The following is a 286,645-nucleotide window of genomic DNA, read 5'->3' as shown; positions in this document are numbered from 1 at the left end:
ATATGAGCTGCTGTCACAGAACCAGGCTGGGCTGCAGGGGATGCGGGCCCTCCCCCCCCCCCCCCCCCCCCCCCCGTAGCTTGGCCTGGCTCAGTGACAGCGGCGGCATGGGGAGCAGTTCCTTTGCTTCCCCCCTTCACAGACCCCTCAAACTTCCCAACTCCCTCTCCCCCCACCCCGAACCCCTCCCAACAGAGAGAATGCAAAGTCCAGTTTGTTATTGTGTTGGACAAATGAAATGCTGGCAAGCTCCACCTACTGGTTTAAGAGGCTCATGCCATCTCGTGTTAATCCAACCTCCTTGGTTCCCTCCAAGGCGGTTTTGTGTCACTATCTCTGGGATAATCTGGCCCTTTACCTGGGCTGAAGGCAGTGGGCGGAGCTTGCTGCCATACTGAGTGACCTCAAACATTCACAGATGCTATAGAAAACAATAGCCGATGTGTGAGGTTTATATTATTTTAGTAAACCTCCTTTTCTGTTAGGATGGGGTGGGAAGTTTTTGAGGGATCTGTGAAGGGGGGGAGGGTTAGATTCAAAATGTGTTTGTCAGTGGTCCAGAGCTTGCTTTGTTATTTGCAATGCTGTATATGCCTTTATTTTTGCTTATGATGACAATAAAGATATTTCTATATAAAAACAATAGCAAATGCTTATGACTGCCAATGTGTGGGGTTTTATCACTGAAACAGCATAAAAAATTATTGTCGACATTTCAGTTATAAACCGAGTGTCCAGGAGAGATGAGCTTCGAATCAGACGAGGTGCCACGCACCGAATTTGAGGTGAGAAGAAGCGGATAGAAAAGTGCTTAGGTGTCAGTAAATGAAGGCAGAGTTTTGTCTAAGAAGTTAAAGTTGTTTTCTCTTTTATGTACCTATTCTTCATGTTTGCGGAGTCAAGTAGTTGGATTTTTCTTCTTGGTAATTGTTAGCTGATAGTTTTGTTTAAAGTACACCAGTATGCTGGCAGCTCATAGAACATGGCTTCAGCATTTTAATGTCATGCTATCTCCTGTCATTAAACCTCTTTGGTTCCCTCTAAGCTGAGCAGGAGTCCTCCACCTACAGTTCTGCCAGTGGGAGGTGCTGTTTCACTATCACATTTTCAATAGTGAGGGACAGGAAAGCTCTGCAGGACTCCAGGGAACCCTAGCCATTGAAAACACAATATTGAAGCACCATCTCCCACTGGCAGCAATACAGTTGGAGGCTTCCCGCTCAACTTAGAACCCAGGCCTCAGGACATACCTAGCCAGTCAGGTTTTCAGGATATACAGAATGAATATGCTTGAGATAGATTTGCATACAATGGAGGTAACGCATGCAAATGTATCTCATGCATATTAATTCTGTATATCCTGAAAACCTGACTGTCTAAGTGTTTCTCAAGGACTGGTTTGGGAACCCCTGGCTTAGAGGGATTAGTGGTCCAGAACTTCCTCTGTTTCTTCACAGTCCATGCAGCTCTCATCCAACTCTTTTCTCTGCCTCCTAGCTGCTGTGTTCAGGATTGCAGCACCTAACATATGCCGGTCACTCTCTGTAAGAAAACCACAGCAGGATGGCTGAAATGTCAATTCCACTTATTCAGACAAGACCCAGACAATCGCAACAATCGGTTGAAGTGTTGTTCTTCTTTTCTAAACACCTGTCTTTTGCTGGTTGCTATAGGTACCACTTCCCAAATCACTGTAAACTGCATTTTTACTCTGTGACTAGCCAGAATGAGCTTGATAGAACTTCCAGTTTAGGCAGTTGGGGCAAGAAGAATAGTAACAGCAGTCATAGCCCAACATTTGAAAATGATCATGGAATGGCAAACACAATATAAATTATCCCTTCCTAGACACAGCAAAGGAGTTTGCTCAATATCGGGGGGTGCACAGCATCCACAAAGCTGGCTACAACTGACAGGAGGGCAGGGTCTGCTCCTTTCACTCATGCCAGCATACAACAATGACCAAAAGATGAACCAGGGTGAAGAATGTCTACTGCTGCCACCTCCAAAATTGTGATACTTCAGTTCAATTTGTTCTACCCTGCAATTTCACCAAATAGACTTCTATGCAGTTTAAAAGAAATAAACTGGGTATGCCCAGGAGGTACAACTTTAATTACATTTAGAATAATCAATTTGTATCTGATATGCATTTCGAGAATGAAAAAGCTTTAAGAAGTTTACAAAACACATCATAATTAAATAGTGTCCTAATTTTGCCTGATAATTGATTCTACCACTTAGCAGCTTGGTATTGGAAGGTAGTAGACAACACAGATCTATATACACCTTTCAGATTAGGATATGATAACTCTAAAAACATCTTGCTATTTTCAATTTATTCTAATGCAGTAATAAAATCAGATTCTCCATATAAACTGGCGTATCACCATATATTATAAGAAAAAACCCGCACAACTTAAAGATATACCTTGCTTCCACAGAAAGCCAGTACAGTTTTACAAATGGTGGCGCTACCCTCTCATATTTTGATTTTGAAAAAAAAAAAATCAACCTGGCTGCTGTATTCTGCAGCCTTTGGGGTTTACTTCAAGCAGTAATATTCCAGCCTATGTATATCACATTACAATAGCCTATGATAAAGTCAAATATATACTAAAATTCTAAAACTTTCTTGTTGAGAACAATTCCTCACCCATCTTAATTTCCTCAGTAGCCCAAATACCTTTCCAATAATATTCTTGCTATTATTTTTTATACTTTTTTTATTTAGAAAAATTATTTTCTACCACGGGAAACTGTGTGTGCCAACTTCAAAAGTTCCGCCGGGCGGCAGGATCGAATTGGCATGCCTACCCATGAGGGAGCCCTACCGCAGCTTTGTAAAAGGGCCCCATAGTCAGAAAACGGGCACAGGCTAGGCAAACAGGATCATAATCAAAAGGCAAGCCAAGATCAGCAACAGACAAATAGCCATGGAAGCAAGTCATCCAGGAACTCACACAAAAGACCTATCTAAGAGTAAGGTAGCAGGGGAGCTGCCAGGTTAAAATAGGTACAGGGGAATAATTCGAGAAATTGCATTCTCAGAGGACTAATTGGGCCACAGTACATAACTAGAGAGCCAATCAGAGCAAGCCACATTATCAAAACATGGGTAAGGACAGCATAAAAGGCAGGAAGCAACTGAAGCACAGCTCACTTTTTCCTATGTGAGAAGGGTGTTAGGTGGGGATAATAGTATGTGACAATCACCAACCAAAGGTGAAACACAAACACATAAATGAGAAGCAGAATGGCTATCAGGCACACAGGAAAACACAGAAAAAGCAAACATGAAAAATAAAGAACCGTCTGGAGTAATAATACAAAAGTGAGAATCCATTGCCACCACACATGGGAAAAACAGCAACAGAATTTGCAAAATAAGATAAAAATTCTTTAATGAATCAGATCGAACAAGGAAAAACAAGTGGTGAATACATTAATACAGTGAGAAATACCTGACACATGAATGCATTAATACAGTAGATCAAAACAGGAGTGGTTATGAAAAGGAGAACTTACAACTAAAGATGAAAGATTGATAGCTATAGCATAGGACAGTGGATTACAGATGAGATAGTTAACAGCCAGCATAGGGAGAAAACAATAGAAAAACATGTAGATTTTGTAGTACAGATCTTATTGCTGGCTGTAGCAATTTTCATCTACTGTAAACTATGTAAACATATTACAGCTGTACTGGAAATGTACAAAGATCATGACCCTCAAAGAATAGTGAAGAATGAACAAGGGCTTAGCTAGAAAACTTTCAAATCCAGCAATAACAATAAACAACTTTAAAAGGGAGAAAAGGTTAATAGCTGTATCAATTTAGGTCCTGATTTACTAAGCATTTTAACCATAGACACAAAATGAGGAACAGCCCTTCTAATACTGTAGGTACGAGTGTTGATCCAGGGACTGAAGTCACTGGGACAGGGTCAGTGTTTACCAAAAGGCCCATCTTTTCTGGTATCAGCTTAGGGCCAGGCCGGCCAGCTATACTACTGGGAGACCTCCGGCATAGCATCATTGAGGGTTCCCTCCAGATTGGGTGAGGGAAACTGAGGACAAAGATGCAACGATCTATAAATAAAGATGGGCCTCCTCCTTCATTCACGTCCACCTTTACAACAGATTCAGCTGGCTGTCATTTCTGCATTACAGTCCTCATGCTGCCAACCTGCAACCCCCTATATCTTTAAGAGGGTGGATCTGATGGACACCGCCGCTTAGAAAGCACTGCCAACAATGCCTCTTAGGGAATTCTCAGCATCTCTTATGTGATCTCAATGGGATGTGGAAAACTGCTTATTGGAAATGAGTGAAAGGACATTAGCAGGTTAAAATCTTGATGATATTATTGCTGCCAGGTTGCATATCTATGCCTAATTAAACTGCTCTACAGTCAATGTGCTAGAACAGAAGGCTTTAATGTGCCATCTGCTGGCATGCATGAAGATTCATCATTTAATGATTTGCAGCCTTCTTGTGCAATCAGAATGGGGTGATGGCTCTGTAAAAGACTCTGTAAAACATAAAACAGGCTTTTAGACTAGACATACAGGTTCTGTGCAGGAAAATCCAGGCTTTAAGAAGACTTTTAAAAGCTAGTCCTGGATCAGCTGAATTTCCTTGGGAATAAGAGTCCAGACAAATGGAGTGATATGCTGTAAGAGAAAGCTCACTCCCTCATTCTAAAAACCTTGTTTCCCTTTGGTGACAGAAGACACAGCAACACCTGTGTGGTAGTCATCATTACAGCATTGCAATTTCTCTTTCAAAAAAGCAGGAACTAACACTCCAAGTACTTTAAAACCTAATATAAATATGGGCATAGGACAGGGGTTGGCAAACTTTCTACAGTGGACCACTTTAGTAGCACCTTCCAGAACCAAAAGGATGAGGGGAGGTGATCCCTTCTCTGAAATCCGTTTGAGGAGCAGAGGGGAGGCGATAACTTGTCTAAGTTCTAGTTCATAATACCTTCCAGGGGAGGGCAATGTCCCCCCTCAAATAAAATGCAAAACTAAGTAGCTAGGAAAATGATACAAATAGCAAAAAATAAAAATAGCCTATAACAAAAGCCAAAAAATATATATAAAAAAGTGAACCTGAAAATTAAGATAAATAGCCAGAAAAAAAAGATGTCTGTAGAAGTCACACTGCTGACATTGGTAGTTTAGAGCCAACTTCTGCTACTTCTGCTGCCTCAGACCCCCTTTTACTAAGGCATGCTCACGTTTTTAGCATGCGCTAAAATAGGGGGCACGCTAAACGTTAGAGACGCGAATACTTTCCTATGGGCATCTCTGACATTTAGCATGCGCCCAATTTTAGCACGCGCTAAAAACATGAGCGCACCTTAGTAAAAGACCCTGTCAAAGCACAAACATCTGCCGACAGATATAGAAGGAAAAAAGACCCTGGAGTAAAAATTAACCAACCATACTGCTGTCACATTCACTGTACCAAATTCACTTCCAGAAAATGTCAACTCGTCCATCCCTGGTGCAATGCAGGTGCAGTCTAAGTAGCATGTAAAACTTTCATGACCTCTGTATCCATTCTTTCATCCAGGGCCAGTAGGATTTCAAATGAGCTTTGGAACAAGACTGCAGTCACAGAGCTCATCAGCAGAGGCATGCACCTGACCATGGGTTTTGGTAGATGATGTTTGCATGGATGGCCTTGTAGTTACAGTGTTGGCAGGCTGATGAATGTTCAATTTTTAAAAAGCACAAGTGGGCCAAATAATATATACCCCTGGCATTGGGTGGCTGCTAAAGTTGGTGGTGCACCAAATTATTTGCTGCCGTCATGGAGCTATGAATAATTAAGTCCTTGATAATTATTTAAAAAGGGGGGGGGGGGATAATTGTACCACTCTCAGAGAATATGTTTCATCCAGCATGAAAAAAAACCCATCAAACTAAACAAAAAATAACTTACCCATACACAAAAGTGTGTTAACCTTCTCATAATCACCAGTTAGTAAGAAGAGATATTTAAACTCCGTGGTTGGTGTTGCTTTAAAACATTGGCTTTGGCATTTCAAGTTAAACTGGGATATTCAGCACTAAATATCTGGGTATAGACTGACTGCCAAAGTCAGGTACTGACAATATTCAACACTGGCACTTGGATAACCATCTGGGTAAGATAAAACAGCTGTAACTTCAGCTCTGCCTTAGGTCATGATAACATAAGAGTAGCCATACTGGGTCACACCAATGGTCCATCTTGCCCAGTATCCTGTTTTCCAAACAGTGGCCAAGCCAGGTCACAAGTACCTGACAGAAACCCAATTGGCAGCAACATTCCATGCTATCAATCTTGGGGCAAGCAGTTGCTTTCCCACTGGAAGGATGAAGACATGACGCCACCTTAATCTCCCAGTGGTTATTGACCCCCTCCCACCCCCCCCCCCCAACCCCCCAAAAGTGAAAGTGACTGTGGATACCAGGCTCTATGACAGCTTCAGGTATTATGGCCATTCCTTACAGAGCAGCAAGCAAGTGTAAGGAGTAACCTAGTGGTCAGTGCAATGGACTTTGAACAACAAGGCCCAGGGGTAACTCCCACTTTAACTCTTATTTCTATACAAATATGTGAGCCCTCTTGGAACACAAAAATACCTACTGTACCTGAATTTATAAGACACCTGCAAGCACGATGGATATTGTAGCGGTGTATCTTTAGGTACAATAGGTTTCCAAAAATACTTGCTAAGTAAGAGTTGCAGACGCAGGCCGAATAGCTTTGAGGACAGCTTGGAGCCCCGTGGGATGCCACACTTCAAAATGTATAATGAGAAAATTGTATCTTCCAGTTGTACTGTTTGTTGATCTTGCCAGGGGCATAGCCAGACCTTTTGGTGGGAGGGGGCTAGAGCCCAAGGTTGGGGGCACATTTTGAGTGCTGCCCCCCATCACGCCTCGCCTCGTGCCTCCTCGCCCCCCCTCACAAACAAATACCTTTGCTGGCGGGGGTCCCCAACCCCCGTCAGCCGAAGCCTTCTTCACGGCCGGTCTCCAGCGCAGCCGCGTTCCTGCCCTGCTCTTCTTTCTTCTTGCTCCTCCTGTCCTGTGCATCTCAGTTTCACGTAAAGGAGCGTCAGCGTGCACAGAAGTAGCAAGAAGAAAGAAAAGCAGAGCAGGAACGTGGCTGCGCCAGAGACTGGCACTGAAGAAGGCTTCGGCTGGCGGGGGTTGGGGACTCCCACCAGCCAAACCAGGAGCCTGGATGAAATTTGCAGGGGCTCAGGCCCCCGTGGCCCCCCGTAGCTACACCCCTGGATCTTGCAAAAAAAGATTTAGACCACTGGAGAGCCATGTCCTCCATGTCAACAAAGTCTCTGACTAACATATAACACAGAATGACTCACTTTATCAAATGCCTCAGACATTGAGAAAAACCAGCAAGGAATTAGAGTCCCTATTATAATCACTTCTTACCTTGTCCACCAGTCCAATGAAAGCAGTTTCATTTTCATTTAGCTTCATTTATATGCTGCCTATCTAGGTTAAGGTTAAGTGGTTTAAAGATCAGATACTCATAGAGGGAGATACTGTATATGGCGCCTAAAAAATTGGCATGGAAATTAATGTTGACTAAGTGTATTCTACATGTGGTACTGAGATTTAGGTATGGTATATAGAAGAGGGGCATAGCCAGACTTCGGCGGGAGGGGGGTCCAGAGCCCAAGGTGGAGGGGCACATTTTAGCCCGCCTCCCCAGCCGCTGCCCCCCCCCCCCCCCCCGCTGCCGCCCCTCCCTCCGCCACCGCAAGGTACCTTTGCTGGCAGGGGTCCCCAACCTCCGCCAGCTGATCTTCTTCAGCGCCGATCTCCGGCGCGTTCGCTGATCTATGCTGCTGTCTTCTTGAGTCCTGAAGTCCTGCATGCTCAGTTCCACTTAAAGGAACGTGCAGGACGTGCTGGATGTCAGGACTCAAGAAGACAGCAGCACAGATCAGCGAACGTGCCGGAGACCGGCGCTGAAGAAGATTTTGGCTGGCGGGGGGTTGGGGACCCCCACCAGCAAAACCAGGGGGGCCAGGACTAAATCTGTGGGGTCCATGCCCCTGTGCCCTACCTAGCCACACCCCTGATATAGAATATGCTTAGTTGATAATCTCAGCATCTAAAATTATGCGCCTCCATTTACACCAACTAAAACTTAAATCTCGGTGCATAAATTTTGGAATGCCCACAAAACGCCCATTTCCCCGCCCATAAACATGCCCCTTTTTGCCTTTGTGTGTTAGAAGTTAGGCACAATGCGTTACAGAATATGCTTAGTGAGTTGTGCGTGTAAATTCTAATTATTGCTAATTAATGCTCATTATTGTTTAAGTGCTGTTATTAATGCTAATTAGCTTGTTAAACTAATTAAGTTATGCACATTGTTATAGACTCTGCTTAGATTTCAGCGCAGATCTCTAGGCGTTCTATATAGAATCCAGGGGATAGTGGTCAGTATTCAGCCCATGTCAGTCAGTGTTTTTTTGAACACTGACCACTGTAGGCAGCACCAGATATTCATTGCTGGGCCATGACCAGGCACAAATCCTGAATATCCGGGACTAATTTATATTGAACTGGCCACCGGAGCTTATGCGGATCCTGGACGATATTCAGCCATGTCCCACAAAAGACAATTACGCGAGTCCTGGCTGAATATCCACTGGGACCAGCATAACGAGAAAGAGGTGCCTCACCTCTCTCATCTCCTCTCCTTTCCCCCCCCCCCCCTCCCAGTGGCGTAGATACGGGTGGGCCTGGATGGGCACAGGCCGACCCATTCTTGGCTCTTGTATCAGTATCTCATGTCCTTCCAGTGAAATGATCTTCAGTTCACTGCATGTCTGGTCCAAAGACACAACTAGTGCCTCAGTCTTCCTAAAATTAATTGCCAGACCATTCTCAGCACTCCAATCAGTTAAGCAATGAAAACGAGTAAGAAGATTAAATGATTGAATGTAATCTAGTAGGATAAAAAGACAGATCAGTAAGATAATATCAGCATGCAACTGAAAATATTAAGTGCATAGAGAAAGCATCTATCTGCTAAAAAGAATGGCTGAAAGAGCCAACTCTTGTGGAACCTCCAATCTCAAGGAATATGATTCAGACAATGGATAGGAATCCAGCAGCTTAGCCCTATCCAAAATGTCTGTAGTTGCTGCAGCAAAGAACCCAAGGAAAGTGGGAAATAAAGGATGACTCTTTGCCAAAACACCGTGAAATGACAAATACAGTCTTTATTAATCATTGGGGGACTCTTTTACAAAGGCACGGTAGGCAATACACACATGCAGCGTGTGCCAAAATGAGAAATACTACCACCAGGCTAGCGCACCCCCTGGTGGTGATTTTGGATTTGACGCATGCCCATAACACCGGGCCAAATTAATTTTTTCTTTCCTACATTGTGCGGCATTTCTGGTGTTATCGGCAGCTGGCACACACTGACTGTTCACCGCGCATGTAGCATGTGAGCCTTTATCGCTAAGTCAATGGGTGGCGGTATGGTCTCAGGCCAAAAATGGACGCACGCTGGTTTCAATTTTAGCGCACATCCATTTTCAGGCCCCTTTTAAAGGCCCTTTTTTCTAGATGCGGTAAAAAAAATGGCCCAGTGTATGCCAAAAGACACGCTCGCACTACTGCAGGCCACCTTTACCATGGCTTAGTAAAAGGACCCCTCGATGCACTTATGTAGCTGTTTCAGCTACAGCTCTTCAATCACTTTCCTTAAAGAAGGTATATTAGCCATTGAGTGAAAATGATCCAGCTTAGTTAGGTCTGAAGTCTGTTAAGACAGTTTAAGGAAGCCTGGTAATGTCCTACTCCTCAACAATGCATTTATAAGAGAGACCACAAATTTGTTTCTCTTTGTTTTGTCAAATCTGATGAACATGTGTCATATGGATGGTATCAGCCAAATGAAGTTGAATTCTAAGAGCCTATTGTTTGAGTTAGACAATACAATGATAGCTCTTGGGGCCCCTTTTACCAAGCTGCTGCAAAAGGGAGCCTGCGCTGGCATTGGCGTGTGCTTTTCACGCATGCCGAGGCCCCCTTTTACCGCAGATGGTAAAAAGGGAAGTCTCTCTTTCCTGCAGGAAATAGCCATATGGCAAGTAAAGCACTTACACCGTGGCCATTTCGGAGGGAGCCTTTACTGCCACCCATTGAGGTGACAGTAAGGGCTCCCATGCTAACCTGGCGATAACTAGGCAGTATGTAACACTGCCCGATTACGGCTGGGTACACTCCTGTGCTACAAAAATAAACATTTTTTTGTAGCATCTGATATGACAGCGCACTAGGTGTGGGAAGTACCGCTGGGCTGCTGTGGTAGCCCGGTGGTACTTCCTGTTTAGCAAGCAGTAAGCCCGTGTTGGGCTTACCGCCACTTAGTAAAAAGGCCCCTTGTTTACATGAGATATGAAGGGCTTTTAAATCCCATATTGTATAGCTGTAGTCACACTGAAAATAGGGCTGTATTTTCATTTTATTGTGATTAATTGCACAATTAAAGGTATGTTATTACCCCCCCCCCCCCCCCCGCCATTGCAGCTCCTTGTGATTCTGGGCATGTCACTTCAGGCAATGGAGGGTTACGTGACTTCTCCAGAGTCACAAGGAGCTGTGTGTATGGGGGGGGGGGGGGGGGGGAAATAGCATACCTTTAATCTTGTGATTCATCGTAACTACAAATTTGAATCAAAATGCTGCCCAAAAAAGTTAAAGAATACAAAGCAATAAAAAGATAAGAAATACAAATACAAACTGAAAAATTAAAATTCAAGAATGTAAAATGGACTTACATTTTTCACAGCCTACTTCAGAAAAACAAGACTAAAAATAACTTTGCGGTCCTTGTACTAAGGTGCGCTAACAGATGTAGTGTGTGCTAACGATTACCATGTGCTAAATAAAATGATTCCCATACGAATATAATGGGTGTATATATAATCCATTAGCTCACCATAGTAAAAGGACCCCTCAATTATTAGGCTTCTATTATAGGCTCTCATGAGTGGCTGAGATTTTATTAATAAAAAATATGGCAACGGTCAGGAATTGAGAGGTCCATATCTTGAAACATTTCCACCTACTGCCTTGTTTAAACTCCTCAGGGTTAAGAGCTTCTCAGTCTGCTCAGTGCATTACTAGTTGTAACCTCGTTTTGGTTTGTTCCTGCAGCAGATACCATTTCTCATGATTTCTGCACCTTTCCAACCCTTGGAAGTGGTAGCATCATCTTGTTCCTCCCAGAGTCCCCACTCTCACGCTTGAGATTAGGCAAGACTCTAGCCTTAGGGAAGGAATTCAATTAAGGACCCTTTCACTAAGCTGCAGTAAAAGGGCCCTGGTGCATGGCAAAAATGGTCACCACGGCTAGCATGGGGCGACCATTTTTGCCATGCACCAGGGCCCTTTTTACCACAGTGGGAAAAAAATAGCCAAAAATAAAATGGATGTGTGGTAAGTTTGCACTTACCATGCAGCCATTTCGGGGGGGGGGGGGGGGGGGGGGGAGCAGTTACCACCACCCAATGAGATGGCGGTAAGTAGGGGGATAATCAAACGGGGGCACCCATCTCTAAGGGCGCCCTGTAAAGGGGCAGGGCAACCCGTATTATCGAAACAAGATGGACACGTCCATCTTTCATTTAGATAATACAGTTGGGGACACCCAAATCATGAAATTTAGGTCGACCTTAGAGATGGTCATTCCTGGTTTTTGATGATAATGGAAACTGAGGACATCCATCTCAGAAACGACCAAATCCAAGCCATTTGGTCGTGGGAGGAGCCAGCATTCGTAGTGCACTGGCCCCCCTTACATGCCAGGACACCAACCGGGCACCCTAGGGAGCACTGCAGTGGACTTCACAAATTGCTCCCAGGTGCATAGCTCCCTTACCTTGATTGCTAAGCCCCCCTACCCCCCCCCCCCAAGGTCCGCCTGCCTGATGTACACTGCACCTACTACAACTGCTCCAGGGACCTGTATACTGCTGCGATGGACCTGAGTATGGCATTTGAGGCTGGCAAAAAAGTATTGTTAAACTTGTTTTTTTATGGTGGGAGGGGGTTAGTGACCACTGGGGGAGTAAGGGGAGGTCATCTCTGATTCCCTATGGTGGTCATCTGGTCAGTTCGGGCACCTTTTTGAGGCTTGGTCGCAAGAAAAAAATGGACCAAGTAAAGTCAGCCAAGTGTTTGTCAGGGATGCCCTTCTTTTTTCCATTATCGGCCGAGGACGCCGATCTATTAACCACGCCCCTGTCCCACCTTCGGTACACTGCCGACACGCCCCCTTGAACTTTGGTCGTCCCCGCAACGGAAAGCAGTTGAGGACGCCCCAAAATCGGCTTTTCATTATGCTGATTTAGGCGACCTTAGGAGAAGGATGCTCATCTCCCGATTTGTGTTGGAAGATGGGCGCCCTTCTCCTTCGAAAATAAGCAGGAAGGGCTCCTGCGCTAACCTGGTGAGAATATTTGTCAATATTTCCACTAGCAATGGAAATGGTGTGCAAGGGGGGGGGGTGGAACTATCACCGGCACCCACGTTGGGCCAGCGGTGGTTCCGGGTTGCTGCGCGGCAGCAAGCCCGTTGATGCAGCAACTCTTTAATATAAAGGCCCCTTCCTGCCTAGTGGACATTTCAGTGTAAGGAAAGCTAGGATTGTGAGAGAAGGACTAGCTCACTGCCCATGCCGAAGAGAGATGGGGGAAGAAGTAATACGCGCACCTTTGATTAGGCTTTCCTGCCAGCTTGTCACTGCGGGTTATGACAGAGGTGAGCAGGCGGGATAGTCCATGTGGTCTTTATCTGTTGTCATTTTCTCAGCATAGGAGAAAAATGACCAGTTAAAAAAATAGTTTTGCTCTGACTGCTTAGGCATAAAATGTCAAGAGCCACTTTCACCTGGGAGCTACATGCTACATTTAAAAATAATGAAAAGTTAATATCAAAACCCATTAGCGTGCAGTCTCTAACCCACAACCTAATACAAGCACTGCTCTTGGCACTTTTCTGTATTCATAGAACATAAAATGGCTCTTAACTCACAGCTGCTGAAGCCCCCAGTCCCAAGAGTCACCTCAGGATAAACCCCACCACAGAACTAGCCAGCTCCTAAGCCAGGCTAGTATGAATGGATATAAAACAATAATTGTACTAGTATTTCTCTGAAACACTTAAAACCATTGTTTGGATGTATTTTGACGGTTGTTTGTTTTTGGTTTTAATCCTGCCGTGCTCTCCAACTGTAAAACTACAAACAAGGCATGGAAATGCACAGGGGCTATTTTAAACGTACAAATCATTTCCCCTCATAGAGACAAAATGAATAAAATGCCTCTTGTGCATCAGGCTTTTTAGGTAACCAGCCCGGAAACATCACCTCTACAGATTTTATGTAGCCTAATGGACGATAAATCACCTATCGTGAAAGCTTTAATGCAACAGAAAGGGATCTGCCACCCTTCCCCCCTCCCAAACCAATCTCATTTATCATATTCTCCTAAGAGATTGATTTACTATTTTTTTTCAGGCTGACTCTCCCCCATACCTGTAGTAGCGATCATCCCTGTAGGGTGTTAAGTCTTCCTTCAATTCCTTGTACGTTTCTTGCACCCTTCTGCAGAATTCTTTCAGCTCATTGCAAAGAGGGTTTTCAAAAGATGGATAATCCGTATCCATTTTGCCTGAAGACAGCACCTTCCCTTTCCTAGAGTGAGGTGGGGAGCGAATGTCAGACTGGAGCTGCTGGATTCCTCCTAATAATCCATAGGCCAGTTCGTTGATACTGTCTTCCTCCTCCTTTTTATGAAATGTGTTACTTGGGTCCTTGCTTTAGTCTTTCAAGGAGATGAGATCAGACTGCTTTCTCCTGGTGCTACAAAGATGGGGACCGGGATTATTTAGAATTCAAGGCATGAATCGAAAGGCTGGAAGAGGAGTCACGTGACAGCTTGCTGCTCAGCAGCTGTGTACAGTGACAGCTCCCAGGGCAAAGCAACCCATTTAACCCTTTCTTTCATTTAAAAACCTTTTGGCATCTACACAGCAGACATTAAAGAATTGTATAATGCAAAGGATTATTATCTGTACTTTTCTCCCATAGGTAGCACAGACCAACATATAACCAACCCAATGTTATAAAATGCATGATTGGTTGAATATTTTTAAATTCTTTCCAGCCAAATCCAAAGAAATAAAAATTTTAAAAATCCAATGGAATGTTGGCATGAAATTATATACAAGGGGTTGAATATGTCTGTCCATCTTGGACAGACCCCAAATGTAATGGGATGGGTCCATATTATAGCACGGGGGGGGGGGAGAGGGGGTCTGAGCAAGGAAAATATATACATTCAGTTTGAAAATGGGCCAGTGTTTCAGTCATAATGGATGGATGGTGGCTAAAAAGATCAAGTCTCTCAGCTACAGTGAAGCTGCGTTAGAATCGGAGCTTTCTAAGCAAAGCCACAGCGTTGATTCTATTAGGCATATACGGGTAATTAAAAAAACAAACCTAGCAGTTTCACACAGAACTAATGGAATCTATTTTCCAGAAAGCATGTGCACACTTGTGGATCCAGCAAAAATACCAATGTCACTCCTCTTGGACTTCCTGAAATCTTCTGAAAATTTGATGTGGATTGGATGCAAAACTCAAATGTTTTGGTGGCATAAGTCTCACTGTATATTCATGGAATATGTGGATTCCTCCCCCCCCCCCCCCCCCCAAAAAAAAAATACTCTTTCCACCAAAGTTGTGGACTTTGGTCCTGGGGAGCTGAGGAACTGAGTTCGATTCCCACTTCAGGCACAGGCAGCTCCTTGTGACTCTGGGCAAGTCACTTAACCCTCCATTGCCCCAGGTACAAATAAGTACCTGTATACAATATGTAAGCCGCATTGAGCCTGCCAGAGTGGGAAAGCGTGGGGTACAAATGTAACAAAATAATTAAAAAAAATTCATAGACCATTTGTTATGTCCTGAGAATGTTCTTTGGACCAGATGCAAAATGAAAAATTTATTTGGTAGTGTATTTGTGTGTGCATCTCTAATACATGGATACTTCTCTGCTGGCATCCCCCTCCCCCCCCCCCCAATTTGTGTTATCATGATACTCAGAAACCTCACTTATCTGTCGACAGGTTGGTGTGGACTGGTTGCAAATGTCAAAAGGCATTACATACATGATTGCACGCATATACTTGTGGAACATATGAATTCTAAGAATATACCCCTCTCATGAATTTGCATATATGATATGTTCAGAGAGCAATCATATATCACAAATCCTATTAAGGCCCTCAGGTGCCAATGTAGTAGTGGTGGATATATTTTTTTGCTGCATTAGCACCTGGGGGCCTTAATAGGATATGTTCTGAAAATTTGGCATGAATCAGATGCAAATTTTAAAAAGGAGAAATAAGTTCATGCATATATTTATGGTATTAAGCAAATTCACCCTCCCTTCAAAATTTATACCCATCAGAATATGCCTCCCCTATCCTGAGAATTTTTGTGTGGATATGGATCAGATGGAAAATCCTAATATTATTTGATGACATAATTGGAAAACAGTTTTTGGGTGGTATAATTGTATGTATAAATGGTCCCCCAAACAAAGCCCCTTCATGATCATCGTGGAGTCCCAGACATTTCCAGAAAATTTGATGTGGATCAGACAGAATACAAAAATTATTAGGTGGCATAATGGTACATGTGCATTTGTGGACTATATAGATCCAAAAAATACCCCTCTCAGTCTTCATGTCCTCCTTGACATATTTTGAAAATCTGTTGTGGATTAGACAGAAAATAAAACTATTTAGTGGTGTAATGTCCAAATGCTGTTAGGTGGCAAAACTGCACATGTGTGTGGAACTAGAGGATACCAAAAATACCCATCTTTGTGGAATAAGTTGATATAGAAAACATGGAGGGGCATAATCGAACGCGAACGCCCATCTCCATGGGTGTCTATGTCCGAGAATGGGTACGTGAAGGGGTGGGACAGACCGTATTTTTGAAAAAAATGGGTGTCCATCTTTCGTTTCAAAAATACAGTTTGTACGGACCAAAATGCCATGGATTTAGTCATTTGTGAGCTGGGCGTTTGTTTTTTTTTAGTGATAATGGAAAATAAAAATGCCCAGCTCAGAAATGTCCTAATCCAAGCCATTTGGTCGTGGGAGGGGCCAGGATTCGTAGTACGCTCGCCCCCTTGACATGCCAGGACACCAACTGGACACCCTAGAGGTCAGTGCGGTGGACTTCAGAAAACGCTCCCACATGCATAGCTCCCTTACCACGGGTGTTGAGCCCCCAACCCCCTCCCCCAAAACCCACTACCCACAAATGTACAACACTACCATAGCTCTTAGGGGTGAATGGGGCACCTACATGTGGGTAGAGTGGGTTTTGGAGGCCTCCCATTTACCAGCACAAGTGTTACAGGTAGGGGGGATGGGCCTGGGTCCGCCTGCCTGAAGTGCACTGCGGTACCCACTAAAAGTGCTCCAAGGACCTGCATACATGCAGGCCTCTAGGACTTGTTGCTGCTGTATAACCTTGGCACACCAGTTGACACCTGAAGACTAATCTCTTTGAAAAAGTCCTTTATTTGAATAAGCTCGTTTACTCAAAGTTAACTGCAGATCAGAGGTTGTGCCCCACTGGCAAAGAATCTTCCTGGTACTGAGATTAGCAGTAGGTCCGAGCTGGCAGAATGCTGTACAATGCCCTCTTTCAGCAACATTCAAGGGAAGAACTAAGTGCTGTAACGTGGCTAACACATGAAAGGGATCTAATCACCATGGGAGTAGAGCCCAGTACCCTACACCCACCACAATGCATTGCTGATGTGACTCTGCAGGGCACCTTACAGAAAAGGTGTCACATCGCAACCAGGGAAAGGCTGTCGGAGGATACAACACATTCTGCTGTCATGGAGGTGGGTACAGCATTTGAGGCTGGCATACAGGCTGGAAAAAATAGTTTTTAAAGTGGGTTTTTTTTGGTGGGAGGGGGGTTAGTGACCACTGGGGAAGTCAGGGGAGGTGATCCCCAATTCCCTTCGGTGGTCATCTGGTCAGTTGGGGCACTTTTTGGGGACTTGGACCTGAAAAAAGGGTCCAAATAAAGCGGACCAAATTCTCATCAAAAACACCCTTCTTGTTTCGATTATCAGCTAAAGACGCCCATCTCTCCTCGGCCAATAACCACGCTCCAGTCCCGCCTTCACCACGCCCTGTCAACTTTGTTCGTTCCTGCAACGGAATGCAGATTGAAGATGACCAAAATTGGCTTTTGATTATACCGATTTGGTCGCACACGGGAGAAAGATGCCCATCTCCCGATTTGGGTCGAAATATGGGCGTCTTTCTCTTTCAAAAAAAAAAGCTGGATAGTATCCTTGTTCAACTTCTCTTGGCCTCTCATTCCTTAACACACACTAACACACACACTAACACACTAACACACACACACACACTAACACACACACACACACTAACACACACACACACACACACACACACACACACACACACACACACCACACACACACACACACACACGCCTCCCTCTCCTATGGTAGTAAAGCAGACTAGAAATCAGGAATCGTATGCCAGGGAGTCCTGATCAGCACCTGAGACAGCTCCCTCAGTCCCATCCTTCAAAAGTTGCTGCCTTCCTTTGTGCTCCTGCTAATTAATACACAGTGAGTTTAATGGCAATTGCTTACAGATTTACAGCCAACTGAAATTAGTGTGATGTGCTGGAAAGGGATCCTGGAAGGCCCTTAGAGAGCTTGGATAATCTGCTTGAAGAAATATTGACAGCAGGACCATACCGGGCTACAGTTCCGTTCTGTGTGACTCACCCAGTGGTGTCCCCCTTGCTCAATCAATTTCAATCACCATCAAAGATATTGGACTGGAAACAAGTTTTGTGCTCTTCCATATTTGTATCCTGTGTGGTCCCTTCACTCACTCACACTGTCCTTTATATAGTGCTGATTGACAGCATAGCACTGGCTGGATTCATCTTCGATTAATACATGAAGCTTCCAACGTCTAGCAACAAAAGATGGACGATTTCCAGCTGCAAACGTTTGTCATTCACCCTTAGAAAAGCAAGTACCATGGACACATGCATGGAGCCAGAATTCCTTAACACCAGTTCTAATTGTAGAACCTGTAGAATATGCAACTTGATTTCATGGGGAGCAAACCCAAAGCACTATGGAAGTTGTAAGAGGAGGAAACGGTGTGTAAGGCCATTTTAAAATGCTTTTACCATCCAGATATGTAATAGCAATTATATTTTCTCTCCTTAAAATTTGCTCTAGGCTTAAGATCATTTAGAAACTGTAATCTTAGGAAACAACAAAAAAAACATTATAAAGTGTACTCCAAGAAATACACAACATTTCCAAAGGCATTCTTCACCACTAACACCAACCAAGGCTCAAAATTTCTTCTGCTTCTACTGTCACCTCCATTAACTCATTATGAAAGGTTCAAGTAGCTGTAATGCATCTTATATTTAAAAAAATATTTATATGCTGCTTACAAATTAATAAAAACAATTGAAACAGCATACAAACAACAACAAAAACCCCACCTCTCCCTGTATCAACCTTCCTCCTTCCCACTCCCAAGATAACATATACACTTGTGCTCCAAAAGTTAAAAATCCTAAAAACCGTTGAAAATTCTTCATCTTCTTATCTCCATTGACCCCCCCCCCCCCCCAACAGTGGAATCCAAGAGTTCATCTCTTCCCTGGTGAGTTCACCTTTTCCCTTCTCCACCCCAACCAGCCTTTTTCCTCCTCCCCATCCTAACCCTGATGCACTCTGTATTTCTCCTCCTATAGACTCACCCCAGTGCTGCTATCTCTTTCCTCACCTATTTGCTTTCAGTCCTCCAAATCACTTACCTGCTTATTCCCCTCTACCTACTTTTTTCACCATCTCTACTTCTCTTCCCCTTCCCCCCATCAGCCGTCTCATTCTGATCTTATACTTATCCCACCACTCAGGCTGCACTGTTCTCTTTCCTCTGGCCACAGTTGGGGTTGAAAACGCCAAATTTATTTCCATTTAATTTTATTAAATTCATAGATCTCTTTTCTAGTTCTCAAATGGGTCCTTTTACTAAGCTGCGGTAGAAGGGGGCCTGTGCTAGCATCAGCATGTGTTTTCGATGCACACTGAGGCCTCCTTGTACCACAGCAGGTAGAAGGCTGTCTCTTGTTTTTGAAAAGAAATGTCCATGTGGTAGGAGAACCACTTACCGTGCGACCATATCAGGGGGGAGCAATTACTGCCACCCACTGAAATGACAGTAATGACTCCTGCACTAACCTGGTGGTAACTGGGCAACACATAGCACTGCCCACCAGGTAAACACCGGCGCTACAAAAATAGAAAATATTTTTGTAGCATCAGAAATGGTGTGTGCTGGGGTTGGGAATTATCCACTGGACTGCTGAGGTAACCTGGCAGTCAGGGGTGTATCTGCGTGGGGCCACGGGGGCCTGGGCCCCCATAGATTTGGCCCTGGACCCCCTGCCAATGACCCTCTCCACCCCCCTTCCCGCCGCCATCCCGCCGTCGCCTACCTTTGCTGGCGGGGGACCCCAACCCCCGCCAGCCGAGGTCCTCTCTTCCGTTGCAGCAAAGCTTCCTGTTCTGAGTCTGACGTCCTGCATGTACAATGTGCAGGACGTCAGAATTTGAAACTGAAGGAAACTTTGCTGCAATGGAAGAGAGGACCTCGGCTGGCGGGGGTTGGGGTCCCCTGCCAGCAAAGGTAGGCGACGGTGGCGGGGGAGGGTTGGCGGCGGGAGGGGGGGTGGAGAGGGTTGTCGGCAGAGGGGGTCCAGCAGTGCCAGGGTGGGCTAAAATGTGCCCCCTCACTCTGGCTCTGGCCCCCCCCTCCCATCAAAGTCCAGATACGCCTCTGTTGGCAGTAGTTCCTCTTTGGTGCATGGTGGGCCTACCGCTGCTTAGTAAAAAGGCCCTGAAGTCAATAATATGTTTTAGGGCTGCTGTAGTACATGGTCCTCAAACTTCTTCTTGGCCTCCGGTCCTCCTTTGGAGTTGCTAGCTCCTCTAGCACAGCAGCCAGCAGCTGCCTGAGGCCTGTTAGCTCCTGCCACTCACCAGCAAACTCTTCCCTGAGCAGAACCTATTATTTTGGAATCTCTTGGTCAATGACTATCCTGCTTATAATCGAACGAGAATAACGCCCAAGTTCCGACCTAAATCGGGAGATGGGCGTTCTTCTCACAAAACCGAGTAAATCCATATAATCGAAAGCAATGTTTCAGTGCGTCCGTGTCGCTCGTACGTGGACGTAAAAACGCCCAAATAAGAGGCGTGTCGGGGGCGTGTTAGGGGCGGTGATACGACGTGGACGGGTACAACGTATAACGAATAGCGAAATGGCTCTGGTTGAGCGGGAAGATGGGCGTAATCTGATGGACCCGAAATAAAAGCGACCAGAGCAAGGGGGAAAGCGTCTTTAGACTCATTAGCGATTGTGTGTAGTTGGAGAGTGGCGATATTGTTGGTGGAAGAGCTGAAGTGGTGGTTGCAGAGAGAAAGCCGAGCGTGTTGAGTACCTGTGACGGTCGTCTGTGTGCCCTGCCTCTTTTTGTGTCTTACCCTTTCACCGTTCCTTACTCCTACTCCTTTGCTCCATCGCCCCCTTCCCCCTCCCCCTATCCTTCCCCATTCACTCTTCCCACGTGTGTACTCTATTCCCTGACCTCCGTTTGTCTCTGTGTGCCTGTACTGTTTGGCGAGTGAGTGGCCAGAGGGCGTGGTGGCTGGAAGTGACAGATCTGTGTGTGTTGCTGTTTGACTACTAATCCTAATACTTGCACTGGTGGTGGGGATATGGATGCACTTAATGCACTTGTGGCATTCATGCTACACGAAGAGGCCACCCACCGCAGGAGGTATTCACGGCCCCGAGTGTTTAGGCCCCGCACCACCTTCCTACAACTCACTGACCAGCAGTGTCTAACAAGGTTCAGGTTTGATAGGGCCACCATTCGTCAGCTGTGTGAGCAGCTGAAACCCCTCCTTCAGCCCCAGACACGTAGGAATAACCCCATCCCTGCCCACCTCAAAATCACTTCCGCTCTCTCTGTCCTGGCCACTGGCAGTTTTCAATCCGTATTAGCTGCTAACACAGGCCTCACCCAGGCTTCTATTTCACACTGTCTCACCCAGTTCCTGGATGCCTTCATAACTCACACCTCACACTACATCACTTTCCCCACCACCCCCCAGGCTCTGCACAACAACATGGCCGCCTTCTATGCTGTTGCTAGATTCCCCTCGGTCATCGGTGTGATAGACTGCACACACGTAGCCCTCAGACCCCCCCGGGCACACGAAGCCACCTACAGAAATAGGAAGGCATTTCATTCTATGAACATGCAAGTTGTATGTGATGCCCAGGGGGAGATATTAGACGTGTGTGCCAGGTACCCCGGCTCCAGCCACGATGCCTACATCCTACAGCACTCGGGCATCTTCCGCAGGTTCGAGCAAGGGGAGTTCACTGGTGGATGGCTACTAGGTAAGTGCAACATGCATGTACCACCCATACTAGACCTCCTCCACTGGGCAACCCTCCGCCCTGGCTTCCTCCACCACAACCCACTATCCAAATCCCCCCCCCCCCCCCCCCCCCCTGTACCTGCTCCAAGCGATACACACTCATCTATCTCATTCTGCTTTTCTGCAAAGGTGACCGAGGCTACCCGCAGAGGACATGGCTTATGACCCCCCTGATCCACCCACAACCAGGGCCAGAAGAAACCTACAACAGGAAACATCGCAGCACCCGGGGGATCATTGAGCGCACCTTTGGTTTATTGAAAAACCGCTTCCGCTGTCTGGACCGGTCTGGAGGAGAGCTGCTCTACAGTCCAGAAAAGGTGGCCAAGATCTTTGTGGCGTGCTGTATGTTACACAATTTGGCCCAGCGCAGAGGACAGCCTCTCCCAGAGGAGCCACAGCCACCACCAGAAGAGGCCCCAGATGAGCTGGAAGAGGAGCCCCCTCCACCCCCAGCCCACAGAGCAGAGCTCAATGCCTACCAGCTTGGTGTAAGAGCAAGACAAAGACTCATTGAAACAAGTTTTAGGTGAATGTAAGTGAGCATTTATTATTTACATACAGTGCATATGTGTTTGGTCAACCCCACCACCACCACCACCACCCCCCTCCCTCCCACACCCACCCCCCTCCCACCAACCCTCACCCTACAGCATGTCCCATCATTTTCCCCTTCCCTTCCCCCGTCCCCTCCTACCCCTCCCACGCCCTTCCTTTGCAGCTGGTGCTGCACGGGAAGTCTCTTCCCCCTCTTCGGAGCTGCTGCTCCCAGTGTCCTCCTCCCTATCCCCACGGCAGCCTGCGGCTTCGGCTGCACCGTGGAAATCGGGCCACCTTCTTGGTTGTAGTGGTCTGGCCACAGGACCCAGAATGGGAGCAGCAGGAGTGGGTGCAGAGGCTGAGGAGCGCAATGCCCACCTCTTAGCTGGTGGTGGTTGCTGGTGGTCAGTGGAGGAGGAGGTTGATGGCAGGGGCTGCTCCAGCAGCACGGGGGCTGGAGTAGGCGCGGTGCCCTGAGGGTGCAGGTGTTGGATGCTCTGCTCCAGCCGTCTCAGTTGCTGGAGCACCTCCTGGTGGCCTTCACGTTGCGCCTGGAGGAGTTCTTGGTGTGCTCGCTGCTGTGCCTCCAGTGCTTGGCGCTGCAGCTCCAGTTTCTGCTGCCGGTACTCCTCCAAGCGCACGTTGTGGCGGAGTAGTTCCGTGGCCAGCCGCAGGAGTTGCCTCCTTTGGGCGGATGGCCTCTGGCGGGGAGCTGGGCCCTCCTCCTCCTCACCAAAGTCCTCCGGTGCTGGAGGTGCGGCCTCTGCTGGTGCAGGTGGTGGTGGTGGTGGCAGAGCCTGGACAGCTGGTGCAGGTGGTGGTGGTGGTGGTGGTGGCAGAGGCTGGACAGCCGGTGCAGGTGGTGGTGGTGGTGCTGGCAGAGGCTGGACAGCCGGTGCAGGTGGTGGTGGTGGTGCTGGCAGAGGCTGGACAGCTGGTGGTGGTAGAGGCTGGACAGCTGGTGCAGGTGGTGGTGGACGCGGAGGATGCACAGCTGGTGCAGGTGGTGGCGGCTGGACTGCTGGTGCTGCAGGCTGTGGAGGTTGAGGCTGGACAGATGGTGTAGGGCGTTGGCCTTGCAGGCCACTAGGGCCAGCCTCCTCTGAGTCTTCACCTGTATAGCACAAGAGTGAGGAATAGTGTTGGTGCAAATAACCCACTTTTGTCTTTCAGCATTCATATACATTGGTATGTCCCCCAACCTGATGACCCAGCAAAGAGATGGTGAGGAGAAATGGAATTGACACGGGTACGAAAGAGAGAGGCCCGCAGGCAGCTGGGTAGAGGTGGTGGATGAGCAGCCAAGAGAAGGACACCACTCACAACGTTGTGCACAAGCTGTTAGTTGTATAATTGTTAAATTGAACAACATTGCAGCATGTGTTGTGTTACTACTGACTTGCTAAACTGCATAGAACTGCTTTATGACCCCCATTACAGGCTCCTTCAGTTGAATGCATGTGGCCCACACTCAGTAGAGCACAGAGGTCACAGGAGGAACTAGGCACAGTTTGGTAATGGGAAAATAGGAGGGAGTAGTAGGGAAGGACGGCCCCCAGAGTTCTGCCACAGTAGTAACCTACACACACCCATAGGAGCCAACTGGAAAGTAGTATTGGGGGTGCTAAGCCCAGTGACCAACACTCCTCCCTGCACAGCTACATGATCTTTCCTCAATATTGGGGGTGCTCTCACACACACACAGCACCCACCCTGTCTGCTTGCTCCTATAACACACATGACCACTACCACTACTCAAATAGAGCTTACAATTAATTCTATAAATATGGGCACACAGGACAAGTAAGAGGAAACCCAATGACAACGGTAGGGATAGGGAGTAAGGGTAGAGAGCTAGTGAGTAGGGGTTACCAGGTCACAACAGCATCATAAAGGTGGCCTGTTAATATACAGAAAGACAGCCAGAGATACTCCCCCCCCACCCCCACCCACACCCACACCCACCTCCCTCCTCCTGCCCCCCACTCCTCACCTCCCTCCCCCTGACCCCAACTTCTATAACACAAGTGTACTGCAGCACAACAGATACCCCAACTGCATAATGAAACACCTACCTGAGTCCTCAGCCTGGCCCGAGGTGTCCATGGAGCCAATCCCGTGGATGCCCTCCTGGGGTAGGAGGGAGTACACCATCAGCTCCATTGGTGTAAGGTTGGCAGTGTCATTGCCTGGGGGATTGGCCCCTGCCTTCCTCCGAACATCCCTCCTCAGCTTCCGCCACTTCCTCTTGCAGTCCTCCACGTCTCTCCCAGCATGGAAGACAGCATTCAGGCTGTCCCGTACTGCCTCCCATTCCCGCTGCTTTACTGTTGCTGCCAGCCTCTGCCCTGTGGGAGCAAACAGACTCCGGTGCCGCTGTACAATTTCTTGTACCAGGAGCTCCACCTCTGCCTCGAGAAAATTACCCTTCCGGGTCGGCGGCATGCGTGGTGGCATTGTACCAATGGTGTTTTCGAAAATACGGAGTGGGCGTTTATATAGGCGCCAAGAACGCCCATTGAGACGGGGGAATAGGCGTTTCTGATTTGGGCGCTACTTTTTCAATTATACACATAATTCCTAAGCGTGCCCAGCTCAGATAGCGATTAGGAACACATGGTTTTGATTATGAGTAGATAAGTATGGGCGTCTCCACCTGCCTTCCCTTTCTTCATTGCCATTTTACCTGCCATTTCCTGCACTGAGACCTTGCCGGTTGTTCGTAATAATCATTTACAGGGTTTTACCCTCACTTAGCATGCTTGGGTACACCTGTGTATTTAGGGGGTGGGGGGGAAATAATTGTTGGCCCTCAGCCACCACGCCTTCCGTTTCCTGTCTTCCACATCGCCTGATGCTCCCTTCCTTTCTCCCATTCTCTCTGCCTGGTTGTAGCAGGCAGTGTGTGGGGGCCACGAATTTGCTACACTCACCCCAAATCAAGCACCCCTCGGTAAGGGTCATTTCAATCAGGGAGATGTGCAGCTAATGTTCCAGAAGATAAAAGGCGCACTACACAGTCTTGAAACAGACGTTCATGGTAAGCTCTCGTTTGTCTGCCACCTCTTCTCTTTGTGCTCATAGTCAAGGAGTGTGCATTCACTGTATGTATGTAGTCTGGAGTCAGATGTTAGGTAGCTCTGTTTTCACCAGGTTCCTGTGCACTGTACTGTGGGGTTGGCAGGTCCTCAGTGGTGTGGGCCAGCTGTTGGAGGTGCTGTATTGGTTCCCGGTAGCTTCCATCTTCCTTGTTTATGTGGTGTACCCCAGTCCCCATTTATGAAGTGGCCACCCATTCTCAAGGTCCATAGGCGGGGGAGGGGAGAATGATTAATGCAATGGATGTGTATAGCACTTTATGCAACACCTTCCTAAATTGCTCCATAGGTAGTAGGGTAGGGAACATGCACATTACATTGTTTTTAATCGGTAGCCTGGACAAAATGATCGAGGTGGCTACAGGTAGTGCCACTGAAGCCTATGACGTGGTGGTGAGGGAAAGGGGTGTGTGTACAGGTACCAACCCAAAGTAACTGGTGGTGGATAAAGCCTGGTGGCTGCTGTGGCCTAGTGGTTAGAGCACCAGCCTTATAATCATAAGGTTGCTGGTTCAAATCCCACCTAAGGCAAGTCACTTCAGAGACAAAGTTGGACACAAACCCAGAATACTTGAATGTAACACACCTTGGTTCACTACTGGAGAAAGTGTGATCACACCTGCAAATAATGAGCACCATTGTTATTTGTGCCCTTCCCTAACACAAGTATTACATTGCAACTGTGATGAAGTAACCATCCATCTATTGGGTTTCCCATTGTTTCCCTTTTGCTCCTCAGCATTATATACCATAGCTGATGTATTCAATGTGAAAATATGAGCCAGCTGTTTGTAGGTCCTTCTTGGGCCCCCCCCCCACCCCACCAATGTGGCTTGTGGGTAAAGATATGTGTCCATCAGACAGCAAACACTGTGTATGTGGTACCTGGAGTTATGTGGAAGGGTGTACCTGGCAGATCACACGTGGTACAATATTCATCTCTTATTGATGGCACTCTGTATTGTGGGTCAGTATGGTGGAGGGGAGGGAGGAAGGGAGAGAGAGATGCTGGCTGGCCATTTTTATTCATGAACACAAATATCCAGCCAGCCTCCCCGGCCCAACCCCCCTGCACATATATAGCCATGCAGGTTGGAATGAACAGGTGGCGTTCTGTCTGGCCAACATTCTCAGACATACATCACCTTCTCATTCACACAGCACATTTAATGCTATGCATATTGCTGCCTCCTTCCTCTCAACTCAACAGCACCATTTGGTGATATGTAATGCACAAGGGAGACAAACACACACACACACACCCTGATAGTTATATTATAACAAACATTTATTTGCCCCCCACCCCCACCCCCACCCCTACAAAATAACCCCAACAATGCCCTCCTCCCCCCCACAACTCCCCACACACCCCAACAATTCCCTCCCCCACCCCCCACAGAACCCCCAACATTTCCCTCCCCCCACACACACAACCCCAACAATTCCCTCCCTCCCCCCACACACACAACCTCAACATTTCCCTCCCCCCACACACAACCCCAACATTTCCCTCCCTCCCTCCCCCCACACACACATCACCAACAGGCCCCCCTATTTAAATTAAGGGTGGCCACGCCCTCTTAGTAAGGCCCTCTGTAGCAGGGCAATGAGCAGCCCCAGCAGTACCCTTAGTGGGCCCTGGAGCTGCTCATTGCCCTGCCGTAGGGCTCTCACCTCCTGCAGCAGCTGGTGCTGGCCAACTATAATCTGCTGCTGGCCATCTACCAGCTGCTGCAGGAGGCGCACTACAGTCACCGGCCCAAAGGCTGGAGGTGGCCCAGGGGACACGGACGATGGCCCAGGGGATGGAGGTGGGCCAGGGGACATTGAAGATGATGGCCCAGGAGATGGAGGTGGGCCAGGCGATGGCGCTGGCTGAGGCGATGGAGGTGCCTCAGGGGATGGAGATGGCTGAGGGGAGGGAGATGCCTCATATGGAGGTGCAGGTGGGGAGGGGTCCTGATGTATGTCCTCATCCTCATCAATGATGAGGACCCCCTCCTCCGAGTCCTCCTCCTCCTCCTCCTCCTGGTGGCCCGCCTCCTGGCCTGGCTGCTCCTCCTCCTCCTCATCCAGGTGCCCCTCCTCTTGCTGTTCCTCCTCCTCCTGCTCCTGCTCCTCCTCCTCCTCCTCCTCCTGGAGGTGGTGGCCCTCCTCATCTTGGCGCTCGGCTTCCTGCTGGTGGAGCCCTGTGTATGTAAAAGGAGTGTGATTGAGATCAGTGCATACAACATGGCTTGCATAGTGCAGTAGCTGGGTGGCGTGAGGCAGGGGATGGGGCAGGGTGTGGTAAGGCGTAGCCTATGCCCATGGGGAATGAGCTGCATCAGATGACATGACACAGAACCCTGGACCCTCCTCTGATACACACCACGCAGGACATGTTGCCATACCAAATTCATTGCTGACCAGCATGTTTGCATTGTGAGATGCAACGAGGGGTTGATGGGCAGTTGTTGTAGGAGTTATTGGGGGGGGGGGCAGTGGGAAGGGTGTTGAGCACAATTCTTTTATGTGAGTTAGGCCATAACATGCAGTAAAAGTAGGGCCTCAGGCAACTGTACCAGGACACACTAATCAGCCACCACAGTAAGGGGAATAGTAAAGTGTGGCATATCATCTCATTCATCTCGGGGGGATGGTGGGACGTTGCAAGCACGCTCATGGGAGAACCCCTGCAACCTGCATCCTTGATCTGGGACAGATATGGTATTACTAGGTGGCTATTAGGCACATGGGAAGTGATATTGTACAACACATTTGCTTTATTCATGAAATGTATGTAGTAATCTGTACAGGTGTCCTGTTTTTGAATACTTACGGCGAGCCCTGAGGTGCCTTCGCACCGCCCGGATGAGGTCGGGCCTCTCCCGCCTCACCCTGCGGAACCGCCTCCGCAGGGACTCCAGGTCCCGGTGGACTCCAAAGCGTCTGTAAGATATAAGTTTGGAGAGCAGGGGTCAGGGGTGTTGGTCCTTTTTGTCCTCTGCACACATTCATTTGCTATTCACATACCAGAGAGAGAGGGTCTACAGTGTTGGGGGGGGGGCACCTCCATTGGTAGTGAATCATAGGAGCCACCTTTTTTCCATTTTGGGGGGTGGAACCCCCAGTGGAGATGACCCCTCCCTCCATACATATTTGATATTGGGGGTGGGGTGGTGAAGCACCCACAGCAGCCACCGAGTTGGTTCCTATGCAGATGATGCCAGAGAGGTGGCCATGAGGCCAGACAGTACCGTTTGTATACATTATAATGTATGCTTGTTAAACTACTTTATATGTGTTATCATGACCATGTTATAAAGTATGGTATAGGTTTCATTGGTCTCATGCTTCCACTATTCGGAGGCTCCAAAGAGGGGTTGGAAAATGTGGCCTTCACATAACTAACGAAATTGTCACATAACACTAATATAATAGTCACATACCTAACCTAACGAAATACATTCTTGTAGGGATGTGGGAATGGTGGTCGTTTCAATAACATACAAATTATTGGTGATTGTGCATGTTCCTATATTACTCATGATCCTTGCATGGACACTCCAGTTACTGCTGGTAACATTGATGACGGAGCTGTTATATGTGTAGGTACAGGAGGGGAGGGGGGTTGGGCCATAACCTTACCTCTCTAACCGTTCCCGGATGCGGGACCAGGCTCGCATGGCCTGCAGCCTGGGGGGCAGATGGTGGTGCTGGATAAATAGGCGATGTCGGTGCCTTAGGCACAGCCGGACGAGCATCAAGCTCTCCTCCTGGCCAAAATTGGGCTCTCGCCGTTGTGCCATTTTTCCACGTGTTGGAAAAGAAGTGCCTTATATAGACGACCTTGCGTGAGGGACGTCGTTTCATGCACAGCTCCATATATAGATGACCATTCCATATATGGCCCCTATCAGCACGTGGACGCCCTCGTAAGCATAGACGTCTTTGACGTGCACATGCCTGCAGGAGTGTGAAACGTGCCTTCTATAGATGTGTATGACGCACCCCACCCGACCCTTTTCACATATACACAATATACATTTACTGCATGTTCAGTAGGTGTACAGTGCATGCAGATCCGCACATTCAGATGGGCACATATGATGAATGTATGGGTGGAGCAGCATGATATGTCTGTAGTTGACACATATATGCGTTCGTCATATATTTCCGTACCTGGATGGCCTGAACAACATGTACTGTACTTGCGATACACCTATGTACATTATTTTACACACCACGTGATTTGGTCGTTTGCACCTGCAATAGTCGACCGTGTTAGGGCGCCCAATTTAGTCACGCTTATGCGCTCGTCATTTGATTGTTTTCTTACAGGGATAATCGATTGTCGAAAAACGCCCACACTATTTTTCCATTATACAGGTCTATTTTGGACGTTATCGTAAGAACGCCCTAATTCGTACTTGGACGATCTTTCCATTTTGCCCCTCTATATCTTCCTTCTCTCCTTGTTCCTGCTCAGGATGGCTGAACCTGTGCCCAGGAGCTGCTATTGGTAAGAGCATTTGGTTTTAGAATTATACTTGTTATTAAGGGGTCCTTTTACCAAGCTGCGGGAAAAAGGGCCCTGAGCTAGCGACGGGGGCTGTTTTTCCTATGTGCCAGGGCCCTTTTTACCACAGCGGGTAAAGAGACCCCAGACATACATGGCCATGTGGTAAGAGAATTCTTACCGCATGGCCATGCAGCAGGGAGCCCTTACCGCCACCCATTGAGGTGGCGATAAGGGCTCCTGTTTTAACCCAGCGGTAACCTGGCAGCATGCAGCGATGTCCAATTACCGCCGGGTTATCACCGCGCAAGTCATTTACTGGGGGTTTCTTTTTCCCCCAGAAATGGCGCTCGCTCGGAGTGAGACTATCACCGGTGGCCACATTGTGCCGGCAGTAGTACAGGAAGAGTGGTAAGCCCATGTTGGGCTTACTGCCACTCTGTAAAAGGGCACCTAAATGAGTCACATATTTTAAGTTTTATCTGGTTGCTGATTTTTAGGTTGTTTTTGAATTTAAATCTTAGGCTGTCTTAGAATCAGTTTTGCTAACCAAGGGAAAGCAGCTTTTAACCCCTTATTAGGTATGTGTCCCTTTTGGGTTCACTAATGATTGAATGGATCCTCAGAAGCTGAGATTAGGTAGCAGAGCCGGTGGTGGGAGGCGGGGCTGGTGGTTGGGAGGTGAGGATAGTGCTGGGCAGACTTATACAGTCTGTCCCAGAGCCGGTGGTTGGGAGGCAGGGATAGTGCTGGGCAGACTTATACGGTCTGTGCCCTGAAAATGTGCCTCTCTGTGTTAAGCCATCATTACCATGCCTCACCTTTGTCTAGCATTATTGAGTTTTACTTTTCATATAATCTAGACAAATGTTTGGATTTGATTGTTGTGATCAAGTGAAAGGTGTGGCTTGCACAAGAGAAAATATGTCTGAACCCTAAGCTACAAGAACAAGAAACTCCACAGGAAAGCTGTCCCGTTCAATAGTAGAGTCACAAGAAACAAAAAGGAGGAGAACTCCAAACTTCATGAAAATGTGAAAAGTCCACAACCAGTGTGAGGAAACCAAAGCAGATCCAAATGAACAGGGTTTTTTGCTTCTAAAAAATAGTAAGCCTTTCAACACTTGGCTTACTACTTTTTAGAAGCAATAAAGGCCTGTTCTTTTGGACCTGCTTTGGTTTCCTCACCCTGGTTGTTGACTGTTCAACAGGAGGACATGAACTCATTGGTGTCATTTATAAAATAGCACCTACTGTCGGTATCCGCATCCTCCTATTAGGCATGCTGATTTATACCAAGTTTCACCAGGCGTAAATTACAATGGCTAAGTTAGGCGTGGTTCTGGCAAATTCTATAATAATGCACACATTTTTGGCAACGCCCATGACCCCCCATTTCTCTGCCATGGGTGCACCCCTTTTTTTGATCCACACACTAGAATTTACGTACACCTCTTTATAAAATATGCCTAAATAGATATGCGTGTAAATGCTAAAATAGATATGCGTGTAAATGCTAATTATTACCAATTAGTGCCCAATTATCGATGCTAATTGGCATATTAAACAATTAAGTAGCGCACAAAAAATGGGCATTCACTCAAATCTGCATACACAACTTGAAGTGTCATGTATAGAATCTGGAGGAAAGTGTATAATTTTCAGAATGAGTTTCTAAAGCACCTAATAAGGACACACTGAATATATTACACATTTTTACTGACTGTATAATCAAGAACTACAATTAACATATAGTGTAAATGCATAATAAGCAAATAGAATGTAAAGGATTTCAAGACCAAGTATTTAACAATACAGACCCCAGATTTGGTTGTACTATTCTAGATCTCCCTTCAGATCATAAATTAGGTTCTTAACAGAAGCTGTATCAGCAAAATTATTTCTTCAAAATTCCAGTTGTGGTCCAGTCCTCCAAAGAAAGTAGCAGTCTTGCCATGGGGATAAGCTAAGTTATCACTTTGTTGGTGTTGGATGGGATGGTGGATAGGAGGTGAGGTACATACATACATAGATGTAGATTTTTTTTTTTAAGAAATCTGCAGTAGACTATCTCTGACTTCACTGGTATCAAAAATCCATTGAATAAACATACAAGACTATCAAACATGGAAGTGAATGGCCTGCTGACCTCATCCTCTCAACTGAAATGACTTACTTGCTGAATGAGTTTTGGGAAAGGAGGAAGACCTTGCCAGTTCCCCCCATGCTGACGCTGCAGTGGGCCTTTTACAGCTGTTTCATCGTAAACTGAGCCTGAGTTATTCATCTTAATCCCAGTTATCTCCTTTGTAATTTCCTGGAAGGTTGATAATAAACAGTAATTTCATACAGGGTGACAGGTGTGTCACTGCCAAGGCATACTCATTTGCGTGCAGCCTTCGTGGGCTGAATAGGGAGCTATTTCTGAGTAATATTTTTTCATTGTGTTTTGATTTTAGACAGACTCATTTTAAGCAACTGCTGATTGTAATGACTGTACTTGTACAAAGGATAATGTGTGCCTTTCATCTGGATTCTGCTTGGAAATGTTATCCCCAAACTGGCAGGACTTGGGTATTAGAACTCAAATTGCTTGCTGCATCCTGTGTGTATTTACTGATGAGTTAGTTACATGAACCATATTACCTTTATCCAAAGAAACCTACATTGACTTGCAATTGAATACAGGTGTCGACATCACTCTTTTTGACTGTTAAGACTAGCCAGGGACTAGCTCCAAAATATTTGCAAAACAAAATCTGTGTGTTCCATATCTTGACTGCTGAGGTCGTTTCAGCAGGACCTATTGCTCTAGTGTATTCACAAAAAAGTGATACTTGGCATCTGCATTTTTATTTACATGACTGCTTAAAAAATTGCCTGTATTAATGTATATTCTGTAAAGTGTAAATCATTGCTGATTACTACTACTACTACTTAACATTTCTAGAGCGCTACTAGGGTTACGCAGCGCTGTACAATTTAACAAAGAGAGACAGTCCCTGCTCAAAGAGCTTACACTGAATAGATTTCAGATTCAGCTTTTGACATGTTTTGTATTACTAAATTTGGCATGGTTGTTAATGAACTGTACCCTGAAGGATATTCCTTCTGAACACTGTTCTAGTTAGATAACAATGGAGTGGAGTTTTATGCTTGTTTGATTTTTTTATTATGTATTGTTTTTGTCAGCATCAGCAAATCCTAGTCAGGGATATATTGGGGGGGGGGGGGGGGGGTGATACTTTAAGAGTTGGGTGATTTGTCAATATATGATTCTCCAGGCACTGTAGGGATTGATCCCATGCTTCTTTTAGAACAGTTATTGGAAATATCAAACTGCAATTGGACTATTTTATTGCTAGGTGATTTTAACCTGCTGTCCTGAATAAATTAAATGATTTCTCTTTTTTTTTTTCAATTTTAAGTTTTTATTCAACACTTCAAGAATAATGCAATACATATAAGCGTAGCTTCAAGGCTACCAATTCTCATAAGCAATTCAAATTCAACTTCAACATATACCAAAATTGTGTTATTTTCCTCCCTACCCCCCCCCCCCCCCACCCACCTTCCCCGCTCCCACCCCCCCCCTCCCATCTCTGTCCTTTTCATGGCTGCCTCTCCTGTGTGCCATTAGCAGTGGTCCATATAAATGATTTCTCTTATATGATGTCTACTACAGGCTTTGAACAAATTCTAAAGACTCCCTGGCTATATTTTAGATGTAGTGTTCTGACACCCTAATTCTGCAGAAGATGGTCACGGGGCTGATGTACATATTTGGTCCCTTGGTCAAATCGTATTTGATCTCTCAATTTTCTTTTTAGATTGAGAACCACATTATCCTAATGTACTGCACTTTCTGTAATTATGTGAAAGATGAAAGGCGTTTTAAAGCATTTTGATACAAGTTGAAAAATATTTGATAAGAATAAAGTTCAAGATGGTTGGAATACAAAAGAAGTTTGGACCTGACTGATGTTATAAACAGATTTAATGATTGAACAGCTAGGTTGAAGATTACTTATATACGGAGTTACTTTTGCTGACTGCTAGACCAACTAAGGAGATCCTTCTGGCACTATGACATATAAACTCTTCCAGAAGCAAGCATTGTTTTTAGGAAGAAAAAGAAAGAGGGCTTGAAAACCCAGGGCAAAGGGTAGGGCGGGGACAGGACGGAGCCAACCACACTCTACTGCCAAGGACTTGCCCAATTCTGGAGTGGCTGATTGATCCAGTGAAGCAATCCTACTTTAGACTTAGCTAATTTGGGTACATGGTGATGTAGATTACCAAATCTGTGGATCAGAAGTAGAACCATTATATTCTATTGTAACGTGTGTTGCTTACATTAAGTTGAGGTATTAGGGAAAAGGAAAGGGGATTGGATTTGGTATACTGCCTTTTTGTGGTTACAATCAAAGCAGTTTACCTATTATATACAGGTAATTCTTCTGTAGCTGGGGAAATGTAGGCTTAAGTGACTTGCCCAGAGTTGCAAAGAGCTGCAGTGGGACCTGAACCCTCTTCCTTTGGTTCTCAACCCATTGCACTAACCATTAGAGCAGTGGCGTAGCTATCATGGGGCCACGGGGGCATGGGCCCCCGTAGATTTGGCCCTGGACCCCCCCTGCCGTGACACTCTCGACCCCCTTCCCGCCGCCAACCCTCCCCCGCCGCCGTTGCGTACCTTTGCTGGCGGGGGATTCCAACCCCCGCCAGCCAAAGTCCTCTTCTCGGCTGTGCGGCATTGCTTGCTGAATGATCTGATCACGTTTCTGTGTGTGCGTCTGACGTCCTGCACATTGTACATGCAGGATGTCAGATGCACGCACAGAAACAGATTCAAACTTGATCAGATCATTCGGAATGCTGCGCGGTTGAGAAGAGGACTTCGGCTGGTGGGGGTTGGGGTCCCCCGCCAGCAAAGGTATGCGGTGGGAGAGGGTTGGCGGCGGGTGGGGGGTGAAAGTTGGCAGCGATGGGGGACTAAAATGTGCCCATTCCCTTCGGGCTCTGGACCCCCCCTCCCGTCGAAGTCCGGCTACGCTCCTGCATTAGAGTGCTCCAACACTCATTATATAATAAGCATTATCCCCTGGATTCTATATAGCATGATTGAAATTGCTTGCAAATCCAGTCGTATTCGGGATTTGCATGTGCAATTTAATTACCTAACCAGCCAATCAGCGCCAATAATTGCCACGCACGCAATTATTGACACTAAATGGCATTAATTAGGATTTACATGCACACCTTGCTAGGCGTATTCTGTAAAGTGGTGTGTGTAAATTCTAATGCATGCTGCCAAAAAGGGGGCTTGGCCATGGGCATGGAATGGGTAGGCCATCGGCATTCCAAAAATCTATTGGCAGAGTTATAGACTACACTTGGTGTACATGGATGCACCTAGAGTTAGGTGCAGGCATGGCCGCTAGGCATATTCTATAAACCAGTTTATAGAATACGCCTAGGCGAAAATATTTTCGGCACCAATTTTTCAGGTGCTATATATAGAATCTAGTCCTATATGATTTCTTGCCGCCTTAATAAAAGAACTTGCTTATAAACAACGGCCTACAACACTGTAGCAGATGCATATAGGGGAAAACTGAGCTCAATCTAGGGTCTCCACTGTGTGTTCTACATTTACACATACTTTAGCTAGGTCATGAGACTTCTGTGGAGTTACTAACAAAGAGCTTATTTAATTATTCAGTTGACTTTCCTGCTTATTTTCGAAAGAGAAGGGCAGCCATCTTCCGACACAAATCGGGAGATGGCCGGCCTTCTCCTAAGCCTGGCTAAATCTGTATAATCGAAAGCCGATTTTGGCCGGCTTCAACTGCTTTCCGTCGCAGGGCCAGCCAAAGTTCAAGGGGGCATGTCGGCAGTGTACCGAAGGCGGGACAGGGGTGTGGTTAAGAGATGGCCGGCCTCGGCCGATAATGGAAAAAAGAAGGCCGGCTCTGACAGACATTTGGCCAACTTTACTTGGTCCTTTTTTGTTCATCACCAAGCCTTGAAAAGGTGCCCTAACTGACCAGATGACCACCGGAGGGAATCGGGGATCACCTCCCCTTACACCCCCAGTGGTCACCAACCCCCTCCCACCCCCCAAAAAAATTAAAAAACATTTTTTTGCCAGCCTCAAATGTCATACCCAGCTCCATGACAGCACTATGCAGGTCCCTGGAGCGATGATTAGTGAAAACATAAGAATATAAGAATTAGCAGATTGGGTCAATCCAGCCTACATGTACCTGGCAGAACCCCAAAGAGTAGCAAGATTCCATGTTACTGACTCCAGGGATAAATAATAGCTTTCCCAATGTCTACCTTAATATCAGTTTATGGACTTTTCCTCCAGGAACTTGTCTAAACCTTAATACTTGTGGTGGTAAATGTGAGCCCTCCAAAACCCACCCAAAACCCACTGTACCCACATCTAGGTGGCCCCCTTCATCCCTAAGGGCTATGGTAGTGGTGTATAGTTGTGGGGAGTGAGTGTTGTGGGGGGGTTGGGGGGCTCAGCACCCAAGGTAAGGGAGTTATGCACCTGGGATCAATTTGTGAAGTCCACTGCAGTGCCCCCTAGGGTGCCCGGTTGGTGTCCTGGCATGTGAGGGGGACCAGTGCACTACAAATGCTGGCTCCTCCCACGACCAAATGGCTTGGATTTGTCTGGGTTTGAGATGGCCGCCATTAGTTTCCATTATTGGCGAAAAACAATGGCGGCGATCTCTAACAGCAGCCCAAATGTTGAGATTTAGCCAGCCCCGACCGTATTATCGAAATGAAAGATGGCCGGCGATCTTGTTTCGATAATACGGTCAGGTATGCCGCTTTACGGGGCCGTCATTAGAGATGGCCGCCCTTATAGATGGGCGGCCCCGTTTGATTATGCCCCTCCATGTCACACCCTATCCTTTAAAGTCACTTAGAGATTTTTCAGTTGAAGAGCTTCTGCTACTGTTAATGCCTCACTGTCAGCGGATATATTCCCAGACTTGTTGAAAGGACTCTGATGTACTCTATTAAAAAAAAAAGTAATCTTTTGACCCTACCTAGTTGGCAAATTATTGGCCTGTATCAAATTTGCCTATATTTGGTGCAATTGCTGGAATTTTTCACAATGCTCTGGTTCTTGATCTTTTCCACAGTGGTTTTTGCCCAGACCATACTGGTCAGTGATTTAGATTAAGGCAGAGTATTCATTATGATATTCTTAGATATCTCTGCCATATTCGTCATGCTTAGTCATTCTATCATGAAGAGTCAGATGTGAGCTATGGCCATTGTGGGGATTGCTTTGGCCTTGTTTATGGGCTGATGCAATAAAGTGCACTCAGGCTGTGGGTGGCTCTAATAGACAATTTTGTGGGTAAACAATTCAGAAAGGGCTAATGCTGCACAAAGTCTTGGCTTATTCTGCATTGCTTGCCCACAAAATTGTCTATTAGAGCCACACAAAGCCTGAGTGAGAGCATTCCAGGTATCTACCACCCTCTCCATGAAAAAGTTCTTCCTGATGTTATTCCTGGATCGGCCCCCCTGCAATCTAAATTAATGTCCTCTAGTTCTACCACCTTCCCTTCTCGAGAAAAGGTTTGTTTGTATACTAATACAAAATATTTGAATATCTGTATCATATCACCCCTTTGTCCCCTTTCCTCCAGGGTGTACATCTTCAGGTCAACGGGCCCTACTGCAGATAACTCAAGCTAAGCTTTACTAAACCCCCCATGTGTGCTTTCTAGGGCCCTCCTGAATAACCTAGCACACAAAATACATACAGGAGAGGCATGTTGAGGATCTTGAGTAAGGAGATCACACACTCATATGACTGTTCGTGGCTAGTTGAATAGTGCTGAATATCGGGGGGTTGGTATTCATCATGGAAGAAACAAAAATGAGTCAGCAGACTTAACACATTTTTTGACTAGCTTTTGGAAGTTAAAACCCCTATCCTCAGATCAGGGCAGAATATAAGTCCTCTCAAAAATGGCCTACCTCCCCTGAGATTTGACTTGTACTAACTTTAAACATTTGTATAGAACTGAGATGATCCTGAACAATGACACTAGTGCAGTAAATCTCTTGCCTGCATATGAATCCTTTTACTGTAAAGCTTTTCAAACTCAAGCTTTGTAATACTTTCTACTATGCCATGCTCCATCAGATGATATCACCTGTGGGAGGTGGTAGAGATGAAAAGGGTAATGGAATTCAAACATACATGGGATAAACACAAAGGAATCCTGTTTAGAAAGAATGGATCCACGGAATCTTAGCGGAGATTGGGTAGCAACACCGGTAATTAGGAAGCAAAACCAGTGCTGGGCAGACTTCTACGGTCTGTGCCCTGATCGTGGCTAAATAGATATGGATGGGCTGGAGTGTAAATTTTAAGGGGCTTTGATGTTAGCTTCAGAACTTTTAGTATAAGAACAATGCTGGGTAGACTTCTATAGCCTGTGCCCTGAGAATGGCAAGGACAAATCAACCTCGGGTATACTTATAAAGTATCGCATACCATGTAAAATTAGTTTATCTTGTTGGGCAGACTGGATGGACCGTACAGGTCTTTATCTGCCATCATTTACTATGTTACTGTGCAAGCAAAAATAAAGACCATCTATTACTGTACCATAAGCAAATGACAAGAAACATAGAGTCCCTTTTACTAAGCCATGCAGGCGCCTATAGTGCACCCAATGCAGGTCAATTTTTGAGTTACCACCCGGCTCCTGCATGGCCCTTATGGTAATTTCATTCTTTACGTGCATCCCCTAAGCGTGCCGGAAAATATTTTTATTTTCTGGCACGCAGGCGGTAATCGGGTGGCAATTGGCATTTTACGCTCGTAGACCATTACCACCTGGTTACTGCGTGAGACCTTACCGCTAGGTCAATGACTGGCGGTAAGGTCTCAGACCCAAAATGGACGCGCAGCAATTTTCATTTTGCCACACGTCCATTTTTGGCAAAAATATTATTTTTTTTTTACAGGTGAACTGAAAAATGATTCTGCACGTGCCCAAAACACACATCTACACTACCGCGGGCCATTTTTCAGCGCGCTTTAGTTCAGCGCCCCATAGTTCAGACTAAAGACATTTGCCAGTAAACATGTTTCCCTTTTTCCAGTCAAATGCATGTCCATCATGCTAAACCAACACACAATGTTATCTACATTACACAATAAGATCCGGCACAAAAGGAATCGTAAAGGAAGTTTACAGAGAGAAGAGGAAGGGGGCGCAGAAGGTAAACCAAGAGTTTAACAAACCAAAATAGAGGTGAGTCATCGTCAGAGATCTAGATTAACACAGATTCATGTGACTGCAGGAGAGAACCATTTTCTTTATGAAAAAAACCCAGAAATAAAATTCTCTCCTAATATTGCATGGTAGATGACATCATTGAGCATATTCTGTGTGGTTTTATCAATGGAAGAAAGATACAGAAGCCCTACATATTCTAAACCTACCACAATGCTAAGAGAGTACCAACATTTCCTGTTTTTTTTTTTTAAGATGTTGTTTTAGAAGTTTGGTATGAATGTAAATAAAGTTTCCAAATTTTCAGGGACTCTGCTTACTGGAATGATGACTGACTACATAACATTTCACTGAAATTTGTATACTGAGTAGCTACTGAATTTTTAAAAAATGTTTGCTCATTATTAGTGATTAGATTTCTTCACATAAGATTCAAGAGTGGGCAATTTTCCACTGATGCTTCTTGCAGGAACAGGGAAATACTTACTATACCTGAATGTAACTCACCTTGAATTCACCTGGCGTGGGGGGGGGGGGGGGGGGTTCCTGTCGAAAAGCAGCCTTAGAAAGACAAGATGAAAAACACAGTGGACACATTTGGAATAATAGATTCTGTCAGTATTGTTTTATATCTTCCTCTCTTCAAAGCTATTTTGTTTTTAAATTTAGAAAAGAAATGGATTTTGAAAGTATTATATTTAAAGACTAGAAACGTAAAAACAAAAGTACTACAGAAAGACAGCTTTGTTCATGTTGGTGCTCTCCGTAATCTGGAGCCAGGATAGAACTCTAAAGACAGGTTTACCTATCATAACACTGTGCATGGGAGCCATTTCACTCTGTTGATTGGGTCACTTGTTGCTAACCTACTTTGTGAACACAGTTGGTTATCATTAATATAAATACAATGCAAACATTGTTCTAATGCTTACAAGATGTAACTGGAAGGGATCTGCTTAGTGATGGAGCAGTAGCCTAGTGGTTAGAACAGCGGCCTGGGAAACTGGGTTCAGTTCTCACTGGGCAACTTGCAGCATTTCACTTAACCCTCCATTGCCCCAGGTACACAATAAGTAGCATGTAAACCACTTTGATTGTAACCACAGAAAGGCAGTATATCAAGTTCCATCCCATCCAAAACAGGGCAGCGAAGAGCAAGCACACCTCTCAGCAGCCACCAGCTCCACACACAGTACTAACCAAAGCCCAAAGTGACAGTAACATAGTAAGTGACGGCAGATAAAGACCTGTACGGTCCATCCAGTCTGCCCAAGATAAACTCATTTTACATGGTATGCAATACTTTATAAGTATACCCGAGTTTGATTTGTCCTTGTCATTCTGTCAGGGCACAGACTATAGAAGTCTGCCATGCACTGTTCTTGTACTAAAATTTCTGAAGCTAATGTCAAAGCCCCTTAAAATTTACACTCCAGCCCATCCATATCTTTTCAGTCATGATCAGGGCACAGACCGTAGAAGTCTGCCCAGCACTGGTTTTGCTTCCCAATTATCGGTGTTGCCACCCAATCTCCGCTAAGATTCCGTGGATCCATTCTTTCTAAATAGGATTCCTTTGTGTTTATCCCATGCATGTTTGAATTCCATTACCGTTTTCATCTCCACCACCTCCTGTGGGAGGGCATTCCATGTATCCACCACTCTCTCCGTGAAAAAATACTTCCTGACTTTACTCCTGAGTCTGCCCCCCTTCAACCTCAATTCATGTCCTCTAGTTCTACCGCCTTCCCGTCTCCATATTAAAATACGAAAGAAACACCACAGGATTCAGAAAGTTATTAGAGAAAAAGATCATTCAAACATGATAAACAGCAGGCTGTTCTCAACTATAGTGACACTCTCCTGACAGTGCATTTTTAACCAAATTTCCAAAGAACAGTAAAAAGAAATTAAATTTAAGTGATTCTCTGAACTTTCTATAGGGTGTTTCAGATAAGAGAATGTAGCAGTGAAAAAAAAAGTACTAGACCTAGTAGTTTCCAGGCTAATAAGAGATGTCTCAGAAGGACCAACCAATGTACAGTAAGAGAATGAAGGATGTGAAAGGGAATATAAGGAATAATGAAAGCGGAAAAGTGATGTGGCACACCATTATGTAAGGCTTTAAATGCAAGGCCAAGACCTTGACATAAAGCCAATGCGGATGAAACAATAACCTCCAGATTCTATTTATGGTGACTAAAGTTGCACATAAAAATCAGCATGCATTGACGATTTGCGAGCACAACTTAATTGATTAATAAACCAACCAGTGCCAATAACTGGCTGCTAACAACCAATTATTGGAGTTACATGGCCTTAATTCAGATTTATTAATTAATTTACCGCCCCCTCCTTCCTTACCGACTTCGATGCATGGCTCTCCGTTTTTCTTGAACCCTCATCTCTGTCCCTCATTCTTGGGGATTTTAACATACACGCTGACGACCCATCAGACTCTTACGCTTCTCTGTTCCTCACTCTGACATCCTCCTTCAACCTCCAGTTGAGCTCCACCACCCCCACTCACCGAACTGGCTATTGTCTTGACCTCATCCTCTCCTCTACCTGCTCACCCTCCAATTTCTGTGCCTCAGATCTTCCTCTCTCAGATCATCACCTGATCACCGTCACACTTCATCACCCTCCCCCTCAGCCCCGCCCTACACTAACCATTACTATCAGGAATATCCAGGCCGTTGACCCTCCCACCTTATCCTCTAGTATCTCTAATCTCCTCCCCTCCATCATGTCCTCCGAGTCTGTCGATAAGGCTGTCTCTGCTTACAATGCCACTCTCTCATCTGCTCTGGATACACTTGCACCTTCCATCTCCCATCCCACAAGGCGAACCAATCCCCAGCCCTGGCTAACCCCCGGCATCCGATACCTTCGCTCCTGTGCCCGATCTGCTGAACGCCTCTGGAGGAAATCTCGCACCCATTCAGACTTCATTCATTACAAATTCATGCTATCCTCCTTCCAGTCCTCCCTATTCCTTGCCAAACAGGACTATTACACCCAACTAATTCCCTCAGCTCCAACCCTCGTCGTCTCTTCGCCACCCTTAACTCCCTCCTTAAAGTGCCCTCCGCTCCCACCCCCCCTCACTCTCTCCTCAATCACTGGCTGATTACTTCCGCGATAAGGTACAGAAGATCAACCTCGAATTTACTACCAAACCACCTCCTCCTTTAACCCATTCCCTCAACCAACCAACCCAGGCCTCCTTCTCCTCTTTTCCTAATATCACCAAAGAGGAAACCGCCCACCTTCTTTCCTCCTCGAAATGCACCACCTGTTCCTCGGACCCCATCCCCACCAACTTACTTAACACTATCTCTCCTACCGTCACCCCCTCCATCTGCCATATCCTCAACCTCTCTCTCTCCACTGCAACCGTCCCTGACACCTTCAAGCATGCTGTAGTCACACCACTCCTCAAAAAACCATCACTTGACCCTACCTGTCCCTCCAACTATTGCCCCATCTCCCTCCTACCCTTCCTCTCCAAGATACTTGAATGCGCCGCCTTTCATAGCCGCTGCCTCGATTTTCTCTCCTCTCTTGCCATCCTCGATCCACTTCAATCTGGTTTCCGCCCTCTATACTCGACAGAAATGGCACTCACTAAAGTCTGTAATGACCTGTTCCTTGCCAAATCCAAAGGTCACTACTCCATCCTCATCCTCCTCGACCTATCTGCTGCTTTTGACACTGTCACTCATAATTTACTTCTTGCCACACTGTCTTCATTTGGGTTCCAGGGCTCTGTCCTCTCCTGGTTCTCCTCCTATCTCTCCCACCGTACCTTCAGAGTACACTCTCATGGATCTTCCTCCACCCCCATCCCGCTCTCTGTTGGAGTTCCTCAGGGATCTGTCCTTGGATCCCTTCTTTTTTCAATCTACACCTCTTCCCTGGGCTCGCTGATTTCATCTCATGCTTTCCAATATCATCTCTATGCCGACGACACCCAGCTTTATCTCTCCACATCAGACATCACTGCGGAAACTCAGGCCAAAGTATCGGCCTGCTTATCTGACATTGCTGCCTGGATGTTCAACCGCCACCTGAAACTGAACGTGTCCAAGACAGAGCTTATTGTCTTTCCACCCAAACCCACCTCTCCTCTCCCTCTACTCTCTATCTCAGTCGATGACACCCTCATCCTCCCCGTCTCATCTGCCCACAACCTCGGAGTCATCTTCGACTCCTCCCTCTCCTTCTCTGCGCATATCCAGCAGATAGCCAAGACCTGTCTCTTCTTTCTCTATAACATCAGCAAAATTCGCCCTTTCCTCTCTGAGCACACCATTCGAACTCTCGTCCACTCTCTCATTACCTCTCGCCTTGACTATTGCAACCTACTTCTCACTGGCCTCCCACTTAGCCATCTATCCCCCCTTCAATCCATTCAGAACTCTTCTGCAGTCTTATCTTCTGCCTAGACCGATATGCTCATACCACCCCTCTCCTCAAGTCACTTCACTGGCTTCCGATCAGGTACCGCATACAGTTCAAGCTTCTCCTACTAACCTACAAATGCACTCAATCTACAGCCCCTCACTACCTCTCTACCCTTATCTCCCCGTATGCTCCTACCTGAAACCTCCGCTCACAGGACAAATCCCTCCCTCTCTGTTCCCTTTTCCACCATCGCCAACTCCAGGCTCCGCACTTTCTGCCTTGCCTCTCCCTAAGCTTGGAACAAACTTCCTGAGCCCACATGCCAAGCCCCCTCCCTGCCCATCTTTAAATCCTTGCTCAAAGCCCATCTCTTCAATGTCACCTTCGGCACCTAACCATTTCACCTCTATCCAGGAAATCTAGACTGCCCCAATTTGACTCTCTCATTACCTCTCGCCTTGACTATTGCAACCTACTTCTCACTGGCCTCCCACTTAGCCATCTATCCCCCCTTCAATCCATTCAGAACTCTTCTGCAGTCTTATCTTCTGCCTAGACCGATATGCTCATACCACCCCTCTCCTCAAGTCACTTCACTGGCTTCCGATCAGGTACCGCATACAGTTCAAGCTTCTCCTACTAACCTACAAATGCACTCAATCTACAGCCCCTCACTACCTCTCTACCCTTATCTCCCCGTATGCTCCTACCTGAAACCTTCGCTCACAGGACAAATCCCTCCCTCTCTGTTCCCTTTTCCACCATCGCCAACTCCAGGCTCCGCACTTTCTGCCTTGCCTCTCCCTAAGCTTGGAACAAACTTCCTGAGCCCATATGCCAAGCCCCCTCCCTGCCCATCTTTAAATCCTTGCTCAAAGCCCATCTCTTCAATGTCACCTTCGGCACCTAACCATTTCACCTCTATCCAGGAAATCTAGACTGCCCCAATTTGACTGTCTGCACATGTTGTCCATTAGATTGTAAGCTGACTGCACATGTTGTCCTTTAGATTGTAAGCTCCTTTGAGCAGGGACTGTCCTTCTTTGTTAAACTGTATAGCGCTGCATAACCCTAGTAGCACTTTAGAAATGTTAAGTAGTAGTAGTAGTATTTATGCGTGGATCGTATTCTATAACAATCTGTTTGCCCTAGGATGTGTATTTTTTGGGGGGTGTTTAGGGGGCATTCCTATGAATTACATGCATTCTTATAGAATATGCCCGATCCGCACATAATTTAGTTGCCAACATTTACACCTGCTTTCAGCAAGTATAAATGCAGGTGACGTAAGTTAGATGTGGATTAGGCAATATTCCAGGAGTTCCCAAATTTTTTCGGTTCACATACTCAAGGTGAAATCGCACCATGGAGTGATACGGAGGCATTATAATATTCTTGGTCTTATTTTGCATACCTTTTCCAATAATTCCTAGCATCCTGTTTGCTTTTTTGGCTGCCGCCGCATATGGGGCAGAATATTTCAGCATTTTGTCTACAATGACACCTAGATCTTTTTCTTGAGTGCTGACTCCTAAGGTGAATCCCAGCATCAGGTAACTATGATTCAGATTATCGTTCTCAATGTGCATCACTTTGCAATTGTCCACACTAAATTTCATCTGCCATTTGGATTGCCCAGTCTTCCAGTTTCCTAAGGTCTTCCTGCAATTTTTCATAATCTGCATGTGTTTTGACAACTTTGAATAGTTTTGTGTTATCTGCAAATTTAATCACCTGACTTGTCCTTCTGATTTCCAGATCATTTATAAATATGTTAAATAGCACTGGTCCCTGTACAGATCCTGCAGTGTGTCCTAACTCAGAAATAACCATTAAGTACTACTGGAATTTATTCCACGAAAAGCTTTACAACAGGAATGAAAGGAAAGCAAGGTTCTACAGTAGATCAATTCAACCCTCATCAATCATAGTTTTAAAATGTTTTTTTGTTGGGGGGGGGGGCATCCTTTTCAAACCAAAAGTATCTGACCATAAGATATTTTAGTATACATGTTTGATATAACAACTGGATAATGAGATGTAATTATCTTAAGGTCATTTTAAACTTTCTGAACAATGCAGATAACAGAGATATCCAATTTTGATCCCTCAAGGACAATAAACTGGTTTGCTTTTCAGGATACCCTGTAACTGTGTTTGAGATAGGATCTGTATGCGACCGAGTGTACATGCAAATCTCTCTCATCCATGTTCATAAAGAGTATTCTGAACATCTGACTGGTTTGCGGTCTTTGAGGACTGCAGCTGGACATCCCTGATACAGAGGTTCATTCAGCTTTCTCTGGTGATTAGACTATGAAAAGTGCTGCACATACTGCAGATCTGAAAATGTATTCCATTCACTTCCTTCCAATGAATTAACATTAACTATGAATACCACTGGACAAAATCTTCACTTGTGCATTTTCTGAAATCCTGCTCTAGTTCCTGAGAATTTCCTTAGGAATGAACCTCACTCTTAAGCCAGAGCATGCTGGGTGTGTGATCTGTCAAATGTAAAGCTACTGCTCTTCTTTATACTTGCATTTTACCAAAGAAAACCTCCTTCTAAAGTTTATAGAGGATTATATGTACAGGCAACATGGTAAGCCGTATAGTAGAAAATCTCCTGCATCATATCTATGTTAGTTGAATGTTCTAATGCATGCTTATTAGGTGTATCATTAGTATTATGCTAACATTGTATTATATCTCAGGTATTTGAATTCCAGTGCTATTAAGTGTGTATGTTTTTGTTACTGTTTCACGGCAGTTCTATTATTAGGTTTCAATTTACTATTTTAAACTTTTATCTCATTATCGTTGCAGATTAGGCAGTTAGTTAACTATTTGATTTCTAGGAAGGTAGTGAAAACTATTTTCTTCCACAAATATCTATTATCTGAATTGTAATGGTGAATGTAATTCCTGGGAACGCCTAGCATCTTAGGGGTCCTTTTACTAAGGTGCGTTGAAAAATGGCTTGCAGTAGTGTAGGCGCGGGTTTTGGGCACGCACCAATCCATTTTCAGCGTGCCTGTAAAAAAGGCCTTTTTAAATTTTTTGCCAAAAATGGACGTGCGGCAAAATCGAAATTACCGTGCATCCATTTTGGGTCTGAGACCTTACCGCCAGCCATCGACCTAGTGGTAAAGTCTTATGTGGTAACCGGGTGGTAATGACCTATAAGTGTCAAGTGCTATTTGGTGCGATGCCAAAAATAAAAAATTTTTGGCAAGATCAATTGACCACAAAAGCCAAGCGGTAACTGGGCGGTAACTCCATTTTGGTGCACATTGGGCACGCGTAGAAGCTTATGCAGCTTAATAAAAGGGCCCCTTAAATTGTAATCTAAATAGAACTTCCAAGGTAGATTTGCTTGTACTTATGGTAGCATCGGTGTACGTTATGGAATTTTCACCGAATATACAAGCTGTAGGTATATTTTTATTCCATTATTTGTTCACGTATATATTTAAAATAACAATAAAAAATTAATTTAAACTTACCAAAATGTAATGTAACATAATGCTGCTATGACTTTGACTCACCTTTTTCTGTTCACGAGCCATAGAGTTCACCGATATGAGGCCATATCATTGAACCTGAGTGGTTCAAATAGCTGAAGGATTTGCTGCATTAAAGGTTGAAGATGGGCATGTGAGGGGGGGGGGGGGGGGGAGAACAAGGGAGCACAGCATGAAAAAATGATTTTTGTTACCAGCCTGTAGGCATTGTAACTCCAAGGACATTCTTGCTTCTTGCCAGCAGCAGGTCAAGGTCACTAGAGAGGGAAGGATACAGGTCCTGCTCTGGCTGCAATGAAGCAGGACAATTTGGGGACTTTTTTGGTTGTAACACGAAAACCTCCAAATCAGAAGCCAAATCAGAACACTAGTTATAGTGTTTACACAGCTTGCAGTGGGTGAGCCATGCTACCTTACTGACATTATATATACAGTGACAAGACATGTAACTGTTTCCAATTCTGCTCTACAGAATCTGCATTATCTGGTTTTACCAGTTTTTTTTCTTATGCTGGCTGTGAACCATATCTGTAGTCCACTGTCCTATAATGCAATTATCAATCTTTCCATCTTTAGGTTTAAGTTCACCTCTCCTTAGCCATTCTGTGTTGAGTTTTGATCTATATAGATTGCTGCAATAGCTCTTTAAACTTCCTTTTATCTTTGTGTTTTTGCCAATTCTTTTCCTTGTTTGATTTTTAAACAGCTTTTTTCATCCTGTTTTGCAAATTGTTTTAGAAACAGCGATACTGCCATTTGGCATTTTTTGCATTCGACTCTTCTCTCAGACTCCTGAGGCAGGTGGTGTTTTCCGAAACATGGTGCTGTGTTGAGTCTTATCTACAATTAAAGAATATTTTGCCATCTCTTGTTTCCTTGGATTTTTTTTTGGGTGTCCTGTTGATCACGCTACTCCCTTGCCTTTACAAATTGTTTTGTCATGTACGCTAGTGGATTCTTACTCATTTTTTCTGTTTACTAGAATGCTACTTCAGTTTAAGGATGGAGACCAACTATGAGCCTACATTTCTGTGCACCATTTTTTTTTTTAGTATTTGGGTCTGTTGATGCTTAGAGGCCTATGATGGTAATTCTACATGTGTAACCTATTTCTACAAGAGTCATGCTACCTTTTGCTGTTGAGATGTACATTCTCAACATATACTGGTTCTAACAGATTAGCAGGTGGGAATCGAAGCGTTTCCTTGTTCTTACATTCAATCTATCAAAGATCTTTATGGGGCTACTTTGCACTATCAAAGCTGTTAAAATGCCAACAATCAAACAGTAACATAGAAGAATGTGGGGACTGCGAGCTAACAGATAGCTTCTATCTTATTTTGTACTGTTAAAGTATTTTTCAATATCAGTTTCAGGCTCCTGTAGTTCTCTTTGATGATTTCTCTCTGTGATTTATGTTGGATGTTCCACCTTCCATCTATTTTTTTTATTTAACAAATACCCTCCTGCTCAAGTTCTTTTATACTGCAGTCTTCAGTCAGACAGACGTTTTCAGTTTTGCTTAAATATCCTCTAAGGAGGGCCGTTTTAACATGGTTGTTCAGGTGAAATGCCATTCTGATATCATCGGAGACACCCTTCCCTACTCAGAGTTGTTAGCTTAAGTGACAATCATAGAAATTGTAGTTTCAAATCATCTACAAACAGTGGATCATTGGTTTCTCTTGAATTAAGGTTAAATCCAAAGCCCAGGGAGTTAATGAGAATACTCAGTGGATTAAGTGCCCTGGATCTTGATGTTAGGGATGACAATTTAACCATTTTCCATGTGGTATATTTGCCACGTTTCATGATGAAATGGATGAACTTGATCACACTAAACTTTATTTTGTACACTTGATCTATGGTTTCATATACTCCCTTCATAGAAGGTAATTGTATAGCTAACGTGTATTTTCAAGCACTTATTTTATAAAGTCAAATTCGCACCTACTTCATTTCACAAAATACTAGCGTAGATGCTAGCACTTGAGGGCTGTTGTATTAGCACATACTTTCCACAAGTAAATATGTAAATTAAGGAATTTTATAATCTACATGGTTGGAAGACTAATGGACATGCTGCTTAAGGAAAGGATGGTAAACTTCCTAGAATCCAATGGGCTTCAAGATCTGAGACAATATAGTTTTACCAAAGGAAAATTATACTAAATGAATCTGCTTTATTTCTTTGATGGGCTGAACAGAGAACTGGATACAGAACACATGCTAGATGTAGTCTACTTAAATTTCATCAAAACCTGTGATACGGTTCCTCACAGGAGGCTCATGAATAAGCTGAGTGGGCTGAGGATAGGACCCAAAGTGGTGAACTGGATTGCAAACTGGTTGACTGAAGAATGATACAGGGTAGTCATAAATGGAATCCCCTGGTAGGAAAAGGAGGGCGAGTATTGGAGTGCCTCCGAGATAAGTACTGTGGCCAATTCTATTTAATATATTTCTGAGCAACATTGCTGAAGGGTTATACAGTTGCCTTTTTGTGGACAACACGAAGATTTGCAACAGAGTAGACACCCCAGAGGAAGTGGAAAACATCAGAAGTCATCTACAAAAATTAGAAGAATGGTCAGAGGTCTGGCAGTTAAAAATGTCAGAATTCAAAAACGCGTGGGATAAACACAAAGGATTCCTATATGGAATGGAAGCAAAACAAACTCAGATGGTAACTCCAGCAATTGAGAAATAAGGTCAGTGCTGGGCAGACTTCTATGGTCTGTGCCCTATGGCTAGGCACATCTGGATGGGCTGGAGTGGGTTTCGATGGCAACTCCAGTAGTTAGAGAGTAGGTCCAGTGCCAGGCACACTTCTATGGTCAGTGTCCTGAAAATGGCAAGAACAGATGAAGATCAAGAATATATACGAATTATTGCTATGCACTCAAAGTCTAGAAATCCAATGAAGAAGGGGGGGAAGGATGACTGATAAGCACAATTCAGGAGAGAGACCTTGATGTAATAGTGTTTGAGGATCTCAAGGTGCCAGTGGCCATATCCAGAAGGATGCTAGGCTAGGCTGCATAGATAAAGGCACAACCAGCAGAAGAAAGGAGGTCTTAATACCCATATACAAGTTGTGGGTGAGGCTCCACTTGGATTACTGTGTTCTGTTTGAAGGCCGTATCTTGCTAAGGACATAAAAATACTTGAAGTGGTTCAGAGGAAGGCATCACAAATGGTATGGGGCTTCTGCTAAAAAGATGTAGGAGAACAGACTTCATGACCTGAATATATATACTAGAGGAAATAAGTGATAAGAGAGATATGATACACATTTAAATACTTGAAATGTATTAATATATAAACAGATCTTTTCCAGAGACTGGGAAGTAGTACCACTAGAGAACATAAGAATAACCATACTGGGTCAGACCAATGGTTGATCTAGCCCAGTATCCTGCATCCAACAGTGGCCAATCCAGGTCACAAGTACATGGTAGAAACCCAAATGGTAGCAACATTTCATGCTGCAAATTCCAGGTCAAGCAGTGGTTGCAGAGTAATTGACTTGGAGGTAATATCAGGAAGTACGGAAGTACTTTTTCATGGTGAGGTGGTGGATGTTTGGAATGCCCTACCAGTGGAGGGGGTGGAGACAAAAAGAGTGATGGAACTCAAATAGGTGGGAAAATGTGGGATACAAATGCAGCAAAAAATAAATAAATAAAAACATGTGCGATAAACAGAGGAAGGTGAAAAAGTGAGGAATATAAAAAAAGGAAGTCTAATCTGTTTAAAAAAAGGAGTCTTTAATGACATGGCTTTGTTTCGGGGATGATGCCAGCATCAGAAGTCTGGTTTGGCTGCCCATCACAGTTCTTCACCTTATTTTAGTGGCACAAACTAATCCTGACACAGGCATCATCACTGAAACACAGCTGTGTTGAATCCTTCTGTTTATTTACTAACTCCTTTTTTAACCAGATTGGACTTTCTTTGCTCCATTATATTCCTCACTTTTTCACCTTCTTGTTACCATCATGAGGACCATATCTTCCTTCTTTCTGCAGATACCTGGATAAACAGAAGATCCTTATATGGAAAGAAAAAAAAACTTAGCAGCTTAGATGCCTAGATGGTAACTCCATCTATACTTCTTCCCTTGGTACTCTAATCTCATCCCATGGTTTTTAGTATCACCTTTATGCTGATGACTCCCAGATCTACCTCTCCACACCAGGAATCTCAGCCAAAATCCAGGCCAAAGTATCAGCCTGCCTGTCTGACATTGCTGCCTGGATGTCACCGCCATCTGAAACTAAACATGACCAAGACTGAGCTTAAACCAACCCCCCATTCTCTATTTCTGTAGATAACTCTCTCATCCTCCCTGTCTCATCAGCTCATAACCTTGGGGTCATCTTCGACTCCTCTCTCTCCTCTGCACATATTCAGCAGACTGCTAAAACCTGTTGTTTCTTTCTCAATAATATGACCAAAATTTGCCCTTTCCTTTCTGAGCACACTACCAGAACCTTTATCCACACTCTTATCACCTCTCGCGTAGATTATTGCAACTTGCTTCTCACAGGTCTCCTACTTAGCCATCTCTCCCCTCTTCAATCTGTTCAAAATTCTGCTGCACTACTTATGGACAATCATTTTTATTGATAACATTGCTTCAGGGTACAACAACAAATGTAAAAGGTCAGTACAATGCCAGGAGAGCAATGTTATAACAGCTATAACAAAGTACAAACTTCCCTCCCCCTCCACCACCTCCCCCCATCCTCAACCTCCCAACTGCCCCTTAACGACCTTCTCCCCCCCCTCCCATCCATGAGCTATTCAAATATTCAAAATATAACTCCTCCCCTTTGGCGGCAAGGTCAGCCACAGGGGTTCCCATTGTGCACAGAATTGTTCTCCCAAGGCACTGTCCAAGGAGCGAATGGTAAATCTGTCTAGTTTCATTTGCTGGATCAGTTGTGCTCTCCAGAACATTAGGGGTGGGCTCAAATTTGACATCCAGAACTTCAAAATAGTTGAAATCCCATAAAGAATCGCTAACTGTGCAAACCTTTTAAATCTCCGAGGTGAAGAACCAGTACAAGTATATTTATAAAAAAGCAACAGAGGATCATAGACCAAGGTACAACCCCATATTTGTTTTATGGAGCAAAGGATATCCCCCCAGAACTGAATGACCAGAGGACACAGCCAGAACATATGACCTAGGGTAGCAGACTTGCCCCTGCCCTTTGGGCAAGTGCCATCACAAGATTCCACCATCCAGGTGACTCTCTTTGGGGGCATATAAGTTCTCAGGAGAAATCTATACAACCTTTCATGCTGCACTACTTATATTCCACCAGTGTTGCTATGCTCATATTAGCCCTCCCTCAAGTCACTTCTCTGGCTCCCTATCCATTTCCGCATACAGTTCAAACTCCTCTTATTGACTTACAAGTGCATGCACTCTGCAGCTCCTCAGTACCTCTCCACTCTTATCTCTCCCTACACTCCTCCCCGGGAACTCTGTTCACTGGGTAAATCTCTCTGCACCGCTAACTCCAGACTCCATTCCTTTTATCTTGCTGCACCATATGCCTGGAATAGACTCCCTGAGCCAGTACGTCAAGCTCCATCTCTGGCCGTCTTCAAATCTACGCTAAAGGACCACCTTTTTGATGCTGCTTTTAATTCCTAACCCTTACTCACTTGTTAAGTACCCGTATTTTATCATTCCCACCTTTGTTATTCCCTTATCTCTTATTTGTCGTGTTTGTGCTAATTAGATTGTAAGCTCTGTTGAGCAAGGACTGTCTCTTCATGTTCAAGTGTACAACGCTGCGTATGTCTTGTAGCGCTAAAGAAATGATAAGTAGTAGTAGTTGGGAAGTAAGACCAGTGCAGATTTTTATGGTCTGTGTCCTGAAGATGGTAGACAAATCAAGATCAAGTATGATAAAAGGGATGGAACGACTTCCTTATGAGGAAAGACTGAGAAGGTTAGGGCTCTTCAGCTTGGAGAAAAGGCGGCTGAGGGGTGATATGATAGAAGTCTACAAGATAATGAGCAGAGTAGAGCGGACATATGTGAAGCATTTGTTTACACTTTCAAACAACAATAGAACCAGGGGACACAAGATGAAGCTAGAATATGGCAGATTTAAAACAAACAGGAGAAAGTTTTTCTTTACTCAGCGTGTAGTTGGACTCTGGAACTCGTTGCCGGAAAATGTAGTGACAGCAGCTGGCCTTACGGAGTTTAAAGGGGGTTTGGACAGATTCCTGAGGGAAAAGTCCATTGAATGTTATTAAAAATTAAAAAAAAAATTAATGGGTTTTGCCAGGTTCTTGAAGCCTGGATTGGCCACTGTTGGAGACAGGATGCTGGGCTTGATGGACCCTTGGTCTTTTCCCAGTATGGCAGTGCTTATGTTCTTATGAGTAGTTTATATCACATTCATACCATATGCTATGAATGTGGGTGATGTGTATCTTTCAATGTGGGAGAGAAAGACATCATAAGGTCAAAATTAACAAGTAAAAATGTTGTTAGGAACATTGCTGGATTGTTGATTTAATCATGTATTTATAATAAACTAGGAAAAAATGCCCGTTTCTGAGCGGAATGAAATGGGCGCTAGCAAGGGGCCCCCTCCTTCCGTCCCTCAAAGCTACTTGCCGTGTTTGCTGTGGGCCGTTTCGGCCCTCGAGTGTGAATAGCTCCGCCCTCGACGTCATGACGTTTTGACGCATCATGACGTTTTGACGCGAGGGCGGTGCAGACACTCCAGGGCACACCGGATATCTCGGGCGCCTCAACTTCCGTGGAGGCTTCAGAACGTTGGGGTTGCCTTTTATATATATAGATAGATGTGACAATGGAGCGATGGGTGCGGTCTGAGGAGGTGCATTGAGCACCAGTTCCGTCCCCTCTGACATTAATTTTTTGCTGCAGGCAGGGGGCTGTCAGAGCCGACAGCAATGCAACTGCTTAGCACACCCCTCTATTGCTTGGAGGGAGGGATGCTGTGGCAGTGGCAGGTGGGTGACATGCCTGGAGGAGGCGCTCCGCCCCAGGTGGCAACCAAGCTAGGTATGCCACTGTGTGGTTGGCATTGTTGCAAATTGCCAACTGAACTGTTTGTGATGCTGGTGTGTAATCATTATGAAGTGTAACCTACATAGAGTGATGGACTCAGTTTTGACTCCCTTATTGGGCAGACTGGATGGATTATGCAGGTCTTTATCTGCTGTCATTTACTATGTTACAATGCCAAATGCAGATTCAACCCACATTCCTCAAGAACTCCACCCCTGTGCATGTCCCACAGTGAAAAAATGCACCATGAAATATATGCGTACTTTCATGCTAGTCAGTATTTTATGAGGCCACTCACGTAATGGCATTTACGTATGTTCTCAGTGCCTAAAGATAGGCAGTTCATAAAATTACCCTTACTGCCTTTGGATATACAGCCATGATATTGGAGTAAGTAATCACATATTCTACTTGCATCTATTGTAGTAAACAGCTTACACACTGTATATAAACATGATATGTTCAGTTGTTTTGGGGGCATTTCATAGGTCTCCCTATGAAAGGAAACATGTTCTTTCAAATAAAGTTATGATGGAATTAGTTTCAATAGATTTTTGCAGTTTGCAAGGTATTAGTGATGAGGTGGCAAATCTTTCTGCCAAAAATGAGGCACGCCTTCTAATCAGAACAATCCTGTAGGCTAATGCTGTTAAATTCAATTGTGGGCTTAGTAGTTCTCCTGCTCGTATGTTTATAGTAGCAGAGACGGTTGGGAGGCGGGGCTAGTGCTGGGCAGACTTATACGGTCTGTGCCAGGGCTGGTGGTTGGGAGGCGGGGATAGTGCTGGGTAGACTTATACAGTCTGTGCCAGAGCCGGTGGTGGGAGGCGGGGCTGGTGGTTGGGAGGCGGGGATAGTACTGGGCGGACTTATACGGTCTGTGCCCTGAAAAAGACAGGTACAAATCAAGGTAAGGTATACACAAAAAACTAGCACATATGAGTTTATCTTGTTGGGCAGACTGGATGGACCGTGCAGGTCTTTTTCTGCCGTCATCTACTATGTTACTATCCAGCTTATTTTCGAAAGAGAAAAACGCCCAAATTCCGACCTAAATCGGGAGATGGACGTCTTTCTCTTGTGGGTGCCCAAATCGGTATAATCGAAAGCCGATTTTGGGCGTTTCCAACTGCACTCCGTCGCGGGAACGCATAAAGTTGACGGGGGCGTGTTGGAGGCATGGTGAAGGCGGGACTGGGGCGTGGTTATCGACTGAGAAGAGATGGGCGCGCTCGGCTGATAATCGAAAAAATAAAGGCGTTTTTAGCCAGAATTTAGGACACTTTTTCTGGACACTGTTTTTTCACGAACAGGTCCCAAAAAAGTGCCCTAAATGACCAGATGACCAACGGAGGGAATCGGGGATGACCTCCCCTGACTCCCCCAGTGGTCACTAACCCCCTCCCACCAAAAAAACCTGAACTTTAAACACTTTTTTTCCAGCCTCTATGCCAGCCTCAAATATCATCCCTAGCTCCATGACAGCAGCATGCAGGTCCCCCGAGCAAATTTAGTTTAGTTGGTGCTGCCCGGACCCATGCAGAGAGCAAAAATCGGAAGTAAAAAAAAAACATGCAAGTGCAGTTGGGGACGTCCAAATTAAAAATTAGTAAAAAAGGAGATTTGAACCAGCCACCTTCTGATTCCCAGGCTAGTGCTCTAAGCACTGCACCACATGAATCAGTTGTTTAGAAGTCCTTCCCTTGCCATTAAGTCCCTCCAAGTTTCTGTCAGCCAATCACAGCTCCTTTAATTTGGACGTCCCCAACTGCACTTGCATGTTTTTTTTTTTCTTCCGATTTTTGCTCTCTGCATGGGTCCAGCCAGCACCAACTAAACTAAATTTGCTCGGGGGACCTGCATACTGCTGTCATGGAGCTTGGAATGATATTTGAGGCTGGCATAGAGGCATCTCAGGGGGACCAGTACACTACCAATGCTGGCCCCTCCCACGAACAAATGCCTTGGATTTGTTCGTTTTTGAGCTGGGGCGCTTTGGTTTCGATTATCTCTGAAAAATGAAAACGCCTAGCTCAAAAAATGCCCAAATCCTATGCATTTGCCCGGCACAAACCGTATTTTCGAAACTAAAGATAAACGTCTATCTTTTTCGAAAATACGATTCGGCCCGCCCCTTCACGGACCCGTTCTCGGAGATGGACGTTTTTACAAATGGGCTTTCGCGTTCGATTATGCCCCTCTATGTTACTATGTTTCTTATTTTGAATTTTTGCATTGTGTTTTGCCTCACTTAAATAGTGGACTAAATAAATGAAAGTATTTGCCTAGAGGAGGTTACACCTCCTAGATTTATATCTCTTTTTCAGTTTTTTGTAAAATTCAGTTACTGCTTTTGCAGTCATGTTATGTGATTGTAAAATTAGAAAATTATAAATAAAGAAAAATGAGGCACGCCATCAGAACCAGAGATCTGTTCAATCTGGTTTCCAATGCTCTTGTTAATACTTCTGAGCATTACATAATTTTGATGTTTGTCTTTTCCATTTCCTTCTGTATGCTGGGTAGCCAAGTCTGTTTCTCAAGTATACTCTAGGGAATTCTCATATAGATTTCTCCAGATCTTAACTATTTCAGTTTTGAAAGGTGGTATTTTAATCGCACTAATGTGTTCTCCTAATTGCTCACAGAACTTATTTGGGTTCTTTCAAAAATACTATATTTTGATCTCTCTCTTCATATCCCCACAGATTGTGTGGTTCTGTCATTATTTGTATTATTGCAGCATAGAAATGTAAAGTAAATGTAAAGTTTTCTGTTAGTGCAGCACATTCTCCCACTTGGATCCTTTAAAGTACTCCTCTACCAGTTAACACCGCCATGTGAAGTCATTTTATGCTGGCTCTATATGTTTTCATTTTCTCCTTTTCTTTTCAAGTCCTTGTTGGTAAGACTTAATGAGTTTTGCTGCATAATATTGTATGGCTTGATGGTACCTTTATGCAGGTAATGCCCTGCATACTGCTATTACACTTTGGGTGTCCAATTTAACATTTTGAGTAATCTTTATGTGAACGATACACAGCAAATGAAGCAAGCAGATCTATTTGAATGCCAGTGTTGGTGTTTAACATGTTAATATACATACTGTGCAGTTGCTGTCACCAGTGTTATTCATTTTGTTTAGGTCTGCAGTGCAGCTGGCCTAAACTCAATGAACAGCGGCTGAAAATTGATGCTATCTGGATAATTTTGACATTCCACCCTTCCTATGCCTCTTCACTAGATGGATAGTGCTGGGCCAATTAAGAAGGATTCTTGACTCAACACTTATCTATAAAATGTATGAAAATAAATGAACAGTGAACTTATTACAGTGGCGGTGTAGCGTACTGGTTAGTGCAGCAGGTTTTGATCCTGGCAACCTGGGTTCAGTTCCCACTGCAGCTCCTTGTGAGCTTGGGCAAGTCAAAACTTAGATTGTGAGCCCTCTAGGGACAGAAAAGTACCTGCATATAATGTGTACAGCACGGCGTACATCTACTAGCACTATAGAAATGATTATTATTAGTAGTATATATCAACTGGCCACTGGTGTAATGTGAATAACGGCCCATCCCTTTCCAGGATCCCAGCACACTTATCCATCTTCACACCGTCTAGAAGCTCAACTATCAGCTCTTCTGCCTCATGACCTCTTATTTACCTTTATCATCTACTTCTTTACCAGTCTTCTATTGGTCTCATCTTCCTGTGCTGTACCCTCATCATTCGCTGGCTCCTTACTTATTACCTCTTCCAGCAGCTGACTTCTGCAGCACCTCTGTTCTTATACTTCTCTCCTGATCTCCCCTTCCTCTTGCTAATTCACTGAACTGTTTTTAAGATGTCAATACTTCTTTTCTAACATCTCTACGATCGTAAACATACATTTGTAGTTTTTGGCAGACTTATTTGTATACCTTCCAGATTTGATTATAGGGCTCTCTCAGGCTCCCGCAGCTGGCGTCATGACTGTTACAGTTGACTGGGTATCGCCAAGTCTGAGTAAGTGGAATCGATGTTTCAGACATTGTGCTGTGGCTTTAGATCTGCACTATATATGAAACAGCAGTCTTCTGTCTTTTTATTTAACTGTAATTTGTCTTAATGTTTTTTTCAGCTTCTGTGCTGCAGTGGATCCATGATCATGTTCAACATGCTCTATACCTGCACTGGAGATCATGTGAAGATTCTGTATTACTGTCACTCTCATCATAGTACTAAAGGCAAGCTGAATACCTTTTAATCCTGGGCAATGTGCTGCCAGTATGAATTTTTCTTTTTCCTTCCTTTAACCTTACGTAGTAGCTGCCACCTTGCTCAGCTTTAGATATTAAACAACAAGGTCAACGTATGAAGGTAATGAAGTTACTCGGCAAGACTTGATGGTAGTAATATTATTCTGTAAATGGTTAAGTCAATGTTTTTCCAAATATGGCCACAATAGAAAGAGAGAGAAGTTTTATTTTTATTTGCAGCTACTCCTGTTTTGGGGGCCCTGTTGATGGCAGCTGTTTCTCTCATTTGCCCACCAACTCCCTACACAGTTTCTGGTGCCTTCTATCACTGAGCAGGACGCTCAGTAAGGCAGCTGAGCAGAAACCTACGGGGGGGGGGGGGGGGGGGGAAGATGCAGAATAAGAGTGAGAAAAGCTGTACTGGAGGTAGTGTTGACACAAGGAAAAGCAAAGCAAACATAGGCCCATGAGCAAGAAGTGAGGGCTGGAAGAATGTTTGTGAGAGTGCTGGGGAACAGCTGTAGGGATCTGTGTTGTGAGAGGACAGAGCAGTGAGAATGGAAAAGTGTGGTGAAGAACTAGTGAAGGAAGGCTTCTATTCTTCCGCAGCTATTTATTTGCTAAAATTCACAGAGTGTTTTAGAAAAAAATTGTCTAAGCGGTCATTAGTGAGTGCTGGTGGCTGAACAATGACACCACCAAAAATATGTTGCAAGAACCCCTGAGTAGAAGTATTTCATTGACTAAAGACAGAGGGAAGCAAATATAAAGGATAGAAAATGCATCATACTGGATGTTTGCTGTTACAATATTGGACACATCTGGGCAGTAGTTTTTTTCTGACAAGGTACACATCTGTTCCTACTAATTGAACTCTGCAGCACCTCCCTCAGCACCCAGTGACCTAGTGGTGGACTCCATGCAGACAAGTGTGTTAAATGTGTGTATCACAATCACACTCGGCATTCTTCTAGCTGTACAAAGACAGTTGGGCAAAGCCTAAACAAAACTCTTCTTCATGAAGACACTTTTCTCTCAACTTATGGGTTCACACACTTCATTTTAAGAATTTGGGTTTCAAATGAAAATGCATTGCAAGAATACAGATGTCAGATTCAAGTAAGATAAATGTGCAGAGACAAAGAACATGTGATAAAATAAATAGTTCTCCACCAACCCCCGACCTTTGTCTAAACAGTCCACACACCTTGATTCACGCGAATTGTGCCTCCTGTTGTACAGATGTTTCTCATTTCTTGTAGGACTAACCACCCAAAAGCATACTCTGTCCACCGAGGTGTGAAGAAATGCCCGAAGAGTCCAGCAGTAGGTCATTCTTGAAACTGTTCGCTCAAAAAAACCTTATGCAGCTGCAAGCTGGAGCTTATTCTCAGAAAATGCCCACCCTTGACCTTTTTCAGAAAAGAAAGCCCTGATACAGGACAGGGTTGCATGCATGGCTGGAGTCAGCTAGTCTCCTAGTGCAGAGTCCATCTTGCATCCTCGGGTGTCCCCATGTATCTCAGCATTGCATATTATTACACGCAAAAACCACAATATTGGTCTTCTCCCTTCCCCAGTCCAGCATCCTACAAAATATTTCCACCTAACATAAAAGCACAAAAAAGACAATACATTTACTTCTTTTATGCAACAAGTTTTGGGATCACTTACTTTTTTTCTCAAGACATCAGTACTTATAAAGTAAATGCTGGTCTTTTGAAAACTCCCACAGTACCTGCAGTGCTAGATATCCTCTAACAAGAGAAATGTAAAGCTTTTCATGAATTAGACCTCTCCCTTCCTACTGTTATTGAGTTTCCGGTAATACAAACTGTACCAAGAGAGGAAATGGCCTAGCGATTAGAGCAATGGGCTGAGAAAAAGGGAAGCCAGGGTTCAATTCCTGCCACTGAGACTTTGACTCACTTATCTCCTATTTTTCAGGTACCCAGTTAGACTGTAAGCTCTTTTAGGCAAGGACATATGGTACCTGAATATTTATTACCACTGTATAGTGCTGCATACATCTAGTAGTACTATAAAAATGATAAATGTAAGCATGAGAGAGGAGAGAAACAACACAGCAGGTACTGTTTCAGGTTTCAAAAGAACAACATGATGGATAAGGCAGTCTAATCTGAAAAGGACAGCCTTTTTTTCCCCCTCACTTAGCTACTGCTGCAAACACAGTTGAAATACTTCCAAAAATCCAAATATCAACCTGCCCAACCAACTCCCAATCATAATACTGAACAGCCCGTACCCTTTTTGCAACTCCTGCAGCGCTGCATGTTTAAAAAAAAAAAATCGAAACAAAACAAAGCTAAGAATATGTCTATGCCTTCCTTCCAGGCAACCATTAACATTTCCAGTTTTATTTCTCTCTCCGGTTCTGTTTTCCACAGGTCTGACTGGAGGTTTTCTTTCACCTCCTGCAAAGCAAGGGTCCTTTGTTTCAGTCACTACACTTTCACTTCAATCGCTGAGTCACATTGGCCAAAGCAACGGCAAATGCTTGGACTGCAGAGAATGGATACTGAAAGTCCAGAATGTAAGCATTGCCATCAATCCTTCCAAACTGCATTACCTGAAAGAGTCAGAGGGTGGCAGAAAAGAAAAAGAGAAGTTAAAACAACACAAAACCCATAACGAGGAAACATGAATTGAACGTCTCAAAAAATGCTACTGAAATAATTACCAATAAACAAGTAACAAACACATACTTCCTTTTTACAAAGACACTGCTGCAAGGCTGGGAAAAACCCATGTCCCTGGTTACTGAACTACACAAAAAATAAGCACATGAACCAACACGGTATTATTAAAAGTGACTGGACTCAAGTCTACATTATTGCAGACTGCTCTTACTGTTTTTTGTATACCATCTTGTGTATTTGGATTATTTCTATCCTTTTTAATAAAAAGATGTTTAGAATCTAAATAGTCTCTAATCGTAATCACATTAAGATGATTGTAAATACAAATACTTGGTTATTTTATTTAAAGTTAAATCCTGGATATTATTATACTACTGTTACAATGAGCAACTTAAGAATACATTGAAATGGGATATCAGTTGGTTTGCTCTATTGAAAACTGTCTTGTATTTTAAGATCTGAAGGACAGAATTAAGATATATCCACAGTTCTGCACTGTTATTTTGAAGATGTAGTTATCATCTATATCAGAAAACCAGAGATTAACATTTTGATACTATTGGTATGTAAAATTAATTTCCACAATTATAGAATGGTTTCAATTGATTTATAGTAACGTTATCCTCTTTTTCTTTTTGTTACATTTGTACCCCCCGCTTTCCCACTCATGGCAGGCTCAATGCGGCTTACATGGGGCAATGGAGGGTTAAGTGACTTGCCCAGAGTCACAAGGAGCTGCCTGTGCCTGAAGTGGGAATTGAACTCAGTTCCTCAGGACCAAAGTCCACCACCCTAACCACTAGGCCACACCTCCCACTTTTCCCTTTTCTGTCGCACATGCTGTGTCTGTATAGTTTTTAACCCTGGTGTATGCATGTGTGTGTATGTATCTCCCCCTCTCTATATATCAGGGATTCTTAACCAGTGGTCCCCACACTCCCAAAGAGTGTGGGAAGAGGTCAAAAGGGGAGCAGAGAAAGGTCTTGGAATCTGAGACAATTTACTGAAACTTTCTAGACAGTAGTAGTTATTGGTAGTATAGCTAGTACTACTGTAATTTTAGCGACATTAGTAGTTAGCACTGTTAGTGACTAACAGCATATGGATGGTCTTATGGACAAGTGGGCTAACCCTTAATTTTGCTGATTTGCATCTTTTTGGATCTAGTTCATCATGACATCAATATTTACCTGTGGACAAGTGTACCAAGCTACAAGTCAATAAATTTCCCCATTGGCCACATGGACAACTGGGCCAACCACCTCAGGCATGAGAAATGGGTTAGTCCATTTGTCCGTAAGACCATTCATATGTAGCTATTAGTAGTTACTAGTGGACATGTGGTTTAAGAAGGAGGTGCAATGGTTTTACTGATCAGTTAAAGGGGTACAAGAACAAAAGAAAAGTTAGGAACTCCTGCTTTCTCTCTCTCTCTAATTTAATTGCCAAGTCCAAAAGAAATAATAAAACTCAATAATGGAATAAAATTAAACTCAATATAGCCATGTTTTGGCAAATCCTGCATCAGGGGTAAAAAGCTCCTTTGGAAGATGGTCTTATAACATACAGTGATTTTACACTGATTTCAAAACTGCTTCATATTTTTATTATGTACATGTAGTGTTTTGGTTAAAGCTTCATGGGTTGTTCATTAGCTTTATTATTTTTTTTACTTATTCCAGTTTTGTTGAAAAATTTTAAACTTTACAAAAAACATATGGTTAAAGACAACATTCAAGAAAACTACTATCATTCAAAGAACTTCTTGATTGAGTTATATTGACGTTAACGACATAACAAGAATATCAAAATGTTTACAAATAGATTCTATTAATTGTAACTGTGACAAAACAGTGGGGTTTTAAGCCTATAAAACTGCCTTGATTCTTGAAGTGTATTTCCATTATTGGCCAGAAGGTGGTGCTTCCTTACTTTAAAGCTGCTACAGAGTAATGACTGTTCTTTCTTTAGTCTGGCACAGATAAAAGTAAGATGCAGTATACTTTTGAAAACTTGTTGTTCTGGGCTCTGATTGGCCCAGGAGCTCAATTTCATCTAGAATGTACTGGCCTTTGCTTAGTCTTAGCCAGGAAGAAGAGAGAGAAGGATCTCTTTGCTGAGGCCCTGTGAAATGTTAAACTTGTAACAAGCTATATGTCGTGATCCCCCCAGTTACTGTTTAGATAGTAAACAAATGTTTAGTTAGTGTTACAATTGATCCATATTTCACTTATCTGTTACTGTTTGCTGATTGCACCTTTTCTGTTCGTTGTTCTAATTTTTTTTCATGACAATGAACATTTTAGTTTATTACCTCTGCTTGTCTGGACTGACTAAGAATCCTGGCAGTTTGTGTGTTGGGTCTGTAAGTGCTTTCTGGGAACTGTGGGACCACTGGGAGTGTGGCCTCCAGTAACCTAGAAATCACTAGGGATAATTTGAGAGCAGGAGACTCGCCCAGAGGTGGTTGAGACCTAGTCAGTGGGAGGAGGGTGCTAGTGTAGAGCACAAGTGGCAGGTGCAGGCAGACCTGCATTGTGCTGGGGATAGACTCTCTAAGCAGTCACGGGGTAGCCCCGGGCAGGTGACTAAGCATTTTGTGACTAACAAACTAGTAAAATCAGACGAAATTCAAAGTTTAACTAAAGCCAACAAATATGTACAAAAACTAGCAAACAGATCTAACTAAATTGAACAAATTCTAAGTAAGCTTAACAAAGCCCTACCCTCCTCTTCCCCCCTAACCCTTCCCCTCCCATGGGCTATAGGCCAAGTCAAACACATCAGACAAACTGGAGAATGAAGAAGAAAAATTATCACTCAGCATACATCACTAAGTAATCATCAATACTCAAGATCAATCTCTCAGTCGCAATCCCTCACCTTCCTCAAAAGACTGACATTGAACAGCTGTCATCATCTCCAAGAAACAGACATTCATTTTTTCTGATAGCAGTATTTTTGTCCTTGCAAAGATGGAGTAATGTTTTCCATATGTTTGCATCTCTCCACACACTGATTTCCATTTAGTAACTGAGTGGTCTCCAGTATCTTTCCAAGCCCTGGCAATGGCCATCTTTGCTGTTAACACTACAGTGAAAATTAAATCTACTGTCCCCCCTGGGGAAAATCCCTGTGGGATATATCCCAATACACAGAGTTCTGGGGTCTTTTGTCAATCGCTCCGTGTCCATTGCTGAATATAACTCCAAACTTGACACTTTTCTTACACTCCAACCAAAGCTTCTCTAAGGACTTTGGCTTCTCACAACTTCAACTGTTCCCATTGCTAGTATGCCTGGGCTTCCTTCTGGGGTGTCCACTATGATCTAAAAACTAGCATATATTGCATCTGTTTGCAGTTAGTGACACTAGAGCAGTGGTGGATATACCAATGGACTTGATCCCAACATTGGTCATTTACCATACTGGGGAGCCATTTCTCCCACTCAGTTTGATAATTCCCTTTAACTGGATGTTTTACAACAACCAAGTCAGTATATATTCTAGTAAGAATATATATATATTTTTAAAGTTCAATAGTTCTATTGAAAATTTTAAATGTAACAGTAAAAAACAATAGGGGAGGAAAATTAGGAAGGGGGGTACAAATAATATATGAAACATTACTAAGTTGTTACTCATTATACATAAGTAAATTAATCAAAGAAAAGAAAAACATAATGAAATAATATAGAAAAACATTAGACATTATGGGGTCCTTATACAAAGGTGTGCCAAAAAGTGGCCTGCGGTAGTGTGGGCGTTTGTATTGGACACAAGCTGGACCATTTCTCCAGAATGTCTGGAAAAAAGGAGCATGTTTTGGTCTGGGAAATGGATGTGCTGCAAAATGAAAACCAGTGCGCATCTATTTACGGCCTGAGCCCTTAATGCTACCCATTGATTTAGCGGTAAGGGCTCACGTGTTACCTGACCAATAACTGTCCAGTGGATGCCAACTTCTGATTACCACTGGGAATGCCCTCGCGGTAGGAAACGGAAAATTATTTTCTACCGCGTGTTTTCAGCATGCCAAACTTGGAATTACCACTCGGCGAACGCGCTAGCCAGGTGGTAATGCCAATTTGACGCATGCTGCACACTAATAAGTTTAATTGTTTGCCAAATTTGAGACCAAATAGGATAGATTAGTGGGCAATCAAGTAACATATGTCTCAATGAGCATGGAGATATCCGGCAGTGTCAGCAAAGGTCATCTTACTTAAGCTTGGCTCTCCACGTTTTCCTAGTCCAGTAAGCATTATTCATGAAAAAATACAGAGATTGCATCATGCTATCAGATAACAAAGGTCAGTTAACTTTTGACCAAAAAAGAGGACAATTAGGCTAAAGAGAAAAGTCTTCAAGCTGAGAACACCAATTATTTAGCAAGTATTGGTTTGTCAAAGGATTTGTCTCAATATTTTATAGAAGGTGGAGACAGCTTTGCCTTCAGTAAGGATTAAATCACATCATGTGTGAATAAAAGCTGTATCTGATAAGGAACATAAAAAGTTAGTATCTGACATAATGACAATAGATATACATCATTGACTTTTATGAGAGGTTAGCACAGGATATTTAACAGTGAATTCTGGAAAGGTAAGCAGTCTACTATTATCACAAAGAAGATCTAAAGACCATATATTCTGCTTTTGCCAGAATTTCAAAAAATAAAAAATAAATCTTTTTTATGCATAATTTTGAGATTATTCCAAATGGACATGCGTTTTTCAGAAAATAAGGAAATATCAGAAATTTTTTCCAATAACTGTACTGCAGTTTTGGTGGCTGATAGTAAGCCAAATTGCTTGAGAGGAGGTAATCGCACAGTGCCAAATATATTCAATCGAAATGAGTACCATATCATTTCTTCAGTTTCCAACCGGAGTGGAATAGATGACCTAAAACTTGAGTATTGCAACTAGTGTGCTCCATATTTTGCTAATGAAGCTATATGACATTTGTAAAAATCTGGCATATTCATGCCACCAAAAGGTTTGGAAGCCTTCAGTTTTCTGAGGGCAATTTATGTTTTTTTATTCATTCAAATAAAGAGCGAATGATACATACCTATAGCAGGTGTTCTCCAAGGACAGCAGGCTGATTGTTCTCACGACTGGGTTGACGTCCACAGCAGCCCCCACCAACTGGAACAAAACTTCGCGGGCGGTCCCACACGCAGGGCACGCCCACTGCGCACGCGCGGCCGTCTTCCCGCCCGTGCGCGACCGTTCCCGCTCAGTTGAATGACAAGCAAAGGAATGAGGAAAACGCAACTCCAAAGGGGAGGAGGGAGGGTAGGTGAGAACAATCAGCCTGCTGTCCTCGGAGAACACCTGCTACAGGTATGTATCATTCGCTTTCTCCGAGGACAAGCAGGCTGCTTGTTCTCACGACTGGGGTATCCCTAGCTCTCAGGCTCACTCAAAACAAGAACCCAGGACAATTGAACCTCGCAACGGTGAGGGCATAACAGAAATTGACCTACGAAGAACAACTAACTGGGAGTGCAGCCTGAACAAAATAAAATCGGGTCCTGGAGGGTGGAGTTGGATTCAAACCCCAAACAGATTCTGCAGCACAGACTGCCCGAACCGACTGTCGCGTCGGGTATCCTGCTGCAGGCAGTAATGTGATGTGAATGTGTGGACAGATGACCACGTCGCAGCCTTGCAAATCTCTTCAATAGTGGCTGACTTCAAGTGGGCCACTGACGCTGCCATGGCTCTAACACTATGAGCCGTGACATGACCCTCAAGAGTCAGCCCAGCCTGGGCATAAGTGAAGGAAATGCAATCTGCTAGCCAATTGGAGATGGTGCGTTTCCCGACAGCGACCCCTTTCCTATTGGGGTTGAAAGAAATAAACAATTGGGCGGACTGTCTGTGGGGCTATGTCCGCTCCAGATAGAAGGCCAACGCTCGCTTGCAGTCCAACGTGTGCAACTGACGTTCAGCAGGGCGGGTATGTGGTCTGGGAAAGAATGTTGGCAAGACAATTGACTGGTTAAGATGGAACTCCGACACCACCTTTGGCAGGAACTTAGGGTGAGTGCGGAGGACTACTCTGTTATGATGAAATTTGGTATACGGAGCATGAGCTACCAGGGCCTGCAGCTCACTGACTCTGCGAGCTGAAGTAACTGCCACCAAGAAAATGACCTTCCAGGTCAAGTACTTCAGATGGCATGAATTCAGTGGCTCAAAAGGAGGTTTCATCAGCTGGGTGAGGACGACGTTGAGATCCCATGACACTGCAGGAGGCTTGACGGGGGGCCTTGACAAAAGCAAGCCTCTCATAAATTGAACGACTAAAGGCTCTCCAGAGATAGCTTTACCCTCTACACGATTATGGTAAGCACTAATCGCACTAAGGTGATTCCTTACTGAGTTAGTCTTGAGACCAGACTCTGATAAGTGCAGAAGGTATTCAAGCAGGTTCTGTGCAGGACAAGAACAAGGTTCTAGGGCCTTGCTCTCACACCACTCGACAAACCTCCTCCACTTGAAAAAGTAACTCTTTTTAGTGGAATCCTTTCTAGAGGCAAGCAAGACACGGGAGACACCCTCAGACAGACCCAACGAAGCAAAGTCTACGCCCTCAACATCCAGGCCGTGAGAGCCAGAGACTGAAGGTTGGGGTGCAGAAGCGCTCCGTCGTTCTGCGAAATGAGAGTCGGAAAACACTCCAATCTCCATGGTTCTTCGGAGGACAACTCCAGAAGTAGAGGGAACCAGATCTGACAGGACCAAAAAGACGCTATCAGAATCATGGTGCCGTGGTCCTGCTTGAGCTTCAGTAAGGTCTTCCCCACCAAAGGTATGGGAGGATAAGCATACAGGAGGCCGGTCCCCCAATGGAGGAGAAAGGCATCCGACGCCAGTCTGCCGTGTGCCTGTAGTCTGGAACAGAACAGAGGCAGCTTGTGGGTGGTCTGAGAGGCAAAAAGATCCACCGAGGGGGTGCCCCACTCTCGGAAGATCTTGCGTACCACTCTGGAATGGAGCGACCACTCGTGCGGTTGCATGACTCTGCTCAGTCTGTCGGCCAGACTGTTGTTTACGCCTGCCAGGTATGTGGCTTGGAGAAGAATGCCGAACTGGAAAGCTCAACGCCACATCCCGACGGCTTCCTGACACAGGGGGTGAGAACCGGTGCCCCTCTGCTTGTTGATATAATACATTGCAACCTGATTGTCTGTCCGAATTTGGATGATTTGGTAGCACAACCGATCTCTGACGGAATCTGAGATACTGTCTGTGAGCTGGCTGTATCGGGATGTGAGTGTAAGCGTCCTTTAAATCCAGGGAACATAGCCAATCGTCTTTCTGAATCATCGGTAGAAGGGTGCCCAAGGAAAGCATCCTGAACTTCTCTTTGACCAGATATCTGTTCAGGCCTCTCAGGTCTAGGATGGGGCGCATCCCCCCTGTTTTCTTTTCCACAAGGAAGTACCTGGAATAGAATCCCTGCCCTTCCTGCCCGGGTGGTAAGGGCTCGACCGCATTGGCGCTGAGAAGGGCGGAGAGTTCCTCTGCAAGTACCTGCTTGTGATGGGAGCTGAAGGATTGAGCTCCCGGTGGGCAATTTGGTGGAGGGGAGGCCAAATTCAGGGTGTATCTGCACCGCACTATTTGGAGAACCCACTGGTCGGAGGTTATCAGAGGCCACCTTTGGTGAAAAACTTTCAACCTCCCTCCGACCGACAGGTCGTCCGGTACGGACACTTTGATGGCGGCTATGTTCCCATGAATCCAGTCAAAAGCCCGTCCACGGCTTTTGCTGTGGAGGCGCAGGGGGCTGCTTAGGCGCACGCTGTTGACGGGAACGAGCGCGCTGGGACTGTCCCTGTGCCTGAGGAGGCCTTCGGGCTGCCTGAGTTTACCTACGCTTGTTGTAGGCGTAGGGTGCAGCCTGCCGGGCCCGGGAAGAACGTCCACCTGTAGAGGTGGGTGCTGAAGGCGTCCGGCGGGAGAGCTTGTCAAGAGCGGTTTCCTGCTGGTGTAGTTGGTCCACCAACTGCTCGACCTTCTCGCCGAAAATGTTATCCCCCTGGCAAGGGACATCCGCCAGATGTTGCTGGGTGCGGTTGTCCAGGTCAGAGGCACGCAGCCATGTGAGTCTGCGCATCACTATACCTTGGGCCGCAGCTCGAGATGCCACATCACAGGCGTCATATATACCCCTGGACAGGAACTTTCTGCACGCCTTCAGCTGCCTGACCACCTCCTGAAAAGGCCTGGAGTGCTCTGGAGGGAGCTTGTCGACCAGGTCTGCCAGTTGCCTCACATTGTTCCGCATGTGAATGCTCGTGTAGAGCTGGTATGACTGGATGCGGGTCACGAGCATAGAGGATTGGTAGGCCTTCCTCCCAAACGAGTCCAGAGTGCGAGACTCCCGCCCCGGGGGTGCCGAGGCCGTATCCCTCGAACTCCGTGCTCTCTTGAGAGCAGAGTCCACGACCGCCGAGTCATGAGGCAGTTGAGACCGCATCAACTCTGGGTCAGAGTGGATCCTGTATTGGGACTCCGCTTTCTTGGGAATGGTGGGGTTAGATAATGGCTTCAGCCAGTTCCGAAGCAGTGTCTCTTTGAGGACATTGTGCAACGGCACCGTGGAAGACTCTCTAGGTGGTGATGGATAGTCGAGGACCTTGAGCATCTCAGCCCTCGGCTCATCCACAGAGACCACGAGAAAGGGAATGCAAATAGACATATCCCTGACGAAGGAGGCAAAGGAGAGGCTCTCAGGGGGCGAGAGCTTCCTCTCCGGTGAAGGAGTAGGGTCGGAGGGAAGGTCCTCAGACTCCTCTGAGGAGAAATATCTGGGGTCCTCCTCCTCCCCCCCACGAGGCCTCTTCCTCGGTGTCGGACATGAGCTCCTGCAGCTCAGACCTCAACTGGGCCCGTCTAGACTGCGAGAAACCATGTCCTCGGTGATGGCGTCGAGCGGCGGACTCCCACGCCGGTGGGGATGAAGCTCCCTCCATCAACGTCGACTCCACCTGCGTGGCGGTCGACACCGGTGCCGCAAGCGGCAGCCGCAGCATCGGGCTAGAGCACACCGGCGCCTCCATCAACAGCGCCGGGGGCATGCCAGCAAAGCATGGCGCATCAAGCCCTTCCAGAATCCCCGAAAGGATGGCTCGGAGGCACTCGTCAAGGCCCACTGTCGGGAAAGGCAGGGGGGCTGGTGCAGGTGTCGGTGCCGGAAGCTGCTCGGGACCAGGAGACGGTACCGAAGTACCCGCGGACTGACGCAGTGACACCTCTTCAACCGAGGGGGAACGCTCCTCTCGGCACTGCCGCTTCCTCGGCGTCGAGTCATCTCTCGAGGTGCCGGAGCTGGCAGTCCCGTGCGCTGTGGGCGACCGATGACGGTGCTTTTTGGTTTTCTTTCGGTGTCCGTCATCAGCGCTCGGCGGCAAAGACGAAGAGGAGGTAGAACCCCCCCCCCGGCCTCGAGGAATCGGGTCTGACAGGGTTCGGTCCCGATGGCCCTGGGTAGAGGGAGTGGCCGGGGCCGATTTCCCGCGCGGGTGCTCATCCCCGCCGGCAGGCCGGCGGGCCAACGGTACCTGTACTCCTGGGGTCGGTGCCGATTTCGTCGACATCGGTACCGGTACCGAAGACCCGGCCGTCGACACCAATGCCGTCGACATCGAGGGGCCGGCGCAAGTTCCGAAAAGACGGTCCCGAAGAACTTGCCTCGCCACCTGTGTCCGCTTCCGTAAGCCGAGACACAAGGTGCACGTCTTGGTATTGTGCTCCGGCCCGAGGCACTGGAGGCACCAAGCGTGGGTATCGGTCTGCGAGATCTGTCGGCCGCACCGACCACACTTCTTGAATCCGCTCGGGACCTTCGAGGACATCGACGGAAAAATCGCGTCAGCGAAGTCAAAGTCATCGATGGTGGCGGTGAAAAGCACACCCGAAGAAACACGAAGTGCCCTTGCGCTAAAAACGAGGAGACTTTTTTTTTTTGTTAACAAAAGAGACGAAAGAAACGCGAACGCGTACGTAGAAGAAAAAACCCGCGGCTAGGCCGCGATCCGGTTTCCGGGGCTGACAGAGAGAGAGAGACGATAACACGTCTCTCTCCAGCGCGGAAAAGGAAAAAACTGAGCGGGAACGGTCGCGCACGGGCGGGAAGACGGCCGCACATGCGCGGTGGGCATGCCCTGCATGCGGGACCGCCCGCAAAGTTTTGTTCCGGTTGGTGGGGGCTGCCGTGGACGTCAACCCAGTCGTGAGAACAGGCAGCCTGCTTGTCCTCGGAGAAGTATTGTTAAGATCAAGCCATGCATAAAAGGATTGTGGACATAAGGATGGAAGTATAGAGAAGATATAAGTAATTTTTGGTGCCAAGGCCATTTTGATTGAGGATATTCTTCCTAACCAAGATAATTTAAGAGGCGACCAGGAAGAAATAGACTTTATGAATAAGAATGCCTAAGTATTTAGTAGCGTTGTGTACCCAAACAAATTGTGTATGGTGAAAATCTGAAGTGGAGGACAAATGATTCAATGGAATAATTTCAGATTTGTCACAGTTAACTTTATATCCTTAAAATTGGGAGTAAATAGAAACTAACTTAGGACCCTGTTTACTAAGCCGCGCTGCAGCTGTGCAAACTTTTTAGAGTGCGCTAAAAATTAGCATGCACTAATGCTAGAGACACCCGTAGGAATATAATGGGTATCTCTATATCATTAGCAAACACGCTAAAAAGTTAGCGTGCCTATAGCATAGCTTTGTAAACAGGGCCCTTAGTGAATTCTGGTAGAGATTTGTGAGGTTTGGTAAAGAAGAGTAAAACATCATCAGCATATGCAGCTAATTTAATTTGTCTTCCCTGGGTGAATTTAGCAGCAGGCAGCAGTATCCCTGACACCATCACATAGTCAGAGATGACAACAGGGAGCATATCCCAATGGACAAGGGTAACATCTCATGCCAATCTCAAAAGACATCAAGAAAAATGCCAAAGGTATCTCAAATTACAAGCCAATTGCATCCATACCACTAACGACCAAAATAATGGAAAGTATAGAGGCAAACCAGCTAACCGATTACATCAACAAATTCTCCATAATACACGAGTCCCAATCAGGATTTACTAGTTTTATGGAGATGAGCTTTCAGAGATATGACTCTATCACATATGACCGCCTTTAGGCTTTCCCACAATACCAAAGGCGAGAACTCAGGGGTATCGCTGAAATGCAAAAACTCTCAAATCTTTTTCAAGCTGTTGTAAATTAGTTGGGTCATCCAATAGTGAATCAGGAAATCTCCAAATACCACAGGACAATTTCTCCTGTGCCCTTGAAACACATACTTTACAGGGGCATGGTCAGACCATGTACATGAATGAATCTCTGCTTCACTAACCCGAGAAAAAATAGCAGCATCCCCCAGCCACAGATTGATGCGAGAATGTGTATCATGTGCAGTAGAATAATGAGTGTAATCGTGCTCTGATCCATGTAGGGCTTTCCAAATAACCACCAACCCTCATTGTGTGATAAATCTATGCAACTGTACTCTATCAGCTACTGCATAGATAATGGTAGTGGTAGTGTTATCAACCTCCAGGTCAAAAGTCAGGTTAAAATCTCCTCCTTTTATCATGCCCCCTTCAATATATTTAGTCAACAGAACGGTCATTCGGTCAAGAAATCTCCCTGCACTTGATTTGGTGCATAGAGATTTAACAATGTGAAAACATCCCCCCCTAATTCAACTATCAATAGGACATATAGACCCTCTCTATCCAAGACACTTCTACGAATTTTCCAGGGGTAGCCACCCTTCAAGAGGATGCCCACCCCTAGCCACTTTTGGCTGAATTCAGTTAGAGGCCAGGAAAATTTCAGAATATAACTGACTAGTGAGTAAATACTCATGCTTGGAAAGTAGATGAATTTTCTGCAGAAACAGGATATCAGCTTCCAACCTCTTTGCCTCTTTGACATGCAATTTGCACTTCATAGGTAAGACCTCTAACATGTAGAGACACGTATTGCAAAAAAGACACAAACATAGTCCTCACAGGACATACACAAGAAGGACTGGACCCCATTACCACCCCCACCCCACCCCTCCCAAGGAACAAATGAAGGCCAAATGGCATGCTATAGATGACCCATTAAAGGAGAGAGTGGCCGTCAAGGTACATGACCCACAACACTTATACAAGAAAAATGCAAACGTGAATTCCAGCAGTCAACAGCTATCAAGTCAGCAGAAAAAAATTTCAACACAGCTCCCAGCTATATGGCCAAAAAAGTGATAATAAAGGTGACCCATCTAGAATCCCAAAAGAACACCTGCCAAGCAAAAATATAAAAAGTCAAGTAAAATCCAAATCAGATAGTCGAGATCCTGAATGCTGTCTAGTAAGTCGGCCCGTGCCATGGGTGGCTCTCTGCCATCAAGCATGAGAGGACCGATTGAGCACGTCTTTAGCCCTGAAAGCCGCTCCCATGAAGGAGGCCAATGGTGGATCCACTTCAGGAAGAACTGAGTGTGCCTCCTCCAGCGTACGAACTTGTTGAAGTTTCCCCTCCAGATAAAAAGTCAGTGCAAAAGGATGTTGTCAATGATATGCCCCAATCTACATGCTAAACCTTGTGGACTTGCCTCCCAGAAATGCTGTAAGATCATCCCGCAAATATCTCAATCTGCACTTCCCCAGCTGTAAAGGACTAAAATACAAGCTGACACACGCCACCACCTTCTCCTACTTGAGCACGCAGCTGTGGAATGCTCTACCTACAGACCTGAAAGCTATTGACGAAATAATTAACTTCCCCAAATCCCTGAAGATTTATCTCTTCCAAAAGACCTACAAGGAAAATACATAGCCTACAAAACTACTTCAACAATCCACACAGTTGCCGCAGTTCACCTCTAACCTACCTAACACTTTCCATCTATCCTCCCTTACCTAATCTTTAAACGGTAATAACTGTATTTGTTATCATGAAATGACTATGCCTATCTTCTCTTACCAACATTCAAACTATAAGAATTGTACCTGTTATCACGAAATGATTATGTCATAACCACACGCTGTAAGCCACTTTGAGCCTGCAAATAGGTGGGAAAATGTGGGATACAAATGCAATAAATAAATAAAATATTTGACTCCCTTCTCCTGAAGATGCCTGGTAAAGATTGTTCAGAGCACCTTTTTAAAGTAGTTGATGCCAGATTCTGATACAATTCTATAGGATAGGAGTCCCATTGCAAGTGACAGTGTCTCTGTCTAAATCTCTTGTTAGGCCCCATTTAGAGTACTGTGTAGAATTCTGGAGACCACACCTTCAAAAAGCTATAAACAGGATGGAGTTGGTCCAGAAGGCGGCTACTGTTATGGTCAGTGGTCTTCATCATGAAGCATATACAGCAACTCACAGAACTCAATATGTATATTTTGGAAGAAAGACGAGAGAGAGGAGATATGTTTGAGATATTTAAATATCTCCACAGCATAAATGCACAGGAAGCAGGTCTCTTTCAACTGAAAGGAAGCTCTGGAATGAGAGAGCTTAAGATGAAGTTAAAAGGGTATAGACTTACAAGTAATCTAAAGAAATACTTCTTTACAGAAAGGGTGGTAGATGTGTGGAACGACCTTCCCAGTAAAGGTGGTAAAGATGAGGACTATATTGAATTAATTTATTGACGTGTGGGATAGGCATGTGGGATCTCTTATGGGGAGGCAGAGATAGTGGATGATATGGAAGGGCAGGATGAGTGGGCCATATCTTTTATCTGCCGTCAATATCTATATTTCTATGATTTTAATAAAGTGACTGGTCTGAAATTTTGCTAAGAATACATTGAGTTGCTATATATAAAGAAAATATAAACTGAATGGACTGACAATTAGGGGGTGATTACACTTTCTTGAAACATCAAATGGTGTGTGAAGTGCTTACCTTCTGATGGTCCATATTTCAATCTATGGTTGAGAAAGGTGTATAGGGATGGGAGGGTTTTTGTCCCTCCTACTGAAAGATTTCAAATTATATAATTTTTAGAAATTTTATAAAGGCAATGTGTCTATTTGCTTGATAAAATTGACTGTCATACCTATCTCCAATACCACCAAAATGCTCTGATGCAGATAAAAGTATGTATGAACATAGGAATTGAAACTCATGACATCCCCCAAATTTTTCTTCCCTGCCTCTCTCTCTCTGCAAGGTACATAAGTACATAAGTACATAAGTAGTGCCATACTGGGAAAGACCAAAGGTCCATCTAGCCCAGCATCCTGTCACCGACAGTGGCCAATCCAGGTCAAGGGCACCTGGCACGCTCCCCAAACGTAAAAACATTCCAGACAAGTTATACCTAAAAATGCGGAATTTTTCCAAGTCCATTTAATAGCGGTCTATGGACTTGTCCTTTAGGAATCTATCTAACCCCTTTTTAAACTCCGTCAAGCTAACCGCCCGTACCACGTTCTCCGGCAACGAATTCCAGAGTCTAATTACACGTTGGGTGAAGAAAAATTTTCTCCGATTCGTTTTAAATTTACCACACTGTAGCTTCAACTCATGCCCTCTAGTCCTAGTATTTTTGGATAGCGTGAACAGTCGCTTCACATCCACCCGATCCATTCCACTCATTATTTTATACACTTCTATCATATCTCCCCTCAGCCGTCTCTTCTCCAAGCTGAAAAGCCCTAGCCTTCTCAGCCTCTCTTCATAGGAAAGTCGTCCCATCCCCACTATCATTTTCGTCGCCCTTCGCTGTACCTTTTCCAATTCTACTATATCTTTTTTGAGATACGGAGACCAGTACTGAACACAATACTCCAGGTGCGGTCGCACCATGGAGCGATACAACGGCATTATAACATCCGCACACCTGGACTCCATACCCTTCCTAATAACACCCAACATTCTATTCGCTTTCCTAGCCGCAGCAGCACACTGAGCAGAAGGTTTCAGCGTATCATCGACGACGACACCCAGATCCCTTTCTTGATCCGTAACTCCTAACGCGGAACCTTGCAAGACGTAGCTATAATTCGGGTTCCTCTTACCCACATGCATCACTTTGCACTTGTCAACATTGAACTTCATCTGCCACTTGCACGCCCATTCTCCCAGTCTCGCGGGAGAAAATTCAAGATGGCTGCTACACCGGGTGGACATGAAAACGCTCCATGAAAGCTGTGCCGAACAACTTCTATTTTTCCTGCTTTACAATGCCCCATAAGCGCAAGGGTGTTTTGCGGGTAGTGCCTCCACCTACCTCAACTCCCGTATCGGGTCAAACTTCATTGGAGCGTTTTTTCCCCGGTACCTCCAGAACACGGGGAGAGGATCCCGTTGTGGGGAAATCCGGAGAAGCGGTAGCCCCACTGGGAGAGGAAATCTCCCTATCACCGCCATCGCCCTCACAGATCCCACCTAGTCCGATGTCGAAGGTGCCCCTGGCGGGAAACCCCGACGACTCGGAAGTCGGGCCGAAAGGAGTCTCCAGTGGGGACCCAGGAGCACAATTGTCGACTCGAGGAGCCATGGGGAATTCAAACCCTATGGCACAAACTTCAGAGGTGACTCTACAAACATTGAAGGTGATTTTGGACCAAATCACCACAACAACTCAGCAGACTGCAGGTGATGTAATAACTTTAAATACTAAGTTTGTGGAACTAAAACAGACTGTAGACTCTGTTAAAGAAGACATAACTATACAAGTAAAATCGTTACAGAAAGAGGTTGAAGTATTGAATGCCTTTAAAAATACAACGGTGAAAGATTCAACAAATATGAGGCAAAAAATTGAGCAATTTGAAAATTTTAATCGGCGCCTTAATCTCCGACTCTTAAATTTCCCACTGCTAGCGGGGATAACCCTACTTGATACCTTTAAGAAATACCTAATAGAAATTCTTCATTTCTCTCCCAGTCTCGCAAGGTCCTCCTGTAATCGTTCACATTCCTCCTGCGACTTGACGACCCTGAATAATTTTGTGTCATCGGCGAATTTAATTACCTCACTAGTTATTCCCATCTCTAGGTCATTTATAAATACATTAAAAAGCAACGGACCCAGCACAGACCCCTGCGGGACCCCACTAACTACCCTCCTCCACTGAGAATACTGGCCACGCAATCCTACTCTCTGCTTCCTATCTTTCAACCAGTTCTTAATCCATAATAATACCCTACCTCCGATTCCATGACTCTGCAATTTCTTCAGGAGTCTTTCGTGCGGCACTTTGTCAAACGCCTTCTGAAAATCCAGATATACAATATCAACCGGCTCCCCATTGTCCACATGTTTGCTTACCCCCTCAAAAAAATGCATTAGATTGGTGAGGCAAGACTTCCCTTCACTAAATCCGTGCTGACTTTGTCTCATCAGTCCATGTTTTTGTATATGCTCTGCAATTTTATTCTTAATAATAGCCTCCACCATCTTGCCCGGCACCGACGTCAGACTCACCGGTCTATAATTTCCCGGATCTCCTCTGGAACCCTTCTTAAAAATCGGAGTAACATTGGCTACCCTCCAGTCTTCCGGTACTACACTCGATTTTAGGGACAGATTGCATATTTCTAACAGTAGCTCCGCAAGTTCATTTTTTAGTTCTATTAATACTCTGGGATGAATACCATCAGGTCCCGGTGATTTACTACTCTTCAGCTTGCTGAACTGACCCATTACATCCTCCAAGGTTACAGAGAATTTGTTTAGTTTCTCCGACTCCCCCGCTTCAAATATTCTTTCCGGCACCGGTGTCCCCCCCACATCCTCCTCGGTGCAGACCGAAGCAAAGAATTCATTTAATTTCTCCGCTACGGCTTTGTCCTCCTTGATCGCCCCTTTAACACCATTTTCGTCCAGCGGCCCAACCGACTCTTTGGCCGGTTTCCTGCTTTTAATGTATCTAAAAAAATTTTTACTATGTATTTTTGCTTCCAACGCTAATTTCTTCTCAAAGTCCTTTTTTGCCCTCCTTATCTCCGCTTTGCATTTGGCTTGGCATTCCTTATGATCTATCCTGTTACTTTCAGTTGGTTCTCTTCTCCACTTTCTGAAGGATTGTTTTTTGGCTCTAATGATTTCCTTTATCTTACTGTTTAGCCACGCCGGCTGACGTTTAGTCTTTTTTCCCTTTTTTCTAATACGTGGAATATATTTGTCCTGAACCTCCAGGATGGTGTTTTTAAACAGCATCCACGCCTGATGCAAGTTTTTTAATCTGCGAGCTGCTCCTTTCAGTCTTTTTTTCACCATTTTTCTCATTTTGTCGTAATCACCTTTTCTATAGTTAAACGCTAGCGTACTTGATTTCCTAGTTTCACTTCCTTCAATGCCAATATCAAAACCGATCATATTATGATCACTGTTATCAAGCGGCCCTCGTATCGTTACCCCCTGCACTAGATCATGAGCACCACTAAGGACTAAGTCTAGTATTTTTCCTTCTCTTGTCGGCTCCTGAACTAGCTGTTCCATGAAGCTGTCCTTGATTTCATCAAGAAATCTTATGTCCCTTGCGTGTACAGATGTTACATTAACCCAGTCTATATGCGGGTAATTGAAATCCCCCATTATTATTGTGTTGCCCAGTTTGTTTGCGTCCCTGATTTCCTTTAACATTTCCGCATCCGTCTGTTCGTCCTGGCCAGGCGGACGGTAGTACACTCCTATCACTATCCTTTTCCCCTTTGCACATGGAATTTCAATCCACAGTGATTCCAAGGAGTGTTTTGTTTCCTGCAGAATTTTCAATCTATTTGATTCAAGGCTCTCGTTAATATACAATGCTACCCCTCCACCAATCCGATTCACCCTATCACTACGATATAATTTGTACCCCGGTATGACAGTGTCCCACTGGTTATCCTCCTTCCACCAGGTCTCAGAGATGCCTATTATATCTAATTTTTCATTTAGTGCAATATATTCCAACTCCCCCATCTTATTTCTTAGGCTCCTGGCATTCGCATATAGACATTTCAAACTATGTTTGTTGTTCCTAAGTACATCATGCTTAGTACTTGACAGTATTAATTGGCAATCTTTTGTCTGATTTTTATTGTTATTTAAAGATACCCGATCTACTACAATCTCTTTTGCAACCTCACTATCAGGATACTCTATCTTCCCTGTTATGGTGATATCTTTGAAAGATACCTTATCCCGAACCATGCTCTTTTGAGCGACTGTCGGCCTTCCCCCCATTTCTAGTTTAAAAGCTGCTCTATCTCCTTCTTAAACGCCGATGCCAGCAGCCTGGTCCCACTCTGGTTAAGATGGAGCCCATCCTTTCGGAATAGGCTCCCCCTTCCCCAGAATGTTGCCCAGTTCCTAACAAATCTAAAGCCCTCCTCCCTGCACCATCGTCTCATCCACGCATTGAGACTCTGGAGCTCTGCCTGTCTCTTGGGCCCTGCGCGTGGCACAGGTAGCATTTCAGAAAATGCTACCCTGGAGGATCTGGATTTCAGCTTTCTACCTAAGAGCCTAAATTTTGCTTCCAGAACCTCTCTCCCACATTTTCCTATGTCATTAGTACCCACATGTACCAAGACAGCCGTCTCCTCCCCAGCACTATATAAAATCCTATCTAGGTGACGCGTGAGGTCCGCCACCTTCGCACCAGGCAGGCAAGTCACCAGGCGATCCTCACGTCCACCAGCCACCCAGCTATCTATATGCCTAATGATCGAATCACCAAGTACAACAGCTGTCCTAACCTTTCCCTCCCGGGCAACATTTGGAGATATATCCTCGGTGCGAAAGGATAATACATCCCCTGGTGGGCAGGTCCTGGCTACAGGAGTACTTCCTACTTCACCAGGGTGTTTATTCCCTTACCTCATTCCCCCGGGGTGGCGATTCTATCAGCTGTAGAAGAGGAATCGCATGGCCAGCTGTGCAGATGGCTCAAAACAGGAAGTTTGGAGGAGGTGGGAGCTAGCAGACCTTGGGCGTGTGCCGATGCTCAAGGATCCACGCCGACCAGCCAGTGCCTCTTATGCAGCTGACAGTCGCCACTCCAGGAAAGTGAGGTAAGGGAATAAATGACTGGTGGTGGCGAGGGGGTTGTTGGTCACCATGAACGGGGGGGGGGGGGGGAGTAGGGAAGTAGAGAGAGGCTGGAGGAGGAAGGAAGGAGAGAGATGCTGACTGTTTGGGGGGGGGGGTTAGGGGAGGAGGTAGGGAAAGAAAGAAATGCTAGAGACCATGGGGGGGGGGGGGGGGTAGTTGGGAGGGCGGAAAGGAAAGAGATGGTGAATGCCATGGGGGTGTGTGGGATGGTAGGAAGGGTTGGGGCTGGAGCTTGGGCACCCCCAAACACAAAGGTGTTCTGTTGCCCTGTGTGTGAGCACTCTGTGCACACGTGTATTTTAAAAATTGTGTATGTATATTGCAATGCCATCTCTTGGAATGTCTACACACATATCTCAAAATGAAAGTGTTATGTTCCTGTGTGCCTTCTTTTTATGCACATCTACCCACTTACTTTTTATAATAATCATTTCCCGTATGTAAAATATTTTAAATGCATTATAAATATACTCCTATAATGTAGTATTGCACATGGTTACCATCAGTAGTACTGATGACAAGAAAGTCACAGGCTGGAAGCAAAGATATAAAGAAATCAGTGGATGGATGTGATAAGGTTGATTCTCTCTAGCACAAATTCAAGCTTTTAACCATTGCCACTGTGCAGGAACAATGCACCAAAAGTTGCTAAGTCACCTTCCTCCCTGCTCTGCTTTCAGTAACGGGGGAGTGACAGAAGACAGCACCACAACAGACTGCTGTCTCTCTGACAGCTTTTCATCTAAGTGGCACCTTGGACTTCATACTATTAGGCTATTTTAAAGCCTTTGTTGTTCAGAAATGATGGAACTTCTCTATATGCCACCTCCAAAAGGAACATCATGTGCTTTTCTTGCATATAGGAATTTATATATGAATTTAGTCAAAATACAAATCCTTATTTCATCTCAGAAAATATTACTGAATGAAACCCCACATACTGCATTATACAATGCGCAAGACTGTTGGTTAAGAAAATGTACATTCTTCTATTAAAAAAAAAAAACTAACAGCTGTTCTGTAAACTGAAGGGACATGCAAAAATAAGACTAATTTCTAGTCCTACCTGACGCCCTTCCAGTTCAATTTGGAAGTTTTTTGCTGACTCCTGGGTTACTCGACCTCCAAAGTCCAACTGATACACTTGTGTTGCCTCATTCCACAATGGCTGCTTATTAGCCATCACGTACACAAATCCTTGACTTCCCAGTCGCCCGTCTTCCTTTTCATTTGCTTTCCGGCACCGAAACTCATCCAACTCACTGGCTGTCCTCATATTTCTTTTAGTCTTCCATCCTTTCTTACCAATCTGGCTTTGATTCATCAGCTCATCCCCACTGATGAAAAGCTCTGGCTCACTCTCTGAACTATCTTGGAACTCATTTGTTTTGTTCAGCTTCTTGGCTTTCAGCTGGTCCTTCTGGTTCTTCACCTTCTTCTTCTCCCTTCCCAACCTCGGGCTTGAGATTAGAGAGTTGAAGTCACTTAGAGTTCTTGCCTCCTTTTTCACTTTACCTTCAGTGATGGCTTGAACATTACCTTCTTCTGCTCGACTATCCAATCGCTTCCTGTTTTTCTTCACAAACTTATCTGCCCGCTGAGGTATGGGACTTTCTGTCAATGACAGGACTTCCTGAAAATTGTCTGCTGTCTCCACCATCACCTCTGTGCCCACATGACCTTGTAACTCTGATGAAGGTGGAGAGATGAAAGGTTTTTCTACTGGTAAATGTGGCTTTGGGGGCACAGTGCCTTGAGTACCCTGCATAGGTGGACATGCGTTGTAGGCATTCCATGGGTGCAAGGCTATGGGTGGCAATTGTAAACTGGAGCAGGTGCTACTTCCTGGATACATGGGTGGCAATGGGCAACAAGAGAGGTTGGATGGATAGCTTGGTTGAAGCATGACTGTTGACTCCTGCTGTGTAAATTGTGTTGGAGCTAAAGCTTCTTTGGGGGAGCAAGGGGATTGCACTGTCTGGAGAGAAGGGATGCTGTAGCCACCTGGATAGGGAAGCCCAACTCCATAGTTCACCTGGAAAGTGGTGGTGGGACTGGCTGGTGATTTGGTGGAAACAAATGGCACACGAGACATGTCTAAATGCTGGGTCTGATTAAGCATAAGAGGTGGCGGCGGTGGTGGTGGCTTATGAGGGATGGGCATTGAATTTTGAGCTGTCTTTTCCTGAGGAACCCAGATCTCCTCATTCACCACAGGGTCCCACTGGTATGGAGGTGGACGTTTCACACCTATGCTGGCCTCAGTGAGTGATGTGTGTCTCATCACCTTCTCTATGTGAGAATGATGTGAAAGCGCTTCGTCCTCTGTGAAGGCAGAATTGATATAATCTGTCCGGTCTCGGCAGTTATCTGCAGGGCTCAGCAGATTGTATGAGGATTGGGAGGTCAAAGGGGATGTACTAGCAGAGTGTACAATGATACTGCTGTGCTGTGAACTGCTCCCTGCAGATGCTTCTGACCTATTATTAATACCAGGGGTAGTAGAAGTACTGACACTGTTGCTGTTGCTGCTACACTGGCTGCAGGTGTATAAAGCTGTGGGTACCCTTTGCTGGTACTGTGGTGCCGCCACCACATTGCTCTTGGGCTTTGGTGGATGTTGCAAAGTGGCCCTCTGATTGTCCATCAGCTGAGCCATTTTGAGTGCTGCCTCTCGACTGTTTCTCCGAAGAGTGGCATGAATGATGCTGTTGTCCAGCCGCTGTGCAGCACCTCGGGCCTGGGACAAATGGCTGGCAATCTCAGGATAGGGTGGTGGGTCCCCAGGTGGTATGGAGTATCGAGGAATAGTGAGCCTATTCAGTGTGGCACTGGTGCAGGGCTGCTGGACTTTCTTTTCTGTGGCAGAAACCCTCAGCGTGGCAGAGCTGCCAGGACCCTGCAAAGTATATTTTTTCTGGGGGCGTAGTGTCTGTGTTCGTGGCCTGCACACCTCTTCCACATTCCCACTGCTGTCAAATGTTGTTATCCTCTCATAGCCCAAAGGAGTCTGGTAAGGTCCCACCGAGAAAAAGGAGAAATCTCCCTTTTTCAAGCACAGATCCAGAGATGGCTGTGGGATTGGAGGGGGTGGAGGAGCAGAAGTAGGGGGAGCTGGTATGGTCCCAGGGTAAGGAGGGGGTGGGTTCAGTTTGCTCATCTGTATGTCCGGTGTGGCACTAAAGACCATGGCATCGCCTTCTGTGAACTGCTGAACCTGCCGTGCTGGTTTTGTCTTTGGCAGTTGCTCATGGTCTCTTTCACCATGATCCAACACTGGCATCTGGGCTGCACTTTGGGACTGGTGGGATAAAGGAGTGGGTGGCTGGATCACTCGCCCAATTTCTACTCCCCCAAATATGACTTGTCCTGGGTTTGAATACCGGTTGGGGGCTGGAAACTGCATGACACCATCTCCTGAATGGTTTGTGGGCCCTCCAGCCACAGACTGATTATTCAAAACATCTAGCTGCACGTTCTGAGTGGCCAACAAGGATTGCACGAGACCCATGCTCTGAGTGGGTGACATAGCTTGTGCTGAGCTGTGGATTGGAGCAATGGGAATGTTCACAGTACAAGGAGGGTTGCTCTCTGGAACTCCAGATGCTCCTGTTACTGCAACAGAAATAATAAGAAATTAGAAATTACTAGTTTGCTGGCCACACAAAAGACTTTTTTTGAATTTTTCAGTATTTTCTGTTTGTAATATATCAATAAGATCAAAATCTCGCACCAGTATAAAACGAGTGCTACAGATCAGAGATGAGCATTCATGCAGACATAGCAACAACTTCTCCAAAATATTCAAATGAAGCAATTTCATATACAAACTTATTTATAGATAACATACACCTAAGAGAAACAGGGGTAGACAGAAGATCCTAACCTGGTGGAAAGGCCACAGCAGCACACAGTGGTAAATGAAATCTTTTGGAAGATGTGTTCCAAGAATGGCTAATGTAAGTAAATCATATATATTATGGTAGTTGAGAAGCTCTATTCTTGTTTTGGATGTCTGAGAGCTAGCATTTACACCCATATTGCACAGAAGTCCAAATCCCAATTTTACAAAGGCAGGATAAGATTATCTAACACTGTAGTATGTCCATATGGCAAGGGAGTGTGGTCTGGGCATGTTTTGTGCAGGATAAGGGAGGGCCCAAAATATGGACGTCCAACTCTAGTCACAGTAGGGAAGGAGTAGCCTAATTTAGTGCAATGGACTGGGACCCAAGGGACGTAGGTTCAAATCTTACTTCAGTTTTTAAAAAAATTGTGAGCCATTCAGGGACAGAAAAATATCTACTGCACGCCTGAAGGCTGATGAAGTGATGTACATTCAGATACAGTAGGTATTTTTCAGTTCCTGGAGGGCTCACAATTTAAAAAAAAAGAAAAGAAAAGAAATCACAAACAGATGAAGTGGGTTTTGAAACTGTGTCCTCTGATTCTCAACCCACTGCTCTAACCATTAGGCTACCCCTCTGCTCTGCACGGATGTCAGTGTGGCCCTTTTATAAGAGGGACATTCTTATGCTGCCACACAGATGTCCATATCCCTTGTTTTCCTCATTATTAATTTGGATGTTCCAGTTTATAAAATGGATGCTCACACTAGACATTTCCAGTACATGGATATTCATCTCACATGGACATCAATTTGTGACGTTCTGACTTGGACATCTTTTCTAAAATGTTGCTCCATGCTTCCATTTATTTTTTTAGTTTCAACAATTTTTATTGATGATTCTTCAATATAAACAATCAACATGTTCAATATACAACCAAAAGAAAAATTGTTAACATATCCTTCTACATGCGAAAGAGATCATGATGGCATCATCAAAGTTTTTATCTTTTCTCCCCTCCCTCAACTCAGATGCTTCCATTTATTTTTAACATGCACTTCTATTTTCATTTGGATTTAGGGAAGACATCTACAAAAAATTGTGTCTCTCCTTTCTACTACATTCTTTGCATATGTATAGCCTCACTTTCTAGGCTCAACCCCCACTTTGTCCATGTGCAGCGTTGGTTGAGGAAGCAGCTTCTTGAAAAGGACACATTAAGCACTTTTAGTTGTTAGGACAGACAAGGGTCCTTTTATTAAGCTGTGGTAAAACGGGGCCTGCGCTAGCATCAGCGTGTGTTATTGACATGTAATGAGGCCCCCTTTTACTGCAGAGGATAAAAGGCTGGCCATTTTGGGGGGAAAGAAATGGCCATGTGGTAAGTGAACCACTTGCCGTGTGGCCATTTCAGGGGGGGAACACTTACCGCCACCTCAATAAGGGCTCCCACAGTAATACGGCGCTGCCCGATTACCATCAGGTAAGCACCGGTGCTACAAAAATAGAAACTTTTTTGTAGTGCCAGAAATGGCAGTAGTTCCGGATTGGCTGGTCACCCATTCTAACGATTACAGGATATTCAGACAATCATGATGGATGTCGTCTTCTCCCCTACTGTAACTACATCTATTTGGATTTGCTCATGATCATCTTGGGAAAATTTCAATTATTTCAAAATACGGCAGTATGGGCAGGTCAGTGGCGTAGCAAGGTGGGGCGCCTGGGGAGCGGCTGCTCCCCCAAACGGAGTTCTGCCGGCACCTATTTTTTTTTTGTCCTGTTGCACTGAAAATGTGTGCCGGCGGAAGTCTGCTCTCGCTCCCCCCACGCCGTCAACCTGCCTCATCCTGGCTCCGCTTCTGGCAGGTATATGCAAGTCAAGAAGGCATTATACTGGCTGCCAACTGAAAACTGAAGCCAGAATTACTGTACCTGGCTGCTGAGTGCTTCAAGATCAGTATTCAGTGTACCTAAAGGAAAAACCTTACAATTATAGGACTACCTAGATGCTTCATTCTAGCTAAACGCTTAATTTTTGCCTCCTGTCTATTAGGGTTTTCCACTTAGATAAATCTGGGGCTGCATCCTTTTTTGGGACTATGGAATTCTATAAAATTCATTGTAGATTATGCATTATTTTGTCAAAAGTTAAAGGCACATTTTTTTCTTAGCTCTATTAGGTTATTCAGGGTAGACTGAGAAGTTGGAGCCATGATTAACGGGATTCATTTGGTGCTAAATGGAAGCAAATGGATCAGTTTGGGTGGTTATGTTTTATTTTATATTTTGCATGTTGCATGGTCATGATTATTAAGACTGTATGATTTTATGTGTTGATTTTATTTTGTTATGTGCTGATTTTATTTTGTTATGTGTTGATTTTACTTCACTTTGTACAGAAACTAGCTTAAAAAGCATATTATAAAATCTTAAATTAAACTATCCTTTGGGAAAATAGAGGAGACAGATCACAGACAAAACAGGTGCTTTCCCACCAACAGGCCCAACCTTTTCATGTTTCACTGCACACTTACATTGCAACACTGTTATGATACTATACACTGGTATATCACCAAAGTACACTTATACCACCACCTCTTAAAGTGAGGAAAACTCAGCACCACCATATTATTTTGCACTGATCCATCTAAAAGGAAGGTAATTCACAGGATTATACCAAATTCCAGCAGGGGCCTCACCAGGTAAATCATCTTCATCTTCACTGAATACATTTGGGTTGAAGACCGGCAAATTAATGTAATCTATAGAGATCTTGCGCACTTCTGGGAGATAGATGGTCATTTGCCTGGGCTGTAGATGCAGCAAACTGGTTTTATAAATCACTGAAAAACAGAAGGTGATGACATGATGGAACCGAAGACAAAAGTTTTTATAAACATTCAAAAGATTTGTCCAGATACTCCCTGTCACTTAGACAGACATTTGTATTTTTAAATTCCACCTCTTCCATTGCGTAGATTTCCTCCACTCTTTTCATGGTGATGTTACAAATGTTTCAGGGGTTTGATTTATCTGAATAATACTCAATATTAGCACTGTCCAATAAAACTTAACCAAGTAAGCTAGACTACACAAATAGCTGACCTAAAGCTATCTGTAGAAGTTTGTTTGGATAACTTTAACTTTATTCAGGGGTGGGACTTATTTCTAAATATTTGGTTTAGGTCATCTAGATAACTTTACCTGGAAAAAATCCTACTGAATATCAGCCCCTTTTATTTTTTATTATTTTATTTAATTATATTGTGACAGCGTTTATAGAACACTGCCCCTCACCCTTAAGAAAAGTCTCTCTCTAACTAGCTTGGGCCACCTTAAGAGCACTGATCCCACCCCGGAAGAAAGTGAACCAGGAGGGGTGGAGTTAATACCTGAGAGTTTAAAAGACAGGGCTAGGCTGAGGGTAAGGAGGCCCATGGAAGAAAGAACTGAAGCCTCAGCATACACCTTTACTGAACACTTCTAGCTGCTGTGTTCTGGCTGAGGTAAGCCAATTCTTTATTTGAAGAATTGTGAGCCTTGTTCTGAGGTCTGGCTGGAGCCAGACCTGGAAATACAAAGAGAGAAACTACAAACTGTATTTGGGGCGTGGCTGTCACAGCCATAGACTGTTCTGGGCTCTGCTGGCCACAGGTCCATGCAAAACCTTTTTCCCTCTTTAGATAAGAGACTTTGGAGCTCATTTTCAAAAGAGAAAAACATCCAAAATGTGGCATAAATCTGCATTTGGACGTTTTTCTCACAAAAAAAATGTCCAAATTGGTATTTTCAAAACCAATTTTTTTAGACGTTTTTCTATGAAGTTCATCAGAAGTGCATTCAAATCACAAGGGGGTATATCTGGGGCGTGTTAAAGGCGGGATCTGGGCATTCCTAACACTTGGACTTTTTTCACCCAGAATGGAACAAAACAAAACTGTCCAGGACTAAAAGTAAGATGTTTTGAGCTAGACCTGTTTTTATAACGAACTAGTAAAAAAGGCCCGTTTCTGGAACGAATGAAACGGGCGCTAGCAAGGTTTTCCTGGGAGTGTGTATGTTTGAGAGAGAGAGCCAGAGCGAATGTGCAGGTGTGTGACAGAGTGAGACTGTCTGTGTGACAGTGTGTGTGTGTGAGAATGAGAGTGTGTGACAGGGCCCCCTCCCCTGTTCCTAATGCCCCTCACCCCGTTCCCTCCCCTCCTCCTTCCCACACTTTGGGTTCCTTAAGGCTTTCAAAAGTCTATGTACCCCCGTGGCCCTAACGCCCAGTATCCGGATACCCCACCGCTTTCCTCCTCACCCCTCCCGAAAGATGTAATACTTTCACGTACTTCATTTTTTAAAAAAAAGTGTCCTATCTACCCTGTGTACAAATGCCCGGCATTCAGATTGTGTTCCTCTCGTAAATTTTCATTTCTTTCATTCATTCAGAACCCCCCCCCCCCCCCCCCCGAACACATTTGGTTCCTTCAGTCTTTTAAAACTCTCCTATGTACCCTGTGTGCTAATGGGCAGCATTCAGATTGTTCCCAAATGTTCATGTCTTTCAGTGGTTCAGAACTCCCCCCCTCCCCCCATTTAACACTTTCGGTTCCTTCAGTTTTTTAAAACTCTCCTATCAACCCTGTGTCCTAATGGCCAGCACTCAGATTGTTTTGCTTTGCCAAATTGTCTGTCACTGATGTCACTGAGGTCAGAGCATGCCTGCCTAGCAGACCACTTCCGGCAGGCACGGTCCCAAGCACATCCTGTTGGAGGTGAGAATTATTATATAGGATAAGGCACAAAAGGGTGCACTAAATGACCAGATGACCACTGGAGGGAATCAGGGGTGACCCCCCAATACTCCTCCAGTGGTCACTGACTCCTACCATCCCCCACAAATGTGAATACAAATATGATTTAGCAACCTCTATGATAGCTTCAGATGTTAGAGCCAGGTCCATTAGAGCAGAATGCAGGTCCCTGGAGTAGTGTAATGGTCAGTGCAGTGCACCATGGTGTGGGGGACTCTGGTCCCTATCTCCCTCTACCTGTCACATTTGTGGTGGAAACTGTGAGCCCTCCAAAACTCACCAGAAACCCACTGTATCCACATATAGGTGCCCCCTTCACCCATAAGGGCTATTGTGTACAGCTGTGGGCAGTGGGTTTTGGGTGCATTTTGGGAGGCTCAGCAGACAAGATAAGGGAGCAATGGTGAGATGTGTACTTGGGAGCATGTTTTTAAAGTCCACTAGGGTGCCCTATTTATCTCCTGGGATGTCTGGGAGACCAGTCTACTAAAAATGCTGGCCCTCCTATATCCCAATGGCTTGATTTTCTACATTTTTCACTTGGACTTTTTTGTTTTGAAAATGGACCAAAAAAACAAAACGTCCAAAGCACAAAACCTTGTTAGAAGCAGTATTTTCTAAAACAAAAGACAGACGTTTTTCTTTTTTGGAAAATGAACTTCTTTCTTATTCAGATTTTGTACATTTTTTTGCAAAACGTCTAAAGTTGGACTTAGACGTCATATCGAAAATGCCCCTCTTTACCTTTGTTCTAGGCCTGTGAAGGACCATGCCTAAGATTTAAGTTAATAAAAGCACTTATTTCATGTTTACAATCTTGTCTGGCTGTGTTATTTTGACAGGACCGCTCCATAACCCTCATCCGGGATCTCACACATACTTATATCATGCTTGCCTGGTTCCATGAGACCACCAAAGGAATAGACTACCATTATTGGAAAAAAACAAACAAACAAACCATATTTGCCTGACTAGAGGGCTTTATATTTTTCCTTATTTTTGTTTTCTAAAAATGCATATTCATCTTATAATTGAGTTCCTCTGTGGTGACATTACTTTTCAAAGTCCTTTCCTCTCTCTTTCTTCCACAGTGCCACAGAAGGATGAGCATTTCAGCTCTGTCTCTCTATAGCTTAACAGACTCTTATGTTGATTTATTTATATATAGGGGGAGAGGGATAAATTTACAACAGGGTGTATATGTGGGAAGTCCATAAAAGTGCCTATTTTATTTAGGCCAACACTCCAGCCAAAAAAAGGGAGGAAATATCAAAACCAATATCCAAACAACCCCCCTCTCAAACTCGCTATACCAAACTATTTGGAAAAGTTTGTTAAGAACCATCATAATATGAAGATAAACCTTATTCTATCATTATTGCTTCTTCAGCCTAATCATCAGTCCAATTTTTCTATATGGTTTGGCATTAAAAATTCACTGTTTATCAAAAATACTTATAATTGCCCATATATGGGGTAATTCTCAAAAGGCTGCCAAAAGTTAGGCGCTGGAATATGTGTGCTAAGCGTAAATTCTATATTGGCAGTTACGTACATAATTGTCATTATAGAATACTAGCGTAAGCCTGCAGTTATGGGCCTAACTTTAGGCATAAGTGCTTATGCTAGCTCAAAGACTGGTCTAAATATTCGTGCCTAATTGCTATAACCTACAAGCATAAGTGCTAGGCACACCCCAAGCCACCCATGCCCACAACTCCCCTTACAGCTGAGCACTATGGATTTTGTGCGAACAATTTGTAGAATCCCAACTAAGGGCAATTATGTGCCTAGCTGCTAATTAGGGCCAATTAGCACCAATTAATACTAATTATAGCTAATTGGTGGTTACATTCAGAGTACCTGAATGTAACTCACCTTGAGCTACTACTGAAAAGGTGTGAACAAAATCTAAATAAATAAATACTAATTAGAAGTTAATTATTAAATTAAGTTATATGTGTAACTGACACTATTCTGTAACTTGCATGTGCAACTTTTAGCTTGTGAGCGCAAGTTTAGAGAATTCGGAGGATGATATCCATATATAGCATAATCATATAAAGTCAATAAGTCAAACACTTCTGTTGATGCAATCGTTAGTGGACTGCTTCTCCAGTCTCCAACATACAGCACCCAGACAACTTCCCATATCCTCACTTCACATTGCCCGAGCAGCTACCTGACACAACTGTTTTGAGTGGCAACTCTGCATCAGGGGAACAGATACTATAAATGCCAAACATATGAAAATGCATTAAAGGTCCAATTTTACTTCATACTGCATAACATGGCTGTAAGTTTTTCAAAAAATACTCTATATCTCACTAAAGGGAAATTCCAAAACCCAAAAACAAATATTTCTATCTACCCAACCAGGTTTGGAAGTACTAAATATGTATAGGAATGTAACCCACCTTAAGACTCTAAAATCCACAATCGGGATTTAAACTTATTACCAACCGAGAACCTCAAACCACCTCATGGGAACCTTAATGCTACTTGTGCCTGGTTCACCACTCTACCGAGGAGTAGGTTACTATCATTGGTTCAAGTGCGGGGGAGTAGAGAAAAACAACCAACCGAAAAAACTCAATCTAATTTGAGAAAACCGGATGGTTTAAAAACTCTTGACCCCCGACACTGACATACCAAAAAAGAGCCAAAAAGTAGGTAAACCACCCCTATTCAAAAATACCAACCCCCCATGGTGCACCTTCATAACACCCTGGTCCTATAAACCCCTTATTTTGGATCTTAAGTAAAGGGTAATTTCAGTTGCTTAATAATGAACCCGTTCTCAAAAAGTCCAACGTCACTTATCTGGTCGTTGTGAATCCAGGGCTCAATAGAAACGTCAAACCAGGCTGCAAATAGTCCACACTGGAGATGGTACTCAATTGTTCAGTTCCCAATGACACCTCGCGTGTCTAACTTCGTGCCTTTCTTTGTGCTTTTCTTCCGACAAGTGCGCCTTGTTTCGCCGCTATCTGGCTGCTTCAGGAAAAAGAACTTTTTAACATTCTCGGGTCCTCCCCGAGACCTCAGCATATAACCGAACGTATTCTCAAATGTTCACAGCATACACTGTCAAGATGGCGCAAACACAATCTTTAGCCAACCGGGAAAAAAACCGGTCGCGTTTTAACTACCAAATTGGAAAGCCCCACCCCTGCTGAAAGCTACTCCAATCAGTTCCTTTGTATAACTGATAAATTTAATAGTAGGCGTTCCATTCTATGTTACGGTTCAAACCCTTAGGTTCTACCGTCTCTACTCCTCGGTAGAGTGGTGAACCAGGCACAAGTAGCATTAAGGTTCCCATGAGGTGGTTTGAGGTTCTCGGTTGGTAATAAGTTTAAATCCCGATTGTGGATTTTAGAGTCTTAAGGTGGGTTACATTCCTATACATATTTAGTACTTCCAAACCTGGTTGGGTAGATGTAAGTTTTTCAAACAATCGAATTCAAGATGGTGCCTGGATTTAAAAAGCAAACTGAAACCAGTCAAACATTGAGTATACACAATCATCCACACAACCACAAAAGAGAAAGCCACTCAATTTCTTCATTAAGTCCTTTAGGAGTTATCATGGCTGTATCCAAAATTGTTCCTGATATGCCCAATTAAGAATTGTGATCTGATGTCAGGGGCGTAGCTACTATTGAGTGAGTCTGGAAAAATGCCCAGGGCTGCCTGATGTTGCGCTTTCCCCTCCTTCCTCCTCTCCCCCCCCCCCCCCCCCCCCGGTCTGGTATTGTTCCAGCTTCCCTTGCCACTGGTCCTTCACTCACAGCAAGGAGGGCGTTGAAACCTACCTGGCTGGATGGCGGGTCCTTTCCTGTGCGCATCCTGCCCATAGGAAGTTGCATCAGAGAGGCAGGATGTGCTCAGGAAAGTCAGGTTTCGATGCACAGGAAAGGCAGGTTTCAGTGCTCTCTCTCTGCTACATGTGGAGGACCAGAGTGGGGGGGGGGGGGGGGGGGGAGCTGGAGTGATGCCAGACCCACATGGCCACAGGTGGGAGGGGAGGGGGGCCGGAAAGGGAAATATCCCGGACCCAGGTATGGGGGGAGGGAGGAATGGAGAGATGCCAAACTGGGAGTGGGGGATGGCCAGAGGGAGAAATATCCTTGACTTGAGGGGGGGGGGATTAGAGGGAAAAGAGAGGGGGAAGGGAGGGGAGGGGAGGGATGGTAGCCTGGGGCAGCAGAAGGGAGAGTGAGAGAGAGGGAGAAGAAGACCTGGAACAAAGGACAGGGGAAAGAGAGGGTGCTGATACTGGACTGTAGGGTGTGGAGGGAGAGGGGAGGACAGATGCTGGACCAACAAAGGAAGACAGAGAGAGATGCCATGGAGAGTTGGGGGGAGTGCAGGATGAAGGGAAGAGAGAAGCTGAGCATGGGACGGGGCAGGGACACAGAGGGGCAACACTGGATACAAGGGGAGGGACAGGAACACAGAGGGTTATGATGGACAGGACACAGAGAAGAAATACTGAACATGGAAGGAATGATAGCGACTGGGACCCAGAGAGAAAACACTGGACAGGATGGATAGGGAAACACAGAAAAGATAAATGCTGGACATAAAGAGAAGAATTGTCAAAAGCACAGGAGACTGAAGAAAAACAGAAGAGAGACACTAGGACCAAAGCAATGCTCTGACAACAAAGGTAGAAGAAAAGTATAGTTTTCTGAATTTATTAATTGTGATATGTCAGCTTTGGGAAATGTGCATCCTCCCTCTCTCCTCAGTCCTCACTACCTTGGGAGCAATGGTGTTATAGGGAGCCCATCTCAATTTTTATGGCCAGGGCCCATTCAGTCCTAGCTACACCACTGTCTGATGCTGCTGATTTTGTCAGTGTGTCACAAATGGCACTGTGAGTGCCCCTGTTTTCAAATGACTCTCATGTTCATTAAGTCTCAGTTTTATACACTGCTTCATTCTTCCCATTGTTTGAGAACAGAAGCACTCACAGTGCCATTGGTGGCACACTGGCAAAATCAACAGCGATAGATCATGGATCTCAAGTGGTGAATAATAGATGTTGTGCTGGCTCCTAGACTTGGAAGCAATTGATACTGGCAGCTGGCATATCAGGAACAAATTTAGATACCAATAACTCCTAAAGGACTTAATGAAGAAATCGGATGACTTTCTTTTTTGTGATTGTGATACAGATGTTATAGGTGTTGGATAATTTTATTTCTTAAATAAAGGAAGTTATAATTTCAAAACTGTGTTCTATGTTTACTCTGGTTCCCTCTACTATTACATTCGTTTTAAAGATCAGAAACCATTCAATGTGACATATATGCAACAATAGGGGAAATCAGGAGGGAGAAAAACATTTTCACATCATTATAGCTCAACAACATTTGGATCTTCTAATCTGATTTTACTGGGAGATTTTAACATTCCTATAGGCAACTCCTAATCTAACCTTTCCCCCGCTTACAGCTGAGAGCATCCCCTACTGTTCATCTGATATACCCAACTTCAATCATAGTGGTCATTTACCTCAGGCAATGCTCCAACTAATAGTGCAAAGTGGGGATGAGCAACGCACCAGATTTTCCTAAAAAATCTGGGGATTTAAAAGATATGTACATATACGAGGAATCAAAAGAGTGTTACAGTATTCTCAAACAAAATCAGAAGATCAAGAATACAACAAATATGACAATGTGTTACAATTTGTGCAAAAAAATTTTTATTGCATTGTATGAAGTTTAAAAATAATTAAAATCACTGTGTTAATAAAAACAATTAAAATAGTCTTTCAAATTTTAAAATTAGATTAAAATGTTTAAACTTACAGAAGTTCAGTTAAAGTGCACCTTTAAATATGCTTACCTATGTCTGGATTCAGTTTACACTTAGGGCCTCTTTTAACAAGCTGTGCTAGCAGTCCCTGGTGCAGCAATGCCCATGAAGCCCATTCACACTTCACACCTGCTCCCTGCAGCCTACCCCAAAGCCTTTGCTCTGACACATCCCACCCAAGAAGAAACAGGTAGTTGCATCGGAACGGGCAGGACATGCCAGCCGCAAGAACTAAGTGTGGAGCACTGCTGCCGCCAGCAACATCTAGTGGTAAAGATAAGTATGAAGGTAAATGGTGGGGGGGGGGGGGGGGGGGGGTGTTTGAGAGAAAAAGGGACATGCTGGATTGTGGGCAGTGGTAGAGGGAGGGGATTCAAGAAGTGGTGCTGGATCATTGGGGGGGGGGGGGGGGGGGGGGAGCAGACTCTTCCTTAGGTCTCACAGCAGATGGCCCCTGTGGGCAGCCCTGGGCTATTTTGCTGGAATTGCTCAATGGTAACATAGTAGTAAATGACGGCAGATAAAGACCTGTATGGTCCATCCAGTCTGCCCAACAAGATAAACTCATTTTACATGGTATGTGATACTTTATACCCAAGTTTGATTTGTCCTTGCCATTCTCAGGGCACAGACTGTAGAAGTCTGCCCAGCACTGTTCTTGTACTAAGTTCTGAAGCTAACGTCAAAACCCCTTAAAATTTACACTCCAGTCTATCCATATCGATTCATGCCCCTTGTTAGGAAGCTGGACATCTAAATAACAAGATGCAGACAAGCAAACTGATGAAAATAGGGGGGAAAAATCCCAACTAAACGTACAAAATCCTGAGTTCTAAGTTAGACATCAACAACCAAACTAAATGGTTCTTGTGGAGACAAAACATCTGGCTGTCCCTCTTGGCTATTTACCTGAAGAGCTTTTCTAGGTAAATAGTAACAAGAGGAAATATTAATACTGCCAGAGTTTGATAGAACTAACACCACTTTGAGGTAGTTCCTAAAAAGTATCTCAGCTAAAAACAAACAACAAACAGAAAAACTCAATGAATGTAAACTACTACTCCTATGTTGGTTCTTCATAGGCTCTAATTACCTATGGAGAATTAAACTATCTTTTATTCCAGAAGTGCAGGAAGCATACAATGTCCCAAGTTTGGAGTCCACATAGATCATACCACATTCCAACTTAGCAACCCTAGCTTCAGTGTCCTCAAACTTAGAAACAACTTGTTGTGAAAAGTCACAAAGCTGAGACACTGGACCCTTCAGGAGATCTTGCAGTCCACAAACCAACTTCCAGACGTCCACAAAATCACTTCCTTAATGGGTGGAAAATTGTCATTAATTGCCCCATTTCCAAAGACACCAACTTAAGTATTGACGCTGACGTACTTTCCGGTGGTCCAGAAGGAGGTGTGGGTGTTGAAAAACTCCACAACACTAAGACCAGATAACCAGCTTTAGAAACCCCCAGATCCACTGGACTCAAAGAAGACAAATACGGGGGTGGGGACATCAGCCTTTCCCCCAAAACTAAGGGAGGCTCCAGATTCAGGACTTAAAGGAAAAGATTCTGGAACATTTGCTGACTTCCATACAACATAGTAACACAGTAGATGAGGGCAGAAAAGACCTGTACGGTTCATCCAGTCTGTCCAACAAGATAAAATCATAGCATAAGGTATGATGTGATACTTCATATGTATACCTGATCTGGATTTGTCCTAACATGTTTATCAAACAGGCCAGTTACCCCCCCCCCCCCCCCCCCCCACAGAATTATGAATAATATTTTTAACTTTGCCCTTTTGCTTGCCTAACTTGTAGCAAATACCTGAATTCCAACAATGATAATGTCCTGGATCTCTTGTGCTCCAAAGGGGGGTGGCATGCCCCTTTGGGCATGTACCTATGACTGTGCACCACAAGAAGGGAACGCTCTTAGGCAGCGAAGTCGGTCCCACTTAATGATGTAATAGGCTCCACCTTGTGGTCCGCCAATGTTTCAGGCAGCACCGAAGAGATCTCTCCCCGAGCTGGGTCACTCATTCAATCAGCCAAGTATTCATTATTCTCTTCTTCCACCAGCACATGGGAAGGGCATATTCTTATGCAGCAAAGTTGATCCTTCTTGATGACGAAATATGCTCCATCCTGTGGCCTGCAGATGTTCCGGTGTCCGCTACTCTCTTCTCCCTGAGACTAGGGTTACCATATGGCTCCAGAAAAAGGAGGACGGATTGAGCCTGCCTGGTTTTACTTCCATTGCTTTCAGCAATGGAAGTAAAACTCGGCTGGCTCAATTACTTCCATTGAAAGCAATGGAAGTAAAACTCGGTTGTCTCAATCCGTCCTCCTTTTTCTGGAGCCATATGGTAACCCTACCTGAGACCAGCCTGGTTTTAGCCACAGTGCATGCAGGGGGATGTATTCCTGCTTTTCTACATATCCCTATATACAATGGGATAAAAAAAGCAGGACTGGCTCAGTCTCTGTTCCTGAATATTGAGTTATTTACCATGCAAAAATAGAGTAGTGCAACATAGCCAAAAAAACACACACAAAAAAAACTTTGGACTACTGTAAAGCAGTGTTTCTATATAGCTGGATATAAGAAAAATCAAAAAACCAGAACAGGTGTGCAACAGAAGCAAAACAATAAGCCAAAGAGAGCAAAGGCTTGCATTTTCCCTTTGCCTGCTCCTCCATCCCCCTCTCCAAATACCAGAAGTACAACAGATGGCAGCAAAAATGGATTGGAAAAAAATGAGACTAAATATCTGTAGTAACTAACAAACCTGACATAGAAAGGAAGGCTAGAAAATTATCTGGCCAATATTCAGGCAGAGGTGGTCAACGTTTTTTTAAATGCTGACCACTGCCGGCTAAATTAGCCCCGGATATTCAGTGCTGGGACATATGTGGGCACCAGCACTGAATATTCAAGGCTAAGTTTTGCTGTCTTGGCCATGGAGCTTATGCGGGTCCCGGTCAATATTAAGCCAGGGCCTGCTTTAGACAGTAATGTGAGCCCTGGCTAAGTATCAGTCAAGACCTATATAACATTTAAAACTCTTTTTAAGGCCTCCCTAGACTCCTCGGGCCCATGGTTCTCCCCCCTCCCCCCAGCCTGTGACTTTAAGTACTTCCCACCCCCACAATGACTCCCTCCCACTCCCCTGTCTTGATAAGCGCCCACCCGGGCCTACCTTCAATTCCTGGTGGTCTAGCAAGGGTTATGGAGGCAGGAATGAACTCCTCTTGCTCCTGTCCCTAGTGCAGTTCCTCAATATGGCTGCCTCTCCTGCCTGCTTAAATCACTTTGAATATCGGGCCCTATATATAGTACATACTTTACTATAAATCAAAAAATGTTGGCTAAAAAATGTATTTAAAAACTCAGGTTCATCTTATCTATGAGGCCCAAAATATTAAGCACCCCCCAACCCTGTTGGCAGCACAATCTCTTCTGCACCAGTCTGTGTGTTCAGTGTTTCAAACCACCACTCCCCCTCGCTGTGTACCATCCAAAATATCTTCTTTAGAGCCGCAGCAGTGCAGCAATCCTCTCCAGAGCACTCTTGTCTGATCCATCTCGCCTCCTCTGATTCAACTTCCCGTTTGGCAGGACGAATCAGAGAGATTGCTCCGGGGCAGGAAGCAGGCAGTCTAGGAGGATTGCTGCACTGCCACAGATCTAAAGAAGATCCCTTAGAAGGTACTCAGGGAAGGGGGGGTGGAGGTTTGAAATGCCGATACTGACAGGGATGGAGCAATTTTGGACCCTGAAGCTGGAAGGGAGGGAAAGGGAGGTGATGGGCCAGGTGAAGGAGGGAGGGAGGACTGGAGAGGAGCCTTGACTTATACTAAGGTCAAAGCAATTTTGTTTGTTTTTAGCTGCAAAACTGCCCTTGACATCCATGGGCTTGACTTATAGTCACGTATATAGGATATATATAGGGGTCCCACAGGGGATGGCTCTTTCTGCCCTTTTACTTAAATATCTACATGGCCCCATTTTGTCCAGTTGAGTAGTTGGGGGTTGAGTATTGCTTATATGCTTATGATGTTCAGTTTTTTTCCCCCCGATAAGTTTCATGGGGGGGTCTGATCTGTCGAATCAGATATCAGTATATATGAAGGCTATAAGTGAGTGGATGGCTGTGAACAAGCTTGCCTTGAATTTAGAGAAAACTGAAATCATAATTGTGGGAAGAGTATTGGATGAGAGATGACCTCAGACAGTACAAGTGGGTGGATTAAAGGTGCCTGTTAGAAGTGAAATGAAGTTGTTGTGGGTGGTGTTAGATGCCCAGCTTACATGTGATACAAGTGTCATTCAATCAGTTGTGTTTGCTATATCAATTAAAGCTGATGCTGATCTTCTCTAACTTCCATAATGTTGTACAAAGTATGGTCCTATCGAAGGTGGACTACTGTAATTCTCTCTATTTGGGAGTGTCGAGTGTAAGGGTCAAAGCACTGCAGGTGGTACAGAATGCTGCCACGAGGACGGATGTAGATGTTTCAAAGTGGGATCATATTACTCCCACTTTGAAACATCTATACTGGTTGCCTGTGAGATTTAAAATCTAGTTCACAGTTCTGTATCTTCTCCATCAGACTGTTTATGGGAGGGTTCCGTGATATTTACATTCTGTTGTTAAGTTGTTTGTATCTGCTAGGGGTTTGAGATCTGATTTTGTGAAGAAGTTAGCAACTGTTTTGTTAGTGAGGGCTGCAGCATTCTCAGTTGCAGGTCCAGTATTGTGGAATGCTTTGTCTGGCCATTTGTGCCGTTGTGCTAATGTAGGACAATTTAGGAAGTTATTAAAAACTCAATTTTTTTGTCCAAGCCTTTCTTACTCTTTGATGTTGGCAACAGCTATTGCTTTTGAGAGATCTGTTGGGGGGATAACAGCACATTTGTCATTTGTATACTTGTGATTATAATTACTGTTATGTATATTGTTTGTTTTTGTTAGCTGCTTAGGTTTAAGCGGGGAACAAGTTTTTAACATAAATAAATATATATATTTTTTAAAAAAGGATCACATACACCTCTTGAGCTTGGAAATGTGCTCTTTGTGCTATGCTTGCATACAACGATGATATACAATATCAATTCTAGGAAATCTGAAAACTGAGTGCTGTTTAACATGTAACAGTTCCAAACTACTGATCATGTAAGCAATTCAAACCCACACTTCCAAAATCTTAAAAAAATTATTTTATTAAATCTGCATCTAACCATATTTGGATGGATGTTACAAATCATCTTGAGCGCACACTGAATTCAACTGGTCCCCCCCAGCTATGTTTGTTGCAAACGGCATCACATCCAAATGCATAGACCAATGCTATCTCATCATGTGCAAGTGAGATGGAATTGTTGGTAGAGGTCGCCTTCCCAGGGAACAGTGAAATAATTTAAAAAAAAATACATTAGTTACTTTATAAAACAAGGAGTATCAGTACTAGACACATGGGTGAAACTAGACAATGTTTGGTAAACCTTTCTTTTACTGAGGCAGGAAAGGACACCCAAGGCACTGGATCTTGCCTGTAAAATTATAGCCACCCCTCTGCCCCTGAAACAAAAAAGAAAATAAGAAAAGCACACCTATACGATTCAAAATTTTACTCCATCTGCATGTTCATCATATTGGAAGGGGTGTGGTGGAGAGGGTACATATTTGTATATGTGGAGAAAACGCTACCGATTTTACCAGACTGCTGTCTGCTGAATTGCTGACAGCTCTACTTTAGATTTGCTAGATCAGAAAGTAGTTGCAAATTGTTTAATAGCTACAAGATGTTCGATTGCGCAAGGCTGGAAAAACAACAGCCCACCTTCCATGGAAGCTTGGCATAAAATTTTAAGTTATATTCTTCTAATGGAGAGACTGACAACTATTAAAGCAGACAGGTTACAGTTCTTAGAGAAATATTGGGGTCTCTTACGTAACTATTTAAATGCAGCTTAGATTTGGTTAATGTGTGATTTTTAAACCATGTGGCTTAAGTTACTGGGGGGGGGGGGGGGGGGTCTTGGTGGTCTCATGAATCTAATATTTTTCATCTGTTAATGATTAGATGGCTAATGCCAAACATTGAATGTGATTTTAATTTTTGGCTTTGATCTGCTGTACTGTAAGTTTTCATTTTGTTTATTTTGCTGGTGTCATTTTCAAAAACTAATAAAAATTGAAGTTAAAAGAAAAAAAGAAAAGCATAATAATCTCCATCCTGTGCTACCTCAGCTGGCTGGTCAATACCTTTCAGCTATTTCACTCAGCAGGAAGAATCGGCAATAAATTGGGAAGGTCATTCACATGCACCTAAGATATGGGGACACAGAGCATGGGATTTCATCTTGAGTCAGCCTCTTCAATCAAGGGACAGACGTCTTAGAACCACTCCCAAAGTTGACATTTAGCAAGTACTGAGGATGTAAAGAAAAATGTTCTAATGGAACTGTGGCAGAATTCTCAGGGCATATATGATAGTAGCCTCCCATTTGCTGGTTTACCTGCTTAAGAACCTTCTAAAATATTTTGTGCATTTGCTGCTGCTATTTGAAACTTAGAGAGATAGACAAAATTGATTTTGATTTTTACCTGCACCAAGGTTAGCTGGAAGGAAAGCAGCCAATCCTACAATCTTAAATTTGGTTCCCCAGATATTGGAGGTGACCTGAGCAAGGTAGTTCTGCTGCAAAACAAAAGAGAGGTTTTACTCTGTGTTCCCTTTGGTTACTAAAGCTCCATGTGTGAAACATTTCTAAATAAACCATTACAATACTGAGCATATGCACCTCAGGGAATGAGATCTTGCATCTTCTATATTTTTCCTCCTTTCTGCTAACCTTACTGAACATATTTAGTCTAAAACTTTTGAGGAAGGAAACCCAAGGCATTAAATATGTTTCTGTTATCTGAGAACTTTACTAGGTTTATTCTTATCTTTACTTCAGCAAACGTGGAGACACTTTTTAGCAGGTCCAAGAATCAGAGAAGCTAGGCTTGCAGCTCCCAAGATCACCATGAACCAGCTGGCATGAACAAGCAGAGAGAAATGGAGCTTAGCACAGACACCAGAGTCCAATGACACACACACCTAGACAACCATTTAATGCCATTTCTGTCACTATGTCATACATTATGAAAGCAGTTCTATAAAGGATACCTGGTAGAAGCCTATTCTATAAAGGAAAGTAGGTACCTATTTTCCTTTATAGAATACTAGCCTAACTGGCTATTGTGTCAGAGACGGAGATCCCCCAGTTCAAGGATGGGAAGATGAGAGGTTTGCCTGCTACAAAATCCCCAGAGCACATAGGGAAGTCTGGCCAAAACAACAGGCCTAGGAAATATAATGCTCTAGAACGGTGAGGATGGGAAGCAGTACAACAGAATGAAGTTTTTTCACCCTGGGGAAGGGGTAGGAGGAGAAACGTCTTTCAGAACAGGTCAAAGGAAAGCATATGGAAAGTCCCATGGAACTCAGGGAGGGGCAATGCAAGGGGGACCCCATTCAGGTAGGCTAGGGTTTTCCCTAGATTGGAGGCGGAAAGGAATGAGCTTACAGAAGCCTGAGATGGTTTGGAAGGCTGGAAAAGAAGAGGAAGAACATATTGGTACCCATGAGTGGGACAACCAGGAAGAAATGGAGGTAGAGCCTTAAGAAGTATAAGGTAGTTCTTCTCTTTTGTTTGTTTGGTGAAAAGTTTGTAGGAAGGCCAGTTGGGGATGGAGGGAGTGGTGGCCTTCCTCCCTTTTCCTTGCTCATGCTCCCTGTGCAAGAAAAAGGCTTTGAAAAGGGAAGTTCTGACTCTGTTGTTTTTCCCCCCACTGGAAAGTTGCTATGAGAGGAGTGACTGAAGAAAACTGTGGATTTTTTCTTTATGTGTGTGTGGACTTTCAAAGGTAGCAACCTTTTTTGTGAACGAGAAGTTCCTCTCAATGAAGAAATTAATAACGTGGGAGTTAGCAGTTATGATAAGTGACTGGACAAATACTTTTCTGGGATTTTTTTGTTTGTTTTAATCTTAAGGAACTTGGATTAAGACTATTAGGAAAAATACATTATTGTATGCATATGCTGGGAGTGGTGCCTAATTTGCATGTACCTTTCTTTCTAATGAACTGTCCCGCTTACTGAAGTATCAATTATCTACAAAGAGACTATGAAATTTTGTAGGAGGGTTTTTTTTGTATGTGGATTCTAAAGAGAACTTTGATTGACTGATTTAAATTCTAATAGAACTTTCTCTATCCACCTATGACCTCGCCTTGAGTGTATTAGCATTGGGTGAGAGAGATCTCAAACCCAGTTGGGTCTTGCTGGATTGAATAATGTCATTTTGAGGGGTCATTGGAGATGGAGCTCTCCCTGAACCCGCTGTCAGGAGCAGACTAGAGAAATTCCCTTTGGGCTGAGAAAACCCTCAGACCTAGACCCTACACCTCCCTAGAGTGGCAGCGTGACAGTATATATGCACTTAACATTTAGGGGCAAGCTATTGAGCTGTGTGCATGTGTGACCTCTGTCCACGTGTGCGCCTCCTTGCAAATGAGTGCTATGTATGTTATCTGCAAAATAGCAGTTAGGCAAAATTTGGGCATTTACATGCATACATATACAGGTAAATGCCATTATCCTATATAATAATTTGCACCTCCGTCTGGATGCCTGGGTTCATAACACAGTTTCCATTGGTCCGCCCTGGGTTGACGTCACAGGGCGGACCAATGGGAAGTGAGAGGGGAGGGAAGCCAGCACAAGCCACCAGAGGTGAGTACAGAATCGGGCCCCGAGTTCCATGCCCCCTACCTCCCTCCCTCCTTCAACTGCCATCCGAGTTCCATGCCCCTCCTCTCCTCCGAGTTCCACCGCCCCACGACTCCCTCCCTCTCTCTCTGTGGCCTCCGAGTGCAAGCAGGACGTGTGCGGCAGCCCCTCCCCTTCGTAAGCGCTAAGTGCCGGCTGTTCTTTAAAACCTTTTACCTCCTGGTCCGCCGGCAACAGTGAAGTGGAGCAGGCACGGCACAGCGCTTCAGACTGCCTTCACTTTCACTTCTGTTTCAGCTGTGCCTGCCAGGTGTTCTTTAAAACTTAATAACAAGGCGGAAAGGAACCAAGTTCAAGTGATCAGTCCACACACCAGGATAAGATGCTCCAATTTTGTTCTGGTTGGATGCTACACATGCTTTTACCAAGATATTCATACGCTCCATTATCAATCGAGATACAGCTGAGCACTCATCGACTGACCCCTGAGGAAGGCTTTGGTAGCCAAAACACGGACCGTGTAGGGTCCAAATAAAATTTTGATTGGAGCATCTTATCCTGGTGTGTGGACTGATCACTTGAACTTGGTTCCTTTCCACCTTGTTATTGTTGCGTTCTGCCTTTGTGGAGAGTGTGAACCCCTCTTGTTTTTGGGTTCTTTAAAACTTTTCACCTCCTGGTCCGCCCGCAACAGTGAAGTGGAGCAGGCACGGCGCTTCAGACTACCTTCGCTTTCACTTCTATTTCACCTGTGCCTCTGGTCCCGCCCTTCCGCAAACAGGAAATGAGGGCAGGACCAGAGGCAGAGCTGAAACAGAAGTGAAAGCGAAGGCAGTCTGAAGCGCCGTGCCGTGCCTGCTCGACTTCACTGTTGCCAGCGGACCACGAGGTAAAACATTTTACAGAACAGCTGGCACTTACGACTGGGAGGGGCAGCCGTACATGTCCTGCTTCCACTGGGAGGCCACAGACAGAGAGGGAGGGAGGCACAGGTTTGTGGAACTTGGACGACAGTGGGTGCATGGAACTCGGAGGGCAGGGGACGAGAGAGGGGGGGAGGAGGATGAGAGAGGGGGGAGGGGGGCAAGAGGGGGGGAGAGGGACGAGGGAGGGGGTCCTAGAACTCGACCGGGAGGGGAGGGGAGCCCTGGAAGGGGAAGGCCAATCCTGGAACTCGAAGGGGAGGGGCCTGTAACTCAAAGGGGAGGTGGGATCCTGGAACTTGAAGGGGGGGTCCTGCAACTCTAAGGGAAGGGGGGGACCTGGAACTCGAAGGGGAGGGGGGCCTGGAACATGGAGGACAGGGAGGGAGAGAGGTAGGGGGCATGGAACTCCGAGGGAAAGGGGGCTTGAACTCGGAGGACAGAGAGGGACGGACACGCGGGGGTGTGGAACTCCAAAGACAGGGGTGCAGGGAACTCCCAGGGGGGGTGAAGGGGGGAGAGGGAGGGAGCGGCCAACGCAGGTCGGCCTGTGACTGAAAAAGAGAGAGCGAGAGGGAGGAAGGGGGGGTGTGGGGGCATGGGACTCCAAAGACGGGGGCATGGGACTCCCAGGGGAGGGGGAGGGAGTGGCCAATGCAGGTCCAGCTGCTACTGACAGACAACAGGGGAGCATGGAACTCCGAGAACAGGGAGGGGGCCTGGAATTCACATGACAGGGAGGGAGGCAGGAGGCCAAGCTGCAACTGCGAGGAAAACCTTGCTAGCGCCTGTTTCATTTCTGTCAGAAACGAGCCTTTTTTACTAGTTCTAAATATTTAGTATGTAAATGTTAGTACCATGTTATAGAATTGCCCCCTTTGTGTTTGACATTCACCTCTCCCAGTTCTTTCTACTGCTGATATATACACATACATAGATACACCCAGGGCTTAAACTTTCATAGATTATTTCTTGGAGGACTTCACCTTGGCAAATACCTACTAGTAACAGCTCTGTTCAGCTTAACTTAACTGTTATTTCTTTCCCTCCCTACACTCACTTTTCTCATCATGCTGACACTTCTTGTGACTGAGCAAAGCACCTCATCCTTCATTGCCCCAGCAAAAAAATTTACATTTATAAGCCCTCTGGGGACAGGGCTATCAGGCTACCTCAGAGGTAGGGTAGATGTATTGTGAGATCAACACAGCCAACCTCCCAAATTTAAAAATACCTCCTTGTGTTGCTGGCATGGTTTGAAATTATTTAGTGATCTTCTGCTCTGGCTGAATTAAAGATCTACATACACACATGTACATATATGCAAATATCTGTAGAAACACACATGTACATATATGCAAATATCTGTAAAAACACACAAAGGTATATACGTATGCACATGCACAACATTATTATTCCACAATGCAGTGCATCAAGGACTACTGGAATAAGTAGGCCTACATGTATATAAAGGTTAGGGTAAGGCACTTGATATACTGCCTTTCTATGATGCAATCAAGGTGGTTTACATATTATATACAGGTATAAGCACACACACTCTATTATTTTGATGTCATTATTGTTACTAAGTAACAATATTAGCTGTTCTGACTTTAAACTGAAAAGGTGAGATATAATATTTTTAAAACATAACGGAGAGAATTCTCAATATATCAAAGTGTTCACTTATGTATCATTAATGTGAACTATTGGGAAAGTTCACAGATGAAATTATCAAAAGCTAACTGTGGCAAAAGCCCTCCAGTGAAGGAGGTTTCAGAGAGGAAGGGGTTATGACCTGAAATTTCTGCCCTTTGGTCCAAGGCATTCTGATGGAATAGAGAAATTCTACAGTTTTCATGGACTCTGGTTGCATCTTTTGGTGGTTCACCGAGGGCAGATATATTTACATTACATTATTATAGTCTTATATCCCACAGCTACCAACAAGTTCAGTGTGGGTAACAAAATGAATGTGAAGAATTCATCAGGAAACTCAAATACTGCATATAACAAGGATTATAACAAGTGAAAAAATCTAAAACAAAAACTGTTAAAAACCTGTAACAAATTTTCTAAAAAGAAAAGTTTTCAGCAGCTTTCTAAATAAGAATAGCCATACTGAGTCAGACCAATGGTCCATCTAGCCCAGTATCCTGCTTTCAACAGTGGCCAATTCAGGTCACAAGTACCTGGCAGAAACCCAATTAGTAGCAACATTCCATGCTATAAATCCCAGGGCAAGCATTGGCTTCCCCCAAGTCCATCTGAATAACAGTAACCAGTGTAATTGTAACAAAAGAGAAGTGATAGGCTCATACTTATCTACTGCAAACATCGTTCTTATAGCAGCATTTGCACCCTCTGTGATTTGGTCTTTAAAGCTTTAGTGCAACCAACGTATATTGAATTACAGTAATCCAACTGGGTAAGTATCAAAGATTGTACTAACCGATGAAATATTTCTATGTCAAAAAACTTACAGATAGCTCATAATTTCCTGAGGAGAAGAAACGAGTTTCTGACTACTTTAACAACTTGGGAAATGAAGGACAACTGAGAATCCACCTCAACATGCAGTATTCGGGAACAGAACCTAATTTAGCCAAAAAGCCATCTATTTCTATCCATACAAACTTTGTTTTTTCTTTAGCTTGAATGATTGGACCCAGGCTTCCACTGCTGACAAACAATGAAAAAATTTGTCTCATGATGAACATTACCCAGGGTAAAAGGTAAGATAACAGTAATGTCAAAAGCATAGATGAAAGGCAGCAGCTTAAGATTCTCTAAACGATTTGCTAATGGCTGCATTAAGAAGTTAAACAGCAAAGGTGAAAAGAGGGGAACCCTGGGACTCCAACAAACTGCATTCTATGAGTCAGATAATTCCCCATGCATTCTTACTTTATAAGATCTATTTAAAAAACCTTGAATCCATGAAAGAACAGCTCCTTGTATCCCAAATGAATCTAAGAGAGATAATAAAATTCCATGATCAACTAGGTCAAAAGCGCTGGACAGGTCAAACTGAACAAGATAGCTCTAGACTCTGACTCAGCAGCTTCTGACACAAGCTGATCAGGGAATTAACCATAGTCTCTGTACCAAAACCTTTGCAGAAGCCCGACTGAGATCAATGTAACAATTGGAATTTATCTAAATACAATTCTAAATTTTCTGTCACTCAACCTTCCATCACCTTGATAAGCAGTGGGATGGATGCCACTGGTCTATAGTTAGTTCTTGAACACTGCCTTTTGAATTCTTCAGATTAGGGGTAAGAACAATATCTCCTCTAATTGAAGGAAATGTGCCTAATTTAAACCGTTCATTTAGCCAATCAGTAAAAAACAAACAAACAAAAAAAACAATAAAAGTAAGACTAGGGTATTTCATTAGGTAAGAAGGACAAATATCCAGGGAAGAATAAGAGGCTTATATAGCTGGTTCATAATCCATTTCTTCTGCTATAATGCAGACTCCTATTTATCCCCTGGCTTTGCCACCACCATACCACTATTAAACATCCTTTCTGCTTTCTTGTATAGTTTTTGCTTCCAAGACCTCCACTGTGAGGCAGCTGATCACAATTTTTGTGAAGGAATGTTTAATGCGTATCTTACCCCATCTACAGCCTCATATTAAAGAAACAGGGCATGATGGCAGATAAACACCACATGAATATAGTCTGCCCATCCACATCTTCTCACCCTCAGTGATCCTCTGCGCTTGTCTTATTCTTTCTTGAATTCAAATACTGTCCTCATCTCTACTGGAGGCTATTCCTTTCCGAAATAAATAGTTTATTGCTACTGAATCTACCCAGTTTTGTCTGTATCCTATGACTCATTGCTCCATGAACAGGAGTCTCAAACTCCAGTCCTCAAAGGCTACAAAAAACAGTTGGGTTTTCAGGCTATTAATGATAAATATGTATATGAGAGGCATACCTACTGCCTGAATTTTATGCAGACCTCTCTCTTGCATATTCATTAGGGATATCCTGAAAACCTGACTGGTTTGCAGTCCTCAAGAACCCAAGTTTAAGAACCCTGTTCTAGAACGTTCTTTCTACTGAAAAATGTTTGCTTCTTGCCACTTCCACTTCCTTGAGCATAATAAGTTCACAGTTATAGGTCATAATATTGCACTGTTGCCTCTAGAAAAATTGCCACACCAAGAATACTCAAGCTGGGTAATTCTGCAGCCATGCCCAAACACACCTGAGTGATGTCTTCTAAGGGAAACTCTCTGCGAGTCAGGCTGGGGGAACCAATAGAAGTCTTCCTGATTGGTAATCGAGGTGATCGTGAAATCTCTTGGGCAGCTCGAGACAACTTTGGAGACTTCCTGGCTTCCATGTTAATTCTGTACAAAACATATCCTATAATTTAATTATAACAGCATGGAAACAATACTATCAAGAATGGAACAGAGGAATAATTCAAATCTCTGTATGGGCACTTGTGTTTTGAAGATTGTCTGAAACTATCTGAGAAACAATTTGTTCCAGTAAAAAGAATAAGCAAAAAAGCAGAAAGGTCTGTACAAAGGCCTGTGGACATGGTCCTGTCCCCAGAAACCCAATGTCTCCCCCACCCTACAACAACCTCCATACAAGCCTTTATTGGATGAACACTGGAGCCCACAACTGCAGTGATTGATAAACTGCCACTGACAAAATCAGTGCTTCTTGCTGATAAATACTTTACAACCAGGCAGTAAATTTCACATTTTTTTACAATCAAGATGCTACGTTGACTAGGAAATTTCACAAAGATGATGAGAGAGGATGTCCAATTATGACCCTTGATGTGCTATTTGGCTATTGGGCATTTCAGTTGAACCTCTAATAAAATTATTATGACAGGAAGGAAGAGCTAGGTACAGAGAATGAAAATACACATGACTGATCACTAATGAGAATATTAACATTGTTATTGGTATAGCTTTATAAGAGGTGGAGGACCAGGTTTTGTGGCAATGTGGAGAGATCCATGGGTGCTAGACGCTGTTCATGTTAGGAGAAAGACCATTTTGGTGGCAAGAGGTGGTGAACCAGACTTTGTGTTCAGATCACAGAACTGTGGAGAGAGCCATGGGTGCCAGATGCCTTTTGTGACACCGTTCATCCGTGCCCAGTACACCAATAAGAGCCTGCCTTGCCTGTGACGTGGCTGTAGGGCGTGCCCAAAAGGGTACGCCAGGCCCCTTGGAGAACTGATGGAGTGACAAGGGAGCTTTTGGATGGGCTTGTTTGGACATATTTAAGATCAGCCTGGATTCATGAGTTTAAATTTTTATATTCCTGTTTACTCTTGTTTTAACATGGTAAGGAAGGCAAAACCAAAGGGAGCTGCACCATCTTGTACTCCCTTTCAAGGTCCTATGGATAGACATTAACGTCAGGAACAAGGCAAGGTGTGCTACCTGTGGTAAGTATCTTCCAAGAGTATGCTTCTATGTATAAGTTCACCTCTCCCCCTAAAATTAGTACTTATTTAGTGGTTTCTATCACCCTTAAGGGGACAGTGAAGATGGAGGGTCTGCTGTGTCTCCAGACCCTTTGATTGAGAGTTGGTTGTTGCTGCCTAAACCTGTGGTGTTTCCTTCTATGGAGGCAATGGATGTTGTAGTAAGTTCTTCACAACATATTATTTTAAATGATATATGGACAGTGGTAACTAGGACTGAGGCTATTATTAAGGGGACTGTAGGCCAGTTATGCCTCTTTTCCCAGGACGTGGTTTCCAAATTGGAGGAGTTGGATTATAAACTTCATACTATTTATTTATTTGTTACATTTGTATCCCACATTTTCCCACCTATTTGCAGGCTCAATGTGGCTTTCATAGGGGCTCATTTTCAAAGGCTTACAAAGTTCCATAGGTTACTGTGTAACTTTGTAAGTCTAAGTGCTTTGAAAATACACCTAATAATACCGTAAAGGCATTCGCCAAGTCCAGTAGGGAACAGATACAATTAGATGTTAGGGTGGAATAGGGAAGATAAGATTCAGGCACGTAGGGTTAAAGAAAGGGAAGGTTTGATAATGTCCAATATGATCTTTGGTATTGATGTGTTGCAGAGTTGAGGCATTTATGTTGGGTCAGTCAGGTATGCCTTTCTGAACAGATGAGTCTTAGTGATTTTCTAAATTTTAGATGGTCGTAGATTGTTTTCACAGCTTGTGGAAGTGCATTCCATAGTCGTGTACTTATGTAGGAGAAGTTGGACACATGGGTTGTCTTGTATTTAAGTCCTTTGCAATTTGGGTAGTGGAGATTCAGGTAAGTCCGTGGTGAACTGGTTCTGTTTCTGGTTGGGAGATCAAGCAGGTCAATCATGTAACCTGGGATGTCACCGTAGATAATCTTGTGGACAAGGGTGCAGATTTTGAAGGCGATGCGTTCTCTGATCAGAAGCCAGTGCAGTTTTTCACGAAGTGGTGTGGCACTTTGGAATCGTGTTTTACCAAATATCAACCTGGCTGCTGTGTTTTGGGCTGTCTGGAGTTTCTTTGTGAGTTGATTCCATTGCAGTAGTCAACGTGGCTTAGTACCATTGATTGAATTAGTGGAATGTTTCCCTCGGGAAAAGAGGCACCAGAATTTGAAGGCTCAAGTTACGACTTAGCAGACAACTGGTACACTACTGATTAAGGTTAGCCTCTCCACTCACCTATGAGTGAAGAAGATTGAAAACTTGCTTCAAACCAGGAATTTCTGATTTTGGAATATTACACATATCACATTGCTTTCTGCTGAGATTCTGTTGTCTAGATACTTTAAGGAACTGTTTGCTATTAATAAGTCTGAGCATATAAAATTTTCTTCTTGTTATTATGTATCTAAGTGTTCTTGGGCTGAAGATGCAAATGAGGGAGCTTTCGACTCCTTTGAGGGAACAACATAAGAACACAAGAATAAACATACTGGGGGGTCAGATCGATGATCCATCTAGCCCAGTATTCTGCTTCCAGCAGTGGCCAATTCAGGTCACAAGTACCTGACAGAATCCCAAATAGTAGCAAGATTCATGCTACAAATCCCAGGAATAAGCAGTGGCATTCCTCATGTCTATCTTAATAGCAGTTTATGGATTTTTCCTCTAGGAACATCCAACACTAACTCCTGATACCTCAGAGAGAAAGTGAAGATACTGACCTGTAGCAGGTATTCTCCAAGGACAGCAGGCTAATTGTTCTCACATGTGGGTCGACGTCCGCGTCGGCCCAGGAAACGGCAAATTTTTGCAAGCAAAAAGGTAAAGTTTTGCCAGAGTCTTCTGGCGCACATGCTCGGACGACTTCCTGCCCGTCGTGCAAGCGTGCCCCTTCAGTTAAATCAAAAAGCATACAAATAAACTAATAACAACTCCAAAGGGGAGGTGGGCGGGTTTGTGAGATCAGCCTGTTGTCCTCGGAGAATACCTGCTACAGGTAAGTATCTTCGCTTTCTCCGAGGACAAGCAAGGCTGCTTGTTCTCAAATGTGGGGTATCCCTAGCAACCAGGCTCACTCAAAACAAAGAACATTGGTCAACTGGGTCTCGCAATGGCGAGGACATAACATAGATTGACCTGGAACCATAAACAACTAACTGAGAGTGCAGCCTGGAACAGAACAAAAATGGGTCTAGGGGGTGGAGTTGGATTCTAAACCCTGAACAGATTCTGCAACACTGACTGCCCAAACCGACTGTCGCATCAGGTATCCTGCAGAAGGCAGTAGTGAGTTGTGAATGTGTGAACTGATGACCACGTTGCAGCCTTGCAAATCTCTTCAATGGAAGCTGACTTCAAGTGAGCCACTGACACCGCCATGGCTCTAACATTATGAGCTGTAACATGGCCCTCAAGAGTCAGCCCAGCTTGGGCATAAGTGAAGGAAATGCAATCTGCTAGCCAATTGGAGATAGTGCGTTTTCTGACGGCGACTCCCCTCCTGTTGGGATCGAAAGAAACAAATAATTGGGCGGACTGTCTGAAGGGCTTCGTCCGCTCCACGTAAAAGGTCAATGCTCTCTTGCAGTCCAAGGTATGCAACCTGCTTTCGCCAGGGTGGGCATGAGGACAGGGAAAGAATGTTGGCAAGACAATTGACTGGTTCAGATGGAACTCTGACACCACCATCAGCAGAAACTTAGGGTGCGTGCGGAGGACTACTCAGTTGTGATGAAACTTGTTACAAGGTGCATGCACTACTAAGACCTGAAGCTCACTGACCCTACAAGCTGAAGTAACAGCCACCAAGAAAATGACCTTCCAGGTCAAGTACTTCAGATGGCAGGAATTCAGTGGCTCAAAAGGAGCTTTCATCAGCTGGGTGAGAACGACGTTGAGATCCCATGACACTGGTGGAGGTTTGACCGGGGACTTTGACAAAAGCAAACCTCTCAGGAAGCAAACAACTAAAGGCTGTCCAGAGACAGGCTTGCCCTCTACATGCCAATAATAAGCACTAATTGCACTGAGGTGAACCCTAACGGAGTTGTTCTTGAGACTAGACTCTGACAAGTATTGAAGGTATTCAAGCAGGGTCTGTGTAGGAAAAGAAAAATGATCTAGGGCCTTGCTGTCACACCAGACGACAAACCTCCTCCATTTGAAAGAGTAACACTTCTTCATGGAATCTTTCCTGGAAGCAAGCAAGACTCGGGAGACACCCTCTGAAAGACCCAAGGAGGCGAATTCTAAGCTTTCAATATCCAGGCTGTGAGAGCCAGAGACTGGAGGTTGGGATACAGAAGCGACCCCTCGTTCTGAGTGATGAGGGTTGGAAAACACTCCAATCTCCACGGTTCCTTGGAGGACAACTCCAGAAGAAGAGGGAACCAAATCTGACGGCCAGAAGGGAGCAATGAGAATCATGGTTCCGCAGTCTTGCTTGAGTTTCAGCAAAGTCTTCCCTACTAGAGGTATGGGAGGATACACATACAGAAAGCCTATTCCCCAATGTAGGAGAAAGGCATCTGACGCTAGTCTGTCGTGAGCTTGAAGCCTGGAACAGAACTGAGGGACCTTGTGATTGATTTGAGTGGCAAAAAGATCCACTGAGGGGGTGCCCCACTCTCGGAAGATCTTGCGGGCTATGCCCATGTTCAGAGACCACTTGTGAGGTTGCATTATCCTGATCGTCTGTCGGCCAGACTGTTGTTTACGTCTGCCAGATAAGTGGCTTGGACAAACATGCCGTGACGATGAGCCAAAAGCCACATCTGGACAGCTTCCTGACACAGAGGGCGAGATCGGTGCCCCCCTTGTTTGTTGGTGTAATACATGTCAACCTGATTGTCTGTTTGAATCAAGATGATTTGATTGGATAGCCGATCTCTGAAAGCCTTTAGAGTGTTCCAGATCGCTCGTAACTCCAGAAGGTTGATCTGAAGACCTTTTTCCTGAAAGGACCAGGCTCCTTGAGTGTGAAGCCCATCTACATGAGCTCCCCACCCCAGGAAGGATGCATCCATTCTCAGCACTTTTTGTGGCTGAGGAATTTGGAATGGACGTCCCAAGGTCAAACTGGATCGAATTGTCCACCAGTGAAGGGAATTGCAGAAGTCGGTGGACAGCTGGATCACATCCTCTAGATCCCCTGCAGCTTGATACCACTGGGAAGCTAGGGTCCACTGAGCTGATCTCATATGTAGACGTGCCATGGGAGTTACATGAACTGTGGAGGTCATGTGCCCCAGGAGTCTCAACATCTGCCGAGCTGTGATCTGTTGAGATTCTGAAACTATGGACACCAGGGACAGAAGGTTGTCTGCCCTTGCCCCGGGAAGATAAGTTCGAGCTGTCTTCGTGTTCAACACAGCTCCAATGAATTCCAACTTTTGAACTGGGATGAGATGGGACTTGGAGTAATTGATCACGAACCCCAGTAGCTCTAGCACCTGAATAGTCATTTGCATGGACTCCAGAGCACCTTCCTTCAAGGTGCTCTTCACTAGCCAATCATTGAGATAAGGGAACACATGCACTCCCAGTCTGCATAGCGATGTGTGACTACCGCTAGGCATTTTGTAAACACTCTGGGTGCAGGCGCCAGACCAAAGGGTAGTACACAGTACTGGAAGTGCTGCGTTCCCAGCCGAAATCAAAGATACCTCCTGTGAGCTGGAAGTATCGAGAAGTGTGTATAAGCATCCTTTAAATCCAGAGAGCATAGCCAATCGTTTTCCTGAATCATGGGAAGAAGGGTGCCCAGGGAAACCATCCTGAACTTTTCTTGGACAAGAAATTTGTTCAGGGCCCTTAGGTCTAGGATGGGGCGCATCCCCCCTGTCTTTTTCTGCACAAGGAAGTACCTGGAATAAAATCCCAGCCCTTCTTCCACTGGTGGAACGGCTTCGACCGCTTGGGCCTTTAGAAGGGCGGAGAGTACCTCTGCAAGTACCTGTTTGTCCTGGGAGCTGTAAGAATGAGCTCACGGTGGGCAATTTGGAGCTTTGGATTCCAGATTGAGGGTGTATCCTAACCGAACTATTTGAAGAACCCACCGGTCAGAGGTTATGAGAGGCCACCTTTGGTGAAAAAATATCAACCTCCCCCCCCCGACCGGCAAGTCGTCCAGTACGGACACTTTTACTGAGGCCCATTCCCTACGTTTGCTGAGGAGCAGCAGGAGCCTTAGACGCACACTGTTGATGAGAACGAGCGCTGGGGCTGAGCCTGGGCAGGCTGTCAAGAAGTAGGAGTGTACCTACACCTAGCATAGGAATAGGGAGCACTCTTCTTCCCTCCAAAAAACCTCCTAGATGAGGAGGTAGTAGCAGAAGACGCCCGACGGGAGACAGAATCCATAGCATCATTATGCTTCTTGATTTGATCAACCAGATCCTCTACTTTCTCACCAAAAAGGTTGTCCCCCCCCCCAGCAAGGAACATCTGCCATTTGCTGTTGGACCGAATGAGCCAGGTCAGAGACACGCAGCCATGAGAGTCTGCGCATCATTATACTTTGAGCAACAATCCTGGATGCTACATCAAAAGTGTCAAACGCAGCCCTGGACAGGAATTTTCGACACGCCTTCTGCTGCCTGACCACCTGGCGAAAAGGCTCGGCTTGCTCCGGAGGGAGTGCATCAACCAAGCTAGACAGTTGCCTCACCGAGTTCCGCAAGTGTTCGCTCATGAAGAGCTGTTATGATTGAATTTTGGCGGTGAGCATAGTGGCCTGATACGTCTTCCTCCCAAAAGAATCAAGAGACCTAGCTTCTCTGCCTGGGGGCGCCAAAGCATAGTCTCTAGTACTCCTGGCTCTCTTGAGGGTGGAGTCCACCACCATAGAATTGTGGGGTAACTGAGACCTCATCAATCCAGGTTCACTGTAGATCCGATACTGGGATTCAGCTTTCTTCGGGATCACGGTGCCAGACAGAGGGATCGCCCAGTTCCGCATAAGGACTTCCTTTAGTACCTTATGCAGAGGAACTGTTACAGCCTCATTAGGTGGAGAAGAAGAGTCCAGGACTTTGAGCATCTGAGCCCTGGGCTCATCCTCACCCTCCATAGGGAAGGGAATAGCCATAGCCATTTCCTGGACAAAAGAGGAAAAGGACAGACTCTCCGGTGGAGATAGTCTCCTCACTGGTGGAGGGGAAGGTTCAGAGGGAATCCCATAGGACTCATCAGAAGAAAAGTACCTGGGATCTTCCTCTGACTCCCACGAGTCAGATATCTGATATCTGAGAGGTCTTATCTGATATCTGTTCAGTATCAGATAAGACCTCTCTTAAGGTACTCCGAGACTGAGCCTGCTTCGATGCCGAAGAACGACGTCCTCGATGGCGAGAGGCCGACACTCACTCGGGCTGCGGCGAAGCTTCTTCCACCGCTGTCGAAGGGGAGTCGACCTGGGTGGCAGTCAATGCTGATGCCGTAGGCAGCACAGGGTCGGGGACCTCACTGCAGGAGAAGGGCCAGACACCGCTGCAGCACACAGTACAGAAGGCGCAAGCACCCCCAACACCAAAGCTGACTGATGTAGGAGTCCTTCCAGAAGTTCTGGAAACAAGGCCTGAATGCGTTCGTTGAGAGCCGCCATCGGAGAAGGCTGCAGGGCTGGTGGAGTAGGCGGTGTCAGAATCTGTCGAGGATCGGGAGCAGGTACTGGGCTGCTAGAAGACCGATGCATCGGCACCTCCTATATACAGGGGGAGCGGTCCTCTCGGCGCTGATGTTTCTTTGGTGCCGAATCCTTCGACGCCCCAGAGCTCCTGACACTGTGTGTCGGAGAACGATGACGGTGCTTCTTTGCCTTTGCTTGACGCTCCTCATTGAGACTCCTCGGTACCGATGAGAAGGACGTGGAATTCTCACGTCTCCTCGAGGCAGGGTCCGACAAAGGTCAGTCCCGGGGGGCCTGCATAACAGGAGGCCTTGAGGCAGGTGGAGATCCACTCGACGCCTCACTGCTCCCAGTGCGAGATGGTCTCTCAGATATTGCCTTAGCTCCCAAAATCGATGCTCCTCTCAATGTCGACACCCTCGGTACCGATGTCGACGTCAAGGGACCAGACCGAGCCTCAAATTCTTGTTGGGCTTCTCAAGACGCTTGGGTCCATTTCTTCATACAAAGACACAGACTACAAGCGGCTGGGCTATGATTGAGCTCAAAGCACTGAATACACCAGGTGTGGGTATTGGTACCTGAGATGGTCTGGTTGCACCGAGTACAACGTTTGAAGCCGCTGGGTGTCTTCAATGACATGGAAGGAAAAACGGCCTCGGCAAAATCAAAAGATGCGATGGTGCCTATTAAAAGAAAAAGGGGCACAAAAGAAAGGGAAAGCCGGCCGCGTCGAAAAAGAAAGTAAACTTAAAAAGGGGGCTAAACTAAGAGTTAGCTATGGAAGTTTTTTTTTTTTAAAAGGAAAAAATGAGACAAAAAAGAAAAAATGAAAAATAGAATTAAAGTTGTCAGACTCTTTTCCGGGCCTCACGAGGAGCACAGAAAAAAACCCTGTCACCTCGTTTGCGGACAAGAAAAAACTAAAGGGGCATGCTCGCATGACAGGCAGGAAGCTGTCCGCGCATGCACGGTGAGCGCTGTTTACGCGCACGAAAACTCTGGCAAAAATTTTTTTTGCTTGCAAAAATTTGCCGCTTCCTGGGCCGACGTGGACGTTGACCCACATGTGAGAACAAGCAGCTTTGCTTGTCCTTGGAGAAAAAATCTTCCCTGACTTCCATTTTTAACACTATCAACCTATAGTTTCCCCTGTTATCCCAAGAAGTTCCTATAAGTTTATTCCTAACACTAGGACATAAGTGGGAATCCCATTTATGCGGGTAACTCACAGAGCACTGCAAGATACGCTAACATACAAGATCTAGTCTTGGTTTGACAAATTTCCTAAAATGTTCCTCAGCTGTTATTCCTACACATGCTACTATCCTTGTCACGTTCAATACTAAGAATATAAATTATTGGTTCTGAAGTGTTATTTCAAAAAGAAAGGATTTGTTTTTTTGTGATCAGAAAACCAAAGTTTCCCCAGGTGTGGCTTGATCCACACAGCTTAGGAGGAAATTGTTTCTTGTACTATTAGTGGGTGATCTTTTTTTTAAGGTTCCCTGCAAATGTTTGGTATCCTGGCAGGCGAAACAGTTTGTGTTGTTTGGCCCATCACATTTGAAAGTATTTCTTTTAAATAAAAATACTTAATTACTTTTCCTACTTTTTTATAGGGGAGTATTTAGGGTTCCATGAAGATGGATGACATATACTGTATTGTGTGAGATTAGTTTTCTTGAATCTTACTTGGTTTCTATATCATTGTGTATCTTTGGATTTATCTCTTTTCTCCTCATGATGTGGATTATACTACCTGATTTCTATTTTTTTTTTGTTTTTTTAATTGATTTTGAATATGATGTAAATTCTTCTACTATATTCTTTTTTTTCTTTTTGGTCATGGATTTGAGATACCGACTTTCTGTAGTACAACCAGAGCGGTTTATATTTATTATATGGCGGTACTTTATCTGTCCCTAGTGGGCTCTATTATTATTGTTGGAACTGTAATTATTTCCAAATCTTTAAAAAATCTTAATAAAAAATATACAGTTGAGTTCCTCTTTTCAATAGAATATAACATTCCAAATTCCACATGACTACTGCTACTTGAAGAAAAGCAATAAATGAAAATAAATCTGTCACTTATCTGCTGTGAAAACGCTTTTCATGTTAAAGCACAGGGCATGAGGGAAAAGAGGTGGCACTTTGGAGAGCCTCAGAAAGGCACAATGGCATAACCATGCATACCACAGTGGTCTACAGACTTAAGAAAACAAAAAGAAGAAGAGAGAAACCCCTAAGAACGAAAGCACTGAGCAAAAATGAAAGTTAGGAAGGACCAACACAACTTCAACTCAAGGGTAAAAAGCAATTTTATTAGTCAGACGACACAGATCTGCATTTCAGCACAGGGGTGCTTGCCTCAGGAGTCAACAAATCAATGTCCTTGGTAATGCAGCACACAGGGACACTGACTTAGTTGCAATTAAATTGCAAGTTTCTGACTGATAAAACTGCTTTTTACCCTTGAGTTGGAATTGTCTTGGTCCTCCCCTACTTTCATTTTTGCTCTCTACAGACTTAAGACTTAGACTGAGGGACTACAAGGAGATCTAACCAAAAACACTCAAAATGTAGAAATAAAGGGAGAGATGCTGGTAGGATATTTCAACCTAGGGCAGGATTAAGGCATAGGCAAACTAAGCATGTGCCTAGTGACCAAAGATTTAGAGGGTCCTGTCACATTTGTTCATACAGGACAAGGTTGCTTCATCAACTGCTTATGACATCAGATAGCACCAGTCCTCCTCCTTCTTGTGTGTAGCAGGGGCGTATCTGCGTGGGGCCACAGGGGCCTGGGCCCCCGCAGATTTCGCCCTGGCCCCCCTCCCCGCCGTCAACCCTCCCCCGCTGCTTACTTTTGCTGGCGGGGTCCGACCCGCAATCTCCATATTTCGGCTTCCTCCGTCGCCATGTGCTTCCAGGAAGTAACGCTGCAGCGCTGATTCGTTGAATCTAGTTCGGGAACTAGATTCAACGAATCAGCGCTGCAGCGTTTCTTCCTGGAAGCACATGGCGACGGAGGAAGCCGAAATATGGAGATTGCGGGTCGGACCCCGCCAGCAAAAGTAAGCAGCGGGGGAGGGTTGACGGCGGGGAGGGGGTGGAGAGAGGCGGCGGCGGGGGGGGGGGGGAGGCAAAAATGTGCCCCCCCTCTCTGGCTCTGGCCCCCCCTACCGCCGGATTCCAGATACGCCCCTGGTGTGTAGTATTTCTTCTCAAAGCATTTGAAGGCCAGAATGCAGTTTTGAAATGTATTCCCCTGAGGCAGCCTACTTGGTGAAACAGGCTTCTGATTAAGTGCTGGCATAACTAAAGGTAAGTACTAACGTCTGGCATTTGTGTACACGTGATTTTTGAAGACATCTTTATATGGTATTTGCCTTATTAACTGGATTTTGGCATTATGAATTGAGTGTCTGGATATTTTTTTGCATGTTTACCCAAGAGTATTGTTTTGTGGGGCTTTTTGGCCAGTGATGGTGATTTTTCCTGGAGTTTTCATGCAATACAAACCCCAGGTTTCTTTGTGATTTTCACCAAGGCCTTTTTCTCTGCATTTGCTATATATTTCACGCACTATCTTTACACTGGGGGGGTGTGTTTTGTTGTTATTAGTTTGATTTTTCCATCCTCTTCCTCAGTATATTTTGTAGTCATTGTACATATTTTTAAATCCCCATATTAATGTCAAATAATTTGATGTGGTGGCCACTAGTGTTTAAATGTATTTCTACTGTAAGGGAGATGGTGTTAATCTTGAGAACATGATGGCACTAAAAAGTGAGATTAATCTGTCATAATAGCATACAGGAAGAAAATATAAATTAAAATGTAAAATATAAAAATTGTTTTAACATTAAAACCATTGTTTCAGTATTTTCAAAGAACTAAGCCTCCAAAAATCCTCACTGCTCTCTATTAAAATGAGAAACAGTTACATACTATAATGTAGATACATGCTGTACTCCAAAGGGCAAACAGGGGTGGAGTAAAGACAATGGTACTGATGTGCAGTTCAAAAACAGCTTTTATTAAAAGGACTCAACACGAACGTCGTGTTTCGGCTATAAAGCCTGTGTTAGGAGTCAAAAGCCTCAGGCTGATGTTATAGTTAGAGCAACTTCAGGCTAGGAAGTTAAAACAGAACAGCCACCAGAGCCAGCACTCAATACAGTGAATTGCAAGTAAAGAAAAATGGCACGTCATGTATAGTGATCCAAAATATTGGAGTCCTGCACAAGCGATTTAACCAGTCAGGAGTTTTTTCTGGCCGGTTTAATTGCTTTGAATATCAATCCCTTCATTTTTAATTGGGAAATTTTGGCTTGAATTTGGAAATGTCTCCAAAGTTAAACAATGTTTCAGCATAGTAGTATGTTCTTTGACAGAAGGAGAGATTTTAGGATGACCCCTTCCCGCACTCAGCAGAGGGCAAGGTTAGGGAATTTAGAGAGTTTTATGTTTTTCCCACTTTCACTCTTGTTCTATGATGGGACTGCAGGCTATGAGTTATGGGGGAAGAAGTTGTTCTTGAATGGCGTGAGCAACATTTCATCAGTATTAACTTTCAGCAAACCCTTCTATAATTCTGTGTTACAAAGCATTCTTGAAGCCATACACTTTAATGAGAAAGAGTGAGAGGAAAAGTACAGCAAGAAGCAGGTTACCTAGGCAGTTTAGTGGCAGGGAGCACAGGGAGAGGTAATATACCTGGGTAATTTGGGTGATTTGCTAGCTCGTGTTAACTTAGGAGATTTCTTTGCAGCCCAGTCATCACTCAGTTCGATGTCACTTGAATCTGAACAGTTACAGCTGTCAATCACTGTGGAGATCAAGCTACTCCCATAGATCTCATCTGTAAGATATAAAGCCCCCAACACATAAAATGAAGAAACATGAATGAAAACCTGAGCTAAACTAAAACCAGTACTACAAAGATAAATTGCTCTGATTTAAAATCATACAAGCAAATGGATCATAGTAAACCCAAAGCAAACCCACTGATGTTCTTTATTTCTAGTTATTTAAAAATTTCTATAAGATTTGTATGTTTGATCTTTATTTAATAAAAACTTCTTTATTAAAAAAAAAAAATTTTCTATACTGACTTAACAATCCAAATAGACCATTGAAAACCAAGTACAAAGCAAATACAAATACAATACATATACAAAATCATAACTCACAAAATGGGACAAAACCCACATAGAATTCTATATTGAGCCTGCAAATAGGTGGGAAAATGTGGGATGCAAATGCTACAAATAATAAACGATGCATCAACCTCCTATGGAAAAAGCCAAGCTTTCAGCTTCTTTCTAAACATCAGATATTTGTTTGAAGCAAATCATCAGGACTCGACAGATTTTTTTTTAAATCTAGGAGACAGCCCAAACACATAGGAACCAGCAGTTGAGACCTCTCTCGCTTTCCCTTCACCACTCCTCCAAAACTGTCCACTTTTAATTTTTTTTTTGAAGGGGAGGGTGGCAAAAGAAGGAGGGGTGGGAATCCCCTCCCAGCTCAGTAGTAGTTCTTTTAGAAACTGATTTACTAAGGCTGTTTTCCTCTTATGCGTCTGTATGCATCCTGCTCTGACAATGACACCGACTCTGACACCAATTATACCTCTCACCTTATTTTCAAATCCCCTTATACTCAATCTCCAATCTTCTCCTCTCCATCCTTTTTACCACATCCCTCCCAATCTCCTTCCATTTTACCTTTCCTATCCTATCCTTGTCTACCTTCCCTATTCCAATTCATATATTCTTGGGCATTGTTGCCACTGTGTTTATCACAGTTTATAATATTCCTCTTACATGTTCTTTGTAATGCTTTTTCTTTTACTATGTAAGCTGCATTGAGCCTGCTGTATGTGGGAAAGCGCGGGGTACAAATGTAATAAATAAATAAATAAATAAGTTCCTTATGGTATCTCTGCAAATCACTGGTAGATGCCAGCAGTTTCTGTTCTGAAATCAAGCTGCCAGCCCCGCCTTGATAGGTAAAGCAAGAGGTGATAGCCTCTTTGTTTCAGATGTCACCATAGCCTGGGTCCCCACCAGTCTCTCCTTCTTTCATATACTCCCCCCCAGCCTTTATCCAGGCTCTTTCTCTCATGGACCCCCTCACCTATCTTTCTCCGAGGACAAGCAGACCATTGTATTCTCACAACTGCGTGACATCATCCGATAGAACCCAGTGAAGATGCTGACTAGCGAGACTAACTGAGAACTTTCTAGTAGTGTCCCACTGCACATGCACTGGTGCCTTCCCACCTGCTGCAAGTGTGGGTCCCTCAGTCTTCTTTTTCCGTGGAGCAGGGAGGATGCGTCTTCGTGTTCTCCTCACAGTGCATTCATCTTTATCTTTCGCAGTGCCTTTCTGTGCAGGTATTTTTTATCCTTATTTGAAATATTTTTCATTTTTCTTTATTGTTTTCTATTTATTTTAATTTTATTATTATTTTTTTCTTTGGCTCTTCAGGTTTCCTTTATTTTTCGCTAGTTGCTAGGCCTGTTTAGGCTGGAGCATCAACCTTTATTTGAACACTGCCCCCTTTTCAGGTCACAATTGAGGAGTTTAATTTGGTCATGATTCTTTTTTCGATCTCCCAGAAGCCCCCCAGTATCTTCAAAAGGAGCGCCCAATGTAATCGGGTGATTTCTGTGACGGACCTGCACTCTTGGTACAACGAGTGCCTTAGGCCTGATCATGATCTTAACTTGCTCTCTCTGTTTAAAAATGAGGTTGAGGACACAGAGGGTGCAGCAGCTCCAACAGGAGAGACTTTTAGGCTCCTCAAAGGCTGGTACATCGTCACTGGCACTGGAAGCATCGACCTTGATGGTGCCAAGACTTCAGTATTCACTGGAGTACACCGACATCGAGAAGGTCTCTGCCTCTCTTGACAATGAGCATTGAGAGTAGGCCCCAGTACCAGTCAGCACTGGATCTGACTCCGAGGGCACGTATGGGTTCAACATCATCGGCACCGAAGGACCACGATGTTGAACATCTGGGGAAGCCCAAGAAGCACAAATATCAGTCCTCATTGAGGCATGGTGCTGGGAACACTGGAGCATTGGCATTGCTGGTACCTGAAAAGTGCCGGCACTGGGAGGAGTGCTCCCCCTTCTTGGGAGAGGTGTCGGGGTGCAAGTCTCCGGGCAGCCAGGTCCCTGCTAATGGTTTGGCACTGATGCCTTCTCAGGCTGCCTCTCTTCTGGCTCCCCCACCTTTGCTGATGCCTTCCTTCGATGAGCAGTTCTGAGCCATGCTCAGGGAGTTGCTGGTGCATATGCTGCAGCTGCAAACTGATAACGTATTGAGGGCACTTGCGCCAACAGTAGATCAGCCCCAGATTCTTCCCGAAGCTCCATCCAAGCCCGTGCAGAGATCCTCAATGCCGGCACTTTGAAGGGTGTTGATGTCAACATATACAGTACTGCTCTCAACATCGAAGGAGGAAGCCTCCATGGAGTCAGAGAGTAGGGCTGTATCTTGGCACTCTTCGGGGCATGGACGGGGTTCTACTGAAATGAGGAAGGCACAGACTCACTCAGCCTGTCTCATTCAAATGGGAATCCAGGTTGCAATGTTCTATGTAAACAAGCAGGGGGGTATTGGATCCTACCACTTGTGTCAGGAAGCACTGGGGATGTGGCAGTGGGCTCTCCTTTACAGAATGGTCCTCCAAGCCACATACCTATCAGGAAAGTCTGGTAGACAGACTGAGCAGGGTTTTGCAACCTGTGATTAGGCGGGAAGCGGGAAGTCACTTGGGTATCCTAGACCACTCCGGGATGACAGAGCCGAAAGGGCCCAAATCAAAAGTGCAGGGCCAGTGCGGGAAAGCAGCCGGTCTCCTTTACCATTGAGGACAATGAAGCTGAAGGACTACAAGTCCCAGCAGCCCTTGAGAGAGAAGCCTGGTAGGATGAGGAAGTGTTACCCCCACTACGAGTCCCAGAATCCTAGGATCTGGGAGGGCTGGATGAAAAGAATAGGAAACAGCTGGGAGAGGGGGATAATGATGATGGGAGGCAGCTGGTAAAGAGGGCTATAGAGGAGCCCATGGACTGGCAGTCTGGAGAAGGAGGACGAGGATTGGAGGAGACTTCAGAAGGAGAGTCCATGGACATTTCTGCCTTAGCTCAAGCTAAAGAAGGGCAAGTAAGAGGACTCCTGGCCACATGGTTTGATGACTTAATGAAAGAGGGAAAGAAGTGGCTGCAGAAGCAGTCCAACCGGGGGTGAGAGTTCTCAACTGGGGTCAGGAGGGAGAGGGGGGCTGTCAGGTGCTAGAGACCTACAGTGGTTGGGTGTGACCCCTTTCATCTCCCAGGGGTAATGAGAAGGGAGTGAAGGGAGAGTTGAAGCAAAACCTGCTAACTGTGTGTATCAAAGACTGTGTTGGAGAAAGTAAATAAAGGCGAAAGTAAAGAATGACTGTTGGTCTGGAGTTGGTAAATCCTGGGCAAGGGGATCCTGAGGAGGGACAGACACAGGAGGGCTGTGTCTGTGCTTGTCTCCTGGCAAGAGGCCTGCTCAGCTGGAAGTTTGAGGAATTGCAGTGACCTGTGGATTACAAACCTGTGAAGGCCCTGTGGGTCACAAACCACATGAGTGGTCCTTCAACATAAGCTTAGCCTGCAAGATCTTCCAAGAGTGGTGCATCCCCTCGGTGGATCTTTTTGCTACCCATCTCAATAACAAAGTCCCCCAGTTCTGTTCCAGGCTCAGATCACAAAGCAGACTTTCGCCTGCACTGAAGAAAGGGTCTTCTATATGTGCATCCTCCAATACCCATAGAGAAGACTTTGCTGAAGCCTAGGCAACACCAGGGAACTATGATACTAATCACCCCTTACTGGCCGAGGCAGATCTGGTTTCCTCTTCTTCTGGAGTTGTCCTTCCAAGATCCATGGAGATTGGAATAATTTCCAACCCACATCAGGCAGAACAAGGGATTCCTTCTGCATCCCAACCTCCAATGTCTGACCCTCATGGCTTGGATGCTGAGAGCGCAGAATTTGAATCCTAATCCTTAGATTTGATGGAGGGTGTCTCTTGCATCTTACTGGCTTCCAAGAAAGACTCCGATAAAAGGTGTTGCTCATTTAAGTGGAGGCAGTTTGCCATCTGGTGTGGAGGCAAGGCCTTAGATCTCTTCACCTGCTCTACACAAAAACTGCTTAAATGCCTTCTGCACCTCTGAGTTTGGTTTGAAAACCAACTCTGTAAGGGTTCATCTAAGTGCAATTAGTGTGTATCAACACTGGGTAGAAGGTAAGCCCATCTATGTACAACCTCTAGTTGTTTGCTTCAGGCAAGGTTTGTTATTAACAAAGCCCCCTATCAAACCTCAAACTGTGTTGTGGGATCTCAACGTTGTCCTCATCCAGCTAATGAAAGCTCCTTTTGAGCCGCTTGATTCCTAAAATCTGAAATATTTGACCTGGAAAGTTGTGTTTTTGGTGGCAGTCGCTTCAGCTCGCACAGTCAGTGAGCCTCAGGCCCTAGTAGCTGATCCACCTTACACTAAATTTCATCGCAATAAAGTAGTTCTCCACACACACCCCTTGTTCCTTCCTAAGGTAGTATCGGAGTTCCATCTTAATCAATCAATCATCCTGCCAATATTTTTCCCAAAACTACATGCTCATCCTGGCAAGAGTGTACTGCATAACTTAGATTCCAAGCAAGCCTCAGCCATCTATCTGGAGCAGACTAAAGTCCATAGATGGTCCACCTAGCTTTCTGTTTCTTTTGGCCCAAACCAGATGGGGGTAGCCACTGGCAAATGCACAATTTCTAACTGGCTAGCATCTCCTTTACATATGCCCAAGCTGGGCTGACTCTGGAGGGTCATGTCAAGGTTCATAATGTTGGAGTCATGGCTACGTCAGTAACCCAATTGAGGTCAGCATCCATAGAGGAGGTTTGCAAAGCTGCAACATAGTCATCTGTCCACATATTCACATCGCATTACTGCCTTGAACAGGATACCTGACATGACAGCCAGTTTGGGCAGGCAGTCCTGAAGAATTTGTTTGGTGTCTAGAATCCAATTCCACACCCCTAGGGCCCAGTTTTGTTTAGTTCTAGGCTGTACTTTCATAACTAGTATGTAAATGGTTTCAGGTTAATTGACTTTCAGGCCTCAACATTTTGAGTCCCTAATCTCCTAGCATTGTTGTATTCGGTGAGACTGGTAGCTAGGGATTCCCAGCTGTGAAAATACAAATTGCTTGCTTGTCCTTGGAAAAAACAAAGTTATTCACTTGTAACAGGTGTTCTCCAAGGACAGCATGCTAAGTACTCTCACATACCCTCCTCTCACCTCTCCTGGGAGTTGTATTCTTTAGCTATCTTATATGACTGATGGACCCAAGCTCATGCAGCGGGCAAGAAGGAACCAGCTACTAGAAAGTTCTCAGTTAGTTTCATTAATCAGCATCTTCACCAGGCTTCATCGGATAATGTCACCCAGCTGTGGGAATACTTGGCGTGCTGTCCTCGGAGAACACCTGCTTCAGGTGAGTAACTTTGCTTTATCCAGTCTCTCTCTCTCTCTCTCTCTCATATGTGCCCCTCTCAGTTTTTACCAAGTCTCTCTCTCTCTCATGCACTCCCCCTCCCAGCCTTTACCCAGTTTTTCCTTCTCAGGGCTTGCCACTTATTCCACTCAGCTGCTGAAGAACTGCATATTTCCTGCTTCCCTGCTGCCACTTGGCTCTCTGTAAGCTTGAACTGCACACTCCAGGAAGTTTGGGCTGGCACCATGGTTTCCAGTCTCATGAGACTGGAAACTGCCAGAGCTCCAACACATCCTGAACAGTGCGGCTCAAGCTTAAAGAGAGCCGTCACAATGGGAAAGCAGGACATACATTTCCTCAGTAGCAACACAAGCAAAAAGTACCATTTGGGCGCCAAAAAATCCCAAGCACCAGAGTGCAATTTTAGATGCCAAGGCGACCTGGCACCTGGGGTTTGTTGAGTCCTGAAAATCATCAACTGAAAATGTATTCCAAAGTGCTGGTATCACCACTGTAAAGCTCTAGATCTGATTTTTAACATGTTCTACCACATGCACATAGTGTCAAAACAGTCAATTAACTTGAGTATAATAGTCATTGAGGCTTACAGGAGATAAGTTTTTCCTTTAGATATTGAGAGAAATCTTTTCTAAGAGTACAGCAAGTTAAAAATCAAAACTTATCAATTCACCTGACTGTTAAAATTTAGAAATGATGAATTTTCATAAATATTTTGAACGCATACAGCTTTTGGCCTTGGTTTCTACCCAGTAGCCTAACAACTGGTCAACCAAATCCATACAAGTGCCTCCTAAAGGCAGCCTTTCTGCAAGCTCCTGCATATGGGACCTCACAAACAGTGATCTCCTTTCAAACATATGCACAACCAGTTTTCAAACCATGACATGATATTTTTGTTTGTTTGTTAACCATCTAGCAGTGTCGTCGCTCCTTTGGGCAATGGCACCAGCCTGCTTATAATCGAATGAGAAAAACGCCCAAGTTCCGACCTAAATCGGGAGATGGACGTTTATCTCACAAAAACAAATAAAGCGGTATAATCGAAAGCCGATTTTTGGACGTTTTCAACTGCAATCCGTCGCGGATGCGGACAAAGTTGATGGGGGCATGTCAGAGGTGTGGCGAAGGCGGAACTGGGGCGTGGTTATCTGACGAACAGAGATGGGCGCATTTCACCGATAATGGGAAAAAAGTATGCGTTTTTAGCTAGAATTTAGGACACTTTTCCTGGACCCTGTTTTTTCACGAATAAAGCCCCAAAAAGTGCCCTAAATGACCAGATGACCACTGGAGGGAATCGGGGATGACCTCCCCTGACTCCCCCAGTGGTCACTAACCCCCTCCCACCACAAAAAATGAAGTTTCTCAACTTTTTATTTTCACCCTCAAATGTCATACCCAGCTCCCTGACAGCAGTATGCAGGTCACTGGAGGAGTTGTTAGGGGGTGCAGTGGACTTCAGGCAGGTGGACCCAGGCCCATCCCCCCTACCTGTTACAATTGTGCTGCTTAATGCTTATTAGTCGTCCAACCCCCCCCCAAACCCACTGTACCCACATGTAGGTGCCCCCCTTCACCCCTTAGGGCTATAGTAATGGTGTAGACTTGTGGGCAGTGGGTTTTGAGGGGGATTTGGGGGGCTCAACACACAAGGGAAGGGTGCTATGCACCTGGGAGCTCTTTTACCTGTTTTTTTGTTTTTGTAAAAGTGCCCCCTAGGGTGCCCGGTTGGTGTCCTGGCATGTGAGGGGGACCAGTGCACTACGAATCCTGGCCCCTCCCACGAACAAATGCCTTGGATTTATTCGTTTTTGAGCTGGGCGCTTTCATTTTCCATTATCGCTGAAAAACAAAAACGCCCAGCTCACACATTAATGAATAAAACATGGGCGTCTATTTTTTCCCAAAATACGGTTCGGTCCGCCCCTTCACGGACCCATTCTTGGAGATAAACGCCCATGGAGATAGACGTTTTCGTTCAATTATGCCCCTCCAGGTCCCTTTTACTTAAAGCTGCCTAGGTTATTTTTTTCTCCATTTTTGTAACCCTTTCCTTCTTTACCTAACCCAGCCACATTCTGGCAAAAGACCACACAGAGTACATTCACACTGTGCCTCGCCAGCAGATGCTGCTCTTAAGCAGTGGCTGAAACTCCTCCCTCAATCAGATGCTCTGAATGCTGAATCTGCAGCGGCCCCAGGCAAATTGGTACAGGCTGTGGAAGACAAGAGCTGGGACTTAAACCTGGGTCTTCACAGTAACACATAGTACTTCCACTGAGCAACCAAGCCGAATTTTATGTTAAGTTTACAATGACATACAACTCATGCAGTGCTGCTCCACCAAAGCCCAGGAATTATATAATATTCTAATTTCTTTCTTCAAAATAGTTCCAACTTACCTGTTTTTCCATCCATTTTGGGATCCATGATGACAAATTCAGGGCGCAGTTTGCTGATCCGACGTCCTTTCAGGATAGGTACAAGTCCTCCAAGGTATTCTAGGTAGAGTGTGTAGCATGGGCCTCCCACCTCAGGATCATCTTCTGTGCGCTTCATGGTGCAATGCAGTCCTTCGTTGCCAGCCGTTGGGTAGCTGACAAAATCCCGCATGTTGTTGGGGTCTGGAATAGGCGGCTAGATATAGCAGAGGAAGGAAAGAATTACCTTATTAGGGCAAAAAGTATCTGACAATCTCCAGTGAGTCATGCCTTACAGACTTCACCATAACACAATCTTGTTCTATGACTCCTCCTTCAGATACTTCTTTAAGATTTTAAATAAGGAAAATAAAAAATGTTTACTCTTTACTGGTAGGGAAGTAAGGGCATAACCAGAGATCAAGATAAATCTATTTACCACAGTATGTAAAGAAAATGGGAGAACTAGATCAGCCTGATGTTCATTAACTAAAACTACAGATTTCAACAGCAGATAATTTGTCAGTACTAAAGGATTATAAAATAGTATTCCATGACAAATCTTTCACAAGCTGCACTGATGGCCCCCAAACCATTCAGGTTTTCAGTATATCCACAGTGAATATGAACGAGATAAATCTGCATGCATTAGATTATCATTAAATGTATATTCATCCTGAAAACCTGACTGGCTACTGGAATCACCATGACAGGTTTGGGAAGCCCTGCTCTAAGATCTAAACTATATACCATGCATACAATATATTGATTTTCCAGTGATTGGGGCTTACTGGACCATATCTTTCAGTTACAATAAAATCTCTGAAAACTGGGTTAAAATTAGAACGACATTGGGAGGCTGAGGCTGTTGATCATATCTCTATTTGAAGGGAAACTGGGCAAGATCATGAACCAGTGGCATACCAAGGAAAGGGATGTGTATATGTTTATGTTTATTATGGTACTTAGAGGCTCATTTTCGAAAGAGGACGTCCATCTTTCGACATAAAACGAAAGATGGACATCCTTCTCACAGAGACTTCCAAATCAGTATAATTGAAACCCGATTTTAGATGTCTCCAACTGCAGTCCATCACAAGGATGTCCAAATTTCAAGGGGGCGTGTTGGAGGCGAAGCAAAGGCAGGACTTGGACGTGCCTAACACTTGGACGTTTTTGACCCATAATCGAAAAAAGCAAGGACGTCCCTGATGAACACTTGGACGTTTTTGCCCAGACATGTTTTTATTACGAATAAGGCACAAAAAGGTGCCCGAAAAGACCAGATACCACCGGAGAGAATTGGGGATGACCTCCCCTTACTCCCCCAGTGGTCACTAACCCCCTCCCACCCTCAAAAAACATTTTTAAAAATATTTCGTGCCAGCCACAGATGTCATACTCAGGTCCATGACAGCGCAGTTTTTGTGGGTACTGCAGTGCTACAGTTTGAGGCAGACCCAATGAAGCTATATCAATTGAATTACATCTAGTTATTTAAGGAACTGGGGTAAGAATTAGACAAATGGTCTAAGCGCCATCACTCTTGATTAGGGCGCAATGATTGCACCAAATGGTGTTAGTTCCAAAATTTGTATATTTGTGCCAGACACTTCCCATTCCTATTTTTCAGAACAATCTTAAGCATTTTCAGAGGAGAGCACAGGATTATATATAGAACAGCTTCTCAGCTCCCCTGTAGGGTTTTGGTGAGACACTTGTTTGAAGGAGGGCTGGGGGGTTCAGATGTCCGAAAATATTCTCAAGCAGCCCGGCATTTTGTGAATGGAATGTGACATCAGGAAAGCAATGAGTGACGAAAGAGCAGGATTGGGAAAATGTCATAAGAGGTCTATGCCTGGGTAAAAAGGTGGGGCAGGAAAACTAGAGAGGTCTTTGGCCCATACACAAAACTGACTCTCCGGTTATGGGGACAGATGAACAAGCTTTTGCTGGGAGAGAAAAGTTTTTCTAAAGTAATGCCTTTATCTTAGTGCAATACTTTGTTTCAGGAGTAAATATCTACACGTTTAGGAGGTAGAGAATGCAATGGCTTGTATATATAGAAGAACTGTATGAAAATGCATAATTTCTACATTTTGGCACCCTGCAGGAATCATAGCTAAGAGAAACAAGGTTCCACATTAGAGTCACTGACCAGGAAAAGGATCTAGGTATCATCGTTGTTGATACATTGAAACCTTCTACTTAGTGTGCAGTGGCGGCTAAGAAAGCAAATAGAATGTTAGGAATTATTAGGAAAGGAATGGAAAACAAAAATGAGAACGTTGTAATGCCTTTGTATCGCTCCATGGTGCGACAGCAACTCAAATACTGTGTACAGCTCTGGTCACCACATCTCAAAAAAGATAAAGCAGAATTAGAAAAAGCACAGAGAAGGGTGACAAAAATTATAATGGGGATAGGACGACTTCCCTATAAGGAAAAACTAAAGAGGCTAGGCCTCTTCAGCTTGAAAAAGAGATGGCTTAGTGGATATATGATAGAGCCCTATAAAATACTGAGTGGAGTGGAACGGGTAGACATGAATAGCTTGTTTACTCTTTTCAAAAATACTAGGACTAGGGGGCATGCAATAAGGCTACTAAGTAGTAAATTTAAAACAAACTGGAGAAAATATTTCTTCACTCAACGTATAATTAAACTCTAGAATTTGTTGCAAGAGAATGTGGTAAAAGCACATAGCTCAGCAGGATTTTAAAAAGGTTTGGATAATTTCCTAAAAGTCCATAAGCCATTATTAAGATGGACTTGGGAAAATCCACTGCTTATTTTTAGGATAAGCAGCATAAAATCTGTTTTACTCTTTTGGGATCTTGCTAGTTACTTGTGACTTGGATTGGTCACTGTTGGAAAAAGGATACTGGGCTTGATGAACCTTCGGTCTGTCATAGTATGGCAACAGTTTTATTTTTATGTTCTTATACAATCCAATTTCTGGTAGGTCAAAGGGAAATTTAATGAAAAAGGTGACACATTTTGAAAAGACTGTGGAAAGGGAGGGGGCAATACCAATTTAGGATGCTGTCAAAAATTTGTTAGATGTTACTTGACACAGACAAACTTTAATTTAACCGTATCAACGGTTGAGACCTGGAGGAGACTTTAGGAGAAAAGACATGGGGTTTAGTGTCCCATAGCATGAAAAAAATATCTATTTCTGCTAAGAACATAAAAAAATGGCTACAAATGCTCACTGATGGTACCTGACACCACAAAGGTTACATAAAATATATGACTCAGCATCTGAATGATGCTGGAAACCCTCTGGACTAGTGGGAATGCTAATGCATATATGATGGGACTGCCATGTCATTGAAAGCTACTGGAGTATGTATAGAAGATTTTTTTGAAATATCTCAGGGGAACTATTTTCCTAGAGTCTAAGGTGTTTCTAATGCCAGTTGGCTTGAAATGGACCCTGGCTGATTGTTAGTAACTTGCATACTGTTAGCAAGTTGCACAGTGGCAGGCTACAGTGGATTAGCAAAGGCATGGAAGCAACCCTTTGCTTTGGATTTATCAACTATCCAGCAAAAACTCTGAAAAGTGTAGTTCCTGAATAAGTTGACAGCCATCAGAACAGGCTCTTTGGAAAAATCAAAGAGAGTTTGGGTACCTTATTAAATTACATTACACAAGTCACAGAGCCCGCAAATACCATGTTATGGTTCACTGCGGGTAATAATAACATAAGGCTGACCCAACCATTCAGAAATTCACATAATACTCATAATAGATCATACTAATCAACAACACATGTGACAAACCTATGTAAAAAGATATCTTAGTAAGAATCAGAGCAGATAAATTTTCTTAATAAAAAAGTCTTCAACAACTTCTGAAACATTAAATAACCTCTAATTACTTGGAGTTCAACTCCATAAGGTAACTGCTTGATTTGAAATAGATGTGGACAAAAATCTTGCATACTTAACGTTACGCAAAGAAGGATGAGACTTAAAAGAACCTGATTACGCAACAGTTCAGATTTACCACATAGAAAGATGTTAAATATCTCACCCAAATAACATATCCCCAAATTTGAAATGCACTTGCGCTTCAACAAAAAGCCAGTGCAACTTTAACATATAAGGAGTTATTGAATCAAATTTACCCAGAGAGTAGATCAATATGATCAACGTATTCTGCACTATCTGAAGGCTTCTTAATGAAGCCATATAGTACAGCCTGCAAAGACTACATTACAATAGTCAATCCTTGACAATATTAAACATCGAACTGGCAAATATTTTTATTCTTTTCAGTTAGTATAATCATGTGTCTATTGCCCACCAACAATCAACTTCCTATTCACTTAAAATTACAATTTTGCAAAAAGTAGGAGGCAGTGCTGCTTCACAGTCATTCAGTAAATTACATATTACACCTTAAAATAGTTATCATAATCATATATAAAACAGCAAATGTTTTACAGCTAAATATTTTATGCTAATAGTTCTAGCTCTTTGTGTTACCAAAGTCAATATTGTAAGGAATATGCCGAAAGGAAGGTGGACCCCAGCTACCCACCGGAGAAAAGAGAGCCGGAAGGTAGGAGGGAAGACCCTAGGGTTGCTCAGCTTTTGCCCAAGAGGGATATACCAATAAGAAACTACAACTCCCAGAAAGCCCCAGGAGAACCCAGGGTAAGGAGAAATAGGGTGCAGAACCAAGAAGCTCCAGAAGGGGGCTACCAAATAAGGGGAAAAGCTGAGTCACCACCCTGGTGGAGGAGGTGGCTGAACCGGTGGCAGGAGAAGGAAAAGCAGCCTATCAGAGTTAAGGAAGAAAAGTGTAATCAGCTGGAAAAGGGGTGGGGAGAGGAGAAAATGGACTGGGCTCCTGAAGGAGAGGAGGAGAATGAACCAGAGGCAATGGAGCAAGAGGAGGCAGAGCGGGTCTTAGACGAACCCATGGAGCTCTTGGCTATGGCTCAGCCAGCACTCAAGGTATAGGGTGGAAGTCCTGGGTCAAGCGGGAGGAGGTCAGGAGAATAGAGACTGACCTAGAGGGTGGGACCCAAGGCTTTGAGCCCGCGCAAAGCCTGACTTTATTGAACTGTGCTGAGAGATGCCTGGCTGTACTTGGACTGTGTTTAAAACAGCCTGACTTAATTGAACGGTGCTGAGAGAAGCCTGGCTGTACTTGGACTGTGTTTAAAACAGCCTGACTTAATTGAACGGTGCTGAGAGAAGCCTGGCTGTACTTGGACTGTGTTTAAAACAGCCTGACTTAATTGAACGGTGCTGAGAGAAGCCTGGCTGTACTTGGACTGTGTTTAAAACAGCCTGACTTTATTGAACGGTGCTGAGAGAAGCCTGGCTGTACTTGGACTGTGTTTAAAACAGCCTGACTTAATTGAACGGTGCTGAGAGAAGCCTGGCTGTACTTGGACTGTGTTTAAAACCGCAGAGGAGCTGTTGAGGAAAGGGGGTCGGGTTGCAAATCCCAAAAACAGGCCCAAGAAAAAAGAAGAAACACATAAAGGAGGAAAACAGAGAGCTCCGGGCTGGTGGTGAGGAGGCTGCTCGGACGTAGCCAGTAGGAGCGTTGTTTACAATATAAAAATATAGATATCGACTGATTCATGCTTATAAAAATAGTAACTAGAAAAAGATATAAAATGACAAGTCAACTTGTCTATTGCCAGAGTCCTAACTGGCGTACTAGAGCATAGTCAAATCCAACCCTGCAACCCTTTAAAAATTCAGCGAGAAGACATTTAGGTCTGGGTTTTGTGCATATTCAAAACTTTTGATGATCATTTTGAATAAAAGCTCATTTGCATCTTCTGCCTCCTACCGGAGATTATCAGTTAGAACAGAACCACTGAAACAGCAAAGTTCCTCTTAAAGCTGAAAAGTGTTTAGGCTTTTGGTGGTCTAACTGAGCCCAGACCACGCCCTCCCCCACCCCACTTGAGGAAAATGTGCAGAATAAAGACTGACTTCCACATAAGTCAGTTTACCTACTCCCAGGAAAAGAAGTTTCAACAGATGTGACATGCTTTCCTTGCATGGAAGCAGTCTTTGCAGCTATCCATTAATTTTTTTTTTTGTTACATTTGTACCCAGTGCTTTCCCACTCATGGCAGGCTCAATGCGGCTTACATGGGGCAATGGAGGGTTAAGTGACTTGCCCAGAGTCACAAGGAGCTGCCTGTGCCTGAAGTGGGAATTCAACTCAGTTCCTGAGTTCCCCAGGACCAAACTCCACCACCCTAACCACTAGGCCACTCCTCCACTCCACTATTCCAGGGCAAGTAAAACTACAGTCAACAGCCTTCAAATTACATTACTATGATGAACATTCCCCTTAGGCACAATTTCTTTGCTAAACACTTAAAATACATATATGATGATAGTTAGGTTCAGAGTAACAAGTAAGAAACTTGTTGGACGGACTTTGTGATTGGGAACTTTTTTAGTGGTTTTGTAGCTACTAGTATATGCTTTAGAACAGAATGGTTCTTCTAATAGTGGGAAAAGGAGGGAGGGTCGCCAGGGGTTTATTTATGACATTTGAATCCCACATTATCCCAAATAAGCTTAGGTTCAATGTGGCTTACACTCAAGAAACACATCAAAAATATGGAGTGGAGAAGTAGCCTAATGGTTAGTGCAGTGGCCTGAGAGCCAGGGGAATGGGGTTCAATTCCCTCTGCAGCTCCCTGTGATTCTGGGCAAGTCCACTTAACCCTCCACTGCCCCAGGTACAAAATAAGTACCTGTATATAATATGTAAACCACAAAGGCCATCCCCACCTTCCCATATTCTGTTTTTGTTTGTTTTATTTTTATTTAATAAACTGAATAGAAAGTAATTTTTTCATTGTGGCTATTTTATTTGTCCACTTTTACCCTGGGATATATGGGTGATTTTCTCTGCATTGGTTTTCTTCACTTTCAATATGGGAAGCCCTGTCACCACCATTGGTCACTTACCTGCTCTTGCTGTTGGTGTGTTTGTTTTCTTTTCTTTGATGCCTAGTTCAGACCTGAGCTGAGTTAGAGAACTGATTTAAATAGCAAGCAATTATAATAGCTTCTATTACCATGATTCAGAAAAATATATTTTTTTTTCCAGACTGAGAATTTCATGGCCTGAGACCTTCTGTGCATTCTGTCATGTTACCTTTATGGTGGTTATAAAAGCAGTTGTGAGGTACGAACACAGCCGAGGAGGCAGGATGAGCTTGCCAATTTCTCTGTCATCCCGTAAACAGCTAGCGATTGTGTGCTGGCAGAGAAGCTGCAGGCTGGAAATTTGGTGTTCCACTCTGACAACATAGAGTGCAGGGCCAGAGGCCAGGAACAAGCGAGAATCTCTGTGACCCCAGCAAATCGACATGATGGGACGCTGGGAAGAGCAAGAAACACTCATTAAAGTCTCTCAGGTTTTATGCATACTTCTGAAAGGCCAACAAATGATCACTCACTTATTTTTCTAAGGGCAGGTTTTGGTTAGTGTGTAATTCATTCTATGGAGCTACAAAAACACAGAGAATACAGGACGACCGAAACATATTTTGTTCAGTTTCAGCCCAAACTGAAATTGCTACCAAAACTGTCTAAATACTTTTGGCCGAAACTGTAGCTGAAACTAATTGACTGGTATCGGCCGAAACCGAAAACTAAAATTTGGTTGTGTGAATGTGAGCCAATGAAGCCCACTGAGGATTGTCAGAGCTTGCAGTCGGCAGCCCTCTGCAAACAATGGGAGAGCCATTTTAACAAGGACTTCTCAACAAGTATGGCACACTTAGAGGGGTATAATCGAAAGAGAAGGGCACCCATCTTTCGACACAAATCGAGAGATGGGTGTCCTTTTCTCAGGGTCGCCCAAATCGGCATAATCGAAAGCCGATTTTGGGTGCCCTCAACTGCAGTCCATCGCGGGGATGACCAAAATTCATGGGGGCGTGTCGGAGGTGTAGCGAACGCGGGACTGGGGCATGCTTAAGAGATGGGCGTCCTTGACCGATAATGGAGAAAAGAAGGGTGTCCCTGACGAGCATTTGGTCGACTTTAACTGGTCCATTTTTTTTTCATGACCAAGCCTCAAAAAGGTGCCCAAACTGACCAGATGACCACTGGAGGGAATCGGGAATGACCTCCCCTTACTCCCCCAGTGGTCACCAACCCCCTCCCACCCTAAAAAAAAAAATTTTTTTTTAATTTTTTGCCAGCCTCTATGCCAGTTTCAAATGTCATACCCAGCTCCCTGACAGCAGTATGCAAGTCCCTGGAGCAGTTTTAGTGGGTGCAGTGTACTTCAGGCAGGCGGACCCAGGTCCATCCCCCCCCCTACACTTGTGCTGGTAAATGTGAGCCCTTCAAAACCCACCTGAAACCCACTGTACCCACATGTAGGTGCCCCCCTTCACCCCTTAGGGCTATGGTAGTGGTGTACACTTGTGGGGAGTGGGTTTGGGGGGGCTCAGCACAGGAGTTATGCACCCGGGAGCAATTTCTGAAGTCCACTAGGGTGCCCGGTTGGTGTCCTGGCATGTAAGGGGGACCAGTGCACTACGAATGCTGGCTCCTTGGATGCCTTGGATTTGGTCGTTTTTGAGATGGGCGTCCTCGGTTTCCATTATGGGTAAAAACCGGGGATGACTATCTCGAAGTTCGCCCATCTCGACATTTAGGTCGACCATCTCTACAGTCGACTTAAATGTTGAGATTTGGGTGTACCCGACCGTATTATTGAAATGAAAGATGGACGCCCACCTTGTTTCGATAATACAGGTTTCCCCGCCCCTTAGCGGCACCGTCCTTACAGCTGGGCGCCCTTAGAGATGGTTGTCCCTATTCGATTATTCCCCTCTTAGGTTCCCAAGTCAACGTAGATGTAGCTAAATATCCTCTGAGACAGGAATTTTGTGAGAACGTGCAAAAAAAAAATCATGAATACCAACTTTTTATGCTTACCCAAACTGTGCACAAGTAAGAAGGTAGAATTGAGATATTTCCTGTTTTGTATTTAGTTATAAAACTGATTAAAGACAAACATGATATACATTCTTACTAAAATAGGGTAAAAGAGTCCAGACACTGTGCTATACACTGCGGACATTATACCAGTCTGATGCACAATCCATAATAAAAAGCACATTGATGTTACTGAATGCAAGGACTATATGCTCTGAAAAATTACAATTAAGAGCAATATAGTTCTCAAATTATTTTCTACTATATAAACTTCATTTCTTTGTAATATTTCCCTACTAAAACTATAAGCTAACCTGTATTTGTATTGAAAACAATCACTGCAAATTCCTCTCGCACAGAATCTAGCTTCTGCAAGCCACCAGGTTGATTAAAACACAGCATCTTTATCATACCCAAAAGAGGCTGGAAACTCTTTGGAATCAACCAAATAGCATCTAAGCCAGAATATATATATAATTTATATAATGAAAGACCATATTTCACCGCCAAACAAAATAACCTCCACCTACATGGACCTCAGCTAACAAAAACTGAAACTAAAAGCCACAGTGGTTTTACAATGGCTGACTTTGTGCCACATTTGGAGTGACAGCTGATGTCTTATCTCTGCAGAGTGGCTAATTCCTAAGGAACTTATCATCCCAAATTTATAGACTTAAATTCCTGCTAAACCTTTATAGTAAAAGCATTTAATTGGCACAGTCTACTCTATAAACTACTATGCACAATCATAACTGCATTACTTGCAATCACATTACACACACAAAAAAAAAGAATGCAGAGAGTAGCAGCCCCCTCCCCCCAAGACTACCATATAATTCCTGATGGTCTAGGTCAGTGGTTCCAAAACCTGGTCCTGGAGGCACCCCAGCCAGTCAGGTTTTCAGGATACTCACAATGAATATTCATGAGAGAGATCTGCATGCACTGCCTCCACTGCATGCAAATCTATCTGCTGTACTGTTAAGTCAGCCACTGTTTGATGTTTGTTCATTAACCAAAAGGCATTTACACACTTGCTACGATTAGCATAGGTAACAACAATTTTTATGTCCTTTTTTTGTCTCCACAAATATGGTAACCCTAATGACAGCTCTGCTCTCAAAATGGCTGCAGTGACCTCTTGAGGCAGTCTTGCAAGGTTGCCACCAGAGGTCATGGAGATGGCTGCTATTTTGAGAGCAGAGCCAGAATGGGGATCACTCCTGACCTCACTACACACCTGGACTGCCAGGGATTGTAAGATAGGCCCGAGGGAGGGGGGCGCACCTACAGGTGGACAGGGGGAAGGGAGGGAGACAAAACAGGGTAAAGCAGAAATTGTTGGCTTCCACGGTTTATTTCTGACCTGAAGAAGGAGGGTTACCTTCGAAAGCTAATCAAAAAATGTATTAAGTTAGTCCAATAAAAAAGGTATCATCTTATTTTATTTTCTCTGTTTTGTTTTATTTCTATTTATTGGCGTCCACAGAAAACATACAATTTTGGCTGAAACCAAAACCATGGGTGTAGCCTTTTGGCAAAAACTGAAACCGGGCAGAAAAGGGACTTTGAGTCAGTTTTGGCACCATGACCAAAACTGAAATTCAGTCAGCCTGTAACAGAGATATTACTAATGTTACTCTTGTAACTATCTACCTTCAATGTTGACACTGTCTGTTCTTTAGTTTCAGCCTAGCAGTATTATGTTACACCATTGGTTTTCTAACTTAGCTGAAACTGGCCTCTGTTGATCTATGGTACCAAGAGCTGTCATTCACTACTGTTCTATGATTTTTTTCCCCCTGTTTTTATACCCCATTTCTAATTCAGCTAAGCCGTCAGAGTGACAGACCTCAGCCAGGGGCTATAAATTAAACTCACTTTAGAAGGTGGAGTTTGGTCCTGAGATATCACTAATGAGAAACATTTCCCCTTTGACCAGGGGCTTTGAATACTGTCTCTGCTATAACCCCAGCCTTGGAGAGCATAATCAGACAGTCCTGTGTCACTAGACTTGACCAGCATTTATAACTTTTATAAAATACAATGGGCAAGTTATCCCCCCCAAAACATCATCAGGTTTATGTTTAACCAAACATGGTTAAAGAAAGAACAGATTACAGAAGTACTAAGTGTACATTAACATTAAGATAAATACTCTCTCATTTCCATTCATAGTCATGAGTAACTGTTAATTGAAAACTTGTCCAGATACAATGAGCTCTGGAAAAACATTTGAGATATTGTTTTAAGCTTTCCTTTTTTCTTTGTGTCCTTTATCCTGTGGTCTTGTTTCATTTATCATCTCTTCAAAGACAGAGAAGACAACTTGTGTAGTTATGTCAGACTGTCTTTAGCACTGGCTTAAGGCAGCTCATCAAGTAAGTATGTTCCACTCAAATAAAGAGTTCATCACCATACCCATTCTATAACCGACTGTGAGAAATGCATTCCTCTTGATGGTCTCCCACCTTACAATAGGATTGTAGTCCCCACAATGATTAAAATCAAGATATTCTGGCACCATTTTCTGAATCAGACCCATAAACTTGTCACGACCTAACAAAGACAGATAAAGAGGCTCATTTTCAAAGCACATAGACTTACAAAATTATATATGCCCCTAAGTCTCCAGGCATGAGAGGGTACAAACCTGAAATTGGTTCAAAGAATGCAAGTGCCAAGGAGGTTTAATGACAGGAGGTGAAGTGACGTCAAAAAAGCTGAAGCTGGTTCCCCCAGTAGCCAGCATCTTGGTTTGTCCAAAAAAACTATCAAGTGCGCCATCCATGTTGTCGTGGTGCTTGTTATTTTCTCTGTTATAGCCTTGAGAACTTCAGAACTTGGGCACTGTTCTGCCCACTCCACTACTGTCACAGAGCCGAGCTGAGCCAGCTGTAGGGGGGGTGGCGGTGACTGACGAGCTGGACTGGGCATCCGAGCTGCTCCAGCCCGAGGCTATTGTTTTTACGCAGAAATTCTACATAAAAATAATAGACTCGGGCTGCAGCAGTTCAGATGCCCAGTCCAGCTCGTTGGTTGCTGCCGCCCCCGAGTGCTCGCATTCCCCTGAAGCCCGGCCCAACTCGGTGACAGCAATGGCGTGGGCAGCAGCTCGTTTGCTTATGCTGGCAATAAAGATCTTTACTGTCATCATAAGCAAAAAATAAAGGCATATAGTGCAGCACTGAAATTCACAATACAACATTGCAAATAACAAAGCAAGCTCTGGAGCACTGACAAAAACATTGTGAATATAACCCTCCTCCCCTTCACAGACCCCTCAAAACTCCCCAAACTCCCCCATCCCCTCCTAACAGAGAGAATGCAAAACAATATACACTTCACAAGTTTGCTATTATATTCAATAGTGTTTGCTACTGTTGTGGACAAACCAATATGGCACAAGCTCTGCCCACTGCTTCAGCCCAGATAATGGGCCAGATAACGTCATGCCACCTTCTGTCATTTAACCTCACTGGGCGGTGTTCTGATATAAAATTGGGCAGATTATCAGCTGTAAGCACATGTTTTATTAAATCAGGGGAACATATATAATAGGCAATGCAACTATGTGAGCGATGCAACTTCAGAAAGAAAGTATAGTCTCCATCAGTCAGGTATCAGAGATACCACTGGTCTTGTAAAGTGAAAATTTTGAATCAGATTCTGGAGTTCCATATAGATATTACCACCACTTTGGATCCAATGGACCTATTCATCTTAGGGTTCAAGGTGAAATTTATTTGTATCCGCCTTGGAATTTCCTTTCCTTGAGTCATGCAAGAACAGACCAGACTAATAGTTTGCAACCACCTAATAGCAGATGGAGGTAGAGATACTGAACTCTTCCAGTGACATCACCAGTATAAGAACTACTTTAGTCTGGAACTCTTCAGTATGCCAATACAAAAGCAGAACCGAGAACTAACTAGACTCACCTTGCATCCCAATCAGGAACCACTGCTGCATATTTCATAAGAACATAACATAAGAATAGCCATTCTGGGTTAGAACAATGGTCCATCCAGCCCAGTATCCTGCTTCCAGAAGTGGCCAATCCAAGTCACAAGTACCTGGCAGAAACTCAAATAGCAGCAACATTTCATGCTTCCCCTATGTCTCAATAGCTGACTAAAAGCTTGAATCTCCCCACTGGGGAATCGAACTCTGGGCTCCCGCGTGACAGGTAGGGATACTCACCACTATACTAACATATACAAAAATGCAAATCCCCAAATTAACCCAGTGCCATGGTCTTACAGTGTGGGTGCACGACTGGTCTAGCAGGACTCAGGAAAAGGAAATGAGAAAGTATGAATAAATTTCACCTTCCTTATCCTGCTAGACCAGTCCAGACCAATGGGATATACAAAAGCAATCCTTACTTAGAGGGGAAAGCAAGGCCCCCTGAACTATTGCTCTGCCAAAGGCCACATTGTCCCTGGCTAGTACATCGATCTTGTAATGCTTCACAAAGAATTACAGGAAAAACTACGTTACCACCTTGTAAATGTCGTCTGGAGTGACCACCTGAGTTTCCAACCAGGAAGTTACTTGAGCCCTAGTAGAATGAGCCCACAGACTAACCATAACAACCTTCTGATGAATGATATAAACCACCTTAATTACAGTCTTAATTTACCATGCTATGGAAGACTTAGAGACAACCTGCCCCTTGTGTGGCCCCTGGAATAAAATGAACAACTTGTTCAACATTCAAAGAGAGTTGGTAACTTCCAGATAATACAACAGAACCCTGCAAACATCTAACTGATTAACATAAAAGAGATCAGCCAAAAAGGACAAGAAAAGGTCCCTGTAAGATGGCTTTAAGGGTGACCATCTTCAGGGGGGATCTCTTCAAAGACTTGAATGGTGGACCCACAAAGATACTGAAGACCAAATTAAGGTCCCACTGCAGCACGATTGTGCAGTGTGGCGGACAAGTGTGCTTAATCCCATGCAAGAAGTATACAATATCTATCTGCACCAGTGTTCAAAGATCTGCTAGATCCAGATATACACCAAGGATGTAACACAGTAGCATAGTATCTAACATAGGGATGTAAACTGTCTTTGGCTCTTGAGCAGAGTAGAAATGGCTGAAGCCAAGTAACTTGCTCCTCAAGTGACACCTTTCAAGGGACAGGCTGTAAGCCAGAAGGGATCCAGGTCCTCCATTATGATTGGGCCCTGCGCTAGAAGTCCCCAGGCCTGCAGCAGAAGCAGAAGTTGAGGACCCACTAGTAGGTGCACAAACCTGTGTACCACAGCCACCAGAGCCAGTCCAGAGCACAAGAAGTGTCTTGCCACTCTGGAGGATCTTGTTGATCAGGGGCCAGGAAGGAGGTTGGCCCAGCGGGCATCAACACCTTTCTGCGAACTGGTTCGAGTCCCACTGCAGCTCCTTGTGATTCTGGGCAAGTCATTTAAACCTCCATTGCCCCAGGTACAAAATAAGTACCTGTATATTATATGTAAACTGCTTTGATTGAAACCATAGAAAGGTGGTATATCAAATCCCATCCCCTTTCCTTCCTGCCATTGAAGAACAGATAGCACTTCATGTTCCAATGCAATTCCATCAGGTCGAAGTACATAGGGCTCCAGCAATCCACCAGGAGCTGAAAAGGCTGAGGAACTCAGCAGCTGCTTCCCTAGGTCTAGGGTATTCTGGCTGAGAAAATCCATCTGTATATTCTTTGTTCTCATAGTGTGCATCACTGAGAAGGACAACAGGTGCAACTCTGCCCATCTGCAAATCCAGCCAGCTTCCAGTGTCATTGCTGCACTGTGGGTCACCCTTGCCACTATGGCACTGCTGAACATCACCTGGACCGCCTTTCCCTGTAACATGGGAAGGAACCATAGTGGCAATAAGCAAATGGCCCTTATTTACAAGCAATTGATAGACCAAGATGCTTCCAATTGGGACCACTGACCCACTGCAAGCCTCTCTAGTCCAGAGGGACCTCCTTGATCAGGTGGCTGGGTTTGTCCTACCAAATATAACTTTGATGGAAAAGTCTGGAATGCAGAAGACGGGTATAACAGCAGCTTCCTCTGCATGGGATGCATTTGGGACCCTGCACAGGCCACCACCTCCAGAGTTGTTGCCATGGACTCAAAATGTTGGAGATAGTACCAGGTTTGGGGAGCCTTCTGTGTACACAGCTCTCTCTTCTGACATCACCATGCGCTCTTCAAGGAAAAACATGGTTCCTTGACTGGTGTCAAAGTGTACTCTGGGATATATGAAGTCCTGGATAGTACTAGATGATTCTTGGCATAATTCACTATCCAACCAAACCTCTCCAAGACATGTCACATTCATCATAGCCGCCTTTGAATTCACTTCTGAATCAGTCTATATCAGTGGTTCTCAACCTTTTTTCAGTTGGGACACATCTGACTGACAATGCTCGGATTTGTGGCACACTGCATACATGACCCTCACAGACCTTTGGTCTGATACAGTATACAAGTTCTTATGAGTTAAATATAAACATGCTCTGCAACTACAAAAACCCAATCTCCTCCCAACAACAGGAGCAGATCATAACTAGCACATTCTGTCCATGGAAGTTACCACACACACAAAAAAAATATGATTCTCATGTCATCTGAGTAATAGCAACATAAATCTCCTTACTACCAGGCATACTGTGAATTAATACAAAACCTGAAAAAAATCCTAACTTAACATACATTTAGCAAGCCTTTTTGCAAAGCTCATGTTTGGGCACTGAAGAACAGGTGCCAATCCATGCTTTCACTTGCAAATTTGTTCAGATGTGTTCACATGTCTTTTACCTCCCATCTGTCTTTGAAAGTTGCAGGGGCTTCCTTCTGGTTGCAAAATAAGATAAAACTTCCAGAGATGGAAAGGTGATAGAACCAGAGGGCACAAATTGAGGTTGAAAGGGGGCCGACTCAGGAATAATGTCAGAAAGTATTTTTTCACGTAGGTTACTGACGTCAGATGGGCGCGGGCCCAGGAGGAGAGAGACGTGCGACCGAAGCTGGGCGAAGACAGGCATTAGCTTTTCTTCTTGCCCGTGCAGCGCCTTCGGACAGAGGAGAGAGGCGCTGCACGGGCCCGGTAAGAGGGAGGGGGGCCCGGTGGAGGGGGGGAATGGCGGCAACGACCCCAAGAGGGGGCGGGGCACGGGGCGGAGGATGTCGGGAGGCGGAGCTGAGGGGAGACAGAGTAGTGAGGAAGGGAGGGGGGCCACGGCTGCTAAAGGTATGTTTTGCTTTTTAATTTATAATGCAGGGGGAAACAACGACCTCGGGCGGGGGGGGGGGGGGGCAAGGATGGCCATACAGGACGCTCCTCACGAGCGCCTTTGCCCCCTCCTGACCCTTTTTTTATTTTTGTTTTGATTTGGGAGCCACGTGCTTGTGTTTTGACTGTTTGTGGCATGCGCAGAGCAGCTAACATAACGCTTGACTGTTCTGCGCATGCTTTAGGGGCCGGTTACCGACATGGATTACGATTCTTTGATACATTGTACTTTTCAATACTGATCCAAGCATGTGTGACTTGTTTTTTTTGGTGCATTCTTCGTTTTTTTAAAATCGTTAGGGACTTTAACCATTTAGATTTTTTAACGTTTGCTTGATGCATCTGCCTCTAAGTAGGAAAGCTGGTGCTGGGCAGACTTCTACGGTCTGTGCCCTGATTGAGGCTGAATAGATCTGGATGGGCTGGAGTGGAGCTATTCAGAGGCTTTGACAACAAATTCAGAAATTTTAGAACAAGGCCAGTGCTGGATAGACTTCTACAGTTTATGCCCTAAAAAAGGCAAGGATAAATCAAGATCAGGTATACATATGATGTATCACTTCATACCATATGCAATGAGTTTATATTATTGGGCAGACTGGATGGACCATACCGGTCTTTATCTGTTGTCATCTATCATCATACAACAGTAGCACTAATTCCTATGATTCACATAAAATGAACCCTACCTAAGAATAGGCTGCACTACAAATATTACATACGGCCTTTATAACACCAACATACCTACTAATTGTAGTAAGACTGCTACAGAGTTCTACGTAGAAACTACATGCAAAGAGAATACCATACCTTAGTCACTTGCAAAACACAGACAAAACCTCAACAAATATAGAACAAGGGATCACAAATTAGAAATAGAAATATAAAGAAAAAATTGAACTGGGAACCCCAAGAAGTCAAACTAGGTATGTATCACAACACAGGAGAAATAAAAACAGAAATGCATTTCCTCTTGTTCTGAACAAAACACAAAGACATCAGTGATGCACATTTCCCAAAGTTAACATATTCCACCTAAGAAATTCAAAATAAAACACCTTTTTCTACCTTTGTTTTCTGCGCATTTTATTTTTCCAAGCAAGCTGATCCCAGTTTCTCTTTTCCTGTCTTCTCCTCTCTTTCCAGTGAGTGCTGTTCATTTGTCCTTTCTCCACTTTCCTCCTTTCTTCTTTCATATCTGACATACTTCCTCTTTCTTGTCTGCTCACTCAAATTTTACCCTGTCACTCTTCAGTTCCCCATTTTTGTTTCACTTACCTCCTATCTCCTCCTCTCATCCCCTCTCTTGTCTCACTCCTTCCCTGACCTCCTATTACCTTCTCTTTCACCCACTCCCCATTACTACACTTCTACCCACTGTACTCAGCACTTTACTCCTCTAACTCATTTCCTTGTAAACACCCATGGTCTCTCCCACATGGTTCCACCATGCCAAGCATCTCCCACCCTGCCCCTTCCCACATCACATCCTTGTAACATAACATCTCCACTCTCTTTTCTCCACCTACACTTGAAGCCCGGCATCTCCCGGTTTCCTTTCCCTTCCCTTCCCTTCCACACCTGTGGTCCATCAATTCCCTGTCCCCTTCCCCTTCATCCCTATGGTCCAGCAACTCTCTGTCTCTTCCTCGCCATCCCTATGGTGCTGCAACTCCCTGTCCCCTCTCTGCCCCTTCCACCTTATAGTTCAATAATTCCATGTCCCCTCCCCCTTCCTCCCTTTGGTGCAGCAATTCAATGTACCCTCTCTCTCTTTCCTTCCCCCTTCTGGTCCAACAGCCTCCTGACCCTTCTCTCTCTCTCCTATCAAAAAAGTTCAGCTTCAATGTTCAGCAGGGCAGCAGCTCGGAGGGGAGGAAGGTCACAGGATGCAACTACAAAACATCCCGATGCTGTGCTCTTTTTGGGTTGTGTAAGTGGCAAACTGTGTGCCAGCGGTGAAAGCCTGTAAAGTGTGGTTTACCACCTACACAACCCAGGAAGGAGGCACAGCATCAGGCTTTGTGCAGCAGTTAGTCCAAGGAAAAGAACATGAGTTGTTATAGAATTGTGCAAACATCACAATCTCTTACCTGAAAGACAACCTGCAGCTAGATGTGGCACACTAAGGTTACTTCCTGTTCCGGGGCAGAAGAAGCTGCAGCAAACGAGCAAAGTTAGCGAACTCGGAGCCGACAGGTGCGTGCCGCGGCACCCCCCCCAGCGGCGTGCACCCGGGGGGGGGGGTGTCATTTCGCCGGGGGGGGGGAGGTGTCATTTCACAGGGGGGTGCGCTGCACCCGGGGGGGGGGGGGGGGAAGGCGCATCGGCGATCCGCCCCGGTTGTCATCCAGGCTAGGAACGCCACTGTTGCTCAGGTCTCTGCTTGAAAGAGCATCTAAACTCACAATTCTGATGGTCTCTGCAGAGGAAATAGGCAGCCAGTGAGGTAAGTTGGATCAGCATTGGAATGGTATCAGGTCACTCTGTGGAACAAAACATATGCACTGTTTCGGGGTGATAGACTTAGAAGTAATGTCAGGAAATTCTTTTTCATGGAGAGGATGGTCGATGCCTGGAATGCTCTCCCTGAGGGAGGTGGTAGAGACAAAAACAGTGACAGAATTCTAAAAGGCGTGGGATGAAAACAGAGGAACTCTATTTAGAAAATAGATGGTAGAAAAAAAATATATATTTTTTAAAAAGCCCTTTAAATGGCTGCAGGGGTGGATGTGTGAGTGACGCTTGGACAGCTACTCTGGCTGTAAAGAACTAAGGCCCATGCCGGGCAGACTTTGTAGGTCTGTGTCTGTATATGGCAATCCAGTTTAGGATAAGCTGGAAAGGGCTTCAATGGCAACTTCAGCAGCTGGAACCAAGGACAGTGCTGGGCAGACTTTTATGGTCTGGGTCTCACAAATGACAAGATGATTTGGATAGGCAGGAGTGGGCTTTGATGACAACTCCAGTAGGTGGAACACAAGGATAGAGCCAGGCGAACTTCTACGGTGTATGTGCCAGAAACACCAAAGAAAGGCTCGTGAAAAAGTATATAATATCATATTCATTGTTGATTTAATCATGAATTGATGAGTGTGACTGTTGGGCAGACTGGATGGACAGTCTGCCCAACTGATGAGTATTGCCTGTAAGGAGAGTGATATTCTAGCTGTAATGACAGTGTTATGAACATAATGAAGAGTAATGAGCAAAACTGAGTTCAATTCCCACTTCAGGCACAGGCAGCTCTTTGTGACTCTGGGCAAGTCACTTAACCCTCCATTGCCCCATGTAAGCCGCATTGAGCCTGCCAAGAGTGAGAAAGTGCGGGGTAGGGAACTGAGGAACTGAGTTCGATTCCCACTTCAGGCACAGGCAGCTCCCTGTGACTCTGGGCAAGTCACTTAACCCTCCATTGCCCCATTGCGCGGGGTACAAATGTAACAAAACAAAAAAAAGATGAAGTGGCAGAAGCATGAGATGATGAAGAGGAAGAAAAAGAGGAGGAAGATGGGAAAACTGTGAAGAACAGTGAAGTCAATTAAGGAGAATTTGTATTTGTCAAATACTGTACAAAGAAGAGGGAAAGATTTTATGTAGAATAGATTGTTGCTGTTAGAACTGATGATGACATAGTGGAGCTGTCATTCCTGCATAAATAGGATCACAGAGGACATGTTTTTCATTTCCCTGACAATGAAGACAGACGCTGAGTTGACAGCTCACAAGTTGGCAGCAATGATCATTGATGTTTGAAACCGTGTTCACTTTGTGTTGTCAGTTGCTGCAGAATGATCAAACATATAAACAGCAAGTGACCGACTCACCTGCAAATGCGCAGTACAGACTTCCCTCTCTGCCCCGCCCTCGCGTCAAGACATCATGACAGCAGAGGGCGGAACAGAGAGGGAAACGGAGTTGGACTGTCGGACGCCGCTGCTGCCGCCTGGAAACGAACATCGCGCGAACCAACCTCCACCCTCACCCCCATCCCCGCCGCTGCTCCCGCCCCCCTCCGTATCGGGCCCCCTGCACTGACCTGACAGTGCCTCTCACCTCCGTGTGGTAGCGCTGCAGGCAGCATCAGAGCGATCTGCTGCTGCCTGCAGCGCTTTCACACGGAGGTGAGAGGCGCTGTCAGGTCAGTGCAGGGTGCACGGCACGGAGGGGGGAGGGAACGGCGGCGAAGAGGAAGGGAAAGGCAGGGGGGAGAGGGCATGGTTGCTGGACATGGGGTGCGAGCAGGGCAGATAGGAGGGTTGCTGGACATGGGGGGAGGGGGGAGGCCAAGGGAAAGAGGGTTGCTGGATATGGGGGGGGAGGATCAGTGGACGAGGTGAGGCCAGGTGAGAGAGGAGGGCTGCAATACTCGCCCGTTTTTACGGGCTTAACGGCTAGTTATTGTATAATAGTGCACACCAGCAATCCTCTCTTTTCTGAGTTTACTGAAAATTATCTCTAGCTTGGACATGATTTATGATGGTTGTGGACTGGACAACTTTTCAGTTGCATTGGACAGCTATTCAAAACTATGCACGTGATTGTCTTTCTGTTACTATGAAAATTTGCATTTTGGAATTATCTATTTTCATACAAATGTTGTTGTTGTTTTGTTTTTTGATTACTTGGTATGGACTGACCATTCAGCATGGGTGTGCTCACAGTGCAGTTGCAAGTGGTTAAACTTAATTTTGCAATATTCTAACCCACTCTAAAGTTGATATCCAAAATTTGTCATTTCGTTACCACTGATGTTCTTAGCTTCCTAAAAACTATAGCAGTCTAAAATAAACACAAAAGCATCACAACCAGGGTCAACTGCAATGTGCCAAAATCATGTGTGTACAAATATATTACTACTCTGATAAAATATAGCAGAATGCTAATATCTTTGTTGCTCTACTACTCATGAAATTCCCCTAATAAAAAAAAAGGGAAAAGCAAGTCTATACTTAAATGACGATGATGTAACCGATACCTATGTAGTGTCACATGGCTAATCAAAATTGTTACATCAGGTGGTCTTAGGCAACTACAGCTGCCCATCCGGACACACTTCCATGCACATCAAATGACATACTAAAGACACAATCATATAAAACAGTTAAACGATGATATAATAACTGGACCATGTAATAGCATAAATTTATGGAAAACTTAAATTGTAACAATTCAAGGAAAGCTGGATACTGTCACATTATCCAAGGACAAGAGCACCAACATGCAGCAAGGCTTATAATTTTATAGAAGAAAAACAATAAAATTGTGCTAATTTTTTATCAAGCAGCTGTAGCCAACCTTCTCTACTCACTGACAGTTTTTGGTTTTTAGAAAATCAGTTATTATAAAGAGATCCTAAAACCTCCAGTACACCACTTGGCAAACATTTAACACCCCCCCCACCAAAAGAGGATAAAATTATATACAGTAGTATTACTGGCACAGCACACACATGGGAGCTAGAATCAGCATGTAGTTATTCTAAGCACAATTCTACCTGCACAGGGGTTTCCAGTGTGTAGATATGCTCCCCGCGACTGTTGTAAAACTTTATCAGTGCACTCTTCAGCATGGAGCCACAGCCAAGTTCCACTAATGGGCTGAGCTTCTCCATTCCTGCTACAGCCAGGAGATCTCCCTGAGTGCACCACTGGACAACAACATCTGGAATCACAGAAGCAAAAAGCATCAGGGGTGAGGTTCTATGACACCACTGAAAAGCATAGGACAACATTTAGCATATCATTTTTTCACTGCGTTCTTTCTGAATCATCACGTTGTGTAGAACATATGGGTGATATATTCAGACCTTGGCACCTGTTTCTCAGGCTTACAGTAAAATCAATATTCACAAACACCAATGGGGGGAAGGGGAGAATGCAAAACCAATATTTACTATCTCTATCATGCCACAGCAAAACCGGTGGATGGGATTGAGCGTGCAGGCTTATTAGTATCCCAAGGGAATGGACTCTCTAGCCAAGGCATATTACTGCAATGGTTGAGTTACAGGAAAAGATAGGGCTTGGTTAGGGAAAAATCCCTGGTAGTTGTAACAGAAAGTTCATGGTACCTTGATTGTGGTGACCCCCCCCCCCCCCTCCCCGCATCATAAATGACAGAAAACAGGGTTGAGGGCAGGTTCTAACTATAACTAGATTGATAGCTTAGATGTGAAGGTATTCTCTGTAGAAAGAAGATTAGCAAGCATACAAGTGGCTGATGACATTGGATGGTGCCCAAATAGAGTTGTTCTTATAGAGATCAGAACTAATGTAAAATTCAGAGAATGTGCCACCTTTCCTGTGCACAGCAATTCCCTTCACTTCTTCAGTTAGTCTAAAGTTTGGAATCAACTACCGGAAAGGGCAGACTGTGTGCCTAATTAATCCTATCGTGTATGAGAACCTGCTACACGTAAGTAACGTTGCTTTCTCTGTAGACAAGCAGGATTGAATCAGGCAAACAAATGGGTCATTCTCAGGGTTTTGAAATAAAGTCCCACTTTTGAGGAACAATTCACTCACCATATGTTTGTGAGAGTTTAACAGTTTATACAGTACAGTCTCGACTATCCAACGGAAATCGGACTGACCCACTGCCGGAGAAGTGAAAAGTCAGATAATACAGAAAACACTGCATAAACCCCTCAAACAATGTATAAATAAAGGCATAGAGTTCCCGATTTTCAAAAATTGTTCTAAAAGAAAGATTTTTAATAGAAATAAATGCAATGATGTCATGAAAGGTCTATGAGATATGTAAGATGGCTGAATTAGCAAAGGTCAGATAATCAAGACTATACTGTATTGCTTAGCACTGCTTGATCAAAGACAGTATCCTTACAGAGAAAACAATGACAGATAAAGATCACATGGCCGATCCAGTCTGCCCATCCATACCAGCTACTAAGTTCTGCAATCCCTTCCTCTCTCTCAGAGATCATCAGTATGTGTCCCTTGGTTTTTCAGATTCAGATATTGTCCTCATCTCACAACCTCCACTTCAAAACTGTTCCATAGATCCACCATCATTTCCGTAAAGGAATATTTCCTTAGATTACTCCTGAATATACCCATTTCATCTTTACCCTAAGATCCCTGGTTCTAGAGCTTCCTTTTCACTGAAAGTTATCTACTTCCCATGCATTTGCACCATGGAGATATACATATTTATATCTTTAAGTCTCCATATGCATTCTGCTGAAGTCCACTGACCTTTTAGTAGCCACTTTCTAGACAGACTCCATCCTGTTTATATCCCTTTGAAGGTGTGGTCTCCAGAATTACAAACAGTGCTCCAAATGAGGTCTCACCAGAGACTTACACAAAGGCACAGCTTCTTTTCCGCTGACCATTCCTCTCTCTAGGCATCTAAGTATCCTTTGTTTTGGCTGTTACCTCTTCTACCTGTTCAGCTTCCTTAATGATATTAGATATGATCCACCCAGATCACACTTTCATGCACAGAAGTACTTCACTCACTGGCCTTGCTGAGTTTAAAGGGGGTCTGGACAGATTCCTGAAGGAAAAGTCCATTGATCGTTATTAAATTTTGGGATTTTGCCAGGTTCTTGGGGCCTGGATTGGCCACAGTCGGAGATGGAGTGCTGGGCTTGATGGACCTTTGGTCTTTTCCCAGCGTGGCAGTGCTTATGTACTTTTATACTGTACCACTCTTTGGGTTTTTGCATCCTAAATGCATGACCCTGTAGTTTTTTAGCACTAAATCTTAGGTGCCATACTTTAGATCATTCCTCAAGCTTTGCTAGATCCCTTATCATGTTATCCACATCCACATCTTCAAGGGTATCCATACAGTTGCAAAATTTTGGTTTCATCTGCAAAGAGGCAACATACCTAAGGGCCCTTTTTCAATATAATTTACAAAACTATTGAAAAAAAAAAAAACCAGACCAAGGCCCAATCCCTGTGGCACATTATTAGTAAATCACCTGCCCCCAGAGTAAACACCATTTACCACTACCCTTTTCACCTACCACTTACTAAATTTCTGAGCCAGTCATTTACTTTCAGGCCTGTATCAAGGGTGCTCAGTTTATTTATTAATCACTTATATGGAACTGTGTCAAAGGCCTTGCTGAAATCTACGTATTTTAGTTTAGGTTGTATGCATATTTGAAATATCATCTTCCATACCTAATATATCAAAGCAGTTTGCAAAGATCATGATAAATATATAAGACTTAAATACATAAAATTCCTCAATATTAAGACAGGCACATGGTAGCTGTTTGGATGCAATGTTCTTATTATTGCAATCTTGAATCTGTCCTTCTGGACTGAGTGAATTGAGGAAGCAATAAATGCTAGACCACTAAAATCCCACAATCCTTAATGCAGGCATAACACCAAAATACGATCCGTATTGGGTCTTCGATAAGTTCATTTCCTACATCCCTTCTTGTGGCGCATTGTGTTTCTTCTAATGTACTAATAATGATACACAGCATCTGGAGATCACTGGATATCTTTTTGAAGGTGCAGTCTCCAGAATTCATAGAAAAGGGTAGAAGACGCTTGAATGCCCCCTAAAGAACTAATAGAAGCAAAAATGGTGCTGGAATTCAAAAGTGAGTGGGATTAACACACTGGATCTCTAAGGATGGGATCCAAGCATAGAATGATTCAGCTCAAAACTGCTGTGAAATGATTTATGCACTTCTAAGAAATCATGGAGACAGTAACCTATACTGCACACAGGGACAACCCTAACTGTGGTCACTGGGTTAGATTGTAAGCTCTTTGAGCAGGGACTGTCCTTCTATGGTAAATTGTACAGCACTGCGTAACCCTAGTAGCGCTTTAGAAATGTTAAGTAGTAGTAGTAAATCTCTCTTATCTGCACCCTTCTCCTCCACTGCTAACTCCAGACTCCGTTCCTTTTATCTTGCTGCACCATATGCCTGGAATAGACTTCCTGAGCCGGTGCGTCAAGCTCCATCTCTGACCGTCTTCAAATCTAAGCTAAAAGCCCACCTTTTTGATGCTGCTTTTAACTCCTAACCTTTATTCACGTGTTCAGAACCCTTATTTTATCATCCTCACTTTAATATTCCCTTATCTCTTGTTTGTCTGTCCTAATTAGATTGTAAGCTCTGTCGAGCAGGGACTGTCTCTTCATGTTCAAATGTACAGCGCTGCGTACGTCTAGTAGCGCTATAGAAATGATAAGTAGTAGTAAGTAGTAGTACCATACTGGTTAAGGCTGGATAGGCTATATTAGTCTTTTTTCTGCCATCATAGAATACTATGTACCGCTGCTAGTTTGCAGCCTAAAACATGCTAAGAGTAACCTCAATGAAGGGAGGAAAATGACAATACAGGGAAAATACTTCAAATTGCAAAAGGTTGACCTAATAATTGTATTACACAAAAATGTATATGTATGCAATGTCAAATTAAAGTATTAAAGGGATTATGATACTCCACAATGGAATATGCTCTAATGAGACAAATAAAGCAGTAATTTGAACAAAAAGGGAAAATATAATAACTGCCTTGAGCTGCTCAAACTGCAGGAATTGTCTTCTGAAAAGGGTGGTGATTAAGCTGCAATTATCCTTGCAGGGATAGCATTAGCCATGGTTTTGATCACTGAGTCACACAGGAAGTATTTTACATTAAGCCTGATCAGATTACAACTTCACAGTCTTCTCTATTCCAAAATAAAATCTGAAAGAATAACAGGAGAATTTAAAAAAAAAAAAAAAAAAGGAAATTACTTTATTTATTTATTTGGATTTATTTACCACCTTTTTAAGGAATTTACTCAAGGTGGTGTACAGCAAGAATAAGTCAAACATAAGCAATAGACAATTACAGCAGTAAAAATATGCAAATAACAATACAAGGTTTGGCATTATGTGTAAGCAAAGATGAAACACATAGATAGCTAGGACAGAGTAACAGGAATAAGAAAACAAGGGGACTAATTTAAAGTTGCACATGAGGTAAGAAAGGTACTTGAAAATTATCTTAGCTAGGGTAGGAGTGGATAAATATGGTTACGTTCCTTCTGAATAGATGGTAGGAATTAATTGTTTTTGAATTTAAATAAACCATAGATCTTACTTTTGAGTCCTTCTACTGTTTTGAAAATGCCAGCCTCTTTTGAGGTTTTGATGACATTATTTAATATTAGACCCATTCTAATTTGTGCCAAAATGCCACACCATTGCTGCACAATCTGCTACTTAATAAAGCAAAATATTGTGTTGTATTATTATTTCGTGTATATGATTTTCTTATCATGAGTCAATAAACTGTAAACGTTTCCAACTAAAACAGTCAAAAAGGAAACCAAGAAGAATTTAATCTTATATATTTATTTAAATATTTTAAAGACACTGGCTTCAAAATTGATTGTTGAAAGAATATGGAAAGTTTTAGGATAAAAATGGCATTTGTTTAATTCCTGGCTATGAATATTAGGATTGACAAAACCCTCCATCCCCAACTTGGAACTTAAAAAATATTTTAGAAAAATCTAAAATGCTCCAAAGCAAATAATTTAACTATACCCTACTTCTTAAAAAAAAAAAAAAAAAGAAAGAAACCTGTTAAAAGGCCTTGAACTGCTGTTCAAAGCTCAATAAACTCCTTTTATGCTGGATTTTAGGCTTGTCCCACACTTTTCAACAATAGAAAAGTACAATCTTTTGTCTGATTTTTATTTAAAGACACCTGGTCTACTATGGTCTCTATTGCAACCTCGCTATCGGGACACCATATCTTCCTTCTTTTGGTGATATCTTTTAAAGATGCTGTGTTCCGAACCATGTGCATTTGCACAACTGTTGGCCTTCCCCCAGTTTCTAGCTTAAAGCTGCTCTATTTCCTTTTTAAATGCCAATGCCAGCAGCCTAGTCCCACCCTAGTTAAGGTGGAGCCCATCATTCTGGAACAGGCTCCCCCTTCCCCAGAATGTTGCCCAGTTCCTTACAAATCTAAAACCCTCCTCTCTGCACCATCGCCTCATCCATGCATTGAGACTCCGGAGATTTGCCTGTCTCTTGGGCCCTATGCACAGAGATGGGAGATTCCCAATTTTTCATCAGTGTATCTTTAAGGATAAGGGTGTAATGGAACTGTGACCCCTTCCTTAGGAAGAGATTCATGGTCCAAAACAGATTAACATCTTTGCTCTTGTTTGCTCTTCTTCCAGCTCCAACTTAAATGGGAACCTGTGAATGAGACTCTCAGGTGGGGAGGAGTCAGAAGGGCCTCCATATGGCACCCCCTTCCAAGAAGTTATGTGGATTTTCATCTGACTTCCATGAGTGGTCCAAATCCACTCCTCGCAATACTCCATATGGGCAGAGAGAGTCTGTGCCTGCCCCAGCTCAGTGGAACCATGTCCACACCCCAGAGGGCACCAAATTTCAGCCCTACTCTCAGACTCCGGAGAAGCTTCATCCCCCGATATAAAGAGTGGTACCTAATGGGCTGATGTCGGCAACTGTTGAGGCATCAGCATCAAAGACTGCTCCACAGGCAGACTAGGGACCTCAGAAGGAATTCAGGATCGGCCACAGATGGCGCAAGTGCCCTTGATGCCTGAGTGGCGTGGAGCTGAAACATTTACGCTATCTCCTCCTTGAGCATGGCCTGATACCATCATTGAGGGAAGGCATTTTGCAAAGGCTGGGGAGCTGATTCAGAGACAGCCTGATAAAGAGCCAGTGTTGAACTGGAAGTGGGAACCTGGCTGCTCAAAGTCTGGCACACTGGCATCTCCACCAAAGAGGGGGTGCTATCTTCTTGGTGCAGGTGCTTCTTGGGTCCAGTGATGCAGATGCCATGGCACTCCCAGCAACATGCATCGAAGGCTGCCTCTAAAAAAAAAACCAGACTGAGGAACCTGCGCTTGCATGTTGGGCAGGAAGGCACCTACACATGCATGGTGGAACACTGCTAGAATTTTCTAATAGCTATATTTACTAGGCAGAATCCACACTAGGCTCTGTCCGATGACATCACCAAGATGTGAGAATACTGACGGCCTGCTTGTCCTCGGAGAAATGGGAATTCATGATTTAGGTGGGATTGTAAGTGAAGACTCAGGGATTTGGTAGGGTGGAAAAGTGGCGAGTTGAGGATTAGGTTGGGGTATACTGGGAACTAAGAAATTTGAGAAGGATTAGTAGGCAATGGGGACTGGGTGAGGGATATGAGTAGGGCTGAGACTGAATGCAGAAATAAGGGGAGGAGAGATTATTTGAAAGACCTGGACGGTTTGGGAGGCATTTGAAAGGGACAAAGGGCTATGGATAAGGTGTCAGGCAAAGGAAGGTGATATGCTTTGAAGGAGATGAGAAACGGTAAAAACTGGGGAAGTAGAAAGGGGTAGAAAGTCTTCATAGGGGGTAAGAAATAAGAAAGGGAGAGAGTGGGTTAGGAATACAAGAAGTGGAAAGAATGGAGGCTAGTAAAGGAATGAGTACAGGGTGGAAATGTGGGACAAGACAGTAGAAGAAATGAGACAGAGATGGGAATAGGGGGATTAGGAAAATCAGAGCACAAAATGGAAAGCTAGTAAACAAGTGAAAAGTGAAAAGAGGGAGACTGAAGACTGCAAGTAAGAGGGGAAATGAAATCTAGCTATAGGCAGATAAAACAGCAAATGAGAGAAAATGAGAAAAAAGATACAACAGAGGAATCAATTCCAGAGACAGATGTGGGATGCGGACAAAGGACAGGGAAAGTGAAGAAACAGGAAAGCCTGGAAAAGGACTTAGGAGAAAACCAACAATCCAATCCGAAAAATAAAATGATCAGTTAACAAAAATACAAGAAAAAAATTTACTGTCAGTTATTAACAATATTCAGCTGTTATCTGGATGTTAAATGTTTAATCCAGGCCTGCCAAATAGCAAAACTAAATTACACAGACAGTGTTGACACAATTATCACTCTATCCAAATATATCCAAACTTTGCTACCAATATGGATATTGGTGATGAAATATGTTCTGGCTGAAAATGTAACTATCTGCTCAGCTCATACTGCATGATTGGCCTAAAAATGGGGCAGCCTAGGCACAAAAGCAAAAATTGGCTCAGGGCGCCACAACCCCTTGAGCTGGCCCTGCTTTCTGGCTGACAGATGTTATGCTCTTATTTGAAGTCAGATGAGTGACTGCTGCCAATACTTCATTCTGCAGCTTGACCAAAGACTACTCATGCTGCAAAGTGAGCTGAGGTGGTTGATGTTTATCCATCTATCCAACTGAAGGTGGATAAGTTAGAAGTTTGGGAATGTAAGGTCATTGCTATGCTGATCATACACAAATTACTGCACTGATAGGTAAGGGAGATAAGAGGAGTTTGCTGAAGGTGCAAGAATGTTTTGATGTGGTAGTTCAGTAGCTGAAGGAGAATAGGGTGAAGATAAACCCTGATAAGGCTGATATTTTACAGGTGGGTAGAAGTACAATAGCAGCTGGAGTGTCAGAATTGACAGTGACTGGTGTAAAGGGAGGAAACGTAAAGAGTGAAAGATCTGGGTGCGATACTAATGGAACACTAGAATATGAAGGAGCAAGTGTGGGCACTGACTAGGAAGTTGTATTATAAGCTCAAGACAGTGAAGGTTCTTAGGCCATATTTGGATTTATGCCCTCTACTTGGGAGTGCCTAAGTATTTCATGAGCTGATTGCAAGCTGCAGCAGCTAGAATAATTATGGGGAGACCAATGAGCAAGTGGGTAGCCTGCTGATTATGACATTCGTGGTACTGAGAAGTAAGAAACCAGTGTACTTAACACAGAGGCTTCAAAAGTATGTAACATAGTAGATGACGGCAGAAAAAGACCTGCATGGTCCATCCAGTCTGCCCAAGACAAACTCATATGTGTATACCTTACCTTGAATTTGTACCTGTCCTTTTCAGGGCACAGACCGTATAAGTCTGCCCAGCAGTATTTTCCGCCTCCCAACCACCAGTCCCGCCTCCCATCACCGGCTCTGGTACAGACCATATAAGTCTGCCCTCCCCTATCCTAGCCTCCCAACCACCAACCCCTCTTCCCCCCACCTGCTCCGCCACCCAATTTCAGCTAAGCTTCTGAGGATCCATTCCTTTCGCACAAGATTCCTTTATGCATATCCCATGCATGTTTGAGTATGTATCCAACAAATGTGTATGGCCCAGTCAGGGTCCACAATTGCAGATACCATCATGGAAAGATGTGAAAGGAGTAAGATTCAGAAACAGGATGTTTTCAGTGATTGCTCTCACTTGGAATAATTGCCTATAGAGATTAAAATTATTTATTCCCAAAAGGATATACAGCTAGTAAAATGAAGTAGGACATCTGATGTACATAAATTTTGAGTGTTTTGTTTGTTTGGTGTTAAAATGTATTATTATGAATATTTTAACTGTAACTCATGCTGCTTTAACTGAAGATATTGTGTGGTACATATTTTTAATAAAGATGTCTTTTATGAGTTGTTCTATTGGGTTAGGCCAAAGGTTCATTTAGCCCAGTATCCTGTTTCCAACAATGGCCAATCTAGGTCAAAATTACCTGGTAGAGTCCCAAGTAGTAGCAAAATTTCATGCTACTTACCCTCAGGGACAGCAGTGGCCTTCCTCAGGTTTATCTTAATGGTTTGTAGAACTTTCCTCCTAGAATCTGTGCAAAGCTTTTTTAAACCTGTTACATTAACTATTTTTACCACTTACACCAAAAATTTCCAGAACTTCACCATAAGTTGAGTGAAAAATTATTTACTTCTTTTTGTTTTAATGTGCTACCATGTAATTTCATGGTGCGCCTCCTAGTCTTTGTACTTTTGTGAAAGAGTAAACAATCAATTCGACTTTACCCATTCTACTCCACTCAGGATTTTGTAGACCTCTATCATATTTGCTCCCAGCCATCTTTTCTCCAAGCTAAAGAGCCCTAAACCTCTTTACTCCTACGAAAGTTGTTCCATCCCATTAATCATTTTGGTTGCCCTTCTTTGTACCTTTTCCAGTTCCACTAAACATTTTTATTTTTTTTGAGATACTGCGAGCAGATGTGAACATAACACTCAAAGTGTGAATACAAAGGCATTATAACATTCTTTGTTTTATTCTTTACTCCTAACATTCTGTTTGCTTTTTTGGATGCTGTTGAATATTAAACAGATCATCTTGTGAGTGCATGGGAAAACTGTGTCTTCAGATAGAGTTACCACCTAAACCAGGTCAGGCTTCTCAAGTCCTATTTTCTCTGTCACGTCTTTGAACTTTAAATTTCAATTTATTTAATACCAGCAAAAGTTGATAGATATAAATGGGAATATGCAGGACTAGCTTAGCCTGTCATAGCTTTACTTGGATCTGGAGGTATCCCCAATCTTCACTATCCTAATTGGAAAGGGCTAAAGTAAAAATCCACATACACGACCAGTTTCTCATACATCTGCACGCAGCTATGGAACGCAATACCAAATGCCATAAAAACAACACAAGACTTATCCATCTTCCGAAAGCTACTGAAAACAGATCTTTTCAAGAAGGCATACCACAAACATCCATTTTAGATACTAAATAATAATACTACACACGATCTACACAAAACCGATCTCTTATCATATGACTGATTAACCTCTTTGATATTAATGATCAAGCAATACCACCTTAAACCTTATGCTGAATAGGGTCTCTCTACAGTCTATGACCTAATGTATGTTACAATCCAATTTATGACTCAGGAACCTTTATGCAATTCCAAAATCTATTCTTCCTTACCATGTATGTATGCACATGATGTATATAAATACCATGATCTGCTCCATATATGTTATGTTCCATGTATGTTACCATGTATGTATGCACCTTAACGTAATACCATATGTAATTCTGTTACCCGGAAATGGCAACCGCTATTATGGCAAATGTAAGCCACATTGAGCCTGCAAATTGGTGGGAAAATGTGGGATACAAATGGTACAAATAAATAAGTTCCCAGAGAAAAATGTAGAGACTGATAAGATTGTATAGTGCAATGACTAAGAATGACACTGCTCCTAGCAAACATCATTTCTTCATGTGGGAAATCAAACTCTTTCGCTCGGAGGAAGGAAAGGTGAGTAGTGGAGTGCCTCAGGGATCGGTGCTGGGGCCCATTCTGTTCAATATATTTGTGAGTGACATTGCCGAAGGGTTACAAGGTAAAGTTTGCCTTTTTGCGGATGACACCAAGATTTCCAACAGAGTGGACACCCCGGAGGGTGTGGAAAACATGAAAAAAGATCTGAAGAAGCTAGAAGAATGGTCTAACGTTTGGCAATTAAAATTCAATGCGAAGAAATGCAAAGTGATGCACTTAGGGAGTAGAAATCCAAGGGAGACGTATGTGTTAGGCGGGGAGAGTCTGATAGGCACGGACGGGGAGAGGGATCTTGGGGTGATAGTATCTGAGGACCTGAAGGCGACGAAACAGTGCGACAAGGCGGTGGCAGTAGCTAGAAGATTGCTAGGCTGTATAGAGAGAGGAGTGACCAGCAGAAGAAAGGAGGTTTTAATGCCCCTGTATAAGATGTTGGTGAGGCCCCACCTGGAGTATTGTGTTCAGTTTTGGAGGCCGTATCTTGCGAAGGATGTTAAAAAAATGGAAGCGGTGCAAAGAAAAGCTACGAGAATGGTATGGGATTTACGTTCCAAGACGTATGAAGAGAGGCTTGCTGACCTGAACATGTACACCCTGGAGGAAAGGAGGAACAGGGGTGATATGATACAGACGTTCAAATATTTGAAAGGTATTAATCCGCAAACGAATCTTTTCCGGAGATGGGAAGGCGGTAGAACGAGAGGACATGAAATGAGATTGAAGGGGGGCAGACTCAGGAAAGATGTCAGGAAGTATTTCTTCACGGAGAGGTTGGTGGACGCTTGGAATGCCCTCCCGCAGGAGGTGGTGGAGATGAAAACGGTAACGGAGTTCAAACATGCGTGGGATATGCATAGAGGAATCCTGTGCAGAAGGAATGGATCCTCAGAAGCTTAGCTGAAATTGGGTGGCGGAGCAGTTGGGGGGAAGAGGGGGTGGTGGTTGGGAGGCGAGGATAGGGGAGGGCAGACTTATACGGTCTGTACCAGAGCCGGTGATGGGAGGCAGGACTGGTGGTTGGGAGGCGGGAAATACTGCTGGGCAGACTTATATGGTCCATGCCCTGAAAAGGACAGGTACAAATTCAAGGTAAGGTATACACATATGAGTTTGTCATGGGCAGACTGGATGGACCATGCAGGTCTTTATCTGCCGTCATCTACTATGTTACTGAGTCAATGTCAATTTCTATACTTGCTTTGAGGTCTTATTTTCAAACACTGCAAGAAACACAATCCTGATGGTCAGCATGTCACCTACTGATCAAGTGGGACATTATCCGCCTTATTTTCGAAAGAGAAAGATACCCATATTTCGACCCAAATCGGGAGATGGGCATCTTTCTCCCATGGGCACCCAAATCGGTATAATTGAAAGCCGATTTTGGGCGTCTTCAACTGCAATCTGTCACGGAAACGGCCAAAGTTGTCGGGGGCGTGTTGGAGGCGTGGTGAAGGCGGGACTGGGGCGTGTTTATCGGCCGAGGAGAGATGGGCGTCCTTGGCCGATAATCGAAAAAAGAAAGGCGCTTTTAGTGCGAATTTGGGTCACTTGTTTTGGACCCTTTTTTTCACGAACAAATCCCAAAAAAGTGCCCTAAATGAACAGATGACCACTGGAGGGAATCGGGGATGACCACCCCTGACTCCCCCAGTGGTCACTAACCCCCTCCCACCCAAAAAAAAAAACAACTTTAAAAACTTTTTTTTTCCAGTCTCAAATGTCATACCCAGCTCCATCACAGCTGTATGCAGGTCCCTGGAGCAGTTTTAGTGGGTGCATGCACTTCAGGCAGGCAGACCCAGGCCCACCCCCCCTACCTGTTACACTTGTGGTGGTAAATAGGAGCCCTCCAAACTGCCCCTAAAACCCACTGTACCCACATCTAGGTGCCCTCCTTCAGCCCTAAGTGCTATGGTAATGGTGTAGAGTTGTGGGGAGTAGGTTTTGGGGGGGATTTGGGGGGGCTTAGCACCCAAGGGAAGGAAGCTATGGACTTCAGAGGTAGTTAACTTTTTAAAAAATTGTTACAAGTGCCCCCTAGGGTGCCCGGTTGGTGTCCTGGCATGTGAGGGGGACCAGTGCACTACGAATCCTGGCCCCTCCCACGACCCAATGCCTTGGATTTGTTCGTTTTTGAGCTGGGCGCCTTCGGTTTCCATTATCGCTGAAAAACGATACCGCCCAGCTCAAATCTGCACAAATCCGATGCATTTGGCTGGCACAAACCGTATTATCGGAAAAAAGATGGACGCCCATTTTTTTTTTTCGAAAATACGGTTTGTCCCGCCCCTTCACGTACCCGTTCTCTGAGATAGATGCCCGTGGAGATGGGCATTCGCGTTTGATTATGCCCCTCTATGTTTGCCGCTTGACCTCATTCATACCAATGGCATTGTCTATACAGAGAAAAGTAGACTGAGGTGGCAGAATAAGGAAAGCAAAAAGAATCAACTAACAAGCTCTTACTGGCCACTGCCCTCCATTTATGGTCAGTGACCTAGCTCTCAAGAGAGATGTGGAGGGGCATAATCGAATGGGGTGCCCAAGTTTTGCTGAGGACGTCCTCGCAGGATGTCCCAGCAAAGGGGCGGGGAAACCCGTATTATCGAAACAAGATGGGCGTCCATCTTTCGTTTCGATAATACGGTCGGGGACACCCAAATTGCGAAATTTAAGTCGACCTTAGAGATGGTCGTCCCCGATTTTCGGCGATAATGGAAACCAAGGACGTCCATCTCAAAAACAACCAAATCCAAGTCCTCTGGTCGTGGAAGGAGCCCACATTCATAGTGCACTGGTCCCCCTGACATGCCAAAACACCAACCGGGTACCCTAGGGGGCACTGCAGTGGACTTCACAAATTGCTCCCAGGTGCATAGCTCCCTTACCTTGGGTGCTGAGCCCCCCCAAAACCCACTCCCCACAACTGTACACCACTACCACAGCCCTTATCGGTGAAGGGGGGCACCTACATGTGGGTACAGTGGGTTTGTGGTGGGTTTTGAAAGGCTCACATTTAACCACCACAAGTGTAACAGGTATGGGGGGATGGGCCTGGGTCTGCCTGCCTGAAGTGCACTGCACCCACTAAAACTGCTCCAGGGACCTGCATACTGCTGTCATGGAGCTGGATATGATATTTGAGGCTGGAAAATATTTTTAAATATTTTTAAACATTTTTTTGAGGGTGTGAGGGGGTTAGTGACCACTGGGGGAGTAAGGGGAGGTCATCTGGTCATTTAGGGCACATTTTTGTGGCTTGGTTGTAAGAAAAAAAGGACCAGGTAAAGTCGTTCAAGTGTTCGTCAGGGATGCTCTTCTTTTTCCATTATCGGTCGAGGACGCCCATGTGTTAGGCACACCCCAGTCCCGCCTTCGCTAAGCATCTGACATGCCCCCAGGAACTTTGCTCGTCCCCGCGACGGAAAGCAGCTGAGGACGCCCAAAATTGGCTTTCGATTATGCCGATTTGGGCGACCCTCTGAGAAGGACGCCCATCTTGCAATTTGTGTCGAAAGATGGGTGTTCTTCTCTTGGAAAAATAAGCCTGATAGCCTAAATTCTTTTATTTCAACCTTAAAATTCACATTATAACAGCAATATTCCCCACACAGATCTAACAAAAATTCCATTAGTGAAAACATAATTGTGAGAGAACTGAACTCCCCTTGGGTGACACTGTACTCTAGTGATCCCCAAAAACCTGTCCTAGGGGAACCCAGCCACTCAGGTTTTCAGGATATCTACAATGAATATTCACGAGATAGATTTGCATACAGTGTCTCCTTGGTATGCAAAATCTATCTCATGCATATTCGTTGTGGATATCCTGAAAACCTGACTAGCTAGGGTTCCCCTACAACAGGTTTGGGAACTTCTGGTGTACTTGGACAAGGGGAAATCATGCAATTCTGCCTTCCAGCCAGCAGATGGTACTGCAGACAGCAGGAATTAAAAGTACAGTATGTGAGAGAGCTAAAGATAAAAGATAAAAATAAAGCATTTGACAGGGTAGGGTGGGATTACTTGTTTCACACCATGGAAGCAATGGGAATTACAGGCTGGTTCCTGTGGGCGGCGCAGGCTCTTTATTATAAACCAGGAGCGCAGGTGTTGGTGAATGGATTAAGAGGGAAAGAATTTGAGATTTTGAGGGGTACTAGGCAAGGTTGCCCTCTTTCACCTTCCCTCTTTGTAATATCATTAGAACCACTTATACGCACACTCCTGAAACAAAGAAACATTACAGGAATATCTGTGGCAGGACAGCAGGTGAAGGTATTGGCTTTTGCCGATGACTTGCTGGTGGTGGTCACTGACCCACATAGATCAATGCGAGTTCTGTTAACTGAAATAAACAGATATGGACAACTATCGGGCCTTAAACTAAATATGTCTAAATCATCAGCATTAGAGGTAGTTAAGGGAGATAATCAGGATTGGAAACATAAATTTCCCCTTATCTGGGAGGAGAGATTTATTAAGTATTTAGGAATTCGCATTCCAGCCCAGTTGTCACAAATATATGAACTTAATGTACAAAAGTTGCTTACAGACACAAAGTTAAGTTTACAAACTTGGAGTGCACTCCCGGTATCGTTACTGGGGAGAATAGCATTATTTAATATGATTATAGCCCCCAGATGGATTTATTGTTTTCAAACTATACCACTGTATTTAAGGAGAAAAGATGAGCAAATTTTGAATCAACAGCTGCAGACATTTCTTTGGAAAGGGAAAAGGGCCCGTTTGTCTGTCAAATCTCTAAGTATACCGGTAGAATATGGGGGGTTGGGACTCCTGAACCTTCGTTATCTCAATATTGCTAGCGGAATGAGGCATATAAATGATTGGTATAGGAGTACCAGTGATTACACAAATACAGCCCTAGAACTGAGCCTTACGCCGAAACTACACTTTAGCAATTACCTACATGCTACAGGCGCGCCCATGCCATATATATTAAGACATTCTGGGATTATGACTACGGCTAGAGCAATATGGAGATGGGTGTGCCGACTACACCATTTTGATATAAAAGTGACACCATACTTACAAATATGTGATAACTTTGCTTTTGTACCAGGTCAAATGTATTCTGTATTTCACAAATGGAAACAAAAGGGAATAGTATATTTGTTGCAAGTGGTAACTAGAGAAGGGCGTATGCGAACGTTTTCAGACTTGCAAAATGAATATACATTGTTGGACAGTGATAAATTTTACTATGGACAGTTGAGTCATTATATCTCTACAATACCATGGACGTCGATGACAGAAGATGTTCAAGAAGAACTCTCCTCGGCTTTTACCTTGGAGTCGCAGCAGACAGTACCGATGTCATATCATCACAGACATATACGGGATACAACTCCAGAACTAGAATACCGCAGACTGGCACGTTTGTGGACTGGAGATTTACAAATAACAATCCTGGAACAACAGCTGAAATCCCATGTTCAGCAGATACGACGAATCACAGATTTTGCGACTCACTGGGAATTACAATATAAGATAGCCCTGCGCCTATACATCCCACCAAAACGAGCGTTTTATATGGGGTTATCACCCTGGGGAGACTGTGTCAAATGTGGTGCCCCAGGGGCTACTCTGGGCCATATGTTTTGGACTTGTGTTGGTATACAGCAATTTTGGAAACAAATCATAGTCTGGGTCACCAAGATATGGAGACAGACATGGCATTATGAACCACTGCTGCTATTTGGACACCCAAATTTGGGAGTGTCCTAAAAAAAAAAAGGATATGTTGCATTTGTACAGAGAGTAATAATTGGTGGTAAGCAAACGATCCTGGCAGAATGGTTATCCTATCAATACCCTACATGGCAGCAGTGGCATGTTCGTATGGTGACCTTATTGCGTATGGAGCGCATGTCCATAAAGGACTTGGAATCAGAGACCGGAGTGAGATTCCAACAGCGTTGGAGTCCATTTTGGGACTCAATGACATCTGCAGCACGCAGTCACATATTGAATTACTGACTACAATGCTATGACTTATAAAGACCAAGGGGGGAGGGGGGAAGGGGAAGAGAATGGGGGGGAAAGGGGAGATAAAAGAAAACTAACTTTAGATGTATAATGAAAGTTGTCAATGCAGAAGTTTTTGTTATTGAAGGCTTAGGAGACAAGGCGATAACATTCATTTATAACATGTATAATCCTATGAGGAAAGTTTTGTTGAATCCTTGGTTATAGGTATACATGGCAGAACTGTATACATATGATGTAGAATATGACTGTTCTTTAATAAAAAAACAGATTTAAACATAAAAAAAAAAGATAAAAATAAAAATTAGTCAAGAAAATCTTTACCCTGGTCAATTCGTGTCAATTGGAGATTGTTTTCATTTACACCCCTTAAATGCATATACAAAACAGGATTCTAAGTGTTATAAGTTAGATAAATTAACCAAGCCAAGCTTAACAATTCTCTGCCTTCTTATATATTTTTCATAACACTTCTTCAGTTAAACTGTCTCTTTGGTGATAAAGTCATTGTATAAAAATTACTTTAGGCTGCCCACATGATGCCACTCTGCAACTTCCAGCCTGCACGATTCAATTTTATTCAACACACTGTAAACTTTCACCACATAAAAAAAGACAATTATCTGATAACATTCCATAGCAACTATCTTATTGTCTGGGGTTATAACCTGTAGAAAAAGCGCATTCTTCATTTCATGCGCCTTGCCCTTTCTTAAAACATTTTTATTACATAAACTGAGCAGGAAATAAGCCGGAAATCTTGGGACAGTTGTATATAGGCAGCCTGGCGATTTCAACTTTATAAAGAACAAAATAGAAGCTAAGCCAAGGACTGCTCTGACCCCACTAAAATCAACACTACAAAATAATCCAAAAGACTACAAAAATTATGAAGATGCTTGCAATTTCAACAACCATTAAAAATGTGAGAGGATAACATATCACTCAAACTGTACGAAAGAAAACAAGTTTCTATCATTTACCTTTTATTTTTCTAAATACATTTTTCTTTTTTGTTTTGCAAACAGCAATTGTCCAAGAGTATACCTATCAATAAAGATTGTCTAAAAATGCAACACCACATGTGCTGGAAAAGGCACAAATAAATGTACCTGAAGTGAGCAATCATGTTTATCAGATAAACCATCACACTTCCAAGATGAAAAACTGTGAGTAGAAAAAATGAGAAACCTCTCTCTGCCGGTACAGTTTAGTCTCATTCTTAAACCATGATTTTTACCATCACACAGGAGCTCCCTCCTTCTTTTGTCCATTTTTACTGAAGTGTGCTTAGCAGTTAATGCAAGAATTAACGTGTACCAACAGTTAATGCAGCAGTTTTACACTTAGGTCACGATGATCAAAACTCTGGCACAGCACCGGAGTTTACCGCCTCAACAGCGCCCTAAAATAACTCCCTCATGATCTAAGCTAATAGTATGCAAATGATATATGCGCTATTAGCTTCGATCATGAGGGACCAAATCGGGCAGATGATGCCTGGCATATGCGCTGAAGAGTTGTATGTTAAGCACAGCTCTCCTGTGCATATGCCGGAACGCCTGGACTGAGTGGGGGGGGGGGGGGGAGGTAGAGGGAGGACAGCTGACCAATAAGGCTCCAGTGTTGCAAGGTTGTTTTCTAGTCTTTCCTGCCCCCGAGGGTATGTTGCAACAAACAGTGAATGGAAAAGTAGCCAAAACGTTGGTCGACAAGCAGCAGACAGGCCTGCCCCTACCCCTACCCACCCCACCCAAGCAGGAGCCTGAGTCCTGGAGAAGACAGTGAGTGGCTAGTTTGAGACCATCTCTTGAAGGTTTGGCACCACTTCTCCCTCTTAACTCTAATGCCAGCTCCGAACTGGCATAGGGTTAAAGCAGTAGGAGCGTCCAAGTTCAGAGCTGGTTCTCTGAGCATGAGGAGGAATATGAAAGGAGCTCCTTTAAAACATCATTAAATGAGCTCTGCGGTATCTCTTGATGCGCTCGTTGTCAGCCGCACTAGAGCCCACTGAGCATTCTGCACAGGTGAATGTGGGCGCTAGTCCGGCGCTAGTGGCCTCTAGTACCCGCATTTACCTTTGATCATCTATACCTTAGTGCACACTGTTATGATTCTGCTGGATAGGCAGGGGAATGTTTGGGACTCACTCCTGATTGGCTTGTCAGGGGCTGAGCCAGCAGACATCAGAAGCCTGATCCGTTTAAGCCTGCCTTTTCCTGGCAATCATTGCTTTAACGTTGATTGCTTTGTTTGCTCAGCTGAAGCCAGCCTATGCTTGGGCGTTTGTGTTCACATTGGAGTTTAGCCTTTCTCCTCGTGCCTGTTTATTGTGTGTGTGTGCTGTGTGGTGTGTGGTGTGTGTGGTGTGTGTGTGTGTGTGTGTGTGTGTGGTGTGTGTGTGTGTGTGTGTGTGTGTGTGGTGTGTGTGTGGTGTGTGTGTGTGTGTGTGTGTGTGTGTGTGTGTGTGTGGTGTGTGGTGTGTGTGTGGTGTGTGTGTGTGTGTGTGTGTGTGTGTGTGTGGTGTGTGTGTGGTGTGTGTGTGGTGTGTGTGTGGTGTGTGTGTGTGTGTGTGTGTGTGGTGTGTGTGTGTGTGTGTGTGTGTGGTGTGTGTGTGTGTGTGTGTGTGTGGTGTGTGGTGTGTGGTGTGTGTGGTGTGTGTGGTGTGTGTGTGTGTGGTGTGTGTGTGGTGTGTGTGTGTGTGGTGTGTGTGTGTGTGGTGTGTGTGTGGTGTGTGTGTGTGTGGTGTGTGTGTGTGTGTGTGTGTGTGTGTGTGTGTGTGTGTGTGGTGTGTGTGTGTGTGGTGTGTGTGTGTGTGTGTGTGTGTGTGTGTGTGTGGTGTGTGTGTGTGGTGTGTGTGTGTGTGGTGTGTGTGTGTGTGGTGTGTGTGTGTGTGTGTGTGTGTGTGGTGTGTGTGTGTGTGTGTGTGTGTGGTGTGTGTGTGTGTGTGGTGTGTGTGTGTGTGGTGTGTGTGTGTGTGTGTGTGTGTGTGTGTGGTGTGTGTGTGGTGTGTGTGTGTGTGGTGTGTGTGGTGTGTGTGTGTGTGTGGTGTGTGTGTGGTGTGTGTGTGTGTGGTGTGTGTGTGGTGTGTGTGTGGTGTGTGTGTGGTGTGTGTGTGTGTGGTGTGTGTGGTGTGTGTGTGTGTGGTGTGTGTGTGGTGTGTGTGTGTGTGGTGTGTGTGTGTGTGTGTGTGTGTGTGTGTGTGTGTGTGTGTGTGTTCCCTGTGGTTCTGCCTTCCCCTGTCCTTGTATTTTGCTCCTGTTCATTTGTTTTAGTTCTCTTTGTTTGCTCTATCTGTCTCTTGTTTCTGAGGAGCAGCGTGCCTTTCCTAGTCTGTGAGTGTTTAGGCAGCTTCCCCTGTTTGCTTATTACTCCCCTTTTTCCTGGTCTGCTGAGTAGCACTGTTCTGTTTATTCCTTTAGCAGTTCCCTTTTTCCCTTGGGGTGTTGTGGGGCGAGCTTTGTGTATTCCTTAGGTAGTTCTCCCTTCCCATTGTGTGCTATATAGTCAGCCTAGTGTGTTCCCTTGTGGGGATTCCTGTATCTTTGTATGCTGTAAGTACAGCCTAGTTCCCTTGTGTGCTGAATGGTTCAGCCTAGAGAGTATTCCCATAGTTGGTTTCTTTTTTCTTGAGTGCCTCGTGGCACACCTTAAAGTATTCCTTGAGTGGCTTCCCCTTTCCCTGTGTGCTGAATGGTTCAGCCTAGAGTGTAGTCCTATTGCTGGTTCCTTTTTTCCATTGAGCGCTGTGTGGTTCAAACCTAGAGTTTCTTTTTGGGGCTTCCTGTATTCTTGTTTGCCCTGTGGCACAGCCTTGTATACCTTTAGAGGCTTCTGCCTCTCACCATTTCCTTTGTGTCTCTACCTTGCACTGTGTGCGCTGCTTGTGGTCCAGTTCCGTGGGGAACCCTTGTTGTTCTTTCTCCGTTCCCAGAGTGTGATTCGGTTCCTGCTCGGCCGTGAGGGCCGCTTGCTTGGACTCTGCGCGGTGGGTTCCCGTTTGGCCATGAGGCCTGACTGAATGCTCTATCACCCACTTTCCGGTGGTGCCTGTTGGCTGTTGTGTGTGTGCAGGGCTTGGTGGCTAGGGTGGTGCGTAGGGCCTGTCTGGTCTACCCTAGGCCTTGGCCAAAATCCTATATGAGGCCTCGGCCTAGGCTCAAGGGCTCACGTCCTAAGTTAACTAAAAAATGTATAGCAGGGTGGGGAATGGATCAGGACTGCCTCTTACACAATGTGCTGGCACCATACTGTGCATTAATTGTTAAAACACCAAGTAGTGCAGAGCAGTTAATCCCATCTCAACAGGTGGCATTAAGTTCATCCATGTTACTACAAAGCACTTAATGAATGATAAGTAAATTTCTTTTGGGTTAACTGTATGGACAGATGCTAGAAATGTCCCTAAAAGTTAACACAGAGGATTTAGGGCCAGGTGCACTAAACAATCGTTAGAGCCCTTCCTTTACCGATTCCCTTAGCGAATCGGTAAGGAACAGGCATGCATTAAGGAAAGGGAATGCAAATGAGCTGCTCGTTGTAGCTCACTTGCATTCTCTATTCCATCGTTAAACAGTCGGCCGGTCGAGCATGCGCAAAGCAGCCAAGCGTTATGCTGGCTGCTCTGCGCATGCCAAATACACCTCCCTGTGCCACCCGAAAAAAAAAAACGTCCATTTTGGCCATCATTCCCGCCCCCCCGCCCCCCCGAAGACGCCAAGCTGCCCACCCCCTCCAATGCGGCTTGATCCACAGGACAGTGCAGTTGAGGCCGCCCATCCAAATTTTTGGATGGGCGTCCATTTTGGCCGTCTTTCCCCCCCCCCCCTCCCCCCCCCCAATAATAAAAATGGCTTTTTTGGCACTGCTTCACTCAGCTGAGAGACCTGGAAGTCCCTGAGCCAATCACAACACGTTTAGCTGAGCTAAACGCGCTGTGATTGGCTCAGAGACTTTCATGTCTCTCAGCTGAGTGAAGCACTGACAAAAAAGACGTTTTTATTATTGCAGGGAGGGAAAGGCGGTTAAAATGGGCGTTTTTTTTGGATGGGCGTCCTCAACTGCACTGTCCTCTGGATTGAGGCGCATCGGAGGGGGTGAGCAGCGCGGCGTTTTGGGGGGGGGGGGGGAATGACGACCAAAATAGATGTTTTTATTATTGCACTGACGAGCACTTGACTTTTTTTCTCCGATTTTTTGTTTTTGTTACTTTTGTAGCAGTTTTTCAATCCCACGCAGCCCCAACGAGAGGTACAGACCTCTCGCTAGATTTTCCAGCATTAAGGCAATCAGAAAAGGTTAGTGCATCTCATTACAATAGGGTTTCTACACAATTTGCTCATCTGCATTCCGTTTTCGTTAGCTGTTACCATCGTCGGAAAAAAGTCTTTAGTGCATGCCAGGGTTTACTACTTGCTCGTTAATGGCTCATTATTGGCTCGTTAAGTTTAGTGCATCTGGTCCTTAGTTACTACAGGGCTAATGCAGAAAGGTACATGGGCCTAACTGCATGATTACCTTGGGTTGTACGTATTCAAGTAATATAAAGAGGGCTTGCTTGTATGCAGGTGTTAACTTGCAAAGAATACAAGGCCGCACACTGCATTAAACTGAATGCCAATGAGGCCACTGAGTATTCCACAAAATGTACAGAAGTAAACAGGGGCTTTTGATCCTCCTGACAGTTTTTTTTTTTTTTTTTTAAGATTTATGATTTAACTGCCAATTTCCTGTTATTTTGCAACCAGAAGGAAGACCCTGCAACTTTCAAAGACAGATGGGAGGTAAAAGACATGTGAACACATCTGAACAAAACCGCAAGAGAAAGAACAGATCAGCATCTGTTCTTCAGCACCTAAATATGATGAGCCTTGCAAAAATGTACATGCAAGTAATTTTTGCGAGACTCATATTTAGGCGCAGAAGAACAGACATTGATCTGCAGAGATACTTTCCATTTTTTGTTTGGATATGCACACTAGAAACCATACTTACCACAAAACTTTTGGTTTGCATGTGACTGGAATGCTTCCCTTCATTAACCGCAAATTTTTCACACATAAATTTGCAGGCCATTAGCTTTCTGCCTAATGTGGTATTACACTCATGGTAGAAGTCATGTACTCAGACATCTGTGCGCAGCTCTACCACAAGCCTTTCTACGTTGGACCCTACATATTAATTTTGGCCATTAATGCACAGCAACTACAAAAGTTTAATAAAAGTTGCCCTTTGTCTCTCTTCCTACCTTCCCACTCCAATTATTCTTTTTCCAATCAGCAGCAATTGTTGGCAATACAGTATTGTTGGGTTCTATCAATCACTTTTATGATGAGATTCACCCAAGGAAGTACAACAGATATAGTTTGACATAAAACAATTTTGTTAACAGTATAATAATGGTGAAATTATCACACATAAGCATACATACAATCAATGAGGTAAACTTGGAAATGACAAACTAAATCCTAGAAATACAAATACCATGATACAATATCAGAAATATACACATTAGGCAGCAAAGTAGAACAATCACAACAGAAATATGATAGTAGTATAACTTAATACCATTTGACAAACTAATTGTTTTTGACAGTTGCCACACCCATGTCCAGGTTCTCTGCCAATCAGAATTGAGGATCTGCCCACACCCTATCCCTTTGATGACATCACCAGATGTGACATCAGATGCCTGTCCAAGACCCACTCTTTTTGCATATCCTAGCCCAAACCCCAGATTTTGCATATCCCTACCCCAAATCCTGCCCCTTTTTTGCATAGTACTGCCCCAAATCCCGACTCATGTAACAGATAGGATATTTACAATGTCAACACCATATGAATGACACACCTTAACAGACATGCATTAAAACAATGAAATATGATGCTCACAATGCCAGTGTAAAACAATGAAACATCTTAATAGGCAGCCGAGGGGGCAAGTGCAGTTGAGATACAGAGAGGGGCATAATCGAACGCGAACGCCCATTTGTAAAAACGTCCATCTCCGAGAACGGGTCCGTGAAGGGGCGGGCCGAACTGTATTTTCGAAAAAAATGGACGTCCATCTTTTTTTTCGAAAATACATTGGATTAGGGCGTTTTTTGAGCTGGGCGTTTTTGTTTTTTAGCGATAATCGAAACCGAAGCGTCCCAGCTCAAAAACGACCAAATCTAAGGCATTTGGTCGTGGGAGGGGCCAGCATTCGTAGTGCACTGGTCCCCCTAAGATGCCTCTATGCCAGCCTCAAATATCATACCTAGCTCCATGACAGTAGTATGCAGGTCCCCAGAGCAATTTTACTTTAGTTGGTGCTGCGCGGGACCCATGCAGAGAGGAAAAATCGGAAGAAAAAAAAAACAAGCAAGCAAGTGCAGTCAGGGACGTCCAAATTAAAAGATAGTAAAAGGGGGAATTGAACCAGCAACCTTTTGATTACAAGCTCAGTGCTCTAGCCAGTGCACCACTGATTAGACATCCTCCCCTTTCCATTAAGTCTCTCCAAGTTTCTGTCAGCCAATCACAGCTCATTTAGCTGACATCTGTGTCAGCTAAACAGTGGTGATTGGCTGACAGAAACTTGGAGAGACTTAATGGAAAGGGAAGGACGTCTAATCAGTGGTGCACTGGCTAGAGCACTGAGCTTGTAATCAAAAGGTTGCTGGTTTGATTCCCCCTTTTACTATCCTGGTAATTTAGATGTCCCTGACTGCACTTGCTTGTTTTTTTTTTTTCTTCCGATTTTTCCTCTCTGCATGGGTCCCGCACAGCACTAACTAAACTAAAATTACTTTGGGGACCTGCATACTGCTGTCATGGAGCTGGGGATGACATTTGAGGCTGGCTTACAAGTTGGGAAAAAAGTGTTTAACATTCATTTTTTTTGGTGGGAGGGGGTTAGTGACCACTGGGGGAGTCAGGGGAGGTCATCCCCGGTTCCCTCCGGTGGTCATCTGGTCATTTAGGGCACTTTTTTGGGACCTGTTCGTGAAAAAAACGGGTCCAACAAAAGTGACCTAAATTCTCTCTGAAAACGCCTTTCTTTTTTCCATTATTGGCCGAGCACGCACATCTCTGCTCAGCCGATAACCACGCCTCAGTCCCGCCTTCACCACGCCTCCGACACGCCCCCGTCAACTTTATGCGTTCCCGCGACGGAGTGCAGTTGGAAACGCCCAAAATCGGCTTTCGATTATACTGATTTGGGCACCCACAAGAGAAAGACGTCCATCTCCCGATTTAGGTCGGAATTTGGGCGTTTTTCTCTTTCGAAAATAAGCCTCATAGATAAACAAGATGGGAAGAACTGATGGGTAGCAAATAATACATACAGTTGAATAAGATGTAAGAAACTGGTCTTTGTTAGTGTGCAGCAAGCAACTCCAGGTGTGGAGTGAGTGGAGAGTCAGGTCACTGCATGTATTAAAGGCTTTGCAGAAGAGCCAGGCTTTCACTTGCATCCTGAGATAGTCTTGAGTAAGCCATAGCCCCTCTGGAAGTAAGTTCCTGAGTGTGGGAGCTACTCCAGAGAAGGATTGCTGGTGGGTATCACATCATGCAGTTTTTTTTATGAGGGTACATAGAGTGATGCTCCTTGAGAGATACTTGATGACTAATTTATTCTTTAATTATTCTGGCCCATTTTCCCTGAGCACCTTGAAAATCAAACAGAGTTTTAAATTTAGCTCTGTAAGGTACTGGTAGCCAGTGTAGTTTTTGCAGAAAGTGTGTGATGTGGTCATTCTGTTTGCATCCTTCTTTAGGATTGTTTCATCTATACATTTGATTAAAATTCTTATCCCCTTTTTTGAAGGCTCCTGGTACTTTTTGTTTTGCTGTTTGCATCCTTCTTTAAGTCATGCTGCAGCATTCTGAATTAGTTGGAGCCAGTGGAAACTTTTACATTTGATCAACGTACAGGGTACTATAGTAGTCCAACCTTGACATTATCACGGCATTGATCACTGTAATGAGACTTGGTTTTTTTCAATATATGGAAAGAGATTTCCTAGTTGCCACAGGTGATAGAAACACAGGCCCTGATACCGAGACAGAAGGGAGTTAGAACGGCTAACTCCCATTGTCGCTGGCGAACCTGGAAATTCAATGCTGGGGCCGTATCCGGCCACCAGCACTGAATTTCCAGGGGTTTTTCTGGTGCTGCAAACAGCCGGTTAAGCTGATATTCATCAGCTGACCAGCTAGGTTCTAGTAGCCAAAGATATACCTGATATTTACGCAGGTCTTTCTGGTTGCTAAACTTAACCAGTCAGCCGGTGAAAATCAGTGGTAACCAGCTATGTTACGTGACATTGCCGGTGACTGGGCTAGCCGCTGACCAGGATATTCAGTGGGAGATAGCCGGTTATCTCCCGCTAAATATCAGCGGATAGCCAGCTTGAGGGTATTTAACTGGCCAGGTGCCATTCCTGGTTGGTTAAATACTTTTGAATAACAGGAAACAGTTTTTAAAGGATGTTTGATTTGCGGGATCATAGTGAGTGTATCAAGCCCTGTGATTTTAAGAGGAGTTCATACTTCCAAATGGTAGTTTGAAGTCAGGAACTTGTCCACTTGTGTTAGGAACCCACAGAACCTCTGTTTTACTTGGGTTCAGGCAGAGTTTGTTGTTAACCATTTCTGAATTGACGTTAGATAGGCAATGAATTTATTTAAAACTGTGGGGCGTAGCTACAGGTGGGCCTGGGTGGGCCCAGGCCCACCCAGTTTGTCCTGCTCCTCCAATCTGTGCCGGTCCTCTAGCACCAATTAGGCTGCAGCGGGAGAGAGAGTGCACAGTCTTTTGGTTCTGCCCCATCTGAGCAGCAATATGCATTTTGCCTAAAGCCGGCAGAAAAAACAGCAGCTCACCAGATTTTAGTCCTCTGGAACCTCTGAAAAAAACGCAGGGCTGGCGCAACGCTGCAGGCAGCTCTTCCCCGCCCTCCGCTCCCGGACAGGCTTCCTCTTCGTTCATTCCTTCCTGCCGCCCCCCCCCCCCGCCCCCCGCGTTTAAACCGTTTATTTTCCTTGCAGTGACGGCAGTGAAGCACACAACACAGCGGGCTCGCCTCCAGCCTTTCCCTTCCCTCACTCAGTGTCCTGCCTTTTTGCGATGATGTATTTCCTGTTTCTGCAAGGGTGAGACACTATGTGAGGGAAGGGAAAGGCTGGAGGCGAGCCCGCTGTGTTGTGTGCTTCACTGCCGTCGCTGCGAGGAAAATAAAAGTTTTAAACATGCATGGGGGGGGGGGGGCAGGAAGAAACGGAGAGGAAGGCTGTCGGGGAGCTGAGGGAGGGCAGGGAGAATCGTGGACATGGATGGGAGGGGAGGGGGAGAGAAGAGATCGTTGGACGTGGAGAGGATGGGAGGGCAGGGGGAGAGAAGAGATCGCTGGACGTGGAGAGGAGGGGAGGGCAGGGGAGAGGAGAACTGCTGGACATGGAGGGGAGGGAAGGGGAGTTAGGACAATTGCTGGACATGGATAGATGAATGGAGGGGGCAGGGGAGAGAGCAAATTTGCTGGACATGGGTGAATGGGGGAGAGGGCACGGGAGAATGGAGAGTTGCTGGACATGGATGGATGGAGGGTGGGGAGGGCAGGGGAGAGAGGAGAACTGTTGGACCTCGATGGATAGAGGGGACAGTCGAGAGATGCTGGACATGGATGGATGGAGGGGGCAGGGGAGAGAGGAAAATTGCTGGACATGGATGGATGGAGGAGATGGCAGGGGAGAATGGAGAGTTGCTGGACATGGATGGATGGAGGGGAGGGCAAGGAAGAGAGGAGAATTGCTGGACATGGATGGATGAATGGAGCGGGCAGGGGAGAGAGCAAATTTGCTGGATATGGGTGGATGGCGGAGAGGGCAGGGGAGAATGGAGAGTTGCTAGACATGGAGGGATGGAGGGGAGGGAAGTCAGGAAGGAGATGCACATGGATGGAGGGAAGGGAAGAGAGGAGAAATGCTGGACATGGATGGAGTGGAGGGCAGGGAAGAGAGGAGAAATGTTGGACAAGGATGGAAGGAAGGAAAGACAAAGGAAGGCGATGCACACGGATGGAGTGGAAGGAAGAGAGGAGAAATGCTGAATATGGATGGAGGGGAAACTGCTGAATTTAAGGGCTGGATTGGAACACTTTGAGGGCAGATACTGAAACTGGAGAAAGGATAGGGACAGGGCTACAGATGATAGACAGGATGCATAAGGACACAGGAGGATGGTGGACATAGTGAGTGAAAAAATATCAGATGGAAAGACAATGCATAAAACAGAAGACACTGGGAACAAAGCGAATAGAAAAACTAAATGCTCAGACAACAAAGGTAGGAAAAAGTATTTTATTCAGAATTTATTAATTGGAATATGTCAGCTTTTGGAAATGTGCATCTGTGATATTTTGCATGTAAGTTTCAATTTTTCTGGTATTGCTGCATTCCAGCCATGTAAGCATATGATGATGTTACATATTTGAGCTGAAATACTGCATGAAACACTACCCACCATATTTCCAATAACAAGTTATATCTGTAAACACTCACTGAAACAAAAAAAAAAGATCTACAAACTTGTGTTGGTAAATGACAGCATTAGCCAATCATCAGTGAACAGAGAGGAAACAAACAATATAGCTAAGAATCTGTAGTAGGGGTGCAAAGAGAATGCATTATTTTGTACCTTTCAACTCTGAGCGAATGATGACAGGAGACAGATCATCATAGTTGTTCATTAAACTGATGTCTCCTGACGTGAAGCCAACCGTAAGCAGTGGTTTGATATTCTGCACTGGGATGGGATATGCAGCTGGACCGTCTGTAAACAAATACGTAGACCAGTTGAGCAGCATTAGACAAATTTGGGTTCCAACATTCTGTTCGACTAAGCATCTGTCATCATCATACAGGTTAGAAATCAAAATAGTCAATCTTATCTATTTGTGTTTAAATGTTTTTTGGTGTTGTTTAAGGACCCTTGAGCTGCATGTTTGTTCTTTTGAAAAACTTCATAAAATACAAGTAAAAACGAAAAAAGAAATCAAAAAGGTCTGTGCTGTGCAAAGGTTATGAGGGGGAAAAAAAAAAAGAGTAAAGCAAAACGGAGCATCTATAAAATCAGTCAACCCAAACACATAAAGACAGGATGCATAGCTCAATAAAAGGACTTTGCTCTAACGTGCTTTATTCCAGAGAAGGCCCTTGAGAAAATGCTTCTGGGCAGAAATTATTAATGGACGGTGACAAGACCAGAGTATTTTTTTCTGGCTGGTGGTGTTGATCAATGCTCCCTCTAATTCTTTTCAGGTTATGTGCAAATATTCATTACTGCTGGAAACATATGGATCAATAGTCAAAGCTATTTGACTGGGCAGTTAAATCTCTTGTGTGAGGCTTTCCACTGATATACAGCTATATTTAACTGGTTAGCACCACTGAATATCAGCACTAAACGCTAAAGCCATAGCTGGTCATTTGGTGGGCAGTCAAGAAGCACTTAGCCTAAGGGCCCTGTTTACTAAGCAGCGTTATACATGTGTTAACATTTTTAACGCACGTTAACCATGTACACGCATTAACCATGTACGTGCCTACAATATCCCTATAGGCGCCTACATGGTTGGCGCTAAAAACACTAATGCACCTTAGTAAACAGGGTCCCAAGTTAACTGGAAAAATCAGACTGCATAAAAAGTCCTGTCTTTGTCTGGTTTAACTTAGGCAGTTATGTGCTGAATATGGCATTTAACTGCATAAGCGATACCTGGCCAGACAAAACCAGATATTCAGTGCCAGTGCCCACATATGGCCCAGCACTAAATATCCGGGCATAACGCTGGCAGTGGCCAGAAAAGAAAAACACTACACTGAGTGCCGCTGGCTGAATATTTACCCCATAATTTTTATAAATGAGCAAAGTGAGTATATTAATGCCAAGAAAAACAAACATGAAGAAATTAGAAATCATCATGTTAAAAAATAATATACCAGACTGTTTTTTTATAAAATATAAAATTATAATCCCAGAAATATTTTTAAATGCAGGGGCACTTCTACCGTAAGAATTTATTGATTATGAACTTTGTTACAAGCTTTTAGAAGATAAGTACATGCATATAGAACGGTCCAATCTAATTAAGATAACTTTAATGGATATTTAGATTTGTATTAATTTTGGGGTCAAGATTTTCTGTGTTTCATACAGTTTGAAACCACATAGTGAAAAGGGGAAGTAAGGAACAGTTTGCTAGCTTAACTACAAGGACAGCTGGTATATAGTTTGGATATGTGATATAAAAAACCTGCTGAAGTAGCATGAGGAGGTGGGATTAGAATTTGTGACAGAAAATATGGTGGGAGAGAAGTTACTAGTAGGTGGATGAAGATAGCATGGCTTTGTGACTCAGAGTCAGGTGGAGTGGCGTAACTGCTATTCTAGGAATTAGGGGTATGAACTGATAATTGAAACTATAACTAATCAGTTTAGTTATAGTTTTAATAGATTTGAGATTTGTATTAAATATTTTTTAGATCGTACCATAACTGATTAGATACAGTTTTAAAAGATTTGAGATTTGTATTAAATATATATATATTTTTAGACCATAGGTTTAGTTCTGTTACATTTTATTTTTATTTATATACGTACACCATGAAGATATATATGTATATCATTGTCCTGTTAGTCTTAGTCCTTTTATAGTCTATTAATATATGTACATTATATTGATATGTATGTATAAATATGTTTATATCATTATGCAAGATTCTGTATATGCAAATGTCATTCTTAGATATGTACAACTTTTTTGATTGATTTTTTTTTTTTTGCTTTTTTTACTTTCTATGGATGTACATTATCTATGAGATGCTTTTATTAGTTTATATTTTCTCTACTTTCTATGGATGTACATTATTCATGAGATGCTTTGATTAGTTTTAATTTTTTTAATCTGTGTCTTTCTTACAATGTTGGATTCATTTTTATTGTTTGTTGCCATGCCAATGTTTTATACTGTGTATGTGTTTTGCACTATTTAGGGACTCCTGAGGCAGGCCTGAGCGGCCGAAACACGACTCGTGTCAAGTCCAGGTTTTAGCAATAAACTTTTGATGTGAACTCCATTAGAATTGTTTTGTCATCATCCTTTTTGTCTCCTTCACTGTGCCTTTTTGCTTTGCTTGATCTGTGCAGAGGTTTTTGTTCTTCTGTATTTGTTGATTGCTAGAGCCCTGTCAGAAATCAACACTTTATGTACTAAGAACTTGAACATGACAAGGATTAAGATGAGTGCTGCCTCTAGGTGAAACTGTTCTTGGGAAATCAGTGCTTTATGCTGAACCACACAACTGCAGAAGAACAAAGACTATTTTAATATAAACACCTTGGAAGACCATCTTGCATGACAGGGTCTAGGTGCAACATGGGAATGGGGAATTTGAACTTGGGTGATGCGAGCAGGCAGTGGAGTTCATTTAGCTGTGTCAAAACAGTGATGTCTAAATTTGATCCTCAGGAATCTCTTCTCTCCCTCCACAGCTCTGGTTTGCAGAGTAACCAAAATAGGCCAAATAAGCTTCACGCCACAAGCTTTAATCTACTACTACTACTACTATTTAGCATTTCTATAGCGCTACAAGGCGTACGCAGCGCTGCACAAACATAGAAGAAAGACAGTCCCTGCTCAAGGAGCTTACAATCTAATAGACAAGAAAAAAAAAAAAAAAAAGTAATCAAATCAATTAATGTGAACGGGAAGGAAGAGAGGAGGGTAGGTGGAGGTGAGTGGTTACAAGTGGTTACGAGTCAAAAGCAATGTTAAAGAGGTGGGCTTTCAGGCTAGATTTAAAGGTGGCCAAGGATGGGTCAAGACGTAGGGGCTCAGAAAGTTTATTCCAGGCGTAGGGTGCAGCGAGACAGAATCCATGTCTCAAGTAGATGGATACAATCTCTTACTCTAACTCCAGTGTCCTCAGCTGTCTGAGAGACAGGGAATAATATAGTAATATCATCTGCATAACTAAAAATTCTAAAACCAGCAGAACTTAAAACTTGACCTAAAGCAGACATTAATACATTAAACAGAGTTGGTGATAAAGGAAAGCCCTGTAGAAAACCAGAAGTGTCCTTCCATGACTCGGACTGGGATCCAATACATTTCACTCTGTATGCCCAAGAAGTAAGAAAGCCCTTTAGCCAGGATTGAACATTGCCTCCAACACCAAAGCCCTCTAGGATTTCCAACAACAAACAATGATCCACTAAATCCCAGTAACTTTATTGCTCTACAATTCATTCCACTTTGCTTATAGTAAAACTAAATTTTGAAAATGCCTGTTGCTCATGCAAATGCGCTTTTGAGTCATTAACCTAGCACAGATAAAAAAGGCAATAGCAGAAAGTGGATTCTTCAGTCTGATAAAAAGTTCCTTCAAATCAGACCAGGCTGCGATACTACTGGTGTCTTTTGACTGGGTCTGAAGGTTATCGATCAAAGGAATCTCTGTCTGACACTTGACTTCCTTACAGCACAGGATACTTTATCATCATCATTGTCATTATCATCCACATTAGTAGTGCCATCTAATTCATCACTTGCATCTTCATCTTTTATTATCATCATCATGCTGTCCAATTAAAGAAGGCTTTCACAAAGTTGGAATCATCGTATGCTGTTGTTCTATCAATTTTTCATCTGATGACAAAATCTGTTTGAATATCTTCAAGAACTGATGCAAGAATGTCAAATGTGTGACAAGCAGACTTCCTCTCTATTCTATCAATCCAGAGGACAGTCACCCAATGTAAGATTTTCCTTGGGATGAACAGCAGTCTGTTGTGGTAGAGACATATGTATGTCTGTTCGGAGCTTCAGTTTCATCTCTGTTTCAAAGTGACCCAACTCATCACTGTTCTATGTGGCTGGAGACTAGTAACTAATTCAAGAAACACAGGCAACTCCACTGTTCTCTTAGGCTATATTCAATGAACAGCCAAATTTAAGAGGAGATGATTCACTGCTAGCATGATGAGGTTTGTGATAGCAAATCCTGTTTCAAAGTTTGCTGTTTCATTTGGTTTACCAAGGAATCATCATTTAATTTTACAAGCACTAAAATAACTTGCCAGAAATACAGACAAAATAATACAAGAATTATTTCAATCAGGTAATTCTATACTCTTCCTTAGACCACAAAATAGGGAGAGTGAAACAAGACAAGGAGATCAATTAAACATCAGTAAACAAAGAAAACGTATTAACCTGATTATCCCCAGTTATTATTTATCTGAACCTTTATTCCACATTGATCGTCTGGTTGGCTTCTTCAAACCCAAAACGGTGTATAGTCAATTTATTTCTTTGGAAACATACTTATTGTCCAATATTAGTGGAAATAATACAATTGATTTCATTTTTTCTCTTTTAAAACCAGAAATTATTTAACAATACAAACACTTGAGTCTCTAATCCAATTCCCACTGATTAAGGTAATCCCAGTTTCACAGGCTTCACTCCTTTTGAATAAATATACTAAGAGGAATCATTTCAAAGGAAAAAACTTTAGGAGTCATACCCGGAACTCTGGGAAAACAACAATCTCAATATTAATCATCTGTAATAATATTCATTTTGTTCAAAATTTTCTGGTCTATTATCATCTTCAAAATCTTAACCATTTCCTACTCCTGTAGAATTTCATTTGCCGTATCAATTTTTCATTCTCAAAGGATTTGATTAGATTATCCATGTGGCTCACTAATAAGATTATATCGGAAGCAAACTTATTTACTACCACCGTTAGGTCCTGGAGCGCCTTCCAGATGATATTCAATGTAACCTCCACAGGTGCCAAAAACTCCAAGCTGATAAGCTCTTGCGGGTTTAGGAGTGGTACCGCCGACATGGGTTCAGCTGTAAACGACTTCCGTTTCAGCATACACTCCTAACTCACTCCTCCACTCCTTTGGGCATGGTGGTTAAATGATTCGGGAGCGATTAAGTTGTTTCCAGGTCCAAGAGCATCGACACTCCTTCGCCGGCGCTAATCAAAGGACTCACCAACCCAGTCATCTGTGGGCAGCTCGTCACGCAGCGGTCCCACGCTTGCTGCACAAGGGACAAAGCGCTGGTCATCGGCGGCTGACCCACGATTGTCCCCTTCCACTCAGTTAAGGTAACTGCAATTGCAGAGAGGAAATTTCAAGTAAATAAAGACAGAACTTCAGAGGTCAGCTGGGCCGTTGAGTGTACGAGCTTCAGGTCGCTATCTTTCCACTCTCCCTAGTTGGGACACTCTTTGTCTGGTTTCTCCTCAGAGGCCTGTCTGATATGGGTAATCCTTCATTATAGCCCTCTGAGTCATTGAAACACAGAAGCCCCTCCACCACTACAAGGTGGTGTCCCTTCGGAGGGGTACCAAGGAATCATCACTTATGTCTTGCGTCCACTTTTACTTTTTACTGCAAACATCAGATGTAACTAGGTAAATAGTAAAAATTGGTGAAATTATTACTTTGGTAAAAGTAAAAGCAACAAATGTTATCCTGTACTGCTTTACAAGTAAAAGTAACAAAACTTTTACTTAAGTACAGTAACTACTTTCATTTACTTAGTTACTATACAACACTGCCTACAATCCTAGGCATTTCAAGTAAGTAAAACTTTATCATCTCCCTATTAACCATCCTGCACATAACACAAATACCCCCGGATTCTATATAGTGCAACTTATGTTGCGTGCGCAAATCTAGTTGTATTCTGAATTTGAGTGTGCAACTTAGTTAACAAGCCAATCAGTGCCGATAATTGCCACTTAACAAGCAACTGACACTAACTGGCATTAATCAGAATTTCCGCGAACTGTCTAAGCATATTCTATAACGTGATTTGTGTAAATTCTAAGTCAAACAGTTGAAAAGGGGGCATGGTTGTGGATGTGGAATGGGCGGGTTGTGGGCATTTCTAAAATCTATGCACATTGTTATAGAAAATCACCTGGTCCATGCCTAATTTAGCATTTACTCCTAAATTCAGTCACACGGATAGGCGCTCGGCATATTCTATAAACCACGTGGAAATTTAGATTGATTCTATAAAATATGCCTAAATTTAGGTGCACTTTATAGAATACGCCTAGCTGTATTTTGTTTCGGCGCTGATGTTTTAGACATGAGATATAGAATCTAGTCCATAATGTCTAAGTGCTCTATCTCCCTATTGACAGAAATCATTACCTTGTGGTGGGGAATAGTCATCTGAGTCTGTGTCACTCTCACTACTGTCTTCCACCAGAAAGCTGGGGTAGTTCCAAGACATACTCAGGATTCCATCTGACTCATGAAGAAGAACATGTGCCAACATTCGGCCATGGCAGTCCATCACAATCACCTGACCATCAGCAGTGCCAAACAGTACCTGCAATACAAATAGCAGACCAACACAATAAATAAGTAGGTACTAGCACTTGGCATATACATACACACATTTTTCATAATGCTCCTGATTTCATAAATGGTATTTAATATGACAAGGAACATTTCTAGTATTTTCAACTGTCTGTCATCAATTAAGTTCAACATGCTGTACTTCCAGTTTAAACATTCTTCTGGAGTCTCACACACCTCTGTTCAATGAAGAGGTCAAGATATTGTGATCTATTTAATCTGTTGTGCACCACCTTGGGTGAATCATTTTTAAAAAGGCAATTAACAAATCATAACAAGTAAATATTACAGCAGCAACCAGGCAACTGAAATCATGACGTTTAAGAATATGAAACGTTCTAAATTGTAATAGAAAAAGCACAAAAGATACCAGATATAAACCAAAAGGTAACCCATACAGACTATGTAAATGTAATACCAGTTTATATAAGCACTGTCTACAGGCTATTGGTGAGGTCACTTGGAATACTGTGTTTGATTTATAATGCCAAATCTCATTAATGATATAGGGGCCCTTTTATGAAGCAGCAGTAACTATACCGCTGCGTTGCCATGTACCAAATTGGCCCACTGCCAGGCTCACTCAGGAGTTTGGAAGTAGTTCCGGCTTTCGGCATGAGGTGACTAAGGCACTTTTGTATTTTCTAACACAGGGCATGTGCCCAGTGGTAATTGGGCAGCACTGTGCACTGCCCGGTTACCGCCAGAGCCCCTACCGCCTCCTAAATAGGAAGCAGTTAAGACTTTTGGGGGGAGATGCTGCTTCTGGAGAAAGAGGTTAGAAAGTGCTGTTGGGGGGGGGGGGAGGGATCCCAGACCCAGCTAAAATCCCCAGCCACTATAATAGGTACATCCCCAAAATGCAATAAAGCATTCTGCAAGAGCAGGTAAAATTTAGCATCATACTGATTGGGGGCATAGACACTGCATAGTACTAGTGATTGCCGGCCTAAAAAAAGTTGGCATATCGCCCCTCCATGTCTTCCTGTACCCTCTGGATTTGGATTACCATGCCCTTATGCACCAAAAATGAAATCCCACCTTTCTTCCCAGAAGCCTGAGTTGCAACACAAGTACCCACCCACCAAGTTTTAAACTTTTCATGTTCAATTTTCAACTGATGAGTTTCCTGCAAAAAAGCCACATCTGCCCGGTGTCTATATAAGGCCTGCACGATTCTCTTATGTTTTACTGGGGAGGATATACCTCCCACATTCCAGGAAATCAACCTAACCATGGTATCCAGCAAAAGGCCTTGTCAGCAGCACTCCAATGTCCCAAATAGGAAATGGAGAGGGGATGACCCAGCAGTGTCTCCTTTCTGCCAACATAAGTCATCCCACAGACTCCATACCATCCCCACTAACCGTCAGAGCACTCCCTCTCTCCATAAAAACCTCACCATACCCTGAATCCTCTTGCTTACAACCAACCATGTAAAGAAAGTATGTCCCACCCTCCCAGGGTATGGGCCCTCCCCACCTCCCCCATCCCATAGGATAGCATTCTACCTGATAAGGGAACAGGACTTCTACCTTGAACTCCCCCTCCCCCTGGACAAATCATCCCCAGCCCCCTTTGAGTAGCCCCAAATCACCTAGCATGCATGAATCTCTCTCACCCCTCCATTGAAAAACAAAAATCCTGTAGCAACAGAAAACAAGTCCAAGCATTAGTGTCAAACCATGTAGATCTCTAAGAAAGCTGCACCATCTCCACGGGGGACTGACAAGTCCATGGTATCTGGTCTGGAGAAAACAAACCAGCAGCCACCCCAAAAGAGAAGAGTTCATCATCCTCAGAGGACCCCGCAGATACTGGATCTTACTCTGCTAGGTCGGCATCTTGCAATGGAGGACTGTCACATACATCTATTCTCCGGATGAGGCTCCCGGGGCTTTGGAGGCAGTTGGTGAACCGCTTATGCGGGCATCTGTACACGAAGTGTACCCTTTCCTGGGTCTAGATGGGTGGGATGTGGAAGGTTCTGGTAACTTTTTATCCAGGTCAGCAAGAAATCTGTGCACCCCCCTTGGGGGTAGTCAAAAACTTGCACCTGCCACTGACTGTCACTACCAGTTTGGCAGAATACCACAATTCCACTCAAAGCCCTCTATTTTGGATCTCTACCTTGTAAGGAAGGAGCTCCTTGTGCTTTTGTAAAGTCTCTAGGCTTAGATCTGGGAACACTCGACTCTCCGATTGATCGTAAGAGCAGACCAAGTTGTCGCACTCTCCTGAACAACATGTCTGTCTCCTGAAAGCAAAAAGCTTCATCACAAAGTCCTGAAGGGCTAGGGTAGCCTCCGAATGAGGTATCAGTTTCTGTAGGCCCACTCAATTTCAAACTGTGGCGTCACAGGAGACTCATGGAAGAAGAACTCAGGAGTTTCTTAACATAAGTCACAGGGTTCCTGTCTTCTCTACCCTCCAGGACTCCTGGGATTCACAGAATGCCTACCACCTGTTCTCCATATTGTCCATCAAATGTAGTGTGTTGCATGAGGACTTCTCCTCTTCCCAGTCCTCCTCCAGTGTACGGAGCTTTGATTCAAGCAAATCTATCTTCCAACCTCGCCACTATCAGGTCCACGATTTCTATTTTAGCACCTCTGATTTCTTTGAGGACCAGGTCCCACATCACCTCTGGCATCCTGGAACTGTCATCTCTCTGACTCACAGGCAGGGGAGCCAGAGATGGTGACTTAGCAGGGCTATTAGAGCCTTTACTCGAAGGTCCTGCTTTAGCTGCATACATGTCTCTGGTGTTTTGGGTCTAAGGAGTGGAGGAGTGGCCTAGTGGTTAGAGCATCAGTCTTGCAATCCAGAGGTGGCTACTTGAGCTACTACTGAAAAAGGTGTGAGCAAAATCTAAATAAATAAATAAATAATAAATAAGTTGTTTCGGCATAGTGCAGTGGGAGCAGATCGCCCAGAGACCCGCAGTACAGGCAGATAAGCTGGTTATGTGAGCACAGGACCCCTCAATCAGCATAAGTATCCAAACTGACCTCCAGAGGGCAGGATAACCACCCACCAACAAGCCAGCCACCATAGTCTCCAACCTGTGGCCACTACCCTGCTGTGTTCCGGGGTCTCCTGGCTTATTGGACCCCAAGGCCTCCCTCAAGGGTCATCTGATCCAGCGCAGCAAGATTCAATGCAGTCCAAGGTGCTTCCTGCCACCTCTTGCCTCCCGTAGCCACCAACCTCACGCAGTCCTGTGACAGAGTCTGGGGCTGAGCGTTCCAAGTGCTATTTTCCTCCCTATTGGGGAACTATGGATTCCGGACTAGAAAACAGGCCACCTCAGCACCACCCAAGGTGCGCTTCTTCTGCCTCTCACCATGGCACACCATCTGATCCTCTCTGGCCTCAGCTCCGCGGTCTCAGGCCCCCGACTGGGCCAGTCACTCCACCGCCGTCTGGGTTGCAACATCGCCCCCACTAACCACTGCATCTCACACTGGCTTCCTCCACCTCAGGCGCTGATGCAAGCATCAAATCACCTGCAGTGCTCCTTCACTGATCCGTGACTAGGGTCCCAGGGCCCCGAAGCTGCTGCCCCAGATTTCAGGTGAGGTTTAAAGAGTCCCAGAGGGTTTCCACCAAAGTTGGGGGGCCACCGGAGGTGAGGTGGAGGAGGAAGCTCTGCGAAACTACTTCAGCATGTGGCCATCTTGGTCACAAGCCCTGCATATCTGGGTTTATAAAAAGGTTTGGACAAGTTCCTGGAGGAAAAGCCCATAGTCTGCTATTGAGATAGACATGGGGAAAGCCACTGTTTGCCATGGGATTGGTAGCATGGAATCTTGCTACTATTTGGGATTTACCAGGTACTTATGATCTGGAGTGGCCACTGTTGGAAGCAGGATACTGGGCTAGATGGACAAATGGTCTGACCCAGTATGGCTATTCTTATGCATAACTTCATCAGGGGGAACTTCTCATCTGTGACAACACTCCACTGATAAGTCCCATAAATTCTGAAAATTGTTAATAGGGTAATGGATGGAAAGCACAAATAAAGCAGGTTCCAGGTCAGGTTTATTTCAGACACCATAAATAGGGCTGTGGAGTTGGTACACCAAATCTTTGATTCTGCCTCTTCTATTTTTCTACTGTTTAACTGACTCCTATTGAGATATTTTTTTTTAACTTGATATACTGCTTGTATTGCCATTGCATATCTAAGCAGTGTACAATATAAAATCTACAAACAATTCATTGAAAAATAAACTTTGAAATAAAAAATTATAATAATGTTTGCGAGAAAACAATAATACTCCAAACAGAAAAACGAGAAATATGCAACTAAATATACTTCAGAGAGAGGAAGAGGAATTATTTCACAAATCCACAGGAAGATGGTATACCTGGGACATTTCCATTCACACAAGAAACAAAAAGCTTGATGCAAAGAACAAGATTGTGGAAAAAGAGAAAAGCACAAGAACGGCACAACTAATAGAAGCGTTGGTATCAAGCAGTTATTCTGTACCACATGTGCAGAAAGCAAAGATCCTCAAGTACTAAACAAACTGGATACAAAGAAAATGTGGAAAAAAGATACAGAAATTTTCACAGCTATATTGGGCACCACTGGTATTATTAAATTTCCACACAGCTTGAAAATAAGTAAACCTTGTGTCTGAATTCCAGGAGGCGGATCTCTTTGGCATTATTTATTTATAGCATTTATATTCCACATTATCCAAAGCAAGTTTGGGTTCAACACAGTACAATAAGGATTAAACAAAAGTAAAAGACAATAAGAGGTATAATATCATAACAGTAGAATGACTCATTTGAAAATAAACTAGCTAAGAGAATTGCAATGGTCAACAGTAGCAAGGAATTCACTAAATAAAAATGCTTTCAATAATTTATGAAATTTTAGGCAATCAGAAACATGCCTAATTGACTTTGGGATGGAATTCCATTATTTAGTAGCTTGGTACGAGAAACTGGTATCATGAGTTGACTTATAACGAAGATTCTTCCAATTTGGAAAATGGAGAAGTAGGTAGTCTCTCAACGCAGGATAGGCATTGCATGATATTAAATGCAGCAAGTGTTACATATAATCAGGTAGAAGACCAAAAAAAATTTTGATAAACAAGGGCGCATTTATAGGACTCTTCCATTTATAGGAAGCCAATGCAACTTGATTAAAAGAGGAGCTGATTTGGAAAACTGAGGGGCTTTGCATACAAGAAGGGCTGCAGTGTTCTGGGCTCCTTGAAGTTTTTTAATAAGAGAGATGTGTTTCATAAAAAAGATATGTTTTTTGATAAGAGAGATTGGCCCTGGTGAAAAGGTACTTCACATACAATTAGTGAATCACCTTCTGTTCGCAGCCCATCTTACTATATAGCAGCTAATTACAGAGAGATACGTTCCCCTCTGAATGGTACAAGAACGTATGAAAGATCTATGAGATGGAGCAGCTGATAGCTATCTCCTGACTGCAAATAAAGTACTTCAAAGACTTATGGCCCCATTTCAGCAATACTTGCAATCTCTTTAACAGTGAAGAAGGATGGGGGGCTAGACTCTTAGATTTCACCCTTATACTGACCCATTGGCTCACCACAGGCTCTACTGAAGGGTAATGGTCCAGTAGCAAAGCTCAGCCAAGTGGTTTTTGCTCATGTTTTGCTTTGTCTCCTGTATCTCTTTTATGGTCTATGATACTTTTCTCTCTCCCCTCTCCCTCTGCCTTCCTGAGCCTGAAAAGTTGTTTGTGACTAAAGAGCAATGGATCTACATACTAAAGAATGACACAGGGACAGAGACCACAGTAACTGTGGGGATGGGGAAAGAGCCCATGGGGATGGAGTGGGGACAGAGCTTAAGGGGACAGGGTGGGGACAAACTTTGTTCCCGTGTCATTCTCTACTTTGAAACCAGTTAATGAACTGGACCATTATTTATGTTTGAGTGACGCTTAGATGGCGACTCCGGCTGTGATGAACTAGGGTCGATACCGGGCAGACTTGTAAGATCTGTGTCTCATATATAGCAATCTGGATTAGGATGAGCTGGAAAAGGCTTAGACAGCGACTTCAGTGGCTGGAACATGAAGACAGTGCTGGACAGATTTTTATTGTCTGTGTCCAGCAAATGAAAAGATGAATAGGCTGGAGTAGACTTTGAAAGCAACTCCAGTAGTTGGAACACGAGGATAGAACAGGGCAGACTTCTATGGCCCATGTCCCAGAAACGTCAAAGAAAGACCATAATCAAGTTTATAATATCATGTTCATTGTTGATTTAATCATGAATTGATAATGAGAATGAGTATGACCACTGGGCAGACTGGATGGACCGTTCAGGTCTTTATCTGCTGTCACTTACTATGTTACTATTAATCATCTCTGCTCCCGGGATGATGCACAGACCTCAGCTCTGACACAGGCACGAGCATCAGATGTTACCTGACCTACTGGCACGTGCTTGTGGTGACCTCTAAGCACACAGTGCCAATGAATCAGACACAAGTCTTTTATGTGCACACCAGAGTGTTTCAAGTTCCAACTTTCGTTCCTTCCTTGCCTGCAGTGCTGCGGCTCGAACCCAGAGAGAGACGAAAGAGACGATCGGAATTTTTTTAATGTACCATTAAATTCTTGTGGGGATGGATTAAATTCTTGCAGGGATAGGTGGGGATGGGTAAGATTCCAGTGGGGACGGGTAAGATTCCAGCAGGGACAGGCGGGAATGGGTAAGATTTCTGTCCCCGTGCAACTCTCTGATTTGTGATATATAAACTACAGTTGCACAGTATATTGTTCCTTTTTATACCTTAATAAAAAGATTTAAATATAAAATCATAAGTGTTTGAGGCTTCTTTAGATGAGGACAGAGCCCACAGGGATGGGGTGGGGACGGGGCAGGGACAGAGACAGGGCCTGCAGGGACAGATTAAGGATGGAGACGGAGCCTGCAGGGATAGGGTGGGGGCGGAGATAAAACCCATGGGGATGGGGCGGGGATGAGGACAGATTTTGTCCTCGTGTCATTCTCTAATACATATCTCAGGGAAGTGATGCAGAAAAATATTAGTACACAGATCAGCCTTCTGTGCACACACATAAAATTATTGTTTACAACAACACTTTCAGATCTTATCAAGCTGTTCAGCACAAAAGTAGTAATAAAAGTCATCTTTGTAAACACTGGTTACCTGCTGATCATCAGGGGTCCATATTCCACAGGTGATCTGACTTTCCAAGTTTATTTCTGATGACCAATGCCTCTGTCCACTCACTGACCCAACAAGCACAAATCCATCCCTGTACGAGATGAGGGCTTGAGTCCCGTCATGGCTCCATGTAAAGTCACTGACCTTGAAACACAAAATGCAGATCTTACTTAAATAATAATACTGAAGTTTTGTGGTGGCCATCAAATAAACAGAGAAATACACAAAGAGCCGAAGCAAATACTTTAACCTTCTAGACAATTATTTCAACTGTTCTGTTTTAATTTCATTTCAGCAATAGTGACGACCATCCTATGACTGTCACAATACACATATGCAGCAATGAAATACATTATTTGCAATCCTGATTACAGAAATCTATACTCATGACCTTTGACTGAAATAAAATAACTGCAAAGGATTCTGTATTGTAGTGTCAATGTGGGGGGGGGGGGGGGGGGCAATTTTGTTAACAGGGCACCAATAAAAATTCCAAAACTGCACCTATTTTATAAAGGCAACAGAGGCCTTTGCACTCCCAAGAACTATCCCCAATAGTGTATGCTTTTGCACAAATTTACACTTCCATCAAAGCAGCTGCAAAGTGTATTCATATACTCCCTGTTTGGGAAAGGGAATGGGCCTTGATATACCGCCTTTCTGTGGTTTTCTGCAACTACATTCAAAGCGGTTTACATAGTATATACAGGTACTTATTTATACCTGGGGCAACGGAGGGTTAAGTGACTCGTCCAGAGTCACAAGGAGCTGCAGTGGGAATCAAACCCAGTTCTCCAGGATCAAAGTCTGCTGCACTAACTACTAGACTACTCCTCCACATCTTAATTTCACCCAAACTATAACCCCAGGGATGCCCATGAGTATATCACATGAAAAGTAGACGCTGTACATCTGTGGCCTACTTTGTATATGTGTATCCCCCCACCCCGTTACATTCCATTTAAAACAGCCATCTTCTCCATGTTAATACATGTTTTATAAAATTAAAGCACCAAAAGGTAAGTGCAGCCCAACTGCTTTATGATATTTTTGTCATGAGATGGAAAAAGTGGAGGCTGATTCAATTTTTACAACATGGAGAATATAGGAAGCATCCTCTCCCCTCCCCCCTCAATCTACATTCCCAAAATAATCAATGTTTTTATATACTGCGTGAGATACAGTACACTATAGGTGTAGTCTGGGAAGGTCATGTGGGGAGGCACCCCCCCCCCACCAATGTTGCAGGTGCTAATACTGAATTGATCCCCTCATTATCAAAAATATGACTTCTCTTCCCTTTGCCTCCCTCCCCAGCATAAGGCAGCAAGCTACACCTAAGCAGCACACATAACCCTGGATTCTACATTTCGGTTCCAAATTTCCGCACCCAACTTTGTGCACATATCAGAGATGCGCATGCAAATAAATTAACTAATGAGCTTGGAAACATCAATAACTGGGTGCTAACAACCAATTTTTGATGTTAAATGGCAGTCTTAAAAATTTGTGTGTGCATCTCACTGCGCACTGTTCTATAAAGCACAGCACCTACTTCAATCGCCTGTATCTGAAAAGGGATGTCGCCAGGGGCGTGTCAAGGGCACTCCAAAAAGTTGCATGCAGATTTACAGAATTTGCCCAAAGGGTGCCTAAGTTGGATGCCAGCATTTACACCTGCACGGCAAAAATAAGATGCTACGCTTTGTAATCTATCTATAAGATTCAGTGCTGTAAATTTACTTTACCTTTATTCCCTAGAGTTGAAGCTAAGACTTGCTACTTCCTAAAACATGTGGAGGGGCATAATCGAACGGGGGCACCCATCTCTAATGACGGCCCCGTAAAGTGGCGTACCTGACCGTATTATCGAAACAAGATGGGCGGCCATCTTTCGTTTTGATAATATGGTTGGGGCCGGAAAATCTCAACATTTGGGCCACCCTTAGAGATGGCCGACATTGGTTTTGGCCGATAAAATAAAGATACATACCAGTAGCAAGTATTCTCCGAGGACAGCAGGTTCAATATTTTTACGCATGGGGTCATCATCCGCGACGGCCCAGGAGACGGAAGAAATCTTCAAAAGCTCAAGAACCTTCCCGAACGTTCCGCCGTGTGGGCCGACCCACCGCACATGAGTGGGTGGTTTCCCACCCACGACACGAACGTGCAGTGAGCAGTTTAATAAAAAGCAAAACAATATAAGTAAAACAACTCCAATAGGGAGGAGGGAGGGTTATAAGAATATTGAGCCTGCTGTCCTTGGAGAATACCTGCTACAAATATGTATCTTCTTTTTCTCCGAGGACAAGCAGGCTCAATATTCTTACGCATGGGGTATCCCTAGCCCCCATGCTCATTCAAAACAATAAACATTGGTCAACTGGGCCTCACAATGGCGAGGACATAACAGAGATTGACCTGAAAAGAAATACAACTAAGTGAGAATGGAGCCTGGAACAGAACAAAAATGGGCCTAGGAGGGTGGAGTTGGATTCTAAACCCCGAACAGATTCTTCAGCACCGACTGCCCAAACTGGCTGTCACGTCGGGTATCCTGCTGAAGGCAGTAGTGAGATATGAATGTGTCGACTGATAACCACGTTGCAGTCTTGCAAATCTCCTCAATAGAGGCTGACTTCAAGTGAGCCACTGACGCAGCCATGGCTCTAACATTATGAGCCGTGACATGGCCCTCTAGAGTCAGCCCAGCTTTGGCATAAGTGAAGGAAATGCAATCTGCTAGCCAATTCGACATGGTGCGTTTTCCGATGGCGACTCCCCTCCTGTTGGGATCAAAAGAAACAAACAACTGGGCGGACCATCTATAGGGATTTGTCCGCTCCACGTAAAAGGCCAATGCTCTCTTACAGTCCAATGTGTGCAACTTGTCCTCACCAGGGTGGGTACGTAAACGAGGAAAAAATGTTGGCAAGACAATTGACTGGTTCACATGGAACTCCAACACCACCTTCGGCAAGAACTTAGGGTGAGTGCGGAGGACAACTCTATTATGATGAAACGATATAAGGTGCATGCACTACCATGGCTTGGAGCTCACTGACTCTACGAGCTGAAGTAACAGCCACAAAGAAAATGACCTTCCAGGTCAAGTACTTCAGATGGCAGGAATTCAGTGGCTCAAAAGAAGCTTTCATCAGCTGGGTGAGAACGACGTTGAGATCCCACAACACTGGTGGAGGTTTGACAGGGGGCTTTGACAAAAGCAAACCTCTCATAAAACGAACAACTAAAGGCTGTCCATAGATAGGCTGACCCTCTACACGTTGATGGTAAGCACTGATCGCACTAAGGTGAACCCTTACGGAGTTGGTCTTGAGACCAGACTCTGCTAAGTATAGAAGGTATTCAAGCAGGGTTCGTGTAGGACAAAAAAAGGGATCTAGGGCCTTGCTATCACACCAGACGGCAAACCTCTTCCATTTAAAAGAATAACACGTGTTCGTGAAATCTTTCCTGGAGACACCCTCTGAAAGGTCTAAAGAGGCAACTTCTAAGTTCTCAACTTCCAAGCCGTGAGAGCCAGAGACTGGAGGTTGGGATGTAGAAGATGAGGGAACCAGATCTGACGGGGCCAAAAAGGTACAATCAGAATCATGGTTCCGCGGTCTTGCCTGAGTTTCAGCACAGAGAACTGGTGCCTAAGCCTCACTATGTGGGATGGTGGAAAACATGGTGCCTGCAGGCGCTTTCACCAAAGAAAACTTGACCACGCCCCACCAGAATGGGCTGGGAAAACACTATGCTCCCCGGTTTCAGGCCGCCCAGCGGCATCCAGTGACACAGCGGTCAGTGGGCCTGCAGGGGAACAGAAGTAACAAACGTCCAATGCTGCTCCCCGGTTCCCACACCAGCAGTCGTGCTGACGAGACCCTGCCGGCGCCGCCATCATAAAAATACTCACCCCCTCTTTGGGAATCTGCCACCAAAGGCAAGTTTGATCCCCTCACACCACAGCCGGAACTACAAACAGGCACAAGCCCACTGTGCTAATGTGAGCTAGCTGTGAGATGCTCTTTTTTTTATTATTATTATTTTTTTATAAGAGGCAGGAGAGGGAGCTGGAGCAAATCTCAGTCAAGGTACCTCAAGGCAGACTAGTAGGGGACTGATGCGGGAAGGAAGGGAGGGACCTGGCACCACCAGGTGTACACCTAGACCCTAAAACCGGGCCACCTCAACCCTAAAAGCCCTACCGGGCTGGGAAACCAGGCCAGGAGCTAAACAATCCAGAGCTGCAAGGATATGACCACCCACCTGCTAGATAGAGAGAATACCAACACTAAGGAGGCTGCACATGACCATAAATAGTAAACCTCTGAAGTTCTCTCTATCTCCACCTGCTGGTAGTGGAGATAACCTACAAGTCTCTGGATTGATCTGTGGGACGCTATGGAAATCTGATTAATTTCTTTGACTGGGTGTTCAGAAAATTGGATAAAGGGAAAGTGCTAGACACAGTGTACTCAGATTTTTGTCTTTGGCACAGTTCCGCTTAGACTGATAAGTAAACTGAGTGCCCTCGATATGGGCCCTAAAGTGACTGTCAGGGTTAGGAACTGGTTGAGTGGGAGGCAAAAGACGGTAGTGGTAAATGGAGTTCACTCTGAGGAAGAGATGTTACTAGTTGTGGGCACAAGGTTTGGTTCTTTGTCCGATTTTTTAAAAACATTTTTGCAAGCAATATTACATAAGGGCTTTCTGGTAAATTTTGCCACTTTGCGGAAGATACCAAAATCTGCAATAGGGTAGATACTTCTGAAAGTATGGACAACATGAGGAGGGACTGTAACCTACATAGAGTGACAGTTGTAGTTCTGTCCTAAGGTGAATTATTTTTCCTGTTACCAAGTATCTAACTAAACTGCTCTACACGAGCAACATCGAATTTTCCTTGCTCAGTCTGTGGTGGTCCACAAGCAACAGAACACAATCAATAGTGTCCTACCATACCTGTAACAGAATGCTGCTTGCCTCCGGGATCACTCCCGTATTCCTGATTCCATTACAGTTTAATTTTTAGATTTACTTTAAGAACATGTCTCTATGCCATCTACAAACTACAATCCTTTCTTACTCATGCTAATACATTTGCACCGAGTACTCTGTATCTCAGCTGGATCCTAAAGTGCATTACAATTTAGTACTTCACAAGCATACTTGAAGTCAATTCTGTTTTTTTTAATGAAATCTGAAATGCAGGTCCTCCAAATGCAGCTCATCATGCTCCTAATGGTTTGAACAAACAGATTAAAATGAACATCAAAACAGTACAAAATTATAAAGGAGTGGAAAATATATACAAACTGAAGAAGTCTTCAACAAAATCATACTTGAGGTCATCCTATTCATAAATAAATATAAAAACAATGCATGAGAAAGTAAAAGTCTGTCATAGAAAAATATGACAGCTTATGGTGAATGATGCAAGATGAAACTTAACCAATGCAAATCTATATTGTACTGCTCCCACACAAACTTTTAAGGTGAAATGTGGCTTCACTGGGCTGTGGTTTTCATGACTTTTAAATATACGTTTGTGAAGGAACTGACCTTGGATTACACCATACTGAGCCACAGAGGAATTCTTATTTGTTTTTTTTGTTTTTTTGTAAGTGGAGATCTCATAAAAGATACTATTACCTTAAGCTAAAGCAGTAATGGCAGCTAGCCTTAGATTAACCCAAACTGAATCATACAAGATTAATTACATTTCTGTCACATAGGGTGATGATGTGTTTCTGTGAGCGAAGGTGCTTGCTTCAGTTGAAGCTAGCTTTTATGAGGTCTCCATTCATAGAAATGCATCTAGTTTTTCATGAATCCTCATGTTGTCATTTTATATTTTTATATCTAGTGTGTGCCTTTTATTCCTAATGCAGACACAAATTTAGTCTTCTGAAATCCCAAGTTACTGCTAGCATGCAACCTCCTTCCACAAGACAACATGAAACCTCTTTTCATTCATCCTCTTTCCACAAACCTAGAATCATTCTCTTAATCTTCAGCTTTCCCCCTCCCCCAACAAACCTGGAATCACTCTCACTTCTCAGCCTCTACACAAACCTCAGATGCTTTCTCTGTGACATCCCACCACACAACCACTCTTAAGTATAACAAGGCTCGATTCCTGCCCCTTCTCTTTCAACATACTTCCACTTCTCTTGACAATTACATAATCATCCTCTGACTTCCTGGGTTTGGGAAGGAAGGCAACAACATTTACAGCAGCATATTAAGAGAATGTGAAGTTAGCTCATGCTCACAGCATAAGTGGCCCTGCTCCCACCAGGCATCCATGTGGTTGGAAAGACTGTCGGGGAGGGCTGACTCAATATTTGCACTCACTAAATCTGTTGCCATTACTGATGGTAGAGCAAGAACAGACAGAAGTTCTGAGCTGTGGAGAGAGGAGGAGGAAGGAGAGACTGAAGACCAGAGTTGGGCAATCAAGCATATCAATCACTGGTCTCAAAAAACTCTTGCAGATTCAAATAGAAAGTTGTGGCAGATTCATCTACAGCTCTAAAGACAAGATGTAACAAACATTCAATCAAAATGGGGGGAGAGTCTCTTATCTTGAAATGAATATGTACTCAATTCCAAATCTCCATAAATTATACGTCCAAAGTCCCAACAAGGGCCCCTGTTTTGCCTCATGCTGCATCAGGGGATAACCAGACAAGCATTCTTTCCCGTTTTTTATTTTTAAGAATCAGCATTAAATATCTGAGGTCTTTTTTCCACATTTCATTTTTGTTTATACTGGTGATCTTTGAGTTTTGGATTAAAATGCTTGTGAGCTTGCTCATGCATTGAGTGAACAGTGAATTGTTTTAGTGTTTGATATTTAATTCACTGTTATCTTCAGTTTTCAAATAATCCATTTACCTTGGTAAATGAGTTTTGGAAAGTTTAATATTTAAAAGTATGATGTCTTGAGGTGTGGGCCAGTTTAGAGGCCTGAAAGTTAATTGAAGAGGGGGGGGGGGGACAAAAGGATGAAGGTTCACCTCAGTCATCCAATACTCTTGACCCAGCTCTACATAAATGTTGCCTCCACAACAGCCTTAGCCCTGGCTGACTCAGGAAACCAAATCAAACCCATGTCCTCCATGTCACTGAACCAACCCCTTTTTCTCTCTTTTACCACCCACCTCGCTATGCGTGCCTCCCTCCAGATGGCACACCTCAGCAAAAAAGGCAATTTTTACCAGCCCCAAGAGCTGAAAGAATGATTCCCCTGAAACAATCCTCTCAGTGCCACTCTTCATGACTGGCAGGGTAGTAGAAGAAGGGTCATCATTCCTCACACCAAGGAAATTGAACTCATCTCATAGCCCACCAGCCCTGATAATCTTGAGTTTACTGTGTGTACTGCAGAATGCAGCAATGCTGAGGCATACGGCCAGCAAAGACAATATACTTTTATCCCAGGCTACGGCATATGTAATTTCACCCAATTACAACAATAAGTCTTTATTTCGGGGGGGGGGGGGGGGGGTGGAAACAGGCCTGCCTTCATGACCCTGATTTAATCCATATTGAACTACCCTGTAAACACCATGAAAACACCACTCTGTTCTCTGTGATGTCAAGCACTGTAGACGATGCAGGGATCTCCCCATACAAAGGGTACGCAATTAGACGCTGAAACGGAGAGCCTGCAATCACAAAGTGGAGCTATTATTCTGTTTTGTGAATGCTGAAGGTCAATTAAAAATCAGTACCACAGAAAGGTAGCTTATAGGTGACTGTATCGGTATCTTGTAAGGTTAAGGACCCAATCTTTCTAGCTCCACAGTTCCACAAGGTCTCAATGAAATGCACTCATGCAACTGGTATCAACTAGAGAATGACACAGGGACAGGGACTCGTGGTAACAGTGGGGATGGGGACAGGGGAAGATCCCATGGGGACAGGTGGGGATGGAGACAGAGCCCATGAGGATGGGGACAAACTTTGTCCCCATGTCACTTTGTACTTTGAAGCCTGTTAATGAACTGGACAGTTATTTATGTTTGATTGATACAGACAATATTTTTATTTTTTTGGAAAAACAAGCAAACAATTTGGCCACAGCTAGCAAACTTTGCATGGGGGATCCTGTACATCCTAGACATCTTCTATTGAAAGAGGAACTGTGGAAGACAGGAGAGCTAGACTGAATCCTGAGATTGTTGATGACTTCTTATTCATCCACAGATTTAAAAATCATAATAGTTCTTCACAAGGCATATTTCTCCCCTCTAGGGTATACAGAACGGGTTGTATTTTGTACCCCTGGACATTTTAACATGGTGGAATAGGATTTCTTGGGGTAGTAGAAGTCAGCTATTGTTGGGACTGAAAGGGTAGAGGGTGGTGGTGGTGGAAGGGTTATTATAGCTGCTCATTGTTATTATTGTTTTCTATTTGTAATTTATATACAACAGTTGCACAGCATATTGTTCCTTTTTATACTTTTAATAAAAAAGATGTAAATACGAAATCATAAGTGTTTGAGGCTTCTGCAGATGGGAACAGAGCAGGGACGGGGGCAGGGGTGGGGACAGAGACAGGGCCTGTGGGAATGGGATGGGGATGGAGACGGGGTCTGTGGGAACAGGGTGGGGATGGAGACAGAACCCATGGGGACGGGGCAAGGATGGGGACACATTTTATCCTCATGTCATTCTCTAGTATCAACCCCCATTTCCCACCCCAGCACTCATAAAACAGCACAGGGAGAAATGGGAATATACAACTATAGGAAAGTGCAAGGCTGGCTGGGGGGGAGTCCGGGTAAGAGAGGTAAAGAGGAGTGGGAAACCGGGAATCTTTATTCTAAGCCACGGTGTGGTTTAGGAAAGGTCAGCTGCTTCGTAGCACTGCACAAACCAGACACAGGGTTTTGTTTTATTTTTTCTTTGTTACCCCATTTTGGATCAAGGAAGTGACTGCAAGACCGTGCAGCTGCCTGCCCTTAAGGAATCTCCCATCTTCTCAAGTAGTAATACAAATCAGAGTTTAGTTACACTTACAAGCCACAGAGGCACAATGGATTGGGGAGAATTTGTATTTCAAATATGCAGTCCTACGAACTAGCAAAATCAAAAACACTTCTCAGCAATCTCAGACACAAGGACAGGAGAAAGGCATTTTCAAAGCTGCTAAATTTAAAAACCTAGAAATGGCTGTAGGATGGTATTTTTGAAAAGCATCCATGCCTACTTAAGTGTTTGAACTACTTTAAGTCTACTACTAATGACGGTAAATAGTAAATGTTGAATTGTTGTCCCATTTGTTTTGTGTGTAACATCCAAGTTCATGTAAAGCCTTTGGTTCAGAACTGCGACTTCTGACCTGCACTGACACTGCATGAAAGGAGAGTGCTGCGCCAACCAGACTCACAGCTCTTGCTGGTTTCAGCCCCAATGACCTCCCTACAAACTATTTACATTTTGCTAAAAGTAACCCACCCTAATGCCCACTAGGCAAACAAGGATTCAAAGTACATAAAGTGAATAAATCAGATCAAATCAAACTAACCAGTACCTAAGACAAATCATGAAGCAGCAGTCAAAATCTGGATGAAGTCTCCTGAACAGAACTTACCACCAAGGACTATGGTTTACTATATTCCTGGGAAAGGAACCTCTCAACCTGAAGCTCTGATAAATGTCTCTCTCTTGCTTGAGACTTCTGATACCGAATTAGCAACTGCAGCTACATTGGTGGCTACAGTTGCACTATTACCAGACAAGAATTGGATCTTTCGTCTGTTTTTCCGAAACAAAGATAAACCCTTTTTGGGTTTAAAAGTCTTAATTTTCCTGATGTCTCTAAGAAGACACGACGGCGAAGGAAACAATTCCTGCTCCTTAGGCCTGAAGTTTTACACTTGGGGGGTACCTTCTTTTTAAGATACCCCTGCAAGTGTATAATAAGGTTTAAGGAGAAAAAATATGTATTTACAGAGCCGTCTCATGTATCTTCACTCATAACCTCAGTGAAAATGGATAAGCGTTAATTATAAGTGTTTGCTCTACTTAACAGTATTTGTATAATTTCTGTTTTTTGATAAACCTTTAGATGATTTGTCTCCAGTATTTTCCTGAAATCTTGGATCACATGTATGGACTTGAGTATAGTTTTCCTGTTAAGGTGAAGCTTAAGCTTCACTTTTTTTTCCTGTTTGTATTATTATTTTTTTTTTTTTACATAATTTGTAGATTATTATATACTTTTCCTGAACAAGAGGATTGACTTGTAAAATATTGGATAATATTAATAAATACATAAATTTAAAAAAAAATCTGGATGAAGTCATCAGATCTCGTAAGAAGAGTTATACAGGACAAATAAAGATACAGGAGGAATAAAATCCTATGTTTATGGAACAAGACATCTCAATCAGCTAAATCAAACATATAAATGGCAAGTGACCGACTCACCTGCAAATGCGCAGTAGAGACAACCCTCTCTGTCCCGCCCTCGCATCAAGACATGACATCAGAGGGCGGAACAGAGAGGGAAACAGAGTCGGACTGTCGGACGCTGCCGCTGGAGCCTGGAAACGAACATCGCGCACACCAACCTCCACCCTCCCCCCCTTCATCCCTGCCGCCGCTCCCGCCCCCCACCGTATCGGGCCCCTTGCACTGACCTGACAGCGCCTCTCACCTCCGTGTGAAAGCGCTGCAGGCAGCAGCAGAGATCTGCTGCTGCCTGCAGCGCTTTCACACGGAGGTGAGAGGCGCTGTCAGGTCAGTGCAGGGGGCCTGGCATGGAGGGGGGAGGGAGCGGCGGTGAAGAGGGTAGCTGGAAATCTCGCCCGTTTTAATGGGCTTAACGGCTAGTAAATAGTATTAAAATATGCACTGTTAATTTTCATAACCTATGATGCTGACCTGTGCCCCACGATCATTCACCAGCTCCACAGACCATCTGCGTTCATACTGAATCCATACAAATATTCCACCATCTGCATCACAGGTAGCAAGTTTTTGAAAGGGTTCATTCCATCTTACCAGGACAACCTAAAAAAATTAAAAAGAATTTAGGAAAAGAAATGCAAGATTATCATCCTATTCTCCACAGCAGAGCAAACAAAATTAATATACAAACCATGACAAATTTCCTTAAAGGTATACATTGTAGACAAACAGAAAGGCAAATCTAGCCTTCACATACATCTTTTTTTTTGTTTTGTTACATTTGTACCCTGCACTTTCCCACTCATGGCAGGCTCAATGCGGCTTACATGGGGCAATGGAGGGTTAAGTGACTTGCCCAGGGTAACAAGGAGCTGCCTGTGCCTGAAGTGGGAATTGAACTCAGTTCCTCAGTTCCCCAGGACCAAAGTCCACCACCCTAACCACTAGGCCACTCCTCTGTTTAAAAATAACAAGCCGTATATGACAAACTATTCTTTAGAAAAATCTCTCTGCACCTGGAAAAAGCAGAATTAATTTTTTTCAGTGTTACTACAGTAACAAACCAAACAAAAGCACTCAAAGATTTTAGGCATGCTCGAGTAATATGCTACAATGATTCACAGGTCTTGACCATTCAGAGTTAAACTACGCCCTCTCTACTTTTGTTTCTGTGCTATGCTACATTCATTCATAAAGTGCAATGGAATTAATTTTCCTGTTCCAAATAGGAATGCTCATCTCAAGTTTTATAAGTAACCAAAGCACATCATTTGGCTTTCGATTCTAGGTTTATTTATGAGTGATTTTACATTCCACCATTACAAAATGAATCTATACCAAATCAAAGCCAACATAAAACAGTTCAAAACAGTAAAAATATAAAAATCAATAGATAACATTAAATATAAAAATACATAAAAACCAGTTGTTAACATACAGGAAGAGGGGTAGCATTAGCTTAATAACTAGACTAACGCATCACAAACCAGAGTTGAACTCCCATGTCTCCCACTGATGATGTTTGTGACCTTGGAGGTTATCCTCCACTGCATCAATCTCCAAGCTCACTTGGGCAGGAAAATAACTTGTATACCTGAATGTATCTTGGCTTGAGTTCAGATTTGGAAATGGCTAGTAAGATCAAAAATCCAAATCCAACTGTCAAGCAAATTTGTAAGGGAGCATCCATAAACGAGGGTCAGCGTGTAAATTGTTCTCAAACCAATTTGTAATCATAGGACCCAAAATTGTTCTTGATTTTTGGTAATTTTGTGTAATTTCAAAAGATGTTAAAACTGTCACACTTTTGAACTGGAACAAGCAAATACTACTTCACTTTTATTTTTTTTCCAGTTTATGTTTCAATATTTTTATTGATGACTCATCAGAACAAAAACACATTCCATCTTGTAAACATATCAAACACAATACTGAACGCTAAACAATAGAAAAAAAAAAACTAATGCTTAGTTTAGTCATCCAACTTTTATCCATTTTTTTCTCCCCCCCCCCCCAAACCCTCCCCCCTTTTGTTTTAAAGTTTAACAATTTTTTATTGACAAAATAACAAAATTGACAATCAACAGCCTCCATCTGCATCCTTTTAAAACAAGACAATCTGAGTACACGGATGGTGATAATAGCTTCATCAAATTTTTAAACATTTGCTCCCCCCCTCCCAACTCCCCTCCCCACCCCTTCAAAGTTCATGAGAACTATTCTTCCACTGTCACATACGTGTAACCCAGTAGGCAATATAGTGCAGATTCAGTGGAATGACGAGCTGGTAGCTTCAAAAAGTTCCATCGCTTAGAGCTCTAGTGTTCCATATCAGTAACAACATTATATAACTTCCTTTCCCTCCGTCCCTCCTCATCTGCCAGTATACTCAGGGCAGATAACAGTAACCACATGAAGAATGAATAATAATGTGGCAGCCACAGCCGCGTTTGAGCTCTTCAATTGATTAGTTACACTCACACTAATACAGCAGAAATCTGGTCCTCTAGACATATTCCCCCTTCTACCATTCATCTTCTCCCCCCCCCCCCCATACATTCCACATTCAACCACATTCACCCCAATGTGTTCAACACTTGGCTGCGCACTCTAGGCGAAATTCCTTTTAAGTATGTTCCCCAGACTTTAATGAAAAGTTGCCGCCTTTTTGCCATGTATCGGGCCTCGCATGCCTCCCACAGCATAAGCTCGTGTAGTTTATTTCTCCAATACCAATACGATGGTGCCCTGTCGGTGACCCAGTAATTAAGGATGCATTTTTTCCCCAGGATGCAAGATTTACTCAAAAATAATTTCTCTTCTCTTGTCCCTCTGTCTCACACTCCCACCACACTAAATAACTACCTTTTATTTTTTTTTCCAGTTTAAAGACAACTTGATTAGCAGATAACCAATTTGTAACATCGGTGATACAACAAAAAAAAATTTAGAGCCACTAGCAGACCTCAGTGCAGCAATGCCGACATAGACCAATTCACTTTGAATAGGCTCCGTTGGCACTGCTGCACAGGAACTGTTAGCGCAGCTTGATAGAACATAAGAACAGCCATACTGGGTCAGACCAATGGTCCATCTAGCCCAGTACCCAACTTCCAACAGTGGCCAATCCAGATCACAAGTATCTGGCAAAAACCCAATTAGTAGCAACATTCTATGCTACCAATGCCGGGGCAAGCAGTGAATTCCCTCATGTCCATCTCAATAACAGACTGGACTTTTCTAAACTTTTAAATACAGATATGCTAACTGCTATTACCACATCCTCCGGCAATAAGTTCCAGAGCTTAACTATTTACTGAGTGAAAAAATATTTCCTCCTATTTGTTTTAAAAATATTTCCATGTAATTTCTTTGAGTGTCCCCTGGCCTTTGTACTTTTTGAAAGAGTGAAAAATCGATTCACTTCTACCCATTCTACACCACTCAGGAGTTTGTAGACCTCAATCATATTCCCCCTCATCCGTCTCTTTTCCAAGCTGAAAACCTCCAACCTCTTTAGCCTTTCCTCATACGGGAGGAGTTCCATCCCCCATATCATTTTGGTCGCTCTTCTTTGAACCTTATCTAATTCCACTTATCTTTTTTGAGATACGGCGACCAGAATTGAACGCAATACTCAAGCTGAGGTCTCACCATGGAGCAATAAAGAGGCATTATAATATTCTTGGTCTTATTTTGCATCCCTTTCCTAATATTTCCTAGCATCCTTTTTGCTTTTTTGGCTACCACCATACACGGGCAGAAGATTTCAGCATATTGTCTACAATGACACCTAGATCCACTTATTCGTAACACAAGCATGACAAGTTTACTAAAAGGTAAAAACAATAAATAAAAGTTATTAGCCTTAAATACGAGGTGGAATACAGGTCAGCTATGCTCTCCTGTAGGCAGTTTTGTACCAAATGCCAATTCAAAAAAATGAGCTTTAAGGAGAGATTTAAATCTTACAAAAGAGAGTTTGCTACATAGATATGGAGGTAAACTGTTCCAAACAGAAGGTGCCAGGAAAAAATAAGCAGAGTGCCAGGTAGACTCATAATGAGCATTTTTAGGTGATTGAAGAACTAGTCTATGGGAATCCATGGAACAAAGTGATTGGGAAGGAGTATAAGGGAGTTGATGACAGATAAGATGGTCAACCCTCTATGAGCCAAACAAAGAACATTAAATTATTATTTGTTACATTTGTATCCCACATTTTCCCACCTATTTGCAGGCTCAATGTAGCTTACATAGTGCCGGAGATGTGATTGCAGACTCCGGTGTAAACAAATACAGAGTGAAGTTGAGATAGGATAAGGTTCATGTGGCATAGCCACATAGGGGCGTCGTACACGGAAGAATTGTGTTGTGTCCATACTGTGTTTTGGTTTTATTGTGTCCATACTGTATTTTGGCTTTGTCGTGTTGCAGCGGTCGGGCTTTTATGTTGGGTTGGTAGGGTTTTGGTGTTATTGTGTCCAAACTGTATTTTGGTTTTGTTATGTTGCAGCGGTCGGGCTTTTATGTTGGGTTGGTAGGGTATGCCTTTTTAAACAAATAAGTTTTTAGTGTTCTCCGGAAGTGTAGGTGGTCGTACATGATTTTCAAGGCTTTTGGAAGTGCGTTCCACAATTGTGTGCTTATGTAGGAAAAATTGGATGCGTAGGTTGATTTGTATTTGAGTCCTTTACAGCTTGGGTAGTGCAGGTTTAGGTACATTCGTGTTGATTTTGAAGTATTTCTGGTTGGAAGGTCAATCAGGTCTGTCATGTATCCCGGGGCTTCACAGTAGATAATTTTGTGGACCACTGTGCAGATTTTGAAAGCAATACGTTCTTTAATTGGGAGCCAGTGTAGTTTTGCGCGGAGGGGTTTTGCGCTATCAAATCGGGTTTTTCCGAAGATAAGCCTGGCTGCCGTGTTCTGGACGGTCTGAAGTTTCTTTAATGTTTGTTCTTTATATCCCGCGTAGATTCCGTTGCAGTAGTCCATGTGACTTAGTACCATTGATTGTGTCAGGTTGCGAAATGAATATCTGCACTGAACTTGGAGCCAATGTAACTAAATAAAAACAGGGGCAACATGATCATAGTAGTTGGCATGGCATAAAAAGCGAGTGACTAAATTTTGTAATGTTTGTAGACAGCGGAAGTGAAAAGCAGGAACCCCACAAAAAAAACAGTATTACAATAATCAATATGTGTAATAACAAAAGTGTGAATTTATGCAGTGATGAAAAATCCAGGAAATGACTTATAGAGTGAATACGACAAAGCCAAACGAACCCTTTTTTGACCACTAAAGGAACATGATTTTGAAAAGACAGCATCAGGTAATTATGTTTCAGATTATTCTTCCCAATGTGCATCACTTTGCATTTGTCCACATTAAACTTAATCTCCATTTGGATGCCCAGTCTTCCAGTTTCCTAACGTCTTCCTGCAATTTTTCACAATCTGCATGTGTTTTGACAACTTTGAATAGTTTTGTGTCACCTGCAAATTTAATCACCTCACTTGTCATTCCAATATCCAGGTCTTTTATAAATATGTTAAATACTACCAGTCCCAGTACAGATCCCTGTGGCATTCCACTATTTGCCTTTCTCCACTGAGAAAAATGGCCATTTAACCCTACTCTCTGTTTTCTTTCCAAAAGCCAATTCTTAATCCACAGAAGGACATTGCCTCCTATTCCATGACTTTTTAATTTTCTCAGGAGTCTCTCGTGAGGAACTTTGTGGAGAAATTTTAAAAATGGAAAACAAAAATGAGGATGTTATAATGCCTTTGTATCACTCCATGGTGCGACCGCACCTCGAATATTGTGTTCAATTCTGGTCACCGCATCTCAAAAAAGATATAGTGGAATTAGAAAAGGTGCAGAGAAGGGTGACAAAAATGATAAAGGGGATGGGACGACTTCCCTATGAGGAAAGGTTAAAGCGGCTAGGGCTCTTCAGCTTGGAGAAAAGGCGGCTGAGGGGAGATATGATAGAGGTCTATAAAATAATGAGTGGAGTTGAACGGGTAGATGTGAAGTGTCTGTTTACGCTTCCCAAAAATACTAGGACTAGGGGGCAAGCGATGAAGATACAATGTAGTAAATTTAAAACGATTCGGAGAAAAGTTTTCTTCACTCAATGTGTAATTAAACTCTGGAATTAGTTGCCAGAGAATGTGGTAAAGGTGGTTAGCTTAGTGGAGTTTAAAAAAGGTTTGGATGGCTTCCTAAAGGAAAAGTCCATAGACCATTATTAAATAGACTTGGGGAAAATCCACTATTTCTGGGATAAGCAGTATAAAATGTTTTGTACGTTTTGGGGATCTTGCCAGGTATCTGTTACCTGGATTGGCCACTGTTGGAAACAGGATCCTGGGCTTGATGGACCTTTGGTCTTTCCCAGTATGGCAATACTTGTGTAAAAATGAAATGTCCTCAGAATGATTCTCAGTGGAGGAGGTGAAGAGGTGGAATTCCTGTGAACCCTCTTCTTCATTATCTGAACAGAATGGTTGGATATCAAAAGGATCTAGAAGGACTTCTACATCAGATGGGATTGAGTGATAAGGAAGCAAGTGAATGCAGAGGCTCATTATCAGATTCTAAAGATACGAAAGACACAATGGGAACTGAATGAGTGTCTCTCTGCACTGGTGTAAAGCCAGAGGAATGAGACAGCTCCTTAGTCTGTAGAGGTGAAAGAACTTCAGATAGGTTCTTGAAATAACCCTTCATAACATCAGCTAACATATTTTTTAGAAAAGAATGGGAATGCTCTGGAAACTGAAAAGAAATCAAAGCTGATGAATCATCAACCAATGTGACTGTGAAGAGGTAGGCCACTCTGTGCTGAACATGCCTTTCATAATGTGAGAAGACTCAACAGACAAGGTGTTAACACTGTGCTTTGTAGCGTTGCACAGAAAGTGAATCTATGAACCTTCCCTTAGCAGTAGGAGATTCTGCGCAGGTATTTATATGCTTCATCAGCACTTTGGTTAGGGTTGGCAACTGGACTTTTAAGGTCACTACACCTAGAGGTTGATGGCCTTTCCGCTGAAGATTCTCATCTGACATGTGTAGATGCAGGAATCTTCTAAGTAGAAGAGTTCTTTTTGTGCATTTCCCAAAAAGCAGCTTTTTCTCAGCTTAGAACTACTCCCAAAGGCAATTCAGACTATATCTCTGTGCTCATGGCAACATTTGAGCACAATGCTTGCAGTCCTTTTGATCATGGTTGAGACTCAAGCATAAAAGACATTTGGAATGAGTTTTGGAATTCTGGATATTTCTATTGCACTTCAGGCATGGTCTAAAGCCTGACTTTGGCAATATTAATAATCTGGGTTGTTGTTTTTTTAATTTAGAACAAATTTTTATGGGACAGCTTTGCATTGTGTCCATTTGGCAGAGTGGAATAAAACAAAACTGGAGAGGAGCCTGCTACGTGGAAGGGCCATACATGCTTTAAATTTCTCACTAAGATCTGAGCTGTGGGACAGCAGCTTCATCCTGGTGCTGTCAGATGATGTCACCTACAGTTAACAAAACAGACTAACCAGTTTATAATTTCCTGAGGAGAACTGCACAACAAGGGAAAACAATCTGAGATACAAGTTAACTCCGAGAGCTTACAATGTCATCATACTACCTCCTTTGTAGTAATTTCCATAAATGTTGACCATGATCTATCTATTGGTACATTATACTCTTTAATTTCAAATTATGACTCATGTACAGGAAAAAAAGAGTAGAATTTCAAATATTTAGCATTTTATTCCCCAAGTCTCTCCACCACCCCCTTCGCCTTCTACTCTAATAATCTTATAATCTATTTTGGAACATAGAGTATGCTCATAATTTAGGGGCATAAATTTAGGAGCATAACTTTTATAGAATAAGGCCCTTAGCATTTAACTTTAGATGATAGAATTTACACCAACAAACCCTGGTGTAAATCCTTGTGTCTAAATTAAGTGCAAATTCCCCTTATTCTGTAACAGCACACATAAATTTAGGAATGCCCCTGATCTTCACATGGCCTTCCAATAGTCATGTCCCATTTTTTGGAGCCACGTGATCCCTGTGACTAAAAATGTACATGTAAATTTTAATTAATGCCAATTATCAGTGCTAATTGGTTTGTTATTCAATTAAATTGTGTGCACAAATTGGGTGTGTGCCCAAATTTGCACGCACAATTTAAAGCACCATCTGTAGAATTTCAGGGATAGCAGCCAATCACTGTCCAAAATTGTTGGGTCACTGACCAACCCCAGAATGAGTGATATAGAATTTCTTCTCTGACATTTGACACAAATGGGGGACGGTATTCAACCTGTTTTGTACAATTGTGCTCAAGTAAAACATGCTCTATGTAATACTCTAAAATAACATTCTCTAAGATCCGTATCCACGGAGACTTTTGATGTTATTCAACATGTCCCAATCTCCCAGGTCCCTCCCTAGGTCTTCTGCTCAGTGTTGTTTTACCTCTTCCATATCCTTATCCCCCTCTAGCTTATTCAAAGCCTTATGCACGCCTGATAAACTCTGAATGGGGAAAGAATAAGAGCCTTTATCAGTGAAAACTCAGAACTTAACACCTCTATATCAGGTGTGCATAAGGTTGTTCATAGTTGATGGAGGCTACATAGTGCTTCACTTGTCAATAAGCAAATCTATTTCCCCATCTAGTCCCTGAATGCCGCTGCAGCTCCTCAAATGAAATCAATCACTCTTCCCCATCAAGAAGGTGCTCCAGCAAGGTCAGCCCTGCAGTCTTCCACTCTAAAAATACAGGATTGTCCAGTCCTCTTCAAAAGCCACATTCCCTCTTAGGGAGATCTGGTCCGTAATGGCTGGGGCCTCTCCCAACTTCAACACATCCCTCACTGGTCTAACACTAATGCTCTTACCCAATTTATAAGGAAGAATACTGGTCACAACCTGCAACACGGCATTAAAATGATATAGAGCATAATAAGATGCTTCCATTGCAGTCAGAGTAAAACAACATTGGATAAGCATCCAATCTCTTATGAGTCATAAAGATGTATTTTCAAAGCACTTAGACTTATAAAGGTACACGTGGAGGGGCATTTTCAATATGACATCTAAGTTCAACTTTGGACATTTTGCACAAAATGTCCAAAATCCAAATAGGAAAGAAAGTAATTTTCGGGGTGGGGGGGGGGGGGGGGAGTCTTTTTTTTTTTTTCCAAAAATATTGTTTCGTACAAGGTTTTCTGCTTTGGACATTTTGTTTTTTGGTCTATTTTCAGAAAAAAATGAATAAGTGCAAAACATACAGATTCATGCCATTGGGATGTAGGAGGAGTCAGCATTTTTAGTAGATTGGTCCCCCAAACATCCCAGGAGAGCAATGGGGCACCCTAGAGAATACTTTTGTGCACTTCATGAAAATGCTCTGAGATGCACATCTCACCTGTGCTCCCTTATCTTGTCCCCTGAGCCCACCAAAACTCACCCAAAACACACTGTTCCCCACTGTACACCACTACAATAGCCCTTATGGGTGAAGGGGACACCTATATGTGGGTATAGTAGGGTTTTCACCACAATTGTGACAGGTAGGAGATAGGGACCTGGGTCCATCACTGTGCACGGCACCGACCACTACAGTACTCCAGGGACCTGCATGCTGCCCTAATAGACCTGACTTTAACATCTGATGCTGTTAAGTCATATTTTTATTAACATTTTTGGTGGGTGGGAGGGGGTCAGTGACCACCGGGGGGGGGGGGTGTTGGGGTGTCACCTGGTCATTTAGGGTACCTTTTTGTGCCTTATTTGTTCTGAAAACAGGTCTAGACCAAAACGTCTTAGTTTTAGTCCTGGACATTTTTGTTTTGTTCCATTTTGGCTGTAAAACGTCCAAGTATTAGGCGCATCCTAATCTTACCTTTGAAATGCCCCCAACATGCCCCCTTGTGATTTGGATGCACTGCAAATGAATTGCATAGATAAACATAGCAAAACAGATTTTGAAAATTACCAATTTGGAAGTTTGGGAAAAAAAATGTCCGAATGGTTCTTTATGACACTTTTTGGACGTTTTTCTCTTTCGAAAATGAGCCCCATAGTAACCTATGGAACTCTGTAAGTCTAAGTGCTTTGAAAATTAGCATAATTATACAATCTCACATTTTAATAAGCCTAAACCCTGTCTCCAGTTTCCTATTAAGAGCTGAAGCTTTAGTTTAAGCTTTTTATTAGCCCAGCAAAATTTAGAGAACAGTTGGTTGTGGCGCTTCAGATCTTTTTAAAATGTTCTAAGTGGTAAAATTTGCAGCATTAAGAGCCACTTAAGGAAAATTGCCATGCAAATCAAACTAATTCTGCCAGCCAACAATAGTGGCAGGTCCCTCCAACTTTCTAACTGATATCTAGCAGCCTCTAATAGCTTAGCAACATTTATAGCACACAAAGAATTAGTAGAAGTTGTGAGTTGTGACCTGAATTCCTAAATATTTAAAGGCACTCCTCACTCACTGCAACAGAAAAGGCCTTTCCTAAGTCTCTTGAACTAAAGCTGCCGATGGCAGGGCCTCTGATTTTGAAAGATTTAAAACCTGTTTAATCACTATATTCCCTGAAGCCCTCCAAAAGTGTCGCCAAAGACCTATGGGGTTTGTTAAATGCACCAGGATGACAACAGCAAAAGCCACTAACTTAAATACTTGGAGACGGACCTGTAAACCCTGTATGTTTGGGTTTGCTTGTATATACCTTACCAGAGAGTCTAAAGTCAATACAAAGAGCAGGGGTGACAATGGACACTCCAATCTTGTTCCCTGATAAATTGGAAATCTCTCTGATCCAAGCACATTGACCACTATTGTAGCTCTAGGTGAGGAGTAAAGAGCCCTTATTGTAAATACAAAGCACCTTGTGAAACCATATTAATCTAATGCTGCATATAGGAATTCTCAATGGACAAGGTTGAATGCTTTTTCTACATCAAAGCTTATTAACAAGGATGGCTATCCTACTTCCTATATTCTAAGGATATCAACATTTTCCACAGATTTTTAACCACCAATTACCTAACAAATTCCACCTGTGAGTTGTATATAAATCGATGGTAACATCTACACCAGCAGATTAGCCATGACCTTCTCAAACAGTGGAAACTATTATAAAGAATAAAATTACAGAACACATAGATAAACTTGGTTTAATGGGACTGAGTCAGCAAGGATTAAGCCAAGGGAAGTCTTGCCTCAACCAATATGCTTCATTTCTTTGAAGGCATGAATAAACATATCGATAAAGGTGAGCTGGTTGATGTAGTGTATCTAGATTTCAGAAAGCTTTTGACAAAGTTCCTCATGAGAGACTCCTGAGAAAATTAAAAACTCAGGGGAAAGGAGACAATGTCCTTTTGTGCATTAGGAATTGGTTACTGGACAGAAAACAGAGGGTAGGGTTAAATGGTCCTTTCTCTCAATGGAAGAGGGTGAATAGTGGAGTGCCACAGGGACCTGTAATGGGACCAGTGCTATATAAAATATTTAGAAAAGATCTGGATATTGGAACGACAAGTGAGGTGATTAAATTTGCAGATGACACAAACCTATTCAAAGTTGTTAAAACATATGCAGATTGTGAGAAATTGCAGGAAGACCTTAGAAAACTAGAGGATTGGGCATCAAAATGGCAGATGAAATTTGGGAAGGAATAATCCAAATCATAGTTACCCGATACTAGGGTCCACCTTGGGTGTCAGCACCCAAGAAAAAGATCTAGGTGTCACTGTATGTCATTGCAGACAACATGCTAAAATCTTCTGCCCAGTGTGCAGTGGCAGCCATAAAAGCACATAAGATGCTAGGAATTATTAGGAAAGAGATGCTAAAATAAGACCAGGAATAAAACGCCTCTCAAAAAAGATATAGAGTAATTAGAAAAGGTTCAAAGAAGAGCAACCAAAATTATAAAGGGAATAGAACTCCTCTCACATGAAAAAGGGCTAAAGAGGTTAGGGCTCTTTAGCTTGGAAAACAAACAGCTGAGGGATGCTATGATTGAGGTCTATAAAATCCTGAGTGGGTAGAATGAGTAAAAGTGAGTCGATTTTTTACTCTTTCAAAAAGTACAAAGACTAGGGAACACTCAATGAAGTTATGTGGAAACACTTTTGAAACAAATAGGAGAAAATATTTTTTCCACTGAACGAATAGTTAAGCTCTGGAACTCATTGCCAGAGGATGTGATAAAAAAAAGTTAGCGTATCTCGGTTTAAAAAAAGATTTGCACAAGTTCTTGGAGGAAATGTTTATCATAATCTGCTATTGAGACAGACATGAGAAACTGGTAGCATGGAATCTTGCTATTATTTGGGTTTCTGCCAGGTACTTGTGACCTGGATAGGCCACTTATCTTATGAGTGGTGGGTGGAGAAAAGCTAGTGGAAAGTGCACAATTGCAAGAAGTCCATTTTAAATGCTACATCTCATGTATATGCATCCTATATGAGCACACAAAATGGGGCTGATGACATCGAGGTGTTGTAAAAAATGTGCACAAGCTTTAGGGATAGCAGGAGCTGTCAGGGTTCAGAGATTCTGTATACACACAGACACAGACACACACAAACTAAGGAAGCTTGAGAGAAACCACACTGGTTTTTAACCTACAAGTGTTTGTAAATGTTTTTAGTTCAATCCTGAGCCTCACATTAATAACACTGGGAAACTACTAATGTTGGGAAGAGAAAATAAAGTAAAAAAAAGGCAATCCAAATAAGCAAACACACAACCTTAGAGCAAACAAAACAATACAAAATAAGTTATAAAGAGGGGATATTTTTCCATGGCTGGTTGGTGCCCAACTTTCTATTTTCTTAGTAGTAATCAAGTTTTTAAAAAGGTAGTTTAACACTGACCAATCACTTCGATTTTTCCCACATATTCCATCTGGAATTTAGTCATAAACTCAGAAGCAACATATTGCCCATAGAATATCCCTGCTCATAAAAATGAACACAAGCTGTGTGCAATCAGAAAAATACTAAGATGGCCACACAGGACGGTACTTCATTTGTATTTAAGGCTTTCGATCAATCAATAGGTCTAAGTTTTTCTCACGTCCATTTTTAACCATGGCCACTAGAGCAACTCCTTTCTGAACCCAACCAATGCTGTGTCTATTTAACATGACAAATAATGAAAACCAAGGCAAAGAATTAGGAACATAAGTCTACAGACTTATGTTTAGCTCTCAGCAACTGTGCAGTAAAACCTAATAGTGTGAGTCAAATATTATGTACTAGGTTTTGTCAAGCACTGTCTAAAAATAATCCCCCACTGAGCTATTCACTTAGATCACATACATCGATACAGACACAAAAAAAATAGATAGGGAGTCAATCTCAAAATCCACACTGTGGCTTTGAGGCTCACACAGAAAAACATTTACCTGTTAGCTGAGAATTCTGAGAAAATACCAGATCGGGGGGGGGGGGGGGAACATTACGAAGCAGAGGAGGCAAATGACAAGTTTGTCTTTCACAAGATCTTCTTTACCAAACACCTTCCCCTGACTCATCCATCCACACACATCTTTTTTGTGTGCTTTTTGCTGTTGAAGAGGAGACCTACAGTCTTGCATATGTTTCATATGTTGTGCTTCTAGCAGCTGTGAACAGCAAAGGATTTCTTCCACCCCTGGGTATTTTTTTGTAAAGAACTCTGCTTCTAAGCCTTGAGATCAGCATGCACACAGCCCTGTCTCTGCCAATTCTAGGATGTATGCAAAGATGCATCTCTCTCAGTGATATCAGAGAACAGGGAAGAATGCATTGAAGAATCGGGCAGAAAGGTAATTTGGACTCAACCCTATGCCTGCACCTCTAAAGAGAAAAAAAAAAAGAGGGGAAGAGCCAAGACTTGAAAATATGACATGTTAACCAGCATCAAGATGGAAATTCCTAATTAAATGGTTTCTACTATTGAAAATCATGGGTGTCATTATCAAAACTAATGGGAGAAAAGTACTGCAAGTGTAGCCCCCCCTCCCCCCAAAATTAAAAAAAAAACTTTGCCAGGCCCATGGCTGTTACTTCTTCCTCCGCCAGGAGAGTACTACAATTTTAATTCTTATTTTTACAAACTGAAATAATATAGGAGAATAACGGCATAAAGTTTGCTCTTCCTTCACATCAAGTTCTTTATCCTCGACTACTAGATTACAACATATTGATGAAAAATGGAACCAGCAATCTTCCAGAATGGCCGATTTGGAGAAAACTGTTGAGGTTTAAAGAATGTAAAAAAAACTTTTATGGCACAAGATAAATCTATTTTATTAAGGAAAGTTGAAAATGTGGAAAATATTAACAGAAATCTTCATTCAAGTATTCTTAAATTTCCTTAGTCAAATTTTACATCTGCGAAGGACTTGCTAACTAAGGGTCCCTTCTACTAAGCATCCTATTTTATACCTATGGGCCATGTGGTACATCGCAAATGCTAATGTATATTAGTGTGCTAAGCTTTCATAAAAGGGCCCTTCAGTTTTTGATAACAATCCTTGGCTACCCTGGAACTGTCTCCTCTACCAAGAATTTTATCTCTTCCTCAAGTTGGTAGTTTGGGATGAGACTCTGCTCTGTTGGATGTATCAGCCATAATAGAATCTTCACAAGAAAAAATTATTGGAATCTTTACAAGGAAAAGTTATTTGTAGAAACAGGCTAATGATCTCATTTGTTTTTCTTCAGGATAATCAATTTTGAGACTATATTGCCATGCTAAAGATACTAATTTCTAGAATCTAAAGTTCAAGTTTTTCCAGATGTTTCAAGGTGGACGCAGTCTAGGAAGAAAACATTTCTTGAATGAAGACAGCCTACAGTGTCTCTTGGAGCATCTTTCCAATTGAGACTTCCTTGTAAATGTATCATTATCTTTAAAAATACTCAATATACCCCTCCGAAGGGACACCACCTTGTAGGGGTGGAGGGGCTTCCGTGTTTCAATGACTTAGAGAGCAATGCTGAAGGGTCACCCATATCAGACAGGCCTCTGAGGAGAAACCAGACAAAGAGTGTCCCAAACTGGAGGATCCAAGATGGCGTTGAGGGAGGACGTACGTTAGTTGGGTTCCCGTTTTACACCAGAATAACTGAAGTAGGCGCGCTCCCCAGAGAATGGGGAAGAGAAAAGGCAAAGCCGTGGTGCTGTCCTCCTCGAACACGGCTGGGGTTCCCACCACTTCTCAGCCTACTTTGGAGAGATTCAGGGTCATAACGTCAGGGATATCGGTTCCTGCTTCGGGGAACAGCAAGGCTTTATCGCCGAATCTCAGTGGAGAGGGAGTGACTTTGAGTCCCCCTGCTGGCACGACCCCTCCAAGACCCGGAAACAGTAACGCTTCGCTATGGAGGTCGACAGTGGAAACGCCCGAAGTGGGTTAGGATTTTCACGCGACCCGAGGAGGTCCTGGCGCAGCATTGACTCCGGATAATAAACCAACTGGGGGATTGGAGAGTGAGCTCTTCCCTCCGAAGATTTCTGGAGCGGTTTCTGTGGAGAAATTGGATCTGGTGAAGCCAATAATGTCACAATGGACATACTATGGGAAGTGCTGCAGAGTGTGAATAACTCTCTTCTTCAAATGTTTAAAATTTTTCAGGAATAAACATGTGAGTTAAAAAATTTATATTAATACTTATCTAACAAAGTGGAAGTCCAAGATATAAAAACAGAAACTTTGATTACAGAAATGGTTTCTCTACGAAAATCAGAAAATCAGTTAATTTGGTAATGAAAGACAGCCATGTTTCTTGTAAAAATTGATTTCTGGAGAACCATTTAAGGAAAAATAACTTGAGAATGATAAAGTTTCCAATAACATCCTATATATCAGCTACTGAACTGTTGAAGAAATATTTCTCTGATATTTTGCAAATACCTTCTGATAGCCACCCTCTGGTGTCTAAAGTGATTTATATTTCCCGTAAAAACTTCTTTATCAGAGAAAAGAGATGTGAACTTAACTGACATTTTGGAAAATTCAGAAATTACAGATAGAGCTATATTATTAATGACTTTCGCCTTTGATTTAGATAGGAACAATGTTTTGAAATTGTATTTCCGACACATGGCTGATAGTTTCTTGGGTTCAAAGATGAATATATTTCCTGACATATCAAGGGAATCGCAGACTGGGAGGCATGAACTCTTGGCTTTAAAGCCAGGAATCATTGCCCTAGGTGGGACCTTCCTAGTGCGACTCCCTGGTAAGTGTTTTATTTCCTTATTACTTATTTGTTGAACCTAAGAAATTACAAGAGTTTGTGGAGTTGAAAGAACAGATAAAGAACCCTCTACAGCAACTTCCTTTAGTTACCACTGTACCGGCTGCAATTACCGATTAACCTTCCTCCCTCAGAAAATGTGAATTGTAAGATTAACCATTTTGAGATTTTCTTATTTTCTTTGAGATTGTTTTCCTGATCTTGGATCTCCCATTTGTGCACAATTATATAATATATATTGATTAGAGAAAATGTTTTCTTTTTCCTTTATATTAATTTCTATTTTTCCTTACATTTATGTGATAAATGTGAATGTAATTAAGTAAAATGATAAATATAATACTCAATATATATCTTATGAACCTTCCCAATTGAGATTTTATTTTTTTTATGGGAAAGGTGCCTCCTTATGAAGCTGTTACTGCCCTATGTTTTTTCAGGTTGCAAAAATAAGTAGTAAGTTTGTACTACTCCTGTCTTTTTTAAAGTGCGGGAATTAGAAAGCTCCATTTCTCTTATGCTGTGGAATAGGTTCTATGGCCTTGGTCTGGAGAAAAAGATGTAATCCTTTTTCTAAAACACCGAGACAGATGAAGGGACGTTGGGACTATGATACAGACTGATTCTGAAATAGCCAATAAAAAAAAAGACACTAGGCATTTGGGATTATGGAGAGGATCCATGTAGTCCACAGCAATCCCTCACGCCAGAAGGAAAATTTGAACTCAACTCTTCACAAGCAGGGCAGAATTAGTATTCCACAACAACCAGATGTTTAGAACATAGTAAAAAAGAAAGCTCTTGGTTAGATTGATGTTATGATTGGGGTCTGAACCCCTCTCAAACTTACCTCTTTCCTGGGGGTCAGCTTCTTAGCTGGCTTCTGTTTCTTTTCTCTGTCCTTTCTGAGCTGGCTCTGTCTCTCTGTGCTTGCAGCTTCCAGCAGCAGGGCTCTAATTGTTTCACTATACTGTACCTGTGTGTGTGTTGCCTGAGTTGCTCTACCTCTCTTTGGGTGTACTGGCTTCAAGTGCTTCACGGTTTTGCATTGGTGTGGGTTGGGCCTCTCTGGGTCAGTGTGCTGTTGCCTGGGGCTAGGGAGTGTGACATCATCAGGGAGGGCCTTGATAAGGAAGTGGTGTTGTTTCCTTCAGGGCCTTTGCAACAGTGGTGTTTGCTTTAGGTAGGGTGGTGCAGTGTGCACTTCTGACTTTGTGTCTAGTTTCCCTGCTTGCTTTTGCTAAGGTCCAGGTTAGTGTTAGTGCAGTGTGCACTGGTGACTGTGTGTTTAGCTTTCCTGCTTTTCCCTTATGGTTCCCCTGCTTTTCCCTCTTGGTTTTGGAAGCATTGTTGTGTGTAGGGCTTTGGAAGCTCTGTTGCTGATAGAAGTACTTCAGGGTTTGGTGTTGTTAGGAACACTGCAGAGTTTGCTGTTAGAAGTACTTCTGGTGTTTGTGCTATTAGGAGCATTGCAGTCTTTGCTGTTGGTGTTTGGTGATTTAGAATCACTTTTGGCTTATGTGTTAGCTTCCCTGTTTTTTTCCTTGTGGCTCCCCTGTCTTCCCTTTTAGTGCTAGGAGCTCTTCTGGTTGCTTACCAGAGTAGTGCTTAGGAAGCACCTTGTTAGTTGTATCTAGCTTGCTAGAGCAGTGCTTAGGGAGCTGGTTAGTTCTGTGTTTAGCTTATTAGTGTAAAGCTCTGCTTGTAGCTTGGTGCTTAGTAGCACCTGTGTTAGCTTTGTGTTTAGTTCCCTGCTCTGTTAGTTTAGGGCTTAGGAAGTCCCTTTCTTGAGCAGGGATTAGGAGCTCCTGTTTAGTATAGGGCTTAGGAAGTCCTTTTGTCAGTTTACTGTTAGGAACACTCCTGCTGGTTTAGGGATTGGGAGCACGTAGATCAGTTTAGGGTTAGGAGCACTTCTGTTTCCAGTCCTGGTCCCTATGTCATCCGGTATCCAGTAAGTCCTGTCGGCTACTCGAACCCAGGAGCTCAACTTCTGGGGGGCTTAGTAGCTAAGTGCAGGTGAAGCTGTGTGGACCAGTCCAGTGTGCTCCAGTCCCGTGTTCCAGTCTTGTGTCCTCCAGTCCGGGGGACCAGTCCAGTGTGTTCCGGTCCGGTGTGTGTTCCAGTCTGGTGTGCTCCAGTCCAGTGTGTTCCGGTCCGGTGTGTGTTCCAGTCCGGGGGATTGCAGTCCAGTGTTCCAGTCCTGTGTCCTCCAGTCCGGGGGATTCCAGTCCATGTGTTCCGGTTCGCTGGGCAGTGCCTGCAGTCCCTGCCGGTGTGTTTACCCAGTGTTGGTTGGTGGGTTTTGCCTGCTGCTGTCGCTCCTCGTCAGCAGCCCAAGGGCTCACGTTTGCTCCAGAGCCCAGTCCCGCGGGCTCTGAAACTGAGAACCTGACAATTGAGCAGGAACCGTTTGTTTAGGCTGAATACGGTCTCCCTGCATTGGCTTTTGGGTAATAGATCATTAATTTTGTTGTGGTTTTTTTTTTTTTATAACAGCAGCCATACAGACAGTGGTTAAGAAGCAGAGGAGGTAGAAAGCTAAAACTGCTGTAAGATACTGAAAGTGTAGAACAAACTTTAGCCATATCTTTTATTTATTTGGATTTTGCTCACACCTTTTTCAGTAGTAGCTCAAGGTGAGTTACATTCAGGTACACTGGGTATTTCCCTGTCCCAGGAGGGCTCACAATCTAAGTTTGTACCTGAGGCAATGGAGGGTTAAGTGACTCGCCCAAGATCACAAGGCACAGTGGTGGGATTTGAACCAGGCACCTCTGGATGTCACGACTGGTGCTCTAACCACTAGGCCACTCCTCCACTCTAGCAATTGTTTTTTTGGGGTTTTTTTTTTTAAAGAGTGTGCCTTCAGGGCAAAGGGTGTGTGCCAACTTGGAATGAACACCCTCAGGCAGAAGTTCACAACTATGTGAGGCGCCTGGTTCAAATTTCAGAGACAAAGTTATGGCCAGGAGTTCAATAGCATCATAATCTGATGAGGAAAGTGCCACACACATCTGCTTTTATTAGACCAGCAAATAGCTGGGTCTGAAGTAAAGCAAAGAGAGGGGGGTAATGGACAGTATCCCCCAAATTCAACAAATGGCACACAACTGGGTGTGCAGTTATAGAATAAGGCCAGTTAAGCACATAACATAATTAATTGGAACTAAATTGGCAAACTGGTGAAAAATATCAATAACTGGCATTAACAAGCCCTAATGGCACTAATTTGCAGTTGCACATGTTAACAGACTTATGCTCTGATTCTATACACAACGCACCTAACTTCTCTCATGCACAAGGGCCAAAGGGAGCATTAACATGGAAGGCGATGAGCTTGTCAGTGGTATTCCAACTATTCTTGTACGCATTTTACAGAACAGTTGCATCTACGTGGCATTTAGGCCAGCCATAGACATGGCATAAGTGGATGTGCCTAGAGTTTGATGTGGAACTGCGAACTTATGCTAATATTCTATAACAGATTTGGCGTACAACTCTACTGTTGAATACTAGCATAGTGCCCAGGTTTTAGTACCTAACTTTTAGTGACCTATATGCAATTTACCCCTATATGATCAGTGGACATTGCTTCTTTGAAGACTTATGTTCCTGAACGATGTAACATGCATGAGTGCATTTTCCAGAGCAACCCCTCCATTTTTCAAAGCTGCTGTTAAGAAGTGTGATAAGTGGACTTTATTGAATTCTGGAGACTTTTTGGTTTATGGTGAACTTCTTGAAACAAAAAATAGTAAAGGGAGTCTGATATATAATGTGTAGGTGGACATTCAGCAGGCTATGAACAGATACTGCAATGATCACTTTGAGAGCCTCTGACTTTGATTCGCTTTCCCTCCGAAGGGACACCACCTTGTTGTGGTGGAGGGGCTTGTGTGTTTCGATAACTCGGAGGGCTATGGGTGGTCCTACATCATGTCAGACAGACCTCTGAGGAGAAACCAAAGTGTCCGACCACAGCAAGGTGGCTGACTGAGCAAATGTGTGGCAGGGAGCTCCATGGTGATCTGGGTTAAACTCTGCAGGAATAACATGGTGAAATGCAAAGTTAAAATATGCTCCTGTCTGCCTGTGGAAGTATTACCTTTAAACTTGATCCAACAGACCCTGGAAAAACATGTCACACCAGTAAGCAAGGAAGGAATCAGAGGTCTGGAGCTGGGTGAGGAAGGATCCTTTCTGGCAGCATTGGAAATCTCACTGAGCTCTGGCCCACGTGAAACTCCCATCAGACCTGGAAGTGAGGGCGGAAGGCAGTGCCACTCAACCTGGTGTTTTGCTCCCTGCGAGATGAGATCTCCCTTTGACAGAGGGTTCAATTGAACCAGCTGCTGTTCAGGCTGAGTCTGTTTCCAATGTGAATGGAGATGGAGACATACATCACCTAGAGGGGGCAACTTCAGGAGGTGATATCTGGAGCCTTAAGTAGGCTGTAGTGGAAAAACTTGATAACTTATTGGAAGGTCCACAATCTAGCAAGGCAAGACACTAGATTGAAAGATGTATTAAAAACAGTCTCCGATTTGCCTTTTAAATTCCAGCATCAATTTTACTCTGGGGGATGTATGTACATTTTTTGACTTCTCATGTTCAGTCATATTTTAAATCAATCAGGTGCTCTCTCAGGTCATATTGAGTGATTTAAAAAACAAATCTTCATTTATTTTATTGCTCTGTCATTTATTAGGGTGGGTGGTTCTTACATTCCTGGTATTCTGCATTTCTCATAGTGGGGGGGGGGGGGGGGGGGAGGAGGTCATAAGAATCTTATTACTCCTCCATAAAATGTTTCCATTATCATAGAGGGTAGGGGTGGGTTGTGGATAGAGGGAGGAATAACATTGTTAAAAGGTTTGATGACAAGACGGATCCTTCTATCATTATTTTGATAATACGGTTGGGGACACCCAAATCGCGAAATTTAGGTCGACCTTAGAGATGGTTGTCCTTAGAGATGGTCATCCCCGATTTTCACCGATAATGGAAACCGAGGATGCCCATCTCAGAAATGACCAAATCCAAGCCATTTGGTCATGGGAAGAGCCAGCATTCATAGTGCACTGGTCCCCCTCACATGCCAGGACACCAACTGGGCACCCTAGGGGGGGACTGCAGTGGGCTTCACAAATTGCTCCCAGGTGCATAGCTCCCTTACCTTGGGTACTGAGCCGCCCCCAAAACCCACTACCCACAACTGTACACCACTACCATAGTCCTAAGGGGTGAAGGGGGGCACCTACATGTGGGTACAGTGGGTTTCTGGTGGGTTTTGAAGGGCTCACATTTACCACCACAAGTGTAACAGGTGGGGGGGGGGGGATGGGCCAGGGTCCACCTGCCTGAAGTGCACTGTACCCACTAAAACTGCTCCAGGGACCTGAATACTGCTGTCATGGAGCTGGGTATGACATTTGAGGCTGGCAAAAAATATTTTAAAAGGTTTTTTTTTTTTTTTTTTAGGGTGGGAGGGGGTTGGTGACCACTCAAGGAGTAAGGGGAGGTCATCCCCGATTCCCTCCGGTGGTCATCTAGTCAGTTTGGGCACCTTTTTGAGGCTTGGTCGTAACAAAAAAATGGACCAAGTAAAGTCATCCAAGTGCTCGTCAGGGACGCCCTTCTTTTTTCCATTATCGGTCGAGGACGTCCATGTGTTAGGCACACCCCAGTCCCAACTTCGCTACGCTTCCGACACGACCCCGGGAACTTTGGTCATCCTCGCAACAGAAAGCAGTTGGGGACGCCCAAAATCAGCTTTCGATTATGCCGATTTGGGTGACCCTGGGAGAAGGACACCCATCTCCCGATTTGTGTCGAAAGATGGGCGCCCTTCTCTTTCGAAAATAAGCCTGAAAGTGTGTGTGGTTTGCTACTATGTATGTTTGAGGTCCTTCAGAATTTATGGGAAAGAAAGAAACAGAGTAAATACTGGAACAGTAATAGTACTGCTATAAGCAAAAATACAAGCAACTATTGTAGACCAAAAGATGGTTTATGTAACATTGTCTAGCTGATCAGAATCATGGTGTTAACCAACAAATTCCACCTGCAAAGAAGGGGACAAACCTCCCCTACCCCTCCCCATTTTTCTTATTCAGCATCAAAAGAGGAAAAGGAAAAAAACTGTACTCAATATTTGTTGTTGGTTTTTTTTTTTTTTTTCGGGGGGGTGGGGGGAGCCTGATCTTGAATACTTGCTTGTGGTTTCCTAGGCAAGAATTCATTAGATAGACACTTAGTATAAAGGAGAGAAAAAGTTGTAATGATTGCATATCAAGGGAATGGGGCTCTGCATTGTCCAGAGGTTCAAATCAAGTTAAGTATTTTCCCTCTCCAACTGTATTTATCTTTCTTGCTTTTACGATTTATTAAATTATGTATGTCTAAACGTGGCTTCTTTGCTGTAGTTAATCACATCATCAAGGTAGATATGAAAATAAAAAATAAACCAGAATAACCAAAGCTTATTAGGAAGATTTTATTCAGCACAGATTAAGCAATTTAATACTACCATACAATACAGCAATGTTTTAATAGATCGAGTGTTACAGCCATGAGGTATGCCATTAACAACGAAGGAACACAGGATGCAAATAACATTGATAATGCTTCGTAACTGGAAAATAAAAACAAAACTTGCCGTGCCAACATTAAGGGGAATGTTTACTAAGGTGTGTTAGCTTTTTTTAACGCACCTTTGCAGTTAAGGCACGTTAAATGCTAACGCGCCAATACATTCCTATGGATGCATTAGCGTTTAACACGCATCGACCATTAACATGCATTAAAAAATGCTAACACGCCTATAGTGCACCTTAGTAAACATATTCCAAAATCATCAGAGAACAGATGCATTATATCACCAATAAAATACAGTGGGGCTCATTTTCAAAGCACTTAGCCTTACAAAGTTCCATAGTAACCTATGGAACTTTGTACGGCTAAGTGCTTTGAAAATACGTCTCGACGTCAACTTTGTAGAAGAAACAGCATGCAATAGTAACAAGCAAAGAGGACACAAAGTAATGAACTGCCTTGTGAGGGAAAAAAATCAGGTGTAATAATCAAGCATTTTAAGGACATAAAGAGAGGTCTTGAAAGCAAAACGATAGGCCTTGTATCTGTTCAAGCACTCATAATTAAGTAAACAAGTGGAAGAGATATTGTGCTCTAGTCCTTACGGTAACATTCAAGCATGTCTTGCAAAAATACATATGCTGGTCATAACTCTGCAGGCTACTGGCGCCGAAAATCCTTGGCAAATGGAGAAAAAGACTTCTACAGAAGGCTGGTGAGCGTAATGCTGTAGTGATTCAGTGCAAGACTGGACATCTGCACAAGAAGCAACTGAAGCACAATTCTGTGGAGACACAGCCTATATATAGCTCAGCACTCTTGTGCTGATACGATGATTGGATCTGTTGCCTCTGTGCAATGCCACTGTGCAAAGAATGCACAAAGCCTGACTAAACTGATGGTGCAGTAGGAACCATATCCACCAAAACCTCTTAGTGACCGTGAGCAAGGGAAGAGTTAGATGGCCTGGGAACCTCCAAAGAAGTACAGCAAGAAGGAGAAAACGCCATCAATTGTTCCTCTGTGCCCAATATCCATTTCTCCTGCATATCAAGCCAAGGGATAGATTGAGATGATCCCCACACTATTTGAGTAGTCTAGTGAACCACCACTGCAGAGAGAAGTCTCTGAGATGGTCATGACGACAGTGGATCTCTACAATTCTGTTATTTCGATGGGTTACAGACATGGTCACAGAAGACATGTAATATTCTGCATCACGACTCAGCCCCCAACAGCCGAGGCAGTGCAGATAAAGGTCTTTATGTGATACTGAAAAGTCAGTATTTTAAGAAAAGGTTTGTAGTGGGCACAAGAGAAACAAGTGCCAAAGAACTCTGACAATACAAGTTTTAATTTTTTTTTTTTTTAAGGAGTTATAAATTTGTTGGAAGAGCTTTGTCACATGTCTGTTCAGAAGAGTGAACGAAAAACTGAGATGCTAACAGGCTCATTTTCAAAGCACTTAGCCTCCCAAAGTTCCATAGAAACCTATGGAACTTAGCCTCCCAAAGTGCTTTGAAAATATGCCTCTAAGACCACCACTGTGTATGCAGGAAAGGCTATGCAGGCTCAAAACTCTACACCAAGTTCTATCCTGGCACCACTGGATGATGTCATCCACATGTGCACCAGATTCAATTCTGCTTGTCAATGGCTAAAACATCTACTCCCCTCACCCCCAAATTGGTCACTCTAGAAAGCACAAAAAGAGCTCACAAATCAAAACAAGTCGTCACAGGTGAGCCCTCAGAAAATACTGAATTCCAGTTTCTTGACAAACATAAAGAGATAAAAAGACAGAGTTAAGGAAGACACTAGACCGCAAATAGTTAAAGAGTTTAACGTTGCATCTGAGCTAGATGAAGAAAAGCATGCCTTGTCTAGCCCCACATAACCAATGGGGACCCAAACTGCTCAAAATCAACCCGACTACTTATAATTCCCTGGTCATTTTTTCCATACTTTTTTTTGCAATCATTTTAATTTAGTAGGAAGAGTGGCTCTTTTCCAACATCTACCTACAATGCTTTTGGATGCTAGCAGAATAACATAAGTGACTAGTCCTTTTTGACATCAGCCACTGGAGTTAACTCCCAACAGAAACCCAGAAATAGAAAAAGGAACATTACAATTAGGAATATAGACATCAGAACATGTGCCCCAAATTACTGACTATGGAGGCATTCCCACCAAAGGTGAATAACGGAACCTATTATGTTACACTGATGACAGAAAAAAACGGGGTGGGGGGAGGAGAGAGATTTGGGTTCCATACATTTATTTGCTATGACATGATGTATGTTCGCATTAAATCTTTGAGTACCAACTAGGACTATCAAAATGTAAATATTTTGATTAACTGCAGAGCAGAAAGTACCCAGATCCTGTGGCTTTAAGTCCTCCGTCCACCAACTGATGCAACAGAAAGTGTCACCCAGGTAGTGGTTACAGCACCATAGAGTTGAGAAGTCAGCTTTCTAAAACTTCCCTAACCAAAAAGTACCTTTTCATATGCCAATTGTGATTGAGTAAATTGTAGCAGTTGCTCTGAGCTAGAATCAAAGTATCTAATATGAAAACTCTGAGAAAATGAATGATTGGTCTATCCAAAACAGCAGTTAAACTTCTTCGCTCCATTAATAACTTAGTGGTAAAAAAATAAGAAAGAAATGAAAGAAAATTAATATTGGGGAACTTGACACGCTGGTAAATCATAATGTTTAGCTGTACTAGAACTCTGTTCTTTGAATGGGAACAGGTAGGTATACCAATCAGGCTGTCTGAGTCTAAGAAATGGTATGTGATCAGGTCTTGGGATTTTTTTGGAGGGGGAGGCTAAAATCTAAAACGTGAACACTGTACAGTGGAGTGTGCATACCTTGTATCTGTATTCTTTACATGTTCCATGTCCTGGGTTTGTATTTAAATGTTGTACTACAGATGCAGAATGGTTTAAGTTTTGTACTACAGATGCTAAAGAATGGCATACTAAGCTAAAACTTAATAAAAAAAAAAAATAAAGCCCAGAGCGGGAGGACAGGCAATTCATCACTACAAGAGGAAAATAATAATTCAAAGCACCAATGTAAATGTAGGCTATTATGTTACTAAACCTGAGGGGAGAAAATAAATCTTTTCAGTCTACTAAAAATACATTCTCTCTTGATGAGTAATCTTGAAAATGCCAAGATAATCATATTCTGAAAGCAAACATTCATCTAAGGTATTGCACTTCTCACAGATGCAAAGGCGGTGCAGAAGGTAGCAATGCAACAAATAAGAAAATCCCTTTATAGTTCATCGAGCCTATTATCTGCCTCTGGTCGTGCTATAGAAATGATAAGTAGTAGTAGTAGTAGTAGTAGTGCTAGATTCAATCCTTTTGGTTGATTTCACCCAGTTTTGCATACATCAACCGCCAGATTCACAAGTTCATCCAACCACATGCTGCATCCTATAACTCTAAAGTGGTCTCAGAATCAGTCTAAGTGTTTTCATTTCCAGTGGAAGTGAATTTTTTGAAGAGACAGTGCGCCTCCTGCTTCGGGACAATTTTAACTTCAGAGTAACACGATAATCTATTCGTTGATTTACTTTTTTTTTTTTTAAACTGTTTCTCCTTTATTTTTGCTTTCCTTGCTCTCAATTTCCTCCCCAAACCTCTACAGGTCCTTCAACGAAGCAGCGGGAAAAAGGTCCCTGCCATAGCGGTGGGGACAGTTTTTGCCACGCGCCGAGGCCCTTTTTACCACAGCACGTAAAAAGGCAAAAAAAAAAAAAAAAAGATATGGCCATACAGTAAGATTTAACAATGCGTGACCATGCCCCGGGGGGGGGGGGGGGGGGGGGGGGGGGGGGGGGGGGGGGGGGAGGGCACTTAACACTACCCACTGAGGTGGCATTAAGGGTTCACGCACTAACCTGGCTGTAACCAGGTAGCGCACGATGCTGCCGGATTACTGCCAGGTTGGCGCCGCACACTGGGGCTGGAACTACCGCTGGCAACCACACTGGGGCGGCAGTAGCTCCAGATTAGCACGCAGTAAACCCACGTTGGGCTTACTGCCACTTTGCAAAAGGGCCCCCTGGTGCCTTCCATCCCTTTCCGCTTCTTTGTCTATATCATTTAAATTCTAACCAACAGGTGGTACAAAACAATGCAAGTGCCTGTATTCAACTATAACTATTAAAGGTTTATATTTGCTATGAAATGTACACAATGCTTATATTACAGAAAAACACTAGCATACACACAAACACCCATATACACATATTTGTGCTCATCTGTGTGTGTGTATAGATAGATAAAGAGATAAATACATACACACTAACACACATAATATTTTGGCACTATCACCTCTCACTCTCTCCTGGCTGGAACATGCAGCCCTATAGCATCCTTTCCAGGGGCTGATTCTGACAATCCTCCACTTCACAGCTCCCTTCTGAAGTACAAACAGCTTCTCGGGTTAACCTCAGCAGTGCTTCACAATTCACCTCCCCCACATGCACTCCAACACTGCTTTACAGTTCAACTCTAGAGTGCAGTCAGCTTCTCAGCTGCGCTTCAGTATAGCTTTACTGCTCACCTCTTGAATAGGTCTAATCCCTAACTCTTCTCCCCCAAATTAACCCAGGGATCAGAGCAGAGCTCCTCCCTCACTGCCAGTCAACACCTCCCTGACATCCACTCCCATACAACAAAGATTGGCCAGTTCAAGATTGTTGCTGCACACAGAGAAATATGTGTTCTGCTGTGGATACAGGGCTTACCCCCTTCTCCAGCCCAGACTCAGGGCTGTGAACCTCCTGCAGTAACACCCCCTTCACAGGCTAAATTTCCTCCCTTCTTATCAGAGGATTTTAGCTCCAATTCAAAAGGACTCCAGCTTCTGAGTCAGAGCAGAAACTTCCATTAGTTCCCCCACCTCCCCTTCACTGATTCCTCCCTCCCCTTTTTGAGCACCTTCCTCCCAATCCATGGAGTCCACCTCCACCTCACCCTCCAGGTGTTCCTCATTCTCTTGATAATCCTCCATTTCCCAATCCGTCCCCTTCATCTCTCTCCTTTGTTCCCCCCCCCCCCCCTTCCCTGCAAGTACTTCTGGGATCTGTATTTCCTTACTTGTCTTCGTAGTGTAGTAACTTCTTCCTCCACTAGAGGGTGCCCCCCCTTCCCAGGAAATTCTGGGTTTTGTAGTTCAATGTTCCTGCCGGACCAACCCCTTCTCTGCTGGATTTCTGGGTTTTTCCTGCCTCTGCTTAGCAGACTCCTTACAGCACCCCTAGTCAAACTGTATGTTTCAATGAATCCTTTAAATTAAATAAATTGACAACATCTACATGTTACATGGACATCTCTGATACCTTTTGCAAGCAATTCTGTTGTTTCACCATGTATCAGAGATTCTGCATATTTATTTTTTATTTAAAATTTCGAGTCCACCTATAATTAGGCAGATCACAAATCAACATACATAATAAAAAGCAATAAGACAATAACAGGCACTGGATTATACAATATTCAAAAAAATAGCAAGCAAAATCAGTCCCGTGCATGTTCAAACAAATATGTCTTCAGCAACTTACTGAATTGAGCCCCACTACTACACAATCTCAAATAACCTGGTAACTTATTCCAGATCCGCGGACCCGCTATTGAGATTGCAGTGTTCCTTGTATTAGCATATACCACAGTTTGCAAAGTATCATTCCTCAATAACTTCAAATTTTCAGACTGCAAGGATCCAACGGGTCAATATTCCGGAATTATATCTTTAAGGTATCGAGGAACAAAATCAGAGTACAATGCTCGGTGCACCAATTGTACCACCTTGTACTGTACTCGAGCGTGAACTGGCAACCAGTGCAAAGAGCACAAGATTGGAGATATATGCTCAAACCTTGACAAACCCACCGACAATCGGGTGGAGGCATTTTTCTGCGTTGAGTTATAGTTGAAATGCATCTGCCCATGAGATCATGATTTGCAGGCTGAGTTTGATTTCTTTTGTGATTTTCGTTTATTATCACACCTAATAGCAGTTAGGCACAAACATTTACACCAGCCACTAAGGTAGTGTAATTGCTCATGCCTAAAGTTAGGCACGTAACTGCAGAATTCACGCTTAGCGTGCAGCATCCCAGTGCCTAACTTCGGGCGACCTGCAGAGAATATTAGCTTAGCTTGGCAAGCAGCGTTCCTGTAGCTAGGCTGTACTTAGTCCATGGTAGTAAGTCATTTACCCGTTAGGAATGTGGATAGCTGGATGACAGGTGACTTCCTTGTTTGTTGCGAAGGAGCAGACCTCACACATCAGCTTCGTAGTTTTTTGGCTAGTGCTTGGAAGAAAACAGCCATAATAGTATGTGGGTACTGCCCCGCTTGTTGATGTATGCCACAGTCAGACCGCCTTCCCTTCCAGGAGTGGTCGAAACTCCAGCAGCGCAAGGTGGAACACCAGGGTTTAAAAAAGGTTTGGATAATTTACCAAAAATAAAAGTCCATAAGACATTATTAAGATGGACTTGGGAAAATCCACTGCTTATTTCTAGGATAAGCAGAATAAAATCTGTTTTACTCTTCTGGGATCTTGCCAAGTACTTGTGACCTGGATTGGTCACTGCTGGAAACATGATACTGGACTTGATGGACCTTCGGTCTGTCCCAGTATGGCAACTCTTATGTTCTTATGTACAATCAAAACGGTTTACATATTATATAGAGGTACTTATTTTGTGCCTGGTGCAATGGAAGGTTAAGTGACTTGCACAGAGTTGCAAGGATCTGCAGTGGGAATTGAACCCCAGCTCCCTTGCTTCTCAGGCCGCTGCACTAACCATCAGGTTATCCCTCCACAGTTGTAACACAGAAAGGCGGTACAGTGAGCCTGAAGAGAGTCTGTGTCCAAGTACTGCTTGATGAGGGTGGCAGCCTCCTGCATCTCGTCTCCAAAAATTCTCTCCATGGCAAGGCATATGTCTCCTGCACTTCTGGCTCAAGGTCTAAGGCTTGCAACCAAGCGAGTCTGCAGAAACCAATCTCCATCACAGATCTAAAAATATTTTAGGTCACATAGACAGTGATTTCCACACTCCTTTCCTTTGGCTACTAGCTCAAGAAGTTCAGCAGCTTTCTCCCAAAGGACAGTCAGCAAACTCCGGTACACTGCACTCTATGTTCCTCAAGTACATGCCCATGAAGAGCTGGTAGGATGTTATATGAGATGTAAGCATGACATTCAGAAAAATCTTCTTCCCAACGATTCCAAGGACCTCACCTCTCTCAGAAGTGGGGGCATCAAAATCTGTGAATTTTCAACTCTTTTGAGAGCAGATTCAACTACCGTGTCGTTGCATGTCATTGATACATGAAAATAAACAGAAAACACATTTTGTGTTTTTTGTTTGCCGATAATAGGGCAACCTCTTTGCAAATTTTCAAAGCAGGCGCACATTACTCCCAAGAAAACCTAAATAAAGTGAAAATTCTCATCAACAGAGGAAATGACTCAATTTTTTCTGCCTCCCCATCCCTACTAGATATGCTTTTCCCTATGCACCCTTTTGGCTGTTGCCTTATCTCTTACTACAGTGACGTTTTCTCAAGTCAGCTGCAGTTAATATAGTAACATAGTAGATGACGACAGATAAAGCCCTGAATGGTCCATCCAGTCTGCAGTCTCCCTTCTACTTTCTGAAGCCAAAAGTTATTGGACTAAGAAACCTGTCCTACAACCCTCCTCGGTTACAAAAGATACCTTACATAGCTGGACCTTGCACCCAGGGGGAAAATAAAATTTAGTCTTCTTCAGAAATCTCAATAAAGTAGCTACAAGACACTGACTACAACCATATCTGTCCTGTGGTAGGAGTGTCTTTTTGTCTTTGGCCAACTTTTTAATCAGCACTTACGGTTTATGGTTCAAAAAGAATCTCAAGCAAGTGGTTCTTAGAAGGGTCCAGAAACCATGTTTTTTTAATCCACAAGCCTCCTCTAGCTGTTACTTCTGACTTTCCAAGGCCATAACCTTAAGAGTGAGACTTGAAAACCACATCTGCCTAGAGTTCTGCTGCCATTCCTAGATTTAACGGTTCATAGTCTCCTATATGTTCTGATATACCCAGGCTGTATGACTCGTCCAAAGTAGTTAAGCAGTTGGCCTACCCCTATCATTGGAGATGAAGGATCTAGGGATGTCACATTTTAAATAAGAAACAATTCAGAAAATGCACAAGTCCAAGAGGCATACTGCATCAAAATTTAGAAGTATTGTTTCCTATGAATGCCAAAAGAGCTGCCCGTACTTACCTTAATCTACATTTCCCCAGCTGCAAAGGACTAAAATACAAACTAACACATGCGTCTAACTTTTCCTACAACAGCATGCAGATGTGGAACGCTCTTCCAAACCACTTGAAAACAATTAAGAAATAAACTTTCGCAAATCATTGAAAACTTATCTATTCACCAAGGCTTACCACGAGAATCCATAACTAACTACAACTCATCAACACCCCTCCCTCACTTTGATCGTACTCTTTCCCTAACTGCTTGAGTAGATCGACAGCTAGCCTTATTATTATATCTCTGTACCACCAAATGTATTTCTGCTCCCTGAAATGGTGAAGCCAATACTACTACTACTATTTATCATTTCTATACTACTACTACTACTATTTATCATTTCTATAGCGCTACAAGGTATACGCAGCGCTGTACATACAATCTAGATAAGACACAGGTTTTTGTAAGCCACATTGAGCCTGCAAATAGGTGGGAAAATGTGGGATACAAATGCAATAAATAAATAAATGATATACAGCACTATAATAGTGGCAACATGACTGCTGTCCTATTACACAAACTCTGCATTTATTTCTTGTCATTGTTAAAACGTTGTTTTCTAACTTTCAGAACACCAAGGATATCATTAGGCCCTCCTTGTGAAATGCCTGGGCTGCACTCTCATAGCTGTTTATTATTCTCTACATGAGGCTCAGTTCTGGACTAAATTACAAATTTATTTTCTTTGTCTTGAAGCACTTTTTTTTCTGTGTCTGTCTGAACAGCAGAATCAAGGAATGACAGAATTGAGATTCTGCAGATGAGTAACTCCTACACACTGTCAACCGCCTTGGTAATTGCAGCACTTCAGAGGGGGAGGGATAAAATCTGAAATGTTACATAACCCCATTGGAGGGAGGCTCTCAGGTACACACACAGCTCCTTTTCACATAAAGCCATAGTTCCAAAAATAAATACAGAGAATAAAACTATAATACACTGGGAACATCATCTCATTTCAAACTCCAGTGCAACAATTAAAACATCCTCCATTTACAAACGCCCCCATCAGTGAACTGTGTAGTATCAATCATTCCACAGATATATTTGCAAACATTATGAAGATGGAAAATAGAATTTGGTGGCCACACTCAGCTTTCTACACAATGCACTTAAAAAGGAGATAGAGCAGCTTTTAAACTAGAAATGGGGGGAAGGCCGACAGTCGCTCAAAAGCGCATGGTTCGGGAAAAGGTATCTTGCAAAGATACCTCACAAACAGGGAAGATAGGGTTTCTGGATAGTGAGGTTGCACAACAGACCGTGGTAGGCCAGGTGCCCTTAAATACAACTAAAGATCAGACAAAAGATGTCAAATCAATAGTGTCAGGTACTAAGCATCATGCAAATAAGAACAACAAACATACTCTGAAATATCTATATGCAAATGCTAGGAGTCTAAGAAATAAGATGGGAGAGTTGGAATGTATTGCACTAAATGAAAAATTGGATATAATAGGCATTACTGAGACTTGGTGGAAGGAGGATAACCAGTGGGACACTGTCATACTGGGGTACAAAGTATATCGTAATGATAGGGTGGACCGGACTGGTGGAGGGGTAGCATTGTATATTAACGAGAGCCTTGACTCAGATAGATTACAAATTCAGCAGGACACAAATCACACCTTTGAATCATTGTGGGTTGAAATTCCATGTATAAAAGGGAAAAAAATGGTGATAGGAGTGTACTACCGTCCGCCTCGCCAGGATGAGCAGGTAGACACAGAAATGATAAAAGAAATCAGAGAAGCGAACAAAATGGGCAATGTGATAATAATGGGTGACTTCAATTATCCAAATATAGACTGGATAAATGTAACATCGGGACATGCTACAGAGATACAATTCCTTGATGAAATCAAGGACAGCTTTATGGAGCAACTGGTGCAGGAGCCGACGAGAGGAGGAAAAATTCTAGACTTGGTCCTTAGTGGAGCGCATGATCTGGTGAGGGACGTTATGGTACTGGGGCCGCTTGATAACAGTGACCATAATATGATCAGCTTTGACATCGACCTTGAAGTAACTGTACACAGAAAGTCAAATACGTTAGCGTTTAACTTTAAAAAAGGAGACTATGATAAAATGAGAAGAACGGTAAAAAAAAAAAACTTAGGGGGGCAACTGAGAGAGTAAAAACTGTACAACAGGCGTGGACGCTGTTCAAAAATACCATCCTGGAGGCCCAGGCCATACATATTCCGCGAATTAGAAAAGAAAGACGGAAGTCCAAAAGACACCCGGCCTGGTTGAAAAGTGAGGTGAAGGAAGCTATTAGGGCTAAAAGAAACGCCTTCAGAAAATGGAAGAAGGAACCGTCTGAAAATAACAAGAAACAGCATAAGGAGTGTCAAAGCAAATGCAAGGCGCAGATTAAGAAGGCCAAGAGGGAGTATGAAAAAAAGATAGCATTGGAGGCAAAAAAACATAGTAAAAAAAATTTTCGGTATATTAAAAGCAGGAAGCCGGCAAAAGAATCGGTTGGGCCGCTGGATGACCGAGGGGTAAAAGGGGCGATCAAGGAAGACAAAGACGTAGCGGAGAGACTGAATGAATTCTTTGCTTCGGTTTTCACCGAGGAAGATTTGGGTGGGATACCGGTGTCCGAAATGGTATTTCAAGCGGACGAGTCGGAGAAACTTACTGACTTCACGGTAAACCTGGAGGACGTAATGGGGCAATTCAGCAAACTGAAGAGTAGCAAATCTCCTGGACCGGATGGTATTCATCCTAGAGTACTGATAGAACTGAAAAACGAGCTTGCGGAGCTACTGCTAGTGATATGCAACTTATCCTTAAAATCGAGCATGGTACCGGAAGATTGGAGGGTGGCCAATGTAACGCCCATTTTTTAAAAAGGCTCCAGGGGAGATCCGGGAAATTATAGACCGGTGAGTCTGACGTCGGTGCCGGGGAAAATGGTAGAGGCTATTATTAAAAACAAAATTACAGAGCACATCCGAGAACATGGATTACTGAGACCGAGTCAGCATGGCTTTTGTGTGGGGAAATCTTGCCTGACCAATTTACTTCAATTCTTTGAAGGAGTGAACAAACATGTGGACAAAGGGGAGTCGGTTGATATTGTGTATCTGGATTTTCAAAAGGCGTTTGACAAGGTACCTCATGAAAGGCTACAGAGGAAATTGGAGGGTCATGGGATAGGAGGAAATGTCCTATTGTGGATTAAAAACTGGTTGAAGGATAGGAAACAGAGAGTGGGGTTAAATGGGCAGTATTCACAATGGAGAAGGGTAGTTAGTGGGGTTCCTCAGGGGTCCGTACTAGGACCGCTGCTTTTTAATATATTTATAAATGATTTAGAGATGGGAGTAACTAGCGAGGTAATTAAATTTGCTGATGACACAAAGTTATTCAAAGTCGTTAAATCGCGACAGGATTGTGAAAAATTACAAGAGGACCTTACGAGACTGGGAGACTGGGCGGCTAAATGGCAGATGACGTTTAATGTGAGCAAGTGCAAGGTGATGCATGTGGGAAAAAAGAACCCGAATTATAGCTACGTCATGCAAGGTTCCACGTTAGGAGTTACGGACCAAGAAAGGGATCTGGGTGTTGTCGTCGATAACACACTGAAACCTTCTGCTCAGTGTGCTGCTGCGGCTAGGAAAGCGAATAGAATGTTGGGTATTATTAGGAAAGGTATGGAAAACAGGTGTGAGGATGTTATAATGCCGTTGTATTGCTCCATGGTGCGACCGCACCTTGAGTATTGTGTTCAATTCTGGTCGCCGCATCTCAAGAAAGATATAGTAGAATTGGAAAAGGTGCAGCGAAGGGCGACTAAAATGATAGCGGGGATGGGACGACTTCCCTATGAAGAAAGACTAAGGAGGCTAGGGCTATACAGCTTGGAGAAGAGACGGCTGAGGGGAGACATGATAGAGGTATATAAAATAATGAGTGGAGTGGAACAGGTGGATGTGAAGCGTCTGTTCACGCTTTCCAAAAATACTAGGACTAGGGGGGCATGCGATTAAACTACAATGTAGTAAATTTAAAACAGATCGGAGAAAATTTTTCTTCACCCAACGTGTAATTAAACTCTGGAATTCGTTGCTGGAGAAAGTGGTGAAAGCGGTTAGCTTAGCAGAGTTTTAAAAGGGGTTGGACGGTTTCCTAAAGGACAAGTCCATAAACCGCTACTAAACGGACTTGGAAAAATCCAAAATTCCAGGAATAACATGTATAGAATGTTTGTACGTTTGGGAAGCTTGCCAGGTGCCCTTGGCCTGGATTGGCCGCTGTCGTGGACAGGATGCTGGGCTCGATGGACCCTTGGTCTTTTCCCAGTATGGCATTACTTATGTACTTATGTAAATGAGTGTAACTGGCCTCCACTCCCCCATTTACCTTTGAATCATTTAACCTATTTAAGTTTGTCTTACATATATGAAACCTCTCCTGTGAGCAGGTTTATTGAGAATAAGGAGAAAGAAGAAATCTTACTAAAGTGCTTTTAAAACACAAACAGGTCTATTCTTTCTAAGGTGAACTGTCAGTTTGCTTGCTTTAGTAGGTGCAGTACAGGGACATGGCTGTTATAATAGTTACATTTGCAGGAGGGGGTGGGTCCCACAGCTCTGCCTGCATGCAAATAGAGGCAAACAGGTTGATGGGAGCACTTTACATAGTATGAAGGAATTAATTCACAGAGGGGAATAAAGCTTGTGGGTATAAATGATGCACACTGAATGGAGAATTAAAAACCTGCTCCCTATGAGTTTAGGGGTGACGGAGAGAGTAATACCACCCACCAACACTTTTCTTCCCCAGGTAGAGGCACCGATCACCTAGTGAGTAAGGAATCAACAGAGATTACCTTCCAGAGGCTACAGCCAGGTTGGGCCACAAATCCAGGAGCGTCTTGTAAGAGGGCATTACATATAGTAGAGCACACAATTCTCAAGCTCATACTTTTTGTGTGTCCTTGACATCCCAAACATCTGCTATAAAAGCATATACTCTTTGGGCTGCAAAGTCCCAAGGGAGCAGTACAGCAGGACTTGGGGATGACCACATCTGATAATCTTAGGCAGCCAAACCAACAGTAAAAGCCAGAAGGATGCTTGGGTATAAAGTGAGAGGAATAACTGGCAGGAAAAACATGATACTTCCACCCAGCTGCAACTGTGATCATAGAACTTAAAATATACACTACTATTTAGCATTTATATAGCGCTACAAAGCGTACAACTTTTACATGGTGGTAGAGTCTTCACAATGGCAGCTGGAACAGCAGGCCTGCGAGAGCAGGTGGTGCCTCAAGGTGATAAAGAAGTTCTTTCAATCTTGATCTTCTGTCGACCTTCTGACTGGCTGATCTTTGCTTATCCACATTTAACCTCATGAAAGGCTACAGAGGAAATTGGAGGGTCATGGGATAGGAGGAAATGTCCTATTGTGGATTAAAAACTGGTTGAAGGATAGGAAACAGAGAGTGGGGTTAAATGGGCAGTATTCACAATGGAGAAGGGTAGTTAGTGGGGTTCCTCAGGGGTCTGTGCTAGGACCGCTGCTTTTTAATATATTTATAAATGATTTAGAGATGGGAGTAACTAGAGAGGTAATTAAATTTGCTGATGACACAAAGTTATTCAAAGTCGTTAACTCGCAACAGGATTGTGAAAAATTACAAGAGGACCTTACGAGACTGGGAGACTGGGCGGATGACGTTTAATGTGAGCAAGTGCAAGGTGATGCATGTGGGAAAAAAGAACCCGAATTATAGCTACGTCATGCAAGGTTCCACGTTAGGAGTTACGGACCAAGAAAGGGATCTGGGTGTCGTCGTCGATAACACACTGAAACCTTCTGCTCAGTGTGCTGCTGCGGCTAGGAAAGCGAATAGAATGTTGGGTATTATTAGGAAAGGTATGGAAAACAGGTGTGAGGATGTTATAATGCCGTTGTATTGCTCCATGGTGCGACCGCACCTTGAGTATTGTGTTCAATTCTGGTCGCCGCATCTCAAGAAAGATATAGTAGAATTGGAAAAGGTGCAGCGAAGGGCGACTAAAATGATAGCGGGGATGGGACGACTTCCCTATGAAGAAAGACTAAGGAGGCTAGGGCTATACAGCTTGGAGAAGAGACGGCTGAGGGGAGACATGATAGAGGTATATAAAATAATGAGTGGAGTGGAACAGGTGGATGTGAAGCGTCTGTTCACGCTTTCCAAAAATACTAGGACTAGGGGGCATGCGATTAAACTACAATGTAGTAAATTTAAAACAGATCGGAGAAAATTTTTCTTCACCCAACGTGTAATTAAACTCTGGAATTCGTTGCTGGAGAAAGTGGTGAAGGCGGTTAGCTTAGCAGAGTTTTAAAAGGGGTTGGACGGTTTCCTAAAGGACAAGTCCATAAACCGCTACTAAACGGACTTGGAAAAATCCAAAATTCCAGGAATAACATGTATAGAATGTTTGTACGTTTGGGAAGCTTGCCAGGTGCCCTTGGCCTGGATTGGCCGCTGTCGTGGACAGGATGCTGGGCTCGATGGACCCTTGGTCTTTTCCCAGTATGGCATTACTTATGTACTTATGTAAATGAGTGTAACTGGCCTCCACTCCCCCATTTACCTTTGAATCATTTAACCTATTTAAGTTTGTCTTACATATATGAAACCTCTCCTGTGAGCAGGTTTATTGAGAATAAGGAGAAAGAAGAAATCTTACTAAAGTGCTTTTAAAACACAAACAGGTCTATTCTTTCTAAGGTGAACTGTCAGTTTGCTTGCTTTAGTAGGTGCAGTACAGGGACATGGCTGTTATAATAGTTACATTTGCAGGAGGGGGTGGGTCCCACAGCTCTGCCTGCATGCAAATAGAGGCAAACAGGTTGATGGGAGCACTTTACATAGTATGAAGGAATTAATTCACAGAGGGGAATAAAGCTTGTGGGTATAAATGATGCACACTGAATGGAGAATTAAAAACCTGCTCCCTATGAGTTTAGGGGTGACGGAGAGAGTAATACCACCCACCAACACTTTTCTTCCCCAGGTAGAGGCACCGATCACCTAGTGAGTAAGGAATCAACAGAGATTACCTTCCAGAGGCTACAGCCAGGTTGGGCCACAAATCCAGGAGCGTCTTGTAAGAGGGCATTACATATAGTAGAGCACACAATTCTCAAGCTCATACTTTTTGTGTGTCCTTGACATCCCAAACATCTGCTATAAAAGCATATACTCTTTGGGCTGCAAAGTCCCAAGGGAGCAGTACAGCAGGACTTGGGGATGACCACATCTGATAATCTTAGGCAGCCAAACCAACAGTAAAAGCCAGAAGGATGCTTGGGTATAAAGTGAGAGGAATAACTGGCAGGAAAAACATGATACTTCCACCCAGCTGCAACTGTGATCATAGAACTTAAAATATACACTACTATTTAGCATTTATATAGCGCTACAAAGCGTACAACTTTTACATGGTGGTAGAGTCTTCACAATGGCAGCTGGAACAGCAGGCCTGCGAGAGCAGGTGGTGCCTCAAGGTGATAAAGAAGTTCTTTCAATCTTGATCTTCTGTCGACCTTCTGACTGGCTGATCTTTGCTTATCCACATTTAACCTCATGAAAGGCTACAGAGGAAATTGGAGGGTCATGGGATAGGAGGAAATGTCCTATTGTGGATTAAAAACTGGTTGAAGGATAGGAAACAGAGAGTGGGGTTAAATGGGCAGTATTCACAATGGAGAAGGGTAGTTAGTGGGGTTCCTCAGGGGTCTGTGCTAGGACCGCTGCTTTTTAATATATTTATAAATGATTTAGAGATGGGAGTAACTAGAGAGGTAATTAAATTTGCTGATGACACAAAGTTATTCAAAGTCGTTAACTCGCAACAGGATTGTGAAAAATTACAAGAGGACCTTACGAGACTGGGAGACTGGGCGGATGACGTTTAATGTGAGCAAGTGCAAGGTGATGCATGTGGGAAAAAAGAACCCGAATTATAGCTACGTCATGCAAGGTTCCACGTTAGGAGTTACGGACCAAGAAAGGGATCTGGGTGTCGTCGTCGATAACACACTGAAACCTTCTGCTCAGTGTGCTGCTGCGGCTAGGAAAGCGAATAGAATGTTGGGTATTATTAGGAAAGGTATGGAAAACAGGTGTGAGGATGTTATAATGCTGTTGTATCGCTCCATGGTGCGACTGCACCTTGAGTATTGTGTTCAATTCTGGTCGCCACATCTCAAGAAAGATATAGTAGAATTGGAAAAGGTGCAGCAAAGGGCGACTAAAATGATAGCGGGGATGGGACGACTTCCCTATGAAGAAAGACTAAGGAGGCTAGGGCTATTCAGCTTGGAGAGAGACGGCTGAGGGGAGACATGATAGAGGTATATAAAATAATGAGTGGAGTGGAACAGGTGGATGTGAAGCGTCTGTTCACGCTTTCCAAAAATACTAGGACTAGGGGGCATGCGATTAAACTACAGTGTAGTAAATTTAAAACAAATCGGAGAAAATTTTTCTTCAACCAACGTGTAATTAAACTCTAGAATTCATTGCCGGAGAATGTGGTGAAGGCGGTTAGCTTAGCAGAGTTTTAAAAGGGGTTGGACGGTTTCCTAAAGGACAAGTCCATAAACCGCTACTAAACGGACTTGGAAAAATCCAAAATTCCAGGAATATCATGTATAGAATGTTTGTACGTTTGGGAAGCTTGCCAGGTGCCCTTGGCCTGGATTGGCCGCTGTCGTGGACAGGATGCTGGGCTCGATGGACCCTTGGTCTTTTCCCAGTATGGCATTACTTATGTACTTATCAGTGACATCCTTCAGGTCAGGATAGATCCGTGACATATGGAGTCCTTTTGTTCTGGCTAAGCCCAACCACAGCAATGATTACACTTCACAGTTTACTAATGTTAGTTTTGTTTGGGATCCATTTCTGTCACAATTTATACTAAGTGTCAGGTAACCCAATAACACCCCAAAAAGAATGCTATCTGTTTTGTGCCCACAGAGGGATGCTTGGGAGCACAGGAAGAGGAATGGCCAGCAGGAAAAAAAAGAGGTGATAGTGCCTCTAAGTCTCTGATGAGGGTCAATTTAGAGTACTGTGTGTAGTTCTGGAGACCGCACCTCCAGAAAGATACAACCAGGATGGAATCAGTCCAGAGGGTGGATACTAAAATGGTCAGTGGTCTTCATCATAAAGCATCTAGAGACAGACTCAGACTTATACGTATACTTTGGAAGAAAGACGAAAGAGAGGAGATATAATTGAGAAATTTAAATACCGCTGCACCATAAATACACTGGTGGCACATCTCTTTCACCTGAAAGGAAGCTCTGGAACAAGAAGGCCTGCCACCTGTGTATTTATGCGGAAGTCAAAGGGAGACAGACTCGAAAGTAATCTAAGGAAATACTTTTTTATGGAAAGGGTGATAGATGTGTGGAATGATCTCCCAGTGGAGGCTGTGGAGACTAGGATAGTATCAGAATTCAAGAAGGCATGGGACAGGCTCTCTTAGGGAGAGGAGGATATAGAGGATAATATGGATGGGCAGACTGGATGGGCCATATGGCCTTTATTTGCCATCATTTTCTACGCTTCTATGTCAAGTCAAAAGTTGGATTAAATTTTTCTGATGTTAAGGAAAAATTATGAGTCATACCTGTTAATTTCTTTTCCTTTAGTCAGGCCATTAGGCTCAACCAAACTGTGCCGCATCAGCAGTCAGAGCTAGGAGCTACGCCAGGGACCAGCTGCACTAGCCTGAACAACCTACTATCTGCTAGAAGTAGAGAGAATACTGGAGTTTTACCACTGAGCACCAGAAGGTTATACTGATGAGTTCACTGGAAAAGATCAGTTTTTGCCACCTCCATCTGCTGGTAGGAGGGGATAACACCCACTTGTTCAGGACGGTACGGCCCAGATGACAAAGAAATTTCTATTATCTTTATATTCAGAGGGTCATTTTCTGGCTTGATCAGAAGCAAGGAAGCTAGAGGCATGAAATTCTATAACAATGATCTGTCCATGGTATATTCAAAGTGGAGACACAGCTCAGAGTAAAGAAGAATAAAAGGAGGAAAAGAGCATCAAGGGGTGCTTAGCACTATAAGTCAGGTCAACCATGGGTTGAATTAGATCACATATATGTTCATTTTAGGAAACTGGAAGGCAGGAGTGTGGGTGGACCTAACTAAAAATGCCAAATTATCCATCTAATACCTAAATAAACACTCAATTCTGCACGAGTCTCAATCAGGATTTCGGTCAAATCACAGTACCGAAACTGTTCTAGTGTCCGCAATGAACTCATTCAAACAAGCAATTGCAACTGGTAACAACATACTCCTCCTACAATTCGACATGTCCAGTGCCTTCGACATGGTTAATCATGGAATACTATTACATATACTAGAATACTTTGGAATAGGAGGTACAGTTCTCAAATGGTTCAGAGGATTCCTGACCACAAGATCATACCAAGTAACAACGAACGCGGACAGATCACCCCCATGGATACCTGAATGTGGAGTCCCCCAAGGATCCCCCCTCTCACCAACCTTATTCAATCTAATGATACCTTTAGCCAAACTTCTAGCCAACCAAAACCTTAACCCCTACATATATGCAGATGACGTCACAATTTACATCCCGTTCAAACATGATCTAAATGAAATCACCAACGAGATCAACCAAAGCCTCCAAATAATGCGCACCTGGGCAGATGCCTTCCAACTAAAACAACGCAGAAAAAACACACAACATAACACCAAAAACTTCACCACCATAATCACACCATACTGTTCCCTTCCTGCCTCAAAAAACTTGAAAATTCTTGGAGTCACCATTGATCGAAACCTCACTCTTGATGCCCACGTGAAAAATATGATGAAAAAGATGTTCTACTCCATGTGGAAACTCAAAAGAGTAAAACCTTTCTTCCCGAGATACATCTTCCGTACACTGGTACAGTCAATGGTAATAAGTCATCTGGACTACTGCAACGCACTGTATGCTGGCTGCAAAGAACAGACTATCAAAAAACTCCAAACTGCCCAGAATACTGCCACCAGACTCATCTTTGGAAAAACTAAATATGAAAGTGCAAAACCCCTAAGAAAGAAACTTCACTGGCTCCCACTCAAGGAACGCATTGCGTTCAAGATCTGCACAATTGTACATAAAATCATTCAAGCAGATGCCCCAATCTACATGCTAAACCTCGTGGACCTACCCCCCAGAAACGCCATAAGATCATCCCACAAATTTCTCAATCTGCACTTCCCCAGCTGTAAAGGACTAAAATACAAGCTGATGCATGCCACTACCTTCTCTTACATGAGCACGCAGTTATGGAATGCACTACCTACAGACCTGAAAACAATCGAAGAAACAACTATCTTTCGCAAATCTCTGAAGACATATTTCTTCAACAAGGCCTACAATGAGAACCTATAGCCTCACTAATCCACCTCACCAACCCACTCAGTTATGAAAGACCACCTTCTACAATTACCCTAATCACTCCCTTCCTTCTTCTTTCTTCCCTTACTTAATCTCTGCACAATACTAACTGTTTCTGATATCCTGGAATAACAATGTCAACAAAACTATGTAAGCCACATTGAGCCTGCAAATAGGTGGGAAAATGTGGGATACAAATGCAATAAAATAAATAAATCGAACACACTCCTGTTTACTGTTCCCTCTCAGCTTTCTTGCAGTACTGCTGTGATTCCAAGAAGTTATACATTTAAAAAGGATACCTGCAAAGAGACCATAACCACAAAGTAAAATTAGTCATTAGTCCCAACAGATCAATCCAGATACTTGTGGGTTATGTCCCTCTGCCAGCAGGTGGAGATAGAGAGAACTTCAGAGGTTTGCTATTTGTGGCCATGTGCAGCCACTTAAACCTCAGTACTGTCGATACTAAAGCAATGGAAACAGCAGTAAATCCCAACAGAATATTTTCTTCTGCCTCTAAAAAGCCCATGCAGGCTACTCAACCGCTCCAGCAGGAGGAAACACCTATAGTGATGCTCAGTCCATACATACCAATTAAGTGTTCAAATTCGTGTTGGGTTCCCCCCCACACACACACACACAAAAAAAAAACGAAGCAACTCAAAGCGTCAAACCGAACTGAACAAGCTGCAGGAACCAAAAACTAAACTGCAGTAACAATACTGAAAGGGCAGGCTGATTCCAGCTGAGGAAGTCCACTTGAATATTCGAGGAGCCCGCAATATGCACCGCCGAGAGCAGAGAGAGAGAGAGATGTTTCTTTGCCCAATGGCAAAGAAGAGATGTCTCTTTTGCCAGAGGAACGCTCTTGGTATCCCCCTGCCTGCTGACATAAGTGACTGCCATGACACTGTTGGAGAAAACATGGACTGGACAATCCTGGAGAAGAAAGGACCTGAGGCTTCCACTTTGGACCAAGTGCCCTGAGCCACTCGACCGAGGCAATGCGTGCCACAGGTCTATAGGCTGGCATCTGTCATCACTAATATCCAGGAAGGTGTTCCCAGAGACAACCCCTTCTGGAGGTTCGTAGGCACTAGCCACCAGCATATGGCCAACCGAGCAGGAGCCAACCACAGGAGTCAAATCTGGTAATCCTCTGAAAGAGGGGACCAACGGCTGAGCAGGGACAACTGGAGCAGTTGCATATGACCCCTGGGCCATGGAACTACGTCCATCATGGCTGCCATACAGCCCAACATTTGAACATAGTCCCACACCAGCACAATGCTCTCCAAATGGCTCTGGAGATGCAGCTTGCGAGCCGTCGGGAGGGATGCCATCCCTTACCGAGTGTTGAAAATTACCCCCAGGTACTCCCAGATATTGTGAAGGAGTCAAGCGACACTTTTGATTGGGTGATAAACTTCCCAGAGACTGCAATGTGCTGATCACGCTCTCTGTCGCCCGGATGCTTTCAGTGTAGGACGGAACCCGAGTCAGCCAGTCTTCAAGATAGGAATGAACCTGTATGCCCTCATTCCAGAGAAATGCCGCAATGACTACCATGATTTTGGAGAAATTTCTGGGCACAGCAGCTAGGACGAATGGCATTGCCAGAAACTGAAAAAGATGACCCAGTACCACGAAGTGGAGAAAACGCTGATGAGGAGGCCAAATTGGAACATGTAAATAGGTCTTCTTTAGATCGAGAGTCAAGAACTCTCCCGGCCAAACTGCCGCTATAACAGAACGCAGGGTCTCCATTTGAAAATGTTGGACCCGCAAAGCTTTGTTTATACCCTTGAGAAAGAGCACAGGCCTGAGACCCACCCTTCTTGGGCACCGTACAGTAGATGGAGTAGCGTTGGAAGCCGAATTCCAATGGAGGCACCAGACAAACCGCCCCAAACGCTTCAGTCTCCTGAACTACCACCACTTTGGCGGCTGCCTTGCAAGGTGATTCTAAGAAAAACTCTGACAAGGGACGAGTGAACTCGAGTTTGTAACCATCCTGAATGACCTCCAAGACCCATTTGTCTGAAGTAACCCTGGCCCACTCCCCCAAGAAATAGGACAGCTGTCCCCTGATGACTAAGGTATGGACCAGGGCCCCATCATTCAGAACTCCTCGCTGCAGGCTGTCCACACGAGGCAGAGGATGGAGCATAGTGCTCCCCTTGAAAGGACTGCGCTTTCTGCTGAAAAAGAGGCCTCTGAAAGGCTCCAGGTCTGTAACACTTCACCTCTCTGAAACGTTGACAGCAGGGTGGACTTATGTGGAAACTTGCCTTAGACTTATCTTCGGGAAGTCGCTGCCCCTTCAAATCACCAAAGGTCTTTATGATCTTTTCCAGATCCTCCCATGAATAGCAGCTTACCTCGAAAGGGCAGCCAAGTCAAACAAGTCATCGAGGCTGTATCCACCGCCCAACCATACAATTCCCCCAAAGACGCGACACAGCCCGCACCATTCGTAGACCAGCGACTTCCATGGCCTCATGAATATGAAAGGTTTTGGAGGTTGGTACCTGACATAATAGAAGGGGTAGCCCATGGTTCGGACGTGAAATCCGGTGAAGAAATAGCAAGAGCCTCGAGCACCTCAACAATGAGAGCCAGCAGCTCTTCTTTCCAGAACAGATGGGCCGTAGTAGAGTCGTCCCCTTCCTCCAGAGGCAGCTCACCATCCTCCAGAAAGTCAGAGGCTAGTACAGACACTCCTGACCCATGGCCATATTCTGCCTCCAGTGTCACTGACACTTCATTGGAGTCCCATAGTGTCTCAAGACGCAGCCGCTTAGGCACAGGCAATGATGGGACTGCAAGGAGTCCTTGGGAAGGCGCAACCACGAGGACAGCTGGTGGCCCCCTGCTCGCTTCAGAAAAAAAAGCATTGTGCATGAGAAAAGCAGAAACTCGGGGGAAAATGAGATGGAAACCCAATATGCAGACCCTTCACTGGCCCCCAACGCAACAGCAGACCTCACAATGGGAAGATGACCTTGGGCTAGCCTCATGTGGATGAAAAGACAACTACAGTGTTAGAATAGGTGAATATTTGGAATACACACTTAGCTAAGACTTTATAAAAAAAAAACAGCACCATTGAAAAAGAAGGTCTTATGCTCCATTCACAAACGCTCACTGTGGTTTTCTCCAGAACTTTGGACCATTAAACCAAAAGGATGGAAAATGGAAAGGAGATGGAGTACATCTTGCCTGGATGAGGACAGGCTAAATTGTAGGAAACACATGACAAAAGTATAGCCAAGCCTTAACAGCAGCCAAAAAAACAATACTTCTCTCAGTGCATTGAACTGGTTGCCAAGTCAACCAAGCACCTGTTCAACACAGTAAACAGCCTTCTACAATCCCAACAACAAAACCAGCCTACCCAGTCAAAACTGAACTGCAATGATTTTGCTGCACACTTTGCCAACAAAATTAAAAGCCTCCACCAGGATCTACAGGCAGTCTCATCCAGTTTCCAAGCCGCTAGCCAGGAGCGCACAAATTCACCCCCACCTGACAGACATATAGGACTCGTAACCCAATAACAGAGGAGGGCCTTGACAAAATTCTAAGAAATCTTCAAACCACTACCTGCTCCCTTGACCACTGCCCATCAAAGAGAGTGCAACAAGCAAGCAAAGGACTCACAGAGGGCACCACAAAAATCATGAACTCCTCTCCTTATAATGGGCAACTACCAACAGCATTAAAAAGAGCAGTGGTGCAACCTTTGCTAAAGAACAACAATCTCGACCAGGACAAATTTGAAAGTTATCGGCCAGTATCTAACATCCCATTTCTAGGAAAACTTATAAAACATACAGTCTATGTTTAACTCAGCGATTGGCTGCAAGAGAGAAACTGGCTAGATCTATATCAATCTGGATATGAACAGAAATGGTTCTCGCATCCCTATTAGATGATCGTCAAAGAAATTAAGACGGAGATTTGCCTTGGTGTTAGTACTGTTAGATTTCTCAGCAGCTTTTGATACTGTGGATCACGATATCATGTTAGCATGACAGCCAATGGTCCATACTATTTGGCAGAACTTCACCACCACCATGGGCGCCAACCTGTGGGGTACCACGATGATCAATACTGTCATCTATGTTGTTCAATATCTACCTCAAGCTACTAGCCCAGCTAATTCGGTCGATGGACTCTCAGTTCTACATGCAGCTACTCATACCCACTGAACCTGACTTACCCACAGCCCTGAATAAACTGACTACCTAACATCAATTCAAGAATGGGCTCAAAACTACAAACTCTCTCTGAACCCAAGTAAAACAGAGCTTCTACAGATCTCCAACACAAGTGGGCACATATTAGACATCAAAATCTTTTGGGGAAATATGAACTCACCCTCCACTGCTTAACCCTCCAAGTCAGGAACCCTGGAATACACATAGATTCAACATTTACTTTGATCCCCCAAATCCAAACAACCTTCAAGAGCTGCTCTCATTTGCAACAACTACACTACTTCTGTCCTTACATTGAGAAGGCAAGTCTTGTCTCTGTTGAGCGTGTCATTATCGACAAGTACAGAAGAACAAAAGTCCTCCGCACAGATCAATCCAGGCAGGCAACCACAGCAGAGGTGACAACAAAGATGATGCAAAACAAAACATCCAACGGACTCTAAGAGTTCACATCAGAAGCTTTATTCAAAGTATAATGGACTCAACACGAATCGTGTTTCGACCACAAAGGCCTGCTTCAGGAGTCCCTAGTCTATGTGCATCAGTTGCAGGAGCGCATACAAAGTCCATTATACTTTGAAAAAAGCTTCTGATCTGAACTCTTAGAGTCCGTTGGACATTTTGTTTTGAATCATCTTTGGTGTCACCTCCACTGTGTTTGCGTGCATGTCATTATAACATCAAGACTGGATATTGGATACTGTAATGCACTCTACACTGGTCGGACTACAAAGGGTCTGACCCAGAATGCTGCAGCAAGACTAATAGAAGGTTGTAAGTGAAGTTATCACATCACACCATTTGTGCAAAAAAAACTTTACTGACTACCAGTACAATACAGAGTTTAAATGTAAAACTCTATGTCTGATCTTCAAGGCCCTTAAAGGAAATGACCCATAGTACCTGACGAACAGGATCTCCTTCTAAGCACCTTCAAGGACACTAAGGTACTCCTTCCAAGTAATACCCCTAACCACACCCTCTCCAAAGGGCATCACACAATGCAATACCCACCAGCAAGCCTTCTCCAGAGTAGCCCCCACACTCTGGAATGCACTCTCTGAAAGGCTTTGCTTAGCATGAGACTATATCTACTTCAGCAAGCAAGTGAAAGCTTGGCTCCAATTCAACCAGGACTTTAATGAAAGAAGTAACCAGAGCTTTTTTTGAGGGGGTACTGAGTACCGGCACCTTTTTCATTGTCTACTAAAATTGACTCATGGTCCCCAAATTATAGTAAAAGAGCTCAGGCTCTACACACCAATTCTGCCTTTTCATAGATTCTGTGACTGGTTGCAGGGGGCCTGGCTATTGTGGGGTGGGTCCCTCAGTGATCACCCCACCCCTGAAGGGTGGTCTGGCATTTGAGTACTGGCACCTTTTTTGCTAGAAAACAAGCACTGGAAGTAACTAACTTGCTACTCACTCATACACACATGGAGTGACACCAGCTACACATACTATAGCAGGACATGTTTATCCATTCCTACCCTTGCTCAAATAATATTCAAGCACCTTTCTGACCTCATGTGCAAGTTTCTTCATATTAGTCCCCTTATTTTCTTACTCCTGTTACTCTATCTATATGTAATATCTTTGTTTACACCCATTTCTGGGCTCATCATTCCCCTTAACACCAGATTCAGGTAGAAACGTACAACAATATTATCCAAGGTACTTTTATTTGCCTACATGCTTCTGCCAAAAAAACTGGAGGGGGGAGGGGGGAAGAGAACAAAATAAAAACACCTTCCTATTCTACAGCTTCAGGAACATAGCAAGACAAGCAGGATTGATTCATAACACTGCTTCTTTTTAAATGATGTTTACTTCTGTTATGCCACCAGCATTTTTAATATTTTATGACATTTTTTCTAACACAAGCCGCTTTCAAACTTTTGATGAGGCCCAGCTGTCATTTTACAGTTTCATGAAGTGCTCACCCACTACCATATGTTTTTATGCTCACACTTTTCACTTGAAAGAAATATGTCAAAAAGAAGTCTTACATTACAAACCACTTTGAATACTTTAAGTATTAAATAAGAATTCTCTGGATGTGTTTTTTTTCCAGTGGGTCGACTAAGAATGGGAGAGCTTCTAAAATAAAAGATAGAAAACAGAGGACAGGACTAAATAGCCAATGTCCTCGACAGAAGGAGGTGAATAATGGAGTGTCCCAGGGCTTTGTACTAGGATTGATGCTTTTTAACATACCTATAAATAATCTGGAAATGGGGATGATTTATTTATTTATAACACTTGTATCCCACATTTTCTCACGCATTAGCAGGCTCAATGTGGCTTACATAATACCGTCAAGGCGATCGCCAAGTCCAGTAGATATTAAACAAATACAGTTTAAAATAAGGGTCAGGTAAGGTTAGGGTATACAAGTACAACAAGGGTCAAGGAACTAAGGAATATACAATGTCCATTACGATGTGAGGTTTTGATGCATTACAGAGTTAAGGCATTTAAGTTGGATCAGTAGAGTAGGCCTTGCAAAACAGGTTTTTAATGATCGCCTGAAGTTTAGATGGTCATGGATCGTTTTCACACTCTTTGGTAGTGCATTCCACATTTGTGTACCTATGTAGGAGAAATTGGATGCATAGGTTGATTTGTATCTGAGTCCAATGCAGCTTGGATAGTGGCGTTTTAGTTAGGAACGTGACACTCTGGTTCTGTTTCTGGTCGGAAGATCTATCAAGTCAAACATGTATCCCGGGGTTTCACCGTAGATAATCTTGTGGACCAAAGAACAAATTTTGAAGGTAATACCTTCAAAATTTGTTCTTTGGTCCACAAGATTATCTACGGTGAAACCCCGGGATACAGTGCAATTTTGATTGGAGAGGTTTAGCGCTATCGAAATGTGTTTTACCGAATATCAGCCTGGCTGCTGTGTTTTGGGCTGTCTGAAGCTTCTTCAAAAGCTGTAATTTACATCCCGCAAATAATCCATTGCAGTAATCTGCGTGGCTCAGAACCATTGATTGTATCAAGTTACGGAATATTTTCCTCGGGAAGTAAGGTCTTAGGCGTTTCAGTTTCCACATAGAATGAAACATCATCTTTATAATGGAATTAACTTGGATCTCAAGTGTAAGATCGCTATCAATAGTTACACCTAAGATTTTGAGGCTATCAGAAATAGGAAGAGAATAAACAGGAGTGTTCAGGGTTGAGGGTTTATAATTATTGTATGGGGATGAGAGGATAAGACTGTGTTTTTTCGGTTTTTAATTTCAAGTGGAATGAATTTGCCCATGAATCCATGATGTTTAGACAGCGCATGATTTTACTGGAGATTTCAGAAAGGTCATGTCTGAAAGGGATATATATTATAACATCATCTGCGTAAATGAACGGATGAAGGCTTTGACTGGATAATAAGTTAGCCAAAGGGGACATCATTATATTGAAAAGTATTGGTGATAATGGGAAACCTTGAGGTACTCCGCACTGTGCATTCCACAATGTTGAAATGTTTGTTTTTAATTTAATTTAACTTGGTATGTTCTGGTGATTAAGAAACCCTTGATCCAATTAAGTATATTTCCTCTAATCCCAAAGTGGATCAAGTAGACGCAACAATATATTATGAATTCTCATAGACATGTCGAATTGGAGGAGGAATATACTTTTACCTGTGGCAATTTCATGTTTAAATTTAGCTAGAAGAGAGACTAGTACAGTTTCAGTACTATGGAAGGGGCGGAATCCTGACTGTGATTCATGCAGTAGTGAGATCTTGTCCATATATTCCATTAACTGTTTAGACACCATGCTCTCCATCAATTTAACTACTAATGGGATGGATGCAACTGGGCGATAATTGGTAAGGTCGTTCAATTTTTTTCTTTGTGTCTTTAGGTAATGGGGTGCGTAAAATGTTGCCATGTTCCTCAGGGAAGAGACCCTGTTGGAGCATGTAATTTAAATAAGAAGTAAGGTCTTCCATGAAGCAATTAGGGGCAGATTTAAGTAGGTAGCTGGGGCAAGCATCCAATTTACAATGTTTATTGGAGAATTTCTGAATCGCTTGCGTAACAGAATCAACAGTGATCAGAGCAAATTTAGACAAGTAACGGTCAGCTGGGTATTCTTCATAAGATGGATTCAGACTATTGATGAAGTTATCAATGCATTGAGAAAGTGTATTACGTAATTTTATTATTTTTTCCCTGAAGTAGTTGGTCTGCAGATGGGATGTCAGTGTTATTTGTTGTAATTTGAGTGGTATCTAGCAATTTGTTTACTAAATGAAATAATTTCTTTAGATCTTTGTAGTCTGGTCCTACTTTAGATTTGTAATAGGATCTTTTAGTTCGTCTTATTGTATATTTGTATTTTCTTCGTATTTATTTCCATGCAATAAGTGCATGCTCATCCTTTGATTTTTTTTTCCATGCACATTCAAGTTTTCTGGTTAATGTTTTGAGCTTTTTTAGTTCATCATTGAACCAATGAATAACATTATGTCTTCGTGAAGTTCTTGTACTAAGGGGAGCAATTTCGTCTAATACACTACTGCATCTATCATCCCAGTCAGAGAGGTAATGTGTGGAATCCGTTTGAGCTTTCTATTCATTGTCATATATCTTTTGCCAAATTTTTATTGCGTCAATTTGTCCTCTTGTGCTATAAGTTCTATGTACTGGTGTATGATATAAACCCTTCTTCCGTCAAATTAATGAGGGGTTTAATTTATGATGATCAGACCAAGGAATTTCTGACTACTTAAAATCTTAAACGCTTTCCCGTGGTGCCCCGACGAACAATCCACTCTCTTGCTCTCCTCTTTCGTCTATACCGGCCCCCAGATCAGCTGGTACAGCGCTCCGTTCCTCCCACGCCTATCAGAGCCTCACACAATGACGAGCAAGTTGATTAAATTTGCAGATGACACAAACTATTTCAAGTTGTTAAATCACATTCAGACTGAGGAATTGCAGGAGGAACTTATGAGACTGGAAGAACGGGTATCCAAATGGCAGATGAAATTTAATGTGGACAAGTGCAAAGTGATGCACATTGGGAAGAAAAACCCAAATCATGTAGCTACATGTTGCCAGGTTCCACATTAGGGGTCACCACCCAGGAAAAGGATCTAGGTATCATAATGAACAATACACTGAAATCTTCTGCTCAGTGTGCAAAGGCAGCCCCCACCGCGAATGCACAGGTGACTTCCTGTCCTGCGCTCAAGTGCAGGACCAGCAGTACAGTAGCAAGCTAAGAAACAACTCCAAGGGGAGGAGGGAGGGATGTGAGAGAATACATCTGCTGTCCTCATAAAACATCTGCTACAGGTAGGTAACTTTGCTTTCCCTGAGGACAAACAGGCATAATGAGCCTTATTCTATAAAGGTAATGCTCCTAAATTTTACACTCCTAAATTACAAGCATATTCTATTTTGGAGCACAGACTTTGCTCATAATTTAGGAGCATAACCTTTATAGAATAAGGCCCAATATTTCTCATACATGGGACTCCTCTACCTACCAGGCTAGCTTTGTAATTGAAGTAGAACGTGAACCTGGTGGGGAAAAAAGGGGCAGCGGGTGGAGTAGAAATTTAAGTAGTGAATAGATTCTGCAGGACTGCTTGTCCAAACTGGCTATCAGGCCGTTCTGCTCTGGACAGCAATGAGCTTTAAAACGTATGGATAGAAGACCACATTGTTGCCTTGCAAATTTCTTCAATGAAGGCAGAGCAGAAATAGGTTACAGAAGCTGCCATGGCTCTTACATTGTGAGCAGTGACACGGCCTTAAGGGTCAGCACAGCCTGAGCATACTTGTAGGGGAGACAGTCAGCCAGCCAAGTTTCGTGACGGGACTCCCCAACCTGTTAGGGTCAAAGGATACAAAAAGCTGGAAGGACTTCCTATGAGGTTTAGTATGCTCCAGATAATACACTAAAGAACTCTTGCAGTCTAAGGTATGCGGTGCTGCTTCTCTAGGATGAGGGTGTGGTTTGGGGAAGAAAACAGGCAGTACAATGGACTGATTGAGGTGTAACTCTGATACTACTTTAGGAAGGAATTTATGATGGGTTCGAAGGACAACTCTGTCGTGATAGAACATGGTGTAAGGCGAGTCTGCCACAAGAGCTTGAAGTTTACTTACTCATCTGGCAGAAATGAGTGCTATTAAGAATTATACTTTCTAAGTGAGGAACTTCAGCAAACAAGAACCAAGTGGTTCTAATGGAGGTTTCATGAGAGTGGTGAGTATGACATTACAACACAGTACAATAAAATGTATTCTTAGTCTGCAATAACTACTACTACTACTAATAGCATTTATATAGTGCTACCAGACGCACACAGCGCTGAACACTTGACATAGATAGTACCTGCTCAAAGAGCTTACAATCTAAGTAGAACAGATAGACAAGACATAGAACGGGCAAGGGAATTAATGGGTAAAGAGGAGGAGGGCAAATGAGTAGTGGTTAGGAGCCAAAGGCAGTAGTGAAAAGGTGGGCTTTCAGCATAGATTTAAAAACAGGAAGAGATGGAGCTAGACTTATGGGTTTGGGAAGACGGTTCCAGGCATAAGGTGCTGCGAGACAAAAGGAACGAAGTCTGGAGTTAGCGGTGGAGGAGAAGGGGGACGACAAGAGAGATTTGTTCAGAGAGCGGAGTTCACGGGGAGGAATGTGGGGAGAAACAAGAGAGGAGAGGTAATGAGGGGCAATAACCTCAAAGTTCTATGCGGATTACAGGCCAAGAAAACCAGACAATTTCTGGAGAATTACAGGCATACCAATTCAATATCAAGCATTAATTAGCATAATAAAAATGTCCTGAATAAAAAATTTTTAAACTTTCTAGAACAATAACTATCTGAACTGGTAGAGTGCTCCAAACACAAGCAGCCAAAAATGAAAAGGTGGTAGAAACTACAGATTTCAAACTAACATTCTTTGAGCTATGATTTTGTAGTAATAAAGGATTCCTGGATACCCCTTACCTACCAGGATTAGGTAAACATATTAGCTCTAACATATATAACAGAGAATTGCCATATAAAGATCATCACACATAATTTAAACTGGTTTCGGACCTCTAGCGGCAGCCAGTATAAATTTATCAACAGAGGAGTAACCTGCTCATTAATATGTGATGGAGTATTAATCTGGCTCCTGTATTTTGTACTGTCTGCAGTTGTTGTTGTTTTTTTAAAAGAAATTTTAGCCAGCCCAAATATATATTACAACAATCCAGCTGCCCCAAAATTAAGCTTGTGGACCACCAACTTAAAGGCCAAAGATGTCAGTATATTTCTAATTCTTTGTAATTTCTTCATAATGAGGAAAGTTTTCTTTAACAATACATTTATCTGTGGCTTAAGAGACAAAGGGCTCATTTTCAAAGCACTCAAGACTTACAAAGTTACGTGGAGGGACATTTTCGAAAGAAACGTCTATGTTTCTTTCGTTTCTTTCTTTACAACATCCGTAAAAACCGCCCCTTTCTTTCCGAGCACTCTACCAAAACCCTCATCCACACCCTTGTCACCTCTCGTTTAGACTACTGCAATCTGCTTTTTGCTGGCCTCCCACTTAGTCACCTCTCCCCTCTCCAGTCGGTTCAAAACTCTGTTGCCAGTCTCATCTTCCGCCAGGGTCGCTTTACTCATACTACCCCTCTCCTCAAGACCCTTCACTGGCTCCCTATCCGTTTTCGCATCCTGTTCAAACTTCTACTAACCTATAAATGTACTCACTCTGCTGCTCCCCAGTATCTCTCCACACTCGTCCTTCCCTACACCCCTTCCCGTGCACTCCGCTCCATGGATAAATCCTTCTTATCTGTTCCCTTCTCCACTACTGCCAACTCCAGACTTCGCGCCTTCTGTCTCGCTGCACCCTACGCCTGGAATAAACTTCCTGAGCCCCTACGTCTTGCCCCATCCTTGGCCACCTTTAAATCTAGACTGAAAGCCCACCTCTTTAACATTGCTTTTGACTCGTAACCACTTGTAACCACTCGCCTCCACCTACCCTCCTCTCTTCCTTCCCGTTCACATTAATTGATTTGATTTGCTTACTTTATTTATTTTTTGTCTATTAGATTGTAAGCTCTTTGAGCAGGGACTGTCTTTCTTCTATGTTTGTGCAGCGCTGCGTATGCCTTGTAGCGCTATAGAAATGCTACATAGTAGTAGTAGTAGTAGTAGAATGTTTGGATTTGGACATCTTTGTAAAACATCCAAATCCGGGGGTGGGAAAAACCATATTTTCGAAACAAGATGGATGTCTATCTTTTGTTTCAAAAATACCGTCAGACATCCAAATCGAAGGACGTCCTTAAATTTGGACATCACTAGATTTAGATGTCCTAGGATTTGGACGTCTTTGACTTTCGGCAATTTTCGAAACCAAAGACGTCAAAATGCAAGCCATTTGGACGTAGGAGGAGCCAGCATTTCTAGTGCACTGGTCCCCCTGATATGCCAGGACACCAACCGGGCACCCTAGGGGGCACTGCAGTGGACTTCATAAAATGCTCCCAGGAACACAGCTCCTTTACCTTATGTGCTGAGCCCCCCAAAACCCACTACTGTACACCACTACCATAGCCCTAAGGGATGAAGGGGGGCACCTAGATGTGGGTACAGTGGGTTTGTGGTGGGTTTTGGAGAGCTTGCTGTTTCCTCCACAAATTTAACAGGTAGGTGGGGTATGGGCCTGGGTCCGCCTGTCTGAAGTGCACTGAAGTACCCATTAAAACTGCTCCTGGGACCTTCATGCGCTGTCATGGACCTGAGTATGACATCCGAGTTTGGCATCAAATATTTTTAAAGTTGTTTTTTTGAGGGTGCGAGGGGGTTAGCGGCCACTGAGGGAGTAACAGGAGGTCATCCCTGATTCCCTCCGGAGATCACCTGGTCATTTTGGGCACCTTTTTGTGCCTTATTCGTAAAAAAAAACACGTCCGGGTGAAAATGTCCATGTGTTCGTCATGGACATCCTTGCTTTTTTCGATTATGGGTCAAAGACGTCCAAGTGTTAGTCCCGCCTTTGCTACGTCTCTGACACGCCCCCTTGAAATCTGGACGTCCTTGCAACGGACTGCAGTTGGAGACATCCAAAATCTGGTTTCGATTATACCGATTTGGACGTCTCTGGAACTTTGTAAGTCTAAGTGCTTTGAAAATATGCCTCAAAAGTATTGGATATCATGATTCCCACAATCTTTAAGTTAGTTTCAAACTTAAAATTAGGGTTACTCATTTTCAATATATTACCATTCCAAATATCTGAGGTCTGCCCAATCATTAAGAACTTTGTTTTGTCTTTATTCAATTTTAGATGATGTGAATGTATCCATATCTCCAACAGATCAATACAATCCACAACCTGTTTAGAAGTTATTTCCACTGAATATAAAACTGGCAACAGTAATGTAAGCCAAGTTGGCTGTAAGTCCTTTAGTTATGCAGATGATATTAAACGAGGTCCTAAAGAAACCAACGTTAAATAACAAAAGAGATAGGGGAGACCCTTGTAGGACACCACAATCTACCGTCCAAAAATTTGACTGATTTTCCCTAAATCTAACACTAAGAACAATTTACTTTAAAAAAAAAAAAAGAAAAGAAAGAAACCCTAATCCAGTCCAAAACACTCCCTCTGATTCCAAATGAACTGAGGATTAATAACAATATATCGTGATCCACCAGACTGAAGGCACATGACAATCAAACTGTTATGTGATTGCCCTGTGCCCTCAACTCAGGTGAGACCTTCCTTCTGCCCATAACCATACTAAACCATCTACGGAAACCTGACTGCAAGTAATGTAATTGATCAAGTTTCCCCAAATATAATTGCAATTGGAAAGTTACAAAACCTTCCATAATTTTGATGAATAGTGGAATAGATGCCACATTATTCATGATATCATGCAGTCCTACTTTTGGATTTTTTTTTAAATGGGAGTCAAAATTATCCTACCCACCTGCAAAAGGAAAATTCCCTTGGGATAGTATATCAAAAATCCAATCCCTTAAACACGCCCAAAAAAAAAAGAAAGCGGAGCAGCCTTCATCAGATAATTTAGGCAACAGTCTAAGACACAAATAGCCAAACTATACTTATTAAAAAGCTCATTAATCTTGTTTATAGTTGGCATACTGAAAACCTCCCAAGTCTTTCCAGGGGTACAGCCTCACTGTTAGTCATATCTTTTTCAGCTACTAAAGGTTCCCTACACAAGTCTTGACAAAAGTTTTGGAACTTTTCCTTGAAAAACTTGGCTAATTCATTTGCAGATGATGTAACATTAAGATCCCATGCCACCAGAGGGGGCCCGATGGATGTTTAGTTATGAAATAAATCTTTCCATGAATCGATCAAGAGATGAACAGAAATTGTTTTACCTTCAACCCTCAAGTGGAAAGTACTTATTGCACTCAAGTGTACACTGATGGAGTTAGTTTTTAGGCCACTTTCAGAAATATTTAGAGGTACTTCATGAGGGAAGGAATGGAGCATGTAGCTGGATTGAGTGCTCTGGCTGTATGCCAGAGTAAAAATCTTTTCCACTTAAAATAATAATATTTCTGCATAGGCGGTTTCCTAGAAGCTAGGCGTATCCTAGAGATGCTTTCTGCAGACTTAAAGGAGTGAAATCTGACATCAAGAACCATGCCATCAAGGCTAGCGAGCATGGGTCCGGATGAAGGAGGGAGCTGTCATTCTGTGTATTACAGCTGAAAACGGATCTAACTTCCACGGTTCCTTGGATGACAAGTCTAGGAGAAGAGGGAACTAAATCTGCTGAGGCCAGTAAGGCGCAATTAAGATCATTGTCCTGTGGTCGTCAGAGTTTTAGAATAGTCTTTCCAATAAGAGGCAGCGAGGGGAAAGGCATATAGTAGATCTGTTCCCCAATGGAGCAGGAAGGCATCCAGTGCTACAAGGTTGGGAGTGTGGTGTCTGGAACAGAAGTGGGGAAGCTTGCTTTTCTGAGGAGAAGCAAAGAGATCTATTGCTGGAGTTACCCATTGCTGGAAAATTTGATGAGCTACCAGCATGCTCAGGGACCATGCATGAGATTGAAGGAGGCTGCCACATTTGTCTGCTACTGCATCCTGTTTGCAAGTAAGGTAAATGGCTCTTATTGAGATGTTCCAAGGAGCTTCCCAGGTCCATCTCTGGATTGCCCATTGAGAGAAAAGATACAAACCTGTTTCTCCTTGTTTGTTCAGGTAATATTTAGTTGTCTGTATGTACGTGAACCATCTCATTGAGAAGATGGTCTTGGAAAGTTTTGATGGCGTAACTCTAGGTCAATATGATGTGATTTCTCTCATGGGGACCACAAACCTTGTGTATGAAGCCAAACTAAGAGGAGTAGAGGCTGACCAATAGACAAAGCCAACTCGGGAGATAGTACTTGAAAGACACTTTATTGGTTGCCTGAATAAAGGACCCGACACGGTCTGTGTTTCAGTTTTACAAAACACCTGTTTAAGGGGTCACGAATAGTGTTCTAAAAAACATATATAAAAAATAGTATACAAACATACTGTATTTACATTAATAGAAATACATAGCTTAACTTTAACCTAAAGACTGTTAAAAAAAATATATTGTGGCATATAACTGAACATCTTTCATTAAGAAATAAATAAAACATAATGGTAACCTTCTAAAAAGGTAATAATACATGGAATATGAGCATGCTGTGGGACGTAGATAGAATATAAAACAATAAAAACAGATAAAAAGAAAACTTGTGGAAAATGGAAAACCTAGTAAAGCATATGGCCAAAAAGTGGAAAGAGAACTATAAAAAGATAATCTATGGTATGTTACATATTAAAAACAATGTTACTTACCGCAGAGTACACTGACTAGACAAAGTTGGCAACGAGCATAAACTCTGTTTTAATATGTAAGATACCACAGATTATCTTTTTACAGTTTTTAATATGTATTTCTATTTATATTTGTTAATGTAAATACAGTATGTTTGTATACTGTTTATTTTATATATGTATAACACATCTATATGTGTTTTTATTATACTATTCGTGATCCCTAAAGCAGGCATTTTGTAACGCCGAAACACGGACCATGTTGGGTCCTTTATTCAAGCAACCAGTAAAGCGTCTTTCCAGCACTATCTCTCAAGTTGGCTTTGTTTGATGGTCAACCTCTACTCCTGTTGGTTTGGTTGTCATGGAAGTTTCTCCTGTTTGCTGTTCCTGATCCTTGTGTATGAAGACCATCAAGGTGAGCACCCCAACCTACCATGGAGGCAAGTGTGGTAAGAACTTTCTGATGTGGAGTGGGCTGAAATAGAAGCTCCCTGTTGAGATGATGTGGAATCGTCCACCATTGCAGAGAGTGATGAAGCACCAGAGTGATTTGTATTTTGGACAAGAATTAAGTCTGTGGCTTCAGTCCACTGAGAGGAGAGAATCCACTGAGGTATTCGGAAATGAAGTCGTGCTAATGTTGTTACATGGACTGCTGAGGCCATGTGTCCAAGTAGATGGAGCAACTAGCATACAGAAATTTTATTAGAATTGGAGACCTGGGCAAAGACACGTATGATATTGTCGACTCATGGTTGCAGTAGATCAGCTCAACCGTGAATCATGCTTAGAAGGGTTCCAATAAGCTCTAAGGTCCGAGTAGGTTGAAGATGTTATTTGGGGTAGTTCACCACAAATTCTAAAAGTTCAAGTAGATGAATGTTGCAGTGGATGGACTTTTGTGTAGACTGCTGAGTGGGTCCTATCACGACCGCTGTCATGCCCAGCACCCCGACTTACCTTCTCATCTTCGGAAGTGTCAGGTCCCGCGACCGAGGGGTGTGGTAGAGACAAAAACCGGTGATGGAAGTCAAAAGGGCATTGGATGAACACACAGGATCCCTAACCAGGAAAATGGGTGGTATAAAAAACAAAACTTAAATGATTGCATGTGTGCTGATGTGTCAAGTGGTACTTAGATGGCAACTCAGCTGTGAAAAACTAAGGCCAACACGGGGCAAATTTCTTCGGTCTGTGTCCAATATATGGCAGAACAGTTTTGGATGGGCTGGAGAGGGCTTTGATGGCAACTCCAGTAGTTGGAACGTGAGCTCAGTGCTGGACAGACTTCTACAGTCTGTGTCCTGTGTATGACAAAACAGACTGGGATAGGCTGGAATGGGCTTCAATGGCAGGCCTGTAGTTGGAACAAGAACAATGCTGAGCAGACTTCTACCGTCTATGTACCAGAAATAGCAAAGAAAGACCAGGATCAAGTATTTTATACCACATTCATTGTTTGTTTAATCATGAATTGATAATAAGTGTGACTTGGGCAGTCTGGATAGACTGTTCTGGTCTTTACCTGCTGTCATCTGCTATGTTACTATGGGGCTCATTTTCAAAGCACTTAGACTTAACAAAGCTCCATAGGTTACTATGTAACTTTGTAAGTCTAAGTGCTTTGAAAATACACCTCTATATTACTTAAAAAAAAAAAAACCCACCTTTTAGATAACCATTGTAGCCAGCTCATATTTCTTCTTTACCACCAAAAAATAAAAAAGTTTAAGTGAAAGCTAAGTAATTCTTGATAAATAGTCTTGATCTTACGTGATTCTTATTAGCCTTGGGTAATTTATACTGATTGTGTATGACTTCATGAATGTTACTGCTTTATCTTATTTGTACTGAGTTCTTTGAATGGTTAGGTGAGGAACCAAATGAGACTATAAATAGATAAATACAAATAGATTAAGAGTAGTAATACATTCTGAACAGCACTCCAAAGCCTCACTGGCAAAACCTTAACAAACCCATTTACTGGGATCTTCAAACGTATCAATCAAGTGCCCTGTCTTGGAATTGTGCTCAAGCAGTACAAGAAACAGTAACACAAACTTGTCTGCACTCACCTCACTGTTGTGGCCACGGAGATTAAAGTTGGTCCTCTGAGGTGTGTTCCGATCTCTTCTGCAGTGGCTGGAGGTGAAAGTCACTCCTACGACTCCTCTCCCGTTTCCTGTAGCCAGCCAGCCTTCCTCATAATACCGCCTCCTGCATACCGGCTTCTCTTTTTCGCTTTTGGGAACTCTGCCTTTCCAAGACAGGCACAAAATATTGGAATCGCTGCAGAGCACGGGCCCATGCTCCACAGCAGCATACATGCTTTAAATTTCTCTCTGGCTCTTGGTTTTGCTTTCTTTTGCTCTGTCTCCTCAAAGGAGTACAAAATAAAAATACACCACCAAGTGCAGGGAAGATGTAATAATTGATAAAACATACCAAGAAGAGATCAGAGGTTAACGTTTGTACACATCCAGTAAATGCATAGCGTAAAAAATCCTTCTTTGTAAAAAGATGACAACAGTGTTGTTTAAAATAAAAATAGAAAGGAAGAAAAAAGTCTAGCGCTGAAAAATTCAGGTTCCATTTATTTTTGATTTATTCATTTGATGCCACATATCAGAATTTATTGGGATGCAGAATGTTTATACCACCCGAGATTCCAGACCAAAAATAAAAGTGGGGAGGAGACTATCAGGTACAACTTTTCAAGTAATTTAAGGCTTTGAGAATTTAGTCTGATTTTCTTCAGAAGTTCATTTGTAGTCAGTTTATCAACAACATTGTACCCTTAGATCAAAATGAACAACAAATGAAAACTCAGGTCTGGCAGATTCCTGCTGCTGCAGCATAAAAAGATTTCCAAAAAGGGAGGGGGGGTGGGGGAAAGCAATAAACCATGCAAGACACCTCCCTTCCCAAATCAGATCACGCCCAGGCCCCTGGACTCCATACCACAATACACTTTGCAGTTAGAAGTTGGAACAGTCCTGCCCAATTACTCACCCTCTCATTGTCTGCTTCTGGATTCAAGCTCATAAATGCCCAAAAGCTCTAGAGAATTTATATATTTATTGTATTTAATGCAGAACCTTTTGCTTTTTGGAATCTAATTGAGGCCTCTTCTTTTTCACACAAGTCTCCTACAATTAAGACGCTTATGCAGGACTAAGGGAAGAAAGGTTTCTGTTTATTTTATTCCAGCTGCAAAGAAAAATCCAAACATAAGAATGCAGCATAATCATCCACTCAGCCATAAATTTCCAAGGCTTCAACGAGAGAAAAGGAGAAAAGGTGGGGTTCAACTACGGGAGAACAATGACTACAAGGAAAGGAACAGAGGTAGAAAACCAGGCAATATTCTCTGCTTATACATACAGCTTCTCTCTGGTTTCTGACACTTTTTCCTGTTTTCATAAAGGGTGGCTCCTTGACCCAAAATATCTACAGGAGCTCTTCATGGGGTCTGTACCTGCCCATAGATACCATGTACAAGGTTTAAGCACAGCACTTTAATTTGAGCATACACTGGCTCAATTTTTTGTTGTTGTTGCTTTAACAGTATTTACAATATATTAAGTGGGCGAGGTGGAAAAGGGTGTGAGCAGAAATCACGCAACTGAATTTTTTGCTACAGCAAGACTGATCTAATCAATGGTCAGACTTTCAGTTTCAAAGCAGTTTCCCTAAGCCAGCACCATACTAATCACTGCAGATTATCAAACACCAAAAGATGCTGCATAGCTATTTATTGAGCCCAAAAAAAGAAGCAAGGGGGAGAAATAAAGCAAGTAAGCAGGTAGGGAGAGAAAAATTATTAGCAAGTTAAGCTTCTTTTCTTTCAAAATGCCAAGAACACAGATTTTGCCACAGCGTTGTGCATGCCTCCCACCCTTTTGTCCATTCATCTCCCAGCTCGTGAAACAGGTTTCCCGAGGCTCAGGGCTCAGCCTTTACTGGGTTCTTTTTTAAGATGTCTTGCAAATCTTTCCCAGCCATGAAAGCTGCACACATGGCAGACAATCAGCACGCGTCTCTCTTAAAGCTTTGGAAAGCAGGGCAGTCGTGCATGTCCATCTCCATCCTGAACTACTACTCATCAGTTGTGAGATCCTCCAGAATGTGTGATGAAGTGTGCATAGCTATACGTAGATATACAAATACACACACAGCCGTATCAGCCAGGCGTTTGATGCGCCATCTATCTTCCCGATGAAGGCCCACAGTCAGATTAGGAGTCATCCACCACAGGAATGATAATCCCAGTCCTAGTATTAAGAAGAAAAACATAAATCAATAGATCAATTATAACAAATCAATAAATCAATTATGTATTTGGTGTAGAGATTCTCTACACCAAATAAATAATACAGGATGTATGTACAATTTAAAGTATCTTCAGTTCTGTGGTCCTTTATTATTAACAAGCTTCTGCCCTATTGAGGATTTGCAGTAGCAAACTGGTCAGAACTCCTAACACTGCATGGCATTTACAACTGTTAAATTCTGCTATAACACATACATTTATTGGTTTCTAAGTCACCTTTTATACAGAAGGGTCACTCAAAATATTAACAGCAGAAGTTAATGACACACACAGTTTAATAATGGTCATATTTCAACTCAACACATACCTAAGGACAGGGAAATGCTTTAACAGAGTATTCCAAACTGCAATGGTCCGCAGACAAAAAAATAAATTACTGGATTTCCTGTAAGTTCATGGGGACTATGTTTTTGGAAGATCAGGTGCACATCTCCTCCAGATTAGTCTCCCAAAAATAAATCAAGCTATCGCAACTTAAAAGAAAAATACCTTCGTTGGCCAAAACATGGGTTATCAGTTTTCACCTGTTATGATGGTAGGCGAGAACAAGAAGGCCAATGAAATAGAAGAGTTGAGATGGGTCTAATCCACCAGGGTCAAAGACAAGGAAAGGGGGCAGGAGGAAGATGACAAGAAACTAACAGCATGAATTTTAAGGGAGGTGTATGAAATATAATTCCTGAAATCGGGCTGACTAAACCTCTCTTAATAGGGAACTGCTCAGCTTACAGCAATTCTATTTCTGTTATCTTCCTAGTTTCCTTTTATATAGTTTATTTGCCCATGAGCAGTTTAACTGCCAAGTGTTTACTTACCTCCCTGTTTACTAAGCCGTATTAGCGGCTGCTACGCAGCAATGCCGACACAGGCAATTCACTTAGCACGGCTTAGTAAACAGGGGGGTTAGTTTGCTATTTGAAATGCTTTGATGTACCCATGCATACCTCCTACTCACCCCCACCTTGCTAGACTGTCATTGAAATGCTTTGAAGCTTCACTTATATATAATATCAACTAATACATTTGCTTATTTCTGATCTGACAAAGAAGGGCAACCTTCGAAAGCTAATCAAGAAATGTATTATGTCCAATAAAAAAAGTATCATCTTATTTTCTTTTCCATGTTTTATTTTGTTTTATTTTTATTGATAACCTTTAAGAGTAGACTAACACGGCTACCACACCTCTCTACTATTTGAAATTGAAATTATTAAAAAAAAAAAAAAAAAAAAAAACAATGACAAAAGAAAGTGAAGCAGGAGATGGGGAGAGGTAAGAAAAGCAGAGCCCCCCCCCTCCACACACACACACTTGCTACACACTCCATCTGATGTACTGCAGCCAACGCCCTCTGGAGACAAACCAACCGATTATCTCCCTCATCATCTAGAACTCTAGCAAGGATGGCGGCCCCGATCCAAACTGCCCCCCCCCCCCCCCAGCTGCTTATCCACCAGGCACCTCTGAAGACACTGCCCCTCAGGAAAAAAGTACCCCCTCCAACCCTATCTACATATGGCCAGCATTCAACATGGCTGCGGTTCCTGCCGATGGAGATCTATGCAGACCATTGGAAGGGGGTGCATAACACCAAGAACCTTCCCACCCTGCACTCATCCAGATCCAGTATGCCAGGCTTTCCCAGGAATTTCTCTCTTCGGCTTCCCCAGACCCTGAGAAAGGACAGAATCGATCAGCTGCACTCCTCCCTTGTGTCTCTCTTAATTCCCTTTAAAAAAAAAAAAAAAGTGTTTATCAGACAGAGGCTGCTGGGGAAGGAATGCAAGAAACAGTTCAAAAAAAAAATACTACCACTGCAGAGCAAGTAACAAATACACAGTAATCCCAAAAAAAAAATTCCACGAGGCTCTGAAGGCCAAGCAGTGTGTGCTCTCAGCATACACTACCCCATGGTAGATGCACACTGGCCCCCAACCTATCTAGGCTCTGGGCTCCAGCATCTCTGCTGTCCCTGGCCCTCTGGGTGCGCCTAGAGGGAAATTCCCTACTGAGTACATTACAATAGCATTTGCCCCTGACAAAGGGCATGAAGCTAGCCAAGTCAATTGAATTAATTATTATTAGTATTATCATTATTATTTGGTATACGTGCTGACAAAGGGAGCACTTTGGAAAGCCTGGGAACTGCAGGAGGAGCCTGTGGGGAATACACCCACACAGGGTGAACAGGCAAGAGGGCTGGGAGGGGGGCTTGAGACCCGCACCCCTCAGGCAAGGCACTGCAGGACCGAGCCAAAGCCGCACACAGAGGCACTAAGAAGTGCAACTTGGGGCTGTGGAGCCAAGCTCGGAGTTCAACCAGTCCTGAGACTGTGATCTGGGAGCAACCATTAGGCTCGACCACGCTGTGCGACCATGGCCAGCAGAGCAGAAAGTTAGGTCAGGGACAGGAGCATGTCAAGACGACCCCAATGTCTCATCCTGCACATCCTTTAAGGCCATTCCACCCTCCACCGGCAGGGTGGAGTTTTTTTTTTTTTTTTCTTTTTAAGCCTCCCAAGCTCATTCTGAGCAATAGAAGAAAGGCCAAGTCGTGACCCAGGCTACCTTGAGGCTGGCATCTAGGGTGGTCCACTAAGTCGAAATGAGCATGTACATAATTTCATGTACAGGGAATGCTTTAGGCAGCTTCCAGTGTGCTAGCCATCCCAGGAGTAGAGTCTGAGGGGTTTTCCTGACTCAGAACTCAACATTCAGAGCCTCAGACCATAATTAAGTCCTCCTTGGGCAAAAAGCCTTATCAACCATAATCTCACCTTCCTCAACACCCACAGAAAAACATAAGCTAGTGTAGCTGATGCCAAGCTGATTCACAATGAGGGGAACATGAAGGAGCCAAAGAACATGCCTCAGGAGACAGGTTCAAAACGTCTCTCTTCACCCACAGAATCCAAAATGCAGGAGGCTAAGAAGCTTGCAAGGACTCAGAAACCTTCAACCATCATTGAGAGAGATAGGCAGAAGACTGCATATGCTAAGGAGACCTTTGCAGAATATAGGCTTCATGCACTGAAAGAACAAACCCTGGGACAAAAAGGCACCAAAGGCCCAGAAGTTACAATGCAATAAGAAACCTTACCAACACATGTATAAGGTTCAGAAATATGATCAGCTTGATTCCGCGTGGTTTGCAAATAATTAAAGAGCCTAAAACTTTTATCTCCAATAACGGTTTTATGGATAAATGGATACCCATCTTAAACCACTGCAGTCGAGATCTGATGATTCTCCTAGTGGGGAATCTCCTAGTGGAGGAGACGGAAGCTGATCTTTGCAAAAAATTTTCTCTGGATGATTACACCAAATATCTGAATGAAAAGAAAGAAACTACTGCTAAGTTTAAACACTCATTATGTCAAATTAAAATTTTAAAAATGTAAAAGAGATGAACGTGACTATCAAATGGATTGGGGTCTATGTTTGAGCTAATAATAAAGTTAAAACTGTTCTATGTCATACTGACACATTGAAACAGGTCTAAGTATTACCTCCATATCATCTCAGCCTACAAAAGACATCAAAAGCACAAACTCTGGTATTTCTTCTCAATTTATCTTACATTTTATTCTAGCTGGTTGCTGTGGAAAACTGACAGTACCTCTGTGATCAAGTCCGACTAGTCTGTAATTTTAAAGCAAGTTCATTCAGGACTTATAATCATTAAAGCACTCAGACACATTCTGAAAAATACTACCTTGGGGCAAACAACTTGTTCTTGCAATTCTTCTCAAAAGGAAATAACAGGAAGACAAAATGGCTTTCTCCTTTCAGCCTTTACCACAGGGATTTACCGAAGCAGCGCCTTACTAAGGTACACTACAGTCCGAAGTACTGCATCAGATAAACCCACTTATTTTGTAATATCTCATACAAATACAAATCAAGCTCCACATGCCTGTCTTAATAGTTTGCTCCACAGATGCTCAAATTTTCTACAAATGAAGCTGAAACTACTTGTTAAATGAGCCTTCATAAAAGCCAAGGAAAAATTAATGTCTTTCCATAATTTTCTTTCCTTTAGTCCTACCAGAACAGTCCAGGCAAGTGGGTTATAGCCATCCATCCACCAGTAGAAGGAGTCCGAGAAGCAGCCACAGAATGGTCAGTATGTCTAATAGTCAAGCAGTGGTGCTGATTGTGGTTACAATTAAAGCAGTTTACATATTATATACCAGTATTTAAATTTGTACCTAGGGCAATGGAGGGTTAAGTGACTTGTCCAGAGTCACAAGAAGTTGCAGTGGGAATCGAACCCAGTTCACCAGGATCAAAGCTTGCTGCACTAACATGTAGGTATTTCCTTAAGTCAGGAGCTTTGTGATAAGGGATAAATTAAGGATTCTAGAAAACTGAAGTGGTGTATCCTGGAAGCAAACACAGGATAAATAAACACCACCTAACAGAATTAAATTCAACAAGGGAAAGATTCTGGACTAGTCTGATAGGACAAAAGGAAAATTAATCAGGTGAGACATAATTTTTCCTTCATTGTCGTCCATACCAGACCAGTCCAGATAAATGGGATGTAGCACAGCAGTACTCAAAAAAGGGAAGGAAACAGAAAATGGAGACTAAATAGCATCGAAAAAGGAATTCCCGAAGAACTTGAAGATGTCAGCTACTACTGTACTTTGAAAGAACCAAAATTCTTGAATAAGACAGAAAGCATCTCTGAAGGTTTCAGAGGATATGGAATAGAATCAATTGTGGTCGACCCAGAAGGTAAAGTGTGATGGATACGGGCCTTTGGAAAGAGATATTCGAAGGTACGAAAATCATAGCAGTGACCAGAATTGCTGAGATATTAGAAATTTGTGAAGATCACAGATCAAGAAGGACTGACAGACATTAAAAATCTGAACAGCTGTTTTTTTCCTTTTCCGCTCCTAAATTTAGATGGAATATGTCAGATAGGAGATCAAAATCCTTTGCATAAGAAAAAGGAATTCCAAGGTAGTTCCTCAAGGCAAAGCCAGGTAGAGTGAAAAGATAACCTCTTGGCCTAAGAAAAGGAGTCTCCACTGATTCATAGATTTAGATTGACCAACCCAGACAAAAATGTCTATACAGACCTGTTAACATGGATCGAGCAGAAGAGAGTAATTAACCACTGAGAGTCCAAACTGAAAAATTGCAGGATTCAAACCTCCAAAGTTTTCACAAGCTCTGCCCTCCATCTCGTCCACCTTGCGTTCCAATTGTTGGACTGTGTGTCTAAGTTGATCCACTCATGACATGCACACTAGGCCTTTTTCTCCAACGCCCCAACTCGATGTTGCTGGGAATCTAATTCCAAATCCACACTGTCTAGGCATTCATGGGCAACCTCCATTCTATTTTGCAATTGCTGTAATTTTGTGTCAAGCGCAGCTTCCACCACCACTCAACCCTAAGACATGAGCTTACCGAAGGGCTTGATGGGGCTGTTTGAGCCACTATCTTGGTTGATGCTCCCCAAAGCATTGCTTTATCTTTCTGAGACTGTTTTGATGCCATAGCAAAGACAGTACTTTTCAAAGTTGCACCCCAACAAAACCCACAGGAGCAGCTAAGCACTGGTACAATTTAAACCCCAATCTGGCAAAAGTATACAGCTGTTTTTGATGGGGAAACAAAGGAGCCGAACAAGCTGCCTCTGCTCTAGGTGTCACGTGATTGTCAATGATTCTATAACAGAACATCCAATATGGAAACAAACCCCTTAATACATATAAAAATGTAAATACATAACCTCCATAAGTATACGTAATACATCGAAAAAGAAATGTCAATAAATATACAATACATATTAGAAAATATATAAAAACTCAAAATCCAGATGATATTAATTTAATTAAGCTATGTTTAAACCATGTAAACATTAGATAACTAATAGAGAGTAAATGCCACACAGAGTGAGTATGACTGAAAAATATAAGTTCAAAAACATCAGAGTAAGGACATCAAACAGCCTTCCAAAACAAATCCAAGATTTTATAATTTAAGAATAAAAGAAAATTTAGCTATCAAAACATTAATGCAGAATTATAATATTGTCATTAAGCCTGCTGATAAAGGTAGTAGGGATAATTGTTAAGAACAGAACCATGTATATTCGAGAAATAGCAAGCAAGATATTTGTTAATGAATACTACGCAAGTGTAGCTAATGATTCAACCAAGGAACTGAGTAAAGAGATCAATGAGGTAGTTACCATGCATTTCTTGCGGGCTATATCACTTCTAAAGAGAAAGCCTTTCTTAGAGTTGTATATCCAGTCATCCCTACCACCTATATACTACTGAAAAATTCATAAATCTGTCTCAGACCCTCGTAGGAGACCAATCATCTCCAGGAATGGGTCAGTACTTGAATCTCTCTCAGTTTTCATTGATTATTTCCTCAGACCATATGTTCCACAGATAAAATCGTACATGAGTGATTCAGTACATACGATTAATATTCTCCACTCTTTTGACAGTGATCTTTCTGGTATCACACTCATCACTTTAGATATTAAATCATTTTACACCAACATTCCAGATTGAGGCATTAACCATCATTGGAAAAAAAAAACTTCTCAGGCAGCATACATCGCACTGAAGAATTTCTAATCATTTCATTTTAACACTGGTCACCATTGCATTAACAAAAAGCTATTTTTTGTTTTCAAGACAAGTTCCTCCAACAAATTAAGGGCACAGCTACGGGTGCCTCTATGGCACCCAATATCGCAAATTTCTATGTTGCCAATTTTGAAGAAGTTGGAACAATAGAGGCTATGATCTACACACAGCTAATCCACAGAACAATGCGGACCAGAGTAAAAGTAGAAATATACTCTATTAAAATTGTAGCCAAAATTAGACTGTACAAAAGATACACCGATGATATTTACATCTTATGGAATGACAATATTGAATGGTTAAACACTAGGGATTAGAATCTTAAGTTCAAAATGAATTATGATTCCAATGAGATTTCTTTCTTAGATATCTTCATAAAGGCCAATTATGGTTTTCTCAGTACAATATATAGGAAACCAATGGATAAAAACAATTATCTCCACTATGATAGCTTCCACAATAAAAGCTTGAAGCAAAATTTACCCTTCTGTCTATGTTTGAGGTTACAACGCCAATGCTCTGATTTTGAGGAGTTTGAAATGAAAGCAAGATTTATAACAGAGGTCAGAAAAAGGAGGGTACTCACAGGATTAAGAAAAGATTTAGCAAAGCATGAGCTATCCATCAGGAACAATCACTACTTGAAAGAAGAGCACACAATAGTAGACAAAGTATTAAAAAAAAGCATTGACATATTTTGAAAGCTCATGATTGTTTTAAAAGGCCCAATATTGCTTATTCCAGGGGAGGAATTTAAAAGAAAAATTACTTCCATCAGCTTTGCTGGATATTGTACCTCCAACTGGCCCAAGGTTTAGCCATTCAAACCTAAAGGTACCGCGATGCCTTTTCTGGCAGTTATGCGGAGAGGTTGCTTGCTGTTGAGCAACTAAAAGCATCCCACCTTTGGTAGCATTAAACCTAAAATATGGCATGCTTACTACTTAACAGGATCTTTACAAACGTGCGCCAATTAGCACGTGCTAAACACCAGAGACGCTCATAGGAATATAGGGGCATCTCTAGCATTTAGCGCACACTTATTTTTAGAGTGTACTAAAAACACTAGTGCGCCTTTGTAAAAGTACCCCTTAGTAAGCTGACAGCTCTCCAGAATGGGCAGGCACCTGCCTTTGAAAAACTTTGGGAACCCTTTGTGAACTAGCATCAGTCAAATTCTACTTTATAGATTTCTGGAATGTCTTTTCTCATTTCAGGTTTGTGAAGCGGGCAGCAGCTCTAATCCAATTTATTCGTTTAGTACGTTCAAGAGAGGAATATACTATACTATAGAATGTGTGACTTAGGTACTTAAGTATTTTGTTGTCTTATAGATTATGACATTAAGCGATACTATACAGGGGGAATGGGTTTGTTTATGTTTGTATTATAAACATTTTCAAGTCAAAAAAAAAATTTTGCATACTCATCTGGTTGCATGGCACATAAGTCTACTAGTGCATAACTCAAAAGGGCGAGTGACAGAATTTACACCAGGTTTCAGCAGGCGCAAGCCTATCTCCTAAAGTTAGGCGCTTGACTCAGCACTAAGCATTGATTCTATAAAGGGCACCAATTTTTTTGTAACCAAATTTTGAGCACCATTTACTGAATCCAGACTTACGCATGTGTTTACAATGGCGAGCTATAGACACGTTAGCATTTTTAACACACATTAAACACTAATGCGCCTATAGGAATGCATTGGCGAATTAGCATTTAACATGCCTTAACTTTAAAGGCGCATTAAAAACGCTAATGCGCCTTAATAAAAACATACCCCTTAATGAGGACAGAATACTATGAATGATCTAGTAAATAATTTTTGAACAAAAATTTAAAACTTGGGTCAAAAATCTTGCATTTTAAAATTTAATGCAAAAACATGCACTCTATTATAAGTACAGAAACCAAGGAGAGCCATACAAGCTATAGAGGACTGGCCACCTTTTCAAATTATGTACTGGACATTGATTATTGTATTACTAGTAATGACACAAATGAAACGGACGCTAGCAAGGTTTTCCTTGGAGTGTGTATGTTTGAGAGAGAGTGTGTGTGTGAGAGAGAGAGAGAGTGTGTGTGTGAGACACAGAGATAGAGTGTGATAGACAGAGAGTGTGTCAGACAGTGTATGTGAGACAGAGTGAGTGAGTGAGTGTGTGTGGGGGGGGGGGGCGGCTCTGAGTTCCATGACCCCCTCTCCTCCCCTCCGAGTTTCAGGCCCCCCTCCCTCCCCTGCAAGTTCCATGCCCCCCTGTCTTCAGAGTTCCACACCCCCGCGCCTCCCTCCCTCTCTCTGTGGCAGCCCGACCTGCGTTGGTCGCTCGCTCCCTCCCCCCCTGCGAGTTCCATGCCCCCGTCTTAGGAGTTCCACACCCCCCCCCCCCCGCGCCTCCTTCCCTCTCTCTCAGTGGCAGCCTGACCTGCGTTGGCTGCTCCCTCCCTCCCCTGTCTTCGGAGTTCCACACCCCCGCGCCTCCCTCCCTCTCTCTGTGGCAGCCCGACCTGTGTTGGCCGCTCCCTCCCTCCCACCCCTGCGAGTTCCATGCCCCCGTCTCCCTCCCTCTCTCTCAGTGGCAGCCCGACCTGCATTGGCCGCCCTCTTTTCACTGTCCTGCGCCTGCCCCTCGCCTTCCTGCGTGCCAGCTGTAATTTTAAAGTTCTTACCTCGGTGTACGCCAGCAGTGAAAGTAGAGTATGCACGGCGCTTCACCATGCCTTCCCTTCTGTCTCAGCTCTGCCTCTGGTCCCACCCTCACTTCCTGTTTGCGGAAGGGCAGGACTAGAAGCAGAGCTGAGACAGAAGGGAAGGCATGCTGAAGCACCGTGCATGCTCTACTTTCACTGCTGCCAGTGTACACCGAGATAAGAACTTTTAAATTACAGCCGGCACGCAGGAAGGCAAGGGACAGGCGCAGGACAGCGAGAAGAGGGCGGCCACTGAGAGAGAGGGAGGCGCGGGGGGCATGGACCTCGCAGGGGAGGGGAGTGGGAGGGAGCAGCCAACACAGGTTGGGCTGCCACTGAGAGAGAGAGAGAGAGGGAGGGAGGCGCGGGGGTCTGGAACTCCGAAGACAGGGGGGCATGGAACTCGCAGGGGAGGGGGGCGGCCCTGGAAGTCGGAGGAGAGGGGGGGCGATTCTCCGTCGATTCAATCATCACCTCCAACGTTCTTTTTTTGGCTGGTGCTAGTTTCGCTTTCCTCTCATTGATCCGCCCTATGACGTCATCACGTTCCAACGTGAGGACGGACCAATGGGAATTGTGTTACGAACCCAGGCATCCAGACGTTGAACGTTGGAGGTGCAAACTATTATATAGGATAAGATATAATTTTAACTGCTGTGAGTTGAGGCATCCAGAGAATATCTGCAAAAACGGGGTATTGAACAATTTGTAAATTCAAATGTTATCAATAGAAATCAAACAAAATAAAACATGGAAAAGAAAATAAGATGATACCTTTTTTATTGGACATAACTTAATACATTTCTTGATTAGCTTTCGAAGGTTGTCCTTCTTCATCAGATCAGAAATAAGCAAATGTGCTAGCTGACAGTGTATATAAGTGAAAACATTCAAGCATTACTATGACAGTCTGACAGGGTGGGAGGATGGGGGTGGGTAGGAGGTACGCATGGGGACATCAAAGCATATTTTGTTTGATTTCTATTGATAACCTTAAGAGTGGACTAACACGGCTACGACACTCCTCTACTTAAATTCAAATGTGAAAGAGATCTGGATGAAATCATATCGGATGACCTCAATTTTTCCAACTGAGACAACACGAGCCCCTGAAATGCCAAAATGCACAGGGAGAGGTATAACCTGTAAGAAAACACGAGATGGAAATCATTCTATACCAGTGTTTCCCAAGTCAGTCCTGGAATACCCCTTTATCAGTCAGATTTTCAGTATATCCATAATGAATATGCATGAAAGAGATTTCCATTCAATGTGGATATCCTGAAAACCTAACCAGCAAGGAGGTACTCCAGGACAAACTTGGGAAACACTGTTCTATACAAACCGCTAGCAAGATCTCTGATACCTCATCTCTCCCTGGGCCCTGATAGCCTCCATGTTTCTCTCTCACTGACAGCAGGAGAAAACAATTGAATTATGACCTGAACATGTACACCTTGGAGGAAAGGAGAAACAGGAGTGACATGATAAAGATGTTCAAATATTTGAAAGGTGTTAATCCGCAAACAGACCTTTTTCGGAGACGGGAAGGCGGTAGAAACTAGAGGACATGAATTGAGGTTGAAGGGGAGCAGACTGAGGAGTAATGTCAGGAAGTATTTTTTTCACAGCGAGGGTGGTGGATATGTGGAATGCCCTCCCACGGGAAGTGGTGGAGATGAAAACGGTAATGGAATTCAAACATGCGTGGGATAAACAAAAACGAATCCTGTTTAGAAGGAATGGAATCTTAGCGGAGATTAGGTGGCGACGCCGGTAACTGGGAATCAAAACCGGTGCTGGGCAGACTTCTACGGTCTATGCCCTGATCGTGACTGAATAGATATGGATGGGCTGGAGTGTAAATTTTAAGGGGTTTCGACATTAGCTTCAGAAATTAGTACAAGAACAGTGCTGGGCAGACTTCTACAGTCTGTGCCCTAAGAATGGCATGTGGAGACAAACAAAGCAGATCAATCAGTGATATGGTTCAAAACTTTATTTTCAGAGATTCGCCCGACACAGACTGTGTTTCGCCCACAAGAGCTGCGTCAGGGGCTAATAGTCCAAGCAGGACATGAGATTGAAACGTAAAAAACCAGCAGGGTGCTTTCCTCAATCAAGATGAGGACATCAGCTCAATGCACAGGGTAAGTCTCTGGTCGCATCTCTCAGCTGCTGGTTTTTTACGTTTCAATCTCATGTCCTGCTTGGACTATTAGCCCCTGACGCAGCCCTTGTGGGCGAAACACAGTCTGTGTCGGGCGAATCTCTGAAAATAAAGTTTTGAACCATATCACTGATTGATCTGCTTTGTTTGTCTCCACGTTGGATTTTGCGGATCGCTTGCCATCTTGTTTCTTAGGACTAAGAATGGCATGGACAAATCAAATTCAGGTATAAAGTATCACATACCATATAAAATGAGTTTATCTTGTTGGGCAGCCTGGATGGACCATAAAGCTCTTTATCTGCCGTCATTTACTATGTCTCTCCAGCTAGATATACCAGCCACTAAATGTTAGGCACTCTAGCGCATGGAAAGTTTTCTAGCACTGAATGGTGGCCTTTAATTTCAAAGCTGTACAGGAATTATAAAGTAAATAAATAAAATGGGTGGGTGGAAGGGTAAAGTGTTCAGAGGCATGAGAAAACAAGAAGCAGAATTCTCAGCTACAAAAAAAGGACTATTTCTGGTAAGGTGTGTGTAAACCACTGTACATATCAAGTTCTTCTGCACCTGTTTCAAAATATTTTATCATTTTACTTTTTAATATCTTAAGATTCCTAGGTAGCTCTAAAGTTCCCTTTCAGTAGTTTGTTCCTAAGGTTATTAATGCAGTGGTAAGGCTTTGAAAAAACGTTCCTTCGCCAGCAGTGCAACTTTACAGTTCACAGATGCAAAATGAGTGAAATGGGTCAGAAGCTAAAGGCAAAAATAAATCTCCACAAACACAGACAGAGGAAATGGAAGGCGACTCCTTTGGGGGAATATTTTTCCAGGCCTCAGTTCAGGCAGATCTCATTCTGCACTGATCTGATGAAGTGCATACATGGTCAAGTGAAAAAAAAAAAACGTATCCCTACAACTTTTTGTTAATCTTTTCTGTATATATCCAAATGGACTTTTATTCAACCTTTTCACAAATCATGACCAAATCCAAGACTTTGTGGCCTTATCAGTACAAAATTAAACCTAATTTAAAATAAAGGAAGAAAGGAACAATCTTTTGTGCAACAAGTTTAAAAAAAAAAAAAAAAAAAGCTTCCCTGTGTTGTCTGGATCATTTTTCTTAACTTCTCTTCTACATGGACATCAGTTTTACTTTTTCAGCCCATATAGTCTTTTTTTTTTGTTTTGTTTTTTTGTGACTTTTTATTGGCTGGAACAACAACATAACAACATTTCTATCATATACTGTGTGATTGTATGCATACATTTTTATGTATATGAGCTGACTATATAAACATACAATCTATCTAACCAAGGTAGGTAGCGTGACGAGGTATATTTTCAAAGCACTTAGACTTACAAAGTTCCATAGGTTACTGTGGAACTTTGTAAGTCTTAAGTGCTTTGAAAATGAGCCCCATAGTCCAGTGGTTCCCAAACCAGGCCCTGGAGGCACCCCAGCCAGTCAGGTTTTTGGGATACCCACAATGTATATTCATGAGAGATATTTGCATGCACTTCCTCTACTGCATGCAAATCTCTCTCACGAATATCCATAGCCTCTAATACTTAAATAGTTTCAAGGCATGCTAGAACCAGAGCTACTGGAAAAGATTATTATTAAAAAGGGGTTTCAAGTTTTCTAACACACCAGCAGTGTACCCTTAACCCTCAGAGCAAAGCGCTCAATTTCCTTGATTTGATAAAATGTTTTCAAACATTCAAGTATCATAGTGGGAGCTGGGACTTTCTACTTAGAAGCGACCACTCTGGCAGCTATTAGTCCACTCCTCTATCTGCTTTTCAAAACCAGCATTTCCAATAGATTCAACTGCCTCAAAAACACCGTTTTATTAGCATGTAAAAAATGTTTTAATTGAAACAGGAAAAAAAGGTGGAGTATTTTACACATTTATTGATAGTATCTACTCTTGACAAAAAGGAGACATTCTGAATAAAATTAGTAACTGGGTCATTCCATGTCAAGTGGTCTGATTTCAGAGAAGTGCCCTGCTCGACCATCACGGATTTCGATGAAATTTTCTGTGAACATTCATACATGTCCCCAATGCACATTGGTAAAGTTTTACGTTCGCCAATGCAACACTTGCTGAGATATAGTAATCTATTTGACCCCATACTGCAGCCTTGTATGGTATGACTCTGAGATTTCGGCAACTTGGAGACACTGTATCTCCGGCAATATTTTGTTGATAGAAACAAAACTTGGCCATCTTGTACAATTTTTTTCTGCTCTATTAAACAAAATAATTAAAAAAAATGTTCATAAGCGATTTCCATGAAGAAAACTTGGAGCAAACTTGGTCCGAAAAAATTGTAAAGTCTGGCTTTTTATATCTCTGGAATTAAAGGTGTGATAAATGTGACATTTTTCACACAACAACTTATCAACACAAAGTTTTCGAATATAAAATTTCATTCTCCTAATATTTTCCATTAGTTCACAAATTGAGTGTAAAGTTGATGATTTTTGCAAAAACGCCAAAAATAGGGTATTTTTAGCCCACTTTTACAAAAAAAGACCTTCTGGAAACTCTTTTTAATCATTTTCATTAGAAAGAGCATGTTTCAAACCCCTTAAAAAAGTAGGGTTGGGTTTTCATCACTGGCATATAAATAAGGCCCTAGAAAAGTTTCAAATGACACGATTAACTTTGTGGCCAAAATTTCCGATATCGTTGATCCTAATTTAAAATTGGCCAAACTATTGCCTGGTTGTTATGTTGCCTGCATTTATGACAATAAGTGGTGGGTAGGCAACGTTGTTGAAATTTCCATCGAACAAAATGATGCATTGGTAACATTTATGCATCCACCAGGCCCGGCTCATTCATTTTATTAGCCTGAAAGAAAAGATGTTTGTTGGGTTCCAACACAACATCTTATTTGTGTGCTTCCAGTGCCATCAGTTACGTCATCAGGCCGCCAGTATCAAAGCCCAGAAGTGACACTAAAGAAAGTGGCTCATAAATTCAATAATAAATAAGCAATCGTTGGAATTTGGCAGTTCATACAAACATTACGGACTTCAACTTGGGAACCATTTAAGATACCCACTTTAGGCTTAGGAACCTAGAATAAGCTGCCCAATCGTTGGCTTGGGAAACGGACAGATACCCACACATGGCTTTGGAACCTTGATGAAGAAACCAAACTAGAGGCTAAAAATTAGCTCGCTAACGCTAGAGACACCCATAGGAATATATGGGTGTGTCTAGCGTTAGAGTGCGCTTATAAACCCTAGCGCACCTTAGTAAACCAGGCCCTCAATCTCTTGGGGGAAAAGGGCATTAATTTCTCCCTGGCCATCACAATTTTATGAATTAGTCCCTCCACTTCATTTTCTTATGCACTTTTGCTAGCCCTGATAGATCATCTTTCAAAATGGTCATTTTGCACACTATTTTTTTTCACACTTGCCCTGTATTCAATAAATTTACCATGTACCACTGCCTTTAACACATCCCAGACACTGGCCATATTCAATGCCCCTACGTCATTAAACACTATATACCTCCAATAATTTTCCCATTTCCTCTACCAAACCTTGGTCTCATCCCCCAAAACATCTCTTTTTCTAAAGTCAAAATGTACCGGAGCATGATCCAGCCATACTATCTGATCCATCAAACACTCCAGCACATCCACCCAGAATAACACATGAAATTTCTGATCAATGGATGTTTAAGTCTCCAAATATCAACCAAAGTGGTCCCAATACCTCTTAGTAGGTTCCCTCCTCTTGACAATCCATCCATGCCCTCAAAAATTACACTATTCAAGTACTCCTCCTCTTGGGGGTATAGGGAAGATCATCCAGGCCCCAATTTTCTATAACTTACTTATTTTAAAACATTTGATTACTTGCCTCACTCTACAGAGCTCGAGGCAAGATACAATGAATAAAAAAGTAGCACATTACAACAAACCTACCAAAAAAAATTTAACCTCCTCCCATGTTCCAATTACAAACTAGTCATAAAAATCCAAGTTTTTAACTGTTTCTTAAAAGTTCCATAATGGCTTAGCTGTCGCAACTCCAAAGGAATTTTGTTCCACAACTTGGGGGTCCCTACAACCGAAGGCAATCCTCATCTGTAGCTTTCAACTTAGATCTTTGTGACACCTTCAGCAACTCCTGGGTGCCAGATCATACATTTCTATGTGCTACATACATCTCCGAACATTCACTCAAATAGGATCAACTTTCTAACTTAAGAGCAATAAAAAAACAAACATACAACCCTGAAGTTAATATGATATTGTCCAATGCAGCTCACGCAAAAACAGGCGTAATGTGACCTTGGGCCTTCATATGCATATGCAGCCGAATTCTGTATCAACTGTAAACGCTGCAGTTGATACTTTGGTAATCCACAACATAGAGCACTGTGATCATATAGTCACAAAAGGATGGATTAATAGAGCCAGATCATTGTTTTCCAGCAAACCTCTAAAATGTCTAAGAAGGTGAACACTAGCAAAACTAGAACGAACCACAGATGATATTTGCTCTTCAAATCTTAAACCACCATCCAACCATACTCCTACATTTTTTACCTTCTGCTGTTTAATTAGAGGAACTGCATCAGTTATTGACAGTTGACAAAACATTTCCTTTTCTATAGAACCACATATATGTCTTTTCAAGGTTCAGTTTTAATTCTGCTTTTTTAAACCACAAGGACATATTCAGCAAACATTCATTCAAGCATTCTAATGGCACTCCCGATCTTCACCAACCTCTAGTCACAGTTGTACATCATGTGCAGAGATGTCCCTGCCTTCTAAATAATATTTACTAAGGTAAATCTTAAATAGTAACAGAGAACACCGATCCCTGCGGTAACCCATACTCTAAAACTGCTTCACCTGAGCACTGTCCATTCCAGATGACAACCTGCCATGTATCCTGTAAAAAAGGCACAAACCAACTCCATACCACACCACCAAACCCAATTTCTGACAGTCTAGACAGCAATAGCTTATGATTGATAGCATCAAATGCTGCAGTAAAATCCAACAATACCAAGAGTATATCTTTCCCTTTATCCCAACTCCTCCTAATATCACTCACCAGCAACACCAGCACTGTCTCGGCACTATGGTTCCTACAAAATCCAGACTGCCTAGCATTCAAGACAGCATGGACCTCTACAAATTCCAAAAAATGCACTGCCCTTTCAGTGATCTTATCTAAAAAAGAAATTTCAGAGACTGAGCGATAATAAGCGCAGTATAAATTTAAATTCAACTTTGTTAATGTGCATGCATTTAAAAATACATACTGGTAGGTCTCTATCTTTGCCTCTAACACAAAGACACTCTTCTTCTTATCCCTCCATTTATCAATTACTGTGTATTGGCATGTTTTGTTTTCTGTATAGCATTGCTATACTTGCACTACTGGATCTTCCAGCAACCTTAGGCTTCCTTCCATCATAAGATCCCAGTTTAAGTTTCCTGAAAAAGGTATCCTCAGTTCCCACCCTGTCAAACTGCAGTATAACCTTTTTCTTTTCCTGATGGGAACGTTTTTCCTCTGTTAGTTGATTATTTTACTCTTGGTCCTGCAGATGCAGACAGAAAGCTGGGGTTCCAGCCATATCCCAGTGTGGATGAACGATCAGAACTCTGACATTCGTTCGGCATGCCTGATAATGACTACAAGCACTGTGGAAAGGTCAACTTGAATCACCTCCACAGTCACTGTGAGGTGGAGAAGACACTCTTGGTGGCCAGGAAGAGCAGAAAACTTCTACACAGCGACTAAATAACTCTGCGCACTCTATTAAGACCTCCTCTGAAAACAATGTTTCTGCCTCCCTGAGTGCACACAAAGGAGTGCTAGCAGGGCTCCTTCAAAATGGGCATGAGCATGCATCCAGGCCTAAAAATGCGATCATCTTCAGCAAATTCGCACAGGCCTGATGTCCCATGTAAAGTACTGGAACAGGCAACTTAGAGATGTCCCTCAAGAAACTGCCTCTAAACTGCCTAGTTTTTTAATTACTTTACACCATCAAATAGGTTCAGACCTGATGATTGCACGACCTTTGTCTTGCTCCTCCAGCACAGACATTATGTCAGCCTCTCAGCTCAGACAAAACAGCGCTGCACATTAGTACAAGAATCACTCACTGCACACTAGCTCTGTGTTGTCAACGCAGACGTTGCCTTGCTCTCCAACTGTGGCACAGACAGCTCTGTGCAAGGATCAGCAGTTCAACCTCCACTACAGTCCGGGCTCAGAGATAGCAAGTCAACGCATTCGGCTGCCCTCATATTCTCACACCGAGTACCCCTCTTTCACATGCATTCGGAAAGTGGGGGGGGCAGATCAGATCCCCCCTCCCCGTGGTCTGCCATCTTTCCCTCTCTTTTTCGCTATCCCCGGTCCAATATATATCTCTCCCTCTCCTCCTTGCCCGCGATCCAGCACCTCTCGCTCAACCACCCCCCGCCCTCCATCAACCTACCGTCAAACTCATACCTGAAATCGCCCACCACCAATCCCTCAGCGTTCCTTCTGCTCCGACCCTTCTGACACAACCGAACCTCTATTCCCTCGGATGAGTCCCGCCTTACTGGAAACAGGAAGTTGCGTCAGAGGAAGGCAGAACGCTAAAGAATTGAAAAATTACGTCAGAGGAGGGCGGGATGTCGAACAAGTCCGGAGAAGGAAAGCTGCGGCGGGACCTGTGGCTGGACTGGGTATCACAATGAAAGCAAAGAGCTGCACGGGAGCGGGGCATCCGTGTGTGCACGAGCCTGATCAAATACGCACCCCGAGTCCTCCAAGATATCCAACTACCTCCTCCTCGTCCCTTCAATAATTCAGCGCAGCCGCACTTGCTCTCTGCTCGTACTGCTACAGAAAGGGTTACTTACACTGACATGCACGGCCCAGCACCAGCTGCAGAATCAGAGGGCACCTGATCTACTGGCGCATGCGTGTGGCGACCTTCACGTCGTGCTGTCAGATGGCTGCACGTGGTGGTTGCCACACCCACACGCCGGTGAATCAGGGGATAATGATGACCTCTGATACATTACTACTATAAATCACTTGATATTGAAGAGGGGAGTTGCTGCACATGCAAGTGAACCGTGGTTTATCACCAAAGCGGTAAGTGTTAACTAATGCACCAGCTGTTATAAGGTGACTTTTTTTTTTTTTTTTTTAGTTTGTGCCGAATCTACAAACAATTTTATGCAGAATGGGCTAAATTCTATATATCACACCCCGAGATGTCTGTGCGGGAATCGAAGCATATTCTACAAAGTAGGCTTTAATTAAGTCGTAATAAAATTTATAGAATAAGCCAAGCGCTGGTCCATGCAACAAAATTTAGGCGCAATTACACCAACGAAAACCTGGTGTAAATCCCAGCGCCTAAATTACATGCATAGAACTACATGCATAGATTTTAGAAATGCCTATGACCTGCCCATAACTACGCCCACTTTTCAACTATGCGACTTAAAATTTACGTGCACCATGTTACAGAATATGCTTAGCAAATAGTGCATGTAAATTCTAATTCCAATTAGTGCTGATAATTAACATCCAGTTAGTGCTGATTAGCATGTTAACTAATTAAGTTATGCACATTGTTATGGAATACACTTCGATTTCCATACAGAAATCTCAGTGTGATACATAGAATCCTGGGGAAAATGCATGCATAGACTTGGAGGCAGAGTTAAAGGCAGACTGGGGGCCAGCATCGATATAGGTAGAGCATAGGAGTGGAGGAGTAGCCTAGTGGTTAGTGCAGTGGACTTTGATCCTGGGGAACTGAGTTTGATTCCCACTGCAGCTCCCTTTGACTCTGGGCAAATCATTTAACCCTCCATCGCCCCTGGTACAAAATAAGTACCTGAATATATGTAAGCCACTTTGAATGTAGTTGCAAAAAAACTCAGAAAGGCAGTATATCAAGTCCCATTTCCCTTCCTTTTGCATGCTTCAAATCCCTTGATTTAGTTGGAAGCATCATTTGTCTACAGTACTCCCTTGATTGTCCTACCTTTGTATAGACAAGCTATAATGTCCGGCTTAAAAATAAGCCAAACATTTAGAAGAAAGCTGAATTGGGTATTTAATAGTGATTTGTATAGTTTACTAGAAATC

The 286,645-nt window shown here is 43.4% G+C and overlaps 1 protein-coding gene across 4 annotated transcripts; it reads right to left on the bottom strand.

Moving 5' to 3' along the window:
• Nucleotides 1–59,407: 59,407 nt before the first annotated feature.
• Nucleotides 59,408–285,451, bottom strand: TULP4 (TUB like protein 4). Of its 4 annotated transcripts, none has more exons than XM_030198414.1 (15): nucleotides 285,400–285,451; nucleotides 264,740–266,938; nucleotides 204,362–204,490; nucleotides 193,428–193,589; nucleotides 186,029–186,209; nucleotides 179,477–179,611; nucleotides 151,151–151,317; nucleotides 136,561–136,785; nucleotides 129,385–129,619; nucleotides 121,128–121,272; nucleotides 108,553–108,697; nucleotides 101,231–101,324; nucleotides 86,679–86,822; nucleotides 81,195–83,743; nucleotides 59,408–60,957 (listed from the first exon to the last, which is right to left on the bottom strand). In XM_030198414.1, exons 2-15 carry the CDS (start codon nucleotides 264,989–264,991, stop codon nucleotides 60,841–60,843), a joined length of 4,680 nt encoding a protein of 1,559 aa, XP_030054274.1. In that variant the 5' UTR covers nucleotides 264,992–266,938; nucleotides 285,400–285,451; the 3' UTR covers nucleotides 59,408–60,840. The 4 variants fall into 4 exon arrangements, with proteins under 4 accessions (XP_030054274.1, XP_030054272.1, XP_030054271.1 ...); XM_030198412.1 differs by lacking the exon at nucleotides 285,400–285,451 and adding an exon at nucleotides 285,296–285,374; XM_030198411.1 differs by lacking the exon at nucleotides 285,400–285,451 and adding an exon at nucleotides 285,002–285,085.
• Nucleotides 285,452–286,645: the final 1,194 nt, after the last annotated feature.

This window comes from Microcaecilia unicolor, chromosome 3 (genome assembly GCF_901765095.1).
Source record: "Microcaecilia unicolor chromosome 3, aMicUni1.1, whole genome shotgun sequence".
NCBI lineage: Eukaryota > Metazoa > Chordata > Amphibia > Gymnophiona > Siphonopidae > Microcaecilia > Microcaecilia unicolor.
The sequence above is the reverse complement of the archived record's forward strand: the minus strand, read 5'-3'. Positions and strand labels throughout refer to the sequence as shown.

Coding starts and splice junctions, on each gene's coding strand:
- TULP4 (XM_030198414.1), bottom strand. CDS start 264,991: ATGTATGCTGCTGTGGAGCATGGGCCCGTGCTCTGCAGCGATTCCAAT. Junction 179,612..186,028: donor TGACTATTCCCCACCACAAG/GTAATGATTTCT, acceptor ATTTGTTTACAG/ACGGTCCAGCTGCATATCCC. Junction 108,698..121,127: donor AAATCACCCAAATTACCCAG/GTATATTACCTC, acceptor TGTTTTGTACAG/AATTAACATGGAAGCCAGGA.